This window comes from Arvicanthis niloticus, chromosome 4 (genome assembly GCF_011762505.2).
Source record: "Arvicanthis niloticus isolate mArvNil1 chromosome 4, mArvNil1.pat.X, whole genome shotgun sequence".
In the NCBI taxonomy this organism is placed as follows: domain Eukaryota; kingdom Metazoa; phylum Chordata; class Mammalia; order Rodentia; family Muridae; genus Arvicanthis; species Arvicanthis niloticus.
This window is the reverse complement of record NC_047661.1, coordinates 21,648,877-21,937,234: the sequence shown is the minus strand read 5'-3', so window position 1 is coordinate 21,937,234 and position 288,358 is coordinate 21,648,877. Positions and strand designations below refer to the sequence as shown.

Sequence of the window (288,358 nt, the reverse complement as noted above, 5' to 3'; positions counted from 1 at the left end):
GGCCCACAGAGATGATACAGAGCTGCCTCTGGTCTGCTCACCTCTGGAAGCATCCAGACCTTCCTGCTACACCATGTGTACATTGGGTAGGAGGTGCAGAGCCTTAGTACAGGCTAGCCTCTCAGCTTGGAGTGCACGCTTCTGACCATCTCCAACCATATGGCCGCCAGGACTTTGCTTGGATGTCTTCTTGATAGTGAGGCCTTTTTTGAGTGACCTTTATAAAACAGAATATTCTCTCCGGACCCCTTCATGTTCAACTTACTTCATTTTCTTCCTGGTGCTTAGCAGCTCCTGGCACATTTGAATGTACTTCTGTGTTGCCCAGAATACGATTACACTTTTGGTGCTCTGACTTCAGTGACTGCTTATTATCCATCATCCCTCTAAAGAGTGTCCGGCCCTGCAGAGTAGCCAATCAATAAATACTTACCAGATAGAAAAATAATCAAGGGGCTGGGGAGATGGCTCATTATAAAGTGTCTGTCTCACAAGAATGAGGAGCAGAGTTCAGATCCTGGGACCTACCTCAAAGGCAAGCACAGCAGCATGCTTTGGGAATCCAAGTGCTGAAGGTGGGGAGTCTTCAGACACACTGGCTAGCAAGGCTGCCTGAATTGAGGACCTCTAGGTTCAGTGAGAGACCTTATCTCAAAAAATAAGATGAAGAAGCTGGAAAGATGACTCAGTGGCTAAGGGAACTTGCTGCTGCTCCAGAAAACCAGAGTTCAGTTCCCAGCACCCACATCAGGAAGCTCACAACCTCGAGTAATTCCAGTTTCAGGGGATTTGACACCCTCTTCTGGCCTCATCAGGCACTGGCATGCACTTGGTATACATTCATGCATGGTGTATGCAGGCACATATATATGGTGTCAACAACAATCCCTGATTTTGACTTTGACCATTAAGACATTATTTTATTATGAGGAATATTTATCTTTAGATTGTCGTTAAGGCCTTATGGTCCAACCATTTTAAAAGGTGTATTACATTAGATTAACTAGTCTTCATAGTGTTTCTGCACTTTAAAAAGAAAGCAATAATGTCATTTAGCCATACCTAGCAAACACACCATCCATTTATACCCCATGAGGATTCATTAAAGCAGTCAATAATTGCTAGACTCAAATTACATCATAAGAGAAACCAGAGACCACAGATCATTCTCCTGTTCCCAAGTTTCTTAAATGAAGAGTCAATACAGGGTGTGTGACTGGAGGAGGGCCCTATGGTCCCCACACTTTCCACCCTACTCTACAAAGTTTGTTCACATTTAAATAATTTTACTATTTTAAAGCTGGAGGGTGGTAGGGATGCATGAAAGAGAGCTACACTTATTACTTCAGGCTCCTTGGCAACCAATCATCTCTCTGGTGCTGTGTGACCTTGAGGAGGTTTTACCAAACTTACTGGGAAATCTTCTCCTTCTCTTTGAAACCAGGATATTCACCACTCTGTTTATTCAGCAAGGACTCGTTGGAGAGAAATGTTCCAACTCAGTCCCCCAGGGAACAGGCTCCCTCAATTCCTTGAACAGAATCTCCTCTCTCTTGGAGTATAGAGACACGGGGCTCTGAATGCAAATGAGTTAGGGACTTCCTAACCAATACAAAACAGTTAGCTAATGATGAGGCTGGGTGAGTGTTAAAACCAGCCACAAGGCAGGTGACACAGCCTCAGTTGTGACATGTAATAGCACAGCTGTTCCCTCTCCTTGTTTCTGTGGGGCTTATGGTCCACAAGGTTTAATAACAGTCTCAACAGCTGAACAGTGAATAAATCCCTGATGCTCTAGGGCCACGCTTACAAAGAGGATCAGGGTCTTTAATTCTCTTTTGACGTTTCATCATTCACAAATGCTTGACTGCCATTGTTGGCCATACAAAGTAGCCACATGGCAGGAGGGAATAAGAAAAATTCTACTGGCTTTTACATGCAAAGTCAGCCCATATTTGGCCTTACCCTGGCTTAAAACTTTGAAGAAGCAAAAGCCATGAAGCTTAGTTGCCCTGTAATTTGGGTACAGTGAACATTCATGGGTTGATATATAGGGACTGATGGGGAAAACTAGACAACAAAACAAAACCCCAAATTCTTTTTATGGCTTTCAAAGCTGTGAGCTGCTCCCAGTCCCCTGGCCTTCTGCCTGCTTACTGTGGCCTTTTGTATTGTAACCAATACAAAAGGGTTGAGATGCCCAGAAAAGATGGTGCAACGGTTAATAGTGCTTGCTTTGTAATCATGAGGACTGGAGTTCAGATCCCAGCACCCATGCAGCAAGCTGGGCATCCCACACATGCCTGTAACCTTAGCTCCAAGTGAGGAGAAGGCACAGAAACAGAAAGAGCCCTGGCCTTGATAGCTTCCAGGCAAACAAAAAGCATGAGCCTCAGGTTCAGCAGGAGACGCTGCTTCAAAGAAAAATAGGAAAAGAGTATGAAGAAGTCCATCAGACGTCCTCTTCTGCCTGGTGTACTTGGGCACAGGCACCACACACACATGCTCCCACCCTCACAGAGATGTATACAAATAGATGGGGGGGGGAGGGAGTGAGGGAGAGAGGGGTGGGGAGGAGAAGAGAGGAGAGAATATAGTCTTGGGGTGGAGCTTATTTGTTGACAAGAGGAGAAAATACATTGTGAGCCAAAGCAAGGCAGACTGGTCAAGGTTATGGCGGAAATTCCCCGGGTGCTGCTCTGAACCTTGTTCTTCCTTAAACAAATGCAATAAATTTAGGCAAGAGGTGAGGTTGCTTCTGCCAAGTACCAGTGGGTTTAGTCAATAGGAGCTGAAAGGAAAACAACTGAGAAGCCCTCTGTAAATTCATCTTCTTTATCCTGGCACCACTTGTCACAACGGTAAAACACATATGTGGAGCCTGGGGGCTCTAGAGAAGAGGGGCATCCTTGGCAGTGCAAATAAATTCCTACAGAAGCCCACCTCTCTCAACATGGGGTTCACCCACATTTTGGACTCCCAGGGAACAGGATGAAAGTCGATGCGCCCAGGTTTTAGTCTCCTACCAGTGATGGTCAGGGTTCACTCTGTCTCACAGGTTCCTAGGTCTGCCCAACACACTAGCAGTTCGTTGAACTTTTTCCTTTAATTTCTGTTTAATAAAATTCTTAGTCTTAACTACAGTAATACTAGTTGGTCTATTCTTGGGTTCTCATAGGCTGTTCTGGAGAGCATGGTCAGTCAACAGCACTGTGCTGGGCTGGAGTAGATTGATGGCGACCGGGTGAACTACCAGGGATTTAAGAGACAGCAACCGAGACTATGGCAGCCAACAGAAAGTAGATCATACTCTGCTTGTGCTCCCAGCCCTGGAGAGGCCGCTGAGTGTCACCCTTGGCCTTACCATCTGCACTTCTCTCCTGTCCTCGTGGCCAGAAGCGAGGTCTATTACAGCAATATTGTTGGAGAGCTTTAGACAACACTGTACCAGTTTTCTGAGGCAAAACCCATTTTTAGAAAGCTTTTGCTTCTGAGTTTTGAATATATTTAGAACCATGCAGCGGCCTTACATAGACATAGCACAAAGACAAATTCACAGATGACATTGACGATTCCCATTTGGAAAGGGTTTGGGGAGACTGTCCTCTGCCTGCTGAGTCTGCCTTCAATATTTACAATTTTCACTTTTACACTTTAATATTTCTCTTCCATTATTTACTAGAGATTCCTTTTGGAGAGGAGAGTGGTTTTCATTTTATTTTGGTCATACTTCATCCTAGTTAGTTATGAATGTGTCTAGTTCTTTGTGTCTAAATAATTTTATGATTCTTTATTACATGTTTCTTTTTCATATTCCAGGGTACGTATGCAGCTTACTTTGGAAGCTACAGAAACATTTTGCTTTAAAACATTTATCATAGATAATATATATGTAGAGACAGTATTAATATCCATGGAATAATAGAGTTTTATGCTATCAGCTGAAGTGGTGTCCTTCACTTCAATGGCTAAGAGTAGAGTTCAGGGAGAATCTGTGTGCTTAGAGCATCGTACTGGGTTCAATACCCAGCATGAAAGAGAAAATATGATTTTTTTCATTCTATTGTATTTCCACTGCTGGGCATGTGAACACACCTGTGTCGGGTGAGGTGGAGAAGGAAGCCTCTTTTAGTGAAGAGACTGCTGTTCAGAATAAAGACAATGCCTGCTTCTGGAAGAGTCCCATGGAGAGAGTAGATAGACCTCTAAGAGAGACATAAGTGCATGGTCTCCTGGCTAAAAGGGCTGCAAGCAGCTCAACACTCTCCTACCTCATATGCCAAGACAGCAATGTTTTTGTTTCCTCCAACTGTGTTCTAGCCTGACCTAGCAACCAAAGAACTTTGAGGTATCCAGAGAGCACTGTGCATCGTGGGCCACATAAGTCCTCAACATCCTTGTGCGCTGAGAACAGTCCTCCACATCCTTGTGCATGGTGCCAAGCACCCATGTCCTTGTGTGCCCTGCTAGTCTCGAACATCTTTGGGTACTGTGCTGAGTCCTTCATGTCCTTGGGTGCTGTGCTAGCCTTGAACATCCTTGGGTGCTGTGCTAAGTTCCCCACAATCACTAGGGCTAAAGAGAGGTAGGGTAACTGACTACAACTCTAGTGTCAATAAAGCCACTATATGGTAGACCTGTATATGGGCTGCCTTGCTCCATCGCATTCCTCAGTCTGACATTAATCCTAAAAAGGGATCATATGCTTAACTATCTCAATATATGAGAACAATTCTTAGACATGTGATTTCACAGTCTAGATGCAGCTCAGAGGTAGAGTACTTGCCAACTCACAGTCCCCAGCACACACACAAGAGAAATGTGTATCTACCTCACTTATGTCAGATAATAGGCCTAATATTATCTGGTGGAATCTAGAACAACGCACAGTGGCTTAGACATTCATCTCTATCAGCTCTGCAGGGCCAACGGCACAAGCCTTCCTAGCTCAAGGATTGATAATATCACGGTGCAACTTGAAATTGGCTATGGCAGTGCTGATCACAGAGATCAGCAGCGCTGGTGTCTCTCTGACTTCTCAAGAAAGAATTTTTCAGACATCTGGTTGTCTATCACCAGCAGGTCATTGGTCCTATATCTACCCGTCTCAATGTATATTCTTCATACTGTGGAGTATGTACACCACACCACATGCACAAGACCCTGTGTTCAATTTCATTGCATATTTACATATGTACATATAGAATATGTATTTTATATAAAAATGTACAAACTATATATTCTTTTTAAATCCTGAAACCTAAGTGGTGGAGCCAGTAGTAACACTGGTGTAATGCTGGTATTGGTGTCAGATCGCAGCTTCTGTTCTATTTGTTTGCTTTAGGACTACTGTGTGTGTTTCATGTGTATATGTGTTTATGCATGTGGTGTGTGTGTGTCTGTGTGTTCATGTATGTACATGTGTGCATGCTTAAATGTTGAAGCTAGATGCTAAAGTCAAGTGTCTTCCCCTTTTCTAGACAAGGTTTCTCTGTGTAACTTCAGCTGTTCTAGAACTCCCTGTGTGAATCAGGCTGGCCTCAAACTCACAGAGATCCACCTGCCTCTGCCTCCCAGGTGCAGGGATGAAAGGCATGCACCACCACTGCCCGGCCCTGTCTTATTTACTTTTACAGATAGGGTTTCTCATTAACCTAGAACTCACTGATTTGGCAAGGCCAGCTGCTCAGGAAACTTTAGGGACCCTTCTGTATCCACTGTCCCAGCTCTAAGATAACAGAGGCTTGTGTTACCATGCTCGGCTTTTTTATGTTGCAGCTGGAGATCTGAACTCAGATCCTGTCAGTCTTTTTGTTTTGTTTTGTTTTTCGAGTCAGGGTTTCTCCGTGTAGCCCTGGCTGTTCTGGAACTCACTCTGTAGACCAGGCTGGCCTCGAACTCAGAAATCTGTCTGCCTCTACCTCCCAAGTGCTGGGATTAAAGGCGTGCGCCACCACCGCCCTGCCAGTCTTGCATGGCAAGCACCTTAGGAACTGGCCTATCTCCCTCACTGGTCCCTTGGGATTACTGTTGGCTTATAAAGGTTCAATGTCGTTAAGGATATGACGGCACTAGTTTTCTTACAAACAGCTTAAGAAGTTCCTACACCATCTCATCTCCTGGCACCACCTCTCTGTATTTACTGCCAGCTGGGTCCGACACAGGACTGCTTCATTTTAGCAGTCTTGATTTAGCATCTTCTGTTCATCAATCAGGGATGTAGGAGCATTTTCCAATAAAGCCCAAATGACATGTCAATATTTTTACCTCATTAAGAAATGACAGAGCTCCAGAGATTGCACCATGAATTTGCTGTGTAGGACAGACATTGTGGGACTTAAACAGCTTTTAAATATTATTGATTTAGTAGAATAATGGCATAGAATAATTCATAATGAAATACATACCTTAAAAGACAACCACCAACTTAACAAAGAGAAAGGAGTTTAGATGGGTAGGAAATGCCAGCTAGGTCTCTAAAAGTAAAAAATGCACCTTAATTGAGAGGAATTGGTTCATGATTGCGGAACAGACAGATTTATTTAACCATTTATAAGCACATTACTATTTTAAAATAGCCATCACTTATGGTGAACAAAGAGCAGAAGGGGGGCTTTATCCTTAGCCTGCAGTTTCATAGAATTTCAGTCACTTTTAAAATATTTTAAAGATATTTAAAAAACTTTATATACAACATATTTTGATCATATTCTTCCCTCTTCCCCAACTCCTCCCAAATTCTCTCCTCCTCCCTATCCACCCAACCTCATGTTCTTTCTTTCCCTTTTTCTTACAAAACAAACAAACAACAACAACAAAACAAAATAAAACAAAACCCCCAAAGACAAAAGCCACCGAACCATAGCCAAAACAAAGTTCCCCCAAAGCAGGGCATCTACTTTGTGTCAATCAACTACTCCTGAGCATGAGGGCTGCTCTGGGGTGTGGCTGATATACCCAGTGTCACTTCATTGGAGGAAACGGATTTTTCCTTCACCAGCAGGTATAACCTGCAAGTGGCTTCTTGGTTAGGGGTGGGGCCTTGTGTCCACTTCCCCTTCTCTGCTGGGATTTTATCTGGCTTGGATTTGCACAGGACTTGTACATACTCTTGCTGTATGAGTTCATATGTGCATCAGTCCCGTTGTGTCTGGGTAACACTGTCTCCTTGGAGTTATCCACCACCTCTTAACAATGTTGTCCAAACTCAAGGAGTATGTGTTCTGAACAGGGCAACAGTCAGTCAAGTGGCCTGAGATCCAGTTACCTACAGAGACATGTATGACTTCCTGCGGCTCTTATTCCTCAAGGAGCTGACATTTAAGAAGAAAACATACCTGTGTTTAACTTCATTAGACAAGACAATATTTAGTGGATATTTTACAATTTGGCCCAGAGACAACTGAGTTACATTAGTGATGCCGTGGAAGCCAAACAAGATGCAGGGAGAATTTTCAACATCAGTGTGGGAGTGGGTGAAGGACACTCCTCCAGGGGCGTGAGGTGCTGTCTTTAGAACTCTGTTCTTTCTCATGACCATTCTGATGACACACAGCTGTACACCAGGCATCCCTTTGGGTGCTCAATGTTAAATAAGGAAACTGATATTCGGAACACGCCAATTGCCCCCATTCTACAGACAAGAAAGTAGATGTGGAGACATAAAGGAACTTTTCTCGGGTCTGCCAGTGTTTAGCTGGGCTGGCTTGTGCTGTTGAACCTGTGTGGTCTGGCTTCAGGGTCTGTACAGCCTTGAATATTATTGGCTCTGCAAGCTAGGCTTCAGAATTGTAGCTGCGCCTAGATCAGAACTGTGTTCCTTCGGTCTGCATGAATGGGAAACTGTGACTGTGAACCTCACCTTTTGTTTGAACAGTCTCTGTTGAATCTCCCCAGTAATGGGGTATCTCCACTCCATGGGGTAGTTCATTGTATAGTTGAGATTTTTTTTTAATCATTAGAAAACTCTTTGCTTTAAATAAAAGCCACCTGCCTCCCTACACAAGTTAGCAGCTCCGTTCTCTGAAGTAAACCCAAGTGGCTCAACCCTTTTCATGTGTCAGCCTAGAAGAGTCTGCCAGTGGAGACGGATGTCACATCTGCCTGTGGTCACGTACTTTATAAGATAAGCATCTCCAGTAGCTGTGCTTTTTTTTATATATTGCATTAAGACCTTTTATCACTTCCCAGAGTCCCTTGTAAAAATGCAGATCCTTAAACAGTCGTGGATGTGATCAAGGAAATCTCCCCTCAAGTGCTGCTGTGTTTCTACCATGAAACCTAACGTATGGATTATATCCCATTTAATCACACAGTTTATTTACATCAAGACCACTAATGCCTCTAGTTTTGTTCTTTTGTTTTGTTTTTGTTTTTCATGTAAGATATCATAGAACTGGATCTCTACCATGTGAATGTTACATCATTATTCCTGTTAATTCATTTTAATAGTTTCAGTTGGCACTGTGCTCTCTGATGGTTGCTTTGATTGAAAGTTAATAGGATATAAACTCACCTAAGAGATTGTGCTGGATAGTTTTATGTCAGCTTGATGCAAGTTAAAGCCGCCTGAGAGGAGGAAACCTCAATTAAGAAAAGGCCTCCGTAAGGCCCAGCTCTAGGCCATTTTCTTAAGTTGTGATCGATGGTGCAGGGCCCAGCCCAGTGTGCGTGGTATCATCCCTGGGTTGGTGGTCCTGGATCCTGGATATGAAAACAGGTTGTGCAAACTTTAAGAATAAGCCAGTAAGCAGCAGCCCTCCATGGCCTCTGCATCAGCTTCTGCTTCCAGGTTCGTGCCCTGTTTTGAGTTCCTGTCCTGATTTCCTTCAGTGATGAACAGTGTTGTGAAAGTGTAAGCCAAATGAACCCTTTCCTCCAAAGTTGTCTTAGGCTTGGTTTCCATCACAGCCACAGAAACCCTGACTAGGACAGAGACAAGCACATCTCACTTTCTAGACTGGGCTAATTAAATCGAAGAAAAGGCAAACAGAGCCCTGGCATCCATCCTCCTCTGCTCCTGACTGTAGTGCAGTGTGACCAGATGGTTCACATCCTGAAAACTGTTCCTTTCACACCGTGATTGACTACATCATCAACTCATGAGTCAAGATTACTCCCCTCCCTTAATTGCTTTTGTCGGATACTTTATCACAGTGGTGAGAAAAGTACTGAATGTGTGCATTATTGGTTTAATAATCATTTAAACTGTAAGGCCCCCACAAAGGGAAGACCTTATCCAAGCCTCAGGAATTTGAGGCCACCCAATAACTCACAAGACACCGAACTTAATGCAATCAGCAAGAGGTATATTTCGATCAACATGTTGAGGTCAAGACCCGTAGCCCACACAGGGGCAGTGGGGTTTGACCCCAGGGCTTTGGAGGCAGAGAAAATTTAAAGGCAAAAACCACAAGGAAAAAAACACAACCCAGGGGGGAGTGAAGGAGGGTTATTGGAGAGTACCTGTGGGAAGTCCTAGCCCATTATTCAGTTTGTGACAGGGTACAAGGAACAGTCATGGGGAACATTTTGTATAGGCTATTCTCAAAGAGCCCATTCGTAATCAACCATCTATCTTGTGGTCAGCCAAGTTCCGGAAACACAGAGCTCATGACCAAGCTGACCTGCACTCTTGGTTCTGCTCAACCTGCTAGGAGTTTCTGAAAATTTTTAACCCTTTCAAAACTAATAGTTTAATGATTTTTAACTTTATTTTTATGCACGTGGGTGTTTTGTCACCATGTATATATGTATATACATGTGTCCTGGGAGAGCCACAAGAGGGCCTTAGATCCCCTGGAACTAGAGTTACAGATGACTGTGAGTTGTTGTCATGTGGGTGCTGAGAATCAAACCTGGGTCCTTTGGAAGAGCAGCCAGTGCTCTTAACCATTGAGTCATCTCTCCAGACCCAACTTAATAATGGTTAATAATAATTACAATGTTTAAGAATTTTCTGATGCCCCAGAGTTAAGAGTTTAAAGTTTATTTGTTGGTTTTATGAAACCAGAGTAAGTGAGGTGTGCGTGGCATATCAAATGAAAAAGTGCCTTTATGGGCGTGGTTACTTCCCTGGGGGCGTGGTTCTTCCCCAGGGGGCGTGGTTCCTCTTCAGGAGCACTTTCTTAGGTTTTGGTACATAGCTGCAACTCTTGGGAAGAGTCAAAACTGAAGGCAGAGTAACACAAAGCATCATCATTTCTAAAGGCCTTCACGAAAGGGAGGGAGGGGAGACTCGGAGGACAGGAAGGTGGAACAGACCTAGTCTGTTTTTCATTTTGTTAAGAAACTCCGGTGTTAAAGGAAGCCATCCCACACTAGAAAAACATACCGTGTCCTTTGACCTCTGCCATCTCCCTTAACGTCTATTTGAATCTTAAAGAGGTTCGTCTCTGTCTTCTGTGTCAGAGGTGACATCAGGAAGAGCCATCAGCCCACATGCTTACTCTTCTTCAGGGCTTTACACCAGTAGGAAACAATCTGCATTTATACCCGTGTCTGGTGTCTGGTTGTGGTACATGGCTGATACTTCCTGGGACACACAGTCTTTTTTCCTTTTGAGAGACATACATTTCATGAAGTAGAAAGAAAATAATTTGATCAACGGTGTCAGAGTCCCTTACTAAGCACATATATCATCCGTGAACAGAGATGGTCAGGACACACATCCTGAGATGCCAAGAGCTTTGTTCTGCCTGTGTGTCTGTTCCAGCTGCCTCTTCCTGAGCCTGTCTTGGGACTCCTGCAGAGCCCACTGACACTCAGAACTGAAGGGTAACGAGTTTAGAAAAAACCCGAAGAAGAATGGTCTTACTCATTCCAAATGTGCTGTGACTTAAATCTTTTCACACCTATTAGGATGACTCATACCTCAGAGCTGACTCGGTAATTCAGAAATGGTGCTCTCTCAACAGCAACTCAATAATTAATTTCCTACCGCTGAGAATAAATGTTAAAGAATCAATTCCTATTTCCATCCTGCTTCTCCAACCAGATTCATCTTGCAGTACCAGAAGTTTAAGGAGAATACTGTAGCAACAGTAGGAGAGTGAGTGTCACATGATGTCAGGGTGCAAAAGACCTCTGAGATTATTGAGGGCAGGTTCTTCCCATGACAGAGACAGAAGAAGCCAGGAAAGGAGTCGACTAGCAGAGAGAAACTAAAGGTACACTTATCATTTTTCCAGAAGTCATCAAGAATCAGTGAGTTAAATTTATTGTTTCTAGACTAGTTCTGCCTCAAAAACAGCATAATCATTAAAAGTATTTAGTTAAGTCTGGAATAAATTAGAAATTTTAATTTAATTTTTTTGAAGCTGTTGGAGATTTGATTTAATGGATTCCCAAATGGCAACAGAACTCCCATGTCTGCAGGGATGCTGCAGGTCCCTGCTCCCCCAGTTGGTTTTGATTGGGAAACAAAGTTGCCAGCAGCCAATGGCTCAGGAAGACAGAGGTGAGACTTTTAGGATTCCTGGGCAAGTCACAAAGGAGAGGGAGAAGAAGGATTCTGCATCACGACAGGCGTTTAGGACAAACTACTCCAGGAAGGAGCAAAAGGGAGAGATGGCTGAAATGTAGGTGCAAAGGGGAAAGCAGTTCCAGGAGGGCTGCCAGAAGGGTCTAGGACAACAAAAATAAAATACAAATTTAGTGTTAACTCAGGAATACTGGAGGGGAGTGTGTCTTACCTGCAGAGAGGTTTGGAAGAGCTCAGCCATTGAGCTAGTGGAGGCATATTAAAATATAAAGGTGGTGTGTGTGTGTGTGTGTGTGTGTGTGTGTGTGTGTGTGTGTGTTTCCACTTGGGACCCAGAACATTGGGGGGGGGATGTAGAGGAGTCACGTGCAAGAGGAGCTGCATACGAAAGAGGAGATGTGTGCACACTAGCTGGGAGCACAGAGCAGATTTTTAACTATTACCACAACATGAAGCTTGTACTATGACTTCATGGGAGATGAATGACGGATTGCTTTCTTATTTCTTGTTATCAGCATAGTTTTGTTACTCTTTTGTTGCTGTGATGAAACACTGTGACCAAGGCCACTTGGAAATATTTATTAGAGCCTACCGTTCCAGAGGGATACAAGTCAATCACGGTAAGAGAGCAGAGCAGCAAGCTGCAGGAATGGCAGTGGAGCAGAGACTGAGAGATCACATGTTTTTACTATGCACATGAAGCAGAAAGAACAAACTAGAAATAGGTAGAGACTATAATCTGAAAGCCCATCCCCTTGTGACATACTTCCTGCGGCAAGGCTGTGCCTCCTAAACAGCCCCAAAGAGCATCACCAACTGGGGACCGTGTTTTCAAATTCCAGAAGCTATGGCAACATTTCCCATTTAAACTGCCTCAGTGTTCAGCTGACTCACAGTGGATATCATGTTAGTACCATGTTGTCTAAACATAAGCTGTCCTTTGTGGTCTTCTGCTCTCTGCATCCCTACCCAACCTAACTGGCAAAAATATAAATGGAAATATGCTGTGGATCCGAGGAAATCCCCAGGATCTGAGGCCTGCCCCAGTGGTTGAACTTCCCAGAGAAGTCCTCTGAGGCTCAGGACAGCATCTGAGTGAGGAATTGGTAGCTCCATCCGCCTCCCTTTCCCTCTCTTCTTCCCACCTTCCTTTCTCCTTTCACTTTTATTTCCTCTAGACAGGGTCTTGCTATGTAACCAAGAGTGGCCCTGGACTCACACTATACCTCAGGCTACCCTCAGACTTGCAGGAGTCCTTCTCCCTCAGCCTGCAAGGTTCTGGGATACAGTGTGCTCCACTCTGCACAGCTAAATAGGTTCTGCTGGCCCATGAAGCCAGAAGGACACACAAAGCCTTTCCAAATCAAAGAGGTTAACAGTCATCATTTCAGACCACCATACATTATTAGAGAGTCACAAGCAGATGTGATGTTTTAACTCTCCAAGATGTTTTACGCTTGGCACTCTTGTTTGTTTAAATTTTTTATTTTATTATGTGTTGCGGATATGAGCGTGGGAGTCTCCCTACCCATGGAGGCCAGAAGAGGGCACTGTGTCCTTGGAGCAGGAGTTTTAGGTGGTCGTGGTGCTAGAACTGAATGCGGAGTCTGGAAGAGCAAAGGGCACTCTCACCTCAGAGCCCATTCTCCAGCCCCTTTGACAACTTGTGTCACAACTTTTGGTAGTGGAAAATTTTGCCAGTTTATTGATCAATGGAAAACATCTCTTCTCACCCTTGGCTTCTTGTAACATTTTATAGAAATTAAATAAGGCCAAATCATTTTGAATTAAATGCTAGAAAATAAAAGGTAGGTTACAGCCAATTTCAGATGCTTGAAATAAAATGAGTTGTTTCTTTTATTTGGTTGAATTTTAAGAACAATTTAAAGACGCTTTAAAAATGTATAAAAATGCCCACAGGCGTGTTGAGGTTGAAGTTGGACCCATGATACTGTGTAATTAGTGCATTTCCTGGCTTGAGTAAACCATCTCTACAGGACTTCTTTAGGACAATTAGAGAAATGCAATAATATATGGAAATTAAATGTGAAGAAGAGAATATTCTCACCTTCCTAAGTATGACAATAAAAGTGTGGGCCTTTCTCAGATACTTTCAACCTTTATTTTTGAGACAGGACCTTTGGCTGAGCCTGAAGCTCATCACCTCAGATGGGCTGGCTGGCCAATGAGTTTCTGCCTGCCTGCCCCTAGCCACAAGCCTAGGGTTCCAGGGACCAGCTGCCATGCCTGACTTTGTAGTTGGATTCCAGGGACCTGAACTCATTCATGTTCTAATGCTTGTGTGGCCGGCACTTAACTGCCCGAGTTATCTCTAGTCCTCAAATTATGTTTTCAAACATTTGAGATCTGCAGTATAACTGTGCCTCAATAGTAAGATTTCTCTCTCTCTGTTTTGTTTGGTTTTTGAGACAGAGTCTCACTATGACTGAACTCAGTAAGTAGTCAAGGTTGGCTTCAAATTCAGGGAATGGTCTCATGAGTGTAAGGTAAAAGGTGTGCTCCACCATGCCCCACCCTGTAAGATCGATTTGCTACAGGTGACAGGTGAGTGTTTCTTATTCTAGGCTCTCCGCTTGGCTGTGTGTTCAATTCTTTCAGAATAAAAATGAGCCCCCCTCCCAAAGGATACATCTTCTATCTATGTGGGTCTGCTTTTCCTTCAGGAAACAAGATGGAAGGAATGGAATATGTCGTGAGTTGTCTGTTTAAAAACATATGTTATTTCTTAAATAAACAGCTCCTCTGTCTGATGAGCTATAAAGCTTATCACCAAAAAGGCTTTCCCTCCAGGTATTGTCTTGCAAGCTTTTAATCTCAGCTGTCAGGGAGTGGGGAGACCAGTGCAGCCAACAGGACAGGATCTTGTCTGAGACAGTGAGGAGAAGGACAGAGAGAGGCAGAGGGAGAGAGATCTGTTTCTAATTCTAATTCTAATTAAATTCTGCGTGTTATTTTCTAACAACCGTCCATAGACAAGCTTGAAGCAATCAAAATCATTTTGTTATTGCTAAGATCTGAACCCAAACAAGCAGAAGATTAAAACTTTATTTTACTTAATTCGATGAATTTCAAATGTGTGCACTTGCATTAGGCAGGGATGTGGGGGAGATGATGAGGCTAGCTAGGCCCTCTGAATGAGCCTCTGCATAATTGAAGTCAGCTAATAGGATTTCCAGCAGGGGGTGATTTCCCTGAGTCTGTGATCTGATTTTCTTTGATGTTTGCATTACAGTAATAACATTAGCAGCATCCCAAACAACACTAATGAAATCTTAGACTTGCCATACGTGAGGACACCTCTGTCATCCAACTTGGAATATCTTCTGCAGTTTCTCTTAGGTATGTCAGCTCCATGTTGGGAGAAACCTGAGAGCAAAGTTCAGACTTCATTTGCAAATTCTGGGCCAGTGTTCAGGCTTCCTTTATAATTCCTGTGCACTCCCCTACAGACAGCAACAGAAGCTGAGGTGAGAAGATGGGTAGCAGATGGGATGAGGCACAGGATGGAGGACTTAGGTGGGTCCTGATATTGGTGAGTAGTGATGGCCCTTAATGTACAAACAGTCCATGGCCATACTTCCTGAAAGCCGCCTAAGAGCAATTTAGAAATAAAACAGTGCAATCAAAATGAGTAGAGGACTCCAATTGCTACCTGCAATTTTATCAACAGCAAGTCAGTAAGGAAATATTGAACTGTGTCTTTAAAAAGCTTTTCAATGAATAATTAACACCCAGAAGGAGAGAAAAGGAGAGTTATCACACTGTCTTCACTGTCATATAAATTTGGAATCTGAAATTTTCATCTCTCCCCAGAAATATTTGAAACATAGGAAGACAGGCTTTTGCTCCCCATTGAGCCATGCCTGGCTTCGACAGCGAACCTGCAGGAGTGGGCGGCATGTGAGTACCCAGGTTAAAATCCTGGTCTGAAGGCTATTATTCTGCCAGAAATGGATTAGTCTCTGTGCATGTCTGAATGGAAAAAAAAAGAAAAGCTTTGTTTCTAGATCAGATGGGACAATGGGAGGATGGAGAGGAACTGAATCCAACTGGTGACTTAAGTGTGTGCTTCAGTTAAAGTCTACAACTAAGAAAGTGCCCAGCAAGGCAGGGCAATCACTGACAACAGGCAAGCAAAACAAGAAAGGCTTTGCACCAACAGAATCACAATCCACTCACTGGGCCAACCCACAACCTTTCCAGAGCAAGCCAATAAACGGTCTGCCTTATGATACTTGCGATTACTTACAAGTTTTATTAAAAGTACCTCTAAACGTACACTGAAGAAGAATCAGAGAAATGCTGATGACCCATTGTGGCTGAATGACTTTGAGGTTCAGCAACAGGGTTAGAGGTTTTAAAAGACCTAAGGTATTCAGAGCAGCAGGCCCTTGTAGGGCCCTGATCCCAGAGCCAATTACAGTGAAGCAGTTCATCTAAAATTTAAAGTTCCAAAAATCATTTTTTTCCTTCTGTTGAGGTCAATTACCATCTTGTTTTAAAAATCTCATTTCCACCTGGATTAGATGGCTGAATGCAAGCACGAGTGCAGCAGAGATGATGAAAGTGCCAAATAGAAATCTGTGGATGTGATCTCTGCTCGGAAGTTTCCTATAGAACGTCACACATCTTGGTTAATGTTTGGTGAGCCCTGCTGCTTGTGCTGAGCTCTCTCTCTCTCTCTCTCTCTCTCTCTCTCTCTCTCTCTCTCTCTCTCGTGTGTGTGTGTGTGTGTGTGTGTAAATGCACAAGAGAGAGGAAAGCAGATATTGCCTGCCCATAATTTTAAGAACTCAACTTGCTGATGACTTACAAACATCTGGAAGTATATTACATTAGCAATTTACTATTTTTTGCTGAGCCAAGACACATTAATTCTTTAATAAAATTTATTGTGTCTTGAAAAAGAAGAACTAGATTTTAACAAGGGATAAAACACAAGAAAACAGACATGACTCAGGAGAGGGAAACGCTCCTGGGCAGCAGGAGGGACCAGAGCTGGGGGCTTCAGTTTGGCTTTCAGTTTCTGGCAGCTTAAAAAAAGAAAAAGAAAAAAAGGAAGGCAGAAAGCTTAGCTTATTTCTCGTTGCTTTCCTGAGAGAAAGGAGATGCTTACGTTCAACTGCAGTGGCAATGCTGCAGCGGAGGTGAAGCCTGGGAATCATGGGTAATTTACTGACAACATCAGTTCAACAAAGACACATTTTACCTTCCTCAACACGAGTTGGATTTGTTTCTCCATAATACATGTATTAACAACAGATTGTGCCCAATAGCTACTGTGTATAGCGGAGGTGATTTTGTTCTGTTTGTAGTGTGAGCACAGCACCTAGGTCCAGAGTGTTAGAGAGAACAAACAGCCTTTTATTAGTTCCAAATCTTTTCCTCTTTCATTGTTCTAATAGCTTCCAAACTTATAAAGTAAAAGGAAACAGAAGGATGTAGGTCCTGGAAAGATGGCGCAGTAGTTAAGAGTGCTTGCTTTGTAAGCATGAGGATCCAAGTTCAAATCTCCATCACTGACATAAAAAGGTGAGCATGGCTGCCTGTGACCCCAGCATTAGTGCAATAGGAAAACGCTGAGAGCTATCTGGCCAGCCTTCTCAGCTGATCTAACGCACCCCCCTCGAGCCTTGCATCCTTGGGGAAGAAAGCACGAGACGCAGAGATCAGGTAGTTACTGCAAAACGAGGCTTTTTAATCTTTCTCACACACGTGGGGAAACGCGGAGAGGCGCGGAAGGGAAGGGCTGAGGAAGGGGTCCGGCTTAAGTACAGTCTACAGTGACGTATTCACTTCTGATTGCCTGTTCGCTCACCACCCAATATTATGCCTTGGGATTGGCAGTGACTTTGGCACGCCTATCAGCCTAGCAACTGCGCAGATAATTGTTTACATCTGGAGAAGACATGCGGCCAGCGCCATCTTGGAAATGCAAATGTATAGCCACTGCTAACAGCAGCTTCCTACATCTCTCCCTGTTTAAATTATTAATATGAAACAGCCTTTTGCCTATTAAATGTAGTACCAATTAAGATTCGAACTCAAACCCGATCAAGCAAACTCCATCTTGGGGGAATAAGCGATCAAGAGCTTATAGCCCGAAGATTTTTCCTTACCCTTCCAGGTGCGATGGAAACCAGTCCTCTGGGTGCTTGGGCTAAAGAAATATAAAGAGAATTGACACCCATTCCTGTGCAATGGAGTATAGCTCCCAGGAGTGCAAAGGCTGTCAACCTACTATTAGGTACCACAATTATTTAGGCAAGGGCTGGCTGGGCTTAGACCTCTCATCTAACCCAGTGCAATGAGCTGAGCTCCTGGGGTGCATAGACTGAGAGGGTCTCTGTCATAGGCTATTTTTCTAGCCTAGATCGTTGAATTTCAGGGAGGGATGCTCTTGCTCTAAGGCTGCAAGTGGTTTGGCTTTAAGCTACCTTGTCACTTATTTTGTTGGGCTCTGAGCTTACAAACCAACCATCTATGAATACTAATTCACATCATAGGGCTGTACCAAGCAAGCCTATTCCCGCTCTTTAGAAAGAAAGAAAGAAAGAAAAGGCAGAAGACATTTAAGAAGTAAAATCTCCACTGGAAACAGGTTCCATCCGCACTCCATCAAGGCTGGAAATCTGGATTTGCAGTTGCTGTTGTACCTGGTCCAACTTCCCATTCCACTTTCTCAGCCACAAATGGCAGGAGAGTCAGAGCCGAAATCTTGTAATCCAGCTTCCTTCTTTCTGATCCTCAGACGGCTCCCGCTCCTGCAGCCGTGCCTGCACCACGGGGGGCCAGAGACTCCAGGCCGTGCTCCGCAGTCGCTCCGCCATTTTTGCTGCAGCAGCCGCGTGGGGACCCAAATTAAATTGTTTCCACCTGTGAAATAAACACAAATAGCCCCTCTCCCTGGCCCGCAAAACGCGCCTAGGCAATTTCGCAGCCTCCCGTTCCCACGAGAGGCAGCTGCACGTTTCGCTGCGGCATTTTTAAAAATCCTTTGTTGTTTTAAGCTCGCACTATCTCTCTCCTCTGCCTGTCTGTGCCTCCCAAGTGCTGGGATTAAAGGCGTGCGCCACCACCGCCTGGCTTCCTCTGCCCGCCGCATGTAGCAGAACGTAGACACTTCCCCAACGATTCTTTTATAAAGTTGGATCCCCTTTTTCTCCAACCTTCCCCCACCTGCCGGTGGGTCCATGGACTCTGCAGCAGTCCGTGTTCCCTTTGAACACTCCCTTTTATCACCAGGCCCTTTTTGTAGCCTGCCAACACACTTTAGTTCTGATATGTCTGAGTAGCCATAAAACAACTGCAATATGAGCAAGAGTTTAATTAATGAAGTGGCCGCGGTGGATTTAAATCCGCTTGTTAAGATTTCTATTTCAGACATAACTTCTAAAGGGTGTACCTCTTACAGCCGCAGTCTTTTAACCGTCCTCGAGCTCGGGGTCCCTCTGCTGCGAGTAGAGATTTCTGCCGCCTGGAAATCCCGCGCGCGTGGGTTTCGCGCGCGTGGAAATTCCGCGCGCGTGGAATTTCCACGCGCCTGGAATTTACCCGGGTTTCGGCACCAGATCTAACGCGCCCCCCTCGAGCCTTGCATCCTTGGGGAAGAAAGCACGAGACGCAGAGATCAGGTAGTTACTGCAAAACGAGGCTTTTTAATCTTTCTCACACACGTGGGGAAACGCGGAGAGGCGCGGAAGGGAAGGGCTGAGGAAGGGGTCCGGCTTAAGTACAGTCTACAGTGACGTATTCACTTCTGATTGCCTGTTCGCTCACCACCCAATATTATGCCTCGGGATTGGCAGTGACTTTGGCATGCCTATCAGCCTAGCAACTGCGCAGATAATTGTTTACATCTGGAGAAGACATGCGGCCAGCGCCATCTTGGAAATGCAAATGTATAGCCACTGCTAACAGCGGCTTCCTACAAGCTGAAGAGGTGGCTTTTAGTCAGAGTTGCTGTCTGTTGGAATAGAGTGGAAAGCAATAGAGGAATGTACATGCCAAGAGTGCTCATACATAGTCACCTACATACCCATGTACACACAATCAGAGGAAAAAGACCCCCTTTTCTGCAAGTGGGCAACTGTAACACAGATTCACAAGAAAATATTTCACAACTATTGACTGCAATATGTTCAAGAGAATACCCAGATTTGCTATCATTGAAAAGTTTTATAAACCACTTTAATAGTTTTATTGGGGTAGTCATAGAACGGCTCACTTATTTTTTCCTTTATTAAGGGTGTGCTTTAATGGCTTTTTAAGGACACACTTACATCTTACTATGTAAGTTATAATGTAGCACAAACTTCAATGTGCTATCACATCAGAAACTAGCGTTTTCTTTCTCAAGCTTGCATAGATGACCAGGACTGACCCTGACATGGAGAACACTGGAGGAGAAGGTCTGAGAAGGAGAACCTTGAACTCAGCTTTGAACATGCTGGCACAAGGTTTCTTTGAGGCATATAAGTGGTCCTGTTAGGTACATACATGCCTAGAGGGCAGGTCAGGGCTGGACATGCAGGTTAAGGAACGACAGTGAACAGTGAGCTGGACGGCTAAAAGTACAGGTCTGCATGAAACCGGAAGGATCTTATAGCTGAAATTGAATGGAAGATTCTTTGCTGATGTAATTTGTAAATGTATATTATATTACTCTAGTATAAGAACGATGATTAAATTGTACCATTAAGATGTCATTTTTATATGGCCATTTTTAAAACGGGTTTGTATTATTTAATGTAAAAATACAATATCTTAAGCTCTTCTTACAGTAGAATTTCCAGTATGTTCTTCTTCACTTGCATTAGATAGGCTAGTTGACAATTTCTAGCTACTTTATTTAAGAATGTGATTATTCTGCAATCAGTAACAGAGAGACTATTGTGAGCCTGAACGTGCAGGTTTTCTTGAGGTTTCAGAGGATGACGATTAACTACGCTTATACTACAACTCTCAAAACTCAAATGTCACCCTTTGCTAAAAGATAGGTACATGAAGAAACAAAGACTTGGAGACATGAAAGACATGGCTAAGTATGAAATCCAAAATTCTAAATCTTAATCTGGATCTATTTTTAATTAAAGAGTTTATTTATTTTTTTGAATCATACCCTACCTAGGTCTCTAAGAAAATCTGAATTGTAGTGGCCAAAGATTTATAAAACATCTGATGGAATCTTGGTAAATAAATTATTAAGGAAAGGAAAGGGTTAAGTACCTAATAGAAAAGATGAAAAAAAATATAGGTATAAGCAAAAGGCAGGCATCAAATATTCTGATCGAGGGACCATCACTTTCAATATGAGCATGCAGCCATAGAACTGGTTTAAGGCAGCCTGAATGAAGGAGAGACTGAATGAAGGGAACACTGGTGCCCTGCTGCTTGAGAACGCAGCATCTGGTTCAGTAATCAGGAAAAAAAAAAAAGTAGTGCCGTGTCACGTGATAGAGCACATCTGGAATCCTGCGCTTAACCCAGTATTCCCAGGAAGCCACGTTTAAACATGAGGTTTAAAGTAGTTTTCAAAAATAGGGCCTATTACTTTGTTGTCATAATACTAAGAGAAGAGGCAAAAAAGCTGAGGAGAAAACAAAAACAACAAGTCAGGAAAACACGGGAATGACTTAAAGATGTCAAATCAAAATACCCGATGGAACAAAAGAAACTAATTTCATTGGCTGAGAGGAGTCCCCTACCCAATCACATCTCTCTCAAAGTCCAAAGAAGGTGACAGAGCTTGGTGGGCAAAATTGAACCAAGAAGAAAAGACCATTCTTAATGTAGTTTTCAAATTAAATTTCAAATCTGTGCACAGAGTAGCCGGTCTCATTACGGTGTCTTCCACACAACTATCATTGTTCCCATTCTCATGATGTCTCTGCCCTACGGCTGCCCTCTTCCCACAGTGCGCCCCGCTGCTGCCTCCTCTCCTCGAATTCTCAGACCACGTGCGTCCCGTTAGCCTTTCTTCCCCCAAAGATTTCCTCCTCCTCATGATTCTTTTTGTCACAAAGACACACAGACACAGACACAGACACAGACACACACACACACACACACACACACACACACTTTTAGAATCCCATGTGTAAGATAAATTACGTGGTATTTGCCTTTCTGAGTTTGCCTTACCTTGCTTTCTGAGATACCCAAGTCTATCAATTTTTCTGCATGTTTTCACTTTTCTTTATGGCCAAATAAAACTCAATTGTGTTTATGTACCACATTTATGCATTCATTTGTTGATCAACATGCAGGCTGGTTTTCATTTCCTGGCTGTTATGAGCAGAGCAACAGTAAGCCTGGATACACAGAAATCTCTGTGTATGTTGATTTTAAATCAGGTACTTACTCGAGTGGCCCAGCCAGGTTACATAGTAGTTGTGTGTTTCATCTTCTAAGGCCCCTCCGTACTGATTTCCATAATGGTTGTATCGGTTTCCATTGCTACGAGCAGTGAATAAATATGTTTCTCTTGAGGCTGAGGCAGTAGCTCAGCTTTCCTAGTATGTACAATGACCTACATTTGCTCTCAAGGACCAGATAAACCAGGCCTGGCAATATAGATACATAGAGAAAGGTGGAGGTGGAGAGATGCCATAGGTGTAGACGCAGATCTATAATCCATCACTCAAGAGGTAAAAGCAGGACAACCAGAGTTTCAAGGCCATCCTGGGCTGCATATCAACTTTATGGCTAGCCTTAAAAGTAAATATTTTTAAAGGGTTTCTCCTTTCCACATCCTTGTCAGCATGTTTTCTTGATTATAGCCACTTTGACTGGGATGACACAGATTTTCAAGGCATTTTTAATTTGCAGTAAGCTAAATTTGATGGCTAAGCATGTCAAACATTTTTTTTTTCCAAGTATTTTCTGGGTACTTGCATTTCTCTTTTGAGAAATATCTATTCAGTTTATTAAATTTCTAAAATAGTGTTACTACATTCCTCTTTAGCTTCTGGCACTGGCTTTATTAATTGATTGCCTGATTGATTGGTTCTGGCATTTGTGTGTGTATGGGATATCTGTGTACTGGTGGGAGGTGACAGGTATGCCATGTCACACACATTGAGATCAGAGAACAACTTTGTACCATTGGTTCTTTCCCTCTACCTGTGCACGGTCCTACCAGGTTTGTGTGGCAAGCATTTTACTGCTGACTTACAAAACCACCCCCTTGAGACAGTCTCACTTTGTAGCTCAGAATGACCTTAAACTTGAGAACTTCCTGTCTCTGCCTCCTGAGTACTGAGATTATAAGCATGCAACCCAGCCCAGGTTAAATTTTATTATAACATTTCATTTGGGATAGGAGAAGCCATGGGAATGGGGAAATCTTCTACTATTCTTTGAGATGTTTTAAGTTTCTTGTAAAGGCAATCAGAAAACCTGCAAGAGGGGAGTAAGGATTCCAAAAGAACATCAGGAGACATTTAGTGGGGTTCATAGCTCACCCATGTCTATTTAGAAGGGTGCAGAGTGTCCAGTATGTCCCTAGTGGCTGGACAGAGAGTGATAACCACCGTGGGTCATTGGATACACTATTTCTCAATCCAGCTTTCTTTTGTGGTATAGGGGATCAAACTCAAGGCTCATCATGCTAGGTAATCACTCTACCTTGAACTTTAAACTAGATTTTTTTGTTTACTGGATAGTCTTGTGTCAATTTGACACAACTAAAGTCATTTGAGAGGAAAGAACCTAAATTGAGAAAAATAAGATTACGCTGTAGGCAAGACCCTGGGGCTAAATCTTCTTGATTAGTGATTGATGAGGAGGGCCCAGCCCATTGTGGGTGGTGCTATCCCTGGGCTGGTGGTCCTGGGTTCTATATGAAAGCAGACTGCACAAGCCATGTAGAGCAAGCCAGTAAGCAGCGCCCTTCTATGGCCTCTGTGTCAGCTCCTGCCTCCAGGTTCCTGCCTTGAGTTCTTGACTTCCTTCAATGTGGAACAGTGTTATTAAAGTGTTAGCCAAATAAACCCTTTCCTCCCTAAGTTGCTTTAGTCAGGGTGTTTCCTCACAGCAATAGTAGCCCAAACTAAGACACTCTGTGACCCTCGAATTTGGCCTTGAATTTGCCATCCTCAGCCTCGAAATTCTGAATAGCCACAACTACAGATGTGTGTCTCAGCAAACCAGGCTTGGAAAATGACCTCAGAAAAGTTGTGTGTGTCATTTGCTCAGTGGATGCCACCAGACAGGGCTCTGTGGTAACGTGGGTTTTAATGCAGCTAATCTAGGCTACCTCTGTGTAGGAAGGAGCTAGTAAAGTACACCCCCTCTGGAACCCTGCACTCCAGCCATTCTGCATTTTAGAAAAGCATTTGATGTTGTTTTCCTAGTTCTTTGATTTGATGGGTGCCTGTAGGGTGCTGACTGCATTGTGTAGAGAGCACTGAAGAAACAAGGAATGTTTCCTATGTGCCTTTGTGCTCAGCAGTACTTACTGGGGCGCTATTTAATACCACAAGTTGCTAACGGAGTGCTGAGAACTGCAGACAACGGCATAGCTGTGCTTCTTGGTTCTCCCTCCCTCTCCTCCAACACCAGCTTGCCATGATTATTACATTTTATTCACTTCTCTTTTACCAACTACAGGCATCCAGCATGGGTGATTGATGTGTTATTTATTCTCCCTAACTCTGTGATTAGAACACTGGTCTGTAATTCAGGAGCCCTGAGACGTTCTATACCTTTGCCCAAATGCGAACTGGTTTTGGTGCAGCAAAGAATGCAGTCATTTAGAGCAGGGAGAGCGGCCTGGAGTACAGTAGCTAACGAACAACTTGATGTCATTGATTTCACCCCACAGTGGCCAGTGTTTCAGTTTAAGCCGTTCACTTTCCCATGAAACAAGACGAAATGTTTTCCTCTGCTGCCCAATTCACACTTTGGTCCATGTTGCTAATATTTCTCTACAAATACCCAGATTCTAAGCTTAACAAGTGAGTTACAGTTCTAAGGAGAAAGAACACACTGAGTTCATTGGCTCCACTTAGGAAGAGTGTGATGGTGGCCATCAATGGCTAAGGACTCAAGCCTTGGTGCCCTTCCAACCAGCCCCACGCTTCATGTTCCCCGCCCCCATTCACTTCCATCAGATCAAATGAGATTGAAACTGTCCAACTGCATTTTTTCTTATTTCTGTGGCTTTCTTTGCAAAGAAGATTTTAAAATTATATGAATTTATATGAATTTTATAACTTCTCTGAAATATAGAGAAAAGCAGTAATATATAGTAATATATATATATATAATATAGTAATATATATATAGTAATAACTATATATAGTAATATATATTACTATATATTATATATATAATTATATAATTATATATATAATTATATATAGTATATATAATATAATTATATATACTATATATAATATATATAATAACTAGTGACTATGAAGGTTTGGATTCTATGCACGGGCTGTACTGAGATGTGAAAAATGAAGAATTACCCGAGTAGGCTTAATGTCATGCTAGAAGATGCTCTGCAGGCTACTGGAGGAGGAAGGTAATCATTAATGTCACCCCGTGACGCACAGTAGTGACCTCACTGTAAGAGACTGCTGCAATGTGGCACAGATCTTACCAGTGTAACCAACCACTTTCTTAATTATTGCATTTAAGACACACTCCAAGAGATGGACCTCATACTTGACCCTGCCAAAGTGTCCAAGAACTGACAATAGACGGGTGATGGGCCCAGGGAAACACCACTATCATTCTGCTAAAGGAACATAGCAATGAAATGACTCCTAATGACATTCTGTTATGTCCCTGTGTAATCAAGGAATCAGCTCTTGTCGGACAAGTTCCTGTTTGTGGTAGATAATAACTGGCACAAAAATCCATGACTGGACAATATGCAGAGAGAAGGGGGAGGGGGAGGGGAGGGGAAGAGGGGGAGGGGGAGGGGGAGGGGAAGAGGGGGAGGGGGGAGGGGAAGGGGGAGGGGGAGGGGAGGGAGAGGGAGGGGAGGGAGGGGAGGGAGGAGAGGGAGGAGAGGGAGGAGAGGGAGGAGAGGGAGGAGAGGGAGGAGAGGGAGAGGGAGGAGAGAAGCAGACTTTGGAGCACTCAGTCCTAAATGGGATGTCCTCATCAAACTCCTCTCCTCGAGGCCCAGGAATCTATGTGGGAGAGGAGGCAAAGAGACTGAAGGAGGGGATATTACAATCCCGTTACTGCCACAGAGTTGAGAGAACTTGACATCTGTGAGTCTGCAAAACTGGCTTCAGGATACAGGCACCTAGGGAGGAGGAAGGAAGGCCAGAGGGGAGAACTCCAAGGAAAAGGTGCCCTTCAGACACAGGAGGATTAATACGCATATAAACATACAGAGACTGTGAGGAACACATAAAAGACCTGCACAGGTTCAAACCAGACAAAATCCCAGCATGTGCTAAGGAAGTGGACATAAATGCCCACCTCTAACGAAGAATCTATTTGCAATTGATACCTGCTATGTAAAAGAAAAACCAGTTGTCTCCAAGGTAATGTCAGTGGTTATATCAACCACATGCCCAGGAGTGGATGGCTGACACAAGGAGGACTCTGTGTATTTTTTGCACATTTTTTGTATTATCAGTTGATTTTAGTTTGTTTTGATTTTCTTGCCCGCCCCCCTGTATCTCTGTCTGTCTGTCTGTCTGTCTGTCTGTCTGTCTCTCTCTCTCTCTTTCTCTCTAAAAGACAGAGAAAGAACATGAGCTTGGGTGGGTGGGGAGATGGAACAGACCTGGTAGGAGCTGGGAAAAAATATCCTCAAAATGTACTGTATATAAAAAAAATTAACAAAATATTTAAAGAGTTCATCCACTTTTTCATGCCCTATGAAGGCATCCCATCCAGGAATCAGACCATCTGGCCTTCCTTCCTCCTCCCTGGGTGTTGTGTGCTGAAGCCAGCTTTGCTGACTCACAGATGGGCAAGACCCTTCAACTCTGTAGCCAGTGACAAACATGGTGTGAGAATTTATGCCAAGGAAACTGGCCAGCACTTCAAATCAGGCTTTGTTTGCTCATTAGCTTTTATTCTTTAGGATATGTGAGTTAATAGCACAGCATTGTACATAAACACACTGAAAGACACCCATTGTGTGTCCTTAAAGAGCCTTCATAAACCAGTTTGAAATGTGAGCTCTGTAGTCAATGTCAGGAATGGAATTATATTTGAGGGAGTCTTTATTTGTTTCTTTTATTTATTCTTTTTTTTCCCCCTGAAACTGAATCTCCTTATGTATCTCAAACCTCCTGCCTCAGCCTCCTGAGTAAAATGGCTTTTGCAGTCTTCAGAGTGCTGCATGCTGTGTGCATTTAATAAGCACTTTCCTCCCACATTAAGAAGGGTGCTGATTTGCCTTCTCACCACAGTAACTCTTTAATGACATCCACTTTGCCTTGTGGAATTTGTATCTTGCATTTTAACGTACTATTTGAACTTGCTCCGATGGGCAATGTTCGCCCCTCTCCATATAAAGTAATTTTAATAAGCATTAAAATACTAAGTGTTCTCTGACTGTAAAGACTCATCCCGGTGCATGATAGTCTCCTGGGGCCTGTGTACTCCTTGGCATGGCTGAGCTCTATGACATAACCCACCAGCTCATGCTCCCCCACCAGTGGGCCTCTTTTGGAAGTTTAGCTTGATGGTTTTTTTTTTTTATCATTGAAATGAAAGCCTTTATGCTACTTTGAAAGAGGGTTTCATGTCGCCCAGCCTAACCCAGAAAGGACTATGTAGTCAAGGATGACCATGGATGACCATGAATATCTGATCCTCTTGCTTGTTTTGACTTGATGGGTGCCTGTAGGGTGCTGACTGCATTCTCCCAGTGCTGGGCTCACAGGCGTGTACCACTGTGCCTGCTCTGTTGCTGAGAATACTGAGGAAGGAGGGGTAGTGTGAGGAAGGCGCTCCTGGATCTACAAAGGCCCATCAGAGTGAAATAGATTTAGACCTGGCTAGTAGCCATTCTGAACATGTTTCTCAGAGTTATAACCCTTTCTTATCTTCATTTCTGCAGTCCTCCTATTTGCAAACCATGGTCATTCTTCTTTTAAGTTCTTAGCCTAAAACAAACTTTCTTTCCTCCTCCTCCTCCTCTTCCTCCTCTTCTTCCTCTTCCTCCTCCTCCTCCTCCTCCTCCTCTTCCTCCTCTTCAAGAAATGAGGATCAAACCCAATACACTGTTTGATAGGCAAGTGTTCTATGCTTCAACTACACCCCAAGCCCCAGTTTGAGACAGGGTCACTTTATGTAGACCACATTCACCATAAAGTCCATCCCCCTGTTTCCACAAGTGCTGGGACTAAGGGCAAGTACCACCATACCTTGTTTTTGAACCGTTTGGTTTATATAAAGGTTGAGTAGACTCTGATCACAAAACAGAAGTCGGACAATCCTCGTTCGAATTCACATATGTTTGGCAGACATTCTTGGATCCAGAGTAGGTCTTGGATGTGCTGTATTCTCCCTCCAGCATCCCTTAACAGGATGAAGCTGGGCGTGTCAACCCTGCAATTGAGAGGCAAAGGAGGGAGGATTTAAAGGCAGGAGCCAGAGTGGATTATAGAGCAAGACCCTGCTTCAAGATTTAAAAACAAACAAATAAACAAAGCAGAGGGGGGGAGAAGAAAGGAATAAAAGGAGGTATAGGAGAAAGAAACAGAAATATATCATTTATTCTCCCCCACTTGGCTTCTTTATTTCAACAAGCCATTCTAATAATGCCCAACAGCCTTGTCTATTTTAAATTTTTAAAATAAAGTTCTCCTTTATTCCAGTAAATAAAAACAAAAGGTAGATTATGCCTTTCCCTCTGTCCCGGGACATTTAAAGGTACTCATTTGCCTTCTTTTCTGTTAATCGTTTTGAGTGTGGGGGAAAAAAACAGGGTCCTTCCTGATATCCCTATCGTGTTCCAGGGACCATCAAAAGGCAAGACACGCCCATTTCCTGTTGCTGCCTGACCAGAATTCCCCAAACTCAAACCACTTGGCTTGCTTTCAATCTGAAAAGTTCTCCTGAGTTCATCCACTGCCCTCTGCCCTTCCTACTGCCTGTTAAAAACACAAAAACAAAAAACCAAACACTGACTCCTGGGGCGAGGGAGCAATCAAATTTCCTCAGTTTGTTTATCCTGTGGTTTCAAATTCTCACTCTCAAAGGCACTGCACAAGTAAGATCTTTCTCACTGTCCTTCTGACAGTAAAGATGCCATTCTGTTATACCAACCTGGTGGGCACTGCATATCTTCTAGATCTAACTTCTGTGGATGTGGCACATCACTCACATCTGACTTTCTGGAACTTAAGTCCATGCTGGTTCCTGAGGCATGGAAACTGTCTTAGGACATAGTCTGTATAGTCTGCAGAGTGTGTATAGTGTCCATAGTATACATACTATGCATATGTACATAGTGTATATAGTGTACATAATGTATATAGTACATATTGTATATAGTGTACATAGTGTGAATATTGTACATAGTTGGCAAAGTGTGCATAGTGTACATAGTGTGCAGACTGTACATAGTGTACACAGTGTGTATAGTGTGAATAGTATACATATTATGCATAAGGTGAAGATTATTATGCACCATGACCATGGCAACTCTTAGAAAGAAAAATATTTCACTGGGGCTGGCGTACAGTTCAGGGGTTTAGTCCATTATCATGTGGGAAGCATGGTAGCATGGCACAGTGCTGGAGAAGGAGCTGAGAGTTTTACATTTGGGTTGGCAGACAGCAGGAAGAGAGAGTGAGCCATTGGTCCTAGCTTGAGCTTCTGAAACTTCAAAGACCACCTCCAGTGACACACTTCCCCCAATGAGGCCACATCTACTCCAACAAGGCCACATTCCTAATCCTTTCAAATAATGCCATTCCCCGTGAGCCTATGGGGGCCATTTTCATTCAGAACACCAAAATAACTATAGTCTTTTATGAAGTTTCCATGTTTCTTCAGTTATAGAGCAACTGAATTATACCCCATACTACCAATCCACTTGTCACGGGTCTTCTTGGTTGAATTAAAACAGAAAATTTGGCAGTATTATTTTAAAACTATTTCCTCTTTGTTTGCTGCTTTGCTGAGGATCAGAATCCAGTGGCCATCACACTGCCACTAAGATATATCCCAAGTCCTTAGATGTTTGCAACAAGGTCTTTCTATGTAGGTTAGACAGACCTTGAAGTCCATCCCCCTGCCTCCACAGTGATAGAATTATAGCAGGTACCAAACACATGTTTTCAAACTGTTTGGTTTACACAAAGTTCAGTGAGAACCTAGTTGGAAAACAAAAGCTGATCTCGTTATAGCTTGAGTACAGGTGTGCTTGGGATGAGTGCAGGTGTGCTTGACTGATGAGTGCAGGTGTGCTTGGAATGAGTGCAAGTGTGCTTGGGATGAGTGCAGGTGTGCTTGGGATGAGTGCAGGTGTGCTTGACTGATGAGTGCAGGTGTGCTTGGGATGAGTGCAGGTGTGCTTGACTGATGAGTGCAGGTGTGCTTGACTGATGAGTGCAGGTGTGCTTGGAATGAGTGCAAGTGTGCTTGGGATGAGTGCAGGTGTGCTTGGGATGAGTGCAGGTGTGCTTGGGATGAGTACAGGTGTGCTTGGAATGAGTGCAGGTGTGCTTGGGATGAGTGCAGGTGTGCTTGGGATGAGTGCAGGTGTGCTTGGGATGAGTACAGGTGTGCTTGGGATGAGTGCAGGTGTGCTTGGGATGAGTGCAGGTGTGCTTGACTGATGAGTGCAGGTGTGCTTGACTGATGAGTGCAGGTGTGCTTGGGATGAGTGCAGGTGTGCTTGACTGATGAGTGCAGGTGTGCTTGACTGATGAGTGCAGGTGTGCTTGGGATGAGTGCAGGTGTGCTTGACTGATGAGTGCAGGTGTGCTTGACTGATGAGTGCAGGTGTGCTTGGAATGAGTGCAGGTGTGCTTGACTGATGAGTGCAGGTGTGCTTGGAATGAGTGCAGGTGTGCTTGGGATGAGTGCAGGTGTGCTTGACTGATGAGTGCAGGTGTGTTTGACTGATGAGTGCAGGTGTGTTTGACTGATGAGTACAAATGTGTTTTGGATAAGTGCAGATGTGCTTGACAGATGAGGAACAACAGGAGGTATGTTAAGGGTTCAGAGAATAACATGGGCTCCTTTGAGAAAACACCCTCTGAGGGAGTACAGCAACTTGAAAAATAAGCTAGACCCAGCAACAACATTTCAATGAAAACTGGGTAACATGACAAGACTTTATCTCAGAAGAAAAACTAAAGAGAGGAATAGACTGAGTACATAGCCCAATGATACGGCACTTACCTAGTGTACACAGGACTGTTCTCCACTCAGTACTGAAAAGAATATCAGGGGAATAATCTTAAAAAGCCTGGCATTCCATGTCCTTGACATTATTTAAATAAGTCCATCTGTTGCTGAGGATACTCTAATCAGCAATTCTACAAGAAACCACACAGTACACAGAAGCTCATGTGATGGTGATGCCTGTAATCTCTACACTCAGAGGGCTGAGACAGGAGGATGCTGAATTCAAGCCAGTCTAGGCTAACAAGTAAGGCAAGTCTCAAGAAACAAGTGGTTTTAGTTATAAAGGCTGGCCGTATGAAACTTCATTTGTTCCTATAATGTCATAATTCTTGGCAAAACAAATGAACAAAAGAGAAAAGCAAAAGAACAAAAAAGAGCAGAGGAGAAAAATGTCCTTGTAAGATTCTGGGCTTTAAAAACTACTCTATATAGTCATGTTCAGTGTGTCCAAGTAATAAATTCTGAGGCCTCAGTGTCATATTAAAACTTTAAAACTACTCACCTCACCCCACTGCCCTGTCCTGAAAACATTCCCAAGCCCATATCCCAAGGACACCATTCCTGTCTCAGGCCCCCAGACTTGGATTTTGTTCTGTTTGCTTAGGAATGTTAGTCCTTGTTGATCCCTGGAACAACATGACATCATGTGAGGGGGAGCTCAGTTTGCTCTGAACAAAGGTAGGTTGCACTTCCAGGTCATCGCTCAAATAGTTCTGCTGTGGTTTGCCCGGTGCATCAGTTACTTTTCTCACTGATATCATAAAATAATTGGCAGATGAAATATAAAGAAAGAAGGATTTTCTCCTGGCTCAGGGTTTAAGAGGGGGTTAAGTCCGTTATGGAAGGTATGGCAGCATTGAAAGTGTGAGGAGGCTGTTTACTCACATTCACAGTGGATCTTCCCTCCCTAGTTAAACTTCTCTGGAAACACACAGACATGTGCAGATGGGTTATTCCCAAGAGATTCCAAACCTAGTTAATATGACATCGGAGATAACCATCACACCTGATGTAAAACAGCCACTTCTGCTGACCACTACAAAGGAAGTTGGTAGCTGATGTGGTAAAGTCCCTCAGGCTTGACTAGAGGAATTGCTGTTAGTATTGAGAAGTCATGATTGACATGTGAGGTTGCAACATAGATGACAGAGTTGGAGTGTTGAACCAACTCTGTAGTGATGCATAGGAAAAAAGAATCTGAATGTTGACCCAGAGCCACATCTAGTCTGAGATGGTCCAGCAAGCACAAGGACTAAGTTCAGGTCAGCATCCACATAAAAAGCTGGATGTGCTGCCATGTGCCTGTAATCACAGTTCTGGGAGGTAGAGACAAGAGGATTCCTGAGACTCACTGAACTGACAGTCTAGCTGAGTTGATGAACTCTAGGTTCTGTGAGAGACTCTGTCTCAAAAGCTAAGGTAGAGAGCGATGGAGGTAGATGCCCAATATTAACCTTTGGCCTCCACGTAAATGCATGTTTATGTGCGCTTGCACACAATGTGTACAGACACTTACCTTCCAAATGAATTACTTGATAAAATTTAAAGAAAAAATTCTCTATATGGAGAAAAATCAATAACTAGGACTCTGATTTATTAGCAGTTTACATTTTCCCAGATGGTATGTCAACCTTCAGCTCTTTCCAAATAGCTAATTCTAAGGCATAAGGTGACAGGACTGACCCCTCACATCTAGCTACATCTTGTCATCACCCTCATCACGTGACTGATCCCAGCTCCCCGCCCCAACCCCAAGATCTTCACATCAAAATTTTCAATAAACTGTCACCATATCTACATATTTCATTTGGCTTGAAACCAAACTTTCAACACTCCATATATGCTAGGATCATTCTGACTACTTTCAGAGCGGTATTTTCTAGCTTTTCAAAAACGTGAAGCATTTTAGATTATTTTAGCCGAGTCTTTAAAAGGCGTGTCAGCATTATTTTTATATGTTCTAATCATCAGTAACTAACGTCATCCACTTTCAGTTAATACCAAAACCACTTTTGCTAAGTCAGTAAATTTAGGAAATTGAGCATTCAATAAATGGAAATTTGTCTTTCAGAGCATCAATTTGTGGTGCATTGATCTACAGAAGGCAGCTGTAAATGAGGTTCATGCTACACTGAACAACTACAGAATGCGAACATGTATTGTTGGTTTTGAAGTATTTTGGCTACAAGAGCACCTCAATGGAAAACACACACACACACACACACACACACACACACACACACACACATTAGAACACATCACCTGTGATGTCAGTGATCAATACAGCACACACGCTTGAATGATTTAGATGTAGGTGGAGATGTGTCTTTGTCATGATCTTATAGAAAATTTATAAATAGCAGAGACAGCCCCAGATGCTGCAAATAGATGCTTTTTCTTTGCTGAGTCTTTACTGTCACTTCCTTTTCTGTGCCATATCATAGGAGCTTTGGAGCCATGGTCTTAGTATAGGGCTTCTGTTGATAATGAGCTGTAAGAGTCATAATTGTTGGGGTTTGGTTTTTGCTTGTTTTGTTTTTATTCTTTGTTTTGTTTTGTAGACAGTTTCATGTAGACAAAGTTTCATGTAGTCAGGCTGGCTTTGAGCTCAGTTTGTATGAAGGATGGCCTTGAACTTTTGATCTTATTGCCTTCACCTCCCAAATGCTGAAATTGTAGGCGTGAGGCACCACAGTCAAGGTACCAAAGACCGAGGATAGGCTCAAGCCTCGTGTGTGCTAGACATGCACTCTACTACTGAGCTACACGCACAGCTATAATAAGAATTATCATTTATATAATAAATGATACTCCCCAGAATAACACATACCTTTGTCTATATTAATGAGGCAATGAGCCAGTCATGCAGTGGTAGATTTTTAATAAAAAATAGAGACTCTCATAGCATAGTATAAAAGACTCTTTAAATATTTGACCTAAAGTTTCTGCTTTCTATACATTTCTACATAGATCTTTCAGACAAGTCAGGAATCTGTGAGAAATTAACTTGCTACTCAGACTGCCAGGCTCTGGGCCCAGGCTGGTTCCCCAGGGACCTGCATTCTCACCTCTGGTCAGCTGCCACTGTGCTGTAGCTTCTTCTAAAGCATGGAACAACAACAAACTCAGCACAGATGTACTTAGCCAAGACTAAGGCTGTGATGGGTGTGTGAATGACAGTCGGATACATCAGAATTCAAACTGACAGTGCCTATGAAATCAAAGTATCTGTAACACCCCTGACAAGAGAAGCAACCTCAAAGTACTGCTGGCTACAAAGCCAAGCAATAGCATGGCACACAGGCAGAATTTTCTGTGTAGTATTCGTTTAGCACTAGATGCCAGACCTGCTTGCCCAATGAGGCTCCATTCTAATCTAGTGCTAGAAACAATGCAAAGAGCCATTAACCAATCTTGAGTTAAACTGACCCTGGTGACCAGTGGAGATTACTATGCTTTCTGAATCGCAATATCTCCCTCTGGGTTGAGCTGCACACAAAATGTCATGGTTTATAACAGATCTACAGCGAAAGAGCAAACTCTCTGGACATTGAAAACAAATATAGCATCTTAACTTTCCCTTACCCCCGCCCCACACACACAAATAGGTTACATGAATTTCTTTTGACAAAGAGATAATTTGCTACCAGAAATAGTGTGATAAAATCAATCTCTAGTTTCTGTTGAAAGAAAAATTGAGTTATGTTGTGAACAAAGAAGAATCTGGGCTTTAACCTTTGATTTTCATTGCTGACATCATTTTGCAAACATATAACAAATAAGACATATAAAATATGTCTTATTTTGTGTTAATTCAGTTGTGAGAGTATGGCCCAGCAATCATCTGGTAGGACAGCATCACATACTTAATTCCTTACTTTTCCGCTTTGTAATAAGGGCTCTTTGTCACACTGCACCCTATATAATTCACAATGATAGCTATAATTACTCCTGTTCTAACTGTGGGAATATGCCTACACAGGAAACAGAGATTATACAGTTAGGACACACTGTTCAGGGCTACAGAAACCAATTGCCAAATCCCAAAGTGTTAGCCACTTTGTAAAATAAGGATTCTATCAAAACAAATGCTGTTCATATTTCTTTTCTGTCTTGTGTTCTGATATTGTCTCCACCTTATCACTGGAAAGCCAATTGAGAATCTGCTATTTATTGCTGAGACTTGGGGCTCTTGTCAATAGAGGAATGATCAAAGACATTGTAAAGACAGCTGGGGAGGTGGAGGCAGATGAATGTGGTGGCATGGATGTGTTATGATGCTGAGGAGAAATACGATGGGTAGGAATGAGCTGATCTGATTGGCAGTTGGATGGCTCCCTCATTTCCTGAGCAGGTGACACAAACTAGTCTGTCTGCCAAGGATAAATTAAAATGGGAGAGAAGGGCCAGCTCAGGCACTATTTGAATGGTTGACACTGTTGCTGTGGTAACTGTAGAAGGCGTGAGACAGACATAAACGGGAAGGACTGAAGGAGTTGAAACCGCTGACTAAGGGGGAGGGTTGAGAACAGGACATAGTAACTAAAATGAACTCAGAGTTGAGGTCCCAGAGTCCCATGGGAATGATAGAACGTGATTAACAGACCACAAATACACAGGACACAGATTATTCTTAGAAATACGAAAATAACACACTGCATGACTTCACTTGTGAACAAAGTTGACACACTGGGAACATGAACCCATGGTGTGAACAGAAAGGGTTTTCCTGGGCTGCCTGTGGAGGTGATGGTAGAGAGGGGATCTGGGGGCTTTGGAGGTGTTGTTTATGTTGTGTCCAGACACAGAAGCTGTGACAGGGCATGCCAAGTGTGTGGAGCTACTGTAACTGTGTACCATCTACTTCAGTACAAAGCGAAATAAAGCTTCAGATGAGGGTCACAGGTTAGTCACTGTAGAGTGTGAGCCAAGAGGCTAGGATGGAAGGACATTGTCTGCTTGTTCCTCTCCTACACGTGTGCTGGAAGTTGGCTGCTGGAGGGTCCACTCTGTCCCTTAAAAAAAATGTAAGTGTTCTAATATCTAGGACATCAGAATGGAGCATTACTTGGAAGTAGCATTTTTCAGGCAAGGTTCTGGGTAATTCTAATCCTATCTGGTTGGTGTCCATCCTTGCAAAGACAAAGGCACTAGGAATCTGTGTGAAGATGAAGGACCAGTGTGACTAATAACTCCCTGAGGGAATGACAGATTCCCTCCAGGTAACCAAAGTCCAGGACCAGCATCCAGACCCTCATCCCCATTTTATACAGGTGACATGGCTCTTCAGACAACTACATTTTGTATGTCTCATCTCCAAAATTATAGAAGAATAAGCTGTTGTTTCAAACCACCAAGACAGTGGTACCTTGTTGGGGCAGTCAGCCTTTACAGATGCATCAGTGTCAATGAGAAACAGCAGAAGACATCACAGCCTGAGCCTGGAGGAGTAACAGATTCACAGATGCTGTAGCCCTGCCCAGGCCTCTAACTCTCCATCCTTGTTTTTGAACCACTGCCCCTTGTTGCCGCTCAGGCTGGGCTCTCTATTTTTCTTTCTTCATGAAATATGCAGTCGTTACAAAGAAAGAAGGACTCCCAACCCTCCAGAGTGCATGTTTTGCCTGGTTTGATGTCAACCTCACACAAGCCAGAGTCATTTAGGAAGAAAAAAACTCCAGTAAGAAAATGTGTCCACCAGGTTAGTCCATGAAACAGTCTCTTCTTGATTGATAGTTGTTGCAGGAGGTTCCTGTGGGTGGTGCCATCCCTGGGCTGGTGGTTCAGGGTGTTATAAGAAGGCAGGCTGAGCAAGCCACAAAGAATAAGACAGTAAACAGCACCCCTCTGTAGCTTCTAGTTCAGGTCTTGACTCCAGGCCCTTCTCTGATCCAATTCCTGTCCTGAGTTCCCTCTGTGATGGGATAAGTATAAGATGAAATTAACCCTCTCCTCCCCACATAGCTTTTGCTCACGGTGTTTTATCACAGCAATGAGAAGCCTGCATAGAACAGTATATGAGAACTTGGGGGTTGGGTTCCCTTTTACAGAAAGGGAAACTGAGGCACAGATATTTAGGCAAACTCTGCTATTCCTCTGCAGCAATGAACAACTTAGTAAATGCGAAATGCTCCCTGCCATCATCAGCCCTCAGGACAGTTCTAAAGGCCAAAGATCTTCTGATTAAAAAAGAAAGAGCATGAAGCTGGAGTCTGAGTTCTGCAGCTCCTCTCTGGGGGCATCATTCAATCAGCATGATGAAAGAATAATTTTTTTTCTTACAGGGTTGCCCAGGGACCCATGATGGAGAGGATGTAGTATCACAAGTTATAAATTGAGAAACACTGAGAGGTCAGGGTTACACTACAGCAGTAGATCTGATGTGACAAAGGGGCCTGCTGGCATTTCAGAGCTAAGTGGGAGGTGATAGGAAAGGCCAGCCATCTTCAAGAAATAGAAACAAACTTCCGAACCCTTATATTTCATATTTCTAGTGCTCAATGGAAAATGTTGGTATTGGTGTTGCCTAAAAAACAAAATTTATATTGGGGTTTGAAAATAATATAAAAACAAAAATGAATAAGCAAAAATCAAGAGAAAAGCTGACATGTCAAGTCTTACAATACAGGGGTCACTGGTGGGCGGGCTGGGATGACTGCAGGTGTGGGACAGCCCCACTCTACGCCTTTGTGTTGTTCAGTTCCATAAGTTCCTGGGCATGGGAAATTCTAAGTCAGTGATATCCATACCTTAACTTTCAAGTACTTGTGGCTCGTGGTTGGTGGACTATTAAGCCACACCTTGGTCCTTTGACTAACAAATTTTCAGCTTTGGCTGTATAGTCTATGGAAGTAGAAATTTTTAGTTTCTTTAGAGACTCAGTTGTGTCATGTGGTTTTTTGGGGGAGGGGGAAGCTGTCTTATGAGATAATGTTTTGCTGAGGCAGACATGTGAGAAGATGTTTTGTTGAGAACAGGCATGTGGTATTTTTCTGGAAGCTGCCTGGCAAATGGAGCATGTGATATTTTGCTAGGACAGATGCTTGAGAAGACACACGATGTTTGGAAAGGGTTATAAATATAAGCCAACAGATAGTGAATGACTCTACGTGGCATCGGTTCACCTTGCCACTCTTTGCTGGTCTTCACTGGGCTTTGCTGATACTGGTCTTCACTGAAGACTCTGTTGCTTTGGTTAACCTTGCCTTCTTTGCTGATCATCATTTGTTGTGAATCCATAGAGAGAAATGCACTCAAGAACTTCTCATGATATTCTAGCAGCTTCTTGCTGCTTCTACAGACTTGGACTGATTGGCAGAGCCTTCCAGTCTCTTCTGGATTGAACTGCTATTGCTGATTTGTGTGAACTGAACTGCTGTTATCCTGACAATGAAGATTGGAATCACCCCAAAGAACTATATCTAAACAAGTCCACATCCCCCTTTTGCCCTATTAACCTTTCTTTTCTACCATCTCTGGTAGATGGTAGGCTAGAAGGGAGGTTAAAATGTTTAAGAACCCCTATTAAAATAGGTTTTGAAAAATATAAGCCTACAGACCATAATGAAGATCAACTGGCCCAAGCATTAGCTATAATGCACTTGAAGCAACATAGAGACCTTTTTAGCAAGACCCAAAACAACCAAAGTCAAATTGCAATGGTGTAAGGACTACTGTACTTTGGGTTAGCATCCATGATCTATAGGAATGATAATAGGGTCACTTGCCTACAGCCTATGCTTAGGAGAGTGTGCTCATTCTACTTGAGCTGGACTATGTGGATATTATTTATAGAAAATACGCTATGCATGTCCATGACCTTCTTAAGGCATAAAAAAGAAAATCATGGTGAAGCCTGCAGAGGAATTTATCGCTAGTATAAATAAACCAAAAGCCCCCATGCTTTGTAACCTGGGTCATGTCATTGTTCATCATGGGTGCAGCTGCATAGTTCAAGGCAATTACAGGATTGATATAGAGAAATAAAAAAAAAACTGGTAAGAAGTGTTTAATTTTAGTGAATGTTACTTCTGTTATTCTTCTATTTTATATTTCAAAATAAAGCTCTGTCGTGCATCTATGAGTTTTGGGTCTCCAGCAGATCTGTTTAACATGCAGTATGGCCCCCTGACCTGCATGGTACTTTGTGTAGGTGAAGGCATGTGGCCTAGACTGGATTAGGGCTTCCACTTGAACCCCATCCCAGATGTCACTGGGTAGTATATGTACTGCACACCTGTGCTCAGCAATCTTGCTTCATGTAATAAACATGTTTCCAGTATGTGCAAGCTAGATGTGTGGGAACTCACTGAAACTTGTGGTTTCCCTTGAGGCAGGTTTTGTAGGTTGTCAGAACAGTATTTCATACTCTGACATCAAATAGTTGCAGCAATTCCATGATATATTTTTGTAAGGTGCAGCATTATTTACTGATAGGTCTTAGGAGTCAGTCATTAAACGCAATATTATAGTACTTGTTATAGGATAACTTATAAGCATCAGTTGATTCTTCCATGCATGGTGACAAAGAGCCTCCACCTATATATCCCAGAGTTCTTAGTAACAAAGGTTTTACGATTAGCTGTTCTGTTGAAATATGGGGTACCATCGGAAACTTCCTTATTGATATCTAATAGAAAAGGCTTGTTGCAGTATAGAAGTCTTTACAGGAGAAAGGGGGAGGGGGAGAAATGTTTTTCTTCGCTGTATCACTCCTCAACACTGCTTTCCCATTCAGGACTGCTAAGTCTATGCTTGTAGACAGAGAACCACAAGCTGGGCAAGTGATCTTGCTATCTCAACTCTGGGGAGGTTGAGGCAGGAGGGCCATGGGTTCGAGGCTACATGATGATGTCCTGGGCATGTTAGTATTTACCTCTTATACTAGCACTTTGTAGATAGAGGCAAAAGGGCCAAGCGTCCAAGGTCACCTTCTAATATATAGTCCAAGGTTAGCCTGAATTCTACGACACTGTCTCATAAAATAGTATCTTAGGAGGAAGGTGGACTCCATGGGTTAGAATATGTATAAACCCATTGTCTTGGATAGAAAGATTCGGATGTGAAATGATTGACTGGAACTGGTTGGATGAATCAAGACCAAGAGCAGAACAGAGCCTTGAGAACACATTGATCCCTAGTTCTACACCCACCTCTCTCACTTTCTCCCCATCTCTGCTCCAAATCTGTCTCTCCATGATTTCTGTATGCTGCTCGGTCCATCTGTACAGGGAAGCACATCCCTCACCTCCCCACCAGAGGGAGCCAACCTAGACTTTTAGCCTCTGATGTCAAAGGGGATTATCTCTGACAAGCCTTGCTTCTCTTGACCTATCCAGGCCCAAACCTCTTCCAATCCGCCCTTAACAACATATGCAAGTTAGGTTTAACTGTTAATTTGATGAAACCTGGAGTCACCTGGGAAGAGAATCTTAATGCAGAATTATATAGATTAGGGTGGCTTGTGGACATGTTCACAGGGGATTGCCCTGATGTGGAAAGACCCAGCCTATGTGGGTGGCACCATTCCCTAGGCAAGCAGGTCCTGGAGGTATAAGAACAAAGAAAACGAGCTTAGCATAAGCAAGTACGGGCACATTTATTCTCTTTTCTCTTGACTGGACGTGATCTGATTAGCTGCTGTATGTTCCTGCCTTGACACAGATGCTGTGGTCCACTGAGGGCCAAAGCTTTGTTTTGTGCTGGCAGTCAAACTTGGAAATGTTTGAGCACCTCCAGGCAGATCTGGCTTTGAAAGCATGGAGAGGCAGTAGAGAGCAGCTGTGTTTGCAGTGAGAGGGGTCCTTGCTGAAGATGCAGCTTCAGTTACAATAGAAGCTCTGGGTCTAAAGGGGTCATGGAGAGAAGCCGAGGCTTGTTACCCTACAGCAGTCATAATTCTTAAGGAGAGCCCAGAATAGGGTTGATGGAGGTGCAGCCCAGTTGCAGTGGAGACCCCAGTATTTTGGAGATGCTTGTACCTCAGGATGATCACTAAAGACAACAGCAGCTGTGGAAGGTAACAAGCTTAAGCCTTGGAGACAAGCTGTGTGTTCCTCAGGTGGCAGAGCAGGAGGAATGGGGCTTCCAGCTTTTTGGAGCTCTGAGGATCTTGAGTGCGTCCTGAACTTTTTACACTGTCAAATTTTCATTGTGTTTGATTTTGTTACCACCGTGGCCTGATTCTTCCATCTTGGAGCGAGAAAGTATCTAACTCAATTTTTTAAAATTCTATTGGAATAAAAGCAATTTATAAAACTTAGGAATTTTGGAAAGACTTTAGATATTTTAGAGAGGCTTTGAACTTTGAAAGAGACTTTAAATGTTTTAAGAGAGTGAATTAATGCAATTAAATGCATTAAGTACAATTAAATGCATTAAATGCAATTAAAGTGCTTGAATTTTAAAGACTGTGAGAATCTGTGTTTTATATTGTTATTATTAGTAAAAGACTTTGGTGATAAACAAGAGAGCAAAGGTTATGTATTAATAGTAATATGTCTGTGTGCCAAGTTGAAAAGGGATCAATTATCCTGGTTAGTGTTTTCGTCAACTTGATATAAGCTAGAGTCATTTAGGAAAGGGGACTCTCAACTGAGACATTGCACCCATGAGATTGACCTATATAGCCAAGCCAGCTGGACATTATTATTGTTGTTTTTGTTAATGGTTGAGTGAGAGGGCACAGCCTACTCTGGGTGGTACCAAACTTGAACAGAAAGTATTGGGTTGTATAAAAAGGCAGGTTAAGCAAACCAGTAAGCAGCACTCCTCCATGGCCTCTGATTTAGTTCCTACTTCCAAGTTCCTGCCTTGAATCACTGCTCTGACTTTCTTCAGTGATGGAATGTGATCTGAGAGTTAGAAGCTGAAATAAACCCTTTCCTCTCTATGTTGGTGTTGGTTATTGTGGTGGTTTGAATATGCTTGGCCCAGGAAGTGGCACTATTAGGAGGTGTGGCCTATTGGAGGAAGTGTGTCACTGTGGGGGTGAGCTTTGAGACCTTCCTCATAGCTGTCAGAGAGTAGCCTTCTCCTAGTTGCCTTCAGAATAAGATGTAGAACTCTCAGATCCTTCAGCAACGTGTCTGTCTGGATGCCGCCATGCTTCCTGTCATGACGATAATGGACTGAACCTCAGAACCAGTAAGCCAGCCCCAACTAAATGCTGTCTTTTTAAAGAGTTGTCTTGGTCATGGTGTTTCTTTACAGCAATGGAAACTCTAAGACAGTCATGGTGTCTTGTTCACAGCAAGAGAAGCCAATGACAGCTGGGGTAAGAATACAGTGCTCTGTGTGTCCCAGAGCATGCCCAATATAATGTCATTTATTTAAAATGTCCAGAGGAGAACTTGGGCTCTGAGTTGACAAACACGACTTCTGCTCTCAGCTTCGCCATTTGTAAGTAATCTTGGGCAGTTATTTAACCTTGCTTGGTCTCAGTTGTTGTTCTATTTAAAGCACTTTACCAAAAAGTGTGGTGCACAGTAAGCACTAGACAAATGAGAGGTGTTATTATTAACAGAACTCACTGAGAAGGTCATATTGTCCTTACTGTGTTCATACAATAGTGAAATGCTTTGGAAAAGGCCTAGTCAGGTGCAGGGTGATTTATTTAAGTGTGTGGCAACACTCACTCAGTTGTCCCTGTTCTACCAGATGCTCATCATCTCAGAGTGATTTTCTCAGTTTACTGTTGCCTTGACCTACATCTGTGGGGGGTTGGGGGGGGGAGATTCTGTGTCTCCCTGAGGTCCCTCTTGTCTCTAGCTCTCTCTGTTTTCTCTTCTGACAGGTGTTCTGAACTCTCCTCACTGTCACTCCATTACTGAGGTGACCTGCTGTGAAGAATCAGAAGCACATAGGAAATTGCCAGCCAAATGAAAGAGTGAGGCGAGACCTAGGAAAGGAAAATGGGGCAGGACCATAGAAAGGCTTTAGAAAAAGATGTTTCTCAAGGGTTGGTACACAGTTGCCACAAGGCAGCCTAGTGTTTATAGTCCAGCAAAGAGAGTGAGGCAGGAAAAATGAAAGCACACATAACCAGAAAGCATGTGCAGGGGGAGGAAGGCTGATAGGGTTCGCTGGACTGCAAGGCTTGAGGACTAGGCTTGGCAATGGGCATCCAGGTAGGCACTGAGTAAGTCCCCTGACTAGCTATGGCACCAGTGGGGGGATTTATAAAGCTTTGGGGACTGTTTATCATGAACCAAGCCCTGGGAAGATGAAACACAGCTGACTGTGCTTTTCTGGGGTTTGAAGAGGATGAGGCTATCATTTCCATCATGAAAGGAGGTCCCCGCTACCACTAGCATTGCACTTGGTGTGAGACAATTCTCCCTTGAGACAGAGAGAGGTTACTAGAAAACAAGATGACTATAGGCAGACACCAGAACAAGCTCCCCTGTGGCATTTTGGTTATTTTGATGTATTTTGTGTTGGTTGCATTGATGAAGTAAAATGAAGCCTGCATAGACTGGTTCTATCATTTGGAGATCTCTTTCCCCTCCTGTTCTCTCTCCTCCCTCCCCTTCCTTCCTGTCTCTCCTCTCCTCTCCTCTCCTCTCCTCTCCTCTCCTCTCCTCTCCTCTCCTCTCCTCTCCTCTCCTCTCCTCTCCTCTCTTCTCCTCTCCCTTCCTTTCTTTTCTCTCCATTTCTTTCTTTCCTCTATTTCTCTCTCAACAAAATCTATTTTTAAAGCTATAAATTGTCTGTAGATATTTTTAAAAGATTAAAAAAATATAGCAACTACTGTGTTGGAAGGGGTAGGGGTTAGGCCCCACCTTCTGGTACACATTTGGCAGCTATGACATACTTAGCCACACAACACTCGTGACTTTGAGAAACTCATCTTGAAAACCTTTGCTGAAAGCTCTCAGGGGTGGCTATTTTTAATAAACTCCAACCACATATCAAAAGGTATTTCTCACAATAGAATTTTCAGGGTGGAAATATATGTAGCAGATTATTTATGTCCTGTCCTGTTCTCTATTCTTGTCAACCAGAAGTTAAGTTATGGCTTAGTACCCAAAATAGAAGAAAGATGGGCTCTCCCTGCAACGGTTCCTTGCTTCCCAGATACTTGTCCTGTATTGCGATGTCATTTCAAGTTGTTCTTTAAAGGCCAGAAAATTGTACCAGGAACTTGAAAAGCACAAGACTGAATACCCTGTGATTGTTAAAGCCACTGTTAGAGTCAGCATGGACTGATCCCCATACAAATGGCTTCATTGGAGAAGAAGCTGCAGATTAGGGGGCATGAACTCTGCAATTGCAGAAGTATTTTTTTTTTCTCAGTTTAAAATGAAAGCGCAACTGACAGAGAAGCAAACTGTCTGCACAGAGGTCTTCCGAATGAGCCGGACTGTTCAGCAATGCTGGCGCTGTTGAAGCCAGCTCACTGCAGCAGCTGCAAAATTTACAGTTTTTTCAGTTCTGCGTGATTTCTAGCATCTTCGAAGTATAATATATAAAAATATTAGATCCTGTGCTTCAGATCTGATGGTTCTTTATCTTTACATAAAAGCAGTCCATCCAAATCCATTTGCTTAATTACAAATTTAGTAATAGGTGTCGAGAGACTGAAAGAAAGACCTCAGCATGGCGGTCTTCCATGAGAGGTCGGAAAGAACAGACATGGGCTATAACGACACATTTGGCATCGTTGTTATCTAAAAAGTAGAGGCAGAAAGAATTGTACTGAACCTTCAGGCTTCACAGAAAACTAAATGTTGGTGAGAGATAATCTACAATATAAGAGATTTTTCAAAAAGATTTTATACTCTAAATTCTCCCCTTCAAATTTGGGATTTTGTTCATCATGCATTTCTGGGAGATGTGGAAGAAGCAGTAACATTAATTAGTCCTTAAGGAAATAAAGCAAATTGGATGTGTTTCTGAGCAACTCATTTATATAGAGAAATTAACTTCATCCTCAGAGTATTCCTTGATGTACCTGTGAGCCAGAATTACGGGGGTCAACTTCTTATATTTAGTCCACATTAAAGTCATGCTATTATATTTTTAGGACATTTAGAAACATGACTTCTGACTTTCCATTCCTGGTGTGACACCTACACAGGTTGGCGATAATTGCTTTGGGGACTTAATAATAATAATCTTTTCCTGTGGGGAATTTATAATCTAGTTAGACAAATAAACACATATGTATTTAAAAAAAATCAAATAACAAAGCAGTGCAGGGTACATCTAAAGTATGAACAGGATGTGGAGTGACGACCTCCCGAAATTTGAGGCAAGGCAGGCCATATCAGAGATGGTCATCACTGAAAAGCCTTTGGATCAAAGATATCAGTTAGATCTTTAAATACTGGTAGGATTTTGATGAACAAAATCCTAGGAAAGAAATCATCCATTTGGGGAAAGAACATTTCCAGACACAGTATGAAGGGTGAATTGGGAGTTGCCATAACAACCTCCACATCTGTGAGGATTAAAACAGGAAGGCTTCATTGTTCTCTCAGGTTCATGTGGTGTAGCGGCTGCGATCATGATGGGAGAATGAGGGGTCCATCTTTTTGGTTGCTGAGGGCTCACCCTTTGCTGATGTGATCAGTACCTGCAGGTGGCTTCCCAGGTTACCACAGGAGGGAGGGGTGGACTGGACAATGGAGTGAATTCTAGCCTCATAGTGGTACAAGTCACTTCTGGCCACTGTCCAGAACACAGCCTGGCAGCCCCAGCCTGATTGCAAGGAAATTGGGGGATGTTTGTCTGAGAGCAAACTTACACGGTTGGACTCAGCATTGTTTTTGTTGATGAGATCATCAGAGGGACATTGTAAGAGGATATGACAGTGGCAGACAGAGGGCTGTTGCCAACACCTTCACCAGGACTCTAACTCCTCTACATCACCTTTGTCTTTTATTCTGTGTGCCTTTTTTTTTTTTTTTTTTTTTTTTTTTTTTTTTTTTTTTTTTTTTTACTGCGAGCAATATTGCTTTAAAGGCAGCTGACCCAAAGCTTTAGACTAGCCTTCACAGACATTGAGTTGGAAGACTTGTTGGTGTTTTGTTTTTGTAGATTAATGACATGCTAAAATGGGATCAGTCAGCAAGATAAAGATTGGAAAGAGAGGAGAGACCCGAGAAGGAATACTTTTATGATATTTTAAGTGTACACCCATGACTGCTTATTATTACCATACCATGAAATTCTTGATTATTGTCCTAGGAAGAAGGAAGGCAAATACTGCTTAGGGGACAACATGCTAGCATGATACTTAAGTGTCTGAGAACTTGAATGATTCCTAGGGAGAAGTGCAGAAAAGTAGGAAGGGAACATTCATTACAGCACATTTAAGTGGTAGAGAAATGGAGACCCTTCTTAAAAGCAAAAGCAAAGGTTCCAAGACCTTGAAAAGACTAAGTCAGTCCAGGGCAACAGAATGCGCCTTTCTGGTAGGTGTTCGATGCACTGATCTGAGGCTCAGTGCACATGGTCTTTGGAAACCATTGGCCTCGAGTGACAGTGATACCCAACTGAATCTCACACATCAATGCATTTATTGGTTAGGCTCACTTTTCAAAATGAACCATTCATTGCAAAGGAAAGAACATTGAGCTCTAATAGTGTAAATAATATGGCTGGAATATTTTTTAAAAGCTACATTCTCAACCATTGCATTTAGTTACGAAAAAGTGTATCTATCGTAGATACACATAGGAGACTGGGTTGGTCTGATGTTCCCAGAAAACAGAATTGAGAGAGTTTACATTCAGGTCATTCATTTTGAGCATCAGTGGTAACCATAGCATGGGAAACCCAGTAAGTAAATCACAGAGTGTGGAGGAAGCCGACACCATGGTGAATTATCAGTTGGTTACCATTGTGGGCAGCCAGAGTTGGTGCCAGAGGCACTGTCTTCAGGCCATGTAGAATGAGCCTCAGGTAGTATAGAAGAGAGCCACATTTTAGTGCCCTGCTCCTGGGAATATATATATATATATATATTGCAAACCAAAGGCCCAGCAGGTTCCTCAGGATCCCATATGGAGGCACTGGTAACTGGGAAGTCCCTAAGCCGTGAGAGAGATACGTGCTACAAGGTGACCCTGTGAAGAACAGAGAGAGACAAGCCAAGGCTGGAGGTAATGAGGGAGAGAGATGTTGAGAATTCAGGGATAGTTGGTATGATCCAGTCACAGAATACTGAGCAGGCAGGCTAAAGCCCTGACAAAATTGAAGCTGGAGCTTAGGGTGTGGCTGACTGGGTAGAGCGTTTGCCTAGCATACACAAGGCCCTGGGTTCAAACCTCAGGTATGGTGGTACACACCTGTAATCTCAGTACCAGGAAAGTAGAACCTGGAGAATCTGAAATTCAAATTCATCCTCAGCTACATACTGAGTTCAAGGCCAGTCTGGGCAATGTGAGACCAAGAAGAAAAGAAAAGAAAAAAAAAAGAATGGTAGTTGAGGCAGAGAGAAAGATGATGTACCATTAACCTCCTATTTACGTATCCTTTTAAGGGACTTTGAATAGATTTTAATAACATGGACCTCTAAAGAGAAAACAGGAAAAAGGAGCAAAAGCTATCAGTTCCCTTATTCAAAAAATTAAATCTCACTGATAAGGAAAGGCAACCATTTCATTTTGGGTGTGAGGCTACCAGCTTTCTTACATATTCTGGTGTACATTGTAGTTTCCCAGGGGCTGAGTTCATTCAAACTTTCTGGGCAACAGTGTTATATTTATTTGCCTCTACTGAGAAAAAAAAAAGTCATCTTAAATAGTTATGCCCCTCAATGACCTCTTCCACGCTGCCCACTACAAATACAGTGCTTTGGTATGTGCCCATGGTCAGGCAAATGTTTTGGCCAGATATTGGCCTCTGGGTGCTGGATTTCCTCCTTTTTCAGACAGAAACACTTCATTTTCCTTTCCCCCCTGTTCTGGCAGTTTCACTTTTAAGTGTTTTTGTTGTCCTGCTGTGAGTGGCAGTAGGCAGTAATGCCCGTGACTGATGGAGTCCCAACTTTCCTGCAGGTCCCAAGGGAGAGGAGCCTAACAGAGAGAGGAGGGAAGAGAAATGAATGCCTGAGTGGAATTTTTCCGTTAATCACTGCACGCTCCCATTTTCCTAAGCACAAGGGTTCATTTAGTTGGTATCACCTCTTCTAAATGATTACGACTTCAGTTATCCTGATTGAAAGAATTTCCACGCTGAGTACATACGGCAGAAAATCACAGCACGTCTCGCTGTGATGTGTTGCTAATGTAGTCATTTTCAAAGCTCCAGGAATATGGGGGACTTTGAAGTTGGTATAGATACGTCCAGCCTTTCAGTGTTTTACCGAGAAGGCACACGTACTGGATGCTAAAGACGCAGATTTGAGGAAGTCCCTTCCCTTAGGAGTTTACAATCTAGTGGGAATGCTTGGGGAATAAATAATGATATGCCTGTAGGAAATGCAGTAAGAGGAACTTGGACAATGTCGTTGGGAAGGGAGTGAGTCTCTAACTTACCTCTGAGTGTGGTATAGGAGCAGATGGGAGAGAGGTTTCTACAGGGATGAGTTTTTAAGGATGGGTGAGAACTGTGCAGATGGACAAAGATGGCCTGGCGCCATGGTACGACAGTGGTGTTAATCATAGCCTTGTAGACTTGCATTAGAGTCAACTTGGACTGTAAGGTACAACTGGGACTTTTGAAGAAGTAAAAGCTAGTTGCGAAGGATTCTGGTGGCTTAAACATCGGATCTTGTACGGAGTAGAAAGATGATCTAGGACTTGAAACCCACAAACAACACGATCACATTTGCGTTTTAGAAAGTGAACATTACTGGGTTGCAGGGAAGGGGTTTATGGAGGCTGATGAAGTGCTTAGTCCGGAGGTAACAGGCCTGATGTAGGCAGTGAGGATGGCGTTGTGTGAAGATGAGGGTTTGCTTCAGTGCGGTGGGGCATGGAGGGGACTGCTTCCATCCAGCAGGAGGGCAGAATTTGGGCTGACCGTGTTCCCCCCCTTCCCTCAGTGACACCCACCCCTCTTGTCACACTCACTGCCCACTCTCTTGCTAGCAATTCTCTCAACACGAGAAGGAAGTAAGGGGTGAAAAGTGGTGTTCCCTGGGCTGAAAGGTGGCTTGTTCATAGTGTTTTCCCTAGCTTGCACAGAGCCTTGAGTTTGATCCCAGCACTGTATACATCTGGGAATGGTGGCACAAGCCTAGATTCTTAGTATTCAGGAACTGGAGGCAAAGGGATCAGAAGTTCAAGGTCATCCTAGCTGTAGGGAGTTGGAAGCCAGCCTGGGCTACAGGAGACCTTCTTTTAAACGAAAAGAGTAAAACACAGATGCTTTGCTTGAATATGTTCATAGTAGCCTTGCCTTCTTGTACTTAATCTTAGATGTGGGCCATTTTTAAATATCAGGAAGTCAGTGATGTTTGCAGTATAATTCCAGAACAAATAACCAGAGTTTATATAAGTCCTGGAGGTTTACAAAACATTTTTACTCTTATCCATCTTGCTTAGGCTCACAGCAAGGGTACACCAAGTAAAACACAACGAGACAGTGTAACTGAGAGCTCAACTCCCTCTCTCCGAGTCCCACGAAGCAAGGATCTCCTCCCTACTTCCATAGCTTCGCACCACACTTCCCGAGCCTCGAGCTTCAGCTCAGCATCTCATACATTGCCATTGGCTCCATTTTAATGTTACTCGTATTTGCTCAGTTTGGAGCCAATTCTCATGAGGCTAGGAAACGGATACTAATGCCTCCTTTATCCCCACACACCAACCGGAAAACCGTCAGTGGTTATCAGTAAGAATGATTTCCTTCGCTTCCTGTCCTGGCCACCATAGGAGAGCAGCAGCCATGGCCCTGCTCTGCCCCACGGCCATGGGCCTCAACGAGGGCCACAAGGTGACGAAGAACGTGAGCAAGCCTAGACACAGCCGGCGCCAAGCACACCAAGTTCGTGCAGGACAGGATCCGGGAGGTGTGAGGCTTCGCTCCCTACAAGAGAGCGGCTAGCCATGAGTTACTCAAAGTGTCCAAGGACAAGGCCGCACTCAAGTTCTTCAGGAAGAGGCTGGGCATGCGCATCTGCACCAAGAGAATGCGGGAGGAGCTGAGCAACGTGCTGGCCTGGGTAAATCTTTTAGTATGTGCTAGTAATTATCACTGCTAACAATACAAGCATCTGGGGATGTACCTCAGCTGATTGAGCACTGACCTAGCATACACGAAGGTCTAGACTCCAACCCCAGAACTGCATAAACTAAGTGTGTATGTAATATGAGCACTGGCATAGTGGAGACAGAAAGACCAGAAGTTCAAGACCAGGTCCTGTCTCAAACAGAGAAACAATCAAACAAAAACTAACCCACAGTTACCGGGGTAAGTCGCATGCCAGAATTTCAGAACCAATCTTGGGAAACACCACCTGAATCAAGCTTTATTCTACAGAATTTTTGTCCCATGATGCCTTGTCTCCATAGCTCTTACCTTCACTTCCTTGAATGTGGAATTCCCCCAAAGAATTATGCAATTACATTTTTTATTTTTTATTATTTTTATTTTTTTATTTTATATTTTATTTACATTTCAGATACCATCCCCTTTACCCATTTCCCCTTCCTAGGAAACCCCTATCCCATGCCCCCTTTTCCTTTTTGCTTTTATACATTTTTTAAAAATGTTAATCCAAAAAATGTTAATCAAAGGCTTTATAAGTTTGATAATGCTCAATCAGAAGTGTAACCCAATACCCAACCTAGATATATAAACTATCTTTGACTGATGGAGACACATGAACATCTGACTCCCTGGCTCCCCTTTCTCTCTCTTTCTCTACATTTTTTATGTAGCAAATTGTTACTACAAGTCCGATGAATGGCAAGAAGGCAGCATCCCATTATTTCTGGGACAGAAAATTGAAAGACCTCGAGTCCTCCTCATCTGTGTTTTTTACTCTCTCTGGTTTCAGTTATCCTTGGTTAATCATGCTTCAAAAATAATAAGTGGAAATTTCTACACATAAATAATGTGTAAGTGTTAAACAGCACACTGTGTGTGGTGAATCTTGGTCCTCTGCTCTATCCACTTGAGATTGAGTCAGTTCCCTGCTCAGGAGATCTACACTTAACCCACTGCCTCCCCAAGTCAGCAAGTGGCCTTTAGCTCATCATCCTCCGTGAGAGCCACGGTGTCTCAGTGCTTTTTATTCAGGTTTTGTCCTTGCTGTGATTTCACGTGTGTGCTGGGGGTTTTGATACCTGTCTCTTAGGCAACAGGAGACGACTGTGCTTGCTGAGCTGCTCTTCAAGAGCAACTCATCACAGTAGCTTCCTGCTGTCACTGGGCCTCACTCTGCCTCATTTTGCTGCCACAAAACCTAGCATTAACAACAGCTTTTCCTGGTCTTGACAGGACAGAGCACAGTCCCTGTGCCCAATCATTATCTCCCTATGCAAGACCAAGCTCTTCTCTAAAAGAAAATGCTATGTAAAGGTTTAACCCATGCACCTGAGCTAGGCTTGAACTTGGTATGTAGTTTGCGATCTTCCCTCTTCAGTCCTGGGTGCTATTCGAGGTGTATGTTGCTACGCCTTGCTCCTTAGAATGGCCTAAGACTCTCTGAGCTCAGGCTCTGACTCCAGTTCTCACTCCATCCTTCTCACAAAGAAGCAAGGTTGAGATTTACTTCTCTGCTGAAATGAAATTACAACGCTTCTTCCTTACAAGGGAAACATGTCTGTGGTAAATTTTAGTTTCATATACTTGATTTTTTTCCCTCTGAGTTAAGTAATATATTACTGTACATTGTGATGATGGATGTTGGTTGATTAACAAACTACAAAAAGATGAAAATCAAATGACTTAGAGGAGGGTTTGTTGTTGTTTGTTTTGATGTGTCATTTTTTGGTCAAGACCTTGACTGCCATCTCAGGCCTCGCTTCATGTACTGTCTGAAACACTGATGGTTCAGCAGGTGATGACTTAAAATGGAATTTGGTTTGCATGAGATGCAAGAAAACTTCTTGAGAAGCCATTCCATGGTTTTGACTCAGATAAACCACCTCTTACATAGCTAATTTTTCTTCAGCCTTTGGAATAACATGATGTCTCACAATTACACGGTATCTATAAATTACCTCGATGTTTTCAAGGTACCTCTATTTGAAAGAAAGAATGTCTTGTTATTTTGGGACAAGAAACTAATGTCTTTGTCCTTGTGCCAGTGAAGATGAGGCATCCTCTAATTCATGCAGAGGGCTGGTTCTTTAAAAGGCAAATCCCTAAATACACACTGCATGAAAGGCCTGTTGGAAGTTTGAAGAATGCCTCCCACTTTATGGGAACTCCTTTTGGGACGTTTGCCCATAACACTGCAAGTTCAGTGTCTTGAGACTGGGAGGTTTTGATACAAGCTGTTTAAGAGAAAGGATGGGACCTACTCTGTCTTCTAATGTGTGATGTCAACTCACTGACTAAATTGTCTTTCCTGGAGGCGATCAAAGGCTGGTGTGAACCTAGTCACAGCCACACTGCTGGGGCTCCTTAATTGTTGTTTTGATGGGGTGTAATAGATATTTGCAGCTGGGTGTCCTGCCTTGTCACTGAACATCTGTCATCTTTGTGATTGGAGAATAAGTTGAATGTCTCTAGTTTCAATTTCATCCCCTTTTCAATTTATATTTGAGATTTAGACATGTGTGTCTTTATAAATCCCCTTCCATTTAGGAACAAAACTTGCTTTTGAAATGGTTAGATCAAAAGACTAAATCTTAACCCAATTCTCAAAACTTTTCTGTGATGTTATTTTAAAAATCAAACTAATCTTACATTGGATTCAAAATTCTCTGACTTCCGAATAGCATTTTCCTTCCCTGTAATAGCCGATGTTAATAAGATAAAGCATCTGATTCATGCAATGATTGTCATAATGTTGTCATTTCTCAGTTGTGTCTGTCCAGAATAGTTTTGTTCTTCCTAAGACAAAACCCGCCTTCTCTTTGAGAACCTGTGCCTTCTTCAGTCTTGGCTCAAGTGGCTGGGGCAGGCAACTATATCCTGGTGCTAGCCTGGGCACTGGGGAAGGCCTGCTTCAGAATCAAAGATCTATACTTCTCAGAAATGGAGAGATCCAAGAGAAAGGGGTTTAATTCTATCTACCTGTCCCAGAACCCAGTTCGCCTTAGAGTTTCTGATGATGTGAGCTTCAGCCACAGTGAGTTGTTTACAATAGACAAGTCGTGACCATAACAAACAGCTTCGGGAATGTTTATTGGGTGATCTCCCTTTACTTTATTTCTCTTTTGCTACTAAATTCTTGAACAAGTCACTCACAGGGTCAGTTCAAAGGTAACATGCCAAAGCTCATTCAAGGTCTCCTTCTGTTTTCTGGATTGGTTGGTAGCACTTACATGTGACCATCGGGGGACCTTATTCTTAAGCCAACTTTTCTACTACTGAGAACTATTTAGAGGAACAATGTCTTCATTTTCCTTACTGTGTCTGCTACTTGGCTTTTCATCCATAAACTCCACATATCTGCCTTAACATCTCATAAGAGTTAGGGAAAGTGATCAGTGGGAGCCAGGCTCCTTAGTGGTTAGAGATGGATGGAAGATTCCCCTACTGCCTGTTGCTTCACATATTGTATCAGTGTCCCTTCTTCTCCTTCTCCTCCTACTTCTTCTCCTTCTCCTCCTTCTTTTCTTCCTCCTCCTCTTCTTCTTTTCCCCCTTCCTCTTCCTTCTTTTTCTTCTTCTTTATGCAAGAAAATATTTTGACATAAGAGAGATTCTTTGACTACTATAATATAATATATTAATTAACTTTCTTTGAGCTGTTAGTGGAAAAAACCTAAGCATATAAACAAAAAAAAAAAAAAATCACACACCAAGAATCCTAAGTAGGAGGACTTCATGGCTAAGTAATTCAAGGATTAGTTGATGTCTTTTTTCTCTACTGTCTTTTAAGAAAGCATTTTTATTTATGTGGTTGGAGCAAATCCAGGCATCATCTCATAGAAATAGTGTCCAGGGAAATAGAGGTATTTCTCCTTGTGTCTCTTTTTCATCAATGAAGAAATCCAGTCCTGTGAGCCATGTGTTCAAAGTAAGTAAGAACAGGGTGTGCTTTGTCAGCTTCAGCCATCTTCTCCAGCTTGGAGAAACTGCCAATGTGTCATCAAAGGACTTGGAGGAAGGAATGTGAGGAGGCTGATGAGGGAGGTGGGCAAGAACCTTGGCCAGAGCTAGGTTCACTGTTATTTTGTGAAGCTGCACAGAGCCCAGCCCCTTGCTCAGAAGTCATGAAAGTCATCGACTGTGAATAATATGTCAGTTACCTCCACCAAAGCATTGCAGGGGTGTCATCTGCACCTTCCCCTTTTCTGTCTCTGGAGAAAGGCAAGATAAGATTTAGCTTTGCAGACATGAGGGAAAAGAAACCAAGATAAAGAAACCCAAATAAGTCTGAGCAGTAGAAGAGAGCAAAAGACAGAGAATAGAGTACAGGAATGGGAAAAAGAAAGACAAAGCAGGTGTCACCCCCTTAGGATGAGGTGAACCAAGGCAACATTTGTCTCATCACCAGAAGAGGCTGTCCTCCATGGAAGCTGGCCCGCCAAACACGGTTGGCCTCACAGCTGCTGAACAACTCTTTCATTTGCTTACAGCTATTTTTGGTTTGTAGTTAGAGAAATAGAAAATCACAAATAAAACCTATCATTAAGATGGTGCCCTCTTTTTAGGATTAATCACAACAGGTAGAGTCAACCCCTAAGAACTGATGGATCCTGGTCATCAGATGACAAGAGGGGAGGGGGCCATTGCCCTAAACAAGTTAGCAAAATGTATGGAGACAGTAGTGAAAGTAAGATGACAACCCATTTGTCTAAGCCAGAGCATGCCTTAGAAAAGCCTGTTTCCTAAATTTACGACTTACACATTTGAAGTGCTGAGATCTGGGAATTTGATGATACTAATATAGTAGATACAATTTATAAACATATTTAACTATTAATATAAATATGTATCTACTCAAAATCATTAGCTACAGACAGGGCAGAAATTACTGCAATCAGTGGAGAAGACAAAAAGACATAGAGAATTTTAATCAGGTTACAAAAATAAAATCTCAATAAGGAGGCAAATTAGAGGACTTGAGCTTCTAACTGGACTTGTACATGCCCTGCACTTAACCTGGCCTCTCCCTGTATGAATATGTAACATTAGGCAGGGACAAAGAGCTGCCACTATTAATCACCAATGAGACTAAAACCTGTGTTTCCACAATGAATGAAAGTGTGCCCATGTCATATAATCTAGGGTTTCTTTTTGCAGAAGATCTATATGTATTGTGAGCAGAAAGAATATATAAGTTTTATGTTGCTCTGAACCAACTATAGTTACTGAAACCTTCCCTAAAGGTGGTGATTGCTTATCTATTAGAAGGCAACTAACATGAGCTTGGGGTGAGTTTCCCCGACATTGCAAGAAAATTTGCCCTGGGAACTGTGCTATGTAAGCATCAGCATGCAGAGCCTTTCTGAAGACAAGCCCAGTATCACAGAAAACATGAGCCACGTTCATCTAAGATGCTGAATCAAGAGCCTTTCTGATTCCAAATGACAGACCTATGGAATCAGCCTCTGCCAGGAGCCATTCACAGGCAGCCATGTTTTCAGTTCAGTCCTTTCACTGTCTCTGAATAGGGTGCTTAATGCACCAGTTCCATCAAAGGACTGTCAAGTTAAAAAGTCATGTGCTAAACACCCCGGCCCTGTGGATGAAGTCAGAGCTCCACCAAAGTCTACAGTCATGGAAAATGATAAAGGATTGAGATACCAGGAAGATGGGCACATATGGAAATTTAAAAAGAAGAAGCTTGAGAGTCTTTTGAGAATTAAAGGTGCCAGTTAAAACACAGAAATAGTATGTTCCGTGTCCAAACGATTTGGGCAATTATTCCTTCATTCCTCTTGGATCAAGATGATTTTTTTTAAATGCACCCTTTTAAATGTCAAAGTGCTATTGAATAGACTTTAGATTGCTTATTTCTTCACATAACCTTGTCTGTGCTCAACTTGTCAATTACTGGCATTGATGTTTTTATAATGCAAATTTGAATGTATTAATTGACCCAGCTAAAATGGTAGCTTAACTTACAGTGGAGAACAAAAATGTTGAGCTTACATTCTATGAGAAAAGTAAAAGACAATGAAAAACAAGATGCTGATTTTGAAGTCGGTGATATTCAGGAAATAATTATTGCATGGTGACAATGCTAACAATATATATATAACTAATAATTAACCAATCCTGCCACAAGTTGGCACTGTTACATGCAATCCTATAAGGAAGACAATATGTGTTGGTATGTTTTGGGGAGGGGTGTGTTCATGTGTGCAGATGATCATGTACAAAGGTCACAGAACAACTTCAGTTGTTGGTCCTCTGGCTCCTACTTTTGCTTGAGACAGGCTCTCTTATTGGCTTGGAGCTTCACCAAGTAGACTAGGCTACATGGCCACTGAGCTTCCAGGGATCGATAATATCGTGTCTCCACACTCACAATGGAATTATAGTCTCCCACTACCATGCCTGCCTTTTCACATGAGGTCTGGGAATCCAAACTTACACTCGTAAGGCAAGCACCTTATCCACTGAACCATATCCCCAGTCCGTGAGATGCTAGCTTTACTGTCTCTTTACAGAGGAGAAACTGAGGGCAAAGTGCCCAAAGCCACATAGCTACACATTAGTAAAATCTGGATTTGAAGTGAAGCTGTTTCCTCTGTATTGAATCAATGTCTTTGCTGAAAATAGTGAAAATATATAATATGAGAATATATATATATAATATATGAGAAGTATGCCCAGGAAAGCATGACCAGAAGTAAAACAATACCAAAGAAAATTAAACCCTGGATTTAATTGCTAGCTCAAGACTTATGCTCAGTTTAAAGTAGAAACTCAGCTGAAGCAAAAAGCAAACAAAAAATAGATCTTTCATCTTTATGCCTCAGATTGTTTCCCCTTCAAACACACATCTTAGACAAAGAGAACCAGGAATGGGAAAAGCAGACTTAAGTAAGACTGGCCCCCCTCAGAAACAATAAACAGTCAAACCCCAAAAGATGTCAAAGCAAATAACAAGAGAATGCTGGCTGAGTCAGATAGAGTAACTGATGCTCTGAGTACCAGGTTTGAGAGAGGCAGGCAGGAGATCTCTCCAACCTGGAACAAGGCCAGCTCTGGGGAAAGGCATGATGTGGTCTTGAACAAGAAAGAAACAAACTAGCAAGAAATTGCACTGATTCTGCTGGGGCTAGTGAAAGATAAGCTTGCAGACATCTGTAGGAAGCAACAAACCGTGAACCTTGACAAAGCTGATTTTAAAAATACAACTTGTAAAACTTAAAGCAAGTTGAACAAGAATTAATGCATTAATCTAATACCAGATTAAGCTGAAAAGTGAATTAATGATGATATAAAATAGGGTTGGGAAAAATTAGAGGCTTATAATGGGAATACACTGGGCTGAAAAATACAAAGGAAAACTGATTCTAAGAAACGTTAAAAAGCAATCCCAAACTACTAAGGAATACCCAGAAATGTGCTTCTAGACAAATCAGAGCAAAACATCAGAATAAAACAAACTTCAGGGCTGGGCACCTGGAATACACCTATAATTCCAACCCTTGGGAAGCTGAGACAGCAGGATTATGAGTTCAAGGCGCCTCGTCTACATAGTAACAATCTTTAAAGTGAAGCAAGGGAGAAGAGAAATCCTTAAAAGTCCACCAGGGGCAACAGTCAAATTATCTTTAAAGAAATAGCACCCCTCCGTGTGAACGCATAGTGAGCAGCTGGTCCTCGGGGTGTGGCAAGTGCGCAGCCCTGAGAGCTTCGATAAGAAAATTCCATTCTATTGAGTCAAAGCCATTAAAGAATTGTAAGCAGAAGGATGACAGACTGTGATTTAAGTTTTAAAATCTTAAATAGCTCTGGCTGCTTCGTAAAGGAGGAACTTAAAAGGAAAACAAGAGACAGTAATTAAAAGGTCACTTCTGTAATCTATACAAAGGATGGTACTTAAGATGTATTAGTATATGAATGGACAGCAACAGGAAGAAGGGTTTGTCTTAGCTCTTTTCTGGTTTTAGGAAAAAAACATTGAAATTTGCAAACACCAATATAATGAATTTTGGTCAACTCCCCCCCTACTCTCTCCCCTCCAACTACCCCCTAACCCATAACTACTTCTTCCTCTCTATTTCACATACTTAAACAACAACAACACACTGAGTGTACTGTGTTATCTGTGTGTGCATGAGTGTGGTCATCTGCTTGAACACGGGAGCCTCTCAGGGGCCTCATTAGGGGGAAACTGACTATCCTGTAGCACCTATCAAATGTCCATAGCTCCCCAGCTAGGGGTGGGACTCCTCCACCATCCACACCAGGGTTTTGGCTGGCTTGATTTTATTTGGGTCTTGTGCATGCAGTCACAACCATCATGAGTTATGTGTTCAATGTCACTGTCATAACAGAACAGGGTCCTCTTCCACTTCTGGCTCTTACAGTATTTTTACCCCTATTCCACAGTGATCCTTGAGGCCTTGGAGGAGGAGATGGGACACACATGTCCCGCTTAGGACCAGGCTAAGCCTCCTATTCTCTACATCCTGATAAGTTGTGAGCCTCGTTATCCGTTGCCAACTGCTTCAAAAAAGAAACCTTTTATATTTAGGGTGCAGTTTAATGCTATGTCCATTTAGCTGAGTGATACATTGTATGACATTCTTAGCTCTTAATGTCATTATTCTTATAGTTCAAATATGAAATGTCCTTATTAGGTTTCTAGTTTGAATGCTTAAGTTGGTGGTGGCACAGTTTTGAAAGGTTGTGAAGGCTTGAGGAGGAAGTGGACCAGTGGAGGCAACCCTTTATCTTTACCTTCTCTTGCGTCTCCTCCCTGTCTTGTTCCCTCCTTCCTGGCTGCCACAATGTGAACTGCACTGTCATTTCTTCCCGAACATGGTGGGTTGACACTACAAATCACAAGAACACTTCCCTTTTTAATTTGTCCCCATCACGTAGCTGGTTGCCACAATAAAAGCAGCTAATACAAGTATCTATGGCACAGACACATCATATAAACAATTTTATCGGGGCCCTGAGAGATGGCTCAGGCCTTGAAAGTACTGGCTGCCATTCCAGAGGACTCAGATTCAAGTCCCAGCAACCACGTAGCTGTAATTCTCGTTCCAGGGAATAAAATGCCTTCTAGACTTCACAAGTACCAGGCATGCATGCAACACATGGATATCCAAGCAGGCAAAACACCTAGATACATAAAATAAACTAAAAATAATTTAAAAATCTTATCTCTGTACATTATGTGCAGTTGGGAACAAGAAACATGATTTTAGGTGATAAAAATGAGCCCCCAAAAGACCTTAGCTTCTTGGTATAGAAAGTATGGGATGGTTTGAAATTGAGCAGGATAAATTTAATATGGGAAGGGCAGGACTTAGTATAGTGTGTATAAAAAAGAGGGGGCACATCAGGTATGGGAGGAGACAGGGATGATATACAGAGGGTCAGGAAATTGAAAAGAGATATGTAGCAACAATGGGGGATGGGGAACTGGGGGTAGCCACCAGAAAGTCCCAGATGCCAGAAAAGCAAGAGGCTCCCAAGACCCAACACTGATGACCCAACAAAGGGGAGGGAGAACCTGTCTAGACCATATCCAGAAGTTAGTCAAGGCCTCCTCTGGTTGGGGGATAGAGCCACCCACTCATCTCCAAAATTTTAACCCAGAATTGCTCCTGTCTAAAGAAAATACGGGGACAAAGAGTAGAGCAGAGACTGAAGGAAAGGTCATCTAGAGACTGCCCCACCTGGGGAATTCATCCCATATACAGACACCAAACCCAGTCACTATTGCTGATGCCAAGAAGTGCTTGCTGACAGGAGCCTGATATAGCTGTCTCCTGAGAGGCTCTGCCATAGCCTGACCAATACAGATGCGGATGCTCGAAGCCAACCATTGGACTGAGCATGAGGACCCCAAAGGAGGAGTTAGGGCAAGGACTGATGGAGCTGAAGGGGTTTGCAACCCCATAGGAAGAATAACAATATTAACCAACCAGATCCCCCAGAGCTCCCAGGAACTAAAGCACTAACCAAAGAGTACACATGGAGGGACCTATGGCTCCAGACGCATATATAGCACAGGACGGCCTTATCTGGCATTAGTGGGAGGGGAGGCCCTTGGTACTGTGAAGGCCCAATGTCCCAGTGTAGGGGAATGCTAGGGCAGTGAGGTGGAAGTTCGTGGGTGCGTGGGGGAGCACCCTCATAGAAGCATGGGAGCGGGGATGAGATAGAGAGTTTGCAGAGGGGAACTGGGAAAGGGTATAGCAGTTGAAATGTAAATAAATAAAATAGCCAATAAAAAATAAGGAAGGATTTTTTTGTCAATGAGCCCAAGGTGAGTAAGCGGTGATTTAAATTTTGTACTTACTGTTATTCTAGCAGTACACAGTGTGCTTACTAGTTATCCTAACAGTACACAGCTACTCGTGCCACTTAAACTGAACCTTGATAATGCCATATCTAGGTGTCTTGACAAGAAAACAAAAGTGAGGGGGAGATCTTAAGATCATACAATGTAAGGGATTTCGGGAGTACCAGGACAGTCTATTAATGGTTTTATATCACCAAAACTTGATAAACATTTCTTTTATATCAGGCTGCCATGGTGATCAGCATAGTATGGCAAATTATACATATATGTGTGTGTGTGTGTGTGTGTGTGTGTAGTATATGTATGGTTTCCATTCTCTTTTTTCCCTTTTTAATTTATTTTTATTAGATATTATTTACATTTCAGATTTTATCCCCTTATCCCCCTTCCCTCCACCACCCAGGAACCTCCTATCACAACCCCCCTCCTCATGCTTCTATGAAGATATGTCCCCACCTACCCCCCTCACTCCCACCTCCCCACCCTCAAATCCCCCCCCACTAGGTGTTCATCCTTCAAAACATTTCAAATGCCCTACTCTAAGCCCTACTTCTGTGGCATTTCTTTTTTTTTAATTTTATATTTTATTTACATTTAAGATGTCATCCCCTTTCCACATTTCCCCTCCCTAGAACAGCCCTGTCCCATGCCCCCCCTTCCCTTTTTGCTTTTATAGGATTTTTTAAAAATGTTAATCAAAGGATTTATAAGTTTGGTAATGCTCAATCAGAAGCGGAACCCAATACCCAACCTAGATATAAAAACTATCTTTGACTGGTGGAGACATGTGAACATCTGCCTCCATGCCCCCTCTCTCTTTCTCTCTCTCATCACCTAGCTTCTCTTCTTCATCTTCTCTCCTTGTTCTATCTCTTTCTCTCAGTACTCCTTCCCACTTAGCTCCTCCTACATATCACTCTTCCTGTTAAAGTAGAACTTTTCTCTCAAAATACAATTAGAGCATACTTATTCCTAATTGTCCCAATGAGGTACAAGATAGTCCTAATACCCAGTCCATCATTCTGTTGACTAACCAGAACCTCTGTCATCTCTTCTAACTAAAACACTTACTTTTGATCCTGGCTTTTTGGCTTTAGAATGAATGTCAGCTGAAAACCATCTACTCAGATCTTTTCTCTCAAAGTAAATAGCCAGGATTGGTTATGAGACTATAGGTCTTCAACCCCATCAGAAATCCAGAATGACTGAGTTAACTGAAGTTATGGGAAGCACTAAGCATAGCTTCTAAAACTTAGCCAATTTATAGAGACAGCTGAACACCTGAAAAGCCCCTATACTACCGAACGTTGGAGCATCAAATCTTCAGCCTTCTGGCCCAGAATCATCTGACAGACCTTAGTGATGCAGGATTATTAAGGGCTGATTACTCTGTCTAGGCAGATATAATCAGTTGACTATTCTGCATGTGTGTCCTTTTCTGGACAGTAATTTGTCTGTAGATGGAGAGAGGTGATTCTTGCCTAGTGGCTGTCACCGCACAACTGGAGTATCTCCAAGGATGCTCAATTTCTTCTTAGAATCCATGACAGGAAGCTGTCAGGAGCAGACAGGTCTCTAATCAGAATGGACATTAATATATAAATATTTGTAGCATCAATTCTATGGACTTCTGATGTTTTGAAAACCAACTATCCAGGTAAGGTAACCTGGACTGTTGTCTGTTCACTCCTCTCAGCTATTTCTAAATAAAATATGGAAAACACCCTAACAATAAACTCAAAACCATAAATTTGCTATAGTCCCTTAACTCATAGGTTAACCGTCCCAAATCAGTTAAAAAAGTTAAAAAAGAGCTAGGTCTAGGCCTTGTGTTCCTAAATGTGTTATACAGGCACAATGCCCATGAGGGTATCAATATTCATCTCATGTTTATATTAATAAGAGGCTCGTACCAATGAAAACCTTAAATTTGAAATCAAAGTAAATTTTGTCCCATTTAAGAAATTATAACTTCATCTTGATAATAATTATACAGATTTCTACCAACAGGTTATGGCTATGCAATAAGTCCTAGATAATCCCCCCTGTTCCAACAAAACCACTACTTTTCCCTAGAAAGACAGACCATTATTAACCACATTAGTCCCCAAGCTCAGGGAATAGGGGTGCTGACTCTTCTTTAACTTCTTCAAGCTGATTAAGGGCGTTGAGATTTTAGAAGAGGGGTGGGGGGAAGAGTAAGTTGATAAGCCTCTGATGCTGTGTCTTCACTGAATCCAGATGGAATTCCAGGACATCGGAGGTTTGGGCAGGTCTGCTCAGTATGCTTGATGAGTAGATACACCAAGGCTGTGTATTCTGCAATATACAATTCTCAGAACAAGTTTTAGTACCAAGAAAAAAAAAATTTTCCCACCCCCAGGGGGCTGACATTTTTTTAAAAGATGTTGGTTCTGACGACTTTTTTTTTTTGCTTGTTAAAATTGGTTGTAGTATTTATGTTTCAGATTTTATCCCCTTACCCTACTTCCTCCCACCACCCAGAAACCTCCTATCCCATCCCCCTCCTCATGCTTCTATGAGGCAGTGACCGCACCTACCACCCCTCACTATCCCCTCCCCACCCTCATATTCCACCCCACCCCCCCACTATGTGTTCATTTTTTTTTTATGGGACCAAGAAACTCCTCTCCCACCTATGTCCGACAAGGCCATCCTCCCCTACATATACCTCTGGAGTCTTGGGTCCCTCCCTATGTGTTCCCAGGCTGGTGGTTTAGACCCTGGGGGGCTCTGGTTGTTTGGTATTGTTGCTTTCCACCTGGGGTCAATAACCCTTTCTGCTCCTTCAGTCCTCTCACTAAGTTCTCCATTGAGAAACCCCTGATCATATCAGTGGTTAGCTGTGAGCATCGTCCTCTGAGTGTGTTAGTCTTTGGCAGACCTCTAAGGAGACAGCTATATCATGTTCCTCATATTATGCACTTCCAGCCATCCACAACAGTGTTTAGCTTAGGTGGCTGTACATGGGGTGAATACCCAGGTGGAATGGTCTCCTGATGGCCCCTCCTTCAGTTTCTGTTCCATGTTTTGTTTCCCTATTTGCTCCCTTGAGCATTTTTGTTTCTCGTTCTAAGTAGAACTGAGGCATCCCTTCTTGGTCTTCCTTCTTCATGAGCTTCATGTGGTCTGTGGGTTGAGTCTTCGATAATCCAAGCTTTTGGGCTAACATCTGTGGAGATATGTTTGTGTAACTATCTTCTTTTGGGGTTTTTTGGAAGATTACTTTCTTGCTTTTTCTAGGTTGTAGTTTCCCTCCTTGTGTTGGAGTTTTCCACCAATTATTCTTTGAAGTGCCGGATTTGTGTTGAGATACTGTGTAAATTTGGATTTGTCATGGAATATTTTGGTTTCTCCATCAATAATGATTGAGAGTTTTGCTGGGTATAGTAGTCTGGGCTGGCATTTGTGTTCTCTTAGGGTCTGTATGATATTGGTCCAGGATCTTCTGGCTTTTATGGTCTCTGGTGAGAAGTCTGGTGTAATTCTTATGGGTCTGCCTTTATATGTTACTTTGCCTTTTTCCCTTACTGCTTTTAGTATTTTTTCTTTGTTTTGTACATTTGATGTTTTGACTATTATATGGCAGGAAGTATTTCTTTTCTGGTCTAAACTATTTGGAGTTCTGTAGGCTTCTTGTATATTTATGGACATCTCTTTCTTTAGGTTAGGGAAGTTTTCCTCTATAATTTTGTTGAGGATATTTACTGGTCCTTTAAGTTGGGAGTCTTCCCCCTCATCTATACCTATTTTCCTTAGGTTTGGCCTTCTCATTGTGTCTTGGATTTCTTGTATATTTTGGGTTAGTAGCTTTTTGTATTTTGCATTTTCTTTGACAGTTGTGTCAATGTTTTCCACGGTATCTTCTGCACATGAGATTCTCTCTTCCATCTCTTGTATTCTGTTGGTGATACTTGTGTCTATGACTCCTGATCTTTTTTTTAGGTTTTCTATCTCCAGGGTATTGTCCCTTTGTGATTTCTTTATTGTTTCTACTTCCATTTTTAGATCCTGCATGGTTCTGTTTAATTCCTTTTCCCGTTTGGTTGCATTTTCTTGCAATTCCTTAAGGGATTTTTGTGTTTCCTCTTTAAGGGTTTCTATCTGTCTAACAGTGCTCTCCTTAAGTTCTTTGAGAGTGTTATTTATGTCTTTCTTAAAGCCCTCTATCATCATCATAAGAAGTGATTTTAATTCTGAATCCTGCTTTTCTGGTGTGATGGGGTGTTTAGGGCTTGCTCTGATGGGGGAGCTGGGTTCTGATGATGCCATGTAACTTTGGTTTCTGTTGCTTACGTTCTTGCTCTTGCCTTTTGCCATCTGGTTAACTCTAGTGCTGCCTGTACTTGCTATCTCTGACTGAAGCCTGTCTTTCCAGTTATCTAGCTTGTGTCTGATCTCCTAGGGGTCCAGATGTCTCTGTGATTTTTTCCAGCTGCACTGAGTATAGTGGTACCTCTAGGATGCCTCAGGATATGGTGCCTCCAAGGTAGTAGTCCAGCTAGGTGTCTGCTGTTCTGGGTGCAGTGTCTCCTCTAGAATATATCAGGATATGTTGTCTGACGCTCTGAGTTCAGTTGTTCCTCTGTGGCTCTGGGTTGAGTGGATCTTCCAGTATGTCTCAGGTGGAATCCGGGGTCCACACAACAGCAGACCTGTCAGAGGTCTGATCCAGGCCTCAGATCTGAGAACTAGTTTCTAAGACACTGTCCAAGTTAGAGCGCCTGGGATCTCTGCTTCCTCTGGGTTCTTGGAGGTTGGGGACAGAGCTGCCCCCCAAAATCTGCTCAGTGCTCTGGCTCAGACCAGAAGGAACCAGTGTTCAGGGCAGGGAGTGACTTCCTGGGTCCTTTTGGTTCCCAGTTACTCCCTGATTAGGGCGGGCCCTGCTGTCTCTCACCTAAGATACTGCCTGAGTTAGAGCGCTTGGGATCCCTGCTTCCTCTGGGTTCTTGGAGGTTGGGGGCAGAGCTGCCACCCAAGATCTGCTCAGTGCTCTGGCCCAGACTGGAAGGAACCTATGGTTTCCATTCTCATTCATGATAAACATAGCCATCATCAAATAATTTCAGGCTTATTATTTGAAAGAAGAAAGCATTTTACCTATATATCTAGGTAAAAATAATAACCTGTGAAAATTATAAAATATTGTAACATTTATTATAATTATTAAATATTTAACTTACCTAAGTGAACCCTATTATTAATTAAACTATAATTAAAAATTATAGTGTACCCAACAAATGCTCTTTTTTGTATTAGTGAATTTTCCATCATTTAAGGTTGGTCACATTACAGTAGGAGGTTAAACTATGTGGATATTTTGGGTTCTTCTCATCCTAATATTCTTCACTTTGAAGTGTATTGGTTATTGTGATGGTTTGCATATGCTTGGCTCAGGATTGGCACTATTAGGAGGTGTGGCCTTGTTGTAATAGGTGTGTCACTGTAGGGGTGGGCTTAAGACCCTCATCCTAGCTGCCAGGAAGTCAGGCTTCCACTAGCAGCCTTCAGATGAAGATGTAGAAGTCAGCTCCTCCTGCACCATGCCTGCCTGGATGCTGCCATGTTCCTGCCTTGATGATAATGGACTGAACCTCCGAACCTGTAAGCCAGCCCCAATTAAGTGTTGTCCTTTTAAGACTTGCATTGGTTGGTAGTATCTGTTCACAGCAGTAAAACCCTAACTAAGACAGTTATCTATCACCAAGTAAGAAATTGTCTCTAGATCAGTGCCCTGGAACAATAGACAAAATATATTCATGGCAGGGGTGTCATCTGGAGGCTGGACAGGAAGATATTTACTAGTAGAATCCCAATTCTTTGGCTACTACTAACTCTCAGCAACTCTGGTTCCTGAGCCATGTCTGTCCCTCCAATATGGCAAATGAATTCACCCAAGGTACAAGAAACACAATCTGTTGATAATACAGAAGTCACTCTCATATCAGTCCCAAGTCACAAAATTATATTCTTTTATTCTTTCATTTTTTCATATTCTGTTAGAAATAAGTTACAAGTTGGTCCTATCTTCCCTACCTCTCTTTCTCCCTCTTTTCTTCCCTCCCTCCCTCCCTCCCTCCCTCCCTCCCTCCCTCCCTCCCTCCCTCCCTCCCTTTCTTCTTTCCTTTCTTCCTTTATTTCATTTTCAAGACAAGATCTCACCATGTATCTCTGGCTGGCCTTGAACTTGGTATGTATTCCAGGCTGGCCTTGAACTCACAGAGATCCACCTGCCTGTGCATCCTTAGTGCAAAGATTAAAGATGTGTGGCACTGTGGCCTGAGATGCCATGCCCTAATATTAGATAGCCTTATAGATCAACTCTACAGCACTATAGATCAGGTGTCTCTGCCAATAAAGAGTCACATTTAAGGTAAGGGATTGCCCAGGGTCATCAGGAAAAGGATGCAGGGCCATTTGTAATCTTGTCAAAAGCTTCTCGATACTCTATAGCTGTTTTTTAAATGTACTTAGAATATTAAAGAAGTTGGAAGAATTAGAAGAACCAGACTGGGCCTGGTGAATAGTAATGGGATTATAAAACAAATCTTAAACCCAGTGAGGTATTAGGGAACTAGAGTATAATGTCCTTTGAGAAAATATCTCTCTTATCAGAAATTTTGTTCTGATGGAGAGTTATAACTCTAACAACAAAATCCTACAAATATAGCATATGAAGAACTGCCAACCATCCATAAAGTGGTTTACAGTTTTAATACTGGCAAAGACACTAGTCTCACCAAAGGGAGGTGAGGACCTTTCCATACATGTATAAAGGTACAATATCAGTAAACACGTCAGGAGAAAACGCCACTCCCTGCCATTTCACACAAGTCAAAAAAGACAATAAAATTCAATGCTCATTTATTCTTGGATAAAAAGTCTTAGCTAGAGGTGAGGGGGAAAGTACTTTTTAATAGCTGTTTTCAAGTGTTAGAGAAGTCTGGCGTGTGGTAGCTGACCAGCCAACGTCCCAGTTAACAGACTCCTTATGTTTAGGACTTAAAAAATACCCTTCAATCAAGAGGGAGGATCCATTTCTCAAGGTCTTGAGTGTGAACTGGCTTGATTGCTTGCTTTAGCTAATAGGCAGCTGGTGTGAACCTCATGCCAATTTTGAATCTAGCCCTCGAGCGCCCTGTAAGCTTCCTTTTCTGCCTTGGACTTCTGCTTCCACTCTAAGCAAGCTCTAGAAGGCGAGCTGGCAAGTGTTGACTGACCTGGAGGAGAGCCACGTAATGTGGGTTAACAACCACCAGGGCCCTGGGAGCAAAGCTGCTCAGAAACCATAGAGTGTAGACCCCTGAGTCCAGGTCAGGCGAGCCTCAACTACCAACTTATTTTCTGTGTCACCAGCTAAGTAAATGGTTCCTTTAAACCATTAATTTGGGATTGTTTGTTATGCAGCAGTAACAAATGGAGACAGCTAGCAAATCTGTTTCTGCAAGTGATTTCTACAAATGATAACGTCTGATTTTCTGTTAAGTTGCTGTGTTACACATTACTACTATTAATTGTTAACTAAAGTACATATAATGATCACTTCATATATGTAAGAGATTTTATCATTGTTTTATGTAAGTGATAAGTTGCTATTCTTCTCATAGGGAAGTCATTACTAAGAAAGCTTTGATACACTTAAGAGACTTGTCAGCCATATCCAGTGGTGTGTGCCTGTACTACCGTCACTTAGATGGCTGAGGCAGGAGTTCCGGGCTAGCCTGGAGAACATAATGACACCCCATTTTAAAAATAAGTTAATGAATTCTGTAAAAGATAATCTTTCTGATTAAGAATTTTAGCTGGTTTGTCTTTTCCCCTTATACCTTGAAACATAGATTTATGGTAATTACTTGGTCTTTGTGTCCATTCTTGTGTGTTTTGCTTACATGTTTGTTATATGTTGCACTGTGGATCATAGTGGAGACATTGAATTTCTATAGGTGGAGCACAACTACCAGATGCTTCTCACCCAGAGGAGACGGAGCAGCCAGCTCATCACTGCCTGGGGATTTTCATCTAATGCCCCATGTTCTTTTTTTGTTCCTATTCAGAGTTTTCTATAAGAAAAATTATAACTCCAACATTCTTGATTATGTTTTAGTCTTAATCATTATTCTAATTATTCTTTTTCCTAAAAAAAAGACTCCTGGATTATTTTATATAAAGTGTTGCAAATTTGAGTAAATAAATTGTCTGTGGAATAGCTAACATCACAATTAAGAAGCTGGGGCAATCTCTAGACAATCTTTGTGCTCCTTGGAACACCCAGTGCATTCTGACCCAATACCACTGAGGTAGCTGAACAGTGTCAAACCCACTTACAAGCTCTGGAACTGAGAGGTTCCTTCCAAATCTTGGAATGAGTGAACCAGTTATCTGGAGTAGAAAGTCTTTCTTCTTAGTTTTTTTCTCCAGAAAAATCTGATTTTTCAATTTACAGAGAGTAAATTTGTCGGGATACTAGACCCATGAGAAAGAGCATATGGTTTTCCTCTAGGAGGAAAAGATACTGAATTACTCTCCTTTAATCTAACACTCTACCTAGGAGGTAAAGGCAGGTGGACTCTGAGTTCAAGGGCAGCCTGGGCTACATATTGAGTTACAAGCCAGCCAGGGCTACCTAGTGAGATTCTATCTCAAAATAATACACCACTACCTTTAAAGATGTAACTACCTGTATCATCAAGAAGATCCAGGGCATCTGTAATAAAGGACACGTTCACAACACCTTTTCTTGAACAATAAAGACAATTATGTGGCAGAGAGAAGTTCCCAGTTCACTTTTGTTGCTTAGATTGGAAAATGAATGCCCTCTGATTGATAAGCTGAGTCCTGGAAGCCATCCCGAGCTGCCTGGCGGCACCCCAGTCCTGACAGCTCTGATGATAAGCCAGAGGATGGCGGTGGAAAATAAAGTCCATGCATGCCTTGCTGTGTGTCACAATCCTAGGATGTGCAGCGTGTCCCCTGCCTGAGCTGTGCTCCTGTTACCCCCACAAGAGAAAGGAGTGTGCTCCAGGCAACCCCACCCACTCCTTTCTTTTCTTTTATATAATACCCTTTTGTTGTCTACTTCATTTTCCTACACGCATATTCCCTAAACAGCCTGCAGATTGGAAATCACTTCACTACCAAGATGATTGTGTAGAAAATGTAACATGATGTGAAAATTATCGAGCTCTGGGACTGGATTTTGTGACGTTGATTTTAATCACAGCAGACTGGCACCCAGCCTGCTGTCAAGTCTGCATCAGGCTCATATCCAGGAATTCTGTCTCCTCGGCTGTGTACAGCCCTGACTCCCCCCTCACAGTTTCCTCTGTTCTAGGTCTTTCCCTTTGGCTTGCTCTCCCCACTTCTGGTCTCTCTGCCCCTGTTCAAGTTGATGGTAATTTGAACCATCTTGAGGCAGCTGCACTCACCGAACTGACATGCTTCAGATCCTTTCCTTTCTCTGTGTCCTACAGGACAGCAGACACCTGCAGCCCTCACTTGACTAGATACAATGTCTTTGAACAACTTCTCTCTTGTTCAGGACCCTCACACATCCTGTATCAAAAGGAGTGTAGCTTTCCAGGTGCCCTCTGCCCTTTTCACCCCCTTCAGCCTATGTACTTTTAGCTACTTAGTGTCAGCACCCTCCCCTTCACACTTCCCCCCTCCCCCTCCGCCCGGGTTAAATCAGATGCCATCCTCTGGAGTCTCCCTACAACACAAACCACACACTGCTCTGTTCTTCCCTCCTATGCAGCACAAGGAGCCATTTTCCCTCCGAATCCACCCCAGATACTTTGAGTTCTGACTCACATGATGCAGAATGGCTTTTCTGCCAGGAGAGTTCTCATGGAGGCAACCCTAATTGCCTGAGGCATGCCTCCTTAACCCCAGTGGGCAAAGTAATTACTCATGTCCAGGAAGAGGGAGGAAGGAAAGGATGGAGGAAAGGAAAGAGCAAGGGTGAGCGTGAACGTACCCAGAGGCACCCACTCCACCCAATGGCTCCTCCTCCCATTAGCCCACAATTCTCACTGTCACTCTATTTCTCGAGCAAATGCTTCTAGTCTGGGTATCTCTGTGCAGTGCTTCATGTCCATTATTTGAGAACCTTTGTCACCCAGTATCCACTGTCAAAATCCAGTCACCTGCTGTGCTATGCGATCCCAGTGCCACTCATGTTTCAGGATCCTCTCTTCCCTGGGGAACAAGAGGCAAAATGTCGTGTTTACTGGTTCGGCAGAAGTCTTTACCCCAAACCCTTGTAACCTGCTCTTGGGTTGCTGTGAGCCCAGTGGTGCGGGCAGCTCTCCAATCCAGACACTGCTTCCTTCCTTCTTTCCTTCCTTCCCTGCCCCATCCAAATCTCATTCAACACCCAAACTTCATATCCTCCTGTTCTCTGGTAACTGTCACTATGGGGGAGGGGGACCACCTAAACAAAGTGTTCCTGGCAGGAGTGAGAGGCAGTCACCACATCCATGGAGAAGAATTTTACTCATGCCTTACACTAGCTGCTCTTTCTGAACTGATGATATGGAAACATCTCATATACATTGATTACGATCTCAGACAGCCCTGCGGCATCGCTCATTTTGTGAAAAGCTTTCAGAGCTCACAAACACAATACCCAGCAGAAGCAGCCGACACAAAAGAGGACATGTATTGCCTGATCCCATTTATATAAAGTTCAAAAACACTCTATTGTATTAAAAATAGGAGGAGTCAGGACTGGAAAGGCGTAGACAGGGATTCTGGGGTAAGGTCCTTGATCTGTGCAACTCATAGATCCATACATGTGTGAGCCACACATCATTGAGGATGTTTGTCCTGCTTTGATTAAAAATATGAAAATAAAAATTAGTATAAAGTATACTGTCGGCTGCCCAGTTACTAAGAGAAATGACACACAGTCTTTTTTTATTATTTTTATTTTTATTTTGATTCAAGGAACTTTTAGTGTGAGTAGAATTATTGGCTTGGTTATCGGCTTGGCTACGTTAATAACCCACTACTGTACTGTACCTACAGGGGTGCACCAGGATCCTAGGTGGAGCATCAAACAAAGCTGGACCTGGGCGTGAGAGCACACTCCCATAGTTCAGCACTCAGATGACTGAAGCAGGGGGACTGTGGTTTTGAGGGGAGCCTGGGTTACACGGTGAGATCCTGTATAAAGAGCAAAACAACAAAACCCAGGTGGAGTGACTTGCACCTGCAGCCTGGCTTTACTTGGGAAGGAAATCCAGTGAAGTGAAGACCTGAGAGGAGTTCCCTATGACTGAGTGCTGAAGGGACTCCCGAATCCCTCCTTAAGCCCTTCCTCATGGTTTCTTATTGAGATTATGCTCGGGAAGTGGCAAAGAACAGACACAGATGCTTCTCTGTGTCAAGACACTGGAAACAGCACCCTTGAAGATACTGAGGCAGCAGGGCCTGGTTGAGAGAGACCAGAGAGGAACTAACTGTCGCCCAAGGTGGACATCCAATTCCTGTGTCTCACTGAGCATATCAAAAGCCCCGCCTCTCTGAGGCTTGACTTTCCTCACTTAGGTAGTGAAGTATTTGTCCTGGAATCTGCCAAGGTCCAGTCGAGCTCCTTCCAAGAACCTATGCTATAATTAGGGTGCAGATCCTTCACATAGAGGTTAAATGGAAAAAATGCTTTTGCTGCAATCATTTGTAGATTGAACCATAAGTTATAAACTGCCTTCACTGATTTTTATAAATAAAAGGACAGACTTTCTGAATTTTGTTTCTAACTTTTACAGGAAAGTAAACATTATTTGAGTAGTAATTAGGGAGACCAAAGATTGTTTTTTTTTTCAAAGCCAGACCTCTGTATGTATTTTAAGTGCTAATATTAATTTCCATAAAATTATCAGTAAAAATCATTGCAACCTGACAGAATAACGTCTATAAACACTCAAGTATGATCTATTACTTATTAATAGTCATTAGAATAGCTATCAGTTTCTCATTCTTTTCTAACTCTTGTGAACTGTGCAAACCCATCCCATCATTCTCTATTCCAGTGAAAACTGAAACCACTACTGGCTGTCCAAGCATCTGGGTGGGTGGGGTTGGACTTGGGATAGGCTTCCTTGTTTTGCTACTGGTGACATTGAATGAATACTCAATGACCGTATGATAACTATTCCTGGTTGTCAACTTGACTACATCCAGAATTGGAGGGCTCACCTGTGATCCAGATTTTGAGGCTCAAAGAAACAAGTTTCTGACCTGGATCTTGGCTTGGAGATCTTGAGGCATAGTGGTTATGAAAAGCTTAGGCCCAGGCAAGGTAGTACATGCCTTTAATTCTAGGAGACTAAGGCAAGAAGATCTCTGAGTTCAAGGTCAGCCTAGAACAAAACAAGTCCCAGATCCAGGTGTGGTGGCACACACCTTTAACCTGGGCCACACCTTCTGCTGGAGACCTACATAAGTGTATTGAAGAAGGAAGATTCGCTCTTCTTCAAGTGCTTACATTTACTTGCCAGCACGTCTGTTGGAATCCACTTCTACAGAAGACCAGCTGAAATAACTTGTCTCGTGGAACTGAGCAACTACTAGATCCTTGGACTTTCTAGTCACAGCTGCCCATTGTTGGGGAGTTGGACTATAGACTGTAAGTCATCACAATAAATAAAGGGGTTGAGGTCTCATACTCTTTCCTCTGTCCTCATTAGATGGTCGTTTGTTGGCCTTATTCAGTTCATGTCGGTGAGACTCTGGGTGTGGCTTCTGTTGCCGAAAACACTGTGAAATTCATATGCAGGGCCCAGAGGCACCTGAGCTGGAGACTGACCTGAATGTTTCCTCCCTAAGGATTAGCTTTCATGGTACCCAGAGGTGCCATGCAAGCTTCCAAATTGGGGAAGCAACTAACAGTTCTGTCAAGCAATGATACCAGTGAACCACAGCCACCAGCAGCATGGCACCGTAACCTCAGGGGTGCAGAAATGACAATCATAACTTACTGGTAACCAACAACTCTCGAATTGAACTTGTGGCTCAGCAAGAGGGAAACCATGCCCAGCACTGGAAACCTGGCCAACTACCCAGGACTAGTGGAGTCACAGGTCTTGGGGTGAGAACCAAAACCACCACTTTACTAAACCAGCATAGTCTCTAACAGTATTTACCCTTATACCCACAGGTAACTGTAGTTCTCAACCCTCATCAAAGAAACTTCTTTTTCCAACAGAAGGAGACTATTTAAAAAAAACTACAACCTATCAAAACACAGAGAACAAGGTATCATATGGTGCCTCCTCCCAACAGTTATATACAAAGCACAGTTCTTGCACCTGAGGCTTGGGGGTCATTTTGAAAGAAAGTGAAGAAAGATTACGCTAGAGTAACAGGAAGCTTTCTGTGAAATTGTGTCTCCTAGAAATGTCAGAGCTAGACATTTCTAGGAGAAGCTAGACCCGTGACATTTCATGAGCAAGGCCTGAACAGTCAAGGGACATGCTAACATGAAAGGGGACATTTTATAAAACCTGGACTTCAGAAGAATAACTATGGGCAACTGGGGTATGCTGAGAGTAGGTGAAGTGTTCGTTCCCAGAGAAGAGCCACCGATTCATTATTCAATACCAAGTGGTCAGCCCAGTGTTTGACACATATGGGTGACATTATGGATGAGTGGGTTGTAGATGTGCGTTATATAATAATTATTATAATTATAATATTAATATTATATGTATTATTATTATTGAAAAGGAGGCCATGAATTTGGGAGGGACAGGAAGACCAAGGAAGGCTACATGGGAGGGATTAGAGGGAAGAAAGGGATGGGGAGAAATTATGTAATTATATTATACTTTAAAAAAAATAATGAATATATAAAAACAATTTTAAATAAAGAAAGATAATTGTTGGGTTCTTCATGGTCACTCTTGCCATAATATTGTTTGTGATGAAGATTCTATTTTTTAAGAGTTTAAATACTGTGGCTGAGGTGTGTAATGGAGAAAACAACTCTTTTAGAATAAGACAAAAGGCTCTCATGCCTGAAGTCAAGAATTCCTCCCAAGAGGTAAACAGCAGTATCAGAAACCGTGATCACCAGTGAGGAGGGGTGAGGTAGGCAGCCAGCACTACAATCAGGACTCTCAAATTCGATGCCATTCTCAGGACTTTCTGAACCACCACGCTATGACTGAAGACACATAGCTGGATGCAATATGGCCCTGTAAGTCCAAGTGGTCAGTCTGGTCTCTACCCAAGCACCCTGAGACCTCCACACCCACCATCAGGAGTGATGTGACCACTGTATAAAGAAAAGAGTGATTAATTTCACCCATGAGAGGTGCAATGCAGTGCTTGGATGAGATTTTCAAAGCAGGACCCTTTAAAATAGCTTAAAGAAGTTTCCCCAGACAGAGATGAGGGTGAGGAAATTCATTTCTCAGGCAAAGGGAAAAGCAGACATGATAAACATGAAGACCCCAGCACAGAGCACATGGGCACCAGGAACAGGGACAAGATGAGCAGACACAGAGGTGGAAGTGGGGTGGGAGAAGGATGCTGATTAGAGAGCTGCAACAGGTCCTAGCATCCCCTAACCCTCAATATTGTGACCATTAATTAATTAATTAATTAATTTTTTAAGTTTTTTGAGACAGGGTTTCTCTGTGTAGTCCTGGCTGTCCTGGAACTCACTCTGTAGACCAGGCTGGCTTCGAACTCAGAAATTCACCTGCCTCTGCCTCCCAAGTGCTGGGATTAAAGGCGTGTGTCACCACTGCCTGGCATTGTGATCATTAATTGCAGAATAGAGTGTCGCTATGAATGAATGATGTATTTGACAGTAAAAAGTACACCTTTATTTATTTATTTATTTACTATTGACTTATTTACTATTGATTTACTTATTTTGAGATTTTCCTATATTGCCCAAGCTAGACTCAAACTTGTAATTCTACTGTCTCAGTCTTAGAGGGTACTGGTATTACAATGTGAGTCATGAGCCACCATGCTCATCAAAAGATAAAAAACTTTTAAAAGATAAATGGATTTATTCTCGTTTTTAACTTATTTTGTGAGCGTGTGTGTATGCATGTGTCATGGCATGTATGTAGATTTAAAAACAAATTGTGGGAGCTGGGTCTCTCCTACTGTGTGGCTTCCAGAAACAGAACTCAGGTTGTCAGAAAGTGCATCTATACTAGATGAACCATCGTGTTGGCCTAAGAAACATATACAGAAAGTTTTAAAATAATCAGGTAGAACATTCACAAACAAAAAGTCTACCTTAGCTTTTTAATTTCTTTATCTTTTCCCCATTCTACACTCAATACACTTTTCTCACTTATTTTATATACATGGATATATATTTATACATCCATATATATAAATTTATTGTATATTTCCCAATTTCGTCTCTTTAAATTGAAGTTCTTCCTCGAGAGGGTGGAGGGGCTTATGGGAATGATCATGGTAATATATAATATGGGTGTAAAAGATGATACTGGCAGCAGAAAATGCCGTGAAATAGCAGTTGGAAAGAGATCTAAAACCTGGGCATCAGAACAATTCAGAACCACAGCAATAACGAGGCCTGGATTTGTCGGATGCTGTGGGAGAGAAGAGCATCCAGGAACCTGGAGGCAGCTCAGAGCCACAACTGATAGGAGCCTGTGGTGACTGGGGAGGGAGGAGAGGGTCAGGGTGACCTGCCCTCTCTCTCTCTCAGACAAGTAGGAGGACTAAGAGTGAAGGAGAGGAAGGAGGCAGGTCACAGGTCAGCGAGAGATTCTGCAACCGTTGGCTTTGAGAGATTCTTTGGTCTTTCATATCTTTCTCTTTCCTCTGGAACAGGGGTTGCGTAAGAAACACCCTAACAAACCAGCTCCTCTGTGACTCGAAAGCCTCAGAGGCATCCCTTCAAGCCCCCAGCTACAGCAGGGCTTTTCAGATCTGTGTGAGGTGCAAGGACCCCTGCCCACGTCATAGAACTTCCCTTTTCATCTCATGAAATTACTCAGGACTTCACATTTTCTTCAGATTAAAAAACGAAGGGAACAACTTTAAAGATTATTCAGTTGGTCAATAATAGCAGAGAACAAGCAGCTGCCATCTCAATAAAAATCTTCAATTCACTTCAGAGCCTGACTGTGTGTTATACAGTGCACAGGAATGACTCCCACTGTGAGTGTGTAATGTGGTGCACAGGAACAAGTTTGACTGTAAGCGTGTAATACAGCTCACAGGAACGACTAGGGAGCAAGACAGGGGTTATGTCTTGTGGAATGTTTATCTTTATTCTATCAATAAATTGAGGAGTAGAATTTCTAGCCTTGAGTACATTTTTCTTTTAAATTTACATACTCTATTACTAAAAGACTTGCTAATAAATATAAATATCAACACACCATTAACTAGACCCCAAGTCTGTGCAGGTCAATACAGCTAAAATAGACATTTGAAAAGAAGGTGTAGAGTTTCACATTAAGTTTTATACTTTCACTGTTGAATATGTTTATGCACTTATCCACCAACAAAAACAAAGCTATGGCAGAGCTAGAACTGGAAAAACATCACCTTTATGTCCTCTTTCATAACCTACGTCCGTTACCCACTGGCCTTCAGTCCTTCTTCTTCCTCTTATAGCTGGCCTGTCGCGTTCCTTTTCCTTTGTGTTATACTGTCCCACATACATTTTTACTCATACATTATTGCTATTCATTTTACATTAATGAATTACTAGTTCATGTAAATTTAACAGACTTGTTATTATTCAGGACAGAGTATGATATTATAGTTATTTTTTTTTTAGATTTTATTTCAAAAGAATGTGAGAAAAAAACATGATCTGGAATATTTTTCATGAAAAAAATTGCCTGACAAAATCATTTATTGGTTATAATATATTTGTGCTTATTTTAAATTAAAAGAAAACTCTGAGGAACAGGGACTCGGTTATTAGACTGCTTGCTTTGTGTATATGAAGTCCTAACTTTGATCCCCAGCACCACATAAACTAGGTTTAGTGGTGCACATCTGTAATCACAGCACTCAGGAGATGTAGCTAGGAGAACCAGAAGTTCAAGGTCATCCTCAGCTACAAAGAGAGTGTGAGGCCAGCCTGGGCTAATGAGACTCTATCTCATAATGGATCTATTACATAGCACAGACTGGCTTTGAACTCACAATCTTCAAACTCCGAGTGCTGGGACCACACCACCCAGCCTGGCTTTCATATAAATTATTTTTATGTTTTCTGGAGGATCTGATGTTGGGTATGGTATATGTGTGTTGTATGCTCATATGTATGGGTGTGCTTGCCTAGGTGCATATAGAGGCCAAAGGAGAATATCAGATGTCTTGATCTATCACTCTCTGCCTCCCTGAACCTGTGAGAAGGCTTCTGGGCAGCAAGCCCCAGTGATTCTCCTATGCCCACCCTCATCCCCACACCCCCTGCATCTCAAGCCCTGTAGGTACTGGGCTCCATCCCACTGCTTGTGAAATAAGGGTCTTTACCCACTGTGCTGGCTATTTTTATATTTTGACACATGCTAGAGTTGTCTGAAAGGAGGGAACCTCAATTAAGAAAATATCACCATAAAACTTAGCTAAAAGACAATTTCTTAATTGGTGAGAAAGGAACAACCCATTGTGGGTGGTGCCATCCCTGGGCTGGTGGTCCTGGGTTCTATAAGAAAGCAGACTGAGCAGGCCATGGGGAGCAAGCCAGTAAGCAGCACCCTCCATTACCTCTGCGTCAGCTGCTGCCTCCAGGTTCCTGTCTTGAGATCCTGCCCTGACTTCTTCAATGATGGACTATGGTGTGGAAATACAAGCCAAATAAACCCTTTCCTCCAGAACTTGCCTTTTGTTCTATGTTTCATCATAGAAATAGAACCCTAAGATACCCACTAAGTCTTCTCTCCAGCCCCAGTTTTAGTTATTTCTTAAAAATAGATATTTTGTTTCAGTGTACAGCTGCTACTGTTTTTCTTTGAGCAACCTTATTTGTTTTTCTCCTTTTGGTTAAATCCGTGAGAGAAGACACACTTCAGCAGTCTTTGTAGGGATCTGGTTTCTCATAGGGATATGTCATTTACTGGAAGAAACAAAGAAAGGAGTGAGTCGATAGAGAAGAGGAAAACTAGAATTTTCATCAAAACTCATATTTCTCCACAGCCCTTGTGAATTAAATAAGTACGTGGGGAAATAGTTACCCTGCCTCATTCTCACTTCCGGCCTGAGGAAGCATCACAAAGACCCTGTTATCACTTTTACTGAACCACTTTTTAAATTTATCCTGTGCTTAAGCCACCTCTGGGGGAAAATGCACATTTTCACATGTGGTTTTGGAAATCATTTTGAAGGAAATGTGTGAAAATCTATATAGCATAATGGGGTGATATGATTCAACAATTATTCTGTTACCTACCCACAGATGGTACTTAGGGGAAATTAAGCCATCATTTTCTGATATTAAATATAATAAACACGTTTTTTTCATTGTTGACTTGGTGAATAAATGTTGTTAAATTGAGAGGGGGAGATCAATCAATGATTGTCCTTATTTAAATTTAGGGGATATCCCCCCTTATGTGCAATCCTCTTTATTTTGCCCCTTCACAGGCTCGCATGTAGCATTGCACTCTGATGCCCATGCATATCTGTGTAGCTCTTGAGAAATATCCATGGGCAAAATAAATTCACTTTACTCTCTCCCATAGCTGAGTTCCAGGTGAAAAAGACTGCCCCTCTCTCATCATTCAGCCCCCATGAGGAATCCGGTAAAGAAGGGAGCTTTACAACCTATGTCTATATTAAAGTCTCAGGGTTTAAACAGCTGAGGCACTATGAGACTCACTTACATGTTAGTCAGGTGGTTTGTCATCAAAGCCAGGAGGCTCCAAAACCGATGCTTTACTAAGATACTGACACTGTGCCCAAGAATGGAACTATCCATAAATGATGAGGTCACTACAGAAACAGGGTTTAGTGTAAACAGGAAAGAAAGCATGGGCCTGTTAGGGTCCTTCTGGATAAGATTAAAAGTGATTCCCCAGGATAACTGTCCATTAAATTAATTGCTTGCTGCTCTTTGCAGCTTCTCCTTCTGGCTCCTTGTGTTGTTGTTGCATTTTTGATGTTTTAACTTTCTTTTCTTTTCTCTGTCCCTCCTCCACTTTTTTTTTTTTTTTAAAGACAGGGTCTCATGCAGCCCAGGCACAATACATAGATGCAGATGGCCTTAAACTTCTGATTCTCCTGCCTTCACTCCTGAGTTCTGGAATTATGGGCACACACCAGTATGCCGAGTTTTAGGTGATGCTGGGGAGCATACGTGGGGATTCATGAAGGGCAGGCAAGCACTCTGCCAATTGAGCACATATACCCTGGAGCTTGCTTTTGACATTTTAAAAGGTTTTGGTTTTTGAATTGTGTGTGAAGGTGAGGGTGGGAGATATGTACTTGTGGAGGCCAGAGGAACTCATCTGATCCTGTGGAAATGAGGTTATGGGCAGACATGAGCCTCCAGATACAAGGGCTAGGAAGCAAACCAGTGTTCTGCAAGGAGCCGCGCACGCTCTCACCTGCTGAGCCACCTCACCAGTCATTAACATTTTTAAATTATATTTTGTATACAGTTTTTCTAAAATGTACCTGGAAGCTTCATGATAGGAAACATTGTTCTTTTAAAATATCTTCCTGGAGCCTGGTGAGATTGCTCAGTCAATACTGTGCTTGCTTGACAACCATGAGGACCTGAGTTCAATCCTCAGAGTCCATGTAAAAAAAATAGCCAAGGATGGAAGCAAACGTTGGTAAAGCACATACCGCTGCCTACCCAGCCTACCCAGCCTAGCCAGCCTGTGAGCTCCTGGCCAGTGAAAGAGCCTGTCTCAAAGAATGAGATACAAAGCATCCTGAGGAGACAGTTGAGGCTGTCCTTCGGCCTCCATGTTCACAAACACCCATGTGCATGGACACACCCAAGAACACGGGCACGTAAATAAAAAATAAAAAAAAACAACTATTTTCCTATATATTTCTCACTAGGTGAATATCAAATAAATACGAGTTGATTTTGGTAACAAAATCAAACAAAAGCTCGTGGTAATTTGAGACACTGAACTTCAAAAGTATTCTATTCACAGAAACAACAGACGACCAGTGCAAAAACTTTGTAAATAACAGAAAAACTATAGGAAACTTCATTAAGTCTTCAAAAAAACCCTGACATCTCTCTTCTTTCTGGCTCCCAGAAGAATGTAAGTGTTCTTTTGTTTGTATATAGCAGTAGTTCTCAATCCATGGGTCACAGCATGGGGTTACATGTTCAGTGTCCTTCCCATCAGACATTTACATTACCGTTCTCAACAGTAGTAAAATTACAGTTATGAGGTAACAACAAAATAACTTTATGGCCGGGCAGTGGTGACACACGCCTTTAATCCCAGCACTTGGGAGGCAGAGGCAGGCGGATTTCTGAGTTCGAGGCCTGCCTGGTCTACAGAGTGAGTTCCAGAACAGCCGGGGCTACACAGAGAAACCCTGTCTTGAAAAAGCAAAAAAAAAAAAAAAAAAAAAATTTATGGTTGGGGTCATCACAACATGAAGAACTGTATTAAAGGGTCACAGCATTAGGATGGTTGAGAACCGTTGGTCTATAGGGAAAATGACAAAGCTGTACATGAAACCCATACTGTTGTGCTTATTGGCCTCCCACCCTGAGAACTTCTGTAGTGTGGCTTCTCTGTCAGCAGAGCATCCCATTGTGTGCGAACACCACGAACCCCTCCAACCACCATCATACTGCTTCTGTTCCCCTATTATAAATTATTCTTCTGTGAATATCCATGACTGTATCATATCCAATATGCATCACAATTAATAATTCATCAAGTATTTTCTCTGGGAACAGAAGATATTCGATTAACAGGAAACAGAAAGTAGAACTAATATTTCTTACAGTCATGTATCGCGTGTGTTACATTTTCTCATAGAAAAATTACAAGCCCCCTCAGCTGTGAAGTATGTCCAAGAAATAAGATACTGAAGTTTTATAGGGACAAATATACGCATTAGTCAACTGACTGAATTATTTTCTGAGCGCATAACACTGTTCTAGAAAATCACAGTCTTAAATCACTTCACGATGGAGTAAACAATAAGCTTAGCATTTATTATCTGCATAATTTAACATATCTCACTGAGTTACTAGCCAAAAGTATGGGAAGAATTTTTGATGACTCCAGAAAGTTTGCAAGTGTGATCTAGACAAACCATATAAATGCTCGATCCTCCAATACGTAATCACTGACGCGCTTCGGTCTCAGCTCTGCCGTGTGCGAAGTCTAGGTGGCTTTTCAAGCTCAAGCAATACAGACTGTGGTTATATACTTAATTATGAAGTGCAAGACTGTGGCCATCTGTCACGGGTCAGCATCAGCTTCCCATAATTCCCCCACCAAAGCAAAAGATTAAAAAAAAAAAAATCTCAAAACTTAGCTCAGAATCTGCCACTAAATGAATCAGGTCACGGGCTAAATGTTTCTGCTCCTTTTCATTGGTGAGGCGTTTTCGGTAGCTAGTGATATATTTTGTGAACACCAAATGTTTTATAGGTGGTAATACATCAAATGTATTATAAAGAAGTGCTGGGGAGGGCGGCCAACAGCATCATCTGTCTTACCCAATCTCATCCCTAGCTCCCAGAGCTGCTTTGCAGGGCACATAGAGCAACAAATATGAATAATTAAGAAAACAGTCAAAGAAATAAGGTGAATTTAGGCAATGGGGTGGAGAGATTGACAAGAAGTCTGAGATTTCTGCTCTAAAGAAAATCACTGTGTTCTCAGGATTTAAAACTATAATCCAGACCAGGCCTGTGGTGAACGCCTTTAGGTGGATCTCTGTGAGTTCAAAGTGAGCCTGGCCTACATAGTAAGCTCCAGGCTACCCAATACTTCATAGTCAGACTCCGTCTCAAAAAGAAGCAAATAAAACACAACTCTAATAAGTCTGCCTATAAATATATCCAGCTCTTGCTTTACAAGGCCATAAAGACTATGTGTCCAAAAGGGATGATGTTTAAATAAAGGCATTTAAGAAACACAATATTCCATGACAGTAACATCAATCCACTACAGTGTTTGCCAGTTCATTCCATTTTCTACAGTAAAGCAGCATTTTAAATTAATTCTCAAATAACTTTTGAATACTAGTTTTTATCCTCAAAAGATGATGCCTAAAAGAAAAAACTATTCTATAAAAACATAGTGGTTGCCTATAAAGAATGCCTATGTCCATGTCACCATATACAGCTAACCTGCTTATGCCCCATCACCCTTCCCTTTATCCTCTGTGTCACACAGGCCAGGCAGCATAAGGCCACTTGCTATCTTACTGTACTATTAGATGAAGCAATATCATTCTGTGTTTTCCTTTGGGCCCTGCTGTACGTAGAGAGCACGGTACAGCGCTCTGTAAATTAATTTTGTTAGGTGAATATAAAGAAGAGAAGTGAGACACAAGAGGGACTGTATTATTTAGAGAACAGTTGTGATGATTTGGAATTTGATTTGGGTAAGAGCACGTGGAACAGAAGGGTGAATCGACAATTGGAGGGTCTGGGGGGATGGAACCATTGCTAGAGTTATGCTAGGAGAGGGAGTGGCCGTGGCCATGTGAGATGGCAAGGTCCCGGGATATGATCAGAAAGTAACGAGGCTGAGGTGCAGCACAGGGTGAGGTGGAGAGAAAGGATTCAGGACACAGAGCAAGGGGGATGGGAAAATCATCTGCACTTGTGAGCATCAGGGGTTGTCTGCACTTAGTCCAAGGCTTCCTCCGTGAGCAACAATGTAGCAAAGAGAGGGAAAGAATCAGCGGTTAACATCAGAGAGTTAAAATGTCTTGGAGACGAACAGATAATGGTAACAAAGATGAATTTGTGAGGTCAGTGGGCAGACATCAAAGATGGAGACAGAGAAGAGGGAGAGCCTGAAGCAAGAAGACCAAGAAGATGTAAGGAACTTTCAAAAACGAGACTGGAGATGAGGCAGATTTGCTGATAATGGATGTTGACCTCCAGAGGAGACCGCTGCCCAGATCCAGATGTTTTGTAAAGAACATGGGGGAGGTGGAAGGTGGGACAGTTAATCCTCACTGTCAGTTTGACCAGGTTGAGAGATGCCCAGGAGGTCACTAATAAGCACCCTCGGGCATTTTATTTCCAGAGATGACTTGGTCATGAGGGAACTGGTATAATGAATGATCAGTCTTTTGATGGATTCACAGTCTGGAATTGTTGAGCATATCAAGAGGTAAGAGGAAGGAGACAATCACACTGGTTTGTGTGCTTGGGTTCATTGTAGATTCCTAGGGCATCATCTTAATCCACATTCAACAATAAACAGTGGTAGAATAGTAACTGGCTGGTGCTACCAGTGATGGTGGTGATGGAGATGGTGGTGATAGTGGTGAAGATGATGGCAGCTTTGATGAGGGTGGTGATGATGGTGATGATGGTGGTGGTGGTGATCATGATGATGATTATAGAAAGAATAACTTAGTGGTGGGTAATGATTATGTTGCTTCTGCTGCTGCTGCTGCTTCTGATAAAGATGAAAACAGCAGTGGCTTGAGACTCTGGGACACAGAACACACAGACACTGATCAGGTCTTCCTACAGCAATACCCTAGACTTAGATTTCCCGTAGTTGGATTCTCTAATTCTTGACCACACTTACTGTCTTGGGATCTTTAATTCCTGTAGGTACTGGTAATGTTTTTCTCTGTGTGTTTAACTCATTTTGTAATCTGCATCTATAGAAGATGGGTTCTGAATGCAGATCTAAATTCACGAATAAAATCTTTTAATAAGTTCTCCCAAGAAGTTCTTCCAACTAAACTCCCTCATTTTTCTTTTTGGCTGTCCCAATCCATAAATCTTCAGCCCACGCTGCTTATTCACAGCCCACTTTTATTATTTCTTCTATGTCAAATCACGTCTAGATTTTGGCTTGTTGCTGAGTTACCTCCACAGCTGTCTAGGTTTTAATGTATTTGGCCGGAGTATGCATAATGTTTCTAGCCAAGGAGGAGCTGATTATTTTGAATGAGGTATTATTGGCGGCTGAGGCCCTTCAATGCGGTTTTTGGTTAAAATCCACCTGTGATTCACTAATCTGACTTTGCATGAAAATTGGAGCCATTTATGGCTTGGGAGCCTGCCACTTTCTTGCAGTTGTGTGTGTACACGAAGCTTCTCTCCCCTTTGGGATGTTGGAACTGTAAGCTTCTGGCTAACGAGGTGAGGAGGAGGATCTTCGTAAAACAAACAAAGCACCCTACTGAAGTGATGGGTTTTGTTGCTGCCGAGAGCCAAGGCTGATATAGCTTGTATAAGAAGTGCTTTGGTGCATACGATTTGCTTGATTGACTTCGATTCCAGGGCTTTCATTGTTCCTGGCTCTGCAGAAGTGCTTCTTCCCCTGGTGTCAACAGAGTCCACCAGACACAGCTCCTTCTCCGTGATGAATCACTGAGCTAAGATTCAAAACCTCTACTTTCCAATTATAATTCAGACTATTCTCCTGTTGTTCTAGGCAAAGATAAATCTACTGCGTGCATGAATAGATAACCTGTCTCCCTTCTGGTTTTCTGTAACAGGTCCTTATTGATGGTTCCCATTTCCCTCCACACTGGTAAGTACAATGGGATCTCTGATGGAGGCATGGCCAAAGCTTGAGTTTAAGAGGCACAAGTTTCTGTGAGGATTGAAGTGTTTGCTAAACTGGCTTCTGGTGCCTCCAATTGGAGGTCCCCAGTTCTCACACATACAGGTGGTACTGCAGGTCCAAGATTTCCAGGGGACATGCATAGATGTCACTTAAAGCTTTCTTTTTTTTCTTCTTTTTTTTCTTGGATATTATATTTACATTTCAAATTTTATCCCCTTACCCCATTCTGCCCACCACCCAGGAGCCCCCTATCTCATCCCCCCTCCTCCTGCTTCTATGAGGATGTGTCCCCACCTATCCCCCCACTCCCACCTCCCCACTCTCGATCCCCCCCACACTTGGTGTTCAGCCTTCATGGGACCAAGGATCTCCTCTCCCACCTATGCCCGACAAGGCCATCCTCCCCTACGTATACAGCTGTAGTCATGGGTCCCTCCCTATGTGCTCCCAGGCTGGTGGTTTAGACCCTGGGAGCTCTGGTTGGTTGATATTGGTGCTCTCCTCATGGGGCCACAAACCCACTTAAAGCTTTCTTAATCACTAATTCCACCTAGGACAGATACCACAAGTTCTTTAAGAGGCAGTTACAGACTACCCATGAGTCCCGAGGATTCCCATCCTGTCATCCAAACCTCTTCTAAGAAGATAGTTAATGCATTTTATAGCTTAAAATGTAAATTTATTTGTTTGTTTGTTTATGTACTATGTGTGTGTAGAAATTAAAGCAGACTAGCCCAGAGATTCAAATGCTATCAGGTGAAGAGACTGAATGTTTGTAAAAACATTCCAGCCTCACACAATTCATAATTCTCTACATTTGATTGTCTTCTCTAATTTTTTTATCCTTAAAACTTTTAAAGGCATTATACTTTCATAGCAAATGCATTAACGATTGAGTTACATCTTTGTATGTTATGTGAATATGTGACTTTAATAAGATTTATTTTCTTTTTAATTGCATGGGGTGGGTATTGCACATGTGTGAGGGGGCCCTTGGATGTCAGAAGACAGCATCAGATCTCTTGGATCGGGAGTTTCAGGGGTTGTGAGCTGCCCAACAGAAGCACTGGGAAGTGGATCCATGTCTTCATAGGTGTGTGGTCCTAATCACTCCGTCATCTCTTCCAGCCCCTGTAACTTTAATTTTTTAAACAAAATTGGCATTAAAAGAACCACTGAGATCCTGTGTGGGTCTCATATATCTTTACAATAATTTATTCCATATAAGTACAGGGAGAAGTAGAAATTTTTTTTTTTTTGTTTTCTGTCTTGTTGGTCCTTTTGCTTTACTTTGCCCTCAAGTTAAGAGTTACAGGATAAAAGAGTAACCTAGGAAGAGCAGAGATAGTAGGAAGGAAACTGCAGTATCCTTGTGTATTCTAAGTGAGGCTGGCTCCATCCCTGTTCCCAAATCTGCACTGCTCAGACTGGTGCCTGCAGTGAGTGGCTACCCATGCTTTTAAGCACGGTAAGGTAATGATGTAATCACTTACCTGGCCATATAGAGACAGCAGTGCCACCAGAATTCTATTGTGGAGCAATTCGGGGCTAAGACCATGGTTGTGTTGTTTGGGGGTTGTGAGAGAAATCTGTGAAACATGTAATGAATGTAGCACAAAGGGGCTGCATAGGTAATGAAAACAGATTGCATGTGGATTTTTAAGTGGAATTTCTGATATTAGGAGAATGGGGCTTGAATAAACTGAATGACAATTTCCTAGGACTGCAAAGCTTGAGTCCATCTGTCTTCCCAGTCTCTCCTCCCAACAGGTGACTTACAGGGCCTGCCTCTGCCAGTTCCCTGTGTGTAAGTGACTGGAAGGCTCCCTCACCCTCAAGGAAGGACAAATATAACTTTGAGGAACGTATCTTTAAATAGCTTTTGGGAGAAGGTCGGCAGGGATCGCAGGGAATCGGCAGGGATAAAGTTGTTTTTAACCTTTCCAAAAATAAAGGCTGGCAAGATTTGCTTTCCGAATGTTCGCACTGAGTGAGGTCAAGAAATGAATGCGAAGGCTTTACCCACTTTTCCTCACATCTCCAAGCACAACAGCTTTAGCACGCCTGGCTTAGTGACTGGCTTTCCAGTTGGAAAGCTTCAGATCATCAGTAAAACACCGTGGTACTCATCAGGTCTGTCTTACGACAGGGAAGCACTGATTCTTTTGAGCACTGGTTTCATATTTTAAAGAATGTATTACTAAGTATGTGGACAAACCCCTGGGTGTGGAGAAATGGATTAATGATGGGCCCAGCTGTGTGGGAAAGTTATGGCAAAACCCTTTACGAACCTCATTTATTCTTACACATTCCACTCAGTGGAGGGCAATAGGCGTTTTGTTTTTGTTTTTTTAATCTATAAAATTCAGTAATCCTCCAAAGCTATGAAGTGTCTGGATTCTACCTTGCTTGTAAGCTAATGAGGGAAACACTCACAATTTCTCAGATGGTGGTACACGGATCAAAGCTCCCAGGCCAGAGATGAAGGACAATTGTCACAGCAACAGCATCAGCCAGGACAGATGAGGACCAGAGAAGCTCTGCACATAAAGTGGATTAACCCTTTACTGCCTTTATCACATAGCTAGGATTTCTACCCCATGGAGAAAAAAATGTAAACCCCTTAGGCATTTATACGTGTGAGTGCGCATCTGTGGAAGATGTCTTCCTTTTAACCACTAAGAACGGCCTGCACTAATGGGGCTACACAGGCCACTGAGGAGCATGAAGCTTCTGTGGGACAGAGTCAGCCTGAGACAGAACTCTGTGGGAGGGTTCAAGTAACATGACATCAGGGAAAGTGGCTACCAGAGACAGAGAGGGAGAGTGGAGGCATACCCTGGAGAAGAGTCTGCCCCATTCTCAGATACCACTTGTAGTTGGCACAGCGCTGTCTGCCCCTACTCAGGGAAGGACCGTCTCTCCCTGCTCCTCACTTCTACACCCCTTCTCCTCACAGGCATTGATCAAGTATCTGCCATTCCTGTGGTTGTCTCCATTTTTGAACACTTATCAGTGGCATCTTTATGATTACACTAGTGTAATATGGTCAAACAGGACATCCTCTGACTCCCTAGGTCTCCTTGGCCTGCAAGGACTTAGAACCTAGAGTGGACAACAGACAAGTGGACAGTAATCCAACATGGAAATGCACCGAGCTGCGGCTGGAGCTCAGTGAGAAAGCTCCCGCCTAGCATACACAATGGCCTCTCAGTTTAGTTCCCAGCTAAACTGGGCATATAAACTGAGCCAGCACAAGTAAAAAAAAAAAAAAAAAAAAAAAAAAAATATATATATATATATATATATATATATATATATATATATATATGGGAATTTTGATATATCTATATCTATATCTATATATCGGGGAATTTTGATATTTGTTTTTTGAAACAACATCTTACTACACTCCTGATTTGCCTGGAACTCCTATGTAGACCAAGCTGACTTCAAAGATCTACCTACCTCAGCCTCCCAAATTCTCGGATAAAACACAGGTGCTTGTTTCCAGCTTCTGGCTATTATAAATAAGGCTGCTATGAACATAGAGGGGCATTTGTCCTTGTTATATGTTGGAGCATCTTTTGGGTATATAGCTGGAACCTGAGGTAGAACTATTTCCAGTTTTCTGAGGAACCACCAGACTGATTTCCAGAGTGGTGTGCCAGCTTGTAATCTCACCAACAATGAAGGAGTGTTCCTCTTTCTCCACATCCTCGCCAGCATCTGCTGTCACCTGAGTTTTTGATCTTAGCCATTCTGACTATTGTGAGGTAGAATCTCAGGGTTGTTTTCATTTGCATTTCCCTGATGACTAAGGATGTTGAACATTTCTTTAGGTGCTTCTCAGCCATTTGAGATTCCACAGTTGAGAATTCTCTGTTTAGCTCTGTGCCCCATTTTTTAATAGGATTATTTGATTCTCTGGAGTCTATCTTCTTGAGTTCTTTGTATATTTTGGATGTTAGTCCTCTATCGGATGTAGGGTTGGTAAACATCTTTTCCTAATATGTGGATGCTATTGCTGATGCCAAGAAGTGCTTACCAACAGGAGCCTGGTATAGTTATCCCCTGAGAGGCTCTGCCAGAGCCGGACCAATACAGATGTGGATGTACACAGTCAAACATCGGACTGAGTGCTGGGACCCCAATGGAGAAGTTAGGGCAAGGACTGAAGGAGCTGAAGGAGATTGCAACCCCATAGGAAGAACAACAATATCAACCAACCAGACCCCCCCCCCAGAGCTCCCAGGGACTAAACCACCAACCAAAGAGTACACATGGGGGGCAGGACCCCTGGCTCCAGCTGGATATGTAGCAGAGAATTGCCTTATCTGCCATCACTGGGAGGGGAGCCCCTTGGTCCTGTGGAGGCTCAATGACTCAGGGTAGGGGAATGCTAGGGTGCTGAGGCAGGAGTGGGGGGGTGTGGAGGGAGCACCCTCATAAAGGCAGGGAAGGGGGAAGGGATAGAGGGCTTGTTGAGGGGAAACTGGGAAGGGGGATAACATTTGAAATATAAATAAATAAACAATAAAAATGGGAAAAAAAAACAGGTGCTACCACACACAGACTGGTTTTTGTTGTTGTCTTTAAGCCATACATGATAGCACATACAAATAATCCACTGTTTAAGAAGCATTGGCAGGAGAGTCGGGTGTTCAGCATCATCCTTGATTCCACAGTGAGTGTGAAGCCAACCTGAGCTACATGAGATACCGTTTACAAATATAACTCTAAAACTAACTACAGGGTAGCATTTAAACTTGCCAGGGTAAGTCATGCCTTTAGAACCTAGACTTTGCAACTCTGTTGTTTGGCAGGTCACAATAGTGGGTGGAGAGTAGCTAAAAGTTTGCATAGAGCCTACTGTGTGCCAGGCAGAATTGGGGATACAGTCAGTACAATATTCTCACTGTGCCCACTGCGAAAACCACTCCTGGGCAGAGGCTTCTGGAGGTTCAGTCCCAAACCCACTGAGCCTTGAAACAGTGGAGGTGGATTGGATTCCAATCCTCTGGCCTATTCTACATGCTATTCTGTAGTTTCTCATGCAGTTACTGAAAAAATGTTAGCTAAGTGTCCTGGAAGTATAACCACTATAACTTTCTTCTATAATAAAGTGAATTTTAAGTTCCAGACTTCTGTCTCATGAAGAAATTTTTGAAAGACATTTTAAGTTTGCAATTGGCTAGCACCTGATTGGCTTGTAAGAGCTGTTAAGTATTAGTGACATGCAGTTTACAAGTCACTGTAAATTCCGCATAAAAGACAGTATGTCATTAACTAGTATCTTAGCGTTTCTATTGCTACAATGAAGTACTGTGACCAAAAAGCAAGTAGGGAAGGAAGGGATTTATTTGGCTTATGTTTCTGCATCGTTGTTCATCATTGAAGGGAATCAGGACAGGAACTCAAGCAGGGCAGGAACCTGAAGGCAGGAGCTGATGCAGAGGCCATGGAGGAGTGCTGTTTACTGGCTTGCTCCTCAAGGCTTGCTCAGCCTGCTTTCATACAGAACCCAGGACCACCAGCCCAGGAACAGCACCACCCACAATGGGTTGGGTCCTCCCGCATCAATTACTAATCAAGAAAATGCCCTACGGGCTTTTGGACAGCCTGATCTTATATAGGTATTTTTTAAAATTGAGGTTCCATCCTCTCAGATGACTTTAGCTTGTGTCAAGTTGACATAAAATTATCCAGCACAGTTAGTATATAGTAAGTTTCAAAGATTCTGTGTTAGAGGCTAATAGTTCTAATATATAGCATTTCCTAGTCTAATAGTTTGGCTTGCTTTAAAGACTAGTGATATGGAGGCCTGGAGAGTAGCAGGCTGGACGGTGCTGTGTTTATGCTGTTGAGGGGGGTAGCTTGGGGGGCCTCCCTGGGCTTTAGCCCAGTTGCTGTCCTTCTGTGGTGCCCCTAAGTGCACACAGTGACTAGGTGCTATAACCAATGAAGAAGGAGCTGAGCGCACAGCCCAGCCTGGGAGTGGTGCTGCCGATCTGGGCTTCAAGGCCTAGTGGACAGCAGTTGCTATGGGCTGGGTACAAGCTCCCTAGGCCCAGTGGAGCTGCCAGCATTCTGCTCATTAACAAGCAGATAAGATTCCTGGCCAGACTGGGGCTGCAAGCTCTCACCTCACCGCCTTTTGGGCACTCCTGAGGATGTTTCCAAAGGCTTCCTGAATGTGAAGAACCTACCTGAGTTGAACTGAGCTCTATACCTGACCTCCATGCTCTGCTTGACCTCCGGCACCCTGAATGCCTTCCCAGATAGTCCTGGCTTCAACAAGACTGTGGTTACCACCTCATCTCTGTGTGCCCTGCAGCCCTTCAAGGGCTAGGGTCTGTATTGTGCAGGGAAGGCTGCCTGAGACATGGTGTACCAGGTCCTGGCTGTTGAAGAATCCAGTGTGAGGGTGCTGAGCTATGCCCAGGGTCGGTGGGTGGTACTGTCATTGCTGTCCCCATACATAGCTGTACCTTTCTGGGGGCTGGGCAAGGAGGGGAGACTTATCTATATTCTCAGTAAAGAATCCAAAGACTATATTGCCCCTCCCTCAAGTCTTGACTCCCCACTTTGAAAAAAAAATACAGACTCCCAAGAAGTTGGGGCAGTCAGGGGCCTTAGGAGTTGCCTGATTAGCAGGTGGCATAAAACACCCATACACGTAAAAATGAATTAAAATTAAAAATAAAAAACAAAAAAATGAATTAAAATTAAAAATAAAAAACAAAATACCCTTTTTTAAAAAAAAGTAGTGATGTGAAGTTACTTAAAAGAAAAGAAGAAAAGAAAAAAAGAAAGAAAGGAAAGAAAGAAAAAAGGTCAATTAGTAAGACGTTTATTCTTATGAATGTAGAAAGACATATGTGTTTGAAACATTATCCCTGACACTAATCCCTGCTCCTTGGTGAAATTGCCAGACCTAACCTTCATGATGTGGTTCCATGAAGTATCCATTAGAGCGTCTTTAGATGTGTTATAAACAACCATGCAAAAAAAGAGTTGAGTCGGGGAGAAGGAATGAAAGACTTCCACAGAGATTTAAAAACATATACATTTTAACCAAGATAGAATTACCTCACATTCTCCCTTCCTTTCTTTTTCTTTCTTTCTTTCTTTCTTTCTTTCTTTCTTTCTTTCTTTCTTTCTTTCTTCCCTTCAAATCATTTGCCACCCCACTCTCCAATTGACAGACTCTGTTCCTTTGATTATTATTATAACTTAAAATATATATTTACATTATACTATATATATACTTACAATATATTGTATAGACTTACAACTTATATATGTGTAAATATATAAACACTACCTCCTGAGTCAATTTCCATAGTTTGTGTGTACATGGGTTCATGGTTGACACTTTGTATCAATCAGTGAGGGAGCTCATCCCTGGGAGAGGCTAACTCTTTCTCTCCCAGCAGTCCTTGGTTGCCTGTACTTCTGGGACTGTGAAACTTGCCCACTCTCACACTGTAGCACAGATCTTAAGACAAGTGTAGGGTGTTCTGCCATTGGAGTCCTTTGGACTTGGCAATTCTCTCACACTTTTCCTTAGTAAACCTGTTTGCTCTACTCATAAATTGGGGTGGGGAGAGAAGTACAAAATGTTATTAGAAATCATGCCTTAAACCTGGGAACCGTCATCAGCTACTGTTTTTTTTAATCACTATTTTATTTGAAATTACCATTAAAGTTATGTTTCACTTATTCCTCAGTGGCTAAGTCTCTACTCGAAAACTCTGCTGGTTTTGAATATTGATTTTTGGTTCCTCAAAGAAGTAACAGGTTTTGAATTGCACCTCTGGCAAATATGTACTTTACAGAATCCCTGGGCAGATGACAGCACTCAGAATGCAGTGAGAAGACCTTCTTCTGCAGATAAAAGAAACAGGACAAAGCTGGCTTGTGCCAAGACAGAACCTCATTTCCTCTTTTCTAGGAACTGTTTTCTTTGAGTTCTCCTCTCCTCTGAGTTTTCTTTAAGCCTAAGGCCACAGCAGTTAAGAATAAAAAGATGTCAGACTAACTGTGGGTGAAGCTCAATTGGTCTATGCTTGCTTAACATGCACCAAAGCCATGGGTTTGGTTCCAGTTACCTCCTAATCCAGCTGTGGTGGCACTCACCCACAGTCACAGTACTCAGGAGGTTGAAGTAGGAGGATCATAAAATCAATATCAATTTGGAGGCCAGACTGCGCTACATGAGACCCTGTGTCAAAAACAGGATTGTTAGCCTCTGATGGAATAGGTCCCTTGGCCCACAAGAGTCAGCATATATCACAGGCTAAATTGTGTCTGTGCCCCAAACTCACATGCTGAAGCCCTAATCCCCAGGATCTCAGAATATGAAGGTAGTTAAAGATGGTTTTTCAAAGACAGAAAGAAGCTAAAATGTGGTGACATTTATTTTGATCTCTAATCTAATATGAATGAAGTCTCAATAGGAAGAGGAGAACAGTAGACAGGCCAGAGGGAAGGACATGTGAGAACACAGGGCAAAGACTTCCCTCATCCTACCCCCTCCCTCACAAGCCATGAAGAGAAGACACAGAAGATGACAACTCTGCTCATACTTAGAACTCACACTTCCAGCCCCTGGAATGTGAGATAATACATTTTGGTTGATTCAGCCACTTCTTCTTTGAAATGTTGCTATGGTAGACCTTGTAAACAAATGCTGGGGACTCCTGCACCCCCAGAGCCTTAGAAAGCCAGGTCATGGGTTTGATATGTAAATTTTAGGAACCTGTAAACATATCAACTCATACAACATGTTCTGTCTTAATCCTGTGCACAGTAGACTCAGTTAAATGACAAAGACAGAAGATGGGTTTTCAAATAACAAAAACAAGAAGGAATTCAAAGTTCAAACAGGAGACCAGCACATAAGAAGTTAACATCAAGTGATCAGCTCTCATACTCAGAAAACACTCAAGATTTCTTGGATCTCTGGGGACTCCAGATGGACATCAGAGACTGTCAGACTAGAAGCCACCTCTTTCCCGCTCTTTAGAGGAGAATAGAAGATGGGTAAAAATAAGACAGTTTAATGTAGGTAAATGACACAGAGACAGGGAAATGTAAAGTGGCCTCAATGTCGGGTGATACAGGACAGGAGTTACATACAGATGTGTCCGTTATGCAGAGCACGAAGAGAGGCTGAAGAATTAGGGTCAGGTCACAGAAGGCTTGCATGCCAAATTTGGATTTTTAAAATGAAAACAGGAGTCACCAGTGGTTGCTTGTTTGTTTGTTTGTTTTCATGGAGGAAAGTCATGATCAGACTTGCTTTGAACAAAATCTCCATCTCAGGGAAGAGGTATGCTACAGAAGCCGAGAGGACCATGAGAGCCTGGCTGGAGGCAGAGCTGCTGAAGTGAACAGGGAGGTCTGCTTTGAGGTCTTTCAGAGATGGACTCAAAGGGGATCTGGTAACTCAGCAGTGGAAATGAACACGGTCATATGAAGTAACACATGAAGTGATTTCCTAACATTCCCATCTTCCCGAAGCAGAGGTCAAACTAAGCGCCATTGCTTTCTTACACACACCCTTGCCAACTGGCAATGCAAGGAACCCACAGCACAGCATGTGCCTTTGCAGAGCGAAGTAAAAGGGATCCACAGTTCTGTACTTGTGTGTCTTGAGTCTGGAAAGAACCGTTTGTCCACGAAGCACAATCGCCACTAAATAACGTTAGAAGTGAGCAAGCCTCACTTGTCTCATCGTAGCTTAGCTGGTATTTCTGTGATTCTTCCAGGATGGACTGTAGAAGGTGTCAGCCTGACTGAAGTAACAGAAAGTCTCGAGTGTTCTTTGGGTCTGAGGTAGATTTCTCAGTACCTGCTTACCTGGGGGTAATTCACTCAGTCTATCTAGGCCATAGCACTCACATCTGTAAGAGGTATGCATGCTGGTGAATAGAGGTACATAAACCTGTGGCTCTGGGTTCCATTCTCAGCTTCCCGCATAAACAAATATGATTAAAATAACAAGATACCTAGCTTCTCTGGTCCCTAAAATTCTCATTGATCATACTATGTAATTCTTTATCCCCAAAATTTGAGTGGTCTTAAATTTTAAAGTGCATTTCTTTAAGTTTTAAAAATAATTGGGGGGAGGGGGGAGTTCCATTCCTGCACCCTCTTTAAAGCCTGCTGTGGTGGCATAAGCTAGGGAGGTAGAAATAAACAGACGCTTGGCTTGCTGACCCACAAGCAAGCCTAGCCTAATCCAGGAGCCCAAAGTCCCAGTGAGAAATTCTGTCTCAAAAAAAAAAAAAAAAAAACAAGGTGGATGGCCCTAAGGAAGGATACCAGAGTTTGACCTCTGGCCTCACACACCCCAGCACATTTATGTGCACCTGCCGCTGAAACCGAAGGATTGTTGTGAGGTGTAGACCAGCCTGTGCCAGATGCTGACTTCCATGCCATCCTGGGCCACAGAGTGAGACCTTGTCTCAAAAAAACAAAAACAAAAACAAACAAACAAAAAAAAAAACCGAACAATTTTCTCCCTTGAAAATGCTTCTTGAAAAGTACAGTACTCGTTAGCATCCCACACTTGACCGCTGTGAGGCACGGGGACCCAGGAACCGCACTTAAACCCCTGTGGATTCTGCTAAGCCTGACAACAGGGAACTAACAATGCTTTGCTTTAGAAATCTGGATAGAAAAGCGTGCAAAACAAAACAAAACAAAAAACCTAACAAGTTGAGGATTCTTTTTCCTTTCCTAGGACACTTGTGTCTGCAGATGCAAGAGGGTTCTGGGTCTCTGGTAAAAAGGAGGGTGGAGGAAGTTTCTGCTGTTTCTCAGCTCCCCACCTGCTGGTCTGTCTGATTCCTGCGCAGCGCTGTCTGCGAGGGACTGGTCTCCCCTCCTCCCATCCCTTCTCCCTCCCCCCTCCTCCCTCTCCTCGCAGGGAAACCGCGCCGTCTCGCCGCGATGCTGTCGGGCCGGCAGACCGCGCACAGCCGGCAACGCGGCCGCGGACCCCGAGCTCCGCTGCAGGTCGCGCTCGGCCCGGGTGTCCCTGGCGCCGCGGCCCCGGTGCTTGACCCGGGGTGGCCGGGCTGCTGACTGCGGGCGGCAAGGAGCTCGGCCGCTATGTCCACCAAGGTCAAGAAGTGCCGGGAGCCCGCGAGGGTGACCTTGCCCGCGCCAGAGGAGGAGGATGGCGAGGCCGAAGGAACGGAGGCGCAGCGCCGCCGCCGGGGCTGGAGGGGCGTCAACGGCGGGCTGGAGCCGCCCTGTCCGCGCGCGCCGCCGTCCCCGGGGCCCGACGCGTGAGTACCGGAGCGCGGCCGAGCGGGGCGGGTGGGACCGGGATCGGGACCCGCAAAGCGCGGCGCCGCTGCTCTTCCCAGGCGGATTCGGGCTCCGCACCGGGGTCTTGCTGAGCCGGGCCCAGCCGGGCTCACGTGCAAGCACTGCCCGCGGACCATCACCGACGGCGGGGCTCCAGGAAAGAGAGTGAGGCCACCCAGGCTAGGATCTCAGGACTCGAACCCGGAGCTGCCCGGAGGTCGTGGACCGTACTCTGTGCACAGGACCCGTGGCTGCCCCGCGGCGGGTCCCCCTACGCCTCTCCAGCTCGCCAAGGTGGAGGAGGATGGGGAGCGGGGCTCAGTGGGGCAATGTGTGGGGCAGAGCGCACTGAGTGGGGTGAAGGCTTCCCTGTCGGTGTGCGTGCTCACACCCAAACCCGAGGGCAGCGGCTCTGACAGTAGTCACTCTCTTAGGGCCAACTAGGGCGATGGATCTCAGAAGGCTCAGGGCCGGTGACTCTTCCCCCTTCCCTCCAGTTCTGACTTTTTCCTTCTCCACGTCTCTGCTTGTTTCTCTTTTCCTCTCGGCAAAAGTAGCAGTTAGCAACCAACATGATTGAGAAAAGAACCTGTTCATTCAAACAATACAGCGCCGGGCCAGCCTCCAGAGGCAAAGGTGCAGAGGGCGCTGCTCTTCTTTCCTCCGCTCTGCGCAGTGCGTGCGGGAAAACAGTGTCCTGAGAGCAAGGGGTTCGGGCGTGGGGAGACCCGTGTGGGTCGTGGCTCCAGAGGGCAGGTGGCTTTCCTGTTGGGGGACAGGCTCTGCAGCGCCGCCTGCTGCCCGAAGTCTGTCCGCTGCCGGGTCCGTGGCTTGGGGAGGTTGGACCAGTGGAGAACTCAGCAGGCCAGGCTGGACTTAACTAGCTGGGATCTAACTAGCAGCAATCATTCAGGAAGGGTCCTGATTTAAAATCAGCTACGCATCCGGAGGAAGTCAATGACTGTGAATGAACATGGAAATGGCCCAGGAAACGAAGAGAAGGCTCACCCTTTGGGATCACATCCCTGTTGGCTCATTGGAAGTGACCCTCTAAAGTTTCAGAAGATTATCCACTTTTTCTTTATGTTTCCGTAAAACCCATAAACTGAGTTTTATGAACTTGTATAGTTTCTTGATTTTTATGAAATTCTTCTTTTACCTTAAATAACTGGTACATAGGGAACTTAAATATCCGTGGAAGTAGGGCGGATTCGAAATTATGGCTCTCCCTTCTGAAGTTTGAAGTCAGTCACAAAGAGCCCGGGAGTGGGTTCTACCGGAGGCCCATTACCTGACTGCCGAGACCACTCCTATCCCACATCTGCTGACTTTACACCATGCAGCAAGTATGTGTTCCTTATTTGTTAAGGTCGAGAGGACTAATCATTTCACGGGTCACTCTCTTCCCATGTACTTGACACTGGGTGACATCAGAGGCTGGCTTGCTACCTGTAGCAGAGAGTAGGGTAAAGCCACAATGTCTGCTTCACTGTTTTAATGTGAGCAGAACAGCCTTGGAGTCAGAATGACATAGCTAGCCGACAACTTAGCAGAGCCACCTCAGGGTCACATTCAGTAACCACAGTGGCACAGCCGAGCTTAATAATTAGTATAAGCCTAAGTATAGGACGAACTTTCTCTCAAAGTCCCGTTGTTAATGTCGTAAGTTAGCATACAAGTGATGCTTTCCCTCATAGCACCTTACCCTCTTTACTGTCTTTTCCTCTCCTCTCCTACTACTCCCTCCTGTGCCATCCCCCTCCTCTGCTTCTCTTCCCCTAGCTTCCCCCTCTATGTATTGAATGTATCTCATTACTGTATTTTACTCTTCCATGAAGATTTCTTCCTCTACACACACACACACACACACACACACACACACACACACACACACACACACAAATTCTGTTGCTTATTTGTTAGGACTTTCACTTGGGAATCTGAATAGGTTGATGAGGGAGGAATGCCCTCTGTTAAGTCACATATGAGATGTCTCCATCCTTTGATATAGGACTCTTAACTCAACCATTGTCTCAAACAAAGCGGTTCTATCTCTATTGCTTGCAGACTAGGACCAAATAGCATCATCAGAGAGAACCTCATTCAGGAAGTGAAGTTTTCAATTATTAAGTATAGCATAATTACGGAAAGTTCTAGAAGTGTGTTCTCATGAGTTCCAGCTCAAAGACAATTCTCAAGGAGACTTGTGCACTGAGCAGGCATGATACAACAACCCACAAAGATGAGGGACAAAGCTTTCCTCAATGGAGGGAGATGCTGGGTCTGGACCATGATGCCATCAATCTGAAGAAAATGAGCATTACTCAAAAAAATAGGATGAAAATGGAGCTGTGAAGAGCCAGGTACAACAAGAGACAGGCTTTTTGTTTGTGAAGACATTAAAGAAACCAGCATGGGATGGAAGGACTCTTAGGATGACACAAAGTGGGTAATTATTTCAAGCTCCATCCCTCAAAATGCCAGGTATGTTTCAGGAACATGGCAGCTGAATCTGGTTAGAACATAGGGTATGAGAAGGAGAGTAGTGGGGTTTGGAGGCATTTCTATTCTGGACATCAATGTGAAAGGTCTTATTGTCAAGATACGGAAGTAGGGAGCCTTTGGTTGTTTAAAAGTGGAAGCGAGGGGATCAAAGTCACTCTTCATATCGAGGCAGTTGACAGAATAGGAAGGGACAAATTAGGAGGCTGCTGTGACTGTCAGGGTTGAGCTTGAGATAGAAGGAGACTGGGAGAAAGAACTTGCAAATGAAATCTATGGAGTTGGGTTTGTTTGTTTGTTTGTTTTTTAGTGTACTTTGCATGAATAGTTTTTAGAAGAAGCTGCATTAGGGAGAGTCGGGGAATTCTAACCAGCACCATTGAGGCCACTGTTGAGAGGAAAGCGGCTGTGAGAAGATTCTGAGTTGTCAGGTGATTCTCATTAAGATGTTCACCCAGAGATGGAAATGCCAAGCTGGAACTCAGGAGAAGGTGTACCTTGCTGTCTGGCCGACTTGTTGAGTTGTATACTGACATTAGATTGTCCAAAAGACCATTCAAGAGAAACAGTGGGAGGGATCCTTAAGGGGAAAGTGTTTTGATGGAAAGAAGGGGACAGCAGAGCGAGGACAGGGTGGTGCTAACTCTGGGCTGCCTAGAGAATTTCAGGAAAATGGAAAATTGACAGAATCGTGGCAAACTCTTGAGACAACAGGCATTTGTGAGTCTACTGTAAAGGCGAGTCAAGCCTGGTATATGTGAACGAATACTGGCAAAGGTATTGCAAGTCTCAGAATGCTTTATTTAACAGAGGCAGACTTCTAGAAAAGAGAGCTCTGTGCCAAAAGTTAATTATAATGAAAACAACAGTTTCTGTTTATGTATACTCTGGTTGAATCACAGCTCCATAGAACAGGGTTTGGCACTGTCATTGACAAATGAGGAAATCGGCACACACAGCAACATAATTTCCAAAAGTTACTAAGCAAGGCGCAGTCAGCTGTTGAAGCTCAGCTGTTTGAAAGGGTGGTCTGAGGACACAGTGTTTCATATCCCAAGCTGTCTAGTCGGATGTAGGTTTCTGGGATTGGTTTGGCTATGGGATAAGGACTCATCATCTGGGTGGTTTTAGATATCAGATTGTAAGTAATACCTCCTTTCCAGCCCTAGAAGAGAACTCAGTTCTCAAGTGACTGTTGAATCTCTCTAGACTGGCAGGAAAAATCTGACTGATTTTATAAAGGAAAAGAAGGTAGGTTCTTTTGCAAGAAAAATTCCTTGTTTAATTTTCAAGTAAAGCACAGAGTGGCACAGAACTTGAGACCCTTAGTAATTTGACACTTTTCATTATATCATCAGATTCAGGCCCCAGGGGCACAATTTCATCATGTGAGAGACAGAGTTGTCATTTTGTTAGTTTGTTTCAAATTATTTTTTTTATACAGTGTCAAAGTAACACACAAGCATAGCTTCGGATATTAGAACACTAAATGATTTTATGAGTCCCAGGCCCCACCTGTCCCATCAGCCCTCATCTTCTGTCCACTCTGTTTCAGCTTTGTCATGCGACGACACTTTGATACACATATTGAGGGACCATCAGAAGTCATGAGAATTTTTGCACACATTTGCCTCTGATTCTCCCCTCATCTTCCACAACATGATTTATTACAATTTCCGGCCAACATCTAAAGATCTTCATTATTTAACCATGTGACCATATTACCTATAGCTAACAAATAGTCTAATACCGCTACATTTCTTTTATAATTACATAGTTTTCTTGAAATAGCTATTTGTCAGATTTGGGTTTTGGTTCTTTAGCTAAGTCTTCTACAGTCTTCAACTGAGAATGTTTTCCTGAAAATATCCCTTCTGGTTTCTCAGACTTGGTGTGTGGCCTTCAAGGTTTTCTTTCCTTAGGAAGCTTTTAGAATGGTTCCTTTATCTGTCCTCTTCTGGGGCTGAGCACTGGGGGCCGGGGGCTGTTTTCACTCCTGAACAGAATACTTGGTGACACCCTTGACCTGGAGTTGGTATCCCTTTGCGCTGGGATATTTTCTTGCACTACTTCCTGAAATGATTTTTTTGTCTTTGCTGTGTTTCTTCATCACTCTTTTCAGTCTTCCTTCTCTAATTCTTTTGAGAATCCCGATGACTTTAACATTAGATCTCCCAGACTGATCAAGTATTTCTATCTCTTCTCTTATGCCTTCCCATACTTACCTTTTACATGAGAAATCCCAGGTATAGGATCTGGGGATTAAACTGAGCATGCTAAGGACATGCATTTGCACCAAGCTTCATCCCCAAGGCCTACCTAGCCACTTAAATAAATAAATACATAAATACACAAATAAATAAATAAATAACCTTTATTTCTAAGGCCTCTTTTCTTAGGCATGTTCCTCTTTTTCCTTTTTCTTTTTTCTTTTTTCTTTTTTTTTTTTTTGGCATGTTTCTTTTTTTGGAGTATTTTTTCTTATTTAGAAGTGTATTTTTAAAAATTATATTTCTTAGGGTCGGGGTGGGGTACTAGAAAATTATAAAACTCCTGTTACTGTTGTAAAAGTGGGCCAAAATTCCTAATGGTTGATGCCTGCTCTGGAATACCCATGTCTAGTTGTCTGTTTCTGTGTCTCCAGAGAGGCCATACTCTCTCTTTTATAGAAGAGAGGAAGGGTTGTCATTTGATTGTGGGGTTCAGGGTCTAGGGGAGCACTCCTACCTACTTCTTATCTAGACTGCAGCAAGTCACTAGTTTTAAGACACAGCCTGATTTTTAGTTTCCTTAACTTCCAGACCTTCTCTGCCAGTGGACAGACAGAATGGACCAACCCACTCCCTAGCATGCTCTGTCTGGACACCTGCTTTTCGTCCAAGTAATGAGCCATCATTCTCTGACCTCTCTCCTTACCATCTTCATATATCTTGGCTTGGGGTACAAATGTCTCTTGGTTTTTAATGGGTTTTGCATTACTATTCTTTATTCTCCAGACCACAAAGGAATTTGGGGGAGAAAAGAGGGGATAAGAAAGTCTTTTGTTCCTTTGCTTGAAACCAGACATCTCTGTGGTTGTGTTTTGTTTATTTGCATGCTGATGGTATCATTTAAAACAGAACTGAGGCTGAAGAAGGAAGAATGTTTATAGTCTTGACTGATGATTTTAAGCAAGCAGGTAAACAATCGTTTTTACAGTGATATAGGACCCCCAAGTCCCCACCCCTACAACCTCAGAACTGCACAACACAGATTATTCTGAAGAGGAATCTCATGTTTGAGATGGAAGCCATGCCCCTTGCCTTTTTTCACAAGCTAAGAAACCGAAGTACAACTAGCTATGTAAGTCACAGCGGTCCCAGGTCATCTGAAATAGGTCCCTAGGGCTTGCTGTCTGTGCTGTGGCCTCCTTTAGTTAACAGATTTATCTCTTTCTCAAAGACATTTTAAAATAAATTTACTCCAGGGAATTACAATATAGGAAACTATTAATTAGTATTAACTCATTTATGGGATTCAATTAAGTCACCATCACAACTCAGCTGCTGATGGCAGATTGACTTAAGAGCGCTTGTGAGGTAGTAGGAGGACCACAGGCAGGGCAAAGGAAAGAAGAGGACCTCTTCAAACGAAAGTGACCCTGTGAGAGTTACTGCCATCCCTTACCCTGGTACCACAGCACTGGTGGATCCCAGTCCTACTCTGCCCATCCTTTGAGGATGAGGATGTAGGGATTTTCATTCCTGTGATGGGACATCAAGTGTTTCATTCTCTCCTCTTGTCATTAAGTTGTTCTTAGCCATTAAGCTTTCCCATAAACCATAACTGGTTTACAATTAGACAATAAAACATCATGGGAGATGTGTTGGGGGAAGAAAACTGTTGTCAGAACTCCTGTACCCTTGGCAGGAAGGAGCCCTGACCATCTTGTCTCTGCGGGGAGCATATTCACCTTGCATGGGAGTGAGGTCTGCACAGGCATCTGAGGAGAAGACTCTGGCTTCTCAGCCAACCTCATATTGCACTTAACATATGACGGTATTACTGTAAGTGGGGGAGTCAAACCAGTGTCTGTGCAGGGTAAGCTCCAGGAAGTCTGGTCTTCCACATAGGGGCTGAGGGGTGCACTGGGGGGCGGGGGGGTGGCTAACTTCACACTTGTACAGAAGAAAAGCAACAATGACATTGGGACAATAATTGGGCCTCTTATAGCACTCTGCCTTTAATTTAGCATCTAGGTCAGGAATGTTTAACCACAGTTATCTAGTTAGAAATTCTCCTCTTAAGAGAAAACTAAGTTTGACATACTGACTTATACCTATAATTTCAGCTTTCAGGAGGTTAAGGCAGGAGAATCACTATGAGTTTGAAGCTGGGGTACATTGGAAATACCATGTCTCAAAAACAAAACCAACCAACCAACAAACAAGATATCTGGAGAATCCTCTCCTACCCTCTCCATTCACACATTAAGTGTAAGGGACACTTGGTACTAGAGGGGTTTTAATGATTTTTAAATGCCCACAGATGTACATCCTGTTAAGACCTTGACCTCAGTGGGTTTTTAACTCCAATTTTGCATCTCTAGATGTATTGCATCAAATAAAGATGGTGGTCTGAATTCTCTGATGAAGCACAGGCTGATGAGGTAAACTGGAACAGATCTCTGAGAATGCCAGGCTTCAGGCTTTGGACATGGACATTCATGAGAGAAAGCCAGGCTTCTCTGCTTCTCATAAAATAAGAGATTAGGCATGCAGTATTACTTGGTGACAATTAATATTTAAGTAGCCAAATATGAGATTCTATTTAATCGGTAGATTTCCTTTGAGTTCATTTTGTCTCTATTTCTACTCTATACTGAATGCACAAGAATTTTTTCTTTATTATCTTGAGTCTATCTCAAATGCTATCCTGAAAATAAATTTATTTTATAAAGAAGTCTAAATTATTAATTAATCATGAGAAATGCCTAATTTACCTATTTACCCTCAGATTTTTCTAGTAAGGCGTACTTTATGTAAGATCAAAATCAAAAAGCATTTAACCTGCAAATACGTCTGGGCTGGGCTGTATCTAAGGACCAAATGTAATTAAGCAGAAATCTAAAATTAAAAAGTTGGTTGAGATGGCCGGGCAGTGGTGGCGCACGCCTTTAATCCCAGCACTTGGGAGGCAGAGGCAGGTGGATTTCTGAGTTCGAGGCTAGCCTGGTCTACAGAGTGAGTTCCAGGACAGCCAGGGCTACACAGAGAAACCCTGTCTCAAAAAACAAAAAACAAAAAAAAAAAACCAAACAAAAAACAAAAACAAAAACAAAAACAAAAGTTGGTTGAGAAAGTAGATGTTTATATGACTTTAATGAGATTATTAATTTTCATTAATGCATTCATTATATCCTTTTTATTGAAAAGTTATCATTACCTGTACATGCTATCATATGTGACTAAGGGCATTCTTTGATCTGAGGAAAAAGTCTCTGTTCCTTGAGTCCTCAGACATAGCAACTAGTATTGATGCCATGTGTGCACCCATTTTTTGCAGCAGGTACTCACTCTCCATGGTATGTGACAGCCAGGCATGTGGGCAAAGAGGCAGTCTGTGCTCCGAGGCAAGTTACTGACTCCTTGAGACAGGTGTGAAAATGGACAGACACACAGTATTACAAAAGTTGGCTTAATGGCCTTAGGCATAGATGCATTCTGGGAAACAAATATGTACATTCTAGAACGTGTTGCCTGACATTTTCACGAGCATACATATTTGAGAAATATCCCCAAGAATCAGGAGGGAAATGGCTGGAGCATCCCATTCTGATCCCTGTGGGTTTTGGAGGGAACGGAAGACTGCTCAGTTTCTTTTTGCTTTGTCTAGTTTTAGCTGCTAAGAGTCTGGATGAGCAGCATCATGCTTTCAGAAGATGAAGGGGAAGGGAAGGCAGGATACCTGAACTTCCCTCCACCACCCAGTAAATTCTTGTCTCTTATACACCTAACAGGTTTATTATGCATTGCTAACTCTGAATGTAGACCAGATATGCATCTTTAATCCCAGGGCTTGGGAGTTAAAGTCAGGTGGATCTATGTTATTTCAAAGCCAGCCAGGTCTATACAGTGAGCTCTAGACCAGCCAAGGTTACACAGTAAGACCATGTCAAAAAAAAAAAAAAATGTAATTCAGACCAGCAGAGACTTGGGAACCCACCACTGTAGAGACCCAACTATCTTTTGGGCCTGGTAAGTGTGGAAATCGCTACATCTTAATTTCATGTCATGGGGAATATTTTGGTAACATTTATTTATTTGGGGGAAGGGGCTATGGAGTCGAGAAAACGACTCACTAGAGCCAGTTCTCTTCCTTCACTACAAGAGTCCAGAGACTCAAAACTTGTTAACTTGTCAGCAAACACCTTTACCTGCTAAGCCACCTCTCCAACAGTACATGGGAATCTCTGTAGATGAAAACCACGCCCTTTTCTTTGTTACATGAAGACTCTCCGATTGCTGGTCTGGTTGTTTACAGTGTTGATGGGCTGTGATGTATGGTGTGTGTAGGTGCTTGTAGATGTTACAGTGTTGATGGGCTGTGATGTATGGTGTGTGTAGGTGCTTGTAGATGTTACAGTGTTGATGGGCTGTAATGGATGGTGTGTGTAGGTGCTTGAAGACTCACATGTAGTGGTACTGGTACACTTAGGCATGGCTCTGCTGAACTTCTTCCTCTCAATGATCACATCTATGAAGAGATACAAGTTTGTTGGAACACTGTTGAACTCTTTCTTTTCTTCTTCTACATATATGTAGGCATGCTGGGAAAAAATACGTTAGATATTCCAGCAGTGGCTAAACTGATTGACAGGTACTGCTAGCTAGGAGGACTATAGGTCGTCTGTTTCTTGACATTTCATTGCTGATGTGTAGGTCCTTTGTCAGAGCCTGCAGCTTCCCACACCACTGCCTCCAGTACCACAAATAGCATAGTGGGCACGTCATGATGCATTTTTGTGTGGATTGTTGAATAATGTCTAGTGTTGAATATTGACTGGACCATTCTAGGCCTTTAGAGATGGCAAAAGAGTTGAAAATAAGTGTTGAACACACTATCTCTACCAAACATGTGGACACACATGCCACCCAAGAGAATGATCCAAGAGACAAAAATCAAGGAAGAAAATAAAGTCATCTCAGTTTATGAAGTTTTCCATATCACAGAGGTTCAGTCTTTGGTGGTCAAGAGCAATCGTAGAAAGGGTCAAAGACGTCACATCTCAGAATGAACAGAATCTTGCTGATCACTGAGGCTCCACCCTCTATCTTAAGATATAAAGTGAGCTGGACCGTGGCAGGAAAAAAAAGATCTAAATTGATGAGTGACAGAATGAAGATGTTTAGGGATGGAAGCAAGAACAGGAGGAACATTCCAGAAGCTGGTATAGTAGAGTCAGGAAATGACTCTACAGCTTAGATGAGCAGAGCTTTGCCTTGTGTCTTCAACCAGCTGAAAACAAGAGACAAAATAACCCAATATCCAATATGTGGTGTAAATTAGTTTTAAGGTTGTTTTGTTTTGTTTTCCTTGCTTACTAAACAGATATTTATTTGGCAAGTGAATTAAGCAATCAATAAATTAGGCAATTAAGTTAATTAAGCAATTAAGCAGTTACATGAGCTGACAGGGAGAGATCTGCTCTATATCACATGGGAATTTGGCCAACTAGGGCAGTGTCTTTCTGTATTCTGAGCCAGAGCATAAGTGCTCTTACTTCCCGAGTCTCCCTCCAGTCTCCGGGGAGGTTCAAACCTGCATGGCACTCTGTGCCCTCTCTATGAGCGATCGTGGAAGATGCTGGAAAGCTGGCCTCATTTAGCTGTTTGATGCTGTAGTGAAAACGTTCATCCAGGAAGTCATCTCTTCCCCTGCTCTCATGTAGACACCAGGGGCGGACTTTTCTGTCTCTGGGGACCCCCCACCAGATATCCTTAGATAGATGAAAGCTATGCCCTCCACTTTATTAAATGAAGCATCTTCTCTTGCTGGTTTGGCTGTTATTGTGGCGGTGGGCTTTGATGTCCAATGCCAAGAAGCTGGTGTGAGTGTTGATATCCTTTGACTCTTTCTGGTCTCTGTTCAGTACTCACTTGGGTGTTTCTTAGCAGTGGAAGAACTTAGTCTTGGCTGATTTGCTTTGTAAGGAAAAAGCGCTACCTCGCTGTTGGAATATCGCTGATGCCCCTGGTGTCTGCAGCATTCTTTGTCTCAGCACTCTTGGCACACCATCCTGACTTTGATGTAGGCTCCCTGGTTCTCATCTTACAGTGCATACCACATGGGAGTCAGGAGTAGCAGGAGAAAGCTCCCACTGTGCAGCATCCTCTCTATGGATTCTGGGAGGAGCCCCTCACCCATTCTGACCCTCCCGAATCCACATGTCACTTGTGATTCCTGTCAGTCCCTTTGATCATCTTTGCTGTGGCAGTGGGAAAACTGTTCATGTGATGAGATCGTTCTGTGGTGACAGTCCTGCAGAATGCATAGATAGGGTAGATAGGGAACTGAGAAGGACCAGCCAAGAACACCTACTCTTTCCTCCAAATTCTTCTCATAAATCCTACTTTTTCTTGTAAAACCCAGAATGTTCCCTTGATCTTTTTCTGTGTGGCACACTCACTGTCCTGTAGGCAGGAAAGGCAATCACTCAACAGGGGCAACCCCCCTGCATTCAGAAACACACACACACACACACACACACACACACACACACACACACACAAAGGGATCGTAACATGTCTTTAGAAAATAGCCTTCGTAGTACAGGAGGAAGAGGGCTTGTATGTTAACAGGATGGAGAAGGAGAGACTTGAAAGCAAGGTTAGCTAGGCTGGGCACAGGTAGCTGTGGACATTCCTGAAGGTGAGTTAAAGAAATATTCACTCAGAGGGAGCTGTGAATATGTGGCTTGATAGAGCAGTTGTCTGCAAATGATGCCATTCTGGGAGTGGCTATGGGTATAAAGAGGATTGGGGGGGGGTCCCACTGAAACACCAAAGAAAATAGAGTTCACTGGCTCCTAAACCTGCACTTGGCTGGATATATGACCTTGGGGCTTTTTTTAGGTTAATTTTCATATTTATGAGGCAGAGAAAACAAGTTTGCTTCATAACACTGTTGGGGAGAATTAAGTCTGATGGTACCTCGAAAACACAGCATGTGTCTCAGATGCTCAGTAAGGCTGACCTGCTTTGCCTCCTCTTCACTTGCAAAACCGCTGAGATAACCCAGTGGTGATTTGATAAAGCCCTGGAGGGTGTCGCAGCCAAGGATGAGGAGACAGATTGAGCATAAGGACATTCCTGAAGGGAGGTGTCAGGACTTTTTGACTGGCAAGATCAAATCTTGGCTATCGATGACTTTGAGGTTTCCCAGCCTAACTGCTACTTTGAGATATGCATTAGGAATGTTGGTTTGACTTGGGTATTCCAGAGTAACAAGATGGATAGTTATACTGGAAACCTTAGGTCACATGGGAAGACAGGTAGTCCCATTGCAGACACTTAGCAAGCGTCTCTTCTCCTCAGGTACTGAGATGTGCTTCTCCACAGATAATTATCCATAAGAAACAATCTCACTACTCAGGAATGTGTGCAGTAGTGGCACTAAAGAGGTGTTTGTTAATATACTGCTTTCAAATTTAAATAACTTTAATAGTCTTTAAAATACACGGAGCATAAGAAGACAAAGTTCATGCATAAAGAGGCTTCTCAATACAGAGGAGTCACTTGGCCTTAGCACTTGAATCCTCATAAAAAGCCTAATGGATGCTATAACAAACAATATCTTCATTTGCTTAATTCAGTAACCCATTTAAAAGCTTCGCTTCTTGATAAAGCAAAAACGTGTCATGAAATGGTCAAAGGTAAAGGTGCTTTGTAGACTGCTCTGGTAGAAACCTTATGGCGATCCAATTTTAAATAGTAACAATAAAAGAAACAAGATGAATGTCAGTTGTGTGTTCCTTAACCTTTGCCACTCATACACATCATTTCAACTTTACTTTTGTCAGGGCCAGTATGACAAGTGCTGCAGAGCCCAGCAACCCAGGGTCATAGATACAGAGTAATTCTGCTGGTTTATAGTTCAGGCTCCCATATTTTAGCATACATGGAAATTGCCAATGGTGTTCATTTAAAATGCATATTGCAAGGTTCCACCCCGGGGAGATGCACAATCAGTTCCTCTGGAGTAAGATTGGAAGTCTGCATCTTAACACACTTCAGGTGGATCTCAGTCACAGTTGTGGAAACGCTATTAAAGAGGTCAGGTGACTGCATGGAAACTTCTGACAGCGAGGCGGTTTGCTTTTATTTTTGCCTCTGAGTGGAGTGGAGCAGAGCAGAAGGTTCCCAATGGCTGTATAAAAATAGTTCCCAGAAGAAATTTTCATCCACTTAAATGTTTGTACAAATACAAAGATCCCAAGAAGCGTTAACAAATGCTTTAAACAAATGCAAAGCGTCTTATTCAATTCTGGCTGTGCCAATAAGATCCTGTAGACTTCAACAGACATCTGTTTTTGACTGTTATAGAGCCTGGAATTCTGAGGTCAGGTTGCTGACATGGTCAGGTTCTGATGGGGACTCTTCCTGGCTTGCAGATAGATAGCTGCTTTCCCTGTGCGGCCTCCCACGGGCCCAGAGGCAAAATTGGGAGGGAGAGAGTTTAGTCTGTAGTAGTGAAAGTCTCTGGTTGTCCACTGCAGCGCTAGTGAAGGAGCCTAAACACAGCCTTGCAAATCAGTTAGCACTGCTGTGTGCCTTTGTGGGAATGGAGTCCCTTCAGAGTGTCTCTGAGTGCTGGCTGCATACAACCATTGGATGAAGGTCGGGAGAGAGGGGAAAAAACTAAAAATATATTCAGTTAACATTCTCAAAGTTTGGCATCTTTCTTCCTTATTTCAAAAGCTGGAAGTAAGATGTCAAGGGCATCGAACACTGGAGACCTGCTTACCCACTGGGGCTGACTTCTCTGCCCATTTCTGCTCTGTAGGAAAAGTTAGAGACTGCTCCTACTGTGAGCCATGTGACATAAGTAGCACTCTCTCATCTCTTTTTTTCTCAAGTGACAATGTAAGGTAAACAGTTTGCTTTGAGTTTGTTTGTATTGGGAGATCAAGCCTCACAGTTAGGTCACTATTATGCCAGTCACTATTCTATTCCTGTGAAGAGACACCATGACCAAGGGCAACTCTTATAAAAGTGTGTTTAACTGGGGGCTTGCTTTCAGAGGGTTAACCCATGACCATCATGGTGGGGAACATGGCTCTTTAGAAGCAGGCATGGCTGCAGCAGTAGCAAAGAGCTTAGCATCTTGATCCATAGGCAGCAGTTGGGTGTGTGGCGGGTGTGGTGTGGGCTTTTGAAACCTCAAAGACAAGTCCCCAGGGACACACCTTCTCCAACAAGGCCATACATACTCCAGCAAGGTTTACCTCCTGGTCCTTCCCAAACAGTTCCACTAACCATGCATTCAGACATTTGATCCTATAGGGACCATTCTCATTCAAACCACCACAGTACTGAAATCAAGCAGCTTAGCTCCAGTAGACATTGTGGAGATAAAGGCTCTGGGAAAATAAATATTTTTTAAAAAAACTCTGAAATACTAAGATACACAATTTATAACACAAGGGCTCTAGGTAATAAAAATTGTACAGTGAATGAGATTCTTGACAGGTGAGTAGATTTTAGCTGCCCTTATGAAATAACAGAGAAGCAGTGAGCTGGACAACTGCATGATGGTGTGTGTGCCTTTGAACATCGCATCCTACAACTTACATTAAAACAATTAAAGTCTTAACTAGGTGTGGTGTTCATGCTTGTAATCCCAGTACTTGGGAGATCAAGGCAGGCAGATAACCATGGATTCAGGGCCAACCTGGACTACATAGTGAGTTCTAGAACAGCTGAGGCTGTTCTAGATTTTGAGAGATCATTCATGATTGAGGGAGATACAGATGTTTTTTTAAAAGGGGCAAAATCTATACAAACACTAAGAAATACCAAGAGAAAGTTCATGAAATAGTAATTTCCTATTATTCTCAAATCAGTCTCTTTTGTCAAATACTATAGGGTTCTTTATAACTAGTTTCTTCATAGGCAAGTCATTAAATTAAAATCTTGTTCACTAATATGTGATACTTCAGTAATAATTCATTCCCCAAGTGTAACTAGTATAAGTTGGAGTTCTGTAGACATACTCTGATTATATATTCTGTTAGCCTTAGGCAGTATCAACAAATTATCAATGGCAGAAACAAGGTCTTTTAAGCAAGGTGGAAATTCAAGCTGCTCAAAGCCTAGTTTATAACTCAGCAGGAAGTTAACAGACCCAATAAAATGAATACCAATAAATATCAATAAATCATCCTCGGTAATGTAAGATTTTCCTAGAGTCCTTACTATAGAGTTTGAAATTCCCTACTGTATTTTTCAGTGAATTAGTGCTGCTCTCTGCTTTGTAGCCATCAAAAAACCATCTACCAGCCTTGAGTGCCTCCCTTGTCTCCTCTACCACCCTACACACCACAGACCAAAGATACCCGCATCTTAAAGTAGTTGTCAATAGCAGGATTAAGATACACAAATATTTATAAATTCTAAACTATTCATACAACTCTCCTGACTGTACATGAGGATACCAGTGTGAGGCTGAGGTCCCTTCCCCTGTTCTTCAGCCCCATGCCCCAGAGCTTCAGGGAAACTGCAGCTGAGAATACCTTGTCTCTTTTCTTTTTCTTTCTCTTTCTCTTTCTCTTTCTCTTTCTCTTTCTCTTTCTCTTTCTCTTTTTCAAGTACAATTATTGACCTTCCACACCAGCCAGGCAGCTGAAGTGAGATGGCCAGAAGTGTGACCTGTGCTGAGGTACATTAACACCTGGTTAACATTAACATCTGGTTTTCCTCTCCACTGGATTCAGGTCTGCTTGCTAGGACTACCTGCTCTCAGCTGGGAAGCTGCCCAGGGCTCCTGTGTTGCTCTCTGGGTCTGGAGCCTACAGAATTGAGAAGAGCTGGCTGCTAGCACCCCCACTTCCTCTGCTGGGGAAGCTCCCTCCTTTAGCCAGGCCTCCAGGGAGGCTGGTGTCCTCTCTAGTGGATTTTCAAATCCTGGCTCTGTGAATACATTTTCAGTGCAGGGGATGCTTCTGAAACAGATATAAAGCAACTGCCTTCCCAGCCATTCACTTTTAAGTTTGGTTTATTTGCTTCAAAAGTAATGTGGAAAAAAGCTTAGCTGGTACCCTTTGATATAGCTCATGCTCAAAAAAATAAAAAAAAAAGTTCTACAGCTTAAAAAAAAAATAAAGTTACGTAGTGTTTGAATCAGAAAAAAAAAACCCTCAGAACTGTGTAAAGTTAATGATACAGATTTGTGTAATATTTGTACAACATTTGGCCACTAAAATATATAAATCATTGAGCTGTTACAGATAACCTCAATGTTTGAATTATATAATTTATTCCGCAATGTTTTTCAAAGACTCTAAATACTTGCGAAAGCCTTTTTTTATAAACTCATAGAATGTCTGAAACTTTTCACTTTATTTACTATTTTTGCAGGACTGGGGGTTGAGACCAGGGCCTGGTGCGTGCTGGACAACACTTTACAGCTCCTTTGTATCTGCAGACCTTGTTTTAGTTTTTGTTTTGAGGCAAAGTTGCCCTGACTGGCCTTGAACTTCAAAGTCTAGAATTCCCCGGTAGCAGAGAGGTCTACACCATCATGCCTGACATTATTTATTATTTTAAAGGTTTTAGGGTGTGTGTGTGTGTGTGTGTGTGTTTTGTTTTTTGCTTTTTTGGGTGGTGGTAGTGGTTTTGTTTTTTGTTTTTGTTTTTTTTTTTTTTGTTTGTTTGTTTGGTTGGTTTTGGCTTTTTTTGTTTGTTTTATTTTGTTTTTGAGGAGACATGGTCTTGGCCTACTGAGTGCTCAGATTAGAAGGAGTGAGCTGAGCGCCCTCTGGGCTGTAACTTCTCATTTACCCAGACTTATCAAAATTAAGATGTGGATTGAAGTTGCTGCACTCATCCATTTCTGACATGACTCTGCTGCAGCCGGATCTCAGCCGGTGCGGCTGGCTGGAGGATTTCAGGCCTTGTTGTTCTAGATCTAGGAGCCGTGCGTTCACAAAGCAGCACTAGTGATCTCTAATCCATGGGTCAAGTCCTTTCCTTCTTGTTCAAATGGCAAATGTGTAATTTTAGTAATTAAACAGCCCTTATTATAAAGGGAGTTGTTCTCGATAAAGTAAATCTAGATTAATGCTTGGATTTTATATTTGGTCAATGTTGTCTGGGTCATTACAAAGATGAATCCTGTAAAAATGAATAAAAAAATAAATAATAACTTCGGTGAGAAAAGGCTTCTCCTTAAGAGAAAAACTTAAAGCTAAGGCTTGCAAGGTGGTACTCAGCCTGAATACCGGGCTATATGTGCAATTTTTTGTTTAATGTGCAATAACTTGAGACTTCTATTCTATCCTGATGAATTGAAAAAAGTTAACCTCTATTTAATTACGCCAGCCTGGGGCTTGGATGCTGAGTGTTCACTAGACACTGTATTCAGGATTGTTTTTCTTTTTATGGTAGTAGAGGTTGAATCCGGGTCCTGACACTTTCTTTGGCCAAGTGCTCTGTCGCTAGGCTACACAGCAGGACCAAGTTGACGCTGCAAGGTACTGAGAGTATTGTTGGTGATGGTGGTGTTTTGTTTTGTTTTGTTGTTTTACCAGAGAGGGATAGGTGCATGAAAATTATTCCGTTATTTTTCTAAGTGAAGGCAGAATGAACGAAATCTGCGTTTGGGGAGGGCCACGGGCTCTTTCCTGAGGCTCAGGCAGCCTGTGTTAGATGAGGGAGTTAATGGTGATTAGCCTTGGCAATTTACCTGGCCTCAGGTCTGCAGCTAAGTCTGCTGGGGGAAGAAAACTATAGGCCTCAAAGTCCCACATTGTTTTGTCGCCCCACTGATCAGGTCATCGGAGGGCAGCCCATCCAGGTGGCGCACTGCAGGGATGCGTGACAAGGGCAGGCGCCAGGCAGTGCGTGGCCCAGCCTTCATGTTCGGATCTCGTGGGCCCAGCCTCACAGCCGAGGAGGAACGCTTCCTGGATGCTGCGGAGTACGGCAACATCCCTGTGGTGCGCAAGATGCTAGAGGAGTCTCGCACGCTCAATGTCAACTGCGTGGACTACATGGGCCAGAACGCGCTGCAGCTGGCCGTAGGCAATGAGCATCTGGAAGTGACCGAGCTGCTGCTGAAGAAGGAGAACCTGGCGCGTATCGGTGATGCGCTGCTGCTAGCCATCAGCAAGGGCTATGTGCGCATCGTGGAGGCCATCCTGGGCCACCCAGGCTTTGCAGCCAGCCGGCGCCTGACCCTCAGCCCTTGCGAGCAAGAACTGCGTGATGATGACTTCTATGCTTACGACGAGGATGGCACACGCTTCTCGCCTGACATCACACCCATCATCCTGGCTGCACATTGCCATAAATACGAGGTGGTGCACCTGCTGCTACTCAAGGGTGCACGCATTGAGCGGCCACACGACTACTTCTGTCGGTGCGCTGACTGTGCTGAGAAGCAAAGGCTTGATGCCTTCAGCCACTCGAGGTCCAGGATCAATGCCTACAAGGGACTGGCCAGCCCAGCATACTTGTCGCTGTCCAGCGAGGACCCTGTGCTCACAGCGCTGGAACTCAGCAATGAGCTCGCCAAGCTAGCGAACATAGAGAAGGAGTTCAAGGTAGGCCTATGGAAGTCCCTGCCGGAGTCAGTTCTGCCCGGTGCTTGCTAATCTGTTGGGATTTTGCTTGTCTGTTTTTAGATACATCCTCACTTTATAGCTCAGGCTGGCCTCAAATTCACAGCAGTCCCCCTATCTCAACCTCCCAAATGGTGGGTTTACAAGACCGTGCTACCATGTCCAGCTTCTCTCTGGTTTAGACATGGTCTGGGTGTCCTCATACTACAGAGCCCTTGGTAGACAGGAATTCACAGCAGTCCCCCTGCTTCAGCCTCTCAAGTACTCAAGATTACAGCTATGTGCCATCATCTCCTTTTTGCAGTGCGTTTTAAACTCAAAGGAATGTTTTTTCTCCTCTCAGACTCACAATGGAGACATACATCACAGCATTTAGCGAGTGATTGGTCTGGTGGGCCGCTTGGTGTCCTGGATAACTATCAAAAGCCAGAAATTCGGTGTCCCCTTTTGCTAAAGGGAGACGGGGGCTGACAAGCCTGTCTCCTTCCTAGATTCTTTCTGTTCTGTTGCAAGGTGTCACACATGGACAGATTTACTGTTTAATCTGAACTTCCTGTGTCGAAAGGCTTCACTGCATCACGGCGATGTGGGACTCCTCTTTATTTTCTCCGGTGGAGTGTTAGTTTCTTTGAAGTCCTATTCATGGCCCCAAGCCTTTATATACATAAATTTAGATGTAGCCATGTCCAATGCATGCTTCGTGGGCTGCATGTATCCCAGGATAGCTGTGACTTCTACACATTTGTAAATGACTGTCACACGGCAGAGTCAAGCCTGGGTGCCCCTACCAGAACTAACATTCATAGAGCAAATACAGAATACTATCAGGGCTATGATGTTAATGCTAAAGGCACTTCGTTAATGGGACGAATGTCTCGCCTTGAATTCTGTGATCATATATTTAGGGTGGTGACATGTGACTCTTGGGTCAACCAACAAACATGAAGGACAGCAAAGTCATCTGTGCATCAGGGAGATTTTCTGCTTCAGTGGCTCTCTTAATGTGACTTGTTTCTGTCGATCAGTATTATTTTACGAAAATTCTATATTAGTGATGGACCATGTCAAAATTTTATCCCGCTGCCACCCCTCCTACGCATTTTAAATGGCCCAGCCCTTATATCTAAGGGAAGGGGGATACTTGGCTGCTAAGGTAAAACTCCATACACTCTCTTCAGCAGATTTCTGCTCTCCTGTTTTTTTACATGAGGAGGTGGCGGCAAGCACTAGCCCCTGGATATCAGATAAGATGAGGAACAAACCTTTTCAGCATAGAGTAATACATCAGAAAGGGTATTTATTCTCTTTCACATCCTAATATAGTTTTTTCATAGTTAAGTGGTTTTTTTTTTTTTTTCCAAGCGCAACTGGCAACATAATCCAGGCTAAGGAGAATCTGTTTTCTCTGGGGTTTCAAGAGAATGGCACAAGTTGGTCTGTCCACTTTCCATCTACAACAAATTCCCTCAGTGTTTGTCAACCCTCACTGTGTCTTGGTGGAGCTCTGTCCTCAGGGTAACAACCTTGTTTATCAATTCATGATTTTTTTCTTATATAAAACTGCCCATTTTGTTGTTTAAAAAAATGGGGAAATGTAGGAAGATCAAAGAATAAAATGGGTCTTGCCTGATATCTATTCCTATATATACATCTATTATGTATTACTTGAAAAGATGCGATCTCATGTAGCCCAGGCTAACCTTGAACTTGCTATGTAGCTGAGGATGACCTTGAACTCCTGACCCCCCTCCACTTTCCAAGTGCTTATATTACAGAGAGCACCCGTACACCAGGCGTCACACCCATCAGACAGAGCACAGGAGGGACAAATTCAAAGCTTCAAACTTATCAGAGAGAATAGACAAGAACCTAGGAAAAATGCTCTTAAAGATCACTTCTTTATTTTTGAGATAGTCATACAAGCATAATTCTCTACTTATTTGACACTTCAAACATCAAAGAAACCTGTTTTTTTTTAATGTACTTTGTTTGATATATGTTGAAGCTCTGCAGGAGAAATTCCATAAAAGGAAATATTTTCCAACATTATGTTTTAATAATTTACTAAAGATGGTGATGTTTGCAGTTCCACCCAGAGAAGTCTCCTCAGTGGAGCGACAGAGAATTTGTTATTCATAGTTTCCTCCTGAAGCCAGCGAGGCCCATATTAGTAATGCTCACATTAGAATCTCCTTTGCTCTGAGAACCTTCCAGAGGTGGGTAAATGTCACAAGTGAAAAAGCAGAAGAGCCCTCCAGGTTACATACGGTAGCCAAGGATGTGTGCAAACCCTCTGTGTCTTGGGCGTTCACAGTTTCAGCTTACAGGGCAAGTATGAGCGTCACAGAGACCTGGGTTAGCCAGAGCAAGGCAGCTCCCCAGCAGTCGGTCCCTGGAGACCCAGAGCCACTCTGCCCTTTGTCCCCATCCTTGGCTACGCTTGTTGGTTCTTTCTTAACACATCCCTCCTTTGCCCTCTCTTCCCATACTCCTGTCTGTCAGCACTTTAGACAGTCAGAGCCCTAACCCAGCTCCGCTGTGCTCCAGCAGGACAGGACAAGCTAAGCTCACTGCTGTAACCTAATTTGCCCTGCTCAGTGCTGTTCTCTATAGTCTTTCCCAGAGGAATTTTCAGCTCAGAGTCCTGGCCTGAAAATAAGAATTAGACAATGTGCTGCTCCCTGGTGAAGCGCAGGGGGTGTTTTCCCCTCTCAGACATCTAGTCCTAGCATATTATCAATGACCTGGAATGCATAGTCTCTCGACCCCTGCACACTTCCCACAGTCCCTTGGGGCATACAGAGAACATGTGACGGTCATTGACTCAGGAAGCTGAGCACTCAGGGTCATAGATTTAGATGAGTTGGTGAAGGACAGCCCGGTGACATGTTATTAAAGGAACATTTGGGCTGTGCAAATGTCTGCAGCTGCTCTGAGAAATGAGGACTTGGGTTTCACCATCCACCCATCAGTGGCAAGAAAGCCTATCATTTATTAAGATACAAGAAGACAAATTGAAATTTCCAGATTCTAATTGAGTTGGTGATGGATGCACTTTTTTTTTTTTTTTTTTTTTTTTGGTAAATAAATAAATAAATAAATAAATCACAAAAAGCTACCGGCCTTCCCTGTGCCTCAGTTTTTCTTTCAAAGTAGAGAGCAATTTCAGTTCCTATCATGGTAGAGCTAGAAGGAAAAGGCAGCATGACCTGAAGTTAGAAAGCCCTTTACAGCAGAAGGGGATGCTGGGGTTCGTGGAGTCACAGAGACCTCTCCGTTCACAAGTGGGGACAGCAGAGGCCAAGGTCACACTGACTAAACTACATCTGAGCATCTTAGATTCCAGTCCCAGATTTTATTTATTTAAGATTTATTTATTTTCACTTTATGCGTATATGTGCTTCGCCTGTGCATGCATATATATGCACCATGCGTATGCCTTGTACCCTTAGAGGCCAGAGGAGGGTGTTGGGTCCCCAGGAACTAGAGTTATGTATGATTATAATCTCTGATTTAAGTGCCAGAAACCAAAATCAGGGCCCCTGGAAGAGCAGCCAGTTCTCTAAACCACTGATCGTTTCTCCAGCCTCAATCTTGGGGTTTATGTCCAAAATAACATACCTTCTGACACAGAAGCACTTCTAAGCTTCCTAATGCCTACTAAACACGCTCTCAAAATTTAGTCCTCTCAGGACAAAGAGAAGGGAGGATTCTGCTTATGGGAAAGGTTGAGAAAATTCCAGAGGATTAAACAGTTGGTACATGAGAGGAGCCTTGCTTGAGCCCAGGACGTCTGGTCTTTAGATTCTGCTTTCCTTTTACTGTCGGGAGAGGCCTGGAGCTACATGTTTGCTTGGCATTGAATGTCAATGTTTCTCTTTCACATAAACAGGGGTCAGAATGGAGATTAAACCATACACGTTATAAGGAGTGCGGAGAGGCCGAGACGAAACTGGAGTTCATTGCTCTGCCTCAGGCTTAACAGGCCCTTGGAGTTTGAGTTTCTGCTCCAGTTGCCTATTAACTTTGTAAAGAAAGCCCTTGTACCAGGAAAGCACCATGAAGATGACTCAACCAAACTCAATGAGAGCAACTCTGTTTGACCTGAGTTGTGAAGCCATGAGAGACAGGAGGAGCTCAGGGTGGCCTGGCAGACAATACCCACTTCAGCAGTAGAGGGAAGGGTGTCACTGGCCAGGGTTCTCCATCTTTCCCTGAGCAATCTGGATAAATCTAAACTGAGACTGAAGTGAGGAAACCACCATTAGCAGGTGAAGTGGTGCATGCCTTTAGTCCAGCTCCTGAGGAGCCCGATAGAAGAGGGTCCCTTGAGCCTCAAAGTGGGAGCCATGGAAATTCCATCTATAAGACTGTATTAAGAAAGGAGATTTTATATTTTTACATGGATTTACTACTTCTGTAAGCTATATAAAATGTTGCCTTAGCTTTCTGGAAGGGAAGGCAGATGGATATTTAACTGACAGCCACCCTGCATAGAAACCAGAGACTGCACGTTTTATTAATTTTATCAAGAGTACGGTACCAGCTTGAATAGAGACTGAGGTCTTACTCACTTTATCTGTTCCCTTATGAGGCAATAAGGATTAACTGTTAGGTCCTTTGTCTAAATTACTGATATCTGAAGTGGAAACTATTCCAGTCTGTGTAGCCTTTAGACAGTGTCTCTCTTCTTGTTGTTTATTTTAGTTGGTGGTATGGTTTTTGCCAAATCAAAGTATTTGAGGGAAGAAACTTGGAACTCCTCATATCTTCTTTTAAAGCAGTGCTTCTCAACCTTCCTGATGCAGCAAACTTTTAATACAGTTCCTCATGTTGTGGTGACCCCCAACCATAAAATGATTTCATTCCTACTTTGTAACTGTAATTTTGCTACTGTTATGATCATAATGTAATTATTTGATATGCAAGATATCTGATACACAACATCCAAAGGGGTTGCCACCCAGAGGTTGGGAACCAGTGCACTAAAGTATGATTTTTCTTTTGAAACCTAGAAGTTCTGCTGTGTGAAATATCACTTAGTTATCAAGACACAGTGTCTCAAAAAACTACAATATTCTATTTTCATCAAGTGCATCAATTAAACTATGTGATTAACTCTAGTTGTTTTTTTTTTTTCAGACTGTGTCTGATTATATAGCCCAGACTAGCTTCCAACTTGCCCTCCTGCCTCAGCTTCTCGAATGCAGAAATTATAGAATGTCTGGTGTAACTTTCTCTACAGGCTAAAATTTTAGTCAAAGTCACCAAGGTAGAAATGGGGCTTTCAAAAGTGAGGCACTTTCCCCGGAGATGGTCAGTGGTACCTTAACTGGATCCAATAGGCTAAAAATAGAGCCCTATTCAGAAGGTAACAGTGAGGCTGCCAACCAACCATCCATCACACCAAATAAATATGCAAATGGGTTAAAGATTCACAGATTATTTTTAGCAAAGTGTTAGTTCCAGTGGCCTGGAATGTTTCTCTCAGGTATTGATATTCTGTAACCCTGGAGAATCCAATTCCATATAATCAGCCATTTCTCTCCTTCCATTTCTGCAAGGGAAGATAACATGCCCTTCAGCCAAACCAGAGAGGTGTCTCTCTACGGGGACTAGCCGCAGCCTCCTCTTCAGTTGTCAGTCATTCTCAAACTCTGACTTGTATGGAATTGCTGGGTTTCCTTAGTTTCTACTTCAGGGCAGGGCCTACCAACTGCATGTCTGGGAGGTTCTTGGTGGCACTGATGCCACTGGTATTAGATCTGTGTTTGAGAAGCTTCAGAAAGTTTCCATTCTAGAAGTGGTCCTGCTTTAGCTTCAAAGTAACTACTTTTGTACAAAGAGATAAAGTTTGTTTTGACTTTGCTGTTCAGCATTGTCACTTGGCCATTCTCTCCTTTTTTTTTTTCTCCATAAAACAAAATTTTGTTCATAAAACAATATTTTGTATTTTTATTATTTTATTTATTTACATTCCAAATGTTACCTCCCTTTCTGGTCCCTCCTCCAAGAGATCTTGACCCCATCCTCCTTCCCTTTGCTTCTGAGAGGTGCTACCCAACCAACCCACCCACCCACCCACCCACTCCCACCTCACCCTGCTAGCATCTCCCTTCCCTGGGCATCAAGTTTCTACAGGATTAAGTGCACCCTTTCCCACTGAGGCCAGACAAGGCAGTCCTCTGCTACATCTCCAGCAGGGCCATGGACCAGCCCATGTAGGCTCTTTGGTTGGTAGCTTAGCCTCCGGGAGCTCTGAGGAGTCCAGATTAGTTGATACTGTTGTTCTTCCTATGGAGTTGCAATCCTCTTCAGCTCCTTCAGTCCTTCCCCTAACTCTTCCATAGGGGTCCCTGACCTCAGTTCAACGATTGGTTGTGAGTATCTGCATCTGTCTCAGTCAGCTACTAGTAGAACATCTCAGAGGACAGCCATGCTAGGCTCCTGTCTATAAGCACAACATGATATCAGTAATGCCCATGGGATGGATCCCAAGTTGGGGCAGTCTCTGGATGGCCTTTCCTCAGTCCCTGCTCCATTTTTATCTCTGAATTTCCTTTAGACAGGAACAATTATGGGTCAAGAATTTTGAACATAAATAGGTGGCCCCATTCCTCAAATGGGGCTATGTCTTTCTACTGGAGGTGGTCTCTTTAGGTCCCATCTCCCCACTGTTGTGCATTTCAGGTAAGGCCAACCCCATTGGGTCCTGGGAGCTTCTCACATCCCTGGTATCTGGGACTTTCTAGGGGTTCCCCCAAAACAACATTTTATATAAAAGAGGGGTCCTTTTGGGGGATAATTGTCTTTATAAAAGAGGAAGAAAATAGAGAAAGAAGCAAGGGGGGAGAAAAAGGAGGAAGAGGAGGAGAAGAAGGAGGAGGACAAAATCCCAGTGTTCAAATCAATTCACCAACTTTCAGTGCATTGAGAGAAACCCCCAGTGTCCTGTGAGCATCACCTTCGGTGCTCTCTAGGGCTGAGATCCTAGCACTTCTGCAGATGCTGCAGGCAATAGGAGTACTTGCGGCATGAAGACGTTCAACTACAATTGTTTTTTAATATAAACCAGTGATTTGTATGTGCACTGCCTTTTTGTTAGCGCTGCTAATTTTTGTTGGTTTGTTTTTGTTTGTTTAGACAGGGTCTTAAACAGTAGCCCATGCAGACCTCAGACTCGGGTAGTCCTCGTCTTGTGAGCTATCATGTATGGCTTTTTTGGAGCACTTTTGTTTTTTATAAAATGGTGTGATGGTATACAACTGATGTCACAGTACAAGGTAGGTGGAACCTGGAGGATTTCTAATTTAAGGCCGGCTGTAGCTACACAGTGAATCCCAGAACAGTCTAAACTACACAGTGAGAATTTGAAATTGATGATAATAATTGAACATATTGTGGCATATGGTATATCATATAGTGTGCTGATACAAGTGTACAGTGCTGGATGGGTGACTCAAGGGAATTAACATATTGTCCTTTGACCAGTTCTCTCTGCCTCCTGGCCTCTGGCAGAGCACCTTCTATTCTGTACATCTAAGTATTTGACTTTTTAAAGATTCCACATATAAGTGAGATTGGGTCCATATAATTTTAAGAACTTTAAGGAAACTTAGTGAAGGCAGGAGAATCCATATGTATCTGCTTTAACCATCCTTGTATCCAGGAAGGTGCTGCAGCTTCCTGCCCAGAGTCAGGGACACCTTTATCCACACATCCTGTTCCCAGGCGTTTGCCACTGAATGAGAGAAATTCTTGGCATTAAACACCAAACCTCTTGTTTTAGAATGACTACAGAAAGCTCTCCATGCAATGCAAAGACTTCGTTGTGGGTGTGCTGGACCTGTGTCGGGACTCTGAGGAGGTGGAAGCCATTCTGAACGGAGATCTGGAATCAGCTGAGCCCCTGGAGAGACACGGGCACAAAGCATCACTGAGTCGTGTCAAACTTGCCATTAAGTATGAAGTCAAAAAGGTGAGTGAGCCAGTCATCTGCAGGCATGGACTGGTGATGCTGCAACCCAAGGGACACTTGGAAAACAAACAAGGCAGAGAGGCTGAGGGAAGCATTGATGTAAAGTGGGAGGCCCTTGGGTTCTGACCCTTCTCAAGCGTTACCTATTGTAGGACCCAGGACTTTTTGATGTCAAGGATAAGTGTCCTCTTCATTTCCATCTCCTTATATAAGGGGATTCTATCTTTTATGTATCTTGGGGGTCTAGTGTAATTTAAATGGATTAGAATAAACCAAGTACTCTTCAAACTGTGGATTTCAGTGCCATTAATAATAACAGCATGGTGGCACACTTCTCTAATCCCAGCATTTGGGAAGAAGAGGCAGGAGAATCAAGAGTTCAAAGCCAGCCTCAGGTACCTAGCAAATCTGGAACCACCCTGGGCTACATGAGAGCCAGTGTGAAACAACAAAAATAATAAATAAAATAATGATAATACTCCTGCTTACATGCATTTGTGAGATAGCATAACATACTTTCTCTTGTTGATCCTTAATGTGGGCCTGTTATGCACTTTACATATAAACCAGGGAAGCTAGATAAGAGTCTCTATAGAGGGCACAGAGTTACCAAGCTTAAATGACAGGTCTGATGACATACTACAGATGTGGAGGTAGTCATGCCAGGGTCATAAAGAAAGATGACAATTATTTTCGATATGGTTACTGCAGGAAAAAAAACCTGGTATGTGTGTTTTTGTTTACTAATTTTCATTGAGCCATTAAATAATTATTTGTGAAAATTGTAGTTAAAATATGTCATATGGTATAAGTCTCTGTTTCTGGAATTGGGCAATTTAAGTGTGTTAGGTAACAGAGAGGGGGTGTTTTGTATGTAAGAGGAGCTGACAGGGTTGGAGAGATGGCTTAGTGGCTAGTAGCCTATGTGTCTCTTCCAGAGGACCCACGTATGATTCCTAACAACCATGTTGAGTGACTCACCACTATTTGCAACTCCAGCTCCTGGGGATCCAATGCTGGATAACAACCCCCACCTCCCCACACATATACACATACTTTTAAAATAAACTAAGTCTTTAATAAAAGATAGAAGTTGAGAAATCATGAGGCAGCAGCTGTTGGAAGGGGCATATCGAGAGTCACCAGTGGACAGCCATGTCTTCTGTTTTTCCTTTGTCGTGGTCTCATGCTTACAAGGACAGGCAGTAGATCCATCTGCAAGGAAGGGTTCAAGTTCTGATGTCACCGTGGGTTCTTGACTAGCCACACACAGCACCAAAGTCCTGAGCTTCAGCAAAGTGGTACAATAACAGTTGTTTGAAGATCATGAGAAATAATGTGAGCAGTTAGCATGAGGGACTCATCTGTGACGGCACACACTAAATATTAGCCCACAGTATTTCCATTACAGAAACTCATATCAGAGCAATATCTCTTAAGCAAGTCGAAGTATCAAAGACAATTTTGTCTAAGTCCCACCCTTAGTATCTGACCGATTTTTCAGAAAAGGATTTAACAAAGGATCCTTGGAAGCTCACAGAATTGCAAAGAAAGACAATGGTACAAGCTTATATAAACTAAACATCCCAGAAATCTTGCCTAGATCCAAGCCCAGAACTACCTGGTAAGGGAGTACCTGGGGCCCAATTTTGGCTCTGCTGAGTGGCCAGTGTTGGCTCTTGCAGGAGGAATGTCCTGAGTTTTTGGCCAGTTGTCCTAAGACCTCTTGCAAACCAAACCTGCCACATAACTCTGACCATTGGAACCCAAGACGTAGCTTACATTCTAACACAAAGCAAGAATGTAGAAAGATCTTTCTCCCACACCTTACTTCTAGATGTGAGCCTGTACACTCATGCACACATGCACTCGAGAGTGCACGTGGGCACGCGCGCGCGCACACACACACACACACACACATCCACCACAGTACAGAAAACGGGATTTGGGCCAGTCATTAATGACAAGGGAAGATTTTTACTAGAAATTGAAATAAAACAACTTGTCAAGGAACAGATCAGCTCTAAGATAATGAAATGCCCCCTCGGAGGTTTCTTCCTGTGAGGTTTTCCTTATGTTGGAGGAAAGATAATTTTGAACACGATTGATAGCAAGCCATTTTTAGAAAAGTGTCCAGACAGAGTCACGCTTTTGCAATATGAATCTCTTTTCTTTTGGCACCTGAGAGGAGAAAATTGATTTCAGTTGTCATGGGCTTTTTATCATTCTATTGAAAGTGTCATATTAGCAGAAACAGCTCATCTGCAGAGATGCTTCTGTTAGCCAGCCCACCCCGCAGAGTGATGCCTGACTTCATCTTAAGAGAGTTGATGTATGGGTTGCAACGTATGCAGTATCACTAGCAATAAATTTGTTACCGATCAACATACGTAACTAAGGATTCAATGCTTATTAGGAAAGGACTTTTTGATATAATAATATTAGAAATCTTGATGGACTATAGAGATGACTCAGAGGTTAAGGGTACTTGCTGCTTGTGAAGAGGACGCAGGTTTGGTTACTTATTGGTTATTATTGACATGGTTGTTAGCAACTATTCATGACTGCAGTTCCAGACCAATACCCTCCTCTGGTCACTGTGGGCAGACATGTGATACACATACATACATACAGATAAAACACCTATAAAAACTGTTTTTAAAACAATTGTTTAAAAAAAATGACAGATCACTTGACAACATACAGTTTGGAACTTCTGCACACCAGAAAGACCATCAACAGAAACTGAAGGAAAGGGGGTTAGAGAGATTCTTCAGTGGTGAAGAGAATTCGATGTTCTTGCGGAGGTCCTGGGTTCCGTTCTCAACACCTTCATGATGGCTTTCAACCATCTGTAATAATAATATTAGAAATCTAATTTTCAACCATCATGCACATACATATGTGCAGGCAAAACACTCGTACACATAAAATACATAAATCTAAAAGAGCATTTTAATTTAAAATAAGCAAAAATTTTAAACCCTGTTGTTGCAAACATACCGACCAGGCACAGCAGAGCATGCCTGTAATCCTAGCACTGAAGAGACTACTGTAGGAAGACCAACAGCCCAAGGCTAGCCTGGGGTCCAGATTGAAACGTGTCTCAACCCTCTCCCAAAATAAATAAATGCTAGTTCACAAATCAATTTTCCCATTCCCAAAGAATAGCTACAGTAGTTGGTGATGTCAATGAAATCGGTGATTCTACACTGTGCCTCTTCCATCATCGAGATGATTTGCTCCCTTTGAGTTCTAATTATGATCATACATCTCTGCTGTTCTGTGATATGAAAGCAGAGCTCGGTCTCCCCCTCCCCCACATACTTCAAGCTGTACCCATGGTGGGGGATGTCTATTATAGGAAATTTGATGATGGGTAGGCTGTTTAGTCTGTAAAACTAGGCTACAGAGAAAAATTGTTTCTGGAGCCCCACCCAGCCAAGTGCTCCAATTCCATCCTTAACAGAAAAAAAAAAAAATCTAAAAATTAGACCCTCTGCAGTACAGACACGTTCTGTAGAAGATATAAAAAAAAAAAGAAGGAGAAATAAACATGTAACTAACATAACAATGTTGTCAAAGGCAAGAGCGAAGCACCTCAAGGGTTTGACAGAGCAGTACCCACTGAGGACAGTTCAAAAGATGGTGTGACATGATCGTTTAAAGTATAGGTTTATTCGGTTATTGGGATTCAGCTTACATCCTATTAGACATCTCTCTGTCTCTCTCTCTCTCTCTCTCTCTCTCTCTCTCTCTGTGTGTGTGTGTGTGTGTGTGTTGTTCAGCAACCCTATTAAATTTTTTATTCCATTGAAACATTGAAATGTTCTTATGTGTCAAGCATTCTCTCTTTGGCACAGAAAATCTCAAATCAGGGTATTATTTTTGTAATGACTTCAATTTGCTGCTCCACTGAAGTTGAAAAACAACATAAGAACCTTACGCAGCCGGCTATGGCAGCGTAGTATCATAGGGATATTTTTCCAGGAAATGGAGTGGTTTTAGAGATAAGGGTCTCTGCCCCATTTTGAAGTTTATTGAAAAGAAGGGGAAAAAAATCTCCTGAAGGATTAGGGTTTTCTGCTCTTACTTGCTAATATTGGATTGGTTTTATTTTTTTTTAAGATGTGCCTTATGTATTTGTATTCGAAGTTTTAAATTGTTGGGGGAAATCTGTGTGCGTTTTTAATGGATTCAGTAGAGACGGTATTATCTCAAGAAGAACATAGGTTGTGCTCCTATTTTTAGGAAATAGGCCAGGTAGCCTGAATTTTATAACAGGTAAATGCTGGGATTTAACATATAGTAAGTGTTGGGCGAGCGTGATGTAAGTAAGCCACAAGGGTCAATGTGGGTCATCTCATAGACACTATGTGGAGAGGATAATCGTTGCCCTGATGCATACCCTCAGACTTAAAGGTGGCCCCATTGGGAGGTGTGATAGGAAAGAGTCCAAACCAAACCATTATTTCTGTCCTCAAGTATTGGGGTGGCTCAGACCTACAATCCCAACATGAGGAAGGCTGAGGCAGGAGGATTGCTTTCTGCTCTAGGCCAACTTGGACCTACAGTCCTCTCAAAATCCAAACACACACAGGCTGGTAGGGTGGCTCAGTGAGGAAAGGTGCTTGTGGTGAAAGCCTTCCCTCAGTGATGGAAAATGACCAGAGAGTTGTAAGTTCCTTTTGGTTATAGTCTTTATCACAGTGATAGAGACCCCAAGACAGTCCTGATTATACATAGAAGTGGGAAAGAACCAACAGGTTGTCTTATAGCCTTCATATTGGCTCCATGGCACCCTCATGCTCACACATACATGCACACACAATGATGATGGTGGTGGTGGTGGTGGTGGTGGTGGTGATGATAACACAATTTCTGTGAAGTTTAAACCCCAAGAGAAGCAGCATCTTGGTTCATTTGTGCTGCTGTGAAGTATAAAATAGAAATGTGTCTTCTTCACAGTTCAGGGGTAGGTCCGAGTTGAAGGCAGGTAGGACTGTATCCTCCAGAGGAACATAACAGTGTCCTCATGTGATAGAAGAATGGAAGAGCAAGTAGATGAACACCATGTGACTCACTTACGACGTCTTTATCCTTCAGCAAGGGCCGCGTCACCTCTTAGTTGGATTGCTGTTTTTAAACTTAAGAGTCTTGATAAGTTACCCAGATCAGGCTTGAACTCCTAGACTCAAGGGATCCTCTGCCTCCCTGCAGACTCTTAACTAGCTGAGACTACAAATGGACAGTGCTCTTGCCTGCTGGTACGACTTACTCTCTCTCTCACTTCCTCAGAATGTCACATGGCAATACCAGGATTTTGAAGGCAATGCTTTCAAGTCATAGCAAGCAGATATTCCCAAGGGGAGTGAGTTCATCCATCCAAACGGACACAGGACATTTATTTCCTAGCAAGGTACTTCGTACCTTGTAGAAACCTTAGGGTTTTTACCCTCTCCCCAAGAAAAGTACATGGCTGACTCCACAACAGTAATCTGATACGATGACATTTGATGCTCAACCTGTGGCTCTCCTGGTATACCCAGTTCCTTGTCCTCAGCCTGGCTGGCTGCCAACTCCAGAAAGCTTTGACTTGGATCCATGCAGCTTGGATCTCACTAACACAGAGACATTTCCACTAACGTTTATAAGATGACTGTGTTTTACTGTCTTGACAAGGATGTGGAGTTCAGAGTTTTATTATAATGGCTTTTATACTGCATAAATGACAGCCTACTGTGTGCTCTAAAAAAAAAAATAGATGCTAATGACTTGAAGTAGTTCCAGTTCTGTTTTTATCTTGTGCCAAATACCAGTACTGACAGTAAGTGTACAAAGCATTCTGAAGTGAGTGAACAAATATGATTGACAGGAGCTGTGAAGGGAGGAGAGAGACAGGAGAGAAATAAACATGAAAGAAGTGTCTAAACAGCACAAGGCGGGAGTGAAGATCTGGGCTCTTGGGGGAATCCCAGGGGGCTGCACACAGACCGGGGAACCCTTCCGCTTTGATTGTGTCTACAGCCTTTCCCAGAAGGTCACCTGATGATAGCGTTAGGATGTGAGACAGTTTCAAAATTGTGAGCCTTCAGGGAGTGGTGGCCCACATCTTTTATCCCAGGTTTCAAGAGTCTGAGGCAGGATTCCAAATTCAAGACCAGCTGGACTCATAGAGTGAGACTCTGTCTTAAAAGAAAAAGGAGGTGAGAGAGGAAGTTAGTGAGTAAGTGGTTTGGAAAGAAGCCCAAAACATAGACTTGGCAAGCAGCAACGGTGAGATAATCAGTTTGGGGTGCTAGAACGAGGTACCATCAGGGTGCTTTATAGACAACAGAAACTCATTTCTTACAGCACTGGGGCTGCAAGTTTGAGGTTAAGATGGCAGCAGGGCTGTTTCTGGACAGGGCCACCTATTGAGTTGTAAGCCGTTGACTTCAATTGTATCAAAAACATGGATAGGGGTGTTGCTTATTATACACTAGCACCTATATCACCATCTCATATACTCCATCCCCAGGCCCCACGTATGTCCTGCAGCCCTGCCTCCTAAGACCAGCACACTGGGAGTTTGGAGTTCAAAATGTGAATTTGAAGAAGACAATAATTTGACCCAAAGCCATGCTGTTTTACACTAAATCATCCAACAAAGCAAGTAATCACTAGGCCACCCTGGGCTACAGCGTGAGACCCCGTGTCACAAAAAAAAAAAAAAAAAAAAACTGAAGACATTTTAGAGGCAAGATGTAGCATGTAGAAACTCTGTACAAGATCTAAAAAACAAAAACAAGGCTAGAGACATAATTCAGCAGTTAAGAGCCGAGCCGATGTGGGCCTCGCGTAACCACTGTGCAGATCTTTTCATATCCAGCCAAGGTACACACAGCTCGAATGTGCCATGATTTACATACTTTTCATACATGTATTTTAGGAGTAACATGAAATTTACTAACGTTTCTCTTGCTTCTAGTCAACAAGAAATGCAATAACCGATTCCTTTTCCCATTCTGAAATGAATACAAGGACACTGACAAGTGGCATGGTGGGGGCATGCTTTCACTGAAGAAATCCATCACTTCCAGAGAGAAGTCAGTTACCAGAAGGACTGGGAAGAAGGGCAGCAGAAACTTTTCTCCTTTGGAGTCCACCTTATAGGAAGCAAGTTTGAACGATAAAGGGAAGACAGGGTTCTAAACAGGCTGTGCTCTGGACAGACACGTGGAAATACTAATATCGCTCTCCCTCTACTCCCAACAGTTTGTGGCTCACCCCAACTGCCAACAGCAGCTTTTGACGATCTGGTATGAGAACCTCTCTGGCCTCCGGGAGCAGACCATCGCTATCAAGTGTCTGGTTGTGTTGGTCGTGGCCTTGGGCCTTCCATTCCTTGCCATCGGCTACTGGATTGCACCTTGTAGCAGGGTACTAGACTCCCCACTTCCCTCTGTGGTTGGCCAAATGTGTATCTTTGTTGGGAAAATTCGAAAACTAAAGTCAGGCTCCCGCCTCGTGGGCTCTGCATTTTAAGTGACTTGAACAAATGTTCTACATTTCAGTGAGTGGATCAACTCAAGAGTAGAATCAGAGATGACTTGGTACCAGCAAGACACATTTGCAGGCATGACGTAGTAAGGCTTTTAGGTAGAAATTCCCATGGGAGACAGGAAGGACTAAACAGCCGGAATGTAGGAGCATGTGTGCAGTTGCCACTGATATGTAACAAGGAGAGCATGGCTGGCACTGGCTGGAGGAAGTAGACAGTCATACCCAGTAGAACCACGAAACAGCTAACTGCTTTCGGGGCTCTCATGTGAGCCTGTTAGAAGCACCTGGGGCTGAATGTTAATTTAAGCACATGGATATCAGAGGTGTTATTTAATTTTCAGTGATATCCATAGTGGGTCCTCAAGCCCTTTGTTCTTCCAGAAATTTCCAAAGTGTGTAGAATCGGGGTCAGTGTGCTTTAGGTTGCTTTTTTAGCACTGCTCACTTTTGCTTTGATCACTCTGAGGCCTTTTTCTCTCAACCTGCCCAAGTGGAGCTACTTGTGATTAAGAAATCCCCTACACAGATGTGGATGAGAATACAGGCCATGCTAACAGAATCTGCCCTGCTAATGAAGGGCTCCTCCCTGAGAAGGAGCTGTCCTTGGGTCCTTTAATGTCATGCCTATATTCTGAAATCTGGTTTCTTCTTAATCAGAATCTGTTTCAGGCAAAACCAATCAAGGCCACTTATAAATGACTCTGAAAGTCTACCATGGCTCAGCAGTCTCCTCTAGGTGTTTACATGTGTGAAAACGTTTGTTCATTTTACTTCCTTGTTGATCTGCCCCTTCCTCCCATAATAAAAGGTAGAAAACTTGTCATTCTGACCAAGTTCAATGACTGCTGGATTCTCTGTCATGTATCTTGGAGAAGTTATTCTACAATTCTTTAAATACATAAACACGAAAGACTAGAACAATAATCACAGAAGAGCCTGCAGAGAGCAGAAAATTATAACCCAACCAGTTTTCCTTTCAGGAGGAAATACATCACAAAGTTCTGGTACCCGATAGTCCGTCTCTCCGGGTCTCTCAGTCAATTAGAGCAGGATACAGTTGCAGTGGGTTAATTTAAGCACATGGATATCAGAGGTGTTATTTAATTTTCAGTGATATCCATAGTGGGTCCTCAAGCCCTTTGTTCTTCCAGAAATTTCCAACGTGTGTAGAATCGGGGTCAGTGTGCTTTAGGTTGCTTTTTTAGCACTGCTCAATTTTGCTCAATTTTGGGGTGCATACTTTGCATCATATAAAATGACAGTTCGGCTCACTCTGTAGTAGCATTTCATCATAAGAAAAATAAAAGGTTGGAACTTGGCCATCCCTAGAACCCATTCGTGCCTGTGCTTATTACACAGAGTAAAGAGATAACTTGAGAGTTATCAGGCTGGGGTGCCTTAGTTAATGAAATGCTTTCCTTGCAAACATAAAGACCCAAGTTCCATCCTGGCATCCACATACAAAGCAAGGTAGGAAAGCATTTGCCAACAGTCTCAGTGCTGGAAAGCTAGAGACTGGAAGACCCCTGCACTAGCTAGACAGCCAGTCTAGGTAGCTGGTGAACTGTAGGTTCAAAAGCCAAGGTGGAGAGCACCAGAATGACCTTGATGTTGACCTCCAGCTTCTATGGGGAATTCTTAGACTGGAGACAAAGCTAAGCATTAGAGCATTTATCTACTGTGCATGAAGCCTTGGCTCCAATACTGTAAAACAAACAAACAAACAACCCCCCCCCCACATACACACACACATATAGCCCATTTTAAAGATAAGTATACTGCTTTCTTTTCATCTTATTTAAAGTTTTAAAGAGAAATCTTTCAGAAAAACAGACTTGGCAACTCCCAAGAAACAGCATGTGCCTTGGTGATGATGCCAAACTCGAGCCCTGTAGCCGTCTTGGCACCAAGATGTGTAATTGTCCTGTTGCTTGTTTTCCTAAGTCCGGTGTGGAAAGACGACAATTGTCTGTGTGCACGCATGTTTAGATTCAGAAATTACTTGACACTTTGTAGTTATTTGAACCAACTAAGGTTCTGGACATTTGCTTTAAGTTAGTTTTGTGAACGTGAGCCACATCTTTTTGAGGGTCATGGGCCGAGTTAACATTCACACTTGAATGTGCAGACTAGTGAACGTATTTGACAATTATCCAATGTACCTAACCCCTGGACTACAGATGCCCTGGGGACAAGAGAATCTGTTTCTCATTTCTGTCAGAGCATGAGACTTTTAATGGCAGTATATCACGGGATATTTTTAAGGAACTACCTTTTAATAATTATAAGATAGCCATTAGAAGTATCTTTATTATAAGTGTCATTTTCAGAATACAGAGATTAATATTTTTAATCAAGCTACCTTACTTAAAAGTTCTAATTATTATGTATCTCCCCAATATGTAAGTAGTAATTGATAAGGTATTTATCTTGATTCTAATATTTTCTTCCTTTTAAAATATGTGTGGTATGAGAATTCTGGATTATTTGAAAACTAAAATTTTTTACTTTGTAGTAATTTTTTTTCATCTTCAAAAAAGCTTTTAATGCCCTATGTAAGTCTACAAACTCACATATTTTTTTCTAGGCTTAAGAACTTTGACTTTGTATAGTTATTCGTGCAAAAATAAGAATAAGAAGCCTGTTGCACACACAGGTTTCCAGAAGGGCACATGGGTTACAGCAGAGCAGACCTTAAGAATCTGGATTTCCAAGACTTTTGAAATTATTTTAGAGGAAAAAACTCCCTAAAGAAAAGAGTACTTTTCATGATACATATCAGCTGGGGAGTCCAACCTTTTGACATTGTGACTTGATGTCTACAAATGCATTGGGCAGCATACATAAGTATACTAGGAAACACGTGGCCCAGAGGTTGCAGGTTGGACAATCCTGAATAGCTCCTCTGAAGCAAACAGAACATGTTCCAACTTCCTTTATTTATTCATTTTCATCTTGTATAGTGATTGTTGCAGGTAGAGGGCAGATTTTCTAGAACGTCTTCTCCCCTCCCTCCCTTTGCCCCCTCCCTCCCCTTTCCTCCTCCGTTTCTTCCCCTCTATCCGATCTCCACTCTCCTCTCTGTTGTATTACAGCTGGGGAAAATTCTTCGAAGTCCCTTCATGAAGTTTGTGGCACACGCTGCCTCCTTCATCATCTTTCTGGGTCTGCTTGTGTTCAACGCCTCAGACAGGTTTGAAGGCATCACCACACTGCCAAACATCACTGTTATCGACTACCCCAAGCAAATCTTCAGGGTGAAGACCACGCAGTTCACATGGACGGAAATGCTAATTATGGTCTGGGTTCTTGGTAAGCCTTTTTTTTAAGTTCCCTAATTTCTATTCAAAAAATAGTTACTGAAATGATCGCTATTTTCTACTAAAAACTGTTGTGCCGTATATGATGAGAACACCAGCATTAAAGCAGTGGCTAAATGAGAAAATACCTAAACGGTTAAATAATAGTTAATGCACACAGAAAGGTATATGTTCACACTACATCATTAATATGGACCTGACTGTTTAATTGAAATACTTGCAACTGAAGAGCCTTTGCTATATATGGCTTTAGTTTCAGGGATTTTAGGAGTTTTTCCATTTTCAGAATGCTTGTTACTTAACTTCTGGTAACTCATTTTGAGAAGCTGTGTTAAAGGAAAAATTCGAAGTAGTGTGATAAAAAAACAAAAACAAACAAACAAACAAAAAACAAACAAACTTTCTGCTCCATCTCAGGAAACGGAACTGGTCCGAGCATTGACCTCTATCTCAGAATCTTTCTGTGGTCTGCTCCCACTGTGTGGTCCTTGCTGCTCTACAGCCTCAACCTGGAGCAAGCCATTGTTTTATGAATTTTATTGTCAGCTTTATTTTCTTCTTAAAATGTTACAATGTGTCCAGATGATCCCACACACTGGGTGCAGGCACCCACGTGCAAACAAACATTTTGTAAATGATATCATATCGCCATACCAAAAGGCTGGACATCCATGTGTGCAGGGTTATGACAATCTGTTAAACAGTATTTCATCCTTTGTGACTCATGACATTTTCCTCTAGAACTGGGTCCGTTTTAGACCATGTTCCTGGCCTCCCCAGTAGGTTGTGGTAGGACAAGAGACTAGAGGAGGCCGTCAGGATCCTTGATGACTGGGCTTGGTTATTGTTAAAGTCTGCAGGGACTTTCTCTCCCAGAGTCCTACTTGTACCCCTACATAACAATGATCTGAATTAATTAGCCTCTTTGATTTCATACTGTCCCTTTTCTCTACTCCTCCACAAACCTCACAGGACAAAGTCTTGGACTAGCAGAGTTCTGCTTGCTTCTTTCCTGTCTCCCATGCTCCGGTGTCATGTATATTTCCATCAGCCCTAAGTGGAAGCGTCCTTTCTACTCAGCTCCACCAGGAGGCCTCAGCACAGTCAGTGTTTGCTGGGGTTACACCTTTCCTGGGTGTGCACAGAGGATCAGCTCCTCGGCCTCAGCAGGAAGATCTAATGCAGTCTCTGGTTTCTCGTGCAGGGATGATGTGGTCCGAGTGCAAGGAGCTGTGGCTGGAGGGGCCCCGGGAGTACATCGTGCAGTTGTGGAACGTGCTCGACTTCGGCATGCTCTCCATCTTCATCGCCGCGTTCACCGCCAGGTTCCTGGCTTTCCTGCAGGCCACGAAGGCGCAGCAGTATGTGGACAGCCACGTGCAGGAGAGCGACCTGAGTGAAGTCACACTCCCACCTGAGGTTCAGTATTTCACCTATGGTGAGTCGTTAGCTGCCGGGTTCTTTCCTGAGTCCAGAAGGGCATCTTGGAAAGCAACGCCCCTGTACGAGTCCAGGATGTTCTGACCCCAAACGATTCCTGAAATCACTGACAGAAGGAAACCCTACAAACTCTGTGTTCTTTCTCACAAGTAAACACATGCTTGTGATAAAGCTTGATTTGGAAATTAGAGATCATAGATTAATAACTAATAAAATAATAAATAGATTAATAACTAATAAAACACAAAAATTGTAACAATATATTTTAATGAAACTTTCAAGATATACTATAATAAAACTTTTGAGCTCTGGGGCTATTGATGATTAGTAAAATAAAGGGTTTTTTTGTTTTGTTCTGTTTTTTTGTTTTTTGGGGGGGTTTTTGCACAGCCCCTAGTGTATAGAGACTGTCAATCTGGTAAGCTACATAGCTACTCAGGCACTAAGAGCCAGGCAGCCTATACACTGTAGATACGCTGGACAAAGGGTGACTCATGCCCTGTGAAGGAGAACCAGTGGACACTGTACTGTTATGAGGCTGGGCAATTTAAAACATAGAAATTGTTTGCTTCTGGGATTTGCTGTTTGGTCGTTTCAGAACACAGTTGATCATCAATTGTTGAAATTATGGGATGCCAACCTTCAGATTCCTAGACAACCACTGTATGCTTAGCATGAGAAATGCATAGGTTTGTGAGCAGTGGGGCGAGCATGAACTCCAGACTCTGAGAAACTAGATGTGCCGTGGCATGAAATAAAATGAGTGAAAATTCAGCAGAGGCAGGATATAGGGGTTAAAGTTCATACATATGAGAAGGTGGAGAAAACCGTAGACACTGAAGAGGATGCTGTACCTTTGGTATGGCCAGGACATCCAGATGGAAGGACAATGGTGCCAGCTTTGCCAGCACACACCAGTATTAAGGAACTGTGACTGGCAAGTCTTCTTCATTATAGTTGTATGTTAGTAAGGTCTGCAATCCCAGCTACACAGGAGGCTTAGGAAGAAGGATCACAAGTTCAAAGCCTGCCCAGGCTGCACAGTTCAAGGCAACTTAGTTCAGCCAGGGCAACTTAGTGAGATCCTGCATATAAATAAATATAAAACAATAAATTAATTGAACAAATAAAGGCATAGAAATATTGCATAGTCCTAGAGTGCTTGCCCAGCCCAAATAGATTGATTAAAATATCTGTATGCACTTTACTGATAAAGAAAGCCTAAAATACAGACTTTAGAAATTCTGTGTGATTAGGACTCAACATTGTGAGGATACTTAAATAGTTTTAGGAACTCTCCAAAATGTAGAAATTGCAATGCATGCAATTTAATGCAAAAAAAGTGATGACATTATCAACAAGCAAGAGTTTTGATGCCCTAAGGATACTGGGTCAAAGGAGCAACTAAACAGCATTTGAAGTTAAAGGATTTAAATCTTGTTTTACGTGACACATAATTTTGACTGTTTCTATAGCCTGTGTATTTAAATTTATTCATGTGTATTTAGTAACTGTTGGCCAGACAGGAATTTATTAATTTGGGCTTCCCTGCTTCCTTTATGTATGTTTTTAAACTTCTAGGTCTTGTTTCTGTTTTTATAAAGAGAGAACTACCAGTGGGCCATTGAAGGCAGTGTCTAACACACAGCAAACAGTCAGCAGATGCTAAGCTTGCTGTGCAATTATCTACAGGGAAGCCATTCTTTTGGAGATGACTCAGTTTGCACAGAATTAACCACTTATGATTTCATTGACCTGCCAGGGAACTGAACCTGCTGTAGGCTATTGGGCCCTCACTCTGGGTCTGTACCTAACACACTTATGCTTCCTGTGGCTCGGATCTCACAGGGTCAGCCCTGCCATGATTTGTGATATTCTCCCTAATGGCTATTGAACATTTTACTTGTGTTAATTGACAGATGAAATCAGTTTTTTCAGAATAAGGTTATCTGAGGCTTTGTCTATAGGGTGGCAAAGTAACCAGACACCTTGGGGTGGGGAGAGAGAGTATCAACCGCCTCTTGCCCTGGACATGGTCCACATCCACAAAACGGTGTCCCTGCCTCATATTTCATTCCATTTCTGTGCCAGATGAGGCTGTCTTAGTGTCTTTCTAATAGGGTTTCACTCACTGAAATATAGATATTGTTTCTAGTTTTACATTTTAAAAAATGGAATCTGGACAACAAATTAAATTGCCAGTAGTTTCAACTGAAGCAAGACCCACCTGCCTATATAACAGATGTTTGCAGTATTTGCCTTACATAGTTAGAAATAAATATTTTTTAAAACTCTGTTTGTAATATCTCTCCCTCTCTCCCTCTTTCACCCCTCCCCCCTTCCCTTTCCTAGCTAGAGATAAATGGCTCCCTTCTGACCCTCAGATCATATCCGAAGGCCTGTACGCCATCGCTGTGGTGCTCAGCTTCTCCCGGATTGCATACATCCTCCCTGCGAACGAGAGCTTCGGGCCCTTGCAGATCTCTCTCGGGAGGACGGTGAAGGACATTTTCAAGTTCATGGTTCTCTTCATCATGGTGTTCCTGGCTTTCATGATTGGCATGTTCATACTTTATTCTTACTACCTTGGGGCCAAAGTAAATCCTGCTTTTACCACGTAAGTAAGACGCCATACTGGAAAGGTATAAAAGAACTTCTAACAGGGCCAGCAAATGAGGGACGCTAGCTGTCATAATGAAGCTGTCCTCAAGAGCGGAAAAACAGTCCGCAAAATCAGTGTGTGTAGTGTCATGCAGGCCGTTAGTCCACTCTTGGAGTTCAGTGAGAGTGATCAGGATTTGGAAAAATACTGGACCAAATGGGCTATTTTAAGAAAATTGGATGGCAAATGTCTAACAGTGGACAACTCTTACATTATGTAGAACACTAAATTTAGCGTTATCATTTTGAAGTCTGTATTACTCTTCTAGTTTCTGTGTTAACGTTTTCATCAGGAGTGAGTAGCAGGGATTCAAGAATCAGAACAGCTCCTGAGAAGACAATGCCAAGCCCAGCCCTCTCTGAAAAGTCACCTCCTCCCTGAAGCCTTTCTTGATTAACCCCCATGGTCACTATGAGTGTTAGGTTCCCCTGCTGGCATGGAGCTACCCCAGCTGTGAGATCTCCTTCTCACCCCTGGGCGGCTGGTTGTCATGGGGATGGGGCTCTCCCTGTAGGCAAGAATATCATAAACCTCACCACCTTCCCATTGCTTCCCTATTGCCACAGCTGCCAGACAGCAGCACAGTACGTCCCTGTAGGTAAAGTACAGAATCCTGTCCTTGGAGTCATCTGAATTGTCTTAAAGTTAACTCTTAAATAGTTATTGTAGAGTAGGTCTTAAAGGTAAAGGAGGCCAGAGGCTCATTTTATTGTAATACAAAAAAAGAAAAAAGAAAAGAAAAGAGAAGAGAAGAAAAGAAAATCCTGTGACTCCATTGGAGAGTGGACAGGACCCTGCACGGCCCTGTTTCCTCCCTCATGGCAGTTCATATGGTTCATTACTATTTTTCTTTTCTTTTGAAAGATGACCTGGCAACGCAATATAATAGAAAAGAGTATTGCTGGAAAGTCTGGCAGACCAGGGTTTTAACACGGTTCTGCTATTTTCTAACTGCGCCCTTTGGTTAAATTGCTGAACATTTTCCCGTGTCGTTTTTCTCATTTTTAAAATAAGCATGATAGATTTTTAAATAAGGTCGTCGTCATGAGGATTACATAAGGCTAGTTATGTAAACCTCTTGCCCACAGTAGGAGCTGCGGTGTCCTTTCCATTCTAACTCCCTCATTTCCCACACACACCTGGTCCACAGATGCTGCAAGGAAGTGCGAGCAGGTACCAGAGGAAGGGGCGGGGTGGGTGGCCCCGTGACTGGATGAGTTAATGCAGAAATGGAGGCTAGAGTGGTCTGTCTCTGTGTGTGTGTGTGTGTGTGTGTGTGTGTGTGTGTGTGTGTCTCCTCCCCTCCCTCCCTTCCTTCCTCCCTCTTTCCCCCTCTTCCCCTCCCCTCCCCTTTTCTCTTTCTCTCCTCTCTCAGAACAGAATCCCTTATCCTCAACCCTCTACCCTCAGGAACTAACAACATTTCTAGAACATACTAGATGTCCCAGTGTTACTGGCTGAGTGGTTAAATGAATAAATAAGTAAACTAGTGTTTAAACCTGCAGGTCTAAAGGCTTTGTTATTATTTAGAATTTGTTTTTAAAATATTTTAAAGTATTATTTTCCTGAATCATTTTCTTGGGGGGGTGGGGAACTATTTTCCATCTGTGCTTCATAATGACCTTGGGTGGCAACTGTTGAAGGTTTTTTTAATGCAGTTCACAGATGTGAGATCACGTGACAAAACGATCTTAATGCCCTCAGATAAAAGTTGTATGAGAGATGGAACCTGATGCTTAGTCTGGTGTGTGCCACAAGACTGGGGACTACCATTCCATAGTCCCTCACCCTGTGACTCTTGCACATGTGTATAATTTCCATAGAGGAGGTGCAGCTGGCTTTCAGAATCTGTACCCCACATGCAACCAACCATGGATCAAACTATTCTTTTAAAAATTTGTGTTTGTTTTGAGCATGCACCTCCTTTTCCCGCCACTATTTCCCAAACGCTGTAGTATAATAATTATTTGCACAGCTTTGTATTATATTTGATATTTTAAGTAACCAAGAGATGGTTTAAATACTACAGGAAGTGATATACTGGTAACCTGGAAATACAACACCATTTCTTTGGGATTCCCTTGCACATTCTCAGATGTTGATGCCCATGAGGATCTCGGGAGCTAATTCCCTATAGATAGCATGCTGGCTGTGGATTCTTGTGGACAAAATTCAAGCATGGGGGAGGGGTATTTAGAGTGAGAAGCCTCTCCATCACACCCTGACCCTCAGCCTGTGAGCTGTCTTTCATTCTCAGAAACCACGGTTTCTCTTGAATACTTTCAGAGATTTTTTTCCAAATAATAATAATAATAATAATTATCCAGATAGCCCTCTCTTTGTATTCAGATGACTAAGTATTTCACAGTTGCTACATTTAATTTTTCACTTAATGTATCTTTGCTAGCCTTTATATTATACCTATATGAAGATGAATCTGCCTCCTTATCCCCAGTGGCTGCACCGAATTCCACCATCTGGAACACCAAAACTCTTTGGCCTGTTCCCTGGGTATTGAGCTTGGTTTTGTTCTAGGTACAAATTACTTCGTTGCAAGTCATGGTGAGGTGCAGATTTTTTTTTTTTTTTGAAGTGGGTGTTTCATTTTAAACCTAAGCCAGGAAGTTGGATTTAAATTTCCAAACCACCTACAAAATCAGACTCCAACCTTCCAAACTTCCAGAAGAAAAGCATGGGCATTGTGAAATAACTTCAGCTTTCTCCTGCTGACCGAATCATCATCAGAATAACTTCAGAAAAGCTGAGCATTGACACCAGCCCCTGAATCTCCAGAGTATAATTACTATTAAGTACCCTAACAATGTGGACATGGTGTCACATACCTGGAATACTACCTCTTAGAATCTGGATACAGGAGGATCAATTCACATAGTAAAATACTGTCTCAAAAACAAATTGAAAAAATAATATATCATAACAAAATAATTCTGAAAATATTTTTATTGGATATTTTATTTAGTTACAGTACAGATGTCATCCCCTTTCCCCATTTCCCCTCCCTAGAAACCCCTATCCTATACCTCCTCTATCTTTATGCTTTTATACCATTTTAATGACATGCATGTAATTAGGTCAGTTCTAGGTTGAGGGTCTAGAAATACGATAGATTCAAATAGTCAAGGAACAAGCAAGACAATAAACACAAATAGTCAAAGAAAAAGCAAGGCATTAAACCCAGTTACATGAACACTCCCGTGATCACTGTTTCTAAAGGCTTATCAGGATGACCAAAGTATCTGAGCCTACTTCCCTGTCCTAGCCCAAGGTCATTTTCATGTCTGAAGCCTACTTCCTTGTTCTAGCCTAATATTTAGATTCCTGCCTGAGATTACTTCTTTGTTGTAGGCTACGATTTAAACTTCTACCTGAAATTACTTCTTTATTCTAATCTAATGTCAGATTCCTGCTTAAAGCCTACTTCCTTGTCCTTGGCCAATGTCATATTTCTGTCAAGCAGTCCCTTTTCTTGTCCTTGGCCCATGTCAGCTTCTTGCCAAGCAGCCCCAAAGGCTCTCCACATATCCCCCTTTTTTATTTCGTTAACAAGACTGAGCCTGTCTTAGTTCATTCTGACAAGAATGCCTTCCTTACCCGTCAGAGAATATGCATTATCAAAGGCAATGAACTTCTGTCTTAGGTTGGTAAGGCTCTGTGCAGAATCTTACCCATCCTTGGCTTGCTAGCCTGTTAATTTAATAACTTTGTCTGGGGGTCCATTTTCAGGTTTAAGCCAGGTACTTTGGCTGCCAGTATGTTGATGTTGTTAAAGATAAGCTTTAACGCGATGGGCAGGAATAAAAGTATTCCCAGGACAAGAAGGGCTAGCCTGATCAAGCTATATATGTCATTCCTGAGGTTTGTCCAAAATGGAAATACTGAGCTCAGGCCAGGAATAATTTTATCAGGATTATCTGAAGCATCAAAGGTCAACAGAGCAGGATTCTTTAAATTAATAGTCTCATTATGCAAAGTTAACACACCCAGAGAGGTGTTAGGATTATGCCAAATATACTACAGGTGTCTTTAAACTTTTTTCTAATTATAATGACAATCATTATGATTTCAAAAGTAACACTACTCCACTAATATTTGTCATGATTCCTAACTTGGGATGGCTCCTAACTCTTGAACCCTGAACCTCCTTCAGATAATTTGAATGGATTATAGAGCATCATTCGTTGTTCCAGATACCTATATAAATCCGTTTGTATACTCAATACATTAGTAACATTTTTTGCTAGATGGTTAACAAAAATAGTTGTCTTAACTCCTTGTGTCAATGCTATTATGTTTAAAACATATTTTAATTCTTAAATTTTAATTCTTAAAATATAACAGAAAAACTTTAAATTTGTATTAGAAGCAATTATTAGGGGGCTAGAGAGATGGCTCAGCAGCTAAGAACTCTGGTTGTTCTTGCAAAGGACTTGGGTTCAAGTCCTAGCATCCACATGCTTACAACCATCTGTAACTCCAGCCCCAGGGTATCTGACGCCCTCTTCTGGCCTATACAGGCACTGCATGCATGCTAAGCACAGACACATGCAGACAAAACACATGAAGTATATAATATTTTTTAAAAAGCAATTGTTAGGAATTTATGATGGTAGCATTTCATAATCATATTTACATCTGTATAGCACTAAATACTAGCTTGATTTTACTTTTTAACACTGGAAAATACTCATTACGGTGTTTTTATTGTTCAACAGGGTGGAAGAAAGCTTCAAGACTTTGTTTTGGTCCATATTTGGGCTGTCTGAAGTGACTTCTGTTGTCCTCAAATATGATCACAAATTCATAGAGAATATTGGATATGTTCTTTATGGAATATATAATGTAACTATGGTGGTTGTTTTACTCAACATGCTAATTGCTATGATTAATAGCTCATACCAAGAAATTGAGGTGAGTGTTCCAGCCCTGTGAGTCTAGAAGCTTTAAGACTACTGGCTAGAAATATTGGCTGCAGGAGAATTATTAAATGCTAGGCCATCCACTCTGATTCTGGTGGCAGGTATGGCAATTGAGACTATGTTCTTTAGGCAAAATGTTCAGTGTCTGGAAACCACTTTGCTTTGGATTTTGGATCTGTTGGTTCCATAGCTTTCTCCATTGTTTTGTACTTTTATATATCTTCTGCTTTCAGATTCAGTGTCTTTGCTTAGCTGTGTGTTACCTCCACCAAATAGCGATGCTTGCCTGGGTTTTGGAAGACAGGGTCTCACTCTATAACCAGGCTACTGAGGACATCGCTGTGCTTCCCATACCTCAGACTCATTGAGCTCCACCTGCTTCATGTTTCCCAGGTGCTCAGATTGCATGTGTGCAGCACCATGCTTAGCTTCTGTGTGCACTTAGGAATGGATTCCCGTATATAGTGTCCCCAGCACAGAATGTATTGGTTATTTTACTTGTTGCTATGATAAAGCAAATTAAGGAAGCAAAAGTTTATTTTTGGCTGACAATTCAGGGTACAGTTTGTCATGGTGGGAACTCATGGCAGAACGCAAGGCAGCCGGTCACACTGTGATCTCAGTCTCGACAAAGATGGATATTGGTCCTCGGCTCATTTTCTCCTCCTTATGTAGCCTTGAATCCCAACTACCCACATTTTAGGGTATGTCATAGCACCCAAGTTAACTCACTCTAAAACTCTCTCACAAGAATGCCCAGGAGTTTATCTCTTAGGTGATCCTAGATCCTGTCATGGTACCAATCAGAATTAACCAGTACAATGGATAAACAGAGACCAAAGGACAGTCCTGCAAGTGTGAGTGGCATCAGTGTAGGTAGAAACTGAGGACTAAAGAAGCTCACTTCCTATCCCTGTGGCCCGGCTTCATGTCCTTTGTCAATTGGGATGGTTGCACCAATTTCCGTGGAGAACACTGGGAACAGAAAAAAGATAAAGACAAGTCTTAGCCGATGTAGAATTCATGTGACATTTGGAGACATGTAGTACAAATACAAACTTCAAAATGTAATTGACCCAGTGAAATATGTTGGCTTATGCCTGTTATCCAGGACTTAGGAGAAAGTGGCAGTGGGCTGGCCTAAGCTACAGTGTAAGTTCCAGGCCAGTCTGTGCTTTTGTGAAATCTTCAAAACAAAGTCAGATGAATGAAACAAGATTCAACTATCTAAATGCCATTTTTCCTTTTGCCTTTAAAATAAGACATGTGACACCTACAACTTGTTATGAGTGGGTCTGGAAGAGCCCGGAGGGTGCCAGAGACTGAGAAATGATGATGGATGTAAAGAAATGATTGGGGCGACAGAGGGAGACTTGATTAATAGTTTTATCCTTCTTTGACCCTGAATTTTTCTTGTCTTTGTGCATTACCTCAAAATGAGGAACAGAAAATGCTGGTTACATCTCAGTGGGTACAGTCAAAGACATATGGAAGAGAGCACTTGGGTATCAGTATGTGAGTTTATACTTCATAGACATATAGGAATTGTATGCAGATAAATGTGAATAAGTCACTGAATTGTTTAAAACATAATGCAATTACTATAAGAATGTACATCAGATCTAGAGTGTCTAGTTTAAAATTTAGTAGAGACATCTTAGAAGTTAAGAGTAACTGTCCTTGAAAATCACATACACACATTTGCACACATATATACTCGCACACATATACACACAAGTACACACATACACATACATATATATACAAACACATACATATAGGAAAGCACTCTCACACACATACATACACATGCATACACAAGAACACACGATTAGAAGTAAATTTTTTTAACTTTAACAATGGGTTTTATTTTGTAACAGGATGACAGTGATGTAGAATGGAAGTTTGCTCGTTCCAAACTTTGGCTATCCTACTTTGATGATGGAAAAACATTACCTCCACCCTTCAGTCTGGTCCCTAGTCCAAAATCATTTGTTTATTTCATCATGAGGATCACTAACTTTTCTAAATGTAGGAGGAGAAGACTTCAGAAGGATCTGGAACTGGGCATGGGTAACTCAAAGTCCAGGGTATGTACTGAAAGATACCAAGATCGTGAAATAACTGTTCTGTCTCGTTTTCCTGGCCTTCGATATTTGTTCATTAATTCCCATGTGTGAACTTAGAAGAGATTGAGCATAGCTGTCTATTTCATGGTCTTTCATAGACTAATGCTATCTGCAGAGTGTTTCAAATAGTCACTTAGTCTATGCCGTATTTGGGGTCAGCAGCTCATGTAAACTGCCATAATATAAACAAGCAAATGAAAAGCTTGTTAAACATAAGAAAGAAAATTGTTGTAAAAAAAAAATGCCTTGCATCTGTGTGCCCCATGCTTTAAACCAGTTTTTCTGAAGTTAAGTAACTTTAACTTCAGTCTTACCCCTTGGTGCATGCATAGTTCACCAGCACTATATTTAGAGAGACAGCAGAACGATCTTTCCTTTAGTATCATGCAACGGATGGGAGCCTGAGCATCTTCCTAAACAGCAATCAGTGACCTTTATAAAGAACGCTTTGCCCTTGAGTTGACCTAGGAATGTAAGTTCCATGGTGGCACTTCATCAGTATGAACTTAGTTTCTGTATATAGAATTGGGGTAGGAGACACGACATTATGGCTGTATTTAAAATAACAGGGAAGGAGGCAGACAGAAGCCAATGTGTGAGATTCAAGTACTGTTTCTGCTAAAATGGTAAAAATGGAGCCTGGCGTGGTACTGCATGCCTGAAATCCCCATACTTGGTACACTGAGGCAGGAAGATACCAAGACTAAGGCAGGGTGAGCGATGTTGCAAATTTGAGACCAGCTGGGACCACAGAGTGAGATTTGATCTTTTAAAAACATGAAAACGGTCTCTAGCTGCAGTACTCTAAAAGCCCAGGGGACATTAAAACACAGGCCTTGTGCAAAAACAGAGGCCTTTCCTCAACTGAAGCTGAGGGGAAGACAGGATTGACATAATTTAATTCCTTATTTCTTTGACGTAGACCTGTGTTTCCAAGATTTTTTAATAGCGCTCAAATCTTACCCTTACAGATAGTGACCGTGTGCTGGGAGTGTGGTTCAGTGGATAGTGCCTCCTGACATGCACAAGGCCCTTGGTTTAAGCCACACCATCGAAAACTAAGTTTAAAAGCAAGTGGCTGTTATGACTTTTTGGGTGGTGCCAATGTGCTCTCTCATGGCCGTTAGACTCCACAGCAGCGACCAGCTGTCCATGTCTCGTTCAAATAATATCTCACACGCACAATGAGAAGCTGTGGGGTGAAAGGAAGGGGCAGCCTCTAGGTTAGACCTGGGACTGAACTGGTTCTTAAGACTTATTAGCAAGTGACACAGATAAATTGCCTCACCTAAAAGAGGAAAGCCATGGAACTTCTATGAGGGTTACATGGGATGTACCCCACTCCAGCTTGGCAAACATCAGGGCCCTTCGTCATCAGAGTCCACCCTGATTGCTGTGTGTTTAGACCTGGCTAGCAGCCAGTGCAGGGTATATGTGGATCAAGGCAGTCCATGCCTAGCCCTCTTTATGCACTGGGGAATAACTGGCTCCTGATGTTCTGGGCACCTCTGCCTGTTTGAAAATTGACTGTGTGTTGATAAATGCTTTGTCTTTCTAGGGAAGCTCAGCTACATAAGTCTTTGGCCTCTGAAGCATGGTCCCTCTCAGCCCTTTGTGCTTCAGAGAACAAACCTTGAAATTTTCTTTCTGTAGCTGTCTTAGTTAGAGTTTTCATTGCTGTGAAGAGACACCATAACCAAGGCAACTCTTAAAAAGTTAGCATTTAATTGGGAGCTGGCTTACACAAGCATGGTTGTATACAGGCAGACATGGAGAAGGAGCTGAGGGTTCCACATCTTGATCCTGAGGCAGCCAGGAGGAATCTCAAAATTCAGCCCCATGGTGATACACGTCCTCCAACAAGGCCACACCTCCTAATTGTGTCACTTCCTGTGGGCCAAGCATATTTGAACCACCACAGTAGGCAACAGAGTTCATGGACTTTAGGCCCAGTCACAGTGTAGATGGGGGTTACTAAAAGCCAGGTGGACAGGGCACTCCCAGATGTTTAGGCCTCTGTGAAGACATAGGTGAGCACTTCCACATGTTCGCACAGGAAGAGCTTTCCTCAGGACATCCACTCCCACCCTGTTACATCATTAATAAGAGAAAGAAACTTTTTTCTTAGCTAAGAGAGCCTGCCTTGGCTTCCCGCTCTTTTCAGATCCTCCTTAGTTGCCCAGGCTGATCTTAAACTTTGATCCTCCTGCTTAGCTCTCCCCAGTATCTGGGCATCCAGGCATGCAGGCATGTGCCACTATGCCAGATAAAGCTTCTCAATCTTACTCGTTGGTATAGACTTCCTTCATTAAATGAATTAAACAAAAAGTCAAAGAAATGCCAGTGTTGTTGTTCTGTTTTAGAGCTTGGTAAGACACTTTTCCTGCTGAGGCCGCTGAGCTCAGTCAGCAGGCCGATGCTGACCCCCAGAGGCCGAGGGAAAAGTAACATCATCAAGAACAGGTCGTAGCCAAACAGTCCACTAGAGGCCTGTCCAGTCCTGTCACCTCTGCCCTGGCCTGCCACACCTTCCTAAATTATCACGGGGAGGCTCGGGAGGTGGATAGAATATAGTTTGAGGTGGGAGCACTTTTGAATCCTATACAAGCCAGCTTGCCCTTGAGTGGTGGAAAGTTCCTGCTCATGTCTGTGTCAGACGTGGACAGGACTCAGCTCTCAGCTGGCTTTCTGCTCCTGCCTACTCAAAACTCAAGCTGGGGGTGGGAGAGCGGATAGGCAGATAGATAGATAGATAGATAGATAGATAGATAGATAGATAGATAGATATGATTGATAGATGATAGATTATAGACAGACATAAATGATTGATAGAAATGATAGATGATAGATATGATAGATATATGATATATAAATAGGTGATAGATTATAGATATAGATGACTGATAGACATAATATGATAGATGATAGATAGATAGATAGATAGATAGATAGATATCACTAATGAATAGGTAGATAGATGATAGGTAGATAGACAGAGAAGACAGAGAGGTGGACAGACAGCTAGATAGAAACAGAGAATGAAGACCCATTTTTCAACCAATTCTCTCCACAGGCCTGATCCTTGCTCAGGCAAGCACGCCAGGGAAGCCATATTATTTTAGGTGATATTGTGGGGCTACAAAATACGTGTAAGGCACCCGCACCTGTGGAAGTCTGTTCAATTTAGGAGAGGAGCTCAGGCTCAGCACCCAATCAAACCACTTTGGAGGCCCTTGTGCCAGCGCTTTGATGAAGGGGAACATGTCTCTCACACAACTGTTTGCCTTCAAAAATATTTAACCCCCTCATAAAAGCCAACTTGCACAAAGCATTCCTCAGAAGTGTGGACTCCAGAAATGCCACCTAAGAGAATCAAATAATATATTTCTCTTATCCCAAATGAATGTATTCTCATTTACTAGGTTAATTGTATTTTTTCCTAGTTAAACCTCTTCACTCAGTCTAACTCGAGAGTTTTTGAATCACACAGTTTTAACAGCATTCTCAATCAGCCAACACGATATCAGGTAAGCATTTGCAAGCCATTACTCTCTTGTGTGTGACTCCTCGTGTGACCCTCTGTATGTGTGGAGTGGTGCAGTCTTCATATATACTATGAAGTTGTACAGGGCAGAGACAGTGGGGTGTTAGGGACTTCAAAATCAGAAGAGTTCAGCCTCTTTGTCCTTTCCCTTTTCTTGTTGTTGTTGTTGGTGGTGTGTTTTTTTTTTTTCCTGAGAAAGAGACTTTTGTTGTTGTTGTTGCTGCTGCTGTTGTTATAGTAGTAGCTGTATTTCTTATTTCCTTAAGATTGAGGTTTGGACCCTGGGCCTTGCCTCTGCTATAGTCCCAGGCTATTCTATTTTAATTTATTATTTTGAGACAGAGTTTCACTATGTTTCCTGGCTTGAGTTCCACCTCACTGTTACCCATGTATGGCAGGACGTGGGTTGGATTTTCAGTCCTCGTACCTTGGCCTCTCAAGGAGCTGAGAGTACAGGCCTGAAGCACCAGGCTCAGCAAGAAGGATTGCGTTTTCAATGTTGAAAACAAAGTGTTGCTATAACTTTTTATATGAGAGGCTTTAGTCTATATGTATGTCTGTCCACCACATGAATGCTTGGTGCCCACGGAGGTCAGAAGAGAGCATTGGATTCCCCTGGACCTGGAGTTACAGATGGTTGGAAACCACCATGAGGGTACTAGGAATCGAACCTTGATCTTCTGCAAGAACAAGTGCTCTCAACCACTGAGCCATTGCTATAATTACCAATGAACAAATATTTGCATAAAGTCTTCCCCAGAGAAAGAGTGGAAGATACTCTGTATGAGAATACGTAGTCCTCTCAGTATGACATCTGGTATGTTTCACTAGGTTTTACTTCCGTGAAATCTATTTTGCAACAGGCACTCCTGTTTTATCAGTACAACTTTAAAATACCCTTTGCATACTGATTTGGGTACTACGTATTGTGGTTTCTGGTTCCATCTGGTCCACCAGATCTTTAGGTTCTAATAGGTTCTCTGTTGTGTAGAGAGGATCACAGCATTTATACTGCCCAGGGTGTTAGTTAATGGGTATGCTCCACCTCTGCATACAGTTTCCTTAGAAGAGGAAAGAAAACCTGGCAAACTTGACTGACACACAGTGACTGTTGAAGTCTTCCTTTATTTGACAACTTGACAATCTGCTCGAGTATGGGACTTAGTCTATTTCATCCCCCATCTTCCATTGGTAGAAATAAAGCAAGGATTTTTATTTCAACCCAACAGAAATAACCAGGTGCTTTTACTTTGCATTTATCATGAATGAACTTGGCCATGTATGTTTAATAATCTATTTAGAAAAATCTCCATTTGCCTTTCTTTCTTTCTTTTTTTACCAATCATTTTATTTGTTTACATTTCAAATGATGTGCCCCTTCTTGGTTACCCCTCCACAAACCCTCCTATCCCATCCCCCCTGCTTCTATGAGGGAGCTCCCCTACCCACCCACCCACTAGCATTCCCCTACACATGGGCACTGAGCCTCCACAGGACCAAGGGCCTCCCCTCCCACTGATGTTAGATAAGTCCATCCTCTGCTGTATATGCATTTGGAGCCATGGGTCCCTCCATGTGTACCCTTTGGTTGGTGGTTTAGTTCCTGGGAGCTCTGGGGGTCCAGTTGGTTGATATTGTTCTTCCTCCTTTGCCTTTCTTGATGGCTTTCTGTTACCAGTGAAGAGGAATTTTGATAGTTAAAGCTGTCAGCCTTTGCCTGGGATCTGAGTTAAGAAGGCTTTTATACCAGTGTGTTGAATGCCTTGAACTTAGAGCTGTTATTTTCCGTCCTGGACTTTTTCGTTTTTGCAGTCAACTTTACAAGGCTTTCATGGCTTTGGAATTTATGTGCTATTTTAAAGGTCCTATTATGTAATGACCTTTAAACTTACGTAGTTTTAGTTCTTTCACTTTTTATGAAATATTCACCCTGTGTAGAATGTCCTTGAGAGCGGTGATGGATGACCTTGAGTGTGGTGATGGATGACCTTGAGTGCGGTGATGGATGGAGGCCCAGATTCATTTTGTCCAGATGATTATTTTCATCTATGTCCAGTGTGTTGAATAATGTTTTGGGTTTTGTTGACTTTTCATTTACTACATTCCTATATCAAATTGATTTCTTCCTATTTTTTCATGTTATGTTCCATTGATCTGTCTGTGAACACTATATGACCATATATAGTTTTAAACAAAGTCAAACAAAAAAACAGATGCAATTATCGTCCTTACTTATTTTGCAAAATTGACTGGCTATTCTTTTTTTTTTTTTTTTCTTAAGTTTGGAGTTTTAATTAGCCTGTCTAGTTCACAAAATTTCTGGCTGGTTTTCTTATGAAGATTGGGCTAATGTTTAAGACTTGACGTCTTTCTAATGTCCTTTGGTTGGTTGGTTGGTTGGTTGGTTGGTTGATTGGTTGATTGGTTGATTGGTTGGATTGTTCGATGGATTTTTCTGATGTTTGTTTGGTTAGGTTTATCTGTGATAGGCTCTTCTGTAGCCCAGGTTGTCTTCAAACTCAATAATAGAAGTTGGCCCTGAACTTCTGGTACTACTGCCTCTCCCTCCGAAATGCTGAGATTTACAGATGTGTGAGATTTACAGATGTGTACCATCATGCAAAGATTTGTACAGGTCCTTGTGTCTGGTGTCATTATATTTATTATTTTCAGTCTGTTAGGAAGTCTCCGAAACTGCCAAATAGCAACACTGAAGGGCTAGAAAAAGATAAGCCTGCATTTCTTTCTCATGTTCAAAAGTTCAGGCCACCAGCTCTCCTGCAGTGTGACTGAGGATGCCTGAGAGCCAGGCCTTCTCTGACTAGTGCTCATTGCTGTGACTAAGGGCATGTGCCACTAAGCCTGGCTTTAAACACAGCACCTTTTGAAGGGGAAAGTGGTATATCTGTATACAGAATTTCCCCTGAGAATAAAAGGAGACTTGTTCCTGCCTACCTCTTGGGTCTTTTTCTCTCCACCTTAGTCACCAGCTTCTAGGGAAAGAGGAAGCACTCCCTCCCTTTCACATGGAACAGTTGGAAGATAAAGGAGTTATAGGACCCAGGCATTCTCCTTTCTCAGGCCTTTCCCAGTGGGTATGTAGAGAGTGGGGGGTAAACTCGGAACTGATTTGAATCTCAGTGAGCCCTGTAGGAGTGGTATGGACCCAGATGCTAGTGAAAACTTGTTCTTTACTTGACTGTAAGAACAAGTGTGCTTTATAACCAGGTTAGAGTTTATCATTAATCCAGGAACAATAGGGGGAAATCTCATTTGACTTAAGATTACGTTTCACTGATACCTTTTAGGGCATCAAGAATGTTTCCCTAGAAATTTTACTTCATAATTTATGTCTTCAATGCACTTGCCTCATTTGTATCGTGTGAGGAAAGGATCTAGTTTTTGGCTTTCCTATAGGATCGTCCATGTCTCAGCACTAGTTGATAATAATCTTCATCTTCATCTCTTTAAAAAAATAGTTATTGCTTGATATACTATTACCATCATTAATCATCATTGTATTTTATGCATATGGATATTCTTCTTGCATGTCTGCACACCATATACATCCCTGGATACCCATAGCATTCAGAAAAAGGCATCAAATTCTCTGGAATTGGTGCTACCAACAGTTTTGAGCCATCGTGTGGGTGCTGGGTCCTTTGTGAGAGCAGCCAGTGTTCTTTGTTGAGCCATCTCTCCACTCCATTATTTAATGTGTGTGTGTGTGTGTGTGTCTGTGTGTGTGTGTGTGTGTGTGTGTGTGTGTATGTGTGTCTGTGTGTATGTGTGTCTGTGTGGCGTCTGTGTGTGTCTCTGTGTATGTGGGGAGTGTGAGTATGTTTGTGTGTATGTGCGTGTGTCTGTGTATGTGGTATGTGTGTGTATGTGTGTCTGTGTATGTAGGGGGTGTGCGTATGTTCGTGTGTGTGTGTGTGTGTGTGCATGCTACTATACAAAACTGGCTCTCAGTAAGCAGTTGGTGAATGAATCACTGAGCTTAAGATCTGTCTTTTCTGGTCTGGTTGCCTTTGAAGAGCCAGTTGGATCCAAGGCTTCCTCAGTGGCTCCAAAGAAAAGACAAAGTGAAGCCCTAGTTCTATGTCCTTGCCTGGGGACACAGCTGGCAAGGTTAGGATTGGGCCTAGGGCCAGGGGAGTCTCGAAGACGTTAAGGTTTCAACTCCTGGGACCCCAGCTTTCCCCTCTGGAGGGTTGCAGTCACTGTAGTCTTAAGGCAGTTGTATCTAAGCTATCCGGTGTTCTCTTTGCCAACACTGTTTGACTTAGCTTTCTGCTGACCTTGACCCATTCTCCCCTTATAAAGAGCACATACAGAGCTGCACTTCTTAGTAAACGTGCTTCACATATACCCCCAGATTAAGCAAGACTCCCTGGTCCTGGCTCTCTGTCTCCTATAGCTTCTCATCTCTGGTCCCTCCCACCTTGCAGTTTGGGATGCTTGTTCCTGCAGGTTTGGGTAGTTGTGTGACTGGGAAAACAGGATTTTTAATAGCATGGGGCTCTCTGTTGTCACATAGCTGTAGCTTTTCCCCACAACAGCATTCCAGATTACCCCAGAACTTCTTTTATTCACTTTAACATCTCACAGATCGCTTAGCTTCAAACGTTTTGCTACCTTAAAATTGAGGTGTTTTTTTTTTCCATTCTCCCTACAACTACCATTTAGCTCCAGCTCTTCCCCCACCTCTTTTCTGAATTATCTTTTAAGTGTGATAGTTATGTTTGCACAAGAATATGTACAGCAATACTGGAGTAGGAAACAAATCGTGAACATACAAAGCCACACCTGAGTTTATTGGTTTCTTGCCTCCAGTTGGCCCTCCTCCTTACCTCACATCTCCACCAACATCTAAGAGGCTGGTGCTGCCTTGCTGTGGGTTCCTAATCCTCTTGCTTTTCTTTTCAGTTGTAAGTTTATGATACATGAATATTCCAGGAATACATATGACCCAGCTCTATATGATAGCTTTATATTTTGTGAAGTCCCTTGCAACTGGACATTCTCATTCAGCGTCATGCTTCTTATTCTGTTTGTTTGTTTGTTGCTTTGTTGCTTTGTTTTGAGACATGGTCTCACTATGCAGCCCTGGAGCTCACTGTGTAGGCTGTCCTCAAACTCACAAATGTCACTAAATGCTGGAATTAAAGACCGATGCCACCATACCTGGCTTCAGCATCATCCTTCTAAGATTCATCCCCATGTATGCATGGCTGTGGTTAACTAATAAGATTAATGAACACAGGGAAAGTGCATTGTGGGAGACTGATTTACCTGTCCATTTTCCTTGTTTTCTGATACTTGTGTAGATTACTCAGTTTCTGCTATCTAGGACGATATTGCTTCTAACTCTGTTGCCTCTTGGCTTTATGTATAGTTTTTGGACTCCGTAAGGAGTGAAATTTCTGCTAGTGTTGAACTTTAGAAGATAATGCTAAATTATTTCCAAAACATCTTGTCTACTTGCTCTCAAGCCAGGAAAATATAAGAGTCTCCATTGGCCCGTGGCTTTTCCAGCAGGAGTCATTATCAAATTTATGTCTTCTTCATTTCCTTTATTAAATACCAACATACACCTCATCTTTGTTATAGTGTGTGTATGTCCTCAGGAACAGACTTCAAGATTGTTCTATGAGTTGTTACTATTTATGATTCCATTTCTGTGACATACCTAGGTGTCACAGTTGTCAACAGCATTTTCCTGTTGAAAAATGCTGATTTTTTTTTTATTATTTTTGAACATCTTTATAAGTAGAAGTTCTTAAATCATAATGAGATTCATTTTATCACTTTTACTTGTAATTAAAATTTTTATCTTGTTTTAGAAATATAATCTGAAATAACTATATTCTATTAAAGTATTAAAAAGCTTTATATTTCACATGAAAGGCCAACTGGAATTAATTTTTTTATCTATGGTATGAGGTTGGCATCCAATTTTTTTCTTATGAATAAACAATTATTCTGTAAGAACATTTATTTGATTTGGAAAAATAGTCACAGTAAAGTTTCTATGGGGACAAATATGTAATGGGACAAAATATATGAAATCCAGAAAACACTAAATGTCACATAAGTGTGCTGTCTCTTCCTCTCTCTCCCTCTCCCTCCCCCTCTCTCTTTCATATAATTTAAAGGAAAGCTACTAGAACAGTCTAAGCCCAAAACAACAGTAATTATCTGCGGATGATGGGGCTATCAGGGACTTTGCTTATTTCTCTTGTTGTTCTCTGTTTTCCAAGTGTTCTGCTCTGACCCTGTTTTCTTTTTTTTTTTTTTTTTCAAATAGAGAGGAATAATGCTGTGTCAATGGTGACAATGTAGCTCAAAGCACCTTAAAGAGAAACTATCAGTTTAAAGGCAACCATTGACATTTTCCAACCCAGCTTTTAAGCAAAGCTGTTTCATTCTTGGGATTAAAAATGAAAAGAACGTATATGTTGGTTGTGTTCCAGCAGAAAGTAAAAGACAGCTAAATTCCACAGCTTGGCTGATTCTTTGTAAACGATTGTATGAATCTGCACGGCCCGTGCTGCCTATGTCACGGGCGTGTAAGGCTCTCTGCAGAGTAGACTGAGCATCCTCTTGTATATTGGTGATTTAATTATTTCTTTTTGCCCAACAGCAGATAATGAAAAGACTCATAAAACGGTATGTTTTGAAAGCACAAGTAGACAAAGAAAATGATGAGGTGAACGAAGGTAAGCATCTTCCGCCGAGAAACGCTTTTCTTCATAGCTAACTTGATGAACATGGGAAGCTTAGGCATGATTATTGCTGCACGCTCAAGGCTACCTTGGGCTACAAAGTCAGTACTAGGTCGGCCAGAACTACAGAGCAAAAACACTGTCTCAGGAAAAAGTTTTTAAGCTCCAAACTACATAAACAAAATGATTGGAGGGCAACACCACATTGCAGATCTAGAATTAGAAAAAAAGTAAACCTGGAGCTGAAGAGGTAACTCAGTGGTTAAGAGCAAGTGCTGCCCTCGCAGAGGCCCTGAGTTTGATTCCCAGCATCCACATCCATGTTGGGTAGTTCACAACCACATATAACTCCAGAGGTCAGATGTCTCTGATCTCTTACAGGTACCTGTACACATGTACATGCACTGGCACACACACACACACACACACACACACACACACACACACAGAGAGAGAGAGAGAGATAGAGAGAGAGAGAGAGAGAGATAGAGAGAGAGAGAGAGAGATAGAGAGAGAATTAAAAATAAGTGGAGGCTCCTTTTCAGGCTAGCTAAGTTGCCTCCAGATCTGTCTGTCCTGATTCGAGAAAGGCTAACTTAGCAAATGCTATTGATGAGTGGGCTTTGAAGCCACTTCTTGGTGAGCACAGTGAGTCCCTTTCAGATCTAATCAACCCAGCTGTATGTGTTCACATAAAAAAAATCTATTAATATAGAATGAAGGACCAGGAAAAAGTCCTATTATGCTGGCCTAAAAATAGGCTCAAGAAGATGGTATTGGAATGGAGTTACAATGTAGACGAGGAGATGTTATCAGTGGTCTCATAACCACCCTTGGAATCCAGGAGCTAGCTATGTCCATGGGAAGACTCATGTGGCCGTGCCAATAGTAATCAGCATCTGAACCTGTGTCCCAAGGAGGGAAGTTAGTGAGAATCAAGTTCTTAATGCAAGTCGACTGCATAGCATGTAAGCATATCACATAAGATAATTCTCTTTTATCCAGGAAGCCAAAGTCCAAGGTTGAATCCTACACTGTCTGTGGTCATAGGATTCAGAAATACTCACTGTGGGAGAACCCCACCTCAGGCCAAAGTAGCTTACTGGTAGAACACCTGTTGAGCAAATCCCAGGTTTAACCTCCAAGCCAAAAATGGAAAACAAACCTAAAACCAAAGCTAGACTTGTTTCAAACCAGACTCCTTTTTTTTTCTCTATTTTCCCATATGCCACAAGAAGCACATTTTACTATTTTATTTTATTTTTTGCCCCAAAATGAATCCTCAAATGATCAGTGTAGATTCTTGAAGAAGAGTTAAGACTTTCTTAAAATGAAAATATTCTTTTGTTGTCTTTAGGTTTTTGTTTTTTGTTTTTTGTGATGCTAAAAATTGAACCCAGGGGCCCATACATGCTAAGCACAAGCTCTACCACTGAGGTACAAACCAACTCAACTGATTCGTATATAATAAAAACATATGTATTCTGGAGCATGGTAACATATTCCTGTAATCCCAGAGGCAGGTGGTAGAAGCAGGAATATTGGGAGTTCAAGGGCACACACTTAGTTGTTACACACTGATGTTGAGGCCTGGGTTACATGAGACCATCATACTATCATAATCTATAATCATACAAATTATGCTTTAAAAATTATAAAGCTACCATGATAAAGGTCACCCCTACACTGTACCCCACAGGTATATATAATCACTATATGTCTATTTAAAAAGATTATTAATAAAGGGAAATATCCTAAAATATTCTATTACTTGTTTAAAAAGATGAAGTCTAAGTATGCCTAATTTTCAGAATTTATTCTTAGAATCTAGGTAACGTTCTGCCTCTAAATTTAATCTTCATCTCAATGCTTCTCTACGTCACAGTTAAATAACTCCTAGAACAGTTCTGCTCTCCACTGCAATCTGTGTATGCTTAGGGTGCTGCCAAGCTGAACTCGGGGAGCAGCTGTGTTTTAAACTCTAAGAGAGGTTAGAGTGATGAGATGGGATTTCTTGGAAAGATGGGAGTCTGCATGCTGCAGGGGAGCATCTCCACTGCCTTCCCCTCACACCCTGGCCCTGTACCAGGCAGCCCCAGTCCCGAGTTCATGCCACTGTCTGGTGATCAGCTCCCTTTATAGCCTTCCTTTCTGTTCATAAAATTTAACTTAAAATTTAATTCTGTATATTTGCACATTCAATCAATTCATTTTTAGTAGCGCAGCCGAGATAGGATATAGGTGTGTCACCCCTCGGCCTGAGGAGATACAGAAAACTCCTATGTCTAGCAAGGGTGTGATTGTTTTGAGAGAGGAAGGTTGTTTGATCTTTGTTTTTGTTTTTGGAGATAGGGGTATTTCTGAGTACCTCTTGCTATCCCGGAACTTGCTATGTAGACCAGGCTGGTCTCAAACTCAGAGATCCACCTACCTCTGCTACTTAAGTGTGTTGGGATTAAAGCTGTGTGCCACCATGCACTACTAAAGTGTGATTTCACTGTTTCATCATTTGAAAATTCATCTTAATTGTTGTTTTAGCATTATTCACAATGTTGTAGTTGGCTAACCCTGTGCCGAGAGCCTGGGCTGTAACCCAGTGGCAGAGTACTTGCCTAACCTACACAGGGGTGTGGGTTTGAACTTACACAACAGAAGGTACTGCCTAAAGCCGAGTTCACTACCACAGGCACAGCTGGAATGCCTTTAGTGTTTTTTCAAAGGTTAGTATGCCTTTAAAGGCTGGCTTTGCTTAAACATTTTAAAGAAGAATTTAAAATATCTCCCTGGGAGACTTTGTGAAGCAAACATATTCAAATTGAGTGAATTTCACTTTGTCAGGTTTTGTTTTTTGTTTTTTTGTTTTTTTTTGTTTTTTTGTTTTTTTGTTTTTGTCTAAACATAAAGAGCAGATCACCATTCACACGTATTTTTCTTAATACAAATACTCTAGGTGAACTGAAAGAAATCAAGCAGGATATCTCTAGCCTTCGTTATGAACTTTTGGAAGATAAGAGCCAAGCAACGGAGGAATTAGCCATCCTGATTCATAAACTCAGTGAGAAACTGAACCCCAGTGTGCTGAGATGTGAATGAGGCAGCCGCCTGCAGTCAAGCTTTGACTATAGCACAAACGTGGGCAATAATATTCCTAAGTATGAAATACTTGAAAAACTATGGTGTAAAGCTCTAGTGTTAACTACCTTTATCGTGCGAAACATTAAAATTAAGCTAGGTGGTCATGATTCCTATTACACGAAAATGGTTTCAGCAATTGGCCTTGGCATTGTAAGCAGTGACATGCTATTGTACTTAGAAGCCCAGTATTAATGTCACTGATATATTTTTTTGTCATTTTTGTCTTTATGTAACCTGTTGGCCTCTAAGAGTTCCTTAGGGGACAGGGACCACAGAAATCTCATCTTTATGTCTCCAACATTTAGTGCAGTGCCTGATACACAGTAGGTGCTTGGTAAATGTGGAAACCAACGGGCCTGAACAGCCAGTAGCATCCAAGAGCAGACCACCGCTATGTAGCATACCTTCTCATCCAAACGCTGAAGCGATTTTTTAAAAATAGAAACTGAAGATGTTTTACAACCAGCTATGACTTGTGGAGATCTTTCTTAGACTTTTAGACATCACTGACAATTCTAGGACCTCGGGAATGCATTGAAGAACTTAACAGTGAAATGAGCTAATTGAGAATACGATTGCACTACATATTTAAGTTTCATAGGGTTGTTCAATAACAATCATTAAAGATTTTTCTAAAATATATGCTTGTGTCCTTTCTCTTTGTATTTGTAGTTTCATGATGTGAATTTGGTCAATAAAGAATGTTTTTTTTTTTTAAGTTGGGTTATAGTAGGCTATTATTTTGTTGCAATCTTCTAGTGTGTACTTCTAATGGTTTAATGCTAAATAAGACCAACAAGTGACCTCTTGTCTTGCCTTCTGGTCCTTTCTGAGTTTTGGATCCATGGGAGTGTCTGAGTTAGGGTTTTACTGATGCTAACAGGTTCAGAGGTTCAGTCCATAATCATCAAGGCAGGAAGATGGCAGCATCCAGGCAGGCCTGGTGCAGAAGGAGCTGAGAGTTCTACATTTTCATCTATAGGCCACTAAGAGAAGACTGGCTTCTGGGTCAGCTAGGAAGAGGTTCTAAAAGTCCACACCCACAGTGACACACCTACTCCAACAAGGCCTCGCCTCCTAATAATGCCACTCCCCTGTCCCAGCATATACAAACCATCACAGATACTGTTCTATTGCTATGAAGAGACACCATTACAAGGCAACTTTTACCAACAAAAGTATTTAATTAAGGGCTTGCTTACAGATCCAAAGACAGTCCACTCTCACTATGAGCAGAGCAGTACAAGGTAGACATGGTGTTGGAGAAGTAACTGAGAGTTTAACATCCTGATCCACAGGCAGCAATAAGAGCATTGGGCCTGATGTGGGCTTTTTGAAACCTTCAAGCCCACCCCCGGTTCTTTCAACAAAGCCACACTTCCTAATCCTTTGAAATAGTACCACTCCTTGGTGATTAAGCATTAAGCATTAAGCATTTAAGTATATATCTTAAGTTTATTCCTGTCAAATCTCACTGAGGCATAAATTGTGATCACATGAGTTACTAGTCTCACAAACCTGCTATACAAATAAGGACACTGTTGCTATCACACAGAAAGACTTACAAGACATGAAGACAAAGGAACACCAAATGCAGCTCCCGAAAGCTCTTACAGACTACTTAATTTCTACCTTAGGGAAGTTAAGATGACTGTATACATATTTTGCTACCACTGTAGCAAAGAATAAATCTTGTCAGTTTCTGTTTTAATCTAATAGTACGTATCTTAAACACTTTTCAAATTTTATGCATTTTAGCCACGTCTCTGAACAGAACAAAACTGATTTTCTTTCCAATGTAACATGTCACTCTGTTTTGAGACATTGGTGACGAGGACATTCTACAGTGGACAATGCTGTCCTTCATATCGTTGTCTAAGGTTCCAAATGTGGATGGTTTTGCTTGTATCTAGGGAGCATAGATAATTATTTTCCTATTCGAGGTTAGAAAAGAGCGGAGGACAGCCTGTGAGTCTCAGGATTGGGGAATGACAGAGATATGCAGCTAAAGCCTCAATTCCACACCATTTATGTACATGGGTTTTCTTTTCTTTCTGTCATGCCTCCCACGCAGCTATAGAGCTCTTGAGATAAAATGTCCATTTATTTGCCTCACTTGTATAAAACTGGCATCTTGCTGTTTTATATTTACCTCACTGATGGTTAGCGCTTAGGTTAGCGCTGGGTTTTGTTGTGGCATTTGCATACTTATGTCATTATACTTTGTTCTCATCTGTTTCCTGTTCACTGCCCTCCATCCCCATCCCCCACCCCACCCTCCACTTCTGGGAAGCTCCTTCCAGCACATTGTCTTAGTATTTCATTTCCCGCTTCTTCATAGTTTTGAGTTATTAGTAGAGATCCCCTGTGCTGGGCTGCACCCCCAACTCCCTGATACTCCAGAGCAGTTCCCAGCTAGTCTCTCTGCCAAAAGGAAGACTCTCCCTGTGGCTACTGACTGCCTGGCTGTGGGCACAAAAGGCTGTCCTTCACATCAATGAAAGGCTAAACTTTTGGCACAATTCTTGACCTAGGAGAACTCCCAAAGCAGAAGCCAGACTCAAACTGATAGAAATCCTTAATTTTGCATCCTGACTTTTCTTACTCCATTTTGCCTGGGAGCATTCCTACAAGGAATCACTGCATCCCAGCCTGATTACGTTTTGCCTTTGGAAATACACCGGAAGGCATAGGTCACTGTGAGGGTTAAAGGATTACTGTCAGAATTAATATTTCTTCAGGGGTTACAAAGTACTGTGAGTCCGCAAGCCCTTGTTCTCCCATCTGCTGTACAGGCAGAAGACTCTTCAAAGCAGGGACATCTTAACAGTGTTAATTCTTCCAGTTCAATAATATGGGGTGGGGTTCCTTTTTCTTGTGTGTTTCTGTGGGTGGAAAATGAATTTCGCATTAGTTTTTTTGTTTATTTTTTGAGACAGGGTCTCACTGCATAGCTCTGGCTGTCCTGGAACTTATTTTACAGACCAGGCTGTCCTGGAATTCATAGAGATCCACCTGCCTCTGCTTCTTTGGTGCTGGGATTAAAGGACTGTGTCACCACACCTGTTTATTCTCATCCTTAATACAATGTATCTCTAAACAAGTTACAGTCATGTGACTCACACCCAGTGATGCAGGGCTGACAATCAAGCCTAGGCCTTTGTGAATGCGAGGCAAGCAGTCTACCACTGAGCCATGTCTCCAGAACTGCTAGACTATTTATTTATTTATTTATTTATTTATTTATTTATTAAATAAATTTGTCTCAGAAAGTTTGGTGCGCAAAATGATGATTTTTATATGTTAATTTTGTACACTTCAATTTTACAGACTTAATTTATTAGTTCTAACACTTTTAGCTGGTCTTTAGATCTTTCTATGTATAGTTTATATCATCTGCAGAGACAACGTAACTTCTTTTTCTATTCATATACTTTTATTTCTTTCTCTTCCTAATTACTCCACAATCCAGCACTATATTAAGAGTGGCAAAAGGGGATGCTCTTATTTTTTTCCAGATCTTAGGAGGAATCCTTTCAGATTCCCCCTTCACTTTGACACTGGCTGTGGACTTGTATTATATAACCTTTATGGTGACACATGGTTTTTTTTATTTATTTTATATACGTCGGTGTTTTGTCTGCATGGATGGCTGTGTGTGAGTGTCAGATTCCCTGGAACTGGAGTTATAAACAGTTATAAGCTGCCATGTGGGTGCTGGGAATTGAACACAGGTTATATGGAAGAGCAGCTAGTGTTCTTAACCACTGAGCCATCTCTCTGGCCCCAGCACACACATTCTTTATACAGTTAGATTTGTTCAAAATTTTTGTGACAAAAGGATATTGTAAATTTATTTATTTATTTATTTATTTATTTATTTATTTTAAAGACAGGTTTTCACCATGTTACCCAGGGCTTTTACTCAATGACTGCCTTACCCAGACCTAGGAGTAGCTGGCATTACAGGGGTGCTTTACTGCACCTGGCTGGAATGACGTCTTTGTTGTGCTGTTGGAATCGTGGCTTGTTTGTTTGTTTTGAAGTTTTTACTTTTTTGTCTCATCAGTGATCTCTGTCTAGACTTTTCGTTGCCCTTTTTCCTTCTTTCTCCTTTTTTCTTTCTATTTTTAACTTTAAAAAACTTGTTTATTTTTGCTCATAATTCTAGTCCATACCAGTTGGAAGGATTGCACCTGGTGTCTTAGTTAGGGTTTTACTGCTGTAAACAGACACCATGACCAAGGCAACTCTTATAAGGACAACATTTAATTGGGGGCTGGCTTACAGGTTCAAAGGTTCAGTCCATTATCATTAAGGTAGGAAGATGGCAGCATCCGGGCTGGCTTGATGCAGGAGGAGCTGAGAGTTCTACATCTTCATCTGAAGGCTGTTAACAGAATAATCACTTCCAGGCAGCACACGCGCGCGCGCGCGCACACACACACACACACACACACACAGACACACACACGCACGCACGCACTACATAACTACGTAAATACAGTTTGTGAGTTTTGTTGTTTTAAAATGTGTGTGCTCAATGGTTAAGAGCACTTGCTGCTCTTGCACAGGACCCAAGATTCTGTTTCTCAGCAAACACATGGGAGTCTCAAGGCCCTGGCCTCCTTAGAAGGCAACAAGCATGTGATGCACATAAATACCTCAGGCAGTGTTCATATACACACAAAATAAAAATGAATCTTTGAGGGAAAATTTTGTATGACAAAGCCTAAAACGAAGAACTAGGAGTAGAACAAGGCACAAAATAGTCGCTTTTCGAAAGCTTCATTCAGATCTGAAGGAACGTGCATGCAGAGTGAAGTTCCATGCAGGTCACTGGCCCAGCGGTCCAGAGAGAACGCTCCCCGGTTGCCCTGGAAACCGGCCAGCGTCTGAGGACCATTCCCTCCGCCCAGTTTTCCCGGTGCAGCTCTCCGGGAGAGGGCGGGACTTCACAGTGAGCTAAGACTGGTCACGTGTCGAGCCGGCGTTGCTGGGCGCTGCTGCCCTGACGCAGGCCCGCTCATCCGTCTAGGGGTGAGCTCTCCGAGGGAAAGCTTCCACGTTGGCAAGCGGGTCCAGCCCCACCGTGTGGCCGCCATGGATCTGACCTTAAGCCGGGCTGACTATCTCCAGGTAAACCGGTCGGCGGGCGCCCTTGTGGGTAGACGTGGGCCTGGGGAAGCCCGGGTCCCTTCAGGCCCGGGTCCTGGGGGTGTCCCAGCCGTCCCAGTGGTCTCGACTGCCCTGTCACTCCCCCTGGGCCTGACCACACTAGCTATATATTTCAGTAAACCATCACAACCCTATTAAGCTTACTAAATCATCACAAAAATATACCACCAGGTAGTTAGTGCAAGTGAAGAATCAGGAACCCAGAGAAGGTAAATACTTTGCCCCGTAGTAACAAATTACGTAGTTGCTGTTTAAATCAAAGCGGACTCCAGAGCGGGTATTCCTTTGGTGCATGGCTTGTTCCATCCCTCTTAACCATCTCTTAAGAGTTCTTCGTGGTATAAACATTCGCTTAGTTTCCCAGGGGATTGGGCCAGATAGTTCACTTTAGTGTCTTATGGAAGCTACATCCTGTTAATACCTCTTGGATCTGTCCAATTAGTCACCATCTCTTTGAAGCCCAGTTTGGGTTTTCACCATTAGCTTGGATGGATAGGATCTACAGTCTCCATGTCCAACTTCCCCAAGCTATGGTTCAAATCACTTGACAATGTCAAACTAAATGGATTGCTTAAGACTTTAACATCGTACCTAAAAATTCAGAATAAAGTCATACCTGCACTACTTGTGTTTTTCCTATGATTGGTTGTTTTTAAGTTCTGGTAACAGTCACCTCTGCTGAACAAGTCCTCTGTTTTCATCCCCTGTGCCTTTTGTAAAATAGTCATGGTCATTTACACTGGAATTTTATTATGTCAGCAGGTTTTTTTTTTTTTTTTTTTTTTCAGCAAAAGTCCTCTATTTTCAATCACTAATAATTGGGAAGGGCTTCTGAAGTTATTTTCTGAAACTCCTTGCCAGTAATGTTACACAATTACTTTTTAGCGTTCTGTGTTGTTTCCTGTATTTTGACTTTCTCTGACATATTTCAATAAGATACAAGCTAACTGATAAGAATATGAATTTCAGTAAAAAAAAAAAAAAAAAAAAGAAAGAAAAGAAAAAAAGAAAAAGAAAAAAACCTAAAACTCACCATGATCTGGTCTCTTCTTCTTAAATACCCAATGTAAAAACTTCAAATTACAGTATATCCAAAACCATTCACTAGTTGGCGGTTGTTTCCTTAGGTGGGCGTGACCTCTCAGAAGACTATGAAGTTGCTTCCTACCTCAAGACAAAGAGCTACGCAAAAGGTGCTGTAGATGCTGACTTGTCCGTCTTCTGCCTGACAGGACAGGCTCACGTTGCCCTCCTTACTGGTACCTTGGGGTGTAACAGGTGCTGATGTTAAGATGGAAATGAACAAAGTTGGAGTAGGAGCCAGTGTTTACAGAAAGTTGTGTTCTTGGACACGGATATTACATACAAGTAATAAGTTGTGTAAGAGAACTTGATAAGAGTCATACATTGTGAGTTTCAGTTGTAGTTCAGTGATAGAGACTGATCAGCATGTTCAAGACCCCGAGGTTAGTCCCTAGTGCTGAAAACAAAACAAAACAAAACACTCCATTCTTGGTAATAATTCACTCTGTGTATCAGGCTGTGTATTATATGGAAAAAGAAGTGGATACTACAACAGAACATTGATAAAATAATTCCTTTAAATTTTCTATTTTGTTGTTTTATTTTTACTTATTTATTTTATTTTTGAGACAGGTTTTGATGTAGCTGAGGCTGGCCTTGAACTCTTGATCTTCCTACTTTAGCATCAGAAATTCAGAGATTATAGACATGAGCAATTATGCCTGGTTTAAATCTTCTCTTATTGAGTTACTGGTTTTAAATGTTGAACTTTGTATTAGCTTGACTTCTTATAGACAAAACGAATTATTTTGTAGTATTTTAATAGTTGCAAAGTAAATATACTGTCTTGATATGTTAACATTTATCAAAATGAATTACAAGATACTTTTTCTTGATAAATCGACTTAAATACATTATTTGATGTTTGGCTGCATTTTTGAAGTGATTTGAATAAGGGTGGTTCTTACAAATAAGGTATTTAAATATGTGAGAGAAATCTGACATTTTAAACAGAATTTCAAGAATAATAAATCAAGATTATTGTTTATTATATTCTAGATATAATAGCACTTCTCAAAAAGTTTACCATTTAAATTGTTGAGAATCTGAAAGAACATATTTATGTATATAATATCAGTACTTACGATATGAAAATTAAATCTCAGAACTTCTTAAAATATTAAAATTCATCATGTTTACATGAAAACCATATTTTTATTAAAAGTATATTTTCAAAATAGCATAACTTAAGAGATAATAGCGATACTATGTTATATTTTTGCAAATTCTTAAATGTGTTTCATAAGCCAAGGTAGGTGGCCTCTTTTGTTTTCTCTGCTTTCAGTCTGTTGTGATGTTTTGTTTTGGTTGCAATACATAGGAAAAAACTCAGTCAGTTTACGTGGACATATAGTTGAAAATAGAGAAAGATCTTCAAGTCGCTTTCTTAGATAACTATAACCTGTGATGCGATATTTAAGTTTGATGAGGTTTTTGGGTATTCCTGTAGTGTGTAATCTGAAGGCAGTGATGAAAATTTTAGCATAACAGTAAATTTAGACTCTGAACCCATGTCTTGCAGGTGGTTATTGGAGATCAAGATGGGGTAGTGGCATGCTTCGGCATGAAGAAAGGAGAGGCCGTGGTGAGTGGAGCTGTTTTAGGCAGCAGGTTTTCCAAAAGATAGATGCACTACTTGCTGGGTACTCCTAAGTTAATGTCTTCCTAAAATATAGAAGTGGAAAAAATTTGTAACATTAGTTTAAAATCATAGCTTCTGTAGTACAGGAAAATATTTACAGTGAAATAACTTGTAAACTTAACTTTTTCCCCAATTGATTTTTGCAGCCAGTGTTCAAGACTTTACCAGGGCAGAAGATCTCGAGGCTGGAACTAGGAGGGGCCCTTAACACACCTCAGGAGAAAATTTTCATTGCTGCAGGGTCTGAGATTAGAGGCTTTACGAAGAGAGGGAAACAGTTTCTCTCTTTTGAAACAAACCTCACCGAAAGCATTAAAGCTATGTATGTTTTTGTTCTCCTTCATGTTTATGTACGTATCTATAGCACAGTGGGTTGAGGGAAAACATCACATTAAGTTAGTATGCATTAGTAGGTTTTTTCGGAAAAGGAAATTGGCTACAGGCATTTCATTAGTCAAAACCTGGAATCAATACACAGTTGATTGGCTGTTGAAATGTTTTCAATTTCATAGTGTGTGTGTGTGTGTGTGTGTGTGTGTGTGTGTACTCACATTCACTTTCTGTTTTGTGAGAACTTTTAAAAATATATTATATATTTTTTATAGATACATAGTAATTGTGTGCATTTGTAAGTCACAGAGTGATGTTAATACGTGTATGGTGTGTGATATCAGATTGGAGTAATTAGCATATTCAGCACCTCTGACATAATTTATGTTGGGAACATTCTGAAACCTCTCTGCTAATTATTTTGAAGTATTCAGTTTTCACTGTCTGGTTCAGTTATGATTATGATAATGATAAGGTATATGTAAAAAGTTAAAAAAAAAAAAAAACAACCTAGGCGCACAGCTTCCTGTTTCTCAAGTGTCTTTGGTAGTTCTGATTTTGAGCTAAGGACATTATGTTAAAGTCACACTCAGGTGACTGGTCCCTGAGTGTGGTGGCTCATGCCTGTCATCCCCATACCTGGGAGACTGAGGCAGAGGCTTCTCACAAACGGAAGGCTAATCTGGAGTGTATAATGGATTCACTATCCATATGGGCTACAGCAGAGTCATACCTGGGCTTAAGAGACAAAACCCGGCCTAAAGTTGATGTCCACTAATGGCTGTCATTTCTGGTGAATTAGGTAAGACTATGTGGAAAATACAAGGCTTCCTGACATGTGAAATTTCACAGTTAAAAATGTAGACTATTGTTTCCTGTTGAGTGGGGGTTGGGGGGGAAGAGGGTAAGAGACAGAGATGAGCCTGTCTTGCTATGGTTCATGGGAAGAGAGCAGAAGAAAACTTCATAGAGTGACTTTCCTACCTTTCTGTGAGTTCTGGGGAGAGAATTCAAGCCATCAGACTTTACATGACAAGCTCTTTACCTTCTGAGCCATCTCGCCTGACCAAAAATTTTAGTTTTTGAGCCATGGGGGCTAGAGAGGCCATAAAGTTCATTTAACTTCCCTTTTTTCATTTGTTATTTATTTATTTGTTTACTTTTTATGCCAATTGCTTTCTCCCGCTCCAGGTCCTCCCCACACACTGTCCCTCCCCTCATGTTCCCCTTCCTTTCTCCTCTTCTCTAAACTCTGTTAACCCAAGAACTTCTTGGGAAGACTAATAGCAATAGCCTCCCTCACACTTAATATGCAGAGTAACTAGGAGTGGCTTTTACTGTGATGTAGCCAGAGGCTTGGTTTGGACACTGTTAATTCACAGCGTCTCTGTATAGTGGACAGATGCTATGTGTCATTCTGTGCAATGCATGGCACTTCTCTTGACTGTGAGGACTTTTAAAAGTCTGGCTTTTAAAGTGAGACAAGAATTCGACAGCAACAAGTGAAAATGATTTCAAATGGTTTTGAAAAATATATGTGTTTGAAATGACCTTGTAGATCAAGAATTTGAAACTTGCTGTGATTATTAGCTACACTTTGTTAAAACCCATTGTAAAGGAACGTATTTCCAAGATAACATTCTAATGAAAACATTTCCATCATTCATCATTTACTTTAAAGTCAACTGGAATGTCCTTTTCGAGGCACATTAGTGAAGCTAACTCTGGAGCTGAAGTTATCCCACCTACAGTCTCTCATTTACAGTATGAACCATTAGTCCTGGGAACATTTTGCTATTCAGTTATAAAAAGAATAACAACATTCTATAGGGTTCTGAGTGTTAATGTGCTAATTTGGGTATATCAATTAGAACAGTGCTTGGCAAATGGTACGCATTTAAAAAGTTTCTTTTTTGATGTTGTTTTAAAAAACCAAACAAATTAAGATACCTGTTCTTAGTTTTTCTGAGCCTTTTGTTGAGAAGCTTAACTTACAGTCCTCATTTGCAGTTTTCAGAATCTGAAGTGCTGATTGTATCAAATGGCTAAAGATTAAAGCGTCATGGGTTGTACCTACAACCCCACACTTAGCCGGTAGAATAAGTGGATAATGGTTCCCAGGTCGTCCTCAGCTATTAGGGTGAGATCAAGGACAGTCTAGAACTGCTCTGGAACCTGTCTTTAAAGAGAGAGGGGGTATAGAGATTGAGTGGGGGAAATGTAAAAAACATACCTTTATACAATGTAAGCAAACTGTTTTCAACTCTAAAAGTCAGTTGCCTGTGCTTTAAAATGTGAATGTCCTAAATTACTATTTTAATGTCTTCAGGTACATATCTGGCTCTGACCTCTTTCTCAGTGCGAGCTACATCTATAATCACTACTGTGACTGCAAAGACCAAAATTATTACCTTTCTGGGGACAAAATCAACGACGTCATCTGCCTTCCCGTGGAACGGTTATCTCGCTTGACACCGGTGTTGGCCTGCCAGGACAGGGTACTCCGAGTCTTACAGGTGATGCCCTTTGAATTTGTAGCACTCTTCATTATCCAGTAAATTATTATGAGTGCCATATGCTTTAAGGTTACTTTCATGCTTCCTACTGTAAGTACCCTATGTAAAGTTGAATGTGAGAAAGTATTTTTACATTTGATAATTTCTATCTTATTTCAGGCAAATGTGTTGAAATCTTTTGAACATTTTTAGAATATATATAGAGAGGGAAATGGCTACCTTCAGCTCACCCATCCCCAGTCCAGCATGCCCACTGTCAGATAGGGCACTTTGATGCGGATAACTAGTGTCCACATGGTCCCCACTTGCTCCTTCAGTACTTTTCTAGTCCTCAAAAACTAAAGGGAAACATTGGGTAGAAGAGGAGGTGACAAATAATTTGAATTTATTAATCATTTAGACACATATGGAATAAATTACTCAGTAAATAATTCATTGCATAGATAAATGGTAGAATGTTTTCCTAACATGCTTGAAACCCAGTGCGACATAAACTTGATGATGTGGAACAGGCCTGAAATCTCAGCACACAGGAGGTGCAGGCAGGAGAATCAGAAAATCAACATCGTCCTTAGCTTTGTAGGAAATTGTTTGAGACCTGCCCAGGATATAAGAGATCCCATTTCAAAACATCCAAAGCAGGAATGGGCAGGTATTCAGCTAGAATTTACCTAGCTGATTTCTAGATTTTGCTTTGTTTCGTAAGAGACTATCTGTACTCTTTCTTTCTTTCTCTCTCTTTCTTTTCTTTCCTTCTTTCTTTCTTTGTTTATTTGCTTAATTATTTATATGCTTATTTATCGTTTTACTTTTTTCTAGACATGGTATTACCATGTAGTTCCTGTATGGACCAGAACTTTGTAAACCAGGATAGGCCCAAATTCACAGAGATCCACAAGTCTCTGCCTCCCAAGTGCTGGGGTCAAAGGTGTGTGCAATCATGCCTGCCTGCATTCTTATTTTAAAAAATAAATCACCAAGGACCCGTGAAAGGAGGGACAGAACTTGTTCCTTCTGCTGTGCTCATTTCTCCTTTCTGGCCTCTGAGAATTCTCCAGCCTCTGAACCTGCCTCTTACAACTATGGGTGTTCCGTTTTTACTTGTAGATGTCTATACATTTTTAAATGATTAATAAAGGAGATACATATGCCTTTTTTCCGTGTTCTAAATCTGAATTAAAATCTTGTAAGTGGTAAATTTACTGAATTATGTAAGTGGCAAAATTGAAAACAAACAAACAAACAAACAAAACAAATACCAGGTCCCAGCTTGTTTTCTTAGCTAAGTAGTAGATGATTCTGCCTCTTTGCGGCTGTAAGTTTGGGGAATACCAAAAGTCAAAGCCAGAATTTTCTTACGAGCAGCTTTGGGAATGCTCGGAGTTTTGAAGGTATTTTATGTTAAACTCCAGTTAATACCAGAGAAGACAGAAGAAATGACACTTGTTCCTGGAAAGCTTTGAAAGGGGTTCACCAGTCTGGTTTGCAGAGAAGCAACATATTATAAATGACTCCTCTGTCTAGAAGTTCATTGAGTTGTTTGCTCTTTGGATCTCATTAATTATGGGTTTTCTTTTCTGATAAAGTTCAAAATTAAAAATTGAAAGCTATTGAAATTATAGACTATATTATGTATTTTTCTCCTTGGCATACTTATTTCATTTCCAGTGTATTAATATATACAAAATTACTGACAAACACATTCATTTTTATAACATACTTTCTTAAAGCACTTTTACTTTAAAAAACTTTTACTTTGCCTTTATGAGTTATATGTTTAGATATTGATGTGTCTAATCATTACCCATATTCTTTTGAATGTTTTTTTATTTTTGGTTTTTAAAATTCTTATTTTTCTTTAGGGATCTGATGTGACATATGAAATCGAGGTTCCTGGTCCACCCACCGTCTTAGCACTACATAATGGAGATGGCGGTAATCACATTCAGTGTTCACAGAGCCATGCATGCAAAGAGGAAGTCTAAGAAGGGTTGTTACACAGTGTGGTAGTTTGTTCTCTTCCACTCTCTTCCTGCTCAGTTATGAGTGATGAATCAGTGAGCTTCCTCATCTTGAAATCAGTTATAGGGAATATGCTTTACTTTGACTACATGTTGACTATTTCATTCTAATTTCTATAATCATAACTACACAGTGTAGGGGAAACATGTTTGGTCCTCTTTGATGACACTGTTGTCTTAATGAGAGCATAGACATGAAGGTCCTATTGTTAGGACTCCATAGGAACTACCTCAAAGCAGAGGAGTAACAATAGTCTCAAGTCTAGACACTTAAGGACCAGCTTTCTTAGAAAGAAGAAATGCTAGATAAAGTCATTTTAGTTCAGAAAAATTAAATGTAACTAAAAGGTATAGAGTCAATATTCTGGCATATATGGAATCTTTTTCTATTTTTTATAAGTTTATTTTTTGTTTTTATACATAAAAACAAAAAAACTACATGTGAATGGTATTGTGATGTTTTGGTACATATATACCTAATATTTTTCCTTAAAAATTTCCCTTAATGTAGCATTTGAAAAATTAGATTTTTACATTAAAAAATTTTAAGGTATTTGTATGTTTTTGTTGTTTTAATTTTAACTAGGTGACTCTGGAGAAGGTCTTCTGTTTGGCACATCAGATGGAAGACTTGGGCTTATTCAGATCACAGCATCCAAACCAATACACAAATGGGAAATTCGAAATGACAAGAAGCGGGGAGGTAGGCTTCCACACAGTTCGGGTTATGAACTGTCAACAGTAATTTAGTACAATAGAGTGTGCACTGTATTCTGTTTGATTTACTTATATTAGACAGCAGGCTTAGTGATTTACAGAACCACCTCTGATTTACCTACTATTTGGTTATGGCAACTGTTATACTATAGATGTAATTTTTAAAATAAGAAATGCTACTTGTAGTTTGGGATAGACATAGAGGTTAATACCCTTTAGTCCATGTTAAACCCCATTTTAACTGGGATGGAGAGTTAATTGGAATTTAGGATATGAAGAATGGAGTACTGGGTCAGAAACTATTCCAATTTTTAAAGACTATAGATTTCCAAAAATTTACACCCAACTTGGCAGCCAGTGAGCTGGCTCTTTATATGACAGGATATTTGTTCATCTGTTCATTTATCCCTTCGCAAATCCGTACTGTGGGAGAGAGAGAACAGGTGATGACTCTGTGTGCCCACTGCCCCAGTCACCTGAAGAGAACACCGTACAGTGTATGGTAGAGGGATAGTGGCCACAGTTCCTCTTAGACTCAGTGGTCAGAGGAAGAAGGTGCTTTAGGAAAGGCAAATTTGAGCTGAGAAGATTTGGGGAAAGAATATTCTAAGAGGAGGAAAAACAATAATTGCAAAGCCCTTGAGACAGAGGTGAGCTAGCTTCACTGGAGGACAACCAAAAGACTAGTGTGGCTGAGCAGCAGTGTGGCCTGAGGAGAAGATGCAGGAGCAAGACAAATGGTAGGTCCGTGGAGACTTGGGCCAGGGCATTTCAGGTAGAGTGCAGTGGTTAGTCCTGGGAGGACTGTCTGTGGAAGGTGAGACACAGTCAGATGGATTTGGGAAGAAACAGCCACGCTGGAAACAGAGAGAACACTTGGAAGTTGTTGTGGTTACCATGTTTTCTTATGGTTCAGAGCATCCTGGTTCATCCTTCCTATTATGGAAGTAGAAAGACAAGAAAGTTGAGATATGTGTGGAGGCCATGGGTTTGATACAGAGAGGGAAAAGAGTGATGTTAGAGACAGAGCCTAGAATTGTTTCGTCTGTGCAGCTGAGTGGCATAATTTACTGAAATGGAGGACGTCCGGAGAGTGAGCAGTGCTGGAACACTGCATCGGAGTAGTAAAGAACTGTGCTTGGGACAGGAAGAGAGTGAGGTGCCAAAGATGAGAGCCTGGGGCCTACTGAGGGTCAGAGCTAAAGGGCGTTTGCACGTGGGTGCATTGCTGTGTAAATTGTGTTCAAAGCTTTAGAAAAGAAACACCCAAAGTTGTTCTTTTGGGTTTTTTAACAATAAAGTTTTGATGACTATGTGGTATGAAGATATATGAATATATGTCTATACTCTACTGCATCTCATATAATAACTGGCTCTTTTTATAGGTATCTTGTGTTTTGACAGCTTTGATATCATGGGTGATGGGGTGAAAGATTTACTTGTTGGGAGAGATGATGGAATGGTGGAAGTGTATAGTTTTGAGAATACAAATGAACCTGTGCTACGATTTGATCAGGTACGTTCATTTAGAAAGATTTGTGTGGGGTCTGGAGTGGTAGCTGGGTGTGGAGGACTGGCCTAGTGTGTACAAAGTCCTGGTTCTGCCCCTAATACTATAAACCAGAAGCATAAACAGAACAAAGACTATATACTTACTTTTCATTAGTTATTGTAGAGATGGTTGATAGTTTGAATTTTGGTGAATTAAAAATATGGTACAATATTGTTTTATAAAAAACAAAATGTTGTTATTCTATCTCAATCTGGTGGTGAGGCCTCTAAGTCCCAGCAAGAGGCTGAGGCAGAAGGATCAGGAATTCAAGGCCTGCCTGGAAGAGTAATCAACTTTAATGAGACTCTGTCTCAAACAGTGAAGAAGGGCCATGACACTGCTTATTGGTAAATGCTTTCTTAAAGTGCTCAAGGCTCTAGGTCTGACCAGCAGAACGAATAAATAAATACTTGTAAAATGTTGCCAATAACAAAATCTCTACTCTGTTCTCCTGTTTAGTGGAGGAGTATTGCCCTTAAGCCGAAGAAGAAATTCCATTTTCATTGTCATTCTTAAATATAATTTTAAATTTATTAGGTATTAAATATTTTTTCTAGCTTTTATAAATCATAACCACACAGTATAGGGAAAACATATGTTTGGTTTTCATTGATGAGATTTTTGTTTTAAGGTAATAAGAACATAGATATGTAGGCCATACTGTTAGGATTTCATAGAAACTACCTTGAAGCAAGTACTTCCTAGTTACAGTCTCACGTCTAGACACTTAAGGACCTGTTTTCTTAGAAAAGAAGAAATAAAGTCATTCTAGTTCAGAAATTTTAAATGTAATTAAAAGGTATAGAGTCAATATAGCCAAGCATTCTGGCATACATGGAATTTTTAATCTATCTTTTTTATTAATTTACTTTTCTGACACATAAAAGCAAAAGCTATATATGAATGGTGGTATCATGTGATGATACCAAATATTTTCCCTTTAAATATTTTAAATTACATGTATTTATAACTTACTATATTGATGTTTGTGGAGTGGTATTTGTGTGTGTGCTGTAAGTGCGCACATGCGGAGGGCAGAGGATACCTTTCGGCTATCGGTTCTCTCTTTCCACCATGTGGGTCCCAGGAAGCAAACCCAGGCTTCAGTTTGGCAGTAAGCATCTTTACCCACTGAGCTATCTTGCCAGTTCCCGAGCATACTGTTTAAATAGTGTTAAACATATTTCTTGGGTGAAAATGCTCACAATGGTTTCTTGTAGCCCTTGGAAACATATGATAGATAATTGCTGCCTGCAGTCGCCCTATGCAATGGCAAGCACTCTTCCTTTCTGTGTCATGATTCACTATCAAAACTTCAACAGATAAGTAAAACTAAATCAAATGTCTGAACTTGATACATATATAACTATATTGATGCTCGTTAACCAGCTTCCTCTTACTCGTCCCTTCCCTACTCGTCAACAACTGCAGGACCCGCCATTCTGTCCTTAACTCCTGTGAGCGGAGGCTGATGCTTGCCATATGAATGAGAACATGTGTACTATATCTGGCTTATTTCAATTCACATGCTTTCCAATTCCATCTGCACTGCTTCAGAACACAGGATTCCCTTCTTTTGTTGCTATACAGTGTTTTGTTTCATAGACTGGTGTCCCTGCTACTGCTTTCCATTACTGAGGTCTGAGAGGGCAGGCTGCTTTAAAGACGGTCAGCGTGGCTTTGGTTCTTAGGAGAGGAGCAGGGTCATGGTGCTCTTGCTGACTGAGTCCCAGTACTGTTCTTGCAGAGGACCTACACTTTATTCCCAGTGTGCTTTTCAATGGCTCATAACAGCCTGTAACTCTGGCTCTGAGATGTTCTGAGGCTTCAAGCTTTTTTTTTTTTTTTTTTGGGTGCAATCGAGTACGCTTACCTCACCCGCCAAACACATATAAATATATAAACATGTTAGAGGAATTTCATCAAATTATATTAAAATGCATGAGTCTGTTATATTAAAATGAAAGTATGTGGCGAAAATGGAATGAAAATAAATGTTGACATACACCATGCACGAGCATGGGGGGGGAGGGGGGAGGGTAGAGGGAGAGGGAGGTGTGTGTGTGTATGTGTGTGTGTGTGTGTGAGAGAGAGAGAGAGAGAGAGAGAGAGAGAGAGAGAGAGAGAGAGAAAATAAGAATGTTGACCTTTAAAAGTGGTGCAGCTGGCCAGATGGTTTAGTGCGTAGAGGTGCCACACAAGCCTGGCAGACTGCTTTCGGTCTCCTTAGTCATGTAAGGTGGGACAGGAGAAACGACTCCTCAGGGTTGTCTTCTGAGTCCACACTCACACTGGAGCGTGCATGCCCACACACTTCAAATGAAAGGAACAATGTAACATTGCTGTTACATTCAGTTATTCTGAAACACCAGTTTTAGAATGAAAGGAACAATGTAACATTGCTGTTGCATTCAGTTATTCTAAAACTGATGTTTCTTATTTTCAATATCAATGATTTCCCATATAAATTTTTTCTGGTATTTAGAGTCAATGGGTATGATTTTTGTTTGTTTGTTTAAGGTCTATTTATTTTTATGTATGAGTGTCTATCTGCATGTATGCCTGCATGCAAGAAGAGGACATCAAAACTCATTGTAGATGGTTGTGAGCCACCATGTGGTTGCTGGGAATTGAACTCAGAACTTCTGGATAAGCAGCCAGTGCTCTTAACCACTGAGACATCTCTCCAGCTCTGGGTATGATTTTTAAATGCCATGGGTTTATTTTAAAATATTATGTATAACTTCCATAAGGTTATGATAAAAATTCTAGAAATTAACTTAAGAATATGCAGTGAAATATTTTTTCATTAGAGAAAAAGATAAAAATCCTCTGAAGAAACTTACAGACTAGATTAAATTTACTAGCTGTTTTGTTTATATAATTTACCAAACCTCTCTTCTTTATATAGTTTTGTCACAAATATACTAGTTATTCTGAATCTTCTTTTCTATATTTAAAAATGCTGGAACTTTCTAGCATTCGTTCAGGTTGTCCTCAGTGTCTGCACATGACGGGCATACACTAAACATGTACTGAATATCTGGAGACAAGAAGAAACATTTTGTGGCTTGTTTTAACATGTCTTTGAAATATTTAAATATTAATGAAGTGGGTTTTACATTTACTGTAGATGCTGTCTGAAAGCGTCACGTCGATCCAGGGTGGCTGTGTAGGGAAAGATGGTTATGATGAAATCGTGCTGGCCACGTATTCAGGTCAGGTAATGATAGTGAGTAGCCAAAGAATAATAAAAATCCTGAGATTGATAAAGTTTTTTGACTAATTTTATTACGTGTGTGTGTGTGTGTGTGTGTATAGAGAGAGAGAGGGTGGGGGAAGGGAAGGGAAAAAGAGAAGAGGAGAGAAGAGGAGAAGAGATTTGGTATATGGTATATAATACATGTGCTTGCAAAGGCTGACACCTGAGTTCCATCCTCAGATGCCATGTTGGGAGGAAGAGAACCAATTCCTGCTTGTCGTCTGACCTCCTTCACACAGGTGCCCTGCCATGTTTCCCTTTAGGCCCCTCTCCCTATCCAAACAAATGTAATATTTAAAAAAAAAAAATAAGAAAAATGGCTGGGGATATAGCTCAGTGGTTTTATTGCCTCAAATGTGCAGGGCCCTGTGTTAGATCTAAAATTTGAACAATATCCTGAAGACAGCTTAGCCTGTCTCTAGTACCTTTAAAATTAAACTATATTGTTCAATTTAAAGAGGAAATATTTACTAAAACCAAAACTACGTTTTGGCCTAATGCATTTCATATAAAAATTTAATTTTGAAGTTTAAAAACTTCTCACGGTAGTCATACCAGTGCAAATTTCCATGACATTAAATAGCCACAGCCAAGTCGGCTTTGTCAGCTACATTTGAATTTGCTACAATGTACTGACTTACACCATACTTGAAAACTGAAGTTTTTAAGGATTGTTAGACTGTAGCACTTCAAGGAAAACATAGTGCCAGGAAATGCTTGAGTCCTTCCTTTATGTTGTGAATATTTTTCAGCTTGATTTTTTTTTGTTCCAATTTTAAGAAGCCCTGGGCTTTTAGGTCAATGATGGTTGACAAAGTGGGGTGTAATTAGGGGTTCTACCTGCTATTTCACTCAGCACTAAGTCACGTATGATTGTAATTCATTTTTCCAGGCTGGGTGACAGGGCTGACTACAGAGCCCACTCATAAGGAAAGTGGGCCAGGAGAAGAACTAAAACTTAATCAGGAAATGCAGAATAAGATTTCTTCTTTAAGGTAATGTTTTCTTCTTTGCTGTTTCCATCTCAACATCTGTACTTGTTTCTTCTTGTTAATCATAGGACCCAGGTGCTTCATTTTATTGGTAGGAATGATATATCTCATAAAAGTTATGTAGACTTGAGAAAATTAGCCAAAGTGCTGATTAATATTTTGAGTTTGAAATATACCTTCCCTATGCATTATTCTTTTTGTTTTTGTTTCCTGGGACACAATCTCACATAGCCCAGGGTGTTCCCTAACTCATTCTGTAGCTGAAGTTGCCCTTGAACTTCTGACGCTCTTGTTTCTGCCTCCTTGGTGTTAGATCCCAGGTGTGCTGTACCACACCCATCTAGGGCATTCTTCTGTCCTACTGATCCAGAATTGCACTGTTTTCATTTGCTTGCTTAGCTGTAGGTAGTTACAGTGTTTTGCTTCTGTTTTCCCAAAGCATTACAAATAAACGAACAGAAGTGACTTAGAGTTTTTCTTTAGCTCTAATGTTGACTATTCCTGTGAACCTTTCTGATTTGTAAAATTCTCTTGCTGGACCTGAATAATGCTGATCCCCTTCAGTTCTGAGATTGCTTTCATGGCCCACTCAATTCAATACATCTTGGGAAAAGTTGACCCCATGCTCACATACAATAAGCATGGAAGATGATAAAACTTTCATTGACTGAGCAGCCTGTAGCCCTTGCTAACTTCTTAGGGAAGTGAGAGCTCACCTTTTTTGGCATAGTTGAAGGCTATAAGAACTTTTAAGGCAAGAGATGCCACAATTACCAGTAGCATGTTTATAAAGACCACTAGGAAATCATTATTCAAACTAATATGCCTGATTCATTCAGGGTATCCTAATTTCTGCGATAGGAAATAGGAAGATGGCTCAGTAGATAAAGCACTTGCCAGGAAACCATAAAGTCCAGAGTTCAGACCCCCAAAACCAGTGGCAAGAACTTGGCAGGTGTGATGGCCTACCTATAATCTCAACACTCAGGAGGCAGAGATGGAGGCTTGCAAGCACTATCTAGCTTGACTAACTGCAATTACAAATCCAAGTTCAGTGAGAAATTTTGCCTCAATAAATAGTAACCAAGAAGACCCTACACCAGTTTCTTTCTGGCCTCCACACATATATGGCACACATGCATACACACACATATATAATGCATCTACATGCATTTTAGACATGTGAAAACACATGTATACTGAGATTTCTGACATTTTTTAAAAAATACAGAAATTTAAAAATGTGCTTTCATTTTAATCCCAGGAGTAGAGATGTGGGGCTGCTTCTAACTGACTGCAGCATGACTAAGCCAGCTCAGTCAGCCAACAGAGTCTCAAGGGAGGGATTAAAAAAGAGAAACAGTTAGACAAAATGATAACATGACTCCAGCCCGTACTGAGGCTGAAGCAGATTTATCTCTCTCCAGCTTGCATTTATATCATTCTAGGTATATACAAAAAACATGGTCAGTTCTTAGAGCAAAGACAAAGTAACCAACCAAAGTAGTAAACAAGGAGATCACATAAGATAGTAATTAAGTAAAGTAGTAAGCAAAGAGATCACTTAAGGTAGTAATTCAGCACAGCAGTAAACAAAGCCCCATGGTTACTAATATTCTTATCTGAGCCCACTTCTTTGTCTGAACCCAGTGACAAATGCCAGATTCCTAGAAGTGGTTCCAAAAGCTCTCAATAGCAGCAGCTGACTATGATTTGTCTCATGCTCTAGCAGAGATGTGGTTTTGCCAGCTGCAGGTGATTTCTGCAGCGGTGTGACATTGGAATTCTGGGAACTTTTCAAAGAACATATAAACACTAGGGCCACAAGAGGCAGGTTGGTGGTGGGCCAGGGTGGGGTGTGTGTGTGCGTGTGCGTGTGCGTGTGTGTGTGTGTGTGTGTGTGATCTGCATGATTTGTTAATAGTCATGCTCAAAGAAGAAACAAAAGGAAAGAAATTAGATTCAAGGATCTCTCTCTCCCCCCTCTTCTTCCTCTTCCTCCTCTTCTTCTATCTAGTGATAGGGGTTAAACTGGGGGATAAACAGTGGGAAAAAAGAAACCACCAAGTGGCAAAGGCCAGCTACACACATACTTTTTTTTAAAAGCTAGTCACTATTATTAGTTCCTCAGTGCAATACGTAGAAGAGATTGTCAGAGTCCTTGAAGCTGGAGTTACAGTTGTGAGCTGCCGTGTAGGTGCTGGAAATTGAACTTGAGTCCTCTGCAAGAGCAGCAGTGATCTTCACAGCCGAGCCATCTCTCCAGCCACCCCCCCCCCATACCTTTTTTTAAATGATGTAGTCTTCCCCTTCTTGATCATACTAGAATATAAGATGTGTTACAAATTTTTATTCTTTTGTTCATTCAGCACATGGAACACTGGGGTAAATATGTAGTATTGATTAGAAATGTTTCCTGGATAAATTAATATTTTCCTTTGTTTATTGCATATATCCCATTGAATCTCCTCAGACCCGTCCCCCTAAATTTGGGCTAGCTACCTTCATGTTGCTCCAACTGTTACTTCATTTGCATGTAACCTTTCCCTTCAACCAAAACACCCCTTGACAACACAGAGAATCTGCTGCAACAGTTGATGGACTTCAGTGTCGCCACTGATTCGTCATCCTTGTTGTTTCCAACGTGTTCATATTTGGTGGCCTCCTCCCTCTTTTGTGCATTTACCTTGATGACCTATAGAGAAGTGTATGTCTAACTGGCTTCATGTTTTTGTTTGTCATTAAGTCTGCTGTGTGTTCTTGTATTAGTTTCTCTTCTGATCAGTGCTGTGTGCAGCTACCACCATGGTGATGTGTTGAGTTGGTAATTTTCAGCCTGCCTTGATATGGCTCTATTAATATTACTGTTATTGGATTGAGGGGATGTTTTAGCTTTTGGATCAATGATAAATGATGTGGAGTCATTTGGTCAGTCATAGAAGCAAAAGTGTTCCTGTTGGTGTGAAATAGCTTAACCTGTAAACCTAGTCTTTCAAAAAGAAATATCTCACTTTTTTTTGTACACACTGCAGGGGATCTCAAATGTCAGTGGGAGATAAGACTATGTATGTGTTTTCTGCAGGACTGAATTAGAATTTCTGCAGTTTAAGGTGCTTCAGGAGAGAGAAAATTACCAACAGTCTTCACAGTCAAGCCAAGCAAAGTCAACGGTCCCTTCATTCAGTGTAAATGACAAGTTCACATTGAATAAAGACGATGCTAGCTACAGCCTCGTCTTAGAGGTGCGGACTGCAATAGATAATGTCTTAATACAGGTAAGCACAGTGCCTTGTTTCTTAATATGAGGCTAGATCTGTCTTTTTGGCAAACCAGTCATACACACTTAGTATTGGTAAATATTTTTAATTCTTTACAGTAACTTTAAATGTTGACAAATCTTCTGTTAGGTAGTCAGCTTACTTATAGGCTATCTTTACCTTTTATTTATTATATAACCAAAAGATGAGTGAACCTCAGTTTCCAAGAGGAATAGAAAGGACCTACAGGATTTCTTTCTTTGGCCACCTTCTAAGAGAATCTTGTTGTCGTTGTTTGCTTGTTTGTTTGTTTGTTTGTTTGAGACAGTGTTTCTCTATGTTACTCTGGCTGTCCTAGAAATCACTCCGTAGACCAGGCTGTCTCTGTTTCCCAAGTGCTAGGATTAAAGGCATGTACCACCACAACCAGCAGAATCTTACCCATGATGTGGCTAAGAAAACTCCAGTATCTGTTAGGTACCATGGCTTAGCCTATAATTGCAGCACTTGCAGGGCTGAGGTAGAGGGATTGCTGCAAGTGAGACCTTGCCTCACACACAAACAAAGCAGGAAAGGTTCCAATATTTAATGCCTTTATTAAAATGTTTTCTGAATCTCTAGACACTAAGATGGTAGCTTACTTATTAACTCAGTAGATCCCAGCTAGGCCAATAGGCAAAGCAGATAATCTCAAAGGGTGAAGTTAGGGATAATAATTAGGGGTAACTAACAACTATTTTTTGTTTTTTTTAAATTTAAGTTAGAAGATAGCCATGAAGTAGAAAAAGATAAATGGAAAATAATTAGATGAAAACTCATAAAAATGAGAGGGTATTAAATTGAAAGAAGGAAATATATCTGTCAAAAAGATGCAATAAAGAAATCGATTATTAATGAAATAGAAGAACCTTCTTCAGTTGTGTTAGTTCTTAGGCTGTCACACTGAACCTCTCTAGGAGCTCCAGTCTCTCATACACAGCAGCTTTCTCTTAGAAACTGCTCTGCTGAGGAGGTCGCACGGTTGTCTACATAGCAGATGAAGTTCAGCTTGATAAACGTGAGCCGTCCAATGGGGAAGCCGTCGGCTGGGAGATGGCTTGGTTGTCAAAGTGCTTGCTATGCAAGCATTAGGACGTGGGTGAGCATCCATAGGCAGCTCTGTGTCTAGAACCCCGGCACTAGGAAGAGAGAGGTAAACCCTGCGGCTTTCTGGTTAGCTAGCCTAGCTAGTTGGTTTAGTGAGAGACTCTGTCTCAAAAACAAAGGTGGAAAATGACCAAAAAAGACACCTACACATGCTTGAACATGCACACATTCATATATCCACACACCACACTTATATTCAGGATGTCTCCATGATTAAAGCCCATGATAACCTCTTTTCACTAATAAAAACAGAAAACAAAGATTATTCTTTAAAGAGATAAGAGTGTTCTATGATTTCTGATAAACTACATATTAAAGAATACATGATTATAAAATGAAATGTATTCTTTATTGAACTTACTTTCTAAAACTATAAACCATTAGCTGGGCATGGTGGTGCACAGTTATAATCCCAACACTCAGAAGTGTGAGGAGGACCCCAAGTTTTAAGGCCAGACTCCCTGGTAAGACTCTTTTTCAAAAACCAAATGGAGAAGCCAGGAGTGAGGCATGCCTTTAATCCCAGAAGTGGAAAGGCAGAGGTGGGCAGATTGGTGTGAGCTTGAGGTAAGCCCGGTCTATGTATAGAGTTCTCCATTGGTACATGGTGAGAGCTTGTCTCAAACACCACCACCAAACAGGGAAGGAGCGTATTCCAACTCTCACATTTGAAGGCATATGAACTATAACTAGGGAGAATCCTCAGAGTAAACATTCTGTGGATGCTTTAGGTTTTCTGTCTGACTTTGCTCTTTTAAACATTGCTACAGAGTGATGTTCCAATAGATCTACTGGATGTGGATAAGAATTCTGCTGTTGTGAGCTTTAGCAGCTGTGATACAGAGGTGAGTTTAAAAAAAAAAATGAACAAAGCCCTTCCTGTCTTGGTTTGTGTTGCACCGCTGAGTGACATCTGTAAGTGCTGTCATGGTTCTAAGCTGCTGCTTGCATAGTTCCCATGCGGGCTTTTCTCTTAGAATCTGCCTGTCCTTTCTTTATCCTCAGAAGTCCTGATCCTGAGGCCTTGGCCAGGCTCCCCAAGGCTCTCATCCCTGCACTCATGTCCCTGCCCCTCTGGGCCCTATCATGGCCTGCTACACAACTTATCCCTTTAGCTTCCCTGCCTCCGGTCTTGCCTCTCACCTCAAGACTGCTGTGTGCTGCCACCAGAGGGGTAAGGCACAAATGTCACTGAATCATTTCTCAAAACCTTTTAAAGGGTCCAGTTTCCTGTTGGATGTAAGTCTAGATCTTGATTGTGCATAGAAGTGTTTTTCTGTTTCAGCTCTTAAATTATATCCCAACTTACCTCTCGTCAGGTGCTACCTCTCCTTTCATGTACAGTCATGTCATGCCAAAGAAGCCCTTCAAAGTTTTTCCTGAAAATGCTATGGTTTTGTACATACATTAGCATATATCTGTTCCTCTCCCTTTCTTTCTGGTACACTCTGGGGCTTCTCACATGCTGACAGAAAGCTGTTATTCAGTGGGCTTTTGTTGAGCCCTCAGTCTCTGTGACGTACCTGTAATTAGATGATGCTAGTATTGGGGGCCATGCCTGCTGTACCACTTCCTTCTCATTCATACTGGCAGAAAGCAGTTTCAGAGCAGGGTATGAATCCTGAAGAGAACTTAAGAGACAAGAGAAACCTCATATTAGATGCACTAGAGAAGATGACCAGAGAAGAGATGATGACTGGATTTGGTAGGTAGTTATGTGCATATTTTTAAAGGAAGTAATACAGATGAGGGTGTAACTCGGGGGTAGAATGTTTGCTTAGCATGTTCTGGATATGACCCCAGAACTACCAAAGGAAATAAGAAAAGAAATTTAAAGCATAGATTAAGAAAAAGTTGAAAACTACATGAAGTATGAAGGGCTTATTTTGCTCATTTATTTACTGTTGGGGCAGAATCTCAGTAAATAACATGGCTTGGCTGAAACCTTCTATGTAGCCCTGGCTAGCCTCAAACACAGTGGTCTATCTGCCTCTGTCTCCCGTTGCTGGGATTAAAGGTGTACATTACCATACCCAGCAGATAAGTTTATTTTAAATATAATTTCATAGTAAACATTTTCCTTTTGTTAAGTGAAGAAACTTTAAATCATTCATGTCATTGATATAAGGTTTATCATGTTTTTTGTGACTAAACATGAAGATCCTGCTTCTATGAAAACAAATCTAGTGAACTGGTCATGGTGGCTCACACCTTTAGTCCCAGCACTTGGAGGTGGCAGGGGCTCAAGTTCATCCTAAGCTAGTTAGCAGTTACCTTGTCTCACCCCTCCCCAGAGAAATAACAAGTGTAATAAATATGTTTATTCTGGATTTGCTCTGATAGAGTAAGGAATTATGTGGGGTCTGGGATGTAGCCCAGATGGTAGAGTGCTTGCATGAACAAAGCCCAGGGCTCCATACCCTGCACTTCCTGAACCTGGCAGAGCTGTTTAAGCCTGTGATCTCACCACTCTGGAGGAAACGGGAGGCTCAGAAGTCCTAGGTATGCCTGGTTACAGAGCTATGGCAATCTAGGATGCATAGCACCCTGTCTTAAAAAGCAACTAGCCAGTTTTATTTACATCACCATGGGAGTATTTGAAAAGCTTATTTTATGCTAATTTAAAACTTGTTTCCTGGACTGTGGCTTCTTAAGAAATTTTGGAAATCTGAGCTATTTTAAAAAGTAGGAAGACAAATAGTCATCTCCACATAGCTATCACTTTCAGTGTATGGCCCCTCCTCACCAACTTCTTGCTGTTCCTAATTTTTTTTAAGTGAACATTACTCAAGTAAGTAGCAAACTATTGTTAATGGTGTTTTGTTGTTTCTCGACTTTATATTCTTCCAGTCAAACGACAACTTTCTTCTTGCCACTTATCGATGCCAGGCAAATACCACCAGGCTGGAGCTCAAGGTAAAATTGCAAGAAATTGCCTTTATTTCCTTATTTTTGTTTTTGATGCTCAAGAACAAGTCTTAGAAGTTTGGGGTTGTAACTTTGTGTATTTATGTGTCTCTGTGTGTGGTGTGAGCATGTGCACTCACTCACCTCTCCAGCCTCATTACCTTTATTTTTGAATGTCTGAACTTGTGTTACATATGATATCATTCTGCTGCACTGAAATTCTCTGTGAAATGAATCTGTTTGAAGAATGGTCAATGAGGTTTTAGTTTATCCTAGGCACCACACATGTTAAGTGACCGCTCAGTCAGTAACTTTCTCTGGAACCATTGCTCTGGAAGTTCCCTCCTATAGGAATTTTCTAGATTTATTTCCTTTTAGCAGGGCATGGGTAGTAGGGACTAAGTTTGGTCTCACTTTGTAGCCCAGGCTGGATTTGAACTTTGGCAGTTAGTCTCCAGGGTGCTGGGATTACAATGTGTGTACCATGCTTGGCTTTGCTGGTTCTATTCTGGAAAGTCCAAGCATGCTTGGAGTGGTGATTAATCCATAGCAATCTTGTCTTTTATCATTTGCCACCTAAACTCATTCTGAAGCAAATACAGTGGATTTATATTTTATTGGTAAATATTTTAGCATATTTAAAAGATGATTGCTCTTTTAAAAAATATAATACTATTTTCAATCAAAATTGGACAATTATTATCAAGTATAATGTTTAAATTCTACTGATTGGCTTTTATATATTTATCTATTCATGGTTTAAATATAACAGAATTATTGAAATTGTGTAGTCATTGTATTTTCCTACTGTTTAGATTTTGCTGATTGAATTCTAGTCATTGAATTATCTTTACCCCAGGCCTAGTGACACACACCTTTAACCTTAGTGCTTAGGAGGGAGAGGCAGGAGGATCTCTATGAGTTCAAGGCCAGTCTAATCTAACAGTGAGTTCCATGACAGCCAGGACCACATAAAAGAGAACCTATATAAAAAACAAACAACAAATACACACACAAATGGATAATTATTACCTTCTATTCTGGTGAAAAAAAAAAGTTCTTTTGTTTTAGTCTTTGTTTTGTAGTGCTGGCCTTTAACTCACTTGTTTTTTTTTTTTTTTCTCCTTCATAATTTTATATCACCAAGCAAAAATATATCAGTACATTTGAAAAGCAATGTTATTTTTAAAAAGCTGAGCATAATAATATTAAATTCAAAAAGAAAACATTAATGCCTGAAAAGAGCCCCAGGAAAATTATGAAACAGAAAAAACGCCAGGTGCATTCAAGGCCATCTCGGGGGACAGAGATAAATCCTGGCTCAAATAATGGGAAGGGAGAGGAGAAATGAATGGAGGGAAGGAATGAAGAAAAGAAAGGGAAAAAGGAGGAGGAGGAAGAAGAAAATAAGACAGGACTTTTCTATGAATGCAGCCCATTTCAAACTGTCATCAATTTTTTTTTTATTAATTTTTAATTTAACATGTTAAAATTGGTGTTAGTACAACTGGTTCCATCTAGAAAAAATAAATGAATTCTTTCTTTTTTCTTTCTTTTTAATATTGAGAAAGGAGAAAGTTGAATGTTGGAAATGAAGCAAAGATGTCTAATCTAGCTGTCTGAGTTAGGGTTTTACTGCTGTGAGCAGACAACATGACCAAAGCAACTCTTATAAGGACAACATAAAGGCTGTTTCCACTCCCCATTGGCAGCATTACTTAGCAGATATCCTGTGGCTGGCATCTCAAAAATCTCAGGGTCTTCAAGGCAACTTCAGTGTTACAGCTTCTTGTTTCATGTCTGGGATCCACACATGATCTTCTGGGCTCCTCCAAAGGGCTTGTATCACTTCTCCAGCTCTGCCCTCTGTAGCACTCAAAGCTCAGGTTGATACACTACAACTACTGTTCTTAGTGATCATCCCATGGTACTAGCATCTCCAATACATTGTGCTCTTCTGCCGCAACTAGACTTCACCAATAGCCTCTCATAGCCTCTCTTCATGGTGCCAAGCCTCAAATCATTTGCATGACCCCTTCAGTCCTGAGCTATCTACTGCAAATGAGGCTGCACCTTCACCAATGGCCTTCCATGGCCTCTCACAGTGCTGAACCTCAGCTGTTCTTCATGACCCCTTCATGCTTCAAAACCAGTACCACCTGGGTGACTCTTACACATTACCAAGTACAGCTGCAGCACGAGGTACAACCTTGGCTATTTCTGGAACAACAGCTTCTTTGTGTTCTCAGAAAAAACTTCCCAGAAGATTTCACCTCAGTAATGCTGGTCTGTTCTTAATTCCTGCTAATTTCTTAGCTCAAACTAACCAGCATCAGTTGTCTCAGTAGTCCCTTTTATGGCTGAAGCTACCAAGTTCTGCTGCTTGCAGGGGCTGGAACCTGGCCCCCTTGTTCTATTACATTGTTACCAGCTTTTCATTTTCCAAATGCCTTACTGCCTAAGTTTGGCTGTCCTGGATCTTGCTGTGTAGATTGACCTTGAGCTCAGAGATCTGCATGCCTGTCTCCTGAGATTAAAGGCGTGCACCACCATACCTGGACTTTTCTTCACCTAGAATTTACCCTGTCCTAGGCTGGCTTTGAACTGAGAGATCTGCTTGGCTTTGTCTTCTGGGATTAAAGGTGTGTGCCACCATGCATGGATCTAAATTTAGCTGGTTAGGATCTTGCCCCAAAGTCCCTCTCCCTTAATCTGTTGTCTCCTAGAATACAGGATTCTGCTCCATTTCACATCCTGGTGCCCCTTTAATATTTGAACCATAGATTTTTTATTTTTCCTTTCCAAGCTTGCTACACTTGTTCAAAATGCTCTTCATGAGACTTAACAGAGAACAAAGTCTCTGCTGGGCTATTTTTGAGACTTCCTTTGTTAATGCAATTAATAGAAATCTCTTTACCTTAGCCTCAGGTAGACTCTTCAAACAAACAAACAAAAAAAGCAAAAAGCAGCCATGTTCTTTACCAAAATATCACAAAAACAGACTCACAGCCACATGTTAAAATTCTACTCTGAAACCTCTAGAACCAGGCTTGCACATTTCAAATCACCCTCAGCAACAAAGTCTTCCATATTCCTACTAGGATGGCCTATCAAACCCCACTTAAACCATTCATGGCTGTTGCTCTACTGGAGCCCGATGTTGGACGCCAAACTGTTGCAGCCCGTACTGCCCGTTCCGGTCCGAGGGTCAGGGTCTAGCGAGAGAGAGAGTGGGGATAAAGGGGAAGAGACGCGAAGAATGGAGACAAGACAGAGATTCTGATCAAGTCTCGTTTATTGAAGGGAATTCGGAGCTATTTATAGGCTTTTGCCACGTGCCTTGTAGGCGTGTGGATACCACGTGCCTTGCAGGTGTTGATATGACGTAAGCCTTACAGGCGTCTATAGCGTGGACAGCACGTGCACTGCAATGCTTTGCAGGTGTGGATAGCACATGCGCCTTATGAGCATGTATGGCGTAGATAGCACGTGGACAGCACGTGAACTGCAATGTCTTGCAGGCGTGACTACCACGTGCACCTTGCAGCTGGGGCCAGTAAACAGCAACACAAAATATGTGGGATATCAGAGTGTGCTTCAGCTGTTGTAGGCTATTGAAAACCAAATCTTTCGTCAGGGTATATGGTTCCAGATGGCTGCAAAGTTGATCTAGCCGCTTTCTGCTAAAGTCGGCTCCCAACACATGGCTTTCCGAATCCAAAGTCTAAACTCCACATTCTTCCAAACAAAAGCATGGTCAGGTCTATCACAGCAATACCCCAGTCCTAGTACCAACATCTGTCTTAGTTAAGGTTTTACTGCTGTGAACAGACACCATGACCAAGACAACTCTTATAAGCACATTTAATTGGGGCTGGCTTACAGGTTCAAAGGTTCAGTCCATTATCATCAAGGCAGGAACGTGGCAGCATCCAGGCAGGCATGGTGCAGAAGGAGCTGAGAGTTCTACATTTTCATCTGAAGGCTGCTAGCAGAATACTGGCTTCCAGACGGCTAGAATGAGGTCTTAAAGTTCTCCCCACAGTGACACACTTACTCCAACAAGGCCACACCTTCTAATAGTGCCATTCCCTGGGCCACGCAGATACAAACTATCACACTAGCTGAAACACATCCATGCAGAGTTGCATGCATTTCAGTTTATACATGAATAGAGCCATACAAATGAACAATGATCTAGATGGCTGAGAAGTCAAATTTTAAGGGACTTACACCTTTATCCTACTTTTCCATATTGTATAATTTTAAAATAATGAATCTTAATTGCCATATTCAATATTAAACTAATTTTATAAATATCTTACATTTGTTTTAATGCTCTTTTTTTATTACGGATGACTTGTGCTACCAATGTCAGCTTACCTTTTAACCTAAACCCCCAGCTGGAGTTTTTTATATCTATTTTTCTTTTTTGTTTGTTTTGTTTTGTTGTTTGAGATTGGTCTTTCTACATAGTCTTACGACTCACTATGTAGGCAAGGCTGGTCTTGAACTCACAGAGATCTGCCTGCCTCTGTTTACCAAGTGCTGTAATCAAAGGCTTGTGCCACTATAACTGGCTCTTTCTGTATTCTTATTCACCATCTTTGTTAAAATTTCACCTTTCTCCTTTCCACACTTGCAAAGAATTTTGTTTTAAACATTAAATTATATTTAACACTTAGATAAAAGATGATTGTCTTCATGTACTGGAAAAGCATGAACTATAAAACCTCAGTCACAGCAGTTACTTTTGTGGCATGAGAGAGAACTGGCAAGACAAGTCAAAGAGGCAGCGCCCCTCGAGCATTACTCTGATATTATGTGTTTGCAGATTAGTAAGTCAATCTTGGCTTCAACTCTCTCTGGATCAAAGCAGCCATATCAAAATAACCTGGAAGGATGTTCCAGTCCAGGTGTAACTGGTTATAATACGCTCTCTACTTTCTTTCCTGGAAACATTTATTTCTGTGAACAGCCTTGTAACAATGCCTTTGTATAATCCCCAAGTCTGGGGGAAATGAAGTAGTTGAATTTAGTTTTAGTTATTTCAAGAATTTACTTTTCTATTTGACAAAAATGCCCAGTTTTTATTATTTTTCTTCTGAATATTTAACTATATTATACACACATCTTTTGGACAGACAGGGTACTATCTGAGAATGAGTATCTGACCTTTGACAGATGAACTGAAAATCCATGCTGGTAATAGCTGGAAGGATAATCATTGTTGTTTAAGACTGCTGAATCATTTGAAGTTTTCCTGTACGCTCATGATGGAAAGTGTTTGAGAGATGCTTTGTATGCATCAGAATAGTCCAGGACAGACTGGACAGAGGCATTCATACCTAAGGAAACATAGGAACATATAGTTGTGCTGCTAACTTCTTCTTTTTTCCTTTTATGTTACCAGATCCGTTCAATCGAAGGCCAGTATGGCACACTCCAGGCATATGTGACTCCAAGAATCCAACCGAAAACCTGTCAGGTTCGCCAATACCACATCAAACCTCTCTCACTCCATCAAAGAACTCACTTTATTGATCACAACAGGTATAGAGCTGGGGAGAGTGGTATATTTGTAAGATATTACATTATTCAGTCAAGTCTGCTTTTATTTTTATTTTGATTACATCTTATTGACTGTATGTGTTGTATGTGGGTGCGCAGGTGCCACAGTGTGAATGCTGACGTCTGGTGACAGTGTGAGGAAGTTGGTACTCTCTCCACTGTGTGAGTCTGAGGGATTGAACTCAGGTTGCCAGGATTGGCAGGAGTGTTTTTACCTGCTGAACCATCTTGATTGTTTGTTTATTTATTTATTATTTTAAATTTTTTACAAAAGTTAATATTTTTATTTTTTCTACTTAGATGTTTTATTTATTCTTTGAGAATTTCAGATAATATATTTTGGCCATATTTTTCCCTTCTCCCAACTGCCTTCAAACCCTCCCCCACCTGCCTATCCACCCATCTTTATTAACCACATTCTCTTAAAACAACAGCAAAAAGCCAAATGAACAAGGAGTTCAGTTGTCTTGGCAGACTAACTCTTTAGAATGGGGCCTGCCCTGGTGTGGTTGATGACCCAGTGTCATTCCACTGAAGAAGACTGATTTTTCTCTGTTTCAGCAGCTATCAATTTCAAATAGCTTCTGTCTTAGAAACTGGACTTCATGCCCAATTCTCCACCTCTGTGCTAAGATGTTGCCTGGTGTGAGCTTGTGTGCAGGTCTTGTGTTAGGTATGGTGTTTTGTGTGCATGGATGTCTGTGTGGGGGTATCAGAAGCCCTAGAACTAAAGTTAAAGACAGGTGTGAGCTGCCGTGTGGTTGCTGGGGATTGAACCCTGGTCCTCTGGAAGAGCAGCCAGTGCTCTTAACTGCTGAGTCATCTCTCAGTCCTCACCTCTTGATTCTTAAGACAGGTTAAGTCTCTGTTTTGCAAATGGGAAGTAGAGGCTTGGAAAAGTAGCCCACTTTTGATACATGTGCCATAGCTGTACTTAGAAGCCAAAGCCCATGTTCTTTCTAATGCAACTTACATGTTAAAGGATATATAATTAGAATATGATAAGAGGGGGAAGTTTTATTAGGAAATTTTCTGTGAAACATTAAAGAGAATTCCTTTTTTGGCCTTTTTTTTTTTTTTTTTTTTTCTGTTTTACATAGAGCCCAGGGGCTCCTGTATGGCAGATAATTTATTATTGAGCTGTATCTTGAGAGTTTTTATATCTTTTATTTTGAAACACGGTCTCACTTAGTTGCCCAGGCTAGTCTTAAACTTGCAATCCTTCCAAATAGCTGGGATTACGTATGTGGCCACCAGGTTTGCTGAAAAATAGATCCTTTTTGGTTGTATTTTTTGCTTAAAAGTCAAGGTTAACATTAATGGACCCAGCATCACCACGGAAAGAACAGTGAACACCGGCAATCAGAGACTCGGTTCTGTCGTATTCCTATGTGATTTGTTAGTTCTCTGGTTTAGGTTTTCCATCTGCAGATGAGAGGATTACTCTGACATCTCACAAGTCCTATCTAGTTTTTGATTCCTAGCTTGATTCTATATCCCACTGAAGTGCCTTGTGAACATCCCCTTCTAATGCTTTGTGCTTTCTCAGCTATTCGTAATTATCCATTTGTCTTTTAAGCTCTTTTGTTTGATTGACTGATAATTATGTTTTGAAGATAGGTTCATACTCTGTAGCCCAGACTGAGTCTTGATCCAGATCTTCCTGGCTCAGCCTCCTGAGTGCTGGAATTAGATATGTAGGCTACCACTCCTGGTTATGATTTATTTTTCAGTCTCTCCCTTACTTCGTTATAATAATTAATAGAAGTTGTTTAACTAAATCCAGAAAAGGTAGAAGGTACTGGTTCCTAACTTGTCACTGGCTCACAGCTAGTAAAGAATAAATACTCACATCTGTGCCTGCCCTACCTCAGGCCCAGCTGCTGGGCTTCACAATTAGTTATTTTCATTAAATGACTCATACATTTTGTGGTCTGTGTAATACAGATACCAGATACATTTTCAAACAAGCAAATTGACTTGAATAATCTCAATTTAATCTACAAAGCATGTTCCTATGAACAGAAGAGCTATTTACATCACCCAACTGTAAGGCACCTATCACAAGCAAATATAAGAATAGGCAGGCATCCAGAGTTTCATCTATAAAATTAAAATGTTCATGTTTGATGTGTAATATTAATTTTAGAAAACTTTTTTAAAAGTACTGATTTAAAGCTGAGAGTGGTAGCTCATACCTGTAACTCTTATCTAGCACTTGGGAGACTCATGCAAGAAGACTGACATGCTTTTGCAGTTAGCCTGGTCTATGTAGTGAATTTCTGGGCTACACGGAGAGCCCCTGTATAAAAGTTAAAAAATTAATAGGACAAGATGTTTAGCTGTATTTGAAATTCTGCTTATAAATGTGTATGTATAGTTTTTCCTTGCTCTACACAAATGTATGCCTCTGCTGTTCAACTGCAGGCCCATGAACACATTGACTCTAATAGGCCAGTTCAGCTTTGCAGAAGTTCACTCCTGGGTAGTGTTCTGCCTGCCTGAAGTTCCTGAAAAGCCTCCAGCAGGGGAATGCGCAACATTTTACTTTCAGAATACCTTTCTGGATACACAACTTGAGTGTGTATACAGGTAAATCAGATTAATTGTTAAATCGTCGTGTAAAACACCTATTTTTAATTTTTTAAAGACAGGAATAATTTCAAAATAACTGAAAATCTATAATGTTCAACAGAAGCTATTAAATAGAATTAATGAATGTAAAAATGTTATTAGTAAAGATGAATATATAAAGATTAATATTTTCCAATAATGTCTATATAAAATCTATTGTGATATTTGATTTTTTTTTTTTTTTTTTTTTTTTGGTTTTTCGAGACAGGGTTTCTCTGAATAGCCCTGGCTGTTCTGGAACTCACTGTGTAGACCAGGCTGGCCTCGAACTCAGAAATCTGCCTGCCTCTGCCTCCCAAGTGCTGAGATTAAAGGTGTGTGCCACCACCGCCCGGCATGATATTTGAATTGTAAATATAATTTTCTACAGTTTTTAGATGGAATGCTCTAAAGATGTCTGTTAAACCAATTAAATTTATGATGTCATTTAAGATATCTCTATTTTTTTGCCCTGATGGTCTGTCAATCAATAAGAATGGGGTGTTGAAGTTTCCTGCTGTTCTTGTGTGGGGGCTAACCTGTAACTTTATCTCTATTAATATTTGTTTTATGAGCTAGAGTGTATTTATAGTCACATGCTCCTACAACTTTTCTTTAAAAATATATTGATTTTGTAGAAAAGGAGATGGAGTTTTTAAATCTGACAACATTTCTACAATATCCATCCTAAAAGATGTGCTTTCTAAAGAAGCTACAAAAAGGAAAATTAATCTCAACATATCATACGGTAAAAAAAAGGAAATTGTTCATTCCAATTTTTTACAGTTATAATAGCAATGTTTTTCATGAAAGTGACTTAACTGTGCCTGACCAACTTCTTCTAGATATAAATGAAGTGTCAGTCAAGCATACTTTAAAGCTAATTCACCCGAAGCTGGAGTATCAGTTGCTTCTGGCTAAGAAAGTGCAGTTAATTGACGCCTTGAAGGTAAGGGTGTGTGTGGTGGGTCACGACCACAACTGTTAGCTCTGGGCTTTCTAAGTTATAAACACATTGTCACACTAAATAAAAGCTGACCATTAAGGTGCTTCTATTTCTTTTTATTTTAAATAAGGAATTGCAGGTTCATGAGGGAAACACAGACTTTTTGATTCCGGAGTACCGCTGTATTCTAGAAGAGGCAGAGCATCTACAAGAGGAGTACAAAAAGCAGCCTGCACATCTTGAAAGACTCTATGGTGAGTGAAAAACCTGCTGTGCTTCTTTTCAGCAGTTCTTTGGGGGGTTTTTTGTTTGTTTGTTTGTTTGTTTGTTTGTCTGGTTGTCCTTATTTCACAAGGAAATAAACCTTCCTTGTGAAAGGAACTAGGCAGAGATCACAGCAGCCATGGACCTGTGGCAACCAGTTTATTGTACAAAATATTTATGTATTTTTCCAATGTGACCTTACATCTTAACCTTTTTTTTACTTTAAAATGCAAATAAATGTGAAAGTGGAATTGTACCATGAACATATATGTGTATAGTGAAGAGGTGCTACAACCCCACAGCCTAGGCATCCACACTGTTTCTCACAGTGATTTTTCAGGTTCTTTGCTATTATAAAAATTCAGCATTTAATCTATTTAGGCAAAAACTAGTAGGGATATTTATGTGATGTTTAAGTTTACAGCTTACAACTTGTTTTGCTTTGGTGATACGTTGGGTATGTTACAGATTGTATTGAAAGAAGGCGAAAAGGCCAAGGGAAAGGAAGGCAGAGATGAGGAAGGGAGGACTAAGGAAAGGCTTTGCTTGCAGTCTTTCTCTAAGACCTCTTATGTGCAGCACACTGCACCATCTTTCTTGAGATATTTAACCGTTGTAACAGCTCTGCAAGGTAAATGATTGCATCTTCATTTTCAATAATCTTTAGTTAAAATTTGAGAGTAAAGTTTGCTCATTAGTGGCACAGCCTTCATTAGGCCTTTCTCTCCTTGAAATGTAGGCCTGCTGCCTACATTGGTATCATCAGCCCACACTGATCCACTAACTTGCCTACATAATTTATTATGCACCCAAGACTTTCTCACAAATGAACAGTACTGATATCTTAGTGTTCACTACATGGCAAGCACAGGGTCTCTTACATGATGGTAGTGCAGATCCACCATCTCTCATCTGTGATTCCAAAATCCAGAAAGCAACTTTGAAAACCAAAGTTTTACTTTTGTAAATCATTTACCAGCAAAATCTGTCTTAATCTGATTGACTTCATGATAAAACCTGATTTAAACTGACACGAGGCTTTTTCTAATCTTTTTTTTTTTTTTTATTCCACTTAGTGCAAATATTCACCTGTATATTTTATGGTAAAAGTGTTGCCATTTTTTTAGCAGGTATCAGCGCTCAGTCCCACTAGACCAATACCATCCATGGTATATTCTTTTTTGTTGGAGCCTAGGCTGGCCCACTTTGGGCGGCCAAAAATGTTGGGAACCGAACTAGTCCCTGTTCAGGCACCAAAAATGTTGCCTCTCTCCACTCCACACTTGGCGGCCACTGTTTCCTGGCCCAAGCTGCTGCTCCGGTCCGAGGGTCGGGGTTCAGCAAGAGAGAGAGTGAAGAATGGAGACCAGACAGAGTGTGATTCAATCCCGTTTATTCTTCAGTCTCTCTTCCTAGTCCAAGTCCCAAGTCTTGAGTTCCTAGTTCCTAGTTATACTCCTCCTGATTCCTAGTTGTACTCAATGTTGTTCTCTTCCGAGTGTCTAATGTCTACTCCTACTCCTAGTGTCTGAATCTCTGTTACTCCAAATTGTTCTCTAAGTTGTTCTCTCTAGAGCCAAGTGTCTTCTACCTAATGTCAAGTAATCTATTGCTTTCTCTGTCTGCCTCTAGCCTTTTATATGTCTCACTTCTAAGCCATGCCTCTAAGTTACACCTTTAATCATGCCCTTATGTCTTATCTCTAAATTTGATCTCTAGGTCACACTCTTAAGTCACACACCTTTAATCTCACACACCCAAGGAAAGTCCTGTGTATCTAAAGCAAGATGTTATCAGAGTGTGCTCAGCTGTTGTAGGCTATTGTAATCCAAGTCTCATGTCAGGGTATATGGCTCAAGATGGCTGCAAAGCTGATAGCCGCTTTCTGCTAAAAGTCGGCCCCCAACACTTTTTCTCCTTTTTCTCTTCTAAAATATACTTTTCTCAAAGTTCTTGTATAAATAATTGACAACTTGAGTTGTCCCTGTTTTCCATCTAGAAAACTCAAAGATGAAGTAATTTTCTCAGACCTCTGCACTCAGTAAGCCCATAGGTGGAGTGTTTCAGTTCAGACGCCTCTTCCTGATGAAACAGCAGTCGCTGTGATGCAGCGTCAACAGAAATTCAAAATGGCTGGCAGTGGCTTGTGTGAGTCAGCAGTTATAACCCATTGTTAGGAAGGTTATCAAATATTTATGTCTTGAAAGTTGCTTCAAACCTTCTCCACATACACATCTGTTTTTAATAGCAACAACTTTTTCTAGGCTTGTATATATTGAATAATGAAATTTCAGGTGATGATAGAATGCCACCTGCATTGTTAAAAGAACTAATCAATGACAAATAATATTTTTCTTTCTAGGTATGATTACTGATCTTTTCATAGATAAATTCAAGTTCAAAGGCACTAATGTAAAAACCAAAGTACCTGTACTCCTGGAGATTCTTGACAGCTATGACCAGAACACACTGATTTCTTTCTTTGATGCAGCATGAAAGATAAACAAGGTAGGCCCAACAGTGCAGCCTGCTTAATTAAAAACAAAACAAACAAACAAAACAGGTAAAGGAGAGCAACACTCTTACTACATAAAATATCCATGATGTTATACCTGTAAGTGGTGCTCCTATTTACTGGAATTGTCCAACAGTGAAGATACTTTTCTTTTTAAAACACAAGTGATGACTAGTGCCTGAATTCTTAGCCCTCAGAAGTCTGAGAGGGGACCAAGTCAGCCTTGGCTACAAAAGAAGACCCTGTCTCAAAAGTCCAAACAAACCAACATAAGTAGAATAATTATGAGTTATTAACAACATTTTGGCAAGTGATGTTTTAATTTCTAAGTTGAGAACTAGAAAATTATATATATATATATATATATATATATATATATATGTGTGTGTGTGTGTGTGTGTGTGTGTGTGTAAATATATATAAACTTCATGCTTCATAATGTGTTTTACCTTTATATTTATATTACTTGATCTTCCTGACTATTCTGCAAACTCATGACTAAGAGACCACACTAGTATTTTATGGGGCTGAGGCTCTGTATTATCAGAAAGTAGAAATAACCTACCAAGTTTTTCCTAGGATTTGGAATGGATTCCTATTTTCTTTTCCTTGGTGACATGCTCCTCCTGCAATCTGAAATACTTGGCTGAGTGCTATAGACTGTGGCCCGAGAAGTAAGCAGAGCCGGATCAGACCTAAGGAACCTCACTCAGGTGGATGTTCTCTATGTAACCAGAAGAGTGACAGCTTCTAAGATCTCCTACTAGTATCCCCGAAACTCCTTCTTATTGTATACCTGAAGGGAAAAAGAAGACGTTTTAGTCATTCATTTCAGGGGAATATTGCATTGAAAGTTTTAAAATACTGTAAAAATAAGAGAAAATAAGCTATGAAAACAATTACATTTTATTATATTTTATGTGTGATTCTTAAATATTAAATGTGAATATTTAAGGCATATATAGTTATGTCTTTATTCATCTATATTTAGGTTTTGTCTCTCTCTCTCTCTCTCTCTCTCTCTCTCTCTCTCTGTGTGTGTGTGTGTGGGGGGGCTGGTTTGGTTTTCAAGACAGGATTTCTTTGTGTAGCTGACCTGGAACTAGCTCTGTAGTTCAGGCTGGCCTTTAGCTCAAAAGAGATCCACCTGCCTCTGTCACCCGAGCTGCCTGGATTAAAGGCTTGGCCACTGCCTCATGGCTGCCCCGTTTTCTTATGAACACTTTTTTTTCTACTTTTGAGACATCGTCTCACTATATAGCTGACTTGGAACTAACTTGACCTCGGAGATCTGGAACTCTGGGATTAAGGGTATATACCATCATGCACTTCATTTCTAAATGTAGTATCTATTTGGGTCAGTGAAACTTCATGGTGTTCTTACTATTTGTTTGATGTCACAACCAAGGATTAGCAAAATTAATGGGCATTTGAATTTCTTGTAATACACCACTTGGTATCAACAATAGCTCAAAGGGGATAACATCTGAAATGTAAATAAAATATCCAATAAAAAATTTTAAAAAAAAAGAAATTGTTGGGTTTAGGAGTGGAAGAAACTGACAGTAATTGTTAAAATAAAAGTTCTAGGCTTTGCAAATAATAAACTGTGTTGCCCAGATGAAAGTGAGACCAGGAACAGTCGAGTAACTCTTGCTGGCAATGCAGATGCAAAGGAGCCATCTTTCAAAAGATGGGGACATGAATTACGGACCTAAGAAGTAGTGGCTGGAGAGTTTTATTTTTTCAAAGAAAGAGAAAAATAATCAGCTATTTAAGAACTGATTATGTGGACACAAGTAGTTAGGGAGACACCAGACCCTGCACTGGGTGGTAAGTAAAGGATCAGTGGCTCCAGAGGTGTCTGATAATGCCTACACTGGCTTCACTGTAGGACTGATCTTCTAGTGGAGAAAGATTCTGTGCAATTACTGGACAGGGGAACGGTCTAGATTTTCAGACAAAGCTTGGTACTGCCCCTTTATAATACCAGAAGTTAGCTTTCTGTCAGGAAGGGAGCACCTTGGTGTAAGACAGTGTAGTTTGTTATGATTGTGTCTGAGGAGGATTCTGTGAAAAAGTTAGGGTTCTAGAATTATCTTTAATTGCCAATGCAACAAGGTTTTATCAAGGCTTTATAAAAAAATTTTCAAAAGAATTTTGGGAAAGAACTGTAGTAGTTAGTGAGGATACATATCTGTATAAGCACTATCCAAGACAGTACTGTTTTATACTACCATAAAAAAGGGGGAAAACAGTATATTCAACTTTTTAAATGCTTTCTATTTTTGAAATTAAAATATAATTATGCCGTTTCCCCTTTCTTTTCACTATCCTGCACCTTCCCCTACACTCTCCTTGCTCTTTCAAATCTGTGGCTTCTATCTATAAAATAATCTGCTATGTTTATATAGTGTTGCTTTCATGTTGGAGGAGCACCCAGTTCACTTTATCAAATCATAATTTTTAACTGTATTCAAAATGTTTATTGTTATATCCACAGATATGTTTGGATCTCATCCTTCAGAAATGTCTCCTTAAAACAGTCCGAGATCAGTAAAGCATGTTAAATTGGCATTTTAAATTGATCCATCTTTATGGGAGTGGAGGGTTACTGGAATGCCTGGAACAGTGACACGCCTTTAATCCCAGAACAACTCCTGAGGCTGAAGCGGACGGGTATCAGTGAGTCGCAGGAAAATTGGGACTGCATTATGAGACCCTTCCTCAAAAAAAACAAAACAAAAAATATATACAGGAGAGGCGAAGCAATAGTAAACAGTGGCACCCCCGAGAAAGGAGTGGAAGTTCCGGTAGGGTCCCCGGTAACGAGCAGTTTAGTCAGCCGAGTCCGTACGCTCCTGCCTAGGCGCCACCCAGCGACCAGGGGAAGTCGCTACAGCCCTTAGCTGAGGGGGAATGCTGACACTTCGAGGCCCCGAGGGCTTTTCTGGACCGCCTAGCTTCTCTAGCAGATCCTGTAAGGTTAGAGGCCCACTGAGCAGCAGGGTAGCCAAAAGCCGCCGCTCGCCCCGCCCTTCTTTGCGCAGGCGCGTCCTCAGGCGCCCGCCCTGCAAGGTTCCCGTCGGGCCTTCGCTCGCGGCGACCGGCGCTCCTGGTGACGTCACGGACTCCGGCCGCCCTTATTGGTCCATTTCAATAGTCGCGGGCTACTTGAACTACAAGAACAGCCGGCGGGCGGCGCGCAGCTCGCGGCACCTGGGCTCTGCGCTTCTCCCGCCCGCAGTGCCCGCTCCGGGGGTCGGCCGCCGGGGTCCCGCACAGCCCGGGAGCGGCGGGCGCTGTGCACGCTCTGCCGCCAACAGATCCCGACTGGAGCCGCGATGCCGGGCACCTCGAGACAGTCCGGTCGCCAGGCGGGCTCAGCCCTGCTCTCGTTGCATCAAGAAGATCAGGAGAATGTCAACCCCGAAAAAGTGGCGCCAGCCCAGCAGCCGCGGGCGCAGGCTGTGCTTAAGGCCGGGAACGTGCGGGGACCCGCGCCGCAGCAGAAGCTCAAGACTCGGCGGGTAAAAGGGCGCGGGGGTCTGTAGGAGGGCCGAGCGGGAGCGGTCTTGGGTTTAGTAGCCGAGAGGACCAGAAGGCACGCTGAGCCTTCTAGAGGAGTCGGGCTGAAGTCTTCGGTCTCGGCGTTTCTAGTACCAAATAGCCCCTTAAGCATTAGTGGCGCCGTCTTCCTAAAAATGTCCGGGGTCAAACCAAGCGATGCCACCCGCGTGTCGACTTCCCCCAGCTGTGTACCTTTCTCTCCACTTTTAAAGCCAGGCATTGCTGTAGGATGGTCATCCCTTCCCCCTCACCATCTGCTTCACAGATTACAACTTCAGGGAAGGACATAAAGCAAGTATTCTGCTTGGTAAATTCCGCCATTTTAGCCATACTTGCAGTTTTGCTCCTCCCTGGGGCTAAAGTCGTGAATCAGTTCTTTCCCCTAACTTTGGTCTCTGATTAGTTCGGAATTCCAGTTCGTTCTATGTATAGTCTTTGTAGACAAATTGGTTTAGACACCTTACCTGGGCTTTCTTAGAGTATTTGGAAATAAAAGCTGATGCCTACAGAGTAAGAAGCAAAGTTGTATTTTAAAAAAAAATTCCTCTTTAGGTTGCGCCTCTTAAGGACCTTCCTATAAACGATGAGCATGTCGCTGCTGTTCCTTCATGGAAGGCAGTCAGTAAACAGCCTGCCTTCACCATTCATGTGGATGAAGCAGAAGAGACTCAGAAGAGGCCAGCTGAGCTTAAAGACACAGAGTGTGAAGATGCCCTGGCTTTTAATGCAGCTGTCTCTTTACCTGGAGCAAGAAAACCACTGACACCTCTTGATTATCCAATGGATGGTAGTTTTGGTAAGGTTGCTATTTATTTTTACCAGTCTCTCTCTTTCTTCTTTCCTTCCCTCTTTTCTGTCTTTTTCCCCCCCTCTGAGTTTCTTGAGTATCCTTGACTGTCCCGAAACTCAATCTGTAGACTAGGCTGACCTTGAACTAAGAGATCCATCCACTTACCTCTGCCTCCCAAGTGCTGGAATTAAAGGCATGTGCCACCACCACCAAGCCTTTGCTTTTTATTTTTGAGACAAGATCTCAATCTGTAGCTCAGACTAGTCTTGAACTCAAACTATCCTGCCTCAACCTCTTAAATTCTAAATTACAGGCCTGTGACACCATACCTTGCTAGGTACATTCTAAAGATTGTTATCAAGCTAAGAAATACAGTTACTTGATTGGGTTAGTGATATTTTGAGTTTTAAGATTATATCTTACCTGATCATAACACAGTTAAGATTACTATAGTGGGTTTAGAAAGGATATCAGATCTCATAACTAATACTCAGATCCACTGACCTATAAAAGGATTCAAATCTTTGACAGCAGAGAGGGCACTGCAATCAATTTTAATTAGATCTTAAATACTTATCTTAATCTGACTTTAAAAATGTTTGGCTGGGAAAACAGGATGACTCACTTCTTAACATGCCAGTCCTAAGAGTGTTCCTGGAGACTGCAGGTTTAAGGATTATGATATCTGCCATTCCTTTAAAACTAATTTGAATGTTCATCAGATTGCAGGTCAGACACATGGAAGGCAAAAAGCTGCTGTAGACAGTTCTGCAGTTGCTATGACCTCACTGTGTGGAGACCAGAGATGTTGGTATCTGTCACTCTCTACCTTATGCTATGTGTGTGTCAAGAGAAGGGGCATGTGCCGGGTAGTGGTGGCGCACGCCTTTAATCCCAGCACTTGGGAGGCAGAGGCAGGCGGATTTCTGAGTTCAAGGCCAGCCTGGTCTACACAGTGAGTTCCAGGACAGCCAGGGCTACACAGAGAAACCCTGTCTCGAAAAACCAAAAAAAAAAAAGAAAGAAAGAAAGAGAGAGCGAGAGAGAGAAGGGTTATGCTTGCCTGTGCTGCTACATGTAGAGGCTAGAGGAGTGCTTGACTTTGTGGTATCTTCAACCATTCTTCCATCTCATTTCTTGATAAAGGTCTCACTGGCGGTCACTGATTTGGCTAGACAGCCTGGCCATCAAGCTACAAGGATATGACTATTTTCAACCCTTTTTCCTCACCCAGTCCTAGGGTTACAGATAATGCCACATCTAGTTTCTGTGGTGCTGGGAATGCATTCCCTAGCTTCACACTTACGCAGTAGGCACTGTTCTAGGTCATTTCCCGGCTCTTTAGTTTACTTAGTTCTGCTGATGGGGAAGGAGGGTATGGAAACATTCATTATTACACAGATCTCCCATCTCAAGATAACTGAAATGGTAAAAACTAGAGCTGAGTATATTAATGCCTATAAATAGCACTCAGGAGGCTAAGGCAAGATTGCCAGACTAGGCTACAGGGTCACGTTCAGGCCGGTCTGGCCTATAGAATGAGACCCTGTTTTAACAAACACCAAGTCCCTTACAGATTATAGTTAGTCTTTTAAAACATGATATGATAAACTTAGTATCTTTACTAACATGTGTTAATACATGCCATTTACCTAATTCTAGTCCCTCATTATGATTTGACTGTCAACCTGTGGACCTGCAATCTCTTAAGACAAAAAATAATTATTATTTTAAACCTTTGCTGTTAACAAACTTGACCTAACAGAACCCATTATATCATCTGCTCATCTCTTGAGAAAGATGATACTTTAAGGTAATTCCCAGTCCTCCTAGTAGCCTATTGGTGTACATACATTTATATCTTTGCTGGGATTAAGGTTATCCTAGAACTTTGACAGAAGTCCTAAAACCAGAATAAGATTCTATGTTGCTTTGCCATTAGGGTCTTTTTAATTTGAAGAGATAAATACTTTGACTTTAATATCATACACAGAATCACCACATGGTATGGACATGTCTATTGTCTTAGAAGATGAAAAGCCAGTGAATGTCAATGAAGTACCTGACTATCACGAAGATATTCACACATACCTTAGGGAAATGGAGGTAAGGCTCTGTTCATTAAAATCACTAAGTGAAGTGGAGAGGATAATGTTGACGCCTGCTAACTACTAGCAAGTTACTCTAATGCTAAATATAAGACTACAGTGTATATTAATAGCATCTTTGTGAATAGTGAAGTAACATAATAACCTAATTAACACTACTGAGTTTTTCTTCAGGTTAAATGTAAACCTAAAGTGGGTTATATGAAGAGGCAGCCAGACATCACTAACAGTATGCGGGCCATCCTCGTGGACTGGCTAGTTGAAGTGGGAGAAGAATATAAACTACAGAATGAGACCCTGCATTTGGCTGTGAACTACATTGATAGATTCCTCTCCTCCATGTCTGTGTTAAGAGGAAAGCTTCAGCTTGTGGGCACAGCTGCTATGCTGCTAGCTTCGTAAGTCCAGATAATTTGGTTCAAAGTCATCACTCACTATTCCTAGTCTCCATCTATATTTTATTGGATGTTTTCCTGCGTGTCTATCTGTATCACAAGTGTGGTGCCTGCTGGGGCCAGAAGAGGGCATTGGGTCCCCTAAGCTTTGGTATTGATACAGTTATGAGCACCATGTGGGTCCCAGCCAGTGCTCTAACCATTGTGCCGTCTCTTTAACCCCCTGTTTTACACTGACAGCTTTAGGGACAGTTGTAGGGTGATTCTGAATAGAGGGTGAAACTTGTTTTCTAATCTAAAATATAAAGCTTTCACATCCTTGAGTGAGCACAGACCAACCACATTTTATCACACTAGATTGAGAGTTTGAAAGTGTGGCTCTTCTACAATAAAGTGCTCTCTGGGGTATAAGCAATGTCTTCCTTCCATCAGGAAATAAATTGTATCCAGGAGACAAATCAGAAGTCCCTTAGTGACTTGGGCCTTTGAATTAGTTTTTAATCATCTCATCTAGAGATGGCAGTCAACTGTCAGTGGAAATGTGGTTGACGGAAGTAAGTAGAGTCTACAGTCTATGCAGTTAAGATCAAGACAAACCTGCTTTTGAAAAAACTCACTTTTTTTTGTCATAGGAAATTTGAAGAAATTTATCCCCCAGAAGTGGCAGAGTTTGTGTATATTACAGATGATACCTATTCTAAGAAGCAGGTTCTGAGAATGGAGCACCTCGTATTGAAAGTCCTTGCTTTTGATTTGGCTGCACCAACAGTAAATCAGTTCCTTACCCAGTACTTCCTGCACCTGCAGCCTGCAAACTGCAAGGTTGAAAGCTTAGCAATGGTAAGTCCAATTGGGGGGTTGTTTTTAAGTTGCAATTAGGAGCAAGCCTGGTTTCATTGTATAACACTGCTTAAGAGATAAAGAAAATGCTATAGCCCTCTATAGCTGTGGGCTTTGCACTTATGGAATCAATGAACAGTCATTAAATGTAACTGCCTATGTACTAGATAAGCACACACCAATCGTGTATTCTCTATTTTGTATTACAAGTAATTTAGTGATGGTCTATGTATATAGCATTAACTTATGAAAATGGTATCTTTTATATATAAGAGACTTAAGTTATCTGGTGTCCATGGATAGGGGCTGAGAGGTCCAGGAGAAAAATTTCCAGTGAACACCCAAAGGTGACCATGCTGGAAAAGCACTAACTAGTGGTTTAAAGAGAACAACCTAGTAGTTGAGGGGGTAGAAACGTAAGTGGAGAATAGAGCAAAACATTGGAACAATTTCCCCAGAGCTGATACAGAGCCAGTGTGTATCCAAGACAATAGAAACTGGTCAGTAAGCAAGGGTTCCAAGTCTGAGTCTTATGTGTGATTATAACGTTTCTTGGGGGTTGTTTTTCATTTCAGTTTTTGGGAGAATTAAGTTTGATAGATGCTGACCCATACCTCAAGTATTTGCCATCACTTATTGCTGGAGCTGCCTTTCACTTAGCTCTCTACACAGTCACAGGACAAAGCTGGGTATGTATTAACAGTTGCCTTCACAAGTATTGGTGCTGCTTTGACTTGGGCAGAAAGCTTAACCATAAACTCGCCATCTACCTGCTGCTAGTAGGGGAAGTAAAAGATGGAGTGACTCAGGGGCAACGGGGGTGGAGAGAGAGTGAAGAATTGGGAGACAACAATAACAAAATATCATGTCTAAGATTAGTGCCAACATTTAGATCAACTGTGAGCTCATGGTAGGTGCCCTATGCTATTACCAAAAACTCAATGGTTGTTCCTTCTCTGTAGCCTGAGTCATTGGTACAACAGACTGGATATACCCTAGAAAGTCTGAAGCCTTGTCTCGTGGACCTTCACCAGACCTACCTCAAAGCACCACAGCATGCCCAACAGTCAATAAGGGAAAAGTACAAGCATTCGAAGTAAGAATCATTCTATACTTGTATTCTTTAACAAGAATTTAATAATTGCCACAGCTATCTCAGTAAGATCTTAAGCCATGTCTTAGAAAGCTTTTGTGCCTTTGCTTCTGGTAAGAGATGGGTAAGGGAACAGATGTATGTGTCCTAAGTATCAAATGTTCTTAAACTGATTGGTCTAATCAAATAAAAGTAGCATTCCTCCAGTCTTGGGGGGTACATGAATTGTTCTGTGATCCCAGTGAATGTTTACTAAAAGGTTTTTTTGTTTTTTTTTTTTTTTTTCTGCTGAACAGATATCACAGTGTTTCTCTTCTCAACCCACCAGAGACACTAAATGTGTGAGAATGAAAGACTGACTGCCTTGGTTTGAAATGGGAATCCTCAGAGTTCATCCTGTACAGTTTTTATCTTGGGTTTTAACTTCACAATCATTTCTGAATGTAGATGGTATAGCCACAGACAAATTATGGTATCCATTGCTTTTAAAATGGTTTTAATTTGTATATCTTTTGTACATGTGTCTTAGATATTTGGATCATTTTAATTGGTTTGTTAGCATTGGTGCTGCCAACTGTCAGGATAATAAGAATAAATTGATTTGGAAATCTTTGCAAGTCAAAGTTAATTTGAGGTAATGAATGATAATGTCACTTAGAAGCTAATTTGATGTTTTATTGTTCAGTGGAGGGGTGGGGGTGGGACTAAAATATTTCAGAGAAAGAGACCTTCAAAATTTGACATTGACTTTGATTTGATTATTCTAAGCAACCAACCAAATTGCTGACTTGAACAGGCCTGTTGCCGGGTAGCAGGGCTCACTTGACTCCCATGTTACAGGAGTTGATGGAGATATTTATCAACTTTTACAAATAAGGTTCTACAGGAGTTGGGAAGCTTTTGTGCAGCAGAAAAGTTTTCCAGAAAGTTTATTCAAAGCATAATGTAAAAGACAAAACAGTTTATCAAGAAGTTCAGTTTTTAATAAAAAATATCCAGAGCTGTTAGCACTGAATAAATATCCTCTTGGTAGTTATATAGTTATATATACATACACGTCCACCACTTTAGCTTAATTAGCAGTTCTCTTCTTTTTCCTCCTTTTCCCTTGACTTTTACTTGTTGCCTTCTGGTTTGTATTGGTCTGAGCTCTGTGAATAAAGTAATATAACAGCTTGCTGTACCCCATCAGTCCTGGATTGGGTCACTGGGACTCAAAGAAAGACCAAAATTTGTTACCTTATTTTCTTTGGATTCTTCTCTGGCTCCAGAATGATCATTTCTTCTTCTTCACTGTCTGACAGCACTATAGGGGCACCTTTAAGAAAATTCCAAAAATGGAGTTTACTACTGAGGTCCTGATGTGTCCGTTTCCAGGCTAAGAGAGCTCAGGCTCTGCTGCCTGAAGGCTGACTCTTTCCAAACCCTCCCTACTCTAAGGAGCTCCTCACAGCTCAGAAAGTTTGTAAAAACTGACATTTTCTATGAGCTTCTTCATTTCTTTCTTCCCAGAGAACACATAGGCCAGGATGATCTAGTTCTTGCTACCTGACCATGAAAATGTAGAAAACTGCTTTGTTTGCCAATTTTTCTCTTGAACAGTAATTATATATGTGTGTAAATAAAACATGCAAATTAGCCCCTTTGCTCATTGGCTGGCTGCGTCTCAACTTTGTTTTGTTCACGTGTTTTAGAAATCTACCTTCTCCACCATCCTACTTATCTCAGGTCCACTTTCATTGCTCAGGATTCTTAAAACCACAAACAAAAGCCTCTGTGAAAAGAGATAGGTGCAGATGACAAGAAATAGCTGTAACAATTCCCTTCTATGAAGCAGGCAGAATGTTCTCTATCAGTGCATACTGCTATGAGTTCAGGTAACAGCACTCACACGGGCAGCTCACAATCACCTGCGACTCCAGATCTGATGCCTGACTTTAGCCTCTAAGGCACACTTATTTAGTAAGAAGTCTGCTCACAACTTCCTTGGATCCCAGCAAGTTCCTCTGAATTCCATATGCATACCCTGGCATTCTCATGCACATAAAAGTTTCCCATGTTCTAATACTGTTCTCTAAAAACTGTTCAATAGGTGAACAGCAATGGCTGCTATGCTACCCTAGCCAATGTACATAAGTAACGTTTCTTACAACAGAATTCTACTGAGTAGTACTGTCATATTATACTTTTAGAATTTTCTGTGTAAGTATGTTTACTAGCACCCACAGGCCAGAAGATGGTGTCAGTTTCCTCGGAGCTGGAATTAGAGGGTACTGGATCCAAACTGGTTATCATGATTGAAAGAACATCAAGAAGTGTCTCCACAGCTGAACTACCTCTCTGGCCCATGTCATGAGCTTTTTTTATATTTGAATCATCTAAACAAGGCTGTTGGCAAGAAAGAAATCTTTGCCTATGTCTCCACAGTGCAGGGATTAAAGGTGTATTCCACCACACCTGGCTACATGTAATTTTTAAAAATTGTTCAATTAAAAGTATTAGTATGCCAAAGCATACCACTAGTTTATAAAAATTAAAAACATTCCAATCATTTAATTAAAATTTAGTTTAAATTCCAAAATATTTAGCCTTCGAAACAGGAAATAACCCTATGTATGATCTATAATCTCCATACAAAATTTAATCTATAGTTTAAATATCTCAATTGTAGCTGTCTGTACACATTAAAAGCATCACCTACCTTGGCTCCCAATATCAGAAACTTCTCCAGTGTCCATCTTTGCATCATCAAGAATGACAGCTTCATCAATGCCACCTTCATCCTCCTCTTCCTTCTCAGAATCTTCAAGGTCACCCCAGGAGTTTTCTATTCCTTCTCCAATCTGGGCAGTTCCAGGAGTCCACAGCACAGGTTTAGAAACACTTAACACAAGTTAAGAAATCCAAAACCCTGCTCTTTAATGGGCTACTGAGAAGAGATCAAGTTTCCTGTAAGACTGCTTCATGGTGTTCCACAAATTCTTAGGAATAACATAACTGGACACGACCTGCAGATTATGTAGCAATGCATAAAGAACTTGGCCATGTCATTAATATTTAAGTACCATTTCTTAAAGGGGAATGAATGCTGGGTTTTTATTTGTATTTTCTTACAGTGCTAGAATGGAACCCAGGGCCTTAAACATAGCTAGGAAAGTGCAGCGACATCCCCCAGCTCTAAGTTGGTTCTTAAATAGAAAAATATATGATTTTTGGAGATAATCAAGAGAAGCTAGATGTTACATTATGAGCTCAATTTGGCATATTTTTCTTTTATAGTACAAGTTCTCCCAAAACAAATTTCAATATGTACACTCCAGCCTTAAAAAAAAAATTATGCATCTTATACTGTAAAAACCACTGAATAAAGATACACTTCTGGAGGAGGTTCGGCTTCAGCGATAATTTCTTCTGCTTTCTCCTCTATGTTGGAAGTGTCAATAGGGGCCTTCTCCATTTTAAATGCTGTGATTCTCTGATTTGCTATAGACTCTGCAAAGCCAAATTTTCCACCTTCTTTCCTGTAGTTGGGGTTTTGGTAGTAGTTGTTTTGGAGATAAAAAGACAAAAGAAAAAAGTTCATATTTTACCTTTGGTAGATAAGAAGTAGATTTGCTTCATTACTAGACTTTTGATAGCTTTAACTAAACTTGACACAGCTTAGAGTCACTTGAAAAGGGAGGCCTTGATCAGACCAGATATGAGTGAGTGAGGGAGTATCTTGACTATTAATCATCAAAGAGGGCTCACCCCACTGTGAGGGGCACCATTCCCTGGACAGGTGGTCCCGGGCTGTATAAGAAATGTAGCTAAGCGTGAGCCTGTAAGCCAACAACCAGCATTCCTTTGGATCTGCTGCACCTCCTTGGCTCTGAGTGAGCTCCCTGATTACATGGGTAGTAAGGAGGTCTAGCTTCAGGCTCCTCACCACCACCACACTGGGATCTGGAAGCATAAGACAAATAAATCTCCTCCCCTAAGTTGCTTTTGGTCAGTGTTTTATCACAGCAACAGGAATCACACTAGCATACTACCATAGTTATCAAGACATAAAAGTCCTCATAACTATTTACTGAAGCCCTGCTGCACATGCATGAGGTACTTGAAGTATATTCTCTAGTTCTTAAGTCAGCTGGAGCAGAAGGGACCAGGCTTCCACACAACAAAGAACACTCAGGTTGCTTAAAGTAACAGAAGGTTGAGCTGTGAGCCAGCATGCTTGTTCTATTAGGTTACTAGATTCTTCTTTCAGAACTTTTAAAGAAAACACTTCTGTAACTTTGTAGAATAGTCTCAACTAAACACTAGTACATACAGCAGACTAAGTAACGAGCGAGTATGAAATGATGTGGCTGCCCTTGAGTGAGAGAAACTTAGAAAACGTGAATCTAAAGAGCATACAGTTTGAAAACTGATACTTACCTAACTCTCTGGTCATTTTCCAGAGCTTTCTGTATTAGCTCTGTGATCTCTGCTACTTTCACACCAGCTATTTTACTGCATCTGAAAACCTGTTTATAAATACAGGCTGTTACAGACAACAAACCAAACAGCTATTTTTAATGAACCCAAAACCATGACATCAATTTTCTACCTTTATAGTTTAAGCATTTCTTCTCCACATACAAATTAAGGCATGGTAAACAAAACTAAGACAAAGTACGAAAATACTACAGAGACCACAGATAAAACGGGCTCAGGAATACAGACTTCCTTTCTGTGACAATAATACACAGGGATCAATAGTGGTCGCAATCCTAATTCCAATGGTGCTGGTGACAATAATGGAAATGACATTCACTGAGCACTTTGTATCCAGACGCCTACATACTAACACTTCAGTGGCTTCTCTGGTGCCAGCAATAAAATAATTTCCTAATGTACAGATACACTGAGACCCAGAGACAAGTCATTTGCCCAAAAGCTATAAACTTCAGTTACAATACGACTTAACTCCTCTCTCTAGCATTTAGTATTTATAATAGATGTTACATGGCACTCTATTTTCTAATATCGTCCGTGTGATACTGATACGTGGCTGGGTTTGAGTATCACTGCTGGTTTTATCCAAATTCTAAAAATAAAATGTATTATTCTCTTAATTTCTACATTTAATGCTTAAAAATAGTAATATGAATCTTTGTTCACCGACTTGGGTTCCTTGCCAAATCCTAGAAGAGTAGTTCTAAACCTGTGAGTTGCATCCCCTCTGGGGTATGTGTATGTGTGTGTGTGACATATCAGATACCCTACATATCAGTTATTTACATTACAATTCATAACAGCAACAAAATCAGTTATGAAGTAGCAATGAAATAATTATATGGCTGGGGTCACAATATGAGTAGTGTTTTAAAGAGTGGCAACATTAAGAAGGTTGAAGGACAAATACATGGAAAGGCAAGGAAAGAAAGGATACCTCGTGAACACTGATATTACAGGGCTATGTAATGACTGTACTGAAACCAGACTCTAACATAACTAGACATAGTCATCTAAAGCACCCTTGTGGCTTTTGGTTAAAAGATGTTTTTAGGAGACAGGAACCTAGCATATCTGTCTCCTGAGAGGCTTCATCCAGCAGCAGACCCACTGCCAAACATCAGGCAGAGCTCAGGGAGACTTGAGGAAGAGTGGTGGATAGAAGTAAACAAGATGGAGGGCAAAAGACACCACAGGAAAAGACAGAGACAACTAACCTGGGATGACGGGAGCTCACAGATCAGATGTGATGACACAGGAGTTGTGAAGAAAAGGCCACTAATCAGATGTGATGGTTGGTATATGCTTGGCCCAGGGGATGACACTATTAGGAGGTGTGGCCTTGCTGGAGTAGGTGTGTGTGATTGTATGTGCTCCTTCCAGGAAGTGACACTATTAGAAGGTGTGACCCTTTTGGAGTAGGTGTGTCGCTGTGAGTGTAGGCTATAAGTCTAGTAGCCTTCAGATGAAGATGTAGAAATCTCCTGCACCATGCCTGCCTGGATGCTGCCATGCTCCCACCTTGATGATACTGGACTGAACCTCTGAACCTGTAAGCCAGCCCCAATTAAATGTTGTCCTTTAAACTTGCCTTGGTCGTGGTGTCTGCTCACAGCAGTAAAGCCCTAACTAAGACATGGGGAGCATGCAGGAGCTGGACCTAGGCCCGACACATTAGTAGAAAATGTGCAGTAACAAGTGGAAGGGAGGCTATCTCAGTCTCTGTCTTCTGGCATTGAGTGTGCTGCCCTGACTTGGACTGCCTGACTGGGTCTCAGTGGGAGAGGATGTGCCTAGTCCTGCTGTCACCAGATCCCACAGGGTAGGGTGGTAACCAAGGGAGACTCCCCTTCCCTAGGGAAAAGGTAAGGAGGCAATGTTGGGAGGGATTTGTGGGGGTGAGACTGGGAGAGGGGAAGGGGCTATGATCAGGACATAAAGTGAATTTTAAAATGAATAAATAAATAAATTCAATTAAAATATGTTTTAAAAAACAAAAGAAACACCAATAAAACTTCTGAAAAGAGACCTCATACAGGGAAACTAGTCAAAGCACTAACCTGCTCTTTGAGCAGCATCGTCCCACCACTAGACTGGATAGTGCAAATTTCTCGGTGCTTATTCATGGCAATCACCAGCAAACCATCCATTACTCGTTCTTCACGTTCATTGGGGTCCACCAATAAATATGTTCTGAAACAAATGTTAAATGGCCCTGAACATATCTGAAGCTGAGTGCTGTCTCTAGGAGAACGGGGTTGTCTTATTTTTTAGTTAGCATTCAAAGTCAGCACTGAAGGATTTGAGTCACTGCAACTCAATAACTTCAGTTAGATAAAAATCTATGTCTCTCTGGCCATTACAATGAAGTCACATTAAGTTCAGATAAAGACTTAGGTAGCATTAGTTTGGTTCATTTTAAAGTGGCACTGAGTTCCTGCCCTCTAAGTTCTAGAGTCTGCCTGCCTGTGCAGTGCCCTTTTCCTGACAGAGAATCACCTACAGTGCCTAACAGCTGAAATCTTTTCTCTAGTTCTTATGCGAGGAAGTCTCTCCTTTCCTGAAGATCCAAGAATCACGTTTCACTTAGAAGCACATTATATAAATGTACAAGCCTCCCTATTTTATACTGTGAGAGTTTAACAGGAGTTGTGAAGAAAAGGCTAGACAGTTGGAGGAAGCAAGTTTTCTAGTTTGTGAATCACTTCCCCTTGCAATGGGCTCCTGAAACTACTCCCTGTAATATGCCTCACACTGTAACCCTTACCCCATGCACAATCTCAATTGAACCCGCATATAATCCTCAAGGCATTTATCTAGCTCAGGGAAGGGTAGATGCTACCATGCCACATTAAAGTCTTACTTCCTAAGTATGCTGTGAGCAGAGAAATGATGGGAGGTTCATTCCTAACAGCTAAATTTGTCAGTTCTATTAAGAAAACCCTTACAAAGACAGGAAGAAACCAGAAAATGGTCTAATATTAAGGCTAGCAGGTCTACACATATCTGAATAGAGCAATAAAGTTCTTAGCTTGGAGCTGATACGGCTCAGCTGGCAGAGTGTCTTACACCATACACAAAGCCCAGAGTCCAGTCCCCAGCACTATATACACCAGGCACCAAGGCACATGTCTGTAATCCCAGCACTTGGGAAGTGAAGGCTGAAGGATCGGAAGTTCATAGTCAACTCAGATATATAGAGAACTGAGCTACAGGACCCAATCCAATTCCCAGGTATACTTACATTTTCAACACATGACAAGGTAACACTCACCCTTGCTGGAAGAAAGCAAAACTGACACAAATGGGCATATGGTGAATGCTCAGTGGGACAGGGTCACGCTCCTCGGGGGGATACTGTCTCAGAAGAAAAGGCCAAAGTCTTAAAGTCAGCAAATGAGAAAAGTATGAAACACTAAGATAGGAAATTCTTAATAGTGGGTAGCTAAATAATGTCTTTTATGGCTAGCTACCTGTGTGACTCTGACAACTGTGTTCCTACTTTATTTTTATGATGATAAACATCAATCTCATGTCTAATCTTCTACCCCAGAGCTTTATTCCAGTGGCCTTTTTAGGAAGGTATATGTCCAGTGCTGCAAAGGAACCCTTGAACGTCTCAGGATAAGGAGTCTACCTCTGTGTAAAACTAATCACATTCTCATTTTCTTTTTAAAACTTCTTTATGCTCTCCTTCCTCTGTAGGAGCACTGTCCTTGCCTCCAAGCCTTCAAAGTCTGCTCTGGCAAAGAGCATTTTCAATGGTTCCCTTTGCAATGCAGGGCTCACACAGTACACTTTCATTATTCTATCATTCAATATATATGAATCAAAGCTGACCACCCTGGCAAAAAGCGAAGAACATCACGGACCACTGGTTCTCACAGTGATCCCTGGACCAGCATCAGGACCATCTGGGCACTCTGAGTTAGAGGTTAGAGGTTAGAGAGAGGTCCTTCCTCTCTCCTGCTCTATAAGCAGAGCCCAGTGGTGTGTTGTTAACAAGTCCTCCAGGCACTTCTCATGAACGTAAGTCATCTACTTTGCTTAATGAACAAAGGGCCTGAAGAAACATGAAAATCTGGCAAACCTCAGTCCTTTTCAGGTATTACAGGCCTCTCATGCTGACCTACAAAGAGAGCAACCATTTCCTCCAGTAGTCAATTCAAAGAAAGAGCCACAGTTCTATTATAGAAAAAAACAAGCTGGGTCGTGTTATTATTGACAGACAATTCTGTGAGAGAACTTGAAACTTCTAGGGCAATTCTAACCATTTGCAGTTTTTGTCTTGTGAACAAAAACTAGAATAGACCTAAATGCTATCTGCCATATGTCGCCACTATGGACTACCTGTCAGCACACGTAGGATACCCATTCACTCACAAGAACCATTCTGATAGGAACCCTGGAAACTTACCAGTGTTATTTCCTCTCCTTGGACAGAGACATCAGGTCTTCGGAAGTGACACAAGGCTACAATTGCAGCAATGCTAGCAGCATCAATAATATTTCCATCATGATTTAATAAATGTAGGTCTACACGGATCTGCCAAACCTGAAAGCGAATTTAATACAAAAATAAATACTAATGGTTCCTGGCCAATGGCCACTGGGAAAGTAATACTGCACATTTTTTTAAAAAAGCTATACAGTTAATCTTTCCAGTTTATTCAGTAAAAATAAAGTTAATTTTAAGAAAAACAAACACTTGAAATACTAATGGTTAACTTTTCTATGTGACTCATCTGAAAGACTGAGAATATGTAAATAAATGGACGCATTCCAATATTTGAAACTTACTTATGTTTTTAAAAAATATTTATTTTTATTTTCCATGTAGGCACATCTGCCTACATGTATGTATGTACCACACTCATGCTGGGTGCCCCTAAAGACTCTAACTTCTGGAACTACAGTTATAGATGGTTGTCAACTGCTGTGTAAGTGCTGGCAACTGAACCCAAACCCTCTGCAAGGATTCCAGGCTCCTAATTATGTTTTAATTGTGTCTGAATCAACAGTATTCATTGTTAAGATATTTTGAGCATATTTCTCACCTTTTCACCTGCGACAACACAGAGAGATTCAGTGTCTATACATTTTGAATTTCTTAGACACCTTTCCAAGAGTCGGTTCAGCTTCACCAAGAGATCTGACTGTCTGTGGAGATAAGAATGAACTAATGTCATAGATTTCAACTGTGAGCATTAAAACAACATTTCACTGATGGTAAATTTTTCTATGGCTAAAGTAGCTTAACAAAGGAAAGATACCTGCCAGGTTCAAAAGCTGGAGCAGCCATCTGAGAAAGCTCAAGGTTAAAAAAAAGGATACCTTCTGTTGCCCTATTGAGTTTTGGAGAAACAAGTTCACAGGAAACCTGTCCAAGGACTCTGCAAAAACAGAGATACAAAGCAGTCAACTAAACATTTTTTTCAATTAAAAAAAAGAAGGGGGGGTGTGTGAAGAAATCTAAAACAGAAAAAAACCTACTCTAATAACACAACGTGACTTAAGAGGCAGAAATTACATACAGAATGAAGTAAACTGGGGCCAGCAACCTGCCTCCTCAAACACAATAGTGCACATATACAATAATAATGTTTTTTTAATGTAGGTAGATTTCACGTAGAAATAAAAAATATTGGTATACATAAAAGGATGACAGAAAGGAAATCTCTTATTTCTTACATCACTCGAGAATAAACGGGAAACTGAGGGTTACTGATGACATGATCGATACACACCTCACACCAGAGAATGAGACATCAATGTTAGCTGTCTACATGATTTATAAAGGTCATACGGAACTATGATACTCATACAGCAGAAAGCACTCGTTGTTCAAAGTTAATGTAAGCACAAAACTAAAAAGGCTGGCATTAAAGAAACATATTTCTCTGCAGATTAAAAAACACACACACACACACAACGCATGTTTGGACTTCGGAGCTGCTCGGTAAACAACCGAGTCACTATGTTGTAATTTTCACACCTCCTGTTACATTATCTAACTTGAATCCCATTACCTTGTTTTCCCCAGTTCTACAATACAGCATCCATAATCCGTTCCGAATGTGATCCTGATGTTCCTGTAATCATAGGTTTGTCTGCCATCCAGCCGCTAAAAAGCAAACATCATTTATTCCCTTAACATGAGTAGCAACTGTGTCTGTCTGGTTCTGGTTCCCAATGTCCCTGCCACTGAATACTGTTGGCTTGAGGCTCAAAGGAACTGGCCAAGGTAAAATACTAGCCTGAGGTTTGGCAGAGTTCACACTGGGAACTACCCGAGTGCACACCACGACCACACAACAGGGGGAACTGACAATGAATCTACGGACAACCCGAGTCTACACCCAAAGCCACCAAGACCACACCGCAGGCCTCGTACCTTCTTCTCCTCAATTGCGCGGAGCAGGAAACGGCGTTCGCAGTTGGAGAGCGGCGTTTCCTTCATAGCGGCGGGTCACTCAGAGGAAGAATCGCACGAAACAAGTCCGCACACCGGCTTCTTCCCGGCGCGGAAAAACGACGTCATTCAGGCGCCGGCTCGGGGGCGTAGTGTAGGCGGGACCGCTGCGGCCGGGATCAGCTGTGTAATTAATCTGTGAGAATTTCCCGGGTTGGTCCAGCCCGACATCGCAGCAGGGATTAGCATCTGCACGCAGTCCTGTTCCTACTTTTTTATTGAGACAGAATCTCACTCTATCTCCGACTGAACTCAGCAGAGACTTAACCTATCCCTACAAGTCGTAAAAGTTTCTTGCTTTGAGGGTAGGAAGCAAAGATTTCCCCAGCTCTTGGCTCTGGATGTCTACCATCTTCCAGGCTGACCTAAGTATCCGGATTCCTTGGAACTTCACCACAGAGACAGTCTACAGAGGATGATGACTTTTGTCAGAGAAAACTGGAAGGGTGGTGCGAGTCGGTGGAGAATCTTTGCAAGGGCTTGGGACGGATGGTGAGGACCAAAAAGGCTGGGAGGATGTGACAGACAGAAGTGGTTCACATGGGATCTGAGGACAGAAAAAGAAATGAAGTGTAACTTCACTGACTGAAACCTCGTTTACTGCTTGTATCTCACTTTAAATCGACAGGCTTATTTTTACAGACGGAGACTTGTCCTCCATCTCCTAGCTGGTGTTGTGGTCCACCCACATCCAGAGATGGTATTTGGCAGCTTGGACAACAGAGAGGCAGCAGGAGGTGGTCCAGCAGGTGGTGCCTAGGCCCCGTGTTCCTCCTTTTTTGTTGTTATCTTTAAATTTTATTTTAATTACATAATCTCACTGTGTATCACTGGAACAAACAGATCCACCTGTCCCTACAAAGTTGTAACAGCTCTTGCATGGGATTAGGAAGCAGGGATTTCTCCAGTTCTTGGCTATGGCTAACTAGCAGCTTCCAAGCTGACCTAGTGATTGAGATTTGCAGCAACAATGCCACGGCTCTTGACCCAGGGTCTAAGACCTTGGCCCCTAAGATTTAACAACTCTGAAACTTTCCAGTTGTCAGAACTGTCGTTTCTGGTCTTGCTCTCTGTTCTCTCCAGCTGTCCTTTTACTGCGCTGCCATTCTTCCAGTCAGGGCTGCTTTTGAACTGTTCAGCTGCTGAGCCTTGCCATTGTCTCCCCTTGGCTGACAGACTGGGCAGCTGCATCTGCCCTCACCACTCTCTGCTGCCCCAGCTGCTTTTCAGGTTGACCCCTCAGTTCACAAAACATAAAGACAGGAAAAGCTCACTTAAGAGAAAATCAGATGCTCCAAAACCAGAGAAGACATCACAGGATAGTGCCTTCCAAGCAGCTTAATAAGTGACCATGAGCATGCATCTTCTATTTTTCTGGATTGCTTTTCTCTCAGAAACATAATGGTTTAATTATGGAAAACAAAGAATTTAATGTTTTTCTACCATCACTCCTCAGCGTGTACTAAATCAGTATACCCTTGAATTATATCGTGCTAAAATGTTTGGTTTATGGGCGGGAGACGTAGCTTAGAGTTAAGAACAGTTGGTTCCAGAGGACCTGAGTTATCAAACACAGTACTCACATGGGGTCCTGCACAACTATAACTCCAGCATCTTGGGATCCTAACCACTCTTTTGGCCTCTGAGGATACCACACATACATCATAAACACATAGACGTGCACTCATACACATGTACCTCCATTTTAATAGCATGCAAACTTACTTTTATCCTTATCATTGAAAATGGGTTTATTATGCCGGGCAGTGGTGGCGCACGCCTTTAATCCCAGCACTTGGGAGGCAGAGGCAGGCAGATTTCTGAGTTCAAGGCCAGCCTGGTCTACAGAGTGAGTTCCAGGACAGCCAGGGCTACACAGAGAAACCCTGTCTCGAAAAACAAACAAAAGAAAAAGAAAGAAAGAAAGAAAGAAAGAAAAGAAAATGAGTTTATTTGTTTACTTATTTTTTTTAAAAGATGAGAACAATAGCCAGGTGGTGGTGGCACTCTCTAATCTCAGCACTTGGGTTGCAGAGGCAGGCAGATCTCTGAGTTTGAGGCCAGCCTGGTCTACAAAGTGAGTTCCAGGACAGCCAGGGCTACACAGAGAAACCCTGTCTCAAAGAACCTAAATAAATAAATAAATAAGCTTCCTCAAACTATGTTATATGTTTTATTTGCATGCCTATTTTACATACCTGCATACTTAGGTCTATATAAAAGCTTCTTAGATGAAAAGGGGGCAAGAGTGGGAAAAGTTTAAGATGGCCTAATGTGGAGTTCACTGAGGCTCATAACACCAGAAAATCTGATTCAAACCGTTCCTAACAGCCATGGCTGAGTCCAGAAGACTGGCAACCAGCTATAATCAGTATGTTGTGTTCTCAGTGTCAGTGGGTGTTCAAGAAGGCTGATGCTGGTGTAGAAATACAGCTGACTGATATTCTTTTGCTCGGGCAGCAGGAAGAGACCAACAGCTGCTGAATAGGGAGTCACGATGCCCAACCCTACTGTCTTTGCTCATTTACCAAAAAATTAGAAGGCACACTTACTATAAGAACACTAATAACATTAATCGTGCCTTTCAGAGTTCTGAAGTGCCCGCGAGCATTCAACACTTGTCTGTACTCCAGGAAGAAGCAGCCCCCCTCATCTATTGCACAGAAACTCTGGTGATGATGTAAGAATTAACACTCCTTTGGTGGGGGGATGGGTTTATAATATTAAGTAATTAAAAGCAAGAACTCTAAATTGTTTGGATTGGAATTAGCCTTTGACTGTTTCTGTGATTCTGGACAGGTTATTTAGTGTGCTGGCTAGTTTTATGTCAACTTGATACACAAACTAGAGCTTTCTGAAAGGAGGGAACTTCAACTGAGAAGATGCCTCTGTAACATCCAGCTGTAAGCATTTTCTTAATTAGTTATTAATGAAGGGGGCCCAATGTATGTGAGTGGTGCCATCCCTGGACTGATGGTTCTGAGTTCTATAAGAGAGCAGACTGAGCAAGCCATAGGTAGTAAGCCAGTAAGCAGCATCCCTCCATGGCCTCTGCATCAGCTCCTGCTTCCAGGCTCCTGTTTGAGTTTCTATTTTAATTTCCTTTGGTCATGAACAGCCATATGGAAGTATATGTTAAATAAACCCTTTGTTTCCGAACTTGCTTTTGGGTCATGGTGTTTCATCACAGCAATAGAAACCCTAAGAAAGTCCAATTGGTATCAGCATAATGGGGTATTACTGTGACAGACCTGACCTTGTTTTTTTGGAGGATTGTGGAAGGACTTTGGAACCTTGTGCTAGAAAAGCCATTGAGTGTTGAGAGCTCAGTGGAATGTTCTTTTGGAGCTTGGCAGATAAGAATGTTGAGAGTAGTGCAGAAGATGGAGAAGTTTATGGAGTTTCAGAGGGAAGTTTAAAGACTCTGTCCGGGCTGTTTGCAATTTTGAATTAAGATTCTATTGTCTTAATTGGCTGAGATTAACAAGAGACCAGTACCATTGAAAGTTATACCTTTGTATAACTAGGACAATTGATGCTGGTTAGCTAAAGATAAGAAATTAGTGTTGATTAATAAGATTAACTGTGCCCTGGTTCTTCCCTCTTGAAGAAGGCATTTGATTTAATTTTGATTTTTACAGATTGACCTTGAACTTTTAAAAGCGGTTTTCAATTTTAAAAGAGATTGAATATTTTAAAGAAACTGGCATTTTAATGTGCTTGAATTTGTAAAGACAGTGAGACTTTGAAATTTATCCATGTTTTTAATATGAGGTCTTGGGGATGAATAAGAAAGGAACGTGGCTTAATAGTGATGTGTTTGTGTGTCAGATTGACAAGGGGTCGATTGTGCTGGCTAGTCTTGTGTCAACTTGACAAACAAATTAAAGTTATCTCAAAGGAGGGAATCTCAATTGAGAAGATGCCTCCATAAGATCCAGATATAAGGCATTTCTTAATTGCCTAGTAATGGAGAGGAGGGCCTAGCCTATTATTGTAGGTGGTGCCATCCCTGGGCTAGTGGTCTTGGGTTCTATAAGAAAGCAAAGTGGCTGGGCAGTGGTGGCGATGCCTTTAATCCCAGCACTTGGGAGGCAGAGGCAGGTGGATTTCTGAGTTCGAGGCCAGCCTGGTCTACAGAGTGAGTTCCAGGACAGCCAGGGCTACACAGAGAAACCCTGTCTCGAAAAAAAAAATGAAAGAAAGAAAGAAAGAAAGAAAGAAAGAAAGAAAGAAAGAAAGAAAGAAAAGTAAACAAGCCATGAAGAGCAAGCCAGTAAGCAGCACCCTGAACCAGGCAAAGCCAAATTCTAACTGTATAAATAACTCAATGTCCAAGAGCTTGAGTCACTTCTCCAGCTCTGCCCTCTGTAACACACATAGCTTGTCATCTAGGCTCTGGCTACCTTGGTGACCTGTGCATCAGTTCCTGCCTCTAGTTCCTGCCCAGCCTGAGTTCCTGTCCTGACTCCCTTTGATGGTGAACAGTGATACAGAAGTGTAAGGCTAATAAACCCTTTCCTCCCCAACTTTTTGGTCACAGTGTTTCGAAACAATAAAAACCTTAAGGATATGCTTTGTTATATAAAGCTGCAACCTAGGAGGAATAAAGATGAGTTGATATGTGTAGAAAAAAAAAAAGCTAAAGCAATGTCTGGTGGAGGAGGAAATACAAAGAAAAGGCTTGCATGTTACTATGTTTCCTTTTGCTTTAGAAGTCACTAGCTGTGCCCAGGTTGACCCTCCTGGGTTTCTTTTCCCTGCTTTTTTTCCCCTCCCAGTGATACATTGTAGTCTCCAGTTGTAAAACTTCCAGAATGTATGTACTTACTAAATACCTGAGTTTTTGTTGTTTTAAGAATGAGCACAATTGCACAAGGCTTTAATCCCAGTACCAGGAAGGCAGAGGCCAGTGGATCTTTGTGAGTTCAAGACCTGCCTAGTCTATGTATTGAATTCCAGGCCATCGTACACTGCAAGGTGCAGCCCTGTCCTAAAAAGAAAAAGGAGAAAGAGAAGAAAAGAAATCTCTGCTAGAATAAGGAATAGAAAATTCCCTAAGTTCAGAAAATTTTGAGTCTCTCTGCAAGAGACAATAAAATCCTAAACAAATTAATAGTTTCACACACTGATCAGTGCTGTCTGAAGACATGACTGTTTAGTGGGATTCTAAACCGTGGTGACTTTAAAAGGTGTTTCAAGTAGAGGAGTTTGCAAAGACCAAAGCAAGATAGGCTTTATGACCAGGGGACAGGATTTGTGTCCACACACACTTAGTTCATTAGTTTCAAGATAGCCAGCACACTGCAGGACACAGGCTCTTTGAGCTCTTTGACAACAGATCCAAGTTTGTAGAGCAGTTTCACATACTATTGAGTAAGCTAGTCATTCATTCGACTATTTGGCCTCTCACAACAAGTGCTCAGTAATTTCTTTTTAACCTTTGTGTGCATGTGTATGAGAATGCATGCCACAGCACATGTGGAGGTCAGAGGACAACTACGCATGTCACTCCTGCCTTCTGGTTTTTTGAAATGTGCTCTGTTGTTATTTGTCCCTCTGTATCCCAGGCTAGCTGACCCTTGAGCTTTTAGGTCTTCTCTCATTTCTGCCTCCTATCTCTCCATGCGTTCAGGCATTGCAGACATGAGCAGTTCTGCTTAATATGGGTTCTGGAAATCCAAACTTGGGTCCTTGCACTTCCACAGCAAAAGCTCAATTCATTGCACCCTCGTCCCAACCCGTGTGATTTTTCTTTCTTTCTGAAATAAAGACTTTTATAGACACAGTCTATTCTTTCCTGTCAGGCAACTTGGTAGTAGGAAAAAAGCTGTTTTGTTTTGTTTTGTGACACAGTTTGACATCATAATTCAGGCTAACCTGAAGCTCACTGTCATCCAGGATATGAGTAGCTCAGAATAGCTACCAACTCATGACAAGCCCCCTGCCTCAGTCTCTCATATACTGGGGTTATAGACATGAGCCACTATCCCCAGAGAAGATAATTTTTATTAAATGTTGCTGTTATTAAACTTTAATGTTTAATTTAATGTCAATCATTACATTTCTACAAATATGATCATAGTTTAAAATTTTATTGTGGGGTGTGGTGGTTTGAGTAAGTGGTTTTGAATGGCCGAAATTAGGTCCATATATTTGAAAGCTTAGTCATCAGGGAGTGGAAGAATTGTGAAGGCTTACAAGTGAAGGAGTGTGAAAAGATTATAAGTAGTAGGAGGTGTGGCCTTGTTGGAGTGGGTGTGGCCTTGTTGGAGGAAGTGTGTCACTAGGGGGAGGACTTTGAGGTTTCAGATGCCAACTAAAAGTCCAGTCTCTCTCTCTCTCTCTCTCTCTCTCTCTCTCTCTCTCTCTCTCTCTCTCAATAGATCAGGCTCTAAAGCTCTCAGCTACTCAGCTACTGCTCTTGCCAGCATACCACCATGCTCCATACCATGATAATAATAATTTAAGCCTCTGCAAGTGTAAGGAAGCCCCCAATTAAATGCTTTCTTTCATAAGAGCTACCTTGGTCATGGTATCTCTTTACAGCAATAGAAAAGTGACTAAGACATGGGGTTAGCTGACAATAATGCACATAATATGAAGAGAATTGTAAGGCAGGCAGTCTAATGACCTTTAAAAGATCACATCCTGATCTCTGAGAATGATGAATATGGCATTTAATGTAGCAAATGTTGTGTAGCTGTGATTAATTGAAATTTTGAGGTGCATGAACTATCCTGGATTATCTGTGAGCAAGTCTCTTATAATTGCAAGAGTCTTTAATGAAGGAAGGCAGGAAAAGGGAAGCGACTAGGGCATGGTTGTGATAGGAGCCGAGATCCAAAAAGAAAGCAGTCACTGTCCAGCTAGCTTTGGAAATGAAAAATGGTTTCTAAACAGAAGGCTGCCTTATGAATACCTTTTAGACTTCCGACCATCAGAATTCTAAACTGTCATGAAGTTTTGAACCCTTGAATAACGTGTTATAGTGATGTCTTAGTTTAGACCACTGTGATAATATGTCATGGACTGGGTGGCTTATAAACAACAGAAGTGTATAACTCACAGTTCTAAAGGCTTGGATGTTCACAATCATTGCAAAGCCAACTTGGTTTCAAGTAAGGACTTGTTTCCTGGCTTGCGATGGTGCTTGTCTTGATTTTCACACAGTAACGAGGTACAGGAGTTTGAAGGTCTCTTACAAGCACAGTGTCCCACGCACAAAGCCTCTTCTCTTAATGTTCCAATCATCCTTCCAAGCCACTTTCTCAAACCATTGAATGGGGGTGGGGTGGGGGTGGGTGGGGGTGGGTGGGGGTGGGGTGGGGGTGGGATGGGGGTGGGGGTCAGGATTTCAACAGAAATTGGCAGGTTGGAGCAGAGGACAAGTAAAACAAAGGGTTCACCACAGCAAGCAAGAAGCGGAAAGTTTGTTGTCGGAAAGCATAAAAGATGTGTCCTTAAAATGGAATTTCAGATAAACACATTATTTTTTTTTTTATTATATATGTCCAAATGGTCCCAGATATTATACAGAATATACCTAGTTGTTGTTGGGAACACAGCATGAAGGTCTTTGAGCCCACAGATATCTAGGGAAAACTAACAATGTTGAGCAACCATGGTTGTCCTCTCAAAGAAATAGATGTGAAACATGTTCTTTCATCCAAAGGGCTGAGAATTGGAGATGATTAAGAGTCTGATGATCTATCTATCTGTTGAACCAGGCCATACCAAGATCCTACGACCAGGAGTGACGGTGGCTAGTAATCTAAATAACCTTTAGAGTCAGGGGCTCCCCAAGCTCCTACAACCAGAGCCAGAAGTGGCTAATAGCCCAGATGACCTCTGCTATCTGTATGATCAAGACCCCTATACCCTTAAACTAGTACAGGAAGCCTATCTCTAGAACCCATCTTCTTGGAGGAAGTGAGTTTCAATATAATTATGATTCCTTGTGCACCACAGATTGTATTACACCAGGAAAGTTTCTTTTAAGATTATACTGTGTTTAAATTAGTTGGGAATAAACTACCTGGGACCAGACTTCCCAAAGTCTTGGTCCAGGTTGAAGAAGTCAGTCTGACCTGATTTGCATTTTTACCTCTTTGCAGTTCATTCTCCTTCCTGCCATGATCACAGGAAGGGTCTCCATTTCTAAGCTGAATTGTTTTATTTTATTTGAAATTCAAATGTAACTGAATTTTTCATAAAATTTTTTGCTAACTCCAGAAACCCTGAACTAGTATAAATTGCTTATAGATCAACTTCTGAAATAATTGTGAGAACTATTTTTTGTTAAATAACCCCAAGATCCCATTCCAGACAAAACTGAATTAGAAACTCCAAGAGTGAGACTTAGCAGTCTGATAGTCGTAGCCTTTTATTAAATGTATTCTAGTTCATCTAAATCTGCTTATTCTAAATATTCTATTCTAAATATTCTCTTTACTCTAGATTAGAACCTCTATTCTAAATTCCTTGGGGGAAAAGATACAGCCAGTCTTATGTAGCTCTCAGTGCCTGATCTGCTTTGGACAAAATGATGACAGATGTAAGCACCTCTTCCTCCTCCCAGTGGGCGTTAGCTACTTACAGATTCCCAGAATTAGAAGGGATCAGAAAAGCAGGATGAGATTCCCACTGTATAGTAGGTGGGATAATTATAAAAAGCAAGATGAAGCTCCTACTGTGTGGTAGGTGGGGTAACTATAAGAAAAAGAAAGGCTTTTCTTAAACCATTTCCAATTCACTCTTCATATTTTGTGACCTTCAATTACAACTCCATCTTGAAGCACATTTAACATTGTGATTTTTTAGATGCTAAATGTTAAAAGCAATTTTGGGTCTTGACTGGTGTGGTGGTTTAAATATGCCTGGCCCAGGGAAGGGCACTATTAGGAGGTGTGGCCTTGGTAGAGGGTGTGTGTCAGTGTGGGGCTGGGCTTTGAGACCTTCTTCCTAGCTGCCTGGAAGCCAAGTCTTCTTTTGTTGGCCTTTGGATCAAAATGTAGAACTCTCAGCTCCTCCAGCACCATGCCTGCCTGAATGCTGCCATCTTTCCACTATGATGATAATAGACTGAACCTCTGAACCTGTAAGCCAGCCCCAATTAAATGTTTTCCTTTATAAGAATTGCCTTAGTCATAGTGTCTCTTCACAGCAATGGAAACCCTCACTAAAACAGAAGTTGGGACAAGGGACCAGGGTATTACTGTGATATGGCTGACCAGGTTTTTGTTTGGAGGAATGTAGATTTTGGAGGAATATAGATTTTGGGACTTTGGGACTTTGGATTTGGAGATCCATGGAATGCTTTAAGTAGGACTTAATGGGTCATCCTAGTAGGAATGGGGAAGATTGGTGCTGAGGTTGATTTGAGGTCTGGAGATAATTCTTATGTTTTGGTGAAGAATGTTTCTGCTTTTTCCCCTTGTCTGAAGAATTTTCCTAAGGCTAAAGTAAAGAGATTTATATTAATTTATAATAATTGCATTGACAAAGAAGTCTCAAAAAACACCCAGCATAGACTTTGTCCTCTGGTTTTCTCTTATGAAGAGTGTTTTGATCAAGCATAGAAAGCTTAAAAGGAGAAAATACAAAATCTATGGTTCAAAGAGTAAAGGACACCAGGAAGTAGAATGAAGCTAAATCCTGGGTTCATCGATATCAAACGGAAATAAGGAAGTGGTGATCTCAAGGTAAGATCCCTCCTAGCTAGACTCATATATTTGCAGTTGTACAAGGCAGAGCTATATCATGTTAGGTATAATTATGACCTGGTTATTGTTTTCATTTGTACATAAGGAGAGATGATTATGTTTCAAATTGACAAGGAATGGATTGTGATGGCTATTCTAGGTTTTCAACTTGATTAATATCTACTATGCATAGCTTAGGTCCAGACATGGTGGTACACACCTTTAATCCCAGGAGTCAGAGGCAAGCAGATCTCTGAGTTCAAGGTCAGCCTGGCACAAAGTGCCAAATAAAGAAAAGCTTAAGTCCGTGTATGGTGGTACATGCCTTTAATCCAAGGAGTCAGGAGTCAGAGACATGCAGATCTCTGAGTTCAAGGTCAATCTACAGAGCAAGTTCTAGGATAGCTAAGCTTAGGTAGTGAGAAATTTGGAAAACAAAAGGCTGGTAATAGAACAAGGGACATGTTCCAGCTCTAACAAGCAGGCAAACTTGGCAGCTTTGGCCACGTGGCTCTGACTTTAGAGACGGGAATAGAAAGGACTACTGAGACAATTGATGCTGGTTACTTGGAGCTAAGATTAAGAAGAAACAAGATATTGAGGTGAAATCTTCATGGAAGTGTTTTTTGAGAGCACATAGAAACTATGTTCCAGAAGTAGCCAAAGTAGTAACTCATGCTGCAACTGGACTTGGTAGTATGTAAGAATCACCCAGGTGGTACTGGTTTTGAAGGCATGAAGAGGTCATGGAGAGCAGCTGAGGCTTGACACTGTGAGAGGCCAGGGAAGGCCACTGATAAAGGCACAGCCTCAATTGCAGGTGACAGCCCAGGATTGAGGTGGTCACGTGAAGTTGAGGCTTGGCACCATGAGGATAGCCTATGAGAGGCTATTGGTGAAGTGTAGTTACAGTGGAAGACTCTAGTGAATAGAAGATGTCAGTACCTTGGGATGATCACCAAGAACAGTACCAGCAATGGAGTGGAGTCAATGAGAGCCTAGAGTCCTACATAGGGTAGAGGGTAGAGGGAGAAGTGACACAAGCCCTTTGGAGGAGCCCAGAAGATCATGTGTGGATCCCAAACATTGGAACAAGTTGAAGTAGCCTTGGATACCCCAAGATGTTAGAGATGCCAGAGCCATGGGATACCTGCAGAGGAAAGCTAACATGGAGTGACATCAGCCCAAGAGAAAAATGTTTGTTGCAGTTAACAAAGATAAAAGGAGCTCGAGATCTGAAGAGTGATTTGATATCAGGCATTGAGATGCAGAATTCAGAGTTTGCCCAGCTGGTTTTATAGCTTGCATTGGTCCAGTATTACATTATCATCTCATGATGTTTTGAAATGGTAATATATATCCTATGTGATGTTGGAGGTATGTGATCTGCTTTTTTATTTTCATTTCTTAAGGGATGACAATTAAGAGACTGCATGAATCTCAGAAGAGACTTTAAACTGTGGACTTTTAATATTGTTGAGACTGCTGCAGACTCTGGGGACTTTTTTGGAGAGGAAAGAGTTTATTTCATCTTATATCTTATAGTGCATTATGGATGGTAGTCAGGACAGGAAATCAAACATTAATTTGGAGGCAAGCATTGAAGAAGAGGTCATGAAGGAATAGAATTACTATCTTGTGCAGACTGATTTCTTATTCTAGCTGTTCATGGATGGCGCTTGCATTAGTAAATCATCAAGAAAACACTCAATGATCTTTTGCCTCATGCTAGAGTCTAACTCCTGTTAGACTATATTTGATAAAAAAAAAAAAGGATGAACAAAAGAAAGAAAAAAAGAAAGAAGAAGCAAAAGGAAGGAAGGAAGGAAGGAAGGAAGGAAGGAAGGAAGGAAGGAAGGAAGGAAAGAAAGAAGGAAGGAAAGAAGGAAGGAAAGAAGGAAGGGAAGATTTTCTCAAAAAAAAAAAAAAAAGCTCTTGGTTTTATTGATTCTTTGTATAGTTCTTTTTTGTTTCTACTTGGTTGATTTCAACCCTGAGTTTGATTATTTCCTGTCATCTACTCCTCTTGGGTGTATTTGCTTCTTTTTGTTCTAGAGCTTTCAGGTGTGCTGTTAAGCTACTAGTGTATGCTCTCTCCTGTTTCTTTTTGGAGGCACTCAGAGCTATGAGTTTTCCTCTTAGCAATGCTTTCATTGTATCCCATAAGTTTGGGTATGTTGTGCCTTCATTTTCATTAAATTCTAAAAAGTCTTTAATTTCTTTTTTTCTTTCTTCCTTGACCAAGTCATCATTGAGTATGGCGTTGTTCAGCTTCTATGTGTATGTGGGCTTTCTGTTGTTGTTTTTTGTTTGTTTGTTTGTTTGTTTTTCGAGACAGGGTTTCTCTGTGTAGTCCTGGCTGTCCTGGAACTCACTCTGTAGACCAGGCTGGCCTCGAACTCAGAAATCCGCCTGCCTCTGCCTCCCAAGTGCTGGGATTAAAGGCGTGCGCCACCACCGCCTGGCATCTTTCTGTTGTTTTTGTTGTTATTGAAGACCAGCCTTAGTCTGTGGTGACCTGATAGGATACATGGGATTAATTCAATCTACTTGAATAATTGAGGACAGTTTTGTGACCGATTATATGGTCAGTTTTGGAGAAGGTACCATGAGGTACTGAGAAGAAGGTATATTCATTTGTTTTAGGATGAAATGTTCTATAGATATCTGTTAAATCCATTTGGTTCATAACTTCTGTTAGTTTGACTGTGTCTCTGTTTAGTTTATATTTCCATGATCTGTCCATTGTGCAAAGTGAAATGTTGAAGTCTTTCACTATTATTGTGTGAGGTACAATGTGTGCTTTGAGCTTTAGTAAAGTTTCTTTTATGAATGTGGGTGCCCTAGTATTTGGAGCATAGATGTTCAGAATTGAGAATTCTTCTTGGTAGATTTTTCCTTTGTTGAGTATGAAGTACTCTTTCCTATCTTGATAACTTTTGGTTGAAAGTCGATTTTATTCTATATTAGAATGGCTACTCCAGCTTGTTCCTTAGGACCATTTGCTTGGAAAATTGTTTTCCAGTCTTTTACTCTGAGATAGTGTCTGTCTTTGACACTGAGGTGCATTTCCTGTATACAGAAAAAGGTTGGCTCCTGTTTATGTATCCAGTCTGTTATTCTATGTCTTTTTATTGGGGAATTGAGTCCATTGATGTTAAAGATATTAAGGAATAGAGATTGTGGCTTTCTGTTATTTTTGTTGTTAGAGGTGGAATTACGTTTGTGTGGCTATCTTCTTTTAGGTTTGTTGAAAGAAGATTGCATTCTTGCTTTTTCTAGGGTGTAGTTTCTGTACCTGAGATTCTTTATCTCTTGTATTCTGTTGGTGATGCTTGTGTCTATGATTCCCGATCTTTTTCCTAGGTTTTCTATCTCCAGGGTAGTCTCCCTTTGTGATTTCTTTATTGATTCTATTTCTATTTTTAGTTCCAGGATTGTTTTATTCAATTCCTTCACCTGTTTGGTTGTGTTTTCCTGTAATTCTTTAAAGGATTTTTGTATTTCTTCTTTAAGGGCTTCTAGCTGTTTACCTGTGTTCTCCTGTATTTCTTTAAGGGAGTTAGTTATTGTCCTTAAAGTTATCATCATCATCTGCTCCAGCCCGAGGGGAATTCAATGAGGACATAGGGAGGGGGTGGGGTGAAAGAATGAAGGGACAAGAGACAAGAAGAAGGAGGGCAAGTTTGAAGGGTTTGATCAAGCTCTCAAATTTTAATTTCAGGTTGCAGGTTATAAAGACATAGCAAAATGGGAAGTTTAGGCAAGGATCATTGCTTAAGGCTATCCCACTATCATATCCTCATCGCCTAAGACCATCCTACTATCATAAGTGGCTTCTGGGAAATAACAGATGTTCTTCAAGTTCCTAGGGCCTGAGACTGGGAACGTCCTTTCTTAACATGGTACTTTAAGTGACTTGGTTTTCCAGAACAGGGGGTAATTTCCTGGGTTTGGCTCCTGGCAATCACCATGAGATGTGACTTTAAATCAGAGTCTTGCTTTTCTGGTGCACTGGGGTATCCAGGGCTCCCTGTGGTGGGAGAACTGGCTTCTGATGATGCCAAAGTAGCCTTGGTTTCTGTTGCTTGTGTTCTTGCCCTTGCCTCTTGACATCTGGATATCTCTGATGTTAGCTGGTCTTGCTGTCTCTGACTGTGGCTTGTCCCTCCTGCAAGCCTGGGAGGAATTTGGGTATGAAGAGCTGTGGCACAGGGTCAGCTCTGGAGTGCAGACAACATCTCCTTCAGTGCTGTATTACTTATAACAAACCAGCATTTGTTACCTGTTTTAAAAGTATATACTTTACAAAACATAGAGAACTTGAGTAACTTTCTCATTTGAAATGCAAGTATGTGCAGAACCAACATTTATAACCAAATAGCTTGTTCCCAGCTCTATGGCTAGTTCCATTCATAGATACACCCCATTGCAGGATATTTGATCATACTGTGAACCCCGAGATTGTATTGTCTGGAAAAATTTGTTTCTAGTTGTGTTGTGGCTCAGCCTTTGCACACACCTTTAATCCCTCTGGCTGGAATACAGACACACCCTTAGTACACACTTATAATACCACACAATGGAAGTAAAGTTAGTTTGTAGAAGGAAGCACCCATAATTGAAAAGGATGTCTAATCGAGAGGCAGACAAAGTGATGAATCAGAGAAAGATGTGACAGAATAGGATATGTCTGACTCTCATGAGACCAGAAAAGAAAGAGACAAGAAAGTAGTGCAGGAGGAAGGAAAAAGTTTTACAAGGAGAGTTTTACAGGGACAGGTTGAAGAGAGAACAAGTTAGACACAGGTGAAGACAGAACCAGAGAATGAGGAGGAGTCAGAACCTTAGAACTGTAAAGGAGGACCTCACCCAAGTCTTGGGAATTTGTGGCCACCCATTAACTCACAAGACACTGAACTTGATGCAATCAGCAAGAGGTATATTTCAATCAACATGTTGAGGTCAAGACCTGTAGCCCACGCAGGGGCAATGGGGTCTGACCCCGGGGCTTTGGAGACAGAATTTAAAGCCAGAAACCACAACTCGGGGGGCAAACCACAACCCAGGGGGAGTGAAGGAAGGTTATTGGAGAGCACCTGTGGAAAGTCCCAGCCCATTATTCAATTTGTGACAGGATACAAGGAAGAGTCATCATGGAGAACATTTTGTATAGACTATTCTCTAAGAGCCTGTACGTAATCAGCCATCTATCTTGTGGTCAGCCAAGTTCCTGAAACACAGAGCTCATAACCAAGCTGACCTGCACTCTTGGTTCTGTTCAGTCTGCTAGGAGGTTTTGAAAAATTTTAACCCTTTCAGAACAAATTGCCAAAGGTAGTTTGAGACAAACCAGAGCAGAGGCAAGCAGAGAAATCAGATTGAATCAGTCAGCTTGGAGAGGAGTTTGAGCCAGAACAGCTGAGTTGAACCAGCCAGCCAGCCAGAGTTCAGAAAGAACTATAAAGGGTGAGCTTATTCAGCAGTAAGTCTCAGAAGCTGAAAACACTCTAGGCCTAGATTAGATTGTATGGAGGCTAAAAGCTTCCAGGACTAGGCCTAGGTTAGCAGATGGAGGCAGTAAGACTTGGAGAAAACAATTACATCAGGCAAATAAAAGTAATATTTACATATCCCATCTTCCATCTTAAAATGGGAATTCAATTTCTGCTAAGTGTGTTTTCTACACATTTAGTATCAAACCAGGTTATTTCCTACCTATACTGGTTAGTTTGATGTCAATTTGACACAAAGTAGAGTTACCAGAGAGGAGGAAGCCTCAACTGAGAAAATGCATAGACATGATCCGGCTGCAAACTAATCCCCTGTAGGGCATTTTCTTAATTGGTGATTTATGGTGGAGGTCCTAGCCTATTGTGGGTGGTGCCATTTCTGGGCTGGTAGTTTTGGGTTCCATAAGAAAGCAGGTTGAGTAAACCATGAGGAGCAAACCAGTCAGCAGCACCCCTACATGGCCTCTGAATCAGCTCCTGCATCCAGGTTCCTGAACTGTTGGAGTTCCTGACCTGACTTCCTTCAATGATGGACTATGATGTGGAATTGCAAGCCAAATAGATCCTTTCCTCCCTAACCTGAAGATGCTATCTTTTAGAGTGAAAATTTAGGCATCCCTCAATTGATTACTTTGCTATCTCACAGCTAGAGCGAGAACCAGCTGCTGCCATTAGGTTATTCAAATGCAATTCACATAAATAGAGCTCCGTGATGCAGAAACACGACAAGGAAGAGTATAGCACAGGACCTTCACTGTAAGGAACAGAAAGGTTGATCTTCAAGCTTGATGGACTCTTAAAACGATGACACAATCTTGGTGACTCCTTTATTTCTAACCTGTTGGGATGTTGTACCTATATCATCCATCCACTGGTTGTACAATAACAATGTAGCACTGACTCTGTTTCACCTCTTCTTAAAAGAAGCTGGTGTGGATTTAGAAGCTGCAACTTCAGCAGAAGTTGGACCCCATCAGACAATGCAGACTTTTAGTGAATGTCAGTGGGTCACCAAGGTCATAACATGGAATCATGTGAACACCTTCAGCAAGCAAAGCAGCACTATATTGAGAGAGTATATCAGTGGCTTGTAGCCTCTAAAACAGCCCCTACCTTTGAGTACTTAGGGCTACTATCATCTGTTCTTCCTGATTAACTTTCTTCACCCTTCTGCAGATCCCTTCTCACTGTTAACTGGGCAGGGACTAAGTGACTTTCCCAAGGTCACATGGCACTTTAAGGAACAGTCAGAATTTCAATGCAGGCTCTCTGGTTTCTCATGTGTGTTCTGAAGCCCTCTCTTCTATGACCCTTGCTAATAAGGGTTTCCATTTCACAGATAAGTATGTATTACAAGGAGGATACCTGAGCCCATGGACAGCACAAGGCCCAATATGAGAGCTCAATAAATATTTGTTGAATGTTTTACTTTGCAAAATTATATCCTTAGGAAGGAAAATACCTACATGTTTTATTATGACTAATTATTTGCTTATAATAACTACTTATTTTATGGTTTTAGGTTCCCTGTGTGTGTTATGTCAGCTTTGCAAATTAATTTTGTAAAAATAATCTGATTTTACTTGGACATTAGATTATCTGGCAAATTTGGTTTGGACTGAGCCTGTGCTGGCTTCTCATCCAGTTCTAAGAGCAGGCAGACAATATTTTTTTGGGAACCTGTTTTAGAATATTCTCCAAACATAGTAAAAGGGTTTTTTCCCCTTTAGTTTATAGTTTGGTACTTCTGGATATTTGGGGACTTCTGTTTGCCTCCAGGTAAAATATGATATATATGCATAAGTAATGAGGTCATTAGACATTTTCTAAGAGGAATAAGATGATGGCACAGCCCTGAAGAACATTTAAATATACAGCAACCAACCGGTGCCCATTTGAAGCTATAACTCCATCAAACTGTGGGGATGAGCCAACACAAAATTAGACCATCTGTTAGCAAGAAAAGTTCCAACAGGAAAATGTAGGTAGGACATGAGTCATATGATATGACATGCTTGTCCCGTAAGTAAATCCTGTTTAAGTAAACCTATGTTTGGAAGGAGGGTTTTTATTTGTTTTTTTATTTTTATTTATTTCTTTTAATGTAGAAGTGCTACAGGTCTAACCTGCTGAGTTCTTACACACTTGACCATCTCAGAGTAATAGACTTTGGGAGTAAGTTGGTTATCATCCTTGTAGAAGCCTCTGCTACTACATGTACCTTCTTTTCACAAGTAATTTGTGATCATTTAAAGCCAGCAGAGAATTAAGCCATGCGTGTTTCCCTTTGATTGTGATGTTGTTATTGTTTGTGTTCAAATGGTATGGTCTGACATGAAGGCTAGTACTAAAGGCTATAAAATATTAAAATGTGGACCCCTTTCTTACCAATACTGTTGTTAGGAGGTAAGGCTTAAATTCCACAATGCCCTATGGTCAAGCTAGCAGTTCACAGAGATAGCATTTTTAAAATGATGTTCCAGCCAGCAGCCTGAATCAGGAACCACTGGGAAGGATCTGGCTTTAGTTGCAGAGCTGTGAATCGCACCCCACGCCCTCTTCTCCCTCCTCTTCTGCTTTCAGAGCATGGAAAGGTCTCAGCTGAGTCATGAAACAGCTACAAATGTTGGAGGCACCAGGAGAGAAGAAAAAAAAAACCGAAAACAAAAAAACCAGCTCTGGGATCCCCAGGCCACATTAACAAGGTATGATGCTCACAGGATGTGTATCCCTACTGTGTCTGCAGGTCTGCAGTGCAGACTGATGCTTGCCCCTTGCTGTCAACTAATGAAAACCTGGTCTCTCTTACTTGATTTTTCTGTATAATGTGCCTTTGATGACACTTCCTCTCCTTCATTCTAGGGCACTGTAGTTTCTCTCACTTTCCCCCTACTCTTTGGCTGCTTCTTTTCTGTGTCCTTCGGGGATTTTCTTCTCTACAAAATGACCACAATGCAATACACTTGACCTCTTAGCTGAACTCTGGATGCTTCCAGATGTCCCATGGGTATTTCTAGTTCTCTAGAAATATCCACATGAACTTTGATATCTTCTTCACAAACTTGTCATTCTTTGTGTCCCATCTGGTGAATGGCAACACCCTCAGAAACCAGTTTTTATACTTTAATTTTCACTTCCTCCCTCACCATGCTCCCCCTTTCTCTTGAATCCACTGAGTCTGGCTGACTAGAGTCAGGCTGATGACCTAAGACTAATAAATTGTTCAGAACTGAGAAATTTCACACAATATAAACCATCCTATGATAGCTAACCATTCAAAATGTGTTTCAAAAACTCTTCTACACAATAAGTTGTCTTAGACATATTAGTTGATAAACAGGTTTCCCCAAAGCAACTCAAAACTGCTTTCCACATAGGAGAGGATCAGGGCTCTCTGATCCTTTCTGTTCCAGAGACAGCCGAATCTTCTCATGCAGTGTGAGCCTCATCCACAGGATAGTGAACATGGGAGTGAACAGATTTGGCCATACTGAGTGCCTAGTTACCAGGGCTGCCTTCTGCTCTGCAGTTGGCAAAGTGGGTATCATTGTCATCAATGACCCCTTCATTGACCTCAACTACACAGTCTACATGCTCCAGTATGACTCTACCCATGGCAAGTTAAATGGCACCATCAAGTCTGAGAATGTGAAGCTTGTCATCAACAGGAAACCCATCACCATCTTCCAGGAGCGAGATCCCAATAACATCAAATGGGGTGATGCTGATGCTGAGTAGGTCGTGGAGTAGTCTACTGGTGTCTTCTCCACCATGGAGAAGGCCGGGGCCCACTTGAAAGGTGAGGCCAAAAGGGTTATCATTTCTGCCCCTTCTGTCAGTGGGTATGAACAACAAGAAGTGTGACAACTCAGTCAAGATTGTCAGCAATGTTTCCTGCACAACCAGCTGCTTAGCCTTTCTTGGCCAAGTTCATCAGTGACAACTTTGGCATCATGGGAGGACTCATGACCACAGTCTATGCCATCATTGTCATACAGAAGACTGTGGATGGCCCCTCTGAAAAGCTGTGGCATGATTGCCATTAGGCTGCCCAGAACATCATACCTGCATCCACTGGTATTGCCAAGGCTGTGGCCAAGCTCATCCCAGAGCTGAAAGGGAAGCTCACTGGCATGGCCTTCTGGGTTCCTATCCCCAATGTATCCATCATAGATCTGACATGCCACCTAGATAAACCTGCCAAGTATGATGGCATCAAGAAGGTGGTGAAGCAGGCATCTGAGGGCCCACTAAAGGGCATCCTGGGCTACACTGAAGACCACTTTGTCTCCTGTTACTTTAACAGTAAATCCCACTTCTTTGTAACTTCACCTTTGATGCTGGGGTTGGCATTGCTTTCAATGACAACTTTGTAAAGCCCATCTCCTCATATGACAATGAATGCTGTACAGCAAGAGGGTGGTGGACCTCATGGCCTACATGGTCTCCAAGGAGTAAGAAGCCCTGGACCACCCACCCCAGCAAGGACACGAGAGCAAGAGAGAGGCCCTCGGCTGCTGAGGAGTCCCTGTCCCCAACACTGAGCATCTCCCTCACAGTTTCCATCCCAGACTCCCCTCAATAAAGTCTGCTGTACCCACAAAAACAAAACACAAAAGAAGTGGATCGTGTGTATTCATTGCTGAAGTGGTTTTAAATGGAAACACTCAGGTTTTGTCCTGAAAGAAATACATGCAGGTGTATTGCCATTGTGTAAGCTAAATTCACAGCAGTAAGAACTGAGAAGCCTGATACATAAAATTCAAACCAGCGAATGCACTAGAGTGGTGAGATTTGTTTGTTTTTGATATTGTATGCATCGTAGATAAAAACCAGGAAGATGAAAGATCTGCTTAGCAAGACCTTCTATAGCGACTTGGAGAGAACATTTGGCTCATCATCTAAGTAGGCTCAACAACCCTGGAAATTGTAGATGGGCGGCTTCACTTTGTGGCTGCTTCTTGTGAGCTTACACATTCTTTGTGCAGAGGAGGGTGTGTGTGTGTGTAGACCAGAGGTCAACCTCAGGTGTTGTTTCTCATGAGTTGTTAGTCTTGAGACAGAGCCTGTTCGTGGCCTGGGACTCCCTGATCAGGCCAGCCTAGGTGACCAGTGAGCTCCAGGGATCTGCTTTTCTTCACTGCCCCAGCAATGGAATCATGGTCAGGCCACCACACTTAGGTTTTTAAGTAGGGGCTGGAGGTTGAGCTCAGTCCTTTTGCTTCTCAAGTCTCTACAGACTTGTTCTGACTGTAGACTTACAGCATTGGTTAGCAAGACTTGATTCTATCCCAAGGCACCCAGCAAACTGATGGTTGGTTAGCTTACACTGTGAAGTCCTGTGCTTAGCGGTATAGCCATGTGCTCACACTTGGTGATACATTCTGGCTATTGAAGAGCCTCCAGGGAGCTCAGAAGCACACAGAGGGATGCTCACCCCACTCTCTCTGTGGGTGTCAGGAAACAGCTGGAGAGAGGGCCATTGGCAGTAAGCAGACTTGATGTCAGAACCCCTTTGGCAAGGAACATCTGCTGGTCCTATGAGGAGTGCCAAGATTTTTTTTTTTCTGAGCTGCCAAGAACAAGTGTGGGTGGGTGGGAGAACAGAGGCGAAAAGAACACCACGATTCCATCTTTGACCATGAGTGGGAATAAAGAAAGAAATGATGCCCCCTAGAGATGGGACACAATCGTTGATGGCTTTGGGATGGAGGACATGATCCGCAGTGGGTGCGCTATAGACAGGGAAGGCAGAAGAATGGGCAGAGCATAGAGACACTCAAGTTCCCAAGAAGCCAAGAAGAGCTTCCTCTGACTCCAAGCCAGTTGGGAGCGGGAGGTAGGGTTTGCCACAGCATTGTCTACTAAGCATGTAGCCTCTGCAAGACTGGGAAGTGCTCTCCATGGCTGATTGGAAATTTTTAAAGTTTCTCAAGGACTTTTGAGAGGTGTGTAAAACTGAAGAGACCACACATTTTCCTGAGGACACCAGGGACCCAGCCCAGAGGGCTGACCTTCTCACCGTGTGCTTCCTTAAGACAGCAGGACCCCAGCATTCAGGAACTCAGTGGAACAGTTCTGTACAATGGCAGGGAATTCTTTGGAGACAAGGATGGAACCCTGTACTGTCCATGAGTCCACTAGGAAAGACAAGACTAGCTGCTGTGAGCCACTGCCCAGTAACAAGAAACCCCGGAGAATAGGGCCCTCAGGACCATGAGGTTGATCTATATCTTATAACAAGGAGATGGCAGCAGCTCTTTGCAGGCCTCCAGCTCTGCCACACAGCTGCTACCTTCCCATTGTTTCACAGCTTCAGATCTGAGTGTTGCCTGGGGCCTCATGGACTATGCCCACTACATGGGCAATCTGCTCTGAACTGTTGGAACAACTTCCTCAAAGGCAGGAGAAGCTTTGACTTTAAAGCAGGACGTTGGGGGCACAGTGCTGTCGGCAGATGGAGGATGCTGATGATACATACCTTGGAGCTCTCAAGGGTTTCCTCAACCAGGTATCAAAGGGGCTCGGGCTGGGGCTCTTGGGCTACTGCCTGGAGGAGATGGGAATGGTGTGACCATCAAGGAAAATACATTTAGGGTGAAAACTTTAATCTAAAGCTGAAAAGGTTTAGAATAGAACGGAGAGAGCCCCTCCCATCCTCCAACTTCCTGGTCTCCCACCTCCCACTCTCAATCCACTAAGTGCTAGCATACTGAAGCAGGAAGACAGGAGCACCCTCATCCTACCAAGGATCCCATGTTGGCTGAGAATCTTATTTTGGGAGCTGAGGAATGAGAGCAATGAATAGAGTGGGCTATGGAGGCAGAATCTCCCATAAATCCTCAAATCTGCAACCTTCCTGCCTCAGTCTCCCAAGTCCTGATACTATAGGTGCAAATCACTACAACCAGTTAATTTTTTTTAAGTGGTTTTATCCTTTCTCGGTAAATATCACACTGTTTGAAGCCCATCATTATTTGTTCGAAAACATTAATGCACTTCTATTTTTTTCTTTTGTTTCAACTGCCATTACTCTTCTCACTTCTCCTCAGTGTTTTATCCTAACACAATATACTGATGCCGAAAATCTCTCACTAGTTAGTTTTGTCATAGTTCATTAGATCATATCCAGTGAGCATAGCTGCAAAACAATTTCTATTGTACTGACTTTCTGTTACAAGTGCTACTAACCTACATTTGATTGAAACAGCAGAAACTACGATCTTCATGAATAATCATGATGACTGCTAAATGGCACAGATAACACGGGAAACACTAAGCCAAGTTTCCAGGAAGTCTCAGATCCAAGAGCCTATGCAATGGGACTCTTTCAAGCTCGGCCCACAGAAGGGATGGATGTTTAGCTTCATGACCCAATTTGTGCAACTCTGAGAAAGGAGGGAACTCTTATTTGTCCAGGACAGCCAAGCTTTCTGGAGGTGGATAACTGTGTTAGAACAGGGAGGCAGCCAGTGCTTAGTGAGGCTTTCAACAAAGCCATGACCCAAAATAAAACTTTTCTTTGTTAACTTTCTTTTATTGGTAAATACCTGAGACTTAAAAGGAGGAAAGATTGACTTATGCCTTGTCTGTTTTGTAGACAGGACAACTGAGCAAAGAGAGTTGTAGCCCTAACTTATTAGGAATAAAGCCAAGACTTCCAGTGCTCAGACATGGAGTCACCACATTCTGGTGGGAAGCAGAGTCTAATGTTATATGCTTCTTGAAAATGCTTCATATTCTGGGGTGACAAATAAAGTACTCAAAGTTGTATTTACAGTAATAAATTTAAACAAACTTCATATTTCCACTAGCAACCCTCTAGAAAAAAAGATTGCCTGCATTAATAATTCACTTAAAACATATAATTGTTTTACTTTACAAAGTATTAAAAAGGGAGAAAAATAAAAGGCAGAAAATAAAACATACAACTGCAAACAAATAACAACAAAACTCAAGCGTGCAACACTGTTCACTGCAGTTATATCTCATCAGCATTGCTGTCTTTCTCACACCCTTTCCAAGTAGGAGGTGCTTTGGGCTTGATCAAGGAACTTGAAGAGGTCCCCGTCAACAGCTAGGAGCCTCTGTGGGCAGAGTTCTTTTAGTTTCAAAGAGAATCTGACACCTCAGCAGCTAGTTCAGGCTGAAGCCTAGGTTTTCTACAAAACGAAACGCAGGAGAGAGACATTTCATCACGGAAAAGTTAAAAGCAAAGCAGGTACCCCTGTGGCCTTGATGATTTCCTAGAGAAGCTGCCCTGTTGTGCTCAGTCTTGTTTCCTGGTTTGCAGTCAAGTGGCTGGTTAGAAACAGCTCGTTACATTGAACAACTAGTTAAAAGCAAAGGGAATGATGTCCCGGCTTAAGAGTGCAGAAGTCTCTGCTGTGGGTCAAGGTCCTTCCAAGAGTAAATTACTCTGCAGAACAAAAGGCCCTTTGGGTTCCAAACCATGCCTATCATCATAGCAGCTGGGGAGCAATTCACCAGGATAATCTCTCTCTTCCACCACCTCTGGTTTGGGCAGAGATTGTAAGCCATTTGAGTCTTGGAACCCAAGGATGTGGAGATAATTGTATGCATGTCCCTAATTTAGGGGAACAGAGACACAAAGAAGCTACCACCATGCCCAGAGTTCAGGACTTGTGCCAGCAAAGACTGTTCAGAATGCTGGCCTCTTATGGAGTGTCAGAGTTGAGATCCAAACACTCACAGAGACCACAAAGTGCGAAGCAAAGATTTTAACTGAGCCAGGCCACCTGCTCTCCTCAGCATCAGGACTGAGCAAGTGACCCCAGCTGCAGCAGGGAGAATCTTATATAGGTCTTTCATGACCTTTGCAAGCAAACAAAGCTTAATAGAAGCAGAAGGTTAGTGATCGGCATTTATGTAAACACACGTTACAAGTTTTTAAATCATTATTGCCAGCCATTTTCAGAAAGCCTCGGTTTTTAAATCAAGTCGACCTGGCTCTCAGGAGATATTTGTGGTCTGTTGGTTTGAAAAACAGTCTGCACAATAGAAACATAAATCTCCTTTTACCTGAGAAATAGAAATCCCAAGTGTTGTGCTTATAAAAAGATAAAGAGAGAGGGAATATATTTGGTGGGTGTGTAGTCAGGTATGGGGGAAGGGGGTACCTCTGTGGGCCCGTGCTGAGGCATCCCTTCCCTCTGAGGGAGGAGCCACACAACGGTATAGTACAGATTAAGAGTTTATTCAGGGCATAGGTAGGGGAGTTGAGAGGGTAAGAGAGAGGGGGGAAAGGAGAGAGAAAGGTGGAGGGAGGGGAGGGGAGGGGAGGGGAGGGAGGGAGAGCAGGAGGAGGGAGAGAGGAAGAGGGAGAGGAGAGCAGAGGAGAGGAGAGGGGAGGGGAGAGAAGAGGAGAGGGAGAGGAGTCCAGCCTGTGGAGAGGGGGAATGGGGAGAGAAGGGGCAAGAGGACAGAGTGGAAACAAGAAGGCAAGAGCAAGAGGGAGCGGAGGGGGGCGAGCAACCCCTTTTATAGTGAGTCAGGCACACCTAGCTCTTGCCAGATAATTGTGGGGCGGAGCTTAGACAAAATGCTAACACCAAGACTTAGGAAACAAGTTTGGAAGCTGAACAACAGGAAGACTGGAGACCCTGTTATTATTTAACTCATATTAAAATCAATAGTGAAGCCGGAAATGGGGAGTCAGCTTCTAACATTAAGCTTCCACCCACTTTCTCTACAATACCTGAGAATCCTCCGAGGGAATTCAACAGATGGGGGTGGGGGCGTTACGTGGTAAGTAACCACGGTATCAGCAAACGAAGCTGATGTCTGGCTGGTTTCCTCCTCCAGAAACCCTTCCAGCTGACAAATACAGAAGAAAAGGGGGAGACAGGTGATGTATGGATGTGCTAGGCAATGAGTTGTGAGGGGTGGCTGTGGTACAGCTGGGGTGGGCGGAGAAATTCTTGATGGATCATGAAGTTCACAGCTCAGCCCTACAATCCATGGAGAGATTGATGATGAAGAGCACAGACGGTGCCGGAAGAGAAGGAACATGCACTGCCTTTGAGTACCGCAAAGTTTCCGTTTCATTACTGAGTAACTGCTGTAAGAGTTATGTGTAGTCCAACCAACAGATTTCAGATGGAATGAAACCCACAAGGACGCATTGGTAGTCAGTGCCGTTAGGTCACATGCTCTGTGCGTCATAAAGAAAAGAATAGGACACTCTCTTCACTGTCCAATTTATCACCCATGGCTTTTGAACTTGTGGGACATGAAAAAAAGGTTAGAGTCCATTACAGCTCTGAAACTGGACATCTTGTTTAGGGGTTGAGATTTGTTCATCTAAAGGCAGCACATATGATCAGAGTGTGCATAAATAAAATCAAAACTGTACTTGTTGAGATCTCCAGAGGAAAAGCACCCAACGGGCTGTGTGTATATTTTCTTTACTTGCTTCACACACTGTTCCACTAAGTTACAATTCAACTACTGGATGTCTTTAAAATAGTTTAGCCTTGTTTGACAGATAAGAAAAGTTATGGTTTCTGCAAAGTACTCTTAGAAATACCAGATTTTAAAATGATAGAATGTGGATTTGTCCAAAATAGGACAAAAAAAAAAAAAAAAAAAAAGGCAAGCCTCGGGGACTGGTTGGGTTGTTGCTAGCCCAACAGTGCCACCAGGGCTGCAGGCTCTGTCTGTTTGCTTTGCCACACATTTATCAAGTGAGTTTACCCTGCGGCTGTTTCTGGAGGATGCAGGCTGACTGCCAGCAGAAACTTGGATGCCATTCTGATTTGCTTATATATGGAGACAGAGGAGAGAAAGAAAAAAGGATAGAGAGGGAGGGAAGAGAGGACAGAGGGAGGATGGAGAGGGAAGGGGAGACTGAGAATCCTTAAGTGTGAATTGCAGAATCGTATTAACCTTCATGGCAGAAACTCTCTTGGGCTTCCTATGTCTTGTCTCTCTTCCCTCCTGTAGAATATCTGGACCATCTGCTGTGGAGGAAACCTCCCTGCCTCCTGGCATGTTGGGCCTTGGACGAGGTAGCTCCATTTAACCTGCAACCTTCAATAGCGTAGCACAGGTAGAGGTCTCCACCTCCAGAGATTTAAATATTAATGAGTTATCTTAAGGCCAGGGGTGTAACTAATTAAGTTATTCCCTCCCCTTTTTCCCCTCCCTATAATCCCCTGGCCTTTGGGGGGGGGGGGAGCGAATACCACCTACATCCATTTACCATGCCATTAACAATAAAAGCTTTGGAAAACCGGACTCCACATGTCGCCTGATCTGCCACCACCAGGTTCCCAGCCTTTGGAAACTTGAGCCACCCACCGCCAGCCCGCAGCGGCTGTACCAATGTGGGACCCTCCACTGGCAACGTGGGAAGCCCGCCCGGGACCCTGATGCCAGACCACCAGACTCCCTCTTCCTGCGGGGAAGACTCCTTCATGAGGAGGCCCCCCCCCGCCCCCGCAAGATTTCTTCCCCACACTGCCATACTGATGTGCCTTGGCAGATAACTGGCCCTTGGCTCTTGCAGAAGGATTCAAGTCCTCCAGCACTTTGGTGGCTTTCCCAACACAGTGACAGTGGGCTCTGTAGTACTGATCAATCCTTTGTGCCTCCAGCCCTGGGTTGTGATTTTATGGTATCTAGACTTCACTGTTTTGCACCTCTCCCCACTCAACAGCCTGTATGCCTACAGATGATGCTCACAGAAGCAGCGCTGTTCAGCTTTTGGGAAGGCTTACTCATATATTTCCATTAGATTAAGTCAATGTAGGCCACAGGCTCTCTTGTAGACCAAAAATAAGAAATCATTCTATTCTCTGAGTGCATTTTTAGACCATTCAGGACCCACTTCTCTGAAACAGTTTTATCCATGCCATAAGGGAAGAGGGAGACTCCTGAATAAAGTCAGAATTCTGATTAAGAACATTGGGTCTTGGTGGTAACTGAAAGTGTCCAGGAGGCCCAGCTGGCAGGGTAGATTGTCCAAGTTAACAGCACTTGAAATACCAGGGCAACTCGCAGCACTGTGTGGCATAGAAAAGGATAGAGTGTTGGGGGCCAGGGCTGGGATCCAAGTCTGGCTGTCTCAGTGTTCACTGTGGATGTGTGAGCAACAGCTTGGAGCTCCAGATGTGAGAGCTGAGGCTGTGGCTGTGAGAGTAGCCAGATCTGGCAAGCTAGTGACTCACCAAGGAGGCCGTGGGTTATAAACGAAGGGCCTTTACCCTTCAATTTATTTTCATCACGGGGTAGCCCATTTTAACTGTGATGTACCTGTGCTTGTGCGCATAAAACTAGGTGGAACAAAGATTTGTTGCTTAAGAATGCTGATTCTTTCTTTTGCTCCATGGCAGTATTGATCCAAGCTTCAGGTTAACCACAGTCATATTGACTCCATTATTCCTGGCTAACTTACCAGAAAGCCTCTAGTTTAAAGAAATCCTGCTCGGTCATGATTGTACTCTGCCACTTTACGTGTGTCTTCAGTAATGGATAGGTTTGATACATCATCTGCTGTGTTTAAGACATTCCAAGCCAAGAACAGAATCTAAACTGGTTTTTGCAGAAGTATCCTAAGTGATGAATTCTGGGATCATCTTACAGCCCTGGGCTGCCTAGTTTTATGTCAATCTGAGTCATCTGGGAAGAGAAAACCTCAGTTGGGGAAATGTCTTCATAAGATGAGGCTATAGGCAGTTAATTAGTGGTTGATATGGGAAGACCCAGTCTGTTGTGGATTTTGCTATCCCTAGGCTGGTGGCCTTGGGTTCTGTAAGAAAGTAGGCTGAGTAAGCCATGATGAGCAAGCCAATAAGAAGCACTCCTCCATGGCCTCCCCATCAGCTCCTTGCCTCTAGGTTCCTGCCCTGCATGAATTCCTGTCCTGACTTCTTTCTCTTTTGTTAATATTTATTTTTATTTTATGTGCATTGGTGTTTTGACTACATGCATGTCTATGTAAGGGTGTTGGATCTCCTGGAACAAGAGTTACCGACAGTTGTGAGCTGCCATGTGGGTGCTGGGAATTGAACCCGGGTCCTCTGGAAGAGCAGTCAGTGCTCTTAACCACTGAACCATCTCCCCAGCCCTCTGACTTCTTTCAATGATGTAAATATAAGCCAAATAAACTCCTTCCTCAGAACTTGATTTTTTTTAATCACAGCAATAGTAACCCGAAGACAGACCCTTACAGAATCTCTTCCCAGGTGTCCCTGCTTCTTTCCTGTCTTCCCTTCTCTCGACCTGCTCATTGACATCCCTAGATGGTTACATGAGACCGTCACAAGTAGCTCATCTCAGAAGTCTTATCTCCTGAAGAGGATCTCATGGTAAAAGCATTGCATAACCACCTCAACTATTCCCATGGAATGGGGTGGGAGAAGAAAAGGCCTGCAGAATGGATACTGCTGTTGGGTGATGTGACAGCTGTTGGTTGGCTAACTTTATACAACATCTGCAAGTAGAGTGACTCACCTTTCTGCCCTCCCACACATGTGGGTAAGTCTCAGCTTTTCCAACCCTCATCTTGCATATAACAACCGTGAATAAGGACAGTTTCAAGAGACTCCAGTTTGAATCCCTTAAAAATGGACATAGTGCTGTATTGGTGAATGAACCAAAGGCAAGGAAAGTGTGTATATCACAATGTTGTGGACAGCATAGCATAATACTTCTGAGATATCACTGGTCACAATGACGGGATGCTTACTGCCTAAGAAACATGTCCTGGGGCCTGAGACATCTACAGAGTATGGATTCCACCCCAGGACATAATGAAGAGCTTTGAAAGCTACCTTATCTAATCAGAGCTATCTATACCTAACTCAGTTTTCATGGCCCACGGCACCTAGGAAAATGTGTAGAAAAATCCAGACCTGTCAATCATTGTCAAACCATCTCTCAAGATCAAAGCACGGAGCAGAATGTTTCTTTTGTTTCTCGTGTTCATTTCAGATCAAACTGAGCCAGCTTTATGAAGGTTCTGGAAGCCTCCTGCTCCTCCACCTCCTGCCCCTTGCCCCTGCCCCACCCCTCCTCACTACAAAGCCGCCTCCATCCTGTAGCAGCCCCAACAGGTAAACTTAGGAACTAAAAAAAATGACCATATTCTATTCCTGTGCCCTTGGAGTTCTGAAGCACAACAACAAGACAAGTCAGCTCTTGTGGGCTCTTAGCTCTTTCTGAAAATGTCTTGTGCTGGTTATGACATGGGATACTCTCCATGCTTAAAGGGAGGTTAGGGAGGAGTCAGGACACCAAATAGCTGTTAATGAAGCACCACAGATGTCATAGGCCAGACCTTGGGATCTGGAGCAGCATTCCTGTGGGAGGAAACAAAAGGCTTGAAATCGCACAAATCCTGATGAAGGTGGGGGTGGGGGGTGGGGTGGTGGCAGTGTGTGCACCATCCGCTTTGTGGGTTGCTGGCATGGATTTCAGCATTCCTACCTGTGCATTATAAGGGCTCATTTTAGCTGAGGAATGTATATAGCTTTTCATCTGTAGTGAGCTTCTCTACCTCTGAAAACACCTTAGGCATTCTTTTCATGGATTTCCACTAACATGCATACCTAGGAAGAGAAAGATTTGTTCCCTTGAGCTATCTAAATCTTGGAACCCATTCAGATGGCCTTATATGATATAAAGTGCCTGGGAACGTGGGGTACATTAAATGCTATTCTTGTGGTAACAAAGTTAGTTTAAGTGCAAATTCTATTGAGAGTGGATTAAATATTTATTAATATTTATAATTTTTTAAGTTACTGAGATTAATGTCTGATCTTAAATAGTTACGTTTAGGAATACTGAGGTGAATCTGAGCCAGGCAACATAAAACCTTCAGCCTCTTCCCAGTCCATTCTTCAGACTGATACCGGTTCACTTGAAGTTTTGACCTTTGAGATTTTTTTTTTTTTTTCCTGAGACAGGGTTTCACTCAACCTAGCTGCCTTCAGATTACTGAGCCTCCTGTCCCCTCTCAAATTCTGGGATCACAAGTGTGCTCCACCACATCCACCTCAACCTTCAAGATTTCCAGGAAAGGGTCCCCTGCCCTTTCATCCTGATCTTGCCAGGCTTCTCACTTGTTCTAGTGCACCCTGCCTCCAGGAGCAGCTCCTCCTACCCTACCTCCCCCTTCGGACTCCAGCTCTTGGTGCAGACCCAGGGTCCCCTTAGCTCTTTCCTACCAACCTACTTCAGTCTGCCCTCCAGCTCACCTTCACTCCTTTGAGTCAGCTACTGATCTGAAGATGCACTTCCTCCCAGGGACCCCCAGTGGCCACACTGGACTGGAATGAAAGTAAGCAATTTTCACTATCCTTCCTGCCCTCCATTCTGGTCTCTCCTCTTCATGGATACCCCAGTCCTCCACCCCCACCCCCAGCTCTCTCCCTCTGCCCTCTCAGCCATTCCTCAGCTCCATTCCTTTGTGTCACTTTCTGTGCAGCATAAGCACACTGTTCCAGGGACCCCACAGCCACCACACTTGCCTGGGTTTCAGAGTAGGCAACATCAACCAAAGAATAAAGCACCTACCCAACAAAGACAAGACCAGATATTTATACGGAGAAACACTGCAAACACTCCGGATTCCTAGATCCCAGCGCAAAAACAGAAATGTAAGCAGCCAAGACAATATGTCTCCTTAAGAACCCAGCCACCCCATTACAATAGGCCTTGAGAAAGGCAATTTAGCTAAAGCTCAAGACAAGGATGTCAAAATAGCAATGATAAATAAATATGTTCAAGGACCTTAAGGAAGAAATGAAGAGATGCTTTAATCAAGACCATGAAAACATAAACTGAATGAAATAATGAGAACATTTTAAGACACAAAGGTAGAAACAGAATCACTAAAGAAAAGTCAAACTGAAGTAAAGCTTGAAATTAAAAAAAAAAAAAACTAAGAAGTTAAAAAACAAACAAAAGAATAGAAAAACCTCAGAGGTCAGCCTCACCAACTGATTAGAAGGCACGAAAAGAAAAGCTCTCAGATGTTGAAGACAAGGGAAGAAAGGGGTAACTTGTTAAAGAGATGTAAAATGTAAAGATATTCAGGCACAAAACATCTAGGAAATCTGAGACACTGAAAAAAAAGCAAGTTGGGGCTGGAGAGGTGATGGCTCATCTGATGGGGGCACTGGCTGCTCTTTCACATGGCAGCTACAACTGTCTGTAACTCCAAGATCTGACATCCTCACGAACATACTTGCAGACAAAACCCAACACACATAAAATAAAAATAAATAAACTTTTAAAAAGGGAAAGAAAAAACCAAATGTAAGAATAAAAGGAATAGAGGAAGGAGAAAAACACAGGTGAAAAGCACAGAAAATGTTTCCATCAAAATCATAAAGGAAAACTTCCCTAACCTTAAGGAGATGCCTACAAAAGTTCAAGAAGCACACAGAACACCAAATAGACTGGACTAAAAAAAAAAAAAGAAAAGAAAAATTCTCCTTGGCACATAATAATCAAAACACTAGACATACAGAACAAAGAATGGCTATTATAAGCTGCAAGGGGGAAAAGACCAAGTAACATAGAAAGCCAGATTTATTAGAATTACACCTGACTTCTCAATGGAAATGCTGAAAGCCAGAAGGACCTGAGTTTCTACAGATCCTTAGAGACCACAGATGCTAGCCCTGAGTACTATACCCATCAAAACATTCAATCACAGCAGATGAAGAAAATAAGACATTTCATGATAAAACCAAATTTAAGCAATATCTATCTACTAATGCAGCCCTACAGAAGGTGCTAGAAGGTCAACTCGAATCTAAAGAGATTAAATGTATCCAAGGACACACAGCAGGTAAGTAATCAGGTCATGGAACCTTTCTGTGCTTCAGTTTTATCCTTGAAGCCAGTAGGTATCTAGCTGGCATGTGATTTTTTTTTTTTTTCAAACACCTTGTTGACTATGGTCCTTATCTTGGGTGCAGTGTGTGAGCAATATTTTTCTAGTCAGTCAGAATGCTTATCTTCGAGCTGTCTTTAGCCATCTTACCTAGCTGCAGGAGGAGAACCCCTGGAGTACCAGTGGCAACTTACAGAGTGGAAACAAGGCAGCGGTCCCTGTTTGGGAAAGGTCAGGAGTCAGGCTGCTGTGGAGATGGATAGCAGGAACCAGGTCCTGATCCTGAGATTGTTCAGGATCTCAGAACACCAAAGTATAGACATATGGACCACCCCAATCATCACCTCCAGTCTGTCCTTTCCCAAGTGTGAGTCTGGCATAGAGGATGTTTAGTCATGTTTCTGGAATGATGATGCTTCATGCCCGTCTCTCTGCATTGTGTCAGAGTAGGATAGAAACTATATCTGATACCCAGGTTTCCATAATAGGATGAGGAAACGGAAACTTAGCTTAGGGATTTGTTCTCTTGCCAGGATTACATAAAACAGAGAAATCTACCCAGAGGAACATGTGGTGCTTCCAGCTCTGGGATTCTGGAAAGTCAGAACTCTTAAATGTGGATAAGAATTTAGCTTCTACTCAGCAGCCTTGTGATAGTGGATCATCAGATAACACTAGCAATTGGCACTGGTTCTGGTTGGCCCATTTTCTGGGGGCAAACTATCTGCCTTGTTTGAGTCTGTTCTGACTTCCTTCAATGATGAACAGTGACATGGGAGTCTAAACCAAATAAACCCTTTCTCCCCCAAGTTGCTTTTGGTCACAGTGTTTCATGACAGCAGAAATCCTGACAAAGACAGTACCTTCCCCGAGCAAGCATGGATAGGAAGAATCGAGCGAGAGTATGTAGCACACCCATCTGACAGCAGCAACAGACACATCCCAAGTCCATTAATAACGGAGATGCATAGAAAAATCAATGGGAGGATGAGGCTTGAGTACGTAGTCATTTGTTGTTAGCATTATTAATTTATATGATGTAAGTTCTAATAATAGCTGTATTTTAGCAATTTTCTTGAAATATTTAATAATAATTTCTAGGAGCCAGCTCCAACATAGATAGCCCTGTCTTACAAAGTAGACCTATATCTCTATGCCTCTGTATCTCTATATTCCATATAGTGTATATACTTATATATAGTGCATATATAGTGCATGTATAGAGAAAGAGAAAGACAAAGGAAGAGACGGAGAAATAGAGAAAGAGGCAGAGAGAGAGAGTGAGAAGAGAGAGAGATAGTGGCGCATTACATCTACCTACCTACGTACTTATCTGTAGACTGACTTTGTGCCAGTAAGATGCTTACAGCAAAGACTTGTGAGCCTAGCCTTTAACAGCTGAGCCATCTTTCCAGCCCACAGCAAAAACTTATAAAAATTTAACAGTAGCCTGTAATGTTGGAGATACTATAAATAGAATATCGGTGCATGACATACATATAGAAAAATGAATTGTTAACACCCCAATCATTTTGACCCTCATAGCAAATCCAAGGGAAAGCTAGGCAAAGGGAACAGAGAGACTGGGAAGCTGTAACCATTGCCAGGTAGAGCTGAGACTACAACTGAGTCCTGAGCCTTTCAGTTTACTCCCACCATCCTGTCTATATGACTTCTGACATCACTGAAATGATGTCACTTAGTGTGAGCACTTACTGTGCTCAGGCCATTACATAATCTGGGATATGTTTGTCATGCCTCATCCCGCAATCTCAGTCTTGGCAGCTCTCGAATCTTTACACATAATGAAATAAAATTGAAGGTCTGGGAAGTAGCTTAGGTAAACTTTAGTGACAGCCAGACTTAAAGGTCTCCAGGAAGCTTTTCTCTGGAGTTCATGTCCCCAGATCTTAAGCATATGAGCTGTTTAACCATTAGGGCTTTGCAGAAGTGATGGCTCCTGACATCTGCAGCTAGTGGGCACAGGCCCTACAGCCTTTGCCTCATATGTTTTGCCAGATGCCGGTGCCCGTGGAGGCCTATGGAGAAGGCCATTTTGAAGGGACTGAGGCTTCCCACCATTAACCAGCATTACTCCCGCTGAGAGGTATTTGCCCTCACAGCTGAGGAACCTGGGCTGCAGAGCAGTCCTCAAACAACACAGCATCTGAGAGTTCCCAAACTAGAATCACCCTGATTTTATCACACACACACACACACACACACACACACACACACACACACACACACACACACACGGGGGGGGGCGTGGATGCTTAGGGTTAACTTGTCGTACAACTTGCTTTGTAGTCCCAGCTAACCTCAAACTAATGAGCCTCCTGCCCCAGCCCCCAAGTGCTGGGATTGTGTGGTGTGTGTCACCACACCTGACTGAAAGTAGTTTCAAATTATTCTTGACTCACAAACACTTGGAGAAATCAGCAACATTCTTGGTGGTTTTAGCCACTGAGTTTGGGGTAACTAGTTATGGGGTAACAGTGTTATGATTTGGGCATGAGGTGTCCTTCAAAAATTGCAGGTGCCGCCGGGCAGTGGTGGTGCACGCCTTTAATCCCAGCACTTGGGAGGCAGAGGCAGGCAGATTTCTGAGTTCCAGGCCAGCCTGGTCTACAGAGTGAGTTCCAGGACAGCCAGGGCTACACAGAGAAACCCTGACTGGGAAAAAAAAAATTGTAGGTGCCAAGGGTGTGGCCCCCATCTGGAAGTGGCAATTGAGAGGTGGCTGAACCATGAGGACGCAAACTTCATCGATGGATGAACGAAATTCAAGCTAGAATGGGCCCTCAGAGAGTGGGGCGTGATTGGAGGCACTAAACCACTGAGGGTGTGGCTTTGAAGAACACCTGTTCTTCCTTCCACTTCCGCTATCTTCTTGGCTGCATGAACCCAGCAGCCTGTTCTGGGCTTCTTGGCCAGTACAAGACGTCTAAACACAGTGGGACCAGCAAACCCGGACCCAAACTCCTTCAATGACGACCCCCAGTCACCCCGCCCTCCTTAAGGCTGATTTCTCTCATGCCTTTTGTCACACAGATGAAAACTGACTAGCATACTCAATAACAAACAACTTCGTTTCTCTCAGAGCTTCACCACCGAGGTATGGGTAATTTCAAATACAGAGCTGTTGGGGGGGGGGGGGTGTCTCACAAAGCACCTGGAAGACTTCATGTTTCTCTCTTCACACACACACACACACACACACACACACACACACACACACACACACACAAATTGAATTTCAAGTCAACATCAGAAACCCTTTGTAAATATCACATTGGAGATGTCTTTTGCTGTTAGTGCTTTGTAAGGACCTATATAGCAAAGAGAGGGGTGGGGCAAGCACTCTGTCAAGGCATGCCCTTTGCAATTCTAACAGGCAAGGCAGTTTGAAGTGGAACTATGGATGCATCCGTAGTCTACCTCACAGCAAGGAGCATCTCCCATCCCTTCAGACGGCACCTTCAGGCACCTTTTATTTTTCGGTGTCTCTTTTGGAAACGTGCAAGTGGCGCAAATTACGAAGAACCTTAATTACGATGGGAGGGGACAGAGGTTCCACTGTCTGTTCCCACTGGGAGTCTTAAAGACACCTGCAGCCAGCTAGCTGTAGACACCAGCGGACTCTGGGTCGTTCCTCCTCATCTCCACCCGCTGAAGTTAGCTCTGGAGAAGCTAGCTCGCATCCCCACACAGAAGATCCGCGGCGCTTGCAGATCTGGTCCCGGGTCCCGGCGCTCCTGGGGAGCCGCGGAGGCCGGGCGGACCGCAGCAGAGCTGGAAACCCGGGGGCGAGTGTGCAGAGCCTTTCCAAGCGAAAGGCAGCGCGCACCGCCCGGGCGGCGCCCAGCATGGAGTGGAAGCTGAATCTGCTGCTCTACCTGGCGCTCTTCTTCTTCCTGCTCTTCCTCCTGTTCCTCCTGCTCTTCGTGGTCATCAAGCAGCTGAAGAACTCGGTGGCCAATACGGCCGGGACGCTGCAGCCCGGGCGCCTGTCGCTGCACCGGGAGCCCTGGGGTTTCAATAACGAACAAGCAGTGTGACCCGGCTGGTGGGGGTCTCAGCTCCACGGGGATTCAGGTACACCCTTCTAGAGCAGCGGTAAGGGGACGCACTCTCTGTTCCTCCCGGATCTCTGGACCCACTACAGTGCAGGGGACCGCGGGGACAGGAGTCTAGTCCCGGACCGAGTTCTTCTAGAGTAAGCCTGATTCCTGAGAGGAGACTCGAGAGGACAGCTTTGGGGCTGAGAATGGCGTGCACACCTGAGAATTCTTCTTCCCAGACCAACTTCACTTGTATCTAAAGGGGGAAAACTCTTATTATTCAGTCAACTCGGTTCAGCCACTTACAACAAAACTATCTAAATACTGAAGAGTGCGAGCTTTGAGGAGCATTTCTATGGTGGTGCCCGAGGGAAATGATTCAGTGGCCTCTTGGGGGTAGGGGGTTTCTTCCTATTTTTGATTGCTATTCCTAGTCTAGCCTGAGGTTTGTCAAAGGTGGGCTTAGACTTTAAGACAACAGAGGGCGAGTATAAGAATGATTCGCTGGAAAATGACCTTTGGATGATGGCATGGAGGACCGACAAAAGGGGCTACTTTGCATAGCGTAGGAAGAGCGGAAAGAAAGCTGGTGTGAGAGGAGAGGCCTGTTTGTGGTTAGTACATCAGACCGTTTGGAAAAGACTGACTTTCAGGAGTAAAACTCACCTGTGCAAGGTGGGACAGTGTTAGTCTGAGAGATCATTTCGTCCATCAGATCCGATTGCTTTTCCTAGATCTATGTCATCTGGACCCAGGCTGGTGCCCTTGACCAATGGCACCTAGGACGGAAACTCCTATCACAGCCTAGGAACCCCCCACCATCACCCCCACCCCCGCCAAGCTGTGGAGTGGAGGAAATCTTGCAAAAGGTATGTTGGGGCCCCTCACTATGGCTGACTGTCTCAAGATCCAGGGTCTAGCAAAGAGAGGGGTCTGGATGCAAGAAACACATACCAGGAAGGTAAGGGTTTTCTCCTGCTCTGAAGTGGAGAGCTTCCCCGAGAATCTAGAAGCCAAGGTGATTTCAGAACCTTTGCAAAAACCAACGAGGAGACTGGGGTTTGTGGGAATTAGAAAGAGAAGCCAGGAACATTTGTAAAATTTAATAGCCACCCCCTCCCATCATTTTTGAAAATAGTAGAGAATAGCATTTGTTTTCAGTAGGGAGGATTTGGAGATAATTTTCTCAGGATAGGACAAACTACAACATGTAAAACTACTCATTTTATACACACACACACACACACACACACACACACAGAGAGAGAGACAGAGACAGAGACAGACAGAGAGGTGGAGACAGAGAGACAGAGACTGAAGAGTTAAGACTTTTTTTTTTTTTTTTTTTTTTTTTGAGTTAAGACTCTTAACATTAATTTTGCCTAGGCTGATAACACAGAGAACTGTTGGTTTTAACAAAAGGGAAAACAGGCCCATTTTGGTGAGTAACTATCAGAAATTATTTTGGCCTGAGACAATAAGTTGATTTCCTACATATTCTATTTCATTTGAACACAATAAAGCCAGTCTTAAATGAAGACAATGGTTTATTTTAGCTATTATGTCTTGAATAAATTCTCCACTCTCCCCACCCCCCACCTTATCATGTCTTTATCAGAGCTATAGTAAGGCTTGCTTTTGATTTCCAGTCTGAATTCCAAACTTAGAAGACATGAATATGCATTGTGATTTGCACAATAATCCTCTAATTAGCTGATATCTCTGCGGTGATGTTTTGTTACAGGCCTGCAGGTTAACATGAATGTGGGTGATAACCGTGGGAGTGACTAATGAGCAATTATGGTTGTTTATAAGGACAGAAAATAATGATTTCATGCTTGATAAGTAATCAAAATATAAACTATTTAACCACCAGCGTGGCTTCTTGACTTTGTGATCTTTTTATCATCCTGGTATTCCTTCGGTCCAGGAGAGTAATCTGCCCCAACTCTTCACTGACTGGAGAGAACAGAAAACTTGGGCATCTCAGTACTAGGTGAACTGCAGTTTAATAGACAAGTTACTAATAAAGGACTGGCTGCCTTTCCATTTGGGGCTCAAGACCATTTTATTACCACCACACTAACTAATTTGTTTAACTACTAAGTTCTTATTTACATAGCCCTGCCCATGAGCCACTAAGACCCACCCAAGGATGTATATTCTCAACTGGCATCTATCTGGAACTTATATCTAAACTACAGGAGTTAGGATTCCTCACATCTGTAAAATGGGTTGTTGACATCTTCTGCCTGCTCTTTAGTTAGTAATTCTGCCTTTGAAAATTTGACATCTGTAGAAGAAATGTCTTTTCTAATTCTTTTATCCCACTACCATTTTCCAAGACACAGCACAAGATTGATCCCCCCCCCCCCCCCCCCCCCCCGCATTCTGCATTCTGGTATTACAGTAATGTGCCTCCATGCTTGGTTTAAAATCTTACGTTTGAACTAGATCTAATTAGTTGACATCCACAATACCACTTCTATGTATTGACTACTCAATTCAGTGACCATGCCTTGGTTCTGTTAGCCCTGTCAGTTTTAATATGTGTATTAACAAGATAGGGCCTCATTATGGCACCCAGGCTGACCTGGAACTCAGCGTCTCCCTGGTTCATCCTCTTAGTAAGGATGTACCACCATGCCTGGCCATATTTTGAAAGATGAGGTAAATATGAATTAGACACCAAAACATTTGGTAAGTTAGTAACATTTGGTACATTTAAAATAACTGCTCATTTTGTAAATATAATTTTATTATAAAATAGTATAGTTCCATTTTCAACAAAAAGACCTCACAAATGTTAGAGTGCAAATTTCCTACATTATAAGGAAATGGGCCATAATGATAAAATGTATTATTAGTGTTTTATTTTAGATGTTGCTATTTAGTAATTAGGTATATATTTTAGCTGTTTAAAATGACTTCCCCTCTTTTTAGGACAATCGATTATTCAATAATTTTCAAACTTGTAATATAATGAATCTACAGTTCTGACTAGAGAAGATGATTCTGTTGAATGAGAGTATGTCACATTCTCATTTGCAAAATCTCAAATGTCTGATAAAATAGGTTCCTATGTGTGGGCAGTGGTGGCGGACATCTTTAATCCCAGCACTTGGGAGGCAGAGGCAGGCGGATTTCTGAGTTCAAGGCCAGCCTTGTCTACAGAGTGAGTTCCAGGACAGCCAGGGCTACACAGAGAAACCCTGTCTCAAAAAACCAAAAGGGAAAAAGAAAAAAAAAAAAGAAAAAGAAAAAAAAAAAGGTTTCTATGCCCACACTTCAGTTACAGGGTACAGGTGTAGCTGAAGGCCTGATGCCATCTGGTGCAGCCCTACAGCATGGGGGATTTGCCCAGAGTGTACCCCATACTGGCTTCTGAGGAAAAAGGGCTTGTTTTTGGTTCACTGCAGATCTGGAAACTTGGAATAAGGTATGCAAAAAAACGCGCAACACCCTATTTTTAATGTGACATTCTGATGTTCCCAATTTTGCCTAGTTTCAGACTAAGTACACTAGAATTCAATTATAAACGGTGAGAATTTTGAACATTGTGAATGGTTAAGCCATTTAAAGAGAGTAGGAAGTGAGGTTTTTCCCCTCTAAACCATACAATCTAGAGATTTAGAATTCTAATGATACTAATGCAGACATAGGAAGAATCTGCAGAGCTCTGTATATTCAAAACAGCTTTGGAGCTAGTCTGAGCTACACGTGCTTGTTTATGCTCAATCCATGATTAAAACTCTAAAATCACTAGAATTAGTTGGGTTTCTGTATTACATACAAGGGCAAGTTAAGAACTGAGTTGTTGATATAGTGGGGTCTTGTTTGTTTTGATTTTTTTTTTTTTTTGCTTGAATCAGTTACACAGATTCTTCCAATATCCATTTGCTATTTTGTTTTCATAAATAAATAAGGATCCAGATTAAATGCCCCAGTAAAGAGGGACTTGAACAAATTGGGGGTCTTGCTATGTCTTGTGTAAGTCACACTTTATATGAGGTGGTGTTTGTTTTTCAGGTTCTTATATGGTCTCCATGGCTCACTCCCCAGAAGAAGGAGGAAGCGAGGAGGAAAACAGAGCTTGCCAGCCTGAGTCTACTTCCTTCTAAAGAGTTTCTCAGTGGCCAGGACTGTGTCACGGGCTACTGTCTTTTAACAATATAGATGCTGTTGCCTTCAACCAAAATCCAAGCTCTCTAGATTAGGACAAAGGATCTCGGGTGGACAACCAGAAGTCTATGCTCTAGTTACAAAGCACAGTTGTGCAGAAAGTAGTGTTCAAGAAAGATGGAACTCCTGGTTCCCTCACAGCCCCGAGTGATGTGTCACAGCAGAGTGACGATGTCTCCCTAGTTCTCAAGAAATGTTTGTCAGGACTGGCTTCCTCTCTGGTCAGCTGACTCCCCTGCACCAGAATTTTCTAAGCAAGTAGCCTGAAAGTCTTCGTATTTGTGTGTGTCAGGGGTCTGGGGGTTGAGGGGGTCTTCATAATCTTTTTATGGAGCTTTGGTATAGGATCAATTTAGGTTGTTTTCTTTTGCTCCTTTTTGGTCCCCTCTGTCATGTTCCAGTTAATTAAATTTGGGTGTTAGCTAATTTCTATATTTGATCCCTATAAAGGCCATCCCTTCCATACACAAGGAAAGGCTACCTCTCTTCTTTTCTGCGATGCCACCCTCAATCCAGGAATATCCTGGGAGATCGCCTCTCAAGCTGCTTCTACTCACAGCCTACGTACTGGCCAAGCTGAGGGAGAAGAAACACTTCCCACACCCAGAGCTGTGCAAAAGAACTTTCTGTGATATGAAACTGTTCTATATCTGTGGTGCCCAATACGGCAACTACTAGTCACATGTGTCTAGTAAACACTGAAATATGGCTAACGGGGGTTAAATTGTATTTAATTTCACCCAAGACAACCACGAGGGGCTGGTGGCTGTTGTATATACGGTTCACACCATTTTCTTTGTGTGTTTTACAATCAAAGTGGGGAGGTGGCTGCTAGCCATGGACTCCACATCCCACGGCCATGGTCTTTGTTGTTTTTCGTGCTTCCAGCTTTTCTCCTTGAAGACAAATAAAGTCAGTATGTTAGCCCTACATTGAGAGTGTTATCATCTATCTACTGCATGTTCTCTCGTACCAAACGGGATAGGTTTTAGTGATAATTGTTCACGGAAAAAAATGGCAGTGTTGATTCACCACATCTCTGTGTTCCCAGCCCCTGTTCCTGACCAGGGTCTTACACAGTTTATTCCATTTCAGTTTCCTTTTTAATATTGTGAATCCCAAATGACTATTGTGTATGTTTTTCAAAATACCTAATGGTTTCTATTTTTTAAGGTTGTGAAATAAAAAATAACAATTATATGTGATTCATGTTTTGTGTGTGTGTGTGTATGTTTGTATTTTTTAGTAACTTATTAGCCAAATTTTGTTGTATTGATTAGGATATGATTAATAAATGGAAAGTGATATTGATTTTTATATCAGATTTCCATTTTAGCGGACATATCTACATGCCAACGAGTGCTATATTTCAAAAACATTAAATGAGTCTTCTGTTACAGTCAAAGTTTGAGTAACATATGTTGTCTCTAATGTCTCTGTTTGGGCTATTATATTGAATTATAGAAATTATTAACTGTCCCAGACATGTTCCTTTCACAGACACATATTCTGCCACCTGTGGTTCATCTATGGATTTAATTGGAGAGATTTTTAAAGGTATGTTACTAATTTTGAAGATTTTTTTTTTTGTTTTTTGTTTGTTTGTTTGTTTGTTTGTTTGTTTTTTTCGAGACAGGGTTTCTCTGTATAGCCTTGGCTGTCCTGGAACTCACTCTGTAGACCAGGCTGGCCTCGAACTCAGAAATCTGCTTGCCTCTGCCTCCCAAGTGCTGGGATTAAAGGCGTGCGCCACCACTGCCTGGCAATTTTGAAGTTTTTAATTTAGCCACATTTTGTTCATTGCGTTCTGTGTCCTCTTTAGGAGACATTTGCCTACCCTGCCCTCACCTTGTTTACCTAAAAAGACTCTGCTCTGCTTTCTTCTACACTAGAAGTGTAGTTTTAACTTTTACCAAGTCTATTAGTCATTTTGAATTGAGGTTTGAACATGGTGGGAAGTAAAGAATGTTTTCCCCTTTTTGTATAAATATATCAGCTTTCCTAAAGAAAGCTTTTCTCATTCTTCCTCTCTTCTTTTTCCCTCCCCCGCTCCTCCTCCATTGATTGAACACACTTCACTTTCCCACTGTCTCGCCAGGCCTCTTTCATCGGCACTCAATGTGTGAATGTTCCATGGGCCCCTCCAAATGCCAATGTCTTAGTCACATAGTATGTCTTATCATTTACCATAAATAGCATGAATGGAATTACTAATATGAACTCCTAGTCAAAGGCTGACAGTACACACTAGGAAGCCTGAGTACTTTGAATTGAAATCGGTAAGAAAACTTCAATGGAGACTAGGCTTCCTTCATTTAAATCTGAGTCCTGATCTGGTGTGTTTCTTGCTCAAGAAGAGTGCCTCCATGTCATGTCAGTCATGGCAAACAAAAAGCATCCCTTTACTGTTGGTACAGGTGGGGCAAGCAGCTTCCAATCCTGAAGTCAGAGCTCAGGGATGAAGCTCCGCATTGTGTTTCACTGTGTCTACACATAAACTTTCTCTACTCAGTCTGTTGATGAGTATAGTTCCCCGTGTCCACGCCATCTACACTGTTTCGAATCTTTGTATAGTCTCAGTCTTTGTTTGCTGACATGGGGGCAGGCTGGGTTATAGATACAGGTAGTATCTTAACGTACTGTATATAGAAGTGTTTAAGGATTGAATGGTGTCCAGGAAGAATATATGTTTTTATGTTTCAATGACCAGAGCAAGAGTGTCCACCTCACTAACTATGCCAACTCTGCATTGTGAGGATCTTTTTGTCTGTCAGCATGATCCTACTGAGTGAGGCTTTGCTGTCATTAGCATTAAATATGTTTCTAGTTTGAGCATTGATAACTTCTCTGGATTCTTGCCTCAGCTTCCTGATTCTCTGTCACAGCGTTCTTCAGTTCTTCATTGGTCTTTACTGATACTTTCCACCCATCAGAGAGTTCTACTTATAAGTAGGAACACAGTAAGATCAACTCTTTCTCCCTTTCCTACCTCCCATCAAATTTCTTCACCGTAGTTGCCAGGTTCTGTTGCTGTTGGTGGTGGCAGCAGTTTGCTTTGCTTTGTTGTATGTTTTTTTTTTTTTTTTTTTAACATGTGGTTTTAGTCTTAGCCTATACTCAAAGTAATCCTCCTGCTTCAGGATCCTGCCTTAGCTTCTTGAGTGCTGGGATTATAGGCATGAGCCACCACACCCTGCATGACCACCAAATTGTTATGTACCCTTTTAGATGTGAAATACATGTCTGTATATTAGTGCACATACTTACATTTTAAAATCTAAATGGCAAATATATACGTATTTTGTACTTTGTTTTAAAATGCATCAAATATTTCATATTCATTTGTTAATATTTACTGGAGACCTAGGCATAATTTTAGTTACTTAGGCTTGATTCATAAGCAAAAAAGACAACAGTTCCTTTCTCATGGGGCTCCCTTATATTGTACACATGTGGCTGCCTCTTTCTAAAGATTTTGTAGTATCCCATGTAAAAGAATCATCTGCTCAACTATTGCTTTCTTAATGCACGTGTAGTTGTCTAGGCATTTGCCATTCCTTGTGGCACTTCTGGGTACATGTGTTCCATAACACTTTGTAGTATACACTTTTTAAAATTTAAAATTTTCTAAAAGTAAAGGAAGCAAAATTTTCTCTCAGTTTAAAGTTTAATCTATCTATCTATCTATCTATCTATCTATCTATCTATCTAGTTTTTTTGAGACAGAATTTCTCTGTGTAGCCTTGGCTGTTCTGAAACTCACTCTGTAGACCATGCTGACCTCGAACTCAAAGAGGTCCACCTGCCTCTGCCTCCAGAGTGCCAGGATTAAAGGCATGTGCTACCATGACCTGGCTTAATTTATTCTTTAAACAGTTCCCAAAGTCTGAGAGAACAATTTTAGGATTACTGAAAAAAAAAATTAAGTAGAAAATAGAGAGGGTTTTTGTTTGTTTGTTTTTTCAAGATAGGGTTTCTCTGTATAGCCCTGGCTGTCCTGGAACTCACTTTGTAGACCAGGCTGGCCTCAAACTCAGAAATCCAACTGCCTCTGCCTCCCAAGTGCTGGGATTAAAGGCGTGAGCCACCACTGTCTGGTGAAAATAGAGTTTTAAAATGGACCCCCTTCCCTGAGTGACGCAGTCTCCTCTATCATTCTTAAGACCCTGTATTAGTGTGTCACATTTTGTGTGGATGTAAGTCTGAAACCTCTGTGGGCAGACACTCTGGAGATCATTGCTGGGCGACCATTGCTTTGCCGGCATTGTCACCTTGATGTTAACTGGTGTCTGCGCGGGTTACATTAAGATTCACTCTGTAGTTCTGTTTTAACAAGCTGATGTGACATATATCCCATTACTCATAAGTGGGTTTCACTGCCCTAAGTTCAGTGTTCCATCTCTTTATCTCTTCCTCTCTTCTGAAAGTCCCAGGCAACCACAAATCTGTTTACTGTCTCCAGCTTCTCCCTTCAGAGAGTCATGCAGTCAAGGGCTGCAGCCTTTCTCAGATGTCTTCTTTCATTCATCAATGTGTGTTTAAGCTTCTTCCCTCTCCTACATGACCAAGGGTTCATTGCTTTTGACCTCTGACCGGTCATTCAGTGTCTGGTGATACAACGTTGGTTCATTCACCCGCTGACCTCTGACAGGGCTTTCAGTGTCTGGCGATACAACATTGGTTCTTTCACCTGCCGAAGGACGTCTTGCTTCCTTTCAAGTTTCTCAACTATGAACTTTTCCATACAAGTTACTGTGTGGACAAAATACATGGTGGGTAAACACCATGACACAAGACTGTGGGAGGGCATGGTCAGACTAGCTTTAGTTTTGTAAAACGGCTGTCTGGCCTTTCCATCATGAATTCCAATCACTCTGCTGGGGGACATCTTCACCAGTATCCACCGTCACTGGGACTTTCTGTATATATTCTGATATTTATTGATTTATTGTGTAGGAAAGGTGGAGGGGTGCATGCCACAGGACACGTGGAAGCCAAAGTGAAACGAGCGCCCCCAAAATCCCTTTTCGCCTGCGAATAAGGATAGGGAGGTGGTAATCGGGTGTACTGCGACGAGGACCTTTTATTACTCCACACGATAAAGCGGAAAGACGGAAGAAACCGGAAGAGGCTCCCTTAAATACACCCTAGAGTGACGTATTCACTTCTGAATGGCTGTTCGCTCACCACCCAATATTACGCCTCGGGATAGGCCAGTGACTTGGCGCTCTTTCTGCCTAGCAGCTGCGCAGATTGTTTACTGCTGGGGAAACATGAGACCAGCGCCATCTTGGAAAATGCACATGTGTAGCCACTGAAACAGTGGCTCACTACACCAAAGCACAACATGTAGGAGTCAGTTCTCTCCTTCTGCCGTGTGGGTCGTAGGGATTGAACTCGGTTCCTCAGACTTGGCGGAACGTGCCTTGGACTAATGAGCCGCCTCAGCAGCCCCCAGTGTTTTCTATTCCTGAGAGTTAAGCAGGTTGTGCAGAAGTGTGTCACTGTTTTACTCTGCAGCCCCTGGCAGCATAGGACGCCGGGCATCACCCCACGCGCTTACCTGACATCTGCTTATCTTCCTTGCTGCAGTGTAGCTTTAGACCTTTGGCCCATTTCAAACTTGACTGTTTTCTTATTGTAAAATTTGAGTTCTTTGTATACTAGAACCTTGTCAAACTGGTGATTTATAAGTATCCCTGCTTTACCACCTCATCCTTGTCTTTTTATTCTCTCTCCAGTGTCTATTGATGAAGCTTCCCACTGCGATGGAATCAGTTCATCACGGTTTCCTCTTGTGGGTCATGATGCTGGTATTGCATCGGGGAATCATTGCCAATTCCAAGGTTATCACATTCTCTCATAAGTCACCTCAGAGGATTTTATTTGTATTTTGTTGTTGTTGTTGTTTAGGTCTGTAATCTATTTTGAGTTAAATTTTATGAAAGTTATGAAGCACGAATCCAGATATTTCTTTCTCTTTTTTTTTTCTAGTTTTGAATGTGGATGTTATTCATTACAGAGCCGTTTATTGAAAAGAGTACTTGGATTTTTGAAACAAAATATCTCATCAAAAAGTAAATCTGGGGCTGGAGCGATGGCTTAGTGTTTAAGAGAACTTCCAGAGGACCCAGGTTCAATCCCGGCAACCACACAGCAGCTGAGGACTGTCTGTAATTCTGTTTTCAGGGAATCCGACACCCTCACATAGACATGAATGCAGACGGAACATGAATGCACGTAAAATAAACTTAAATAAATTTTAAAAAAGCAAATCTGTATCTTTATTTTTTATTTATATTTCAAATTGCTGTCAATTAATGTGTTCTGTCTCTAGCTCTCTGTCTCTCATTTGCTGTAGCCCAAGCAGGCTTCAAATTTACAGTATAGTCAAGAAAGACCTTGAAGTCCTGATGCCCTGCCTCCACATACCCCTACCCCCCTCCTGGCCTGGAATTTCAGGCATGCACCTCCTGTTCAGCTTTGTTTACAATTCTCTTGCACAATAAAAATGGTGGTCATGTCTTGAACCTATTAAATATTTAAACCCTTAGATTCCTGCTTAGATTCTTGATCTGGCCAGCCACTGTAGGCTGAGACTTGCTTCCTTGTTACTGCTGGGTTGCAAATGAGAAGTTCGAACTCAAACTGGGACAGCAGACAAAGGGAAACATATTAACCTGTTTAAGGAAAAACCCTGAAGTAGATTTAGTTAAGGCACAGAATTCTATGTAAAATTATGAGCCGGACTTAGTGGTGCTTGCCTTACCCCAGCGTGGTCCTGCTTCTAGAGCTCACACCCACCTGTGATGCCACCACTACTGCTGTTTGCTGATGAGGAAACTCACTGGACTGGTTGGTTTTGTGTCAACTTGACACACATTGGAGTTATCACAGAGAAAGGAGCCTCCCTTGAGGAAAAGCCTCCATGAGATCCAGCTATAAGGCATTTTTTCAATTAGTGTGGATCAAGGGTGGGAGGGCCCATTGTAGGTGGTACCATCCCTGGGCTGGTAGTCCTGGGTTTTATTAGAAAGCAAGGCTGAGCAAGCCATGGGAACAAGCCAGTAAGTAATATGCCTCCATGGCCTCTGCATCAGCCCCTGCCTCCAAGTTTCTACCCCATGTGAGTTCCAGTCCTGACTTCCCTTGGTGATGACAAGCAATGTGGAAGTGTAAACTGAATAAACCCTTTCCTTACCCAACTTGCTTCTTGGCCGTAATGTTTTGTGCAGGAATAGAAACCATGACTAAGACACTCACTCAAGGCAGAGACTACATCCTTTACCCAAGGTTAAAGTCTAGAAGCTGTATTAGCAAACAGGGGATTCCACCAGACAGCTCTCAAGGCTTATGTCTGTTGTCACCTGACAAGGCCAGGTGTGTGCTGTGGAAATAAAGGTCCCTAGCCATCCCAGATGTCTCTCCAACATCCTGTCCTCTTCTTCTCCCATGTCTCTCTCTCTCTCTTTCTCTCTCTCTCTCTTTCTCTCTCTTTCTTTTTCCCTTCCTCCCTCCCTCCCTCTCTCCCTCCTAGTTCTTTCTTGGTTCCCTCTCTATCTTCCTGTTTCTCTGTCTGCACGGTCTGCATGTTTTCTTGTCTGTCTCTATCTCTCCTTCATGTCCAGAGATGTCTTTTGCTCTCCCCTCCCCCAATAAACTTCCTACACCATATCTGTTGTGCGGCATAATTTTTCAGAGACAGGCCGTGGCATGGGCTCACCAAAGATGCCCCGCCCCTCACTTGCATATCATCCTATCAAGCAGCTCGTCCTCTAACTAGGATGGCACATAAGGTAGAGGACAGACATCATTTTGAACTAAAGTCCTGCACAGACGCCAGGTCAAAGAGAATCGAGAGACTGGTTCAGGCTGCACACCACCAAGCTGAAATGAGCCTCTGACTTGGTAAGACAGCAGCCATGTCTCCCTAACAAGCCGATTTAAATCAGAACAGTAAAGATGCTCTCTCTTCTTGTCTTAATCCTTGCACAAAAGAAACAACATGAACTACCTAAATGCTCATCTCTGCATCACAAGCAGGGTAATTTTGAAACAGCCAGTGTCCTTTTGTCTTGTTTGTTTGTTCCTGTTTCCTTCAAATTCTTTTCTGTTCATAGAACCAGTCTATTCAGCTCACTGGAGCAGTATTCTGTTTTACAGAATGAAGTGTTGGCTGATTCTCAACTTCAAAGTAAAACCATAGATAGATTCAAATGTCATCAAAATCCAGTTTTCCTCTCAGATCATCTCCCAACTTTGCTTTGGGTATTTGACTCTTCCTCAGTCATATTTATTGAGCACCTGCTTTGTTTCAGGCACTGCTTAAAATGCTGGGAAGGCAGTGCAAACAGGTGACTCGTGCCTGTGTGTATGTGTGTGCGTATGTGTTTACATGTACTTGTGGAAATTGAAGGTCAACCTGGGATATTCTTCCTTAGTTGCTGTTCAACTTGTCTGTTGAGACAGAGTCTCTCGATTAACATGAACCTTATTGATTAGGTTATTGATTAAATTGGCTGATTAGTAAATCCCAAGGATTCACCTGCATCAATATTATGATAAATAACACTGAGACCACTGTTCCCAGCCTTTGCTCTTGGGAAAGAGCTCAGGTCCTCGTGCATACATGGCAAGGACTTTACTAATTGAGTTACCTTCCCTACCTCCAAGTACTTACTTTTGATGAACTTATATTCTGTTAAAAAAAATTCTTTTGACTCTGATTGGACATGAGCCCTGACCTAGTCACCTGGTCAGTGGGGTACAATGTGTTGATACGGATAGTCTGGACATGTTTCTCTGCTCCACCTCAAGCCTGCATTTCATCTTAGCCAGAAGGCCAAAAAGGGATAGAGATGGGTCTGCATCTAGATCACTTGGACTGAGAGTGTGCAGGACTTGAGGCCCAATGAACATCTGGGATGTTGTTGAGAAAAGGGATACTGCATATTGAGAGACAATTGATCCCTTTTATTAATATATTTGGGATTACTGAGGCATGAGGATCACTGTATGTTTCTTGCCGGCCTAGGCTACATACACAGTGAGGCCCTGTATCAAAACAAAACAAAAATAAATATCTAAGAGGTTATCTTGTTAACAATGTGTCTAAAGGGTAGGATGTTAGGGTTTTACTGTTGTGAGCAGATACCGTGACCAAGGCAAGTCTTATAAAGGACAACATTTAATTGGGCTGGTTTACAGGTTCAGAGCCTCAGTCCATTATCAAGGTGGGAACATGACAGTGTCTAGGCAGGCATGATGCAGGCAGAGCTGAGAATAGCTCTATTCTTCCTGAGTTCCAGATGCCACAGGCAACATAATAACGATGGGGTGGCTTGATAGCTGCTTCATGCCCCAAGTCTCTGAAAGATACAGTGATTCAAGGGAAAAGAGTCCTTTGGCATCATCTCAGGAAACAAAGCTGGAATTCTATAGGGCTAGACAGTACCAGGAAGGGTTTTCTGGGAAAGCAGATTGGGCAATATGATGAGATTGTCTTCTAAATGTTTCTTTCTTTGATGCTCCATTGTAAACCTTTGAATGTATCATCTCAGCTTTGTCTTTGAATATTATTTGAATTGTTTTTTTTTCTGTTCCAGAGCCATATACCACAGATGTGAAGTACTTAAAAAGTTGAAATTGTCTTTGTAAGTCTAATATAATTAGTCTGCCAGATTCTTTATTTTGTTTTTTTTTTTTCCCTAGTCTTAGGCAATCTCAAAAAGGACATAATTTTTGAAACAGAACAAATAAAAATATGATTTTTTTACACATTTAAAATATCTACATATCTGAGTCTAAATGGTAATTTTTACAGTCAACTGTTTGTTGCTATGGACAGCATTAGCTAAATTTACTCATTGCGTATGTACACAGAGGCACTTTGCTGGTTCTCCATGTCTTCACACTTGATTGATTAACAGAGGCAACACAAACCCAAACACCTTTTCAGGTCAAGTGGATTGTAGATAGGCATAAGTGTATGTGTGTGTGTGTGTGTGTGTGTGTGTGTGTGTGTGTGTGCAGGAATATGCATTGAGTGTTAATATATATAGTGTTAATGTGGTTGCCTGTCTGTGTTGTTTGTATAGTTGTGTGTCTATATGTGCATTTTTGTGTAGCTGAGTGTATGTAATTTTACATGGGTGTGCTGTGTATTGTGTGTTTCTGTTTGTGAATTGTGTACGTGCCGGTGTATCTAAGCACATGTGTGCACAAGCATGTGCATGGGGGAGAAAAGAGGGCTCTAACTAGATTGATTGCATTTTCTCTACCTTCAAATGTCCTTCTTCAGAAATATAAGCATCCTGCAGGCCAGACAGACACAGCAGGATCATGTTCTGTGGTCAGGTGCACAGGGGCTGTCCAGGTGGTTTCTAATCATAGGAAACTTAAATAGGTACCTCAGGAAGTTCATTTGCTCTAGGATTCCCATGTCAGATTTCGACTGAGATTTTACAACTTCAATGTTACATGGCATCTGTTTACTTTAAAACAAACAAACAAACAAACAAACAAACAAACAAAAGCCAGGCAGTGGTGGCACATACCTTTAATCCCAGCACTTGGGATGCAGAAGCAGGAGGATTTCTAAGTTCGAGGCTAATCTGGTCTACAGAGTGAGTTCTAGGACAGCCAGAGCTACACAGAGAAACCCTGTCTCAAAAACAAAAAACAAAAACAAACAAACAAACCAAAAACCAAAAACCAAAACCAAAACAAAAAAAATCAAAATACCCACTCCAGGAACTCATGAGAATATTAGCCTGACCACAGTTTTAAAATGTGTGAAAATAAGCCAGAGCTAAAAATTGTTTTTAACACATCTGTGCTACTGAAAAAAAAAGTCACTATAGAAACCTCCAGTAAATATTTGACAACAAACTCAATCTGGTGGCTGCAGGATGATTAAATACAAAGTAGTTACTCAATGTCATAGCATGCAGTTACTTAAAAACGAAACAAAACGGGATACAAAGTAGTTACTCAGTGTGATAGCATGCAATTACTTAAAAACGAAACAAAACCAGCTGGAGAGATGGCTCAGCATCCAAGAACACTGGCTGCTCTTCCAGAGGACCCAGGCTCAACTCACAGCAGTTCTACGGTGGTTCACAACCATCTGTAACTCCAGTTCCAGGGAATCTAATATCCTTTTCAGGCCTCCTAGGGGCACCAGGTACACAAACTGCATAGACATACATGCAGGCAAAACATCCATAGACACAAATTAATTTCTTTTTAAAAAAAAAAGAGAAAATTTCAAAGTTGTGAATTTAAAAAAATAAGAAAATAAAACATACGAAGCCTATGTAGCAACAAAATAATATTCTAATATATTTTATGCTAAAAGTTCTTCCATAAAATTTTGTGTTTACCATTGCTATAACTACATAAACCACACAAATAGGCCATAAACAAATAAAAGTAACTGTGGGCTATAGGGTTCTCTGATTTTTTTTAAGCTTTAAAAATATTTGAATGCTTAATAATTGGAAAATGAATTCATTACTGATAGGCATTTTTTCTCTCTTAGTGATGCAGATACAGGCCAGATTTGACCACATTGAAAGTAGATAAAGGCAGATTTACTAGGAGGCAGCTCTTGGGTGGGTTCGCTGACCTCATAGGTGGAGGTCAGTGAAGTCGCACATCTGGTCGAGGAGTGGTGACGTGCCAGCTCGGAGCTGGGATTATGTCCGTACATGGTCAAAAACTGAGCCCCTAGGCAGGCACTCTTGAGTGGGTTGCTAAGAACTCAGAAAGGAGGAGTAATGACTCTTCATTTTCCCCCAAGCAGGCAGGGGAGTTTTTTCTGTGTGGGTGGGGCTGGGGGAAGAAGGGCATACAGGGTCTCCCAGGGAGATGAGCAGGAGTTCCAGCCTGACATCTACAATTTAGGAAATGCACACTGTGGAACTGTATGCATGCTTCTAACCTAAGCCCTGGCATGTTCTCTTAGGATGAGGCCTGGCCAGCTTGGACTGGCTGGAGAGCCCTGAGGTACAGTGCCTTCTGTATGACTTTTTATTCCTTTGCCCCCAAAGTATTAAGACATGTGTTTATGTTCTTTTTCTGAATCTAAAATTCCATAAAAACATTCAATTATTTCACACCCTTTACAGGTTACTATCTTTGCCCCATGTTGTGATCTAGAGAAACATGAGAAGTTGGGAGATCTGGGGAGTGACTGAAGATAAAGTACATGCTTGCAAGCTTGAGGGCCTCAGCTTGGATCCTCCTCGTCACCCAGGTAAAACGCTGGGGGTGCTATTAATAGTAAAATATAAAAACCAGGCTGTCTATCTAGCCAATTAGTGGCTAGTTAATTGCTAATTAACCAGCTGGTCAAACTTCTTAATTTATTCAGCAAATGTTTTGTGTGCCTGTGTGGCTCTGGCTTATGGAGTGTGAGCATGAACAAAATGGGGGGGGGGGACCTCCACCTTTGTGGGAGTTAGTTTGGGACAGGGAGACAGAAAATAAACAGCAGATGTAATCGGCAAGTTATTGCATATATTCAAAGGAGCTAGTTCAACTAAGAGATAAAGCAGAGGTAGTGAGAGCTTTGGGATTGAAAAGTAGAGCCCCGTGGTTGTCAAGCTAGCAAGCCGAGGGGGCCTTGATAAAGTAATTGAGCAAGGATGCCTGCTGGAGATGCTGCAGGCTGAAAGGATAGGCAAGCAGGCTCCCTGCTGTGGCTGGTGCCAAGACTCACTGTAGATACCTAGTGCCAACAGATCTGGCTTACTGGGTTGTCAGGGTACTCACCATCTGGATGGGCACAGGAGAGTATAGCTAGGAAAGGCTGTTATTGAAGAAGAGGAACTGCAAAATTCCACCTGCAATATCCATCACCTGTACTCCAGCAAAACCTACCTGACTCACTGGGTTTTGTCCAGCTTCGTGGCAATCTGCTGATAGCTATCATATTGGATTTTGGTGTGGATGGAGACTCAGCTCACCTCACTCAATCCAAATACCTGGGCTCCTTTGTCTCTGATCACCTTGCCTGATCTTTGAAAGCAAGACCCTTTGCCTACCATATGTGTATGGTACCCATGCCCTTCAGCAAGGTCCGTCTGCATCCTTGAGCTATGAGAAGTGAGAGGCTGCCACGCCCAACCTCTGTTTCTTCAACACAAGCAGGACATTGGATAGCAGCTTTCCCAACAGCTATGCCTACTAGTCATGACAACACTTGTCTCTGTATCCGCTGGTCCTTTGAGTTGGGCTGCACAGTTATGTCTGACATCTGGTCAGGATGCCCATTTCATAAGAACTTCTATTTCCTTTCTCATTGTTCCCCAACAGAAATGATCTCACCATGACTCAGCTCTAGCTCATGGATTCCCCTTATGTAGTACTTACTTACTGCCTGGTTCTCCCAGCTAGAGAGGCAGCACTTGGGAAAACGTCAGAGCACTGACATCCTGGATTCATTCCCTCAGCTCCCATATGAAATACGGAGATGATGTGTTTCTGTGGCGTTGAATCTCTATGAGGCGCAGGTGCTACCTGTTTAATCCCTGGGCTATGGAAGTTTTGGAGACAGGGTTTCATGTAACCCAGGCTAGCCTTGAACTTTCTCTGTAGCTAAGTATGAGCTTGAGGTCCTCCGTATCCCAAATGTTGAGTTTGCAGGTGTGCCCTACCACATCTGTACAGGTACCCAAGGAGGTCTGAAGAGGTGTTGCATCCCCTGGAACTGGAGTTGCAATTGTGAGCTACCCAACATGGGTGCTGGGGATCAAGCACCAGTTCTCTAGAAGAGCAACAGACACTCCTAACCACTGGCCATCTTTCCAGCCCCCATAACTTTAAACTTTTGACTCTTCATTTCAGCCTCACATGTAGTTTGGATCACAGGCCTGGCCAGCATTAATCCCTTTGAGATACATTGAACACGTGCGCCTGTGTGTGTTCACATGTGCAGACTGTTCAGTAGCTGTCAGCTAGCGTTTCCTCAGAAACCTGTTACCTGGCATTGCTGGCTTCTTACTTCTTGCCTTAGCCTTTTCTCTGACAAAGTACTACTCACTCTTTGCTAGTGTTTCAGATCCACTTGGTTTACAGCCTATACTTTATTAGCTTGTATAGAGACAACTGAAGTCCTTATCCTCTGCCCAGCCTTCTTGGTTTGTTCCTGTGCTATTGACACTTGGGTGCACTAGCTACATTTCTGTTGCTGCGATGAAACACCCTGACCAAGCCAATAATTTTGAGGAAGTCAAGACAAGATCTCAAGCAGCTAGTCATATTACGTACATAGCCAAGAGGAGGGAGAAGCCATGCTACTGGCTTGCTTGCTATCAGCTAGCCAGCACCTGTGTTGGACTATTTGTGGTTTACTGCCCAAGGGAATGGTAGCGCCCACAATGGGCTGGATCTTCCTACAACATCACTTAACAGTCAAGACCACTCTTTCCCCAAACTGTGAGATAAAGTTTGTCAATCACTTTAAATTCATACCCCCGTTTTTTTGTTTTTGTTTTTGTTTGTTTGTTTGCTTGTTTGTTTGTTTTTTTACAAGGAGTATCTTTCCTGGGAAAGAGCTCCATGCTTAGGATTTTATCTCACTTCAGATTTGTCCATGATATGTGTCCTTCCCCAGTAGGTTTGGGGAGGTCCTGATTAGCTCCATCTTTGAGTCTTCAATACAGATCCATGTTAAGTGTTTACCTGGCATGTTCGGGTTGTGTTGTTGGCTTATCCTGATACCAGAATCCCCTAACATCCCCTGACAGAGTGTAGTGCTTATGTCTTAACGACTTCCTCTGTGCCTGCCTTTCTTCACATCCATGGCACATCCTTGAGCTCACTGTTATGACTGGAGAATTCTGCAAACTGCACTTGGGGAATTGCTATGTTCCTGATCTGAGCTCTACACAGCATGTGGGATTTGCATTTTTGGAGGTATCTGGGCCTGGAGAAGATAGGACTGTGATTCTGAGTAGAATACAAGGGTATCGCACACTGGTCACTTGTGATTGATGTTTGTTTCTTTCTTTTGTTTTGCCTTGTACATGCTAGGCAAACACTGTACCACTGTGTATAAGCTATGGCCCTAGAACATTTATAAGGTTTTTTTTTTTTATATTTAGTGTGTGTGTATTCAAGTATGTGTGTGAGTATTCAAGTGTGTATGTGTGTGATATGTGTGTGAGTATGTGTATGTGAGTGTGTGTATTTGAGTGTGTGTGTGTGCGTGTGTGTCTGCATGTGCAAACCACAACCTATACTTATGTGACAGTCAGAGAACTCAGCTTTCTCCTTCCACATTATGGGTTCTTGGGTTGCACTCAGAATTTGGGCATGAGAAAAAAAGCCAGCCAGAGAAGGAATGGCAACGACCTGAGTGTCTGAGAAACCAGGCCATAGAGTTACCTGAAGCCACATGAAACCATGTACAGAGGGTATTTAAGGAGAGACAGGGGCTTGGTAGACCCCTGACATTACACTCTGACCTTGATCTTCAGCACCACAAGGAAACCAAAAATTCACAGAAGACACAAAGTGGCAAATATGAGGTCCTTGGAGCTGTCAGCAGGGGTGGCTCTCTGGGCTGTTTGGGCCCATAAGGAGATGACAATGGAGAACTTGAGAGCAGTGTCCCCACACCTCTCCTGAGCATGGGCCACAAAGACCCAGGTTGTCACCTGGTGTTCCAGAGGGCCCTGGCAGAGAAGGTGTGGCAAGCCTTCTTACTGGGGCTATAATCTTTTCCTTTCTTCCTTCCTTCCTTTCTTTCATTTATTTACTTTTGGTTTTTGGAGTCTTTGTTTCTCTGTGTAGCCTTGGCTGTCCTGCAACCCACTCTGTAGACCAGCCCAGCCTCAAACCCTCAGAGATCTCCCTGCTTTGGCCTTCAGAGTGCTGAGATTAAAGGCATGTGCCACTACCACCCGGCTCCTTTCTATCTTTCTTAAAACACCTACTTTAACAAGCTGTTTTAGGCTTTCACTTGGAAAGTTAAAAAAAAAAAAAAAGAAGAAGAAGAAGAAGAAGAAGAAGAAGAAGAAGAAGAAGAAGAAGAAGAAGAAGAAGAAGAAGAAGAAGAAGAAGAAGTCAGAAGCTGCCTGAGCCCACAACCTGGCACAGCACCAGAGGAGCAAATGCGTGAACACGCTGACTCAGCGCCTGGAGTCTCTTGGGCCACGTGCACCCAGCTGGAGAGAAAATAACCCATTAGTAAACATAACCTAGGTGAACTCTTTGCTTTGTTGTTTTAGGCGGGCTCTCAGGAACCCCAGCTGCTTTAAGTTCCTATATAGTCAGAGACCCTGAACTTCTGGATTTGAGATTTCAGGCAGGCTCTGCCATGCTTCAAGAATATACTTGCCTCTGTTCCTTAAAGAGGGCTTGAAAAGAGGGAAGAGACAGTAGGACTTTTAAAATGTAAATATTTTCAGGAGACAAAAAGGTTACTATATTTTGCTATTAGTCACTTAAAGTAGAAGTGTGAAAATCACTTTTTAAAAATGCACCGGAAACAGGTGGTAGATATATACAGGCCAGGTGTCTCTCAAAAGGTGTTGGAACATCCGTAAGAAAGTATCTGTGATTTGATTCATTTCAAACACAGCTTAAGGCGGGAGCAACACAAAGGAAAACGTAAGTAAAGGAATAGCAAGGAAGGTTGGAGTAGCAAACAAGCCCTTTCCTCTAGGAAGGAACGGTTGTTTCAAATCACACATGAAGGCCGCCAAGAATTTTGTACTCACGAACACATGAACTTTGTCTTCTTTGTATGTGTGCACAGTGTGCATACAGTGTGCATGTGCATTAGTATGTGTGTGGGCATGGATGCAGGTGTATGTGCCGATTGCATGTGTGCCCCTGTGCATGCGGAGGCCAGAGTTTGATGTCAGGTGTCTGCCTCATTCCTCTCCATCTTAGATATTCAGGTGTGGTCTCATACTTGAACATGGAGCCCCTGATCCAGCCAGTCTAGCTAGCAAACTCCTTTCTCTGCCTTCTTAGCGCTGGGATTACAGATGGGTCAACACACCCACTGGACATTTGTGTAGGCTTGGGAGTCTGACCACCAGTCCTCATGCTTGTGTGGCAAGGGTCTTACCCACTTATCTCTCCAGTTCCCTCCTCCTCCCTTTTGAGACATTTTCAGTGTATTTCTAACTGGCCTGGAACTTGCTATGGAGATCAAGCTGGCCTTAAACTCAGAAATCCTCCTGTCTCTGCTTCTGACGTGCTGAGATTAAAGGTGTGGGTCACCATTGCCAGCTCTCTTTACTTTTAAAGTTAAAAGAAACATGTTTTTTTCGTATTAATAAGCAACTTTTACTTTCTAGAATCGTTTGGTTAGACGGACATTAGAAAATTATTTATTATTAATTTCTTCACTCTCGACTTTAAAACGACCGTAAACTACTTGATGTTGCTAGATTCCTGCTGTTACCTACGCGTTACAGCCTCCGTATGCCTTAGGAAGTTCCACTGGTCTCCATGGAACAATGAATCAGAGACGTGGTAGGTTAAAAAAGGAAACTGAGTTATGACTCTATAAAGCCGCTTGGGGGCGACATCTCGCCGCTGTCTCTTGCGGACGTGTGCAAAGCTGTGGGCCCCAAAGTTGCAAAAGCTCTTCCGAAGTTTTGAGAAGCCAGTTCAGCTTCAGCTTCGGCTCCACTCTTTTTCTGCCTGAGCCTCTTCCGTCCTGGTGAAAGCTGTCAGTCCTGAATCCTGGATCTGAAACAGCTTTCTCCACAGAAGGATGTCTCCAAAACTGGCCTGGGTATCTCCAAACCTGGGCTGAGGGCTATGCTATCAATTCTGTGAGCAAGGGCAGCCGTCAACGTTCACCCAGGACACAGGGATTCACAAAGGACAGGTAGCTGGAAGTGACTACCTGCTAAGTCAAGCAGAAAGTCCCAGTATGGAAAGTGTCTTATTTAGTGGCAACAAATAATGCCTTTCCTACTAGAATCAAGGACCCAGCTAAAAAATTGTCTCTCTGCTGGTCAAAACCCACCTGAAAGGCTAGGCGTGAGAAAGTCACTAAACTCTGTCTTAGCCGCTCTGCTTGACACCGGTCTCCTTCTCTGGCAACCAAAGCTGCCATGTAAGGTAGAGGTCCCAACGTTAGACCTGGGACCAAATGTCTGTCTTTGAAGGGTACCCCTGCCCCTTGATTCATTGAGAAAAACGGAACATTTAACTATACTGGGGGCAGGGGGGCTGTCTCTAAATTCAAGCGTTCATGAAGTAGAGCAATATAATTTATTTGTCTTTGCAAATTCCTTGAGGGTAGTGATGAAAACAAGGGCGTGGTCCCTCCTAGGTGTGGTTGAAGAGAAGATTTTTATTGTAGATATGAGGAAGAGAAGAGTCAGAGGCATCTGGAAGAGTGCGGATGGAACATGGCCAGCAGATAGGTCCATCATGAGAGGAGAGAGGGGAGGGAGAGCAAGTGAGAAGGAGAGAGAGGGACAAGAGAGGGGGGCAGGAGAGGAAGAACCAAGAGGCTAGGAGTACAGAAAGTAAGAAAACTAGTGGTCAAATTGGGTGGGCTTGATAGGAACCAGATGCTGGGGGGCAGGTGTTGGAGAGGTTTAGGTTGCAGGCGAGGGTTACTGAGAGATGCTGAGACTGGCTACTGGCATCCGCTCTTGTGAGTTAAATAGGCACTTCAGTTACCCATTTGTCCTGAGTTTCTTTGGGACCTGACAGGCAGGAGCTGTCAGAATTGCACAGGCCTAACAGACTGCAGCAGGTCCCTTGCCCCCCACACACACTGAACTGAGACTTCCCTGAACTGACTACACACTTCTGACAGAGTCCGCCAGGTGGCGCTGCTTCCTACTTCCTCTTAATAGGGGCGCGTCTCCACGGAGAGAGGTCACAGCAGCCCTGGAGAGAGGTCACAGTCACTGCACAATGCTGAGGTGACTCTTATCAGGCAGTTAGCAAATGTCCAGCCATGATTGCTGCTGTTATCATTACTAAGTAAAGATAGCTAATGAATCATTAGCTGTTGGCCCTGTGCCACCTCCGGGGAGGAGGTACAGACCTTACAAATAGCTCCGCTACTCAGAATATTAAAATAGCCATTAGTGCAGGATTTTAAAAGTGATACCATTACTTCTCAGCACCCCTGACCTGCCTATTTTCCAGCCAACCTGACTTTGCCAATATATCAGGAAGCAAGAGAGAGGTCACCACAATAGGGCTAAGACTTCTGACAAGGAAATGTTGGTCACTTTGGTTTGGCTCCAGGGTGAGCCAAGAGAAAGTTTCCAGACATTGCTTGTTGTCTAATGGAAAATACAGCTTCCCAGATACTCAGCTTTGGCAGGACTGGCATTGAGTCTGGATACTTCCTCCTTGTCTGGGGCTATCCTGCACACTGTAGGGATGCTGGCAGCTTCCTCTGACTCTGCTTATGAGAGGCCACAAGCAACTTCCCCTCACACAACTCTGATGAAAGTTAAAAATGCCTGGTTATTTTCGTGTCTATTTAATAAATGCTCTGTGACTTCTGTGACTAATGGTGGGCTATAAAATATTGAGACCCTCTCACTTATGTGTTGTAGCTGGATGTAGTACAATTTTGATAGAAACTGCTAGAGGAAATTTTATGCATTAGTATTTTATTATGACTGTTTACTATCTAATAATGGTTTGGCTTATAGTCTTTTTAAAAGAAATTGTATTCTGTACCTCACAGAAGTAATCCCAGTGCATTTGCTGATGAATGGAGGGAACACTAACAACCACGAGGTTTGGGGAATCACTGTTCCTGGTCCCTCTGCAGTAAGAGGCTGAGGACCTGGGGCTATGACGGCTTAGAAGGATGAATCAGGTGCTACTTCAGGAAACTTTCTTTTTATTAATTTATTCTCTCATATATTACATCCCAATCACAATTTTCCCCTCTTCCTCTCCCCCCAGCTCCCTGCCCTGCCACCTCCTTCCTCCTCATCCATTCTTCCTTCATTTCCTTTAAGAAATGGGCAGACCTCCCAGGGCTACCAACCAAACATGACATATCAAGTTACAGCACGATTAGGCATCTCTCTTCATCATAAGACTGGGCAGGCAAAAGCAACAGAGCCAGCCCCTGCTCCCTCTGTTAGAAGTCCCACAAAAACACCAAGCTAAACAACATACATATACATATGCAACATATATACTATATATATATACATATATATGTATACACACACATGCATATATATATATATGCTAGGTAACAAGGAGGGCTCAAGAGGAGATGCATGGATCTCCCTGGGAAGGAAAAATAGAATAGATATTAGATATTGTGGTGGGCTGAGGGCAGGTGGGCACAGGAACAGGAAAGAACCTGACTGGGTCTAGCCCAGGCTCTCTAGGAAACATTTAATGACACTCCTGTGCTTTGTTCTGTTACAACTTAAACTCATGGCGTCTGTGCCGCTGACTCACCTAAGAGAGTATAATCCTCGACAGTTCGACCTCTGTCTTAGTCTCCTCCTCTTCAAGAGTTAGAATGATATGAATAACTTCTCTGTCCCACATATGAAGGTTAAACTAAGTCAAAACTCTAAAATATGAAAACACACACAGTCCAAGCTTCATTCCTGGATATCGGAGCCCTGAGATATCATTCTCTTGTCTGTGTGCCACGTGACATGGATCTGGCTGAGTTCTCTTGTCTCAGAGGCTCTGTTTACAAAGGACCCTGATCTCAGGTCCTTCCAGCGTTGTGAGTGATGTCTCACTGCTGCCTAGCAATAACGGCCATAGCAACAGCAACAGCAATACCCAGTGTGCACTGAACATTAAGAACACACTCAACAACCCTGTGAAGGAGGCTCTGTCATTAACTTCCTGGGCCGAGATGAAAACAAATGAATTATTTGTAAAGTGCCATAGCTGGAACAAGGACATCTAACTAATAAAGCCCCACTCTTGGCAAACACATACTGAACAGATATTCGTCTCCTGTGTGTTTGAGACGTTGAAAACTGTGAATAAGATACAGTTCAAATCCCCAGAAGGCTTGTGATCCATCAGGTGACGGGGGCATGCACAGAAGAATGTTCATGGGTCACTATGAGAACAAGAGGCTAGTGTTTGGTACAATGGAAACACTAATGGGGCAATGACAGTTTTCTGGGGACTTTTCTTAGGGAGATAAAGGGACTACTGAACATATGAAAACTGTCCAAGGCTGCTCCAGAATATGGAACATAGATTGTTCTCCACCGCTAAGGTCATTGTGAAACCTACTGAGATACGATTCAAGCTGTCATTAGTCACTCGGCTCATTATTTTATTGCCAGGATTATCTTTGGAGAAAGGAAGATAATACCTTACTATTAGTTTTGAGGTAAAGTGATTGCGTGTCTTTGCTCTTATCAGCAAACCCAGCGAAAGTGATAAGTATTACCCTGTCCTGCAAAGACAATGTTCTGGTTTGATGTTTCTGCTCTGTGGTGACTTGCTGCTTTCAGCATTGGGCTTTAAGACGATGGTTTCGAGTTTCCCTCTGAGCTGGAAGTAATTAGAGATGTCTGGTGCTGTGCCTTTCCTCCATGGATCCACTTTCTGTGTTGAATACTTGTTTTCTGCGTTGTCAAGGAAAATGTGAGGTGGTCCGGCTTCTCCCGAGGCAGGCTGCCCACCAGGCATGTGTTTGTGTTCTTCTCATTTCCACTGATGGGCTGGGAGAGGGCTGTGGTCTTAGAGAAACGCCTTCCTCGGATCTGGAGACGCCCATCTGTAATGTTCTGTGGCTTTCAGTCAGGGAATTACTTAAGGGATGGGAAATCAGTTTCCATTTTGATGTTTCAATAGAGTGCAGTCCCTGGAAGCTACTATTCCACTGTTTCATCCTGTGCTTCTCCACTCAAAGGTACAATTTAATGGCGGTCTCACATACAGATCTCCTTGGGACCAGTGTTGGGATGTATAGGCAGAGTTGTAAGCATTTTAAAAAGTTATTGCAGAATCCAGTAATAGTGAGTTCCAAGCCCACTGGAGCAGGCTTCCTCATGAAGCTGTGTTTTATGTTCTGAGAGGACGGTCTGTAGAGATGTGGTATTATATTGGAGAAAGGATGAGGGCTAAGCTGGGGGTTGAAGACTACTAGAGAGGAAAAACAAACAAGTGACACTCCCCAGAGGTCTGCTGTGCACGACAGCAGCCGTTTGTCACCTGGATCAGCATTACACCAGACGACACACATCATAGTTGCACTGAAAGCAGCTGCAGCCTGGGTATCTGAAGCTCTCAGTGTGGAAAGAGAATGGAAGAGACGAAGAAAAAAAAGAAGGATGGGGAAGAGGAATTCACGAATCACAAAAACAAGTATGTGAAAGGGAATAGAAGCAACCTCTCCTGCTATGAAGAGCCATTGCTCCCCTGTGGGAGTCTGAATGGGAATGGCTTGTGTAGGCTCATATGTTTGAATGCTAAGTTCCCCTCTTAGTGGAACTGTATGGTAAGAATTGGGAGGTATAGCCTTGTTGTTGGAGGAGGTGTGTCCCTGGGAGTGGGCTTTGAGGTTTCAAAAGCCCACACCAGGTCAGTCTCTCTGTCCCTCCCCCCGTCCCCATCCCCTTGCCACCTCTCTCTGCCTGCTGCCTACAGATCAGGATGTATAGCTCTCAGTTTCTGCTGTAGCAGCGGGTCTATCTGCTTCCCATCATAATGGTCATAGACTAACCCTCTAAAACTGTAAGCCAGCCTCCAATTAAATGATTTCTCTTATAGGAGTTGCCTTAATCAGAGTGTCTCTTCACACCAGTAGAATAATAACTAAGACACTGAATAATAGCTATTCTTGTGGACTTCTCTGATCGATGTTGTGGCTTCTTGGAGGTTGGCTGAGCTGCCTCTTATCTATTGACTGAATTTTTTCCCTGGAATTTCCCAGAATGTTTCTGCTATCTCTTCCCACCTTATTGACCCTCAGTTAACAGAAGTCTAAGACTTCTTCCTAGTTGGACTTCTGCTATTCTTTCCTTACCCATCATTTTCTCTTCCCTACCTCCCTGCACAGCACCAGGGGAGCTAATGGCTTGTTGTTACTGTGTTGTTGACCAAAGGCTCACATACAAACTGTAAGAGGCTTCTGCTCACTCTTATACACTGTATCTTACCTCAAAGTCCAAGTCCCTGAATGCAAATTTGCAACATTGAAGGATCTTTATAGATGCAAAGAAGTAACAAGGTATCTCACAACAGTTATGTCAGTTTAAATGGAAGGACAAGGAAATTCAAGACAAAAGCAATTCTGTGAGCATTCTTCCTGGACACACAATGCAGTTCTTCAGTGAAAGTCATTACAATTCATTATAATCATCTGCCTTGTGCCTGATACCGTCCTAAGTGTCTTCAAACTTATTATTTTTATGTAACCCTCAACAGAGTCTGTGAGGTGGATGATGTTATTTTAACTTTGTAATGATTCAAAAAAAAAAAAAAAAAAAAAAAAAAAAAAACCAAACCCATACCAACTCTGTAGTCTGTCTGACAATTATCGTAACAGGTGGTTACTTCACTGCAGCAAGACTTCGCCGCTGTCCTGCAGTCACAGGTGGGTGGAATTGTCATCAATTAGTACTAAGGTAAGAACAATGACAGCTTTTTAGAAGATGCTTGAAGAAATTAAATCTAAAGGCAGGTTTTTCTGAGACAGAAGAAAGTGTTGAGAAACGGAGCAGGGGTGGGAGGAGGGGAAGTGGATTCTTGCCTTGAGCCACCGCTTCAGTGTTTATGGTAAGATGGCAGAGCTGGCGTGAACATCTATCCACTAGATGGATGTGTGTCAGTTTTAATTAGGGCAGAGAGTACATGTGTGCTGGAATTTTACCCAAAGCCAGGAAAAATGAATGGAATTTGTTGTTTTACGGCTCAGGACACACAGAGACCAATGACAGGCAAGTGGGACATGTTTATGTTTGCGACATGACTTAGGAGCTTATGACACTGAGTACATTTTCACTTGTATGCTTCTTTCTGTTATTTTTCTGTTTTAATCTACTTAACATGAAATATATTTTTCTCAGTCTTTCATATTCTCAGATAATTCTCACCCAATAACTATTGGGTAGCTGTCTTAGTCAGGGTTTCTATCCCTGCACAGACATCATGACCAAGAAGCAAGTTGGGAAGGAAAGGGTTTATTCAGCTTACACTTCCACATTGCTGTTCATCACCAAAGGAAGTTAGGACTGGAACTCAAGCAGACAGGAAGCAGGAGCTGATGCAGAGGCCATGGAGGGATGTTACTTCCTGGCTTGCTTCCCCTGGCTTGCTCAGCTTGCTTTCTTATAGAACCCAGGACTACCAGCCCAGGGATGGCACCATCCACAATGGGCCCGCCCCCCTTGATCACTAATTGAGAAAATGCCTTACAACTGGATTGCATGGAGGCATTTTCTCAACTGAAGCTTCTTTCTTTGTGATAACTCCAGCTTGTGTCAAGTTGACACACACAACCACCCAGTACAGTAGCACTATTTTAAAAATTGCATAGCTGTATATGGAAGTCCAAATTCTCTTGGGTGGGACAAGTGACAGAAAACAGTGACCAAAATAACACTATCTTCAATCAAATCTGCATCACCTGTGACTACTGTGGGTAAGTAGGGTCCATGATGGAGACAAAGGGTCTCTGGTTACACTCCTTGAGTTTGAATCCCAGCTTGTCCATTTACTAATCTTTGACCAAAACCACCACTTTTTTTTTTTGTTTTGTTTTGTTTTTTTTTTTTTGTTTTTCGAGACAGGGTTTCTCTGTGTAGCCCTGGCTGTCCTGGAACTTACTCTGTAGACCAGGCTGGCCTCGAACTCAGAAATCCACCTGCCTCTGCCTCTGCCTCCCAAGTGCTGGGATTAAAGGCGTGCGCCACCACTGCCCGCTGACCAAAACCACTTATTACCACCAAAACCATCATGTACTTCAGTTTACTCATTCATAAAGAGGGGACAATAATAGCATTTATTTCACAAGACTGTAATAATAATTTACATTACAAAAATGTTTTATATACAATAAATAATAAATGTGAGAAGCTATTTTGGTATATATTGTACTTCCAATATATATTTGGCTTTAAGTAATAATGGGGTCTACTTTTGTAGCCCCAGCTGTCCTGGAACTCACTCTGTAGACCAAACTGATCTCAGACTCACAGAGATCTGCCTGCCTCTGCCTCCCGAGTGCTGCACCAGAATTCGAACACCGTGTGTAGTTACCAGTCAGCTAATAAAGGCTTTCTATTGGCTTAAAGCCATGTCTGAGCAGTCTTCTGGGGTGACAACCCCACAGTACATAGTCTTAGAGTCATAGCAAAATTGAGCCTAACTGTAGAGATCTCTGTCTTTGCCCACACAGAGCCCCATCTATGACATCATCCACCACTGTAGTACTTTTCCAACTTCTGAGCCTGCATTTGCATCACAATCATGTGATGTCCAAAGCTTACCACCCAGACCTTGCTCTTGATGGTGCACATGCTGTGTGTTCTGGCAAAAGCACACTGACATATATCACATTAAAACACCAAGCAGAGCAGCTTCCCTTCCCTAACACTCTTCTTGCCCACCTAGACCACACTATTGCCCAAACCAGTGTTTTCAGTCTCTATATCTTTGCTAGACATCATGGACTCACTTCTCTATAAGGTCCCTAGAGTCTCTCTTCTACCTGAGACTCAGCTTGTTGCAGATGAGTTTCATCTAGGGTCTACCAGGGCCTGGATGCTCTCCATGGCCTTTTTCCTGAATGCGTCTTTTTAGACAAAAGGCCCAGCTGTTCATGAAATTAAAATTTTTTGTTTCTTTGGAGACTCAGTTGTGTTATATTTTTTGGTTTTTTTTTTTTAATTTTTTGTTTTGTTTTGAAAACTGGCTTTTAAGAGTTTATTTTTGCTGAGGCAGATATGTGGAAGGATGTTTTGCTGAGAACAGACATGTGACATTTTTCTGGAAGCTCCCTGGAAAAAGGGGCATGTGATGTTTTGCTAGAGCAGATGCTTGAGAGAACACATAATGTTCGGAAAAAGTATAAATACAACCCAACAGATGCTGTGTGGTATTGGTTCGCCTTGCTGTTCTTTGCTGATCATCATTCGTCATGGCTGTGTAGAAAGAAATGTACCAAAGAACTGGTGGTGTTTGGTAGCTCCTTGGTGATTCTGCAGACTCAGGCTTATTAGAAGAGCCTTGTGGTTTCTTCTGGAGTAAACTACCGTTGCTAATTCATAAATGGTGTTTGCAAGTAGATTGAGCCACCACTGCTGGTTCATGTGAACTGAACTGCTGATATCCTGACAATGCAGATTGGATTCACTACCCAAAACTATTTTTAAACAGGTCCACATTTTCCTTTTGCCCTATTAACCTTTCCTTTCTACTACCTCTGGTATGTGGTGGGCTAGACGGGAGGTTAAAACATTTAAGTACACTTACTAAAGTAGAGTTTGAAGAATATAAGCCTACATGTTCCATTTTCAGAGAAGCTTTCTGATTGATTTTTCATGAAGCTCCAGAATTTAGTAAATATTTTGGTAGAAAAACAGGCTGGTCTGAGCTTTGCATCTTCTTGTTAGGACCCCAAAGGCCAAAATTCTGCAGTCTCCTGACCCTTAGTGGCTCTCCTCTGCTCATTGCCTGGCTTCCTGACCTTTGTCCCAGTGCTCAGAGTGAGTCACTGTCCAAGGGAAAAGCCAGTTTGAAAACATCAACTTTCCTCTCCAGGGCGGCCTCTTTCCCTGGGGTCCTCTTGACCAACTCCCAGTGTCTCAGCAATCCTTCCAAGCTTCTGGACTGACATTGATCTGTGGACCTTAGCCAGCTTCCCCAGCAGCCCCAGCAAGCCTCTACCCCTAACATTCATCTTAGTTGAAGGGATTTCCGACACACATTCATGACAGATGATTTCTCATTTATTGTGTATTTATTTCTATTGATTAACAATAGGAACATGGTGACAGTGGCCATAGCCACAGCACTTAGGAGGCAAAGGCAGAGAGATCAGGAGTTCAAGGGCAGCTTCAACTACATGAGATCTTGTCTCAAGACATAGCAAGCCAAACCAACCAACTCAAGAGATTAACAATAATCCACTATCAACTTTGGATGAGGAATCTACAGGTCCCATTGACTATGTGTTTAATTTTAGAGATGAATTATCCTAAATTAGCATGTTGATATATTAATATACTTGGTTACTAGCCACTAAAATACTATTCTATGACTTTTTATGAATTAAAATTTTTATCATATTTGTGTTTATTTCTCTCTGTCTCTCTCTCTCTTTCTCTGTGTGCACCCAAGCACGCAGAGTTCATGTTCACATGCCATGTCAACTAAGTATGGAGGGCAGATGACAATGTGTGGGAATTAGTTCTTTCCTTTTTCCATATGGGTCCCAGGGATAAAACTCAGCTTGTCAAGGTTGCCAATAAGCACCTTTACCTGCTAAGCCATCTTGCCAGTCAAATTTTTATGGATTTGAAACTGGCTATTAGGTGATCAGAATCCCCATATTAGATAGTGTATATGGAACTGAGGCTGAGGATGATGGCACACATCTGAAATCCAGCACTAGAGAGGCAGAGGCAGAAGGATCACCATTTGTTTGAGAGTTTAAGGCCAGCCTGGACACATAGTAAATCCCAGGCTAGTCAGAGCTACATAGTGGAACCCTGTCTCAAAACAAAAGATAAAGTAAAATAAAAGAGCTGCTCAAGAGATTGGGGAAACATGATGTCTATAACTACACACTTTCATTCTGAATTTCTATTTTACTTTGGATGATACAACTTAACCCCAGGAAATTTGGGGTTTTCTTGGAGATGTGCAGCAAGAAGCTTATGAAGCAGCAAAGTATCAAGGCTGAAATGGGGGGTCATCTGTTCAAGATGCACCCCCTAAGTGGGCACTTCCTGTCTCCTCACAACCCACCTTCCCTTTGAGTCCTGCCTTCCTCTGAACACTTTTCATTCATGAAGGTGGAAGGAAATGTCCTGCTCCTGATCCAATCTAAAGAGAAGAAACTACACATGGCCGCAGAAACGTAAACCCTCTGCACAGATGGCCCTGGGTCTATCTCTGGCTCATAAAATGCTCCCAATTGTCTCCACACACTAGCTAATGATTTCTTTCCCCTTGGTCTTCACCATCTCTGGGGGAGAGAAGTGTAGCCTGTCTTCCAGGTCCATCTTCTGCATTTAGAGAAGTGATAACACAACAGTATCACATGTTGTGACAGTATCACAGTATTTCATGTTGTGAGTATTTTTAGTTTTACTAAAGATGTAAGCTTTTGTAACTCAAACTAGGAATGGCCCCGTGTGTTCTCTAATCAAGCAGGTGAAATGGGAGATGTGTGACGCTTTGGAGAAACCTGGTTAGTGTTCAATAAACACCACGGAACTGGATGCAGGTCCTCATGTGCGCAGCAAGCTCTCACTCTGTTAGGGTTTACAGTAGACTGAACTGAGTTCGTTAGAGGCCTCACCTCAGCCTACCCCTGATTTAACAAGAAATACAAGTGAGAAAAGAGGTGACTTTAAGATTAAAAATGGCAGCATGAATACATGTTCATCACTATCCCTGCCAAGATTATAAAAAGTGACAACGAAGTGGTTTTATGTAGCTAGTCAGGCACGAAGTCATAAAAATAGGTGTGAAGCATATGTGGCTGTGGAATTCTGGAAATGAGGAGCTGGGTTAGTTTTAAAACAAATGTTATGAGGCAGAAGGAGTAGAAAACTCAGTTGGAACCAGGAGGGCTGGTGGTCTGCAACAAGGAAATTCAGAAATATTTTAGAGACATCAGAATAGATTGAATAAGAGGATTTACTGCATGTCTGTGAAGTGAGTTGGCACCCAAACTTTTACTGGGGTAGCTGGCTGAGAGCAAAGCCAGAAGAATCGAACACAGTTAAACTGCCCAGCTCGGTCTCAGGGATGTGTTCCAAGCTCTTTTCTACTGTTTTTGTTTGTTTGTTTGTTTGTTTGGAGACAGGGTCTTGCTACGAGGCCTAGTCCGTTCTCCAACTTCACCTGTCTCTTGAGAACTGATACTGCAGGCAGGTATCACTGAGGATAGCTTTTTCTTTTAAATGTGAATCATCAGACATTCAAGCCAAACGTTTGTTTATCTTGATGGATATAAGCAAATAAAATAAAATACACAGCAGCAGCAGCTAAACCCAGAGAGGAAGAAATCTTACAAACACACGAACACCTATAGTTACTACTATCTTCATGTGGGTAAGAAGAGACGTGCCTGGGGTAAATGAGCAGTAGCTCTGGTGTAAAACTGGTCAAGACTAGTATATACTGACACTAGTATATACCTTTCTGACACCAAATGTAATGGAATATTTCAGAAGTTTGGAGAATGAAATTTAGGAAGTTGTCCAGAAAGTCAATAAAAAAAATTTAAGAAATAGAGAAGGGAGATATTAGAATTCATGAAGCCCAACACTAATGAGAGGCACTCCAGGAACAGAATATTTAAAAAAAAAATGGGGTGAGATATTTTCAGGGAAATATTTGAAAAGTTATTCCTGAGTACTGTGTGAAAAGATCCTACAGAGCCCCAGAGATTAAAAAGAGCAAGGACCAGAGTGGCTTCTCACTGTGTCCATTACTACCTGGATGGAAAATGACTTCAAGCCTAGAGTCCTTCCCAGGCCAGGGTCCCTAGTAGGCAAGACGGGAGGTTCAAGGCATTTCAGATATGCCACTTATAAACATGTTACCACCCTTTTCAGTCTTTATCAGAAAAAGTACTGGAGAACAGGATCCACAAAGCAAGCAATTGAGCCAGGAAAAAGACAAACTAGGGTCCAAGAGCTTCTGGGTAGGCAGTCACTCATTCCAGGCTGCATGACCCAAGGGGGTGCTGGATTTGGAACTCTGCTGGGGAGGAGGTGGCCGGGATAGACCACTCAGCTGGACAGCTGGACATGGGAAGTCTCCCTCACTGCTGTGAGTTTGAATGCTTGAAAGGAATTCCTTTAGGGGAGAGTTTAAAGATAAGAAAGTTGCAGACACAGACATGGATGAAGGTACTGAGGACAATGGGGAAGCAGTGGGCGGGGTGAGTAGAATCAGCTTGCTCACTGGACTCCTTTCTGACTTCCATTTATTTAGCCATGTTACTTAAACACTGGTTATTGTTCCAACCAGAATTTGTAACAATTGAAATGCATAGATCGTTAACTTTGGTGTGTGGGGTCAATAGCTATTATTCTTTTAAAAATTCTGTATGGTTATGACAGCTGACATAGACGTTAATTCCAGAAGAAAAAAAAAATGAGGGAGTAAAAAAATATACTTCCAGAGAACAGAACAGTCTCTAGTAAGGCAAAAGGCTTTTTTTTTAACTATAAAGGCAGGAAACATTCTTGACTATTAAATTGCAGGGCTGGCAAGATGGCTCAGTGGTTAAGGTGCTTGCAGGGAAAGCTGGCCTGCTTGAGTTTTATCCCTAAACTCATGTAGAAGTGGGGAGAAGTGACTCCACGAAGTTTCTCTGAAACTGCTACATGACAGTCATAGCACGTAATCCCCCACCATATATACAAACACTCTAATAAATAAGTTAAACACAATTATAATTATTTTGTGACATAATGTGTTTCGAAAAGAAATGATGTTTTACAGCTTATGTTCTTTAACTTGAGTTATAGACTAGCTTGACATTCAGAAGTTAACATTTTTGGTTCATTTTTTAAATCATGTGCTTCTGTGTCCACATTGTCTTCATTCATATGTTGAAACACAACGTAGAGTATAAACATTGTTAAAAAGCATGTATAATAATAGTTATATCAAACTTAAACATGCCAAACAATGCTAATGTTGCTTTTTATTAGATCCATAAGTATGAATATGTTATATACAAATAAGCATAGCAATGAATTCTGTAGTTTTACTTTCTGGACACAAACTACAAACGGCAAGGGGTGCCCTGGACAGACCCAGGGGGCCACAGAAAGGCCTTTACCTTGGTTAGGAATGCCTCAAGGCAGGCTTGTGACCTGGGAGGCAGCTGGCTTGCAGCCTCCTTGAACTAGGACACTGCACTGGCTTTCACTGGCTCCCCAGGCCTCCGCTCATGCTAGCATGGCCTTCCTGTCTGTTACAGCTGCAGTACAGGCGCCCCTTGAGGTGCCTCAGACTAAAACTGGGAGGGCTTTGTTAGCATGTTTTCCCTCTTCAGTTTCCCTTCTGAGCCAAAGTCCTCCTTGGTGGCCTCTTCTGATTCCTGGCTGATGAGTCACCCGTGGCCTGCTAACTCCACTGCAGCTGCTGGGCCTTTTGTAACCTAGAGGGCCCTTTCTTTCACAACCTACGTTTCCTTTGCCGGGAGAAAAGTGAGAAAAGAATGTATCAAGCTGAGGCACAAGGGGCTTGTCCTTCTCAAGAGCAGTTTCTGAAAACTGGAAACACTGGCTTTGCTTTTACTCCGTGTTCTGAAGCCTACATTTTAAAAGCATGTTTTGATATCGGAATTGCACGCTATTTTACATTCTCTACACACATATGTTGAAGTGAACCTCATGTTTATTTACTAGTAAATTCTGAAAACATTCCTTTTTGTGACTATATTAAC

The 288,358-nt window shown here is 42.1% G+C and overlaps 6 protein-coding genes and 1 pseudogene across 9 annotated transcripts; 6 read left to right on the top strand and 1 right to left on the bottom strand.

Annotated features, from left to right (window-relative positions):
- The first annotated feature begins 49,913 nt into the window (after positions 1 to 49,913).
- LOC117706821 (sepiapterin reductase-like) lies at positions 49,914 to 96,207 on the top strand (annotated as a pseudogene).
- On the top strand, positions 96,053 to 158,815 carry Trpc3 (transient receptor potential cation channel subfamily C member 3). 4 transcript variants are annotated; one of them, XM_034501269.2, is made up of 12 exons: positions 96,053 to 96,413; positions 113,968 to 114,739; positions 122,547 to 122,735; positions 129,993 to 130,157; positions 133,376 to 133,592; positions 134,805 to 135,038; positions 137,393 to 137,657; positions 142,436 to 142,631; positions 144,520 to 144,729; positions 148,212 to 148,295; positions 154,959 to 155,034; positions 157,991 to 158,815. In XM_034501269.2, the coding sequence occupies exons 1-12, from the start codon at positions 96,235 to 96,237 to the stop codon at positions 158,131 to 158,133; spliced, it is 2,730 nt and encodes a 909-aa protein (XP_034357160.1). In that variant the 5' UTR covers positions 96,053 to 96,234; the 3' UTR covers positions 158,134 to 158,815. The 4 variants fall into 4 exon arrangements, with proteins under 4 accessions (XP_034357160.1, XP_076788411.1, XP_076788412.1 ...); XM_076932295.1 differs by having other exon boundaries at positions 96,059 to 96,413; positions 154,962 to 155,034; XM_076932296.1 differs by lacking the exon at positions 148,212 to 148,295 and having other exon boundaries at positions 96,058 to 96,413.
- Positions 158,816 to 163,061: 4,246 nt separating this feature from the next.
- Bbs7 (Bardet-Biedl syndrome 7) lies at positions 163,062 to 197,647 on the top strand. The gene is made up of 20 exons (XM_034499796.2): positions 163,062 to 163,314; positions 164,481 to 164,546; positions 165,959 to 166,021; positions 166,225 to 166,400; positions 168,738 to 168,924; positions 170,787 to 170,859; positions 171,532 to 171,648; positions 173,048 to 173,178; positions 176,348 to 176,432; positions 177,369 to 177,471; positions 180,551 to 180,743; positions 182,642 to 182,716; positions 184,722 to 184,787; positions 190,192 to 190,331; positions 192,777 to 192,941; positions 193,601 to 193,710; positions 193,808 to 193,911; positions 194,039 to 194,162; positions 196,535 to 196,680; positions 197,267 to 197,647. Exons 1-19 carry the CDS (start codon positions 163,279 to 163,281, stop codon positions 196,666 to 196,668), a joined length of 2,148 nt encoding a protein of 715 aa, XP_034355687.1. The 5' UTR covers positions 163,062 to 163,278; the 3' UTR covers positions 196,669 to 196,680; positions 197,267 to 197,647.
- Positions 197,648 to 199,872: 2,225 nt separating this feature from the next.
- On the top strand, positions 199,873 to 206,095 carry Ccna2 (cyclin A2). Its single transcript, XM_034499798.2, has 8 exons — positions 199,873 to 200,217; positions 200,810 to 201,053; positions 203,041 to 203,153; positions 203,330 to 203,553; positions 204,183 to 204,390; positions 204,966 to 205,079; positions 205,353 to 205,486; positions 205,780 to 206,095. The coding sequence occupies exons 1-8, from the start codon at positions 200,032 to 200,034 to the stop codon at positions 205,826 to 205,828; spliced, it is 1,272 nt and encodes a 423-aa protein (XP_034355689.1). The 5' UTR covers positions 199,873 to 200,031; the 3' UTR covers positions 205,829 to 206,095.
- A 349-nt stretch (positions 206,096 to 206,444) lies between these two features.
- Exosc9 (exosome component 9) lies at positions 206,445 to 216,520 on the bottom strand. Its single transcript, XM_034499797.2, has 12 exons — positions 216,360 to 216,520; positions 215,995 to 216,089; positions 215,239 to 215,358; positions 215,023 to 215,125; positions 214,383 to 214,520; positions 213,240 to 213,322; positions 212,026 to 212,158; positions 209,906 to 209,994; positions 208,858 to 209,004; positions 208,185 to 208,366; positions 206,723 to 206,801; positions 206,445 to 206,634 (listed from the first exon to the last, which is right to left on the bottom strand). Exons 1-12 carry the CDS (start codon positions 216,423 to 216,425, stop codon positions 206,556 to 206,558), a joined length of 1,314 nt encoding a protein of 437 aa, XP_034355688.1. The 5' UTR covers positions 216,426 to 216,520; the 3' UTR covers positions 206,445 to 206,555.
- Positions 216,521 to 216,820: 300 nt separating this feature from the next.
- On the top strand, positions 216,821 to 235,537 carry LOC143441969 (glyceraldehyde-3-phosphate dehydrogenase-like). The gene is made up of 3 exons (XM_076932293.1): positions 216,821 to 216,929; positions 234,238 to 234,359; positions 235,068 to 235,537. Exons 1-3 carry the CDS (start codon positions 216,927 to 216,929, stop codon positions 235,390 to 235,392), a joined length of 450 nt encoding a protein of 149 aa, XP_076788408.1. The 5' UTR covers positions 216,821 to 216,926; the 3' UTR covers positions 235,393 to 235,537.
- A 16,254-nt stretch (positions 235,538 to 251,791) lies between these two features.
- Smim43 (small integral membrane protein 43) lies at positions 251,792 to 257,963 on the top strand. Its single transcript, XM_076932292.1, has 2 exons — positions 251,792 to 253,454; positions 256,615 to 257,963. The coding sequence occupies exon 1, from the start codon at positions 252,391 to 252,393 to the stop codon at positions 252,580 to 252,582; it is 192 nt and encodes a 63-aa protein (XP_076788407.1). The 5' UTR covers positions 251,792 to 252,390; the 3' UTR covers positions 252,583 to 253,454; positions 256,615 to 257,963.
- Positions 257,964 to 288,358: the final 30,395 nt, after the last annotated feature.

What these genes read in the sequence shown, in the direction of transcription:
- Trpc3 (XM_034501269.2), top strand. Translation starts at nt 96,235, where the DNA reads ATGTCCACCAAGGTCAAGAAGTGCCGGGAGCCCGCGAGGGTGACCTTG. An exon ending in TGGGTAACTCAAAGTCCAGG is followed by an intron (nt 144,730 to 148,211) that starts GTATGTACTGAA and finishes ATTTTTTCCTAG; the next exon opens with TTAAACCTCTTCACTCAGTC. An exon ending in ATCAGCCAACACGATATCAG is followed by an intron (nt 148,296 to 154,958) that starts GTAAGCATTTGC and finishes TTTGCCCAACAG; the next exon opens with CAGATAATGAAAAGACTCAT.
- Smim43 (XM_076932292.1), top strand. Translation starts at nt 252,391, where the DNA reads ATGGAGTGGAAGCTGAATCTGCTGCTCTACCTGGCGCTCTTCTTCTTC.
- Bbs7 (XM_034499796.2), top strand. Translation starts at nt 163,279, where the DNA reads ATGGATCTGACCTTAAGCCGGGCTGACTATCTCCAG. An exon ending in GCCGGGCTGACTATCTCCAG is followed by an intron (nt 163,315 to 164,480) that starts GTAAACCGGTCG and finishes TTGTTTCCTTAG; the next exon opens with GTGGGCGTGACCTCTCAGAA. An exon ending in TGAAGAAAGGAGAGGCCGTG is followed by an intron (nt 166,022 to 166,224) that starts GTGAGTGGAGCT and finishes TGATTTTTGCAG; the next exon opens with CCAGTGTTCAAGACTTTACC.
- Ccna2 (XM_034499798.2), top strand. Translation starts at nt 200,032, where the DNA reads ATGCCGGGCACCTCGAGACAGTCCGGTCGCCAGGCGGGCTCAGCCCTG. An exon ending in GCTGCTATGCTGCTAGCTTC is followed by an intron (nt 203,554 to 204,182) that starts GTAAGTCCAGAT and finishes TTTTTGTCATAG; the next exon opens with GAAATTTGAAGAAATTTATC. An exon ending in CAGTCACAGGACAAAGCTGG is followed by an intron (nt 205,080 to 205,352) that starts GTATGTATTAAC and finishes CCTTCTCTGTAG; the next exon opens with CCTGAGTCATTGGTACAACA.
- LOC143441969 (XM_076932293.1), top strand. An exon ending in CCCCAGGCCACATTAACAAG is followed by an intron (nt 234,360 to 235,067) that starts GTATGATGCTCA and finishes TTTCTGTTCCAG; the next exon opens with AGACAGCCGAATCTTCTCAT.
- Exosc9 (XM_034499797.2), bottom strand. Translation starts at nt 216,425, where the DNA reads ATGAAGGAAACGCCGCTCTCCAACTGCGAACGCCGTTTCCTGCTCCGC. An exon ending in TTTGCTTTCTTCCAGCAAGG is followed by an intron (nt 212,159 to 213,239) that starts GTGAGTGTTACC and finishes CATTTGTTTCAG; the next exon opens with AACATATTTATTGGTGGACC. An exon ending in AAGAATCCAAAGAAAATAAG is followed by an intron (nt 206,635 to 206,722) that starts GTAACAAATTTT and finishes CTTTATTCACAG; the next exon opens with AGCTCAGACCAATACAAACC.